The sequence below is a fragment of the Oncorhynchus mykiss genome, chromosome 10 (genome assembly GCF_013265735.2).
Source record: "Oncorhynchus mykiss isolate Arlee chromosome 10, USDA_OmykA_1.1, whole genome shotgun sequence".
NCBI classification, from domain to species: Eukaryota; Metazoa; Chordata; class Actinopteri; order Salmoniformes; family Salmonidae; genus Oncorhynchus; species Oncorhynchus mykiss.
Window position 1 is genome coordinate 63,954,251 of NC_048574.1, and position 241,036 is coordinate 64,195,286.

Genomic DNA, 241,036 nt, shown 5'->3' on the forward strand with positions numbered 1-241,036 from the left:
TCTCAGGTCTTTTGCAGACTCCATCAGGTTTTCTTCCAGAATGGTCCTTTATTTGGCTCCATCCATCTTCCCATCAATTTTAACCATCTTCCCTGTCCCTGCTGAAGAAAAGCAGGCCCAAACCATGATGCTGCCACCACCATGTTTGACAGTGGGGATGGTGTGTTCAGCTGTGTTGCTTTTACGCCAAACATAACGTTTTGCATTGTTGCCAAAAAGTTCAATTTTTGTTTTTTTGTTTTCATTTTTTTTTATTTTGGTTTCATCTGACCAGAGCACCTTCTTCCACATGTTTGGTGTGTCTCCCAGGTGGCTTGTGGCAAACTTTAAATGACACTTTTTATGGATATCTTTAAGAAATGGCTTTCTTCTTGCCACTCTTCCATAAAGGCCAGATTTGTGCAATATACGACTGATTGTTGCCCTATGGACAGAGTCTCCCACCTCAGCTGTAGATCTCTGCAGTTCATCCAGAGTGATCATGGGCCTCTTGGCTGCATCTCTGATCAGTCTTCTCCTTGTATGAGCTGAAAGTTTAGAGGGACGGCCAGGTCTTGGTAGATTTGCAGTGGTCTGATACTCCTTCCATTTCAATATTATCGCTTGCACAGTGCTCCTTGGGATGTTTAAAGCTTGGGAAATATTTTTGTATCCAAATCCGGCTTTAAACTTCTTCACAACAGTATCTCGGACCTGCCTGGTGTGTTCCTTGTTCTTCATGATGCTCTCTGCGCTTTTGACGGACCTCTGAGACTATCACAGTGCAGGTGCATTTATACGGAGACTTGATTACACACAGGTGGATTGTATTTATCATCATTAGTCATTTAGGTCAACATTGGATCATTCAGAGATCCTCACTGAACTTCTGGAGAGAGTTTGCTGCACTGAAAGTAAAGGGGCTGAATAATTTTGCACGCCCAATTTTTAAGTTTTTGATTTGTTAAAAAAGTTTGAAATATCCAATAAATGTCGTTCCACTTCATGATTGTGTCCCACTTGTTGTTGATTCTTCACAAAAAAATACAGTTTTACATCTTTATGTTTGAAGCCTGAAATGTGGCAAAAGGTCGCAAAGCTCAAGGGGGTTGAATACTTTCGCAAGGCACTGTACATGATTCTGTGTGTTATTTCATAGTTTTGATGTCTTCACTATTATTCTACAATGTAGAAAATAGTAAAAATAAAGAAAACCCTTAAATGAGTAGGTGTGTCCAAACTTTTGACTGGTTCTGTATATATACCACTATCCCCAACACACCTTCCCACTACTTTGGCCCCAATAGATCCTACACCAGGCCGTCGGTCTGGGAGGCTGGAATTTCATCTCTCAAAACCCACTGTAGTTTTTATGCACTAAAATCTCTGATACCCAAAAATATCTCTGCTGCTGCTACTACCAATTCAATCTTCTGGGATTTCATTTCCATCTGTGCGGTACAATTAATGACCATAGCAATAAACACCAAGAAGCCAACCTTACTAAAGCACAAACTGTTTGGGTCACTCTACTGGCCTACTACTCACAGGGATCCTCTCAAGCTCCCTCACCCCTCTATCCTCTACTTTCCTCACTGCCTCAGCCTGACACTTTCTGCACTGCTGTCACCCTGGCAAACTCAACTTGTCTCACTCGCACAGGACATTTATGATCCCCAGCAACATGGCCACCCCCACAATTGACACACTCTACTTTTTCCAACTAAACTACACACTCTTTTTTCCCATCCCCTCCTGCACACTTCTCACACCTCGGAATCTCCTTACTACATACTGCTGCAACATGACCATAAACTTGACACGTGAAACACGGTACTGGGTTCGTAACAAATTCTCTCATGGGATTACTTATATACCCTAGCATGACTATCTGGAAAACACACATAATCAAAACTCTGAACAACAGACAGGGTCTCCTCAGTCTCGCGCTCACCACCGGGTCTGTGCACCACCAAACGGCATGCATCACAGACAACAGGGATCCCCGACTTCAGTTGATCCACCTTAACACTCAACCCCACCCCAGTTATCACTCCTTTCAATGGCGCTGTGTTCCGGAGACTAAAGCAACACTCCATCACTCTCCTTCCTGGCTCCCCCTCCCCTCCCTTCCCTCCACAGAAAACTCAAACATATGGCATCAGTCCCACACTGTCTGCCATGAGAGGTGACTGTATAGTTCCCTTAAGGAAAAGCACATTTAGTCAATCTGCTTTCTCTGTGAGAGCTTCCCATGTTTGGAATACACTGCCATCAGACACACACAACTGCACCACCTGTCACACTTTCACAAAAAAACATGAAGACATGGCTCAAGGCCAATCAGACATGTGAACATAATCCCTAGTTGTTTATTGCCGTTTTCCATGTTGTCTGTAGCTTGTGAGGAGTGGAAACACTTTGTTCTTGTGACCAATGTGTAATCCGCTCTCCGACCTGCGAAGGGCAGCAATACGCGACGCTGTCTAATCTTCCGGAAGTTCACACAAAGAAGAAGTAAACGGAAGTGAGCAGTGACTGAGAACAAGTTCCACGTTAGCGTTTTTTATTGTTATTTAGACGTGTATTAATAACACCCTGGAACTCAACATATGACTCCTTTAGCTGCACAGCATCACATACATGGTACTGTTTAATTCGCGTTGGAGACAGGACTTGGTTGATATATGTTATCTAGGTAACGCTAGCTAGCTGCTAACAATGTCAAACTGTATGGTTTTTCACACTCAAATAGCCTCCGTCATGGAGGTGCTAGCAAATGCAGCCGTGGCAGAAATCTGTAAACTCGTAGATGACGACTATGCAGTGTTTCGTTTGGAAATAACTCAAAGCCAGAAAGAAAACAGGGGATTACGGAGGAAACTACAGCTGCTGGAATTGAAGGTGGCACGGGAACGCGCAGAGAGAACCAATAGGGTCAAGATCCTCGACCGATACAGAGCAGGAATGCCAAGAGGTACAATTGGGGGGGCTTTCGCCAGTTCCTGTCTGCACATGTTACCTAGAATTGGTCTCAGGGACAGATTTAGAATGATTTAAAAAACATGTTTTATTGTTATAGTCACTCCACCCTTCGGCACACCATATTTTTTATTTTTTAAACAAATCCGTGCACCAAGATGCAATACGACACGTGTTACATTTTATTTTGAAGTTATAGCCCCATTATAATAAAGCCATAATATAATTTGCGGCGTGGGATAGGCTACAGTTGAGCAGAGGCGTTTTTGGCATTTCTACACATGGGGAACTTTTTTTTGCCTTTTAAAAACTCCTGTCATACAATTCTACCTCATTTACATTAAATAATACATTTGCTAAAGCTGAGATAAATCTGGTCTTGAATTCAAACCAAAAAATTGCCCAGTCTCACCTAATGATGAAGATGAAGCCATAGGTTACTACTCACAGTAATGGTCGATGCGCTCCTCTTGGCAATAGCCTATCTCAAGATGATCTACTTTGAAAAACAGTGCTGTTGTTGAGGGGAATTTTTGTAAAATATTGGTTCTACAGTAGTAGGTGTTTGCTTTCCTTGTTTTTTATCCCACGATTGTTTTTTGAAATTAGCAAAAGGCCAAAAGACCACCTCAACCAACCATAGAAATATAATCCATAGATGGCAGTTCCCATTCAAGTCATGAATGGTTTAAATCTACTTGTTGAATCTATGCCGAGGTGCATTGAAGCTGTTCTGGTGGATCGTGGTGGCCAAACACCCTTTTTAAGACACTTTAGGTTGGTGTTTCCTTTGTTTTGGCAGTTTACCTGTATGTGCTTGTGATCAAATTTTATCCACCATATTTTTTTAGAAACTATTGAGCCTCTATAGCTAAATTATGCTCTCTGTTGTATTCTGAAAATTGAGATTGGGCTTCTGTGGTTGGATGAAAAATAAATACATTTGCCACTTGGGCCCAGTCACTGACTCACACAATTGGCCAGTAATATTTCTTTATTTATTTATTATGCAGTTTATTTTATTTTATCAATCAGTTACCCAATCAAGGCAGAGCCCCCCCAGTTACCCACGTGGGGCCCCTACCTCCTCTCCTCCCTCTATCTGATCATTAGCAGAGCAGCAGGCTCTCTACACTCATTGCGAGTGGGCTCCTGAATCCTCCTGTAGTTGGCAGTTGCAGTAAAACATTATTTTTAAAAAAAGATAATATATACTACATGTCTAATACTGTATAATATATACTGTATATATATTTTTTAAATTTAAAAATGTTTTTTGCTGTCTGTTGGTCCTCCCCGGCCTAGGCCCAGGGGCTTCATCCTCGGTAAGCCCCTGCATTAATCCGTCCATGATTGGGCTTGGTCAGTTTTTGGATAGTATGCAATAATTCCCCTGATTACTTAGCTTTCTTGCACAAAGACACTATCCTATTCTAACTAGATTATTGATTTACTGAATTTCCTATTTATTAATTTTAAAAAATTATGCAAGGAACATAATCAATCAATCTATAAATCGTATATCAAGAAGTCATCCTGGACAATTCTAGACGGTGTCAAAACTGTCAATGTTGTACAATATAGCGTTCAGCATTGACAGTACCTAACCTAACCACCTCTTTTCCCTCAAACACTCTCTTAGGTGAAGGACATTTTACTGGAGGCTACAGGAGCTTTGTGAATCCAGTGGGACACCATACATGGAGCGATGACCAACCAATCACTGTTGATGAGGGGAGTGGAACCTCAACCCAGCACATTATCATGATAGAGGTTAGTGTACCCTCCACCCTACCTGACACCCTAGACCCACTCCAATTTGCTTACCGCCCAAATAGGTCCACAGACGATGCAATCTCAACCACACTGCACACTGCCCTAACCCATCTGGACAAGAGGAATACCTATGTGAGAATGCTGTTCATCGACTACAGCTCGGCATTCAACACCATAGTACCCTCCAAGCTCATCATCAAGCTCGAGACCCTGGGTCTCGACCCCGCCCTGTGCAACTGGGTACTGGACTTCCTGACGGGCCGCCCCCAGGTGGTGAGGGTAGGCAACAACATCTCCACCCCGCTGATCCTCAACACTGGGGCCCCACAAGGGTGCGTTCTGAGCCCTCTCCTGTACTCCCTGTTCACCCACGACTGCGTGGCCACGCACGACTCCAACTCAATCATCAAGTTTGCGGACGACACAACAGTGGTAGGCTTGATTACCAACAACGACGAGACGGCCTACAGGGAGGAGGTGAGGGCCCTCGGAGTGTGGTGTCAGGAAAATAACCTCACACTCAACGTCAACAAAACTAAGGAGATGATTGTGGACTTCAGGAAACAGCAGAGGGAACACCCCCATATCCACATCGATGGAACAGTAGTGGAGAGGGTAGTAAGTTTTAAGTTCCTCGACATACACATCACAGACAAACTGAATTGGTCCACTCACACAGACAGCATCGTGAAGAAGGCGCAGCAGCGCCTCTTCAACCTCAGGAGGCTGAAGAAATTCGGCTTGTCACCAAAAGCACTCACAAACTTCTACAGATGCACAATCAAGAGCATCCTGTCGGGCTGTATCACTGCCTGGTACGGCAACTGCTCCGCCCACAACCGTAAGGCTCTCCAGAGGGTAGTGAGGTCTGCACAACGCATCACCGGGGGCAAACTACCTGCCCTCCAGGACACCTACACCACCCGATGTTACAGGAAGGCCATAAAGATCATCAAGGACAACAACCACCCGAGCCACTGCCTGTTCACCCCGCTATCATCCAGAAGGCGAGGTCAGTACAGGTGCATCAAAGCTGGGACCGAGAGACTGAAAAACAGCTTCTATCTCAAGGCCATCAGACTGTTAAACAGCCATCACTAACACTGAGTGGCTGCTGCCAACACACTGACTCAACTCCAGCCACTTTAATAATGGGAATTGATGGGAAATTATGTAAAATATATCACTAGCCACTTTAAACAATGCTACCTAATATAATGTTTACATACCTTACATTATTAATCTCATATGTATACCTATTATACTGTACTCTATATCATCTACTGCATCCTTATGTAATACATGTATCACTAGCCACTTTAACTATGCCACTTTGTTTACATACTCATCTCATATGTATATACTGTACTCGATACCATCTACTGTATCTTGCCTATGCTGCTCTGTACCATCACTCATCCATATATATTTATGTACATATTCTTTTTCCCCTTACACTGTGTATAAGACAGTAGTTTTGGAATTGTTAGTTACATTACTTGTTGGTTATTACTGCATTGTCGGAACTAGAAGCACAAGCATTTCGCTACACTCGCATTAACATCTGCTAACCATGAGTATGTGACAAATAAAATTTAATTTGATTTGTAATATTATTACATCAAAATTACAGTACATCAAATGTGGCCAGTTAATTTCAGAAAGGCTCCACTCAGGTATTCACTTGCTTACATATACATCCTTATTTATCTGCCGTAGGGGAGCTTGTGAGACTTCCCTATGACATTATCCAATTCCAGTCATGTATCGGTAATAACCTCCGCTCTTCATGTGGCAGTCTGCAGAGGCTGCAGGTCCTGGTGTCAAGCAGGGTAGGACTGAAGAAGAGGACCCTCAACACAGCAGAGACATCCAGACTGGAGTGACTGGAGCACCCCCTGTAGCCACGGAGGACCCCACCCCCGTCGCTCGACGAAGCATCACGGAGGTCAGTGGAACACTGAACGTCGTCCTCAAGTCAGAGACAGAGACTTTAACTGTAACACACAGGCTCTTACACACAGCAACTGACCACAAATCAGACCCAGACAGACTGGGGCTTGGGACACCGGGCTCTCCTCCTGCTCCTGACTCAGAGTCCTTACCGGTATTTCACCAGAGCCAGATGATGGTTAAGTCCTGTGGAGATGATGATGGTGACACGTTAGACACTAGTGGTGATGATCCGTCTTGTTCTTACACAACAGAGATGGACCCTGGCAACATATCCTTGGGTTTAGAGACACAGACTGATTTGTCTAGAGGGGACTGGAACCGGTACAGTAGTAGTGTATACTCTGAAGGGTGCATAGATAAGAAAGGGGAGGTTATAGTGGTAGATGAGGTGACTGTGAAAGTGGAGGGTGATGCTCCTCCCACATGGAATGCAGACAGTCACCTATGCGACAGTCACTCACAGGGCAGAGATGTCTTACATTACAGAGAAAGCTTAGAGACAAATACAAATATTGTCACCCACTCCCCTTTAAACGAGTTCAGGGATCGCGGCCCAGTGTCCACGACGATGGCACCTTCCAAATCACTCGGCTACGTCCTTTTCGATCAGGTATTGAACTCAAACGACCAAAGAGCCAAGGCTTGGGGAGGGGGAGCAACATCAGGCAATAGTAAAGAGAAACGGTTCCTCTGCATGTTCTGTAACAAAGGCTTCAGCAGCCCCCAGAAGGTGGAGGTCCATCAGAGGGTCCACACAGGGGAGAAACCCTACAGCTGTACCCAGTGTCATATGCGCTTTGCCCAGTCTGGCAGCCTGAAGAGGCACCAGATGGTCCACACAGGGGAGAAACCCTACAGCTGCCCCCAGTGTGAGAAGAGGTTCTCCCGCCAGGAACAGCTGAAGATGCACCTGAAGGTCCACATGGTATAGAGGCTGTTTGCCTGTACTCACTGATGGAAGAGATTCTCAGAGAGGAGCTACCTCAGGACACCAGCAGAAAAACCATTCCACTCTATAAAGTTGAAAGTAATCATTTCACTCAATAGCTTCTGATGTATAGATCAGTCCTTGCATTAAATACAAAGATTAATTTTCATTGTTGTCAGCAGAAAACATCCACAGATGCATTTGGAATAATGAGATTAAGACTAACAGTGTTGAACATTCCTTGGTAGAATATTGCATCCAGACATTGTGTGATATATATAAGCCTAAAAATCTGTTACATATTGTGTTTGTACTGGGTAGGCTATATGATGTTCACAAATGGCTGTTTCATTACTTCCGTTCAACTACTCAATTTTTTTCCCCAAGGCACTTTTAATGAGGAAATTAATGCAGTTTATAGAGTTAATACAGATTTTTAGTTGAGATTAGTGATGGGTGCATTTTCATGTTTCAGCATGACAATGCCCCTGTGCTCAAAGCGAGGTCCATACAGAAATGGTTTGTCAAGATCAATGTGGAAGAACTTGACTGGCCTGCACAGAGCCCTGACCTCAACCCCATCGAACACCTTTGGGATGAATTTGAATGCCGACTGCGAGCCAGGCCTAATCGCCCGACCTCACTAATTCTCTTGTGGCTATATGGAAGCAAGTCCCTGCTGAAATGTTCCAACATCTAGTGGAAAGCCTTCCCAGAAGACTGGAGGCTGTTATAGCAGCAAAGGGGGGACCAACTCCATGTTGATGCCCATGATTTTGGAATGAGATGTTCGACAAGCAGGTGCCACATACTTTTGGTCATGTGGTTTATTTAAGGAGAGCAAATGGAAATACAATCCCGAAGTCAGCTTACTGTCAACAGTAGAACAAAGTTTAAAACAATGTTTGAGTGAAAATTAATGGTGAATTTGCTTCCGGATACGGTAGACTCCTCCTCCTCACCACTATATTGAGATCAGCAGTGCGGGTGAATTTAGCACGTATTGATGCTTTAATGAGACATCAGCTGGCGATGGTTGCAATAGGCCATTCGATTATATTCCAATAGGCTACATTCTGTAGCCTACACGTTAGCCTATCCATTGTCACATTATGAAAGGTGTGAAAACCGATGATGATTGTGGACTACAGGAAAAGGAGGACCGAGCACGCCCCCATTCTCATCGACGGTGCTGTAGTGGAGTAGGTTGAGAGCTTCAAGTTCCTTGGCGTCCACATCACCAACAAACTAACATGGTCCAAGTGAGCCGAGACAGTCGTGAAGAGGGCACAACAAAATCTATTCCCCCTCAGGAGACTGAAAATATTTGGCATGGGTCCTCAGATTCTCAAAAGGTTATACAGCTGCACCATCGAGAGCATCCTAACAGGTTGCATCACTTCCTGGTATGGCAACTGCTCGGCCTCCAACCGCAAGGCACTACAGAGGGTAGTGCGTATGGCCCAGTACATCACCAGGGCCAAGCTTCCTGCCATCCAGGACCTCTATACCAGGCGGTGTCAGAGGTTAAGCCCTAAAAGTCATGGACTGTTCTCTCTGCTACCGCACGGCAAGCGGTACCGGTGGGTCTAGGTCCAAGAGGCTTCTAAACAGCTTCTAGCCCCAAACCATAAGACTTCTGAACAGCTAATCAAATGGCTACCCAGACTATTTGTGTTGCACCCCACCATCTTCTACGCTGCTGCTACTCTGTTATTATCTATGCATAGTCACTTTAATAACTTTACCTACACGTACATAATTACCTTGACACCGGTGTCCCCCGCACATTGACACATTGACTCTGTACCGGTACCCCCTGTATATAGCCCCGCTATTGTTATTTACTGCCGCGCTTTATTTATTTGTTATTCTTATCTCTTACTTTTTTAGGGATTTTCTTAAAACTGCATTGTTGGTTAAGGGCTTGTAAGTAAGCATTTCATTATAAGGTCTACTCCTGTTGTATTTGGCGCATGTGACAACTAAGATTTGATTTTGTTTGTGTCCCTGGCTGAGATGAGCTGATTTGGGCCATCAGTTGATTGACAGAAACTTGAACAATAAACTTTCCTCCAGTGTGGATGCTGACCCACGTTTTATAGTTGGGCTATGTATAATTTGTCAACTTAGCTATGGTCTTTGGTGTGGGTAATATTTCATTTTGTAAATCTGTCGATGTTTATGCATTTGAGCCTATCCAAAGACGATTTAGTTGAGCTGAGACACTTCTCTGATGTGTAAATTATCAGACTGTTCGTTTTACTTCTTGAAAACCGTTGAAATAAATGCAACTCGTGAGGCTTGGAGCGGGAGCGCGCTGTTTTAGACCACTGCGCTACGGCAGGTCACAATGCTCTAGTAAACACTTAGAATGTTATGGATACTCACTCCCCAGTAGGAGCAGTCCTCCATAGGATTGAATGGAATTCTACTGTATTTCAATAAAGGACAAAATGACATGTATTGAATATTTTTGTTGTTGTTGTAGTAGGGACAGTAACATTAGTGATCTCAAAGTATACTTTAAGGAAAATGTTTTTACATATTTTATTTAGCTCACATAATTTATTATATTATGCATTAATGTATTTGTAATAGAATAAATGTGGAAAAAAACCCAAATGAATGCATTTACATAGCTTCCAAAATATTCTTTACAATGGTGAGGGAGTTCCAAGATGGAGGCACAGTGGCTCCTAACAGTCATGTAGTGTATGTATAAATCATTGGATCGCACTGAGGAAATCAATTATGTATTCTGCCTATTGCTTGCCTTCAACATAAAAAAAAAAAATCCTTGACGAACAAACCATCTACACTGTACTTGTCCTTTTTATTATAATCCACATAAGAATTCACAAGACGAGCTATAGCCTGCACGTAGCTTAAGGTACGATACGGCATTGTGTATACAAACGGATTCCAGCTGCCCCCGGCTATCTAAATATTTATTTATATTTATTTTTTGGGTACTTTTTAGCCCTTTTTCTTCCCATTTTCGTGATATCTAATTGGTAATTAGTCTTGTCCCATCGCTGCAACTCCTGTACGGACTCAGGAGAGGCCAAGGTCGAGAACCATACCTCCTCCAAAACACGTCCCTGCCAAGCTGCACTGCTTCTTGACACACTGCTCGCTTAACACTGAAGCCAGCCTCACCAATGTGTCAGAGGAAACACTGTGCACGCGCCCGGCCCGGCCCACCACAGGAGTCTCTAGAGGGCGATGGGACAAGGACACCCCTGTCGGCCAAACCCTCCCCTAACCCGGACGATGCTGGGCCAATTGTGCGTCAGGATCTGTAGTGACGACTCAAGCGCTGCAGTGCCTTAGCCCGCTGCGCCACTCGGGAGGCCCCAAGATCTGACATCTGTAGTATCACAGTCCGTTTCAACGAAGGGCAAGTGGTGCTCCATGTTCAACGGGTAAAATTGTATTGGAGCTGTCCATGGTAGGTTGGGGAGAAATATTTTTTAAATCAAGGGAGGGGAAAAAAAGTCAAATTAATTCAAGGAATCGATCAGTGTCTACAACCGGAGCACGCTACTTAGACCGCTGTGCTACAGCAGGTCACAATGCTCTAACAAGCACTAAGAATGCTATGAATAAGACATAGGCACATCGTTTTCAATTAATTTGTTTTAAACCTTCCGTAAAATTGTGTTGGAGCTGTCCATGGTGGGTTGGGAAGAAATATACAGTACCAGTCCAAAGTTTGGACACACCTACTCATTCAAGGGTTTTTCTTTATTTGTAACTATTTTCTACTTTGTAGAATAATAGTTTTGACATCTTCACTATGAAATAACACATGGAATCATGTAGTAACCAAAAAAATGTTAAACAAATCAATATATTTTAAATTCTTCAAAGTAGCCACCCTTTGCCTTGATGACAGCTTTGTTGCACACCCTTGGCATTCTCTCAGTGGGCTACAGTCGCCTGCGGTATTCCTACTAGGGCAGAAGGGGTGAAAGACCAGCTGGTCGTACTTCAGGTATGCGATGTTGCCTCTCTTTTGCTGTTCAATGAGTCATAGCAGCGGGTCCTTTCTTTTGAGGCGTATCTTTCGGAGAAGTCTTCATTGATGAAGAACTGAGATAAGAACTGAGCTCTTTGGCCTTGCACACCAGTGGTGGGTTTGGTGTTGAAATGAGAATGCATAAGCAGATAAGAACCCCATGCCCACTGTAATATACGGTGGACGTTATGGGGCTGTTTTGCTTCCACTGGTCCTGGGGCCCTGGTTAAGGTCAACGGCATTATGAACATGACCCAGTACCAGGACATTTTAGCCAAAAACCTGGTTGCCTTTGCAAGGAAGCTGATACTTCAAATGGATCTTCCAGAAAGACAATAACCCCAAGCACACCAAACTCCACAAAGATTGACCACAGAATCTGTCTCCGAACTCAAGTCTCACTGAATACCTGTGGTTTGAATTGAAGAGGGCAGTCCATAAGTGCAAACGAAGGATAATAGTTAGCCCTCCGTGCAACCATTGATCGACACTTGCAACGTCTGAGCAGGGGAACGCGATGTGGTTAGCTGATACATCAAATGCCTATCCAGGTGTTGTAAGGTGTCAGCAACCTATGAGCAGAGAACGCACCCATTGCGATACATAGATTGCTGTCATACCTTTTCCATAGACTGGTTTCCTTGCCCTGTAAGCAATGTTTTTAATTTTGTAATTTGGGTGAACTATCCCTTTAAACCTAATCTATGACCTGACCCATCACCTTATGAATTACTGCCCCATAGTGGCAAGAAGTGACAAAAAACACAACTATACAACACATAAATAGCTGTTAGCCTCCCACGCACAGGTTACTTTCTGTCGCTAGAACTAAAACTGAAACTTAATTATGTAAAAAACAGTAAATCAGACCTTAAAAACAATTTCAAATAAAAATCTTAATGAATAGAAATAAGAAAGTAATATAAAAGCACAACTATAACATTGGTAGGAAGACAATGTGTTTATTTAATGGGATTCATTTAAGATGCTCTTTTGAGTGGTAGGGTTTCAGACGTTTTTGTAAGCTGAGCAGGGACTCAGGGGGAAGCTGGTACCACCATTGGGGTGTCAGGACAGAGAAGAGCGTTGACTGGGCTGAGCGGGATCTGATCCCCCATTGTGGTGGGACGGCCAAGAGACCAGTGGCAGAACTTGAGTGCTCAGGTGGAGTGTTGGGTTTGAGCATGGCCTGAAGGTAGGGAGGGGCAGTTCCCCTTGCTGCTCTGTCGGCAAGCACCATGGTCATGTAGTGGATGGGAGCTTTGACTGGAAGTCAGTGGAGTGTGCGGAGGAGCGGGGTGACATGGGGGTCGTTCCACTTCAAAAAGAACAAGAAAGAGGCTTGACACCCACCATCTCAATTGTTCCAAAGTCGTTTCTGTTAGAAACAGATATTAGCATTCCTGCAAAATTATTTTGTTGAAATACAATTAGATCTCTGAGAAATTCAACTAATTGATTGCACCCAAATTGGCCATTTTAATTTATAGGATTCATATATTTAATAAATATAGTACCTAACATCTGATTCAGAACAAACTTTTTTCTAACAATGAGTTAGACATGAGAAATCCAAAGAAATTGTCTAAAACCACCCACGGACCCCCCCCCCCCCCCCCCCCCCCCCCCCCCCCCACACCAATCCCACCCCAACAACGAGTATATAGTATCAGTTCTCTGTCTGACAAATTGTATGGTGCTGCGGCTTGGAGTATTGTTTCATCGTCCAATGTAATTTCAGTGAATTTGGTTGGTTTTGTTTCCCCTTGTTCAGAGAAATTAGTCATCGAAGTTGTTAGGTTTTTGTCCCATCCTACATCCTGATAGTACCAGGTTCTGACCTCCTAAATGATGCTGTTCCTGCTTTTATGTGAAAAGGTGTTAAAGGTATTGTTCACCTAAATGACAAAATCAATCATTTTAAATTAATAATAGTTTTCCTTACCCTGTAAGCAGCATATGGACAAGGTATGAAAGCAACCCATGCTTTGGTTTTGTTGGCCACTGTTTCAAATGCTAACTTTTTAGCATTTGTGGCACAAATCCAATGCAAGTCAGTGGTACCTATATTAGCATTTTCCCGCTTAATTTCCAAATAATCATGAAGTTTACAAAAATGGATTGTATAACTCAGAGGTTAACGTTACTTATAGAGGATTTGGATATTAAGCACAAAATGCTAATCTAGTAAGCATTGACTTGCATTGAATTTGTGCCAGAAATGCTAAAAAGTTATCATTTAAAACAGTGACCAGACATGCTCATCCCCAGAATCTTTTTACGTGTCTATTTTCAACGGATAAAGCTAACAACATGAACAACTTCATAGTTAAGAACACTATAACTATATGGAAGAAAATTAAACATAATCTACAAGAACCAATATCACTCACTAACACAACCCTATGGAACAATCCTTGGATAGCTTTTCATAATTCATAGATAAATTGGACCACATGGAAAACAAAAGGTATAGAAACCGTACATGACTTGGTAACAGGAAATAAATGTATGTCCATGACAGAATTAAAAGATATTCTGGACTGAAAAAAAGTTAATGTCACAATATTGATTTTGAAATCTTTTGGAAATCAGAGCAGCCTTGAGGGAATTATTTGAGTCAGAAAAGGATGTTCACATGATAGGGAAGATATACAAAACCTTGCAGAAACTATATCCATCTGAAAATCTCTTATATAAACCATTGGAACAAAGACTAAAAATAACTGTTGGCAGAGTTGCAGCATAACTAATGAAATTGCAGTTAATTAAAATATATGCTTAATATAGTTTAAACTAATGTATAGAATTGATTATACAAGAGTCAAAATACACAAATTCTAAAGAACAACAGCAGAGTCATGTCTTAAGTATAAAACAAATAATCACTCAATCCAAGCTTTCTGGGAATGCTATAATGTCCAAAAGTTGTGGGGGCTGAGCTAGAAAGTTGGCTGTCAGAATTATTACAATGTAAACTTAATTTTAATCTGTCTGTCTGCATATTTCAATACATGGCATATGGGGGTGTAGTGAGATGCCCAACGGGCTAGGTGATTGTCAACTCATCTTGAAAAAATGTATAATAAAAACATTGATTTTCATCCGCCATCATTAACACAAGGCAAACAATGTGTATATATATATCCTTACATGATATATATATACATTGTTTGCCTTGTTGCAAACAGGATTCATGTTTTGGAATATTTTTATTCTGTTCAGGTTTCCTTCTTTTCAATTTGTCATTTAGGTTATTATTGTGGAGTAATTTACAATGTTGTTGATCCATCCTCAGTTCTCTCATATCACAACCATTAAACTCTGTAACTGTTTTAAAATCACCATTGGCCTCATGGTGAAATCCCTGAGCAGTTTCCTTCCTATCTAACGCCTGTATCTTTGTAGTGACTGGGATTTGTACACCATCCAAAGCCTAATTCATAACTTCACCATGCTCAAACGGATGTTGAGTCATTTTTTATTTATTTGTACACATCTACCAATCGTTGCCGTTCTTTGCGAGGTATTGAAAAACCTCCCTGGTCTTTGTGGTTCAATCTGTGCTTAAATTCACTACTCGATTGAGAAATCTTAGACACAGTGCCTTGCGAAAGTATTCGGCCCCCTTGAACTTTGCGACCTTTTGCCACATTTCAGGCTTCAAACATAAAGATATAAAACTGTATTTTTTTTGTGAAGAATCAACAAGTGGGACACAATCATGAAGTGGAACGACATTTATTGGATATTTCAAACTTTTTTAATTATTTTAATTATTTTTGAACCATTCCATTGTAGATTTTGCTTTATGTTTTGGATCATTGTCTTGTTGGAAGACAAATCTCCGTCCCAGTCTCAGGTCTTTTGCAGATTCCATCAGGTTTTCTTCCAGAATAGTCCTGTATTTGGCTCCATCCATCTTCCCATCAATTTTAACCATCTTCCCTGTCCCTGCTGAAGAAAAGCAGGCCCAAACCATGATGCTGCCACCACCATGTTTGACAGTGTGGATGGTGTGTTCAGTGTGATGAGCTGTGTTGCTTTTACGCCAAACATAACGTTTTGCATTGTTGCCAAAAAGTTCAATTTTGGTTTCATCTGACCAGAGCACCTTCTTCCACATGTTTGGTGTGTCTCCCAGGTGGCTTGTGGCAAACTTTAAACGACACTTTTTATGGATGGTGTGTTCCTTGTTCTTCATGATGCTCTCTGCGCTTTTAACGGACCTCTGAGACTATCACAGTGCAGGTGCATTTATACGGAGACTTGATTACACACAGGTGGATTGTATTTATCATCATTAGTAATTTAGGTCAACATTGGATCATTCAGAGATCCTCACTGAACTTCTGGAGAGAGTTTGCTGCACTGAAAGAAAAGGGGCTGAATAATTTTGCACGCCCAATTTTTCAGTTTTTGATTTGTTTAAAAAGTTTGAAATATCCAATAAATGTCGTTCCACTTCATGATTGTGTCCCACTTGTTGTTGATTCTTCACAAAAAAATACAGTTTTATATCTTTATGTTTGAAGCCTGAAATGTGGCAAACGGTCACAAAGTTCAAGGGGGCCGAATACTTTCGCAAGGCACTGTATAAATATACTGCTCAAAAAAATAAAGGGAACACTAAAATAACACATCCTAGATCTGAATGATTCAAATATTCTTATTAAATACTTTTTTCTTTACATAGTTGAATGTGCTGACAACAAAATCACACAAAAATTATAATTGGAAATCAAATATCAACCCATGGAAGTCTGGATTTGGAGTCACACTCAAAATTAAAGTGGAAAACCACACTACAGGCTGATCTAACTTTGATGTAATGTCCTTAAAACAAGTCAAAATGAGGCTCAGTAGTGTGTGTGGCCTCCACGTGCCTGTATGACCTTCCTACAACGCCTGGGCATGCTCCTGATGAGGTGGCGGATGGTCTCCTGAGGGATCTCCTCCCAGACCTGGACTAAAGCATCCTCCTTAAAGCCAACTCCTGGACAGTCTGTGGTGCAACGTGGCGTTGGTGGATGGAGCGAGACATGATGTCCCAGATGTGCTCAATTGGATTCATCAATGCCTTCCTCTTGCAGGAACTGCTGACACACTCCAGCCACATGAGGTCTAGCATTGTCTTGCATTAGGAGGAACCCAGGGCCAATCGCACCAGCATATGGTCTCACAAGGGGTCTGAGGATCTCATCTCTGTACCTAATGGCAGTCAGGCTACCTCTGGCGAGCACATGGAGGGCTGTGCGGCTTCTGAGCAGTGGCTTCTTCCTTGCTGAGCGGCCTTTCAGGTTATGTCGATATAGGACTCGTTTTACTGTGGATATTGATACTTTTGTACCTGTTTCCTCCAGCATCTTCACAAGGTCCTTTGCTGTTGTTCTGGGATTGATTTTCACTTTTCGCACCACAGTACGTTCATCTCTAGTAGACAGAACACGTCTCCTTCCTGAGCGGTATGACAGATGCTTGGTCCCATGGTGTTTATACCTGCGTACTATTGTTTGTACAGATGAACGTGGTACCTTCAGGTGTTTGGATATTGCCCCCAAGGATGAAACCAGACTTGTAGAGGTCTACAATTTTTTTTCTGAGGTCTTGGCTGATTTATTGGAATTGATTTTCTGGAATTTTCCAAGTTGTTTAAAGGCACAGTCAACTTAGTGTATGTACATGATTTCTGACCCACTGGAATTATGTTACAGTGAGTTATAAGTGAAATAATCTGTCTGTAAACAATTGTTGGAAAAATTACTAGTCATGCACAAAGTAGATGTCATAAGCGACTTGCCAAAACCATAGTTTAACAAGAAATGTGTTGAGTGATTGAAAAACAAGTTTTAATGACTCCAACCTAAGTGAATATTAACTTCCGACTTCAACTGTACATGTGTGGTTTTGATATGGTGTATTACACACAAACACCTAATGTACACGTCAAAATAGTTTAGTCAGGTTTATCTTAATGACTTGACTTATCATAGCTGACTTGTATTTACCAACATCATATTTATGTTCACCATGATGGGTTTATCAACAATGAAGTCATTCTGTAACTACAGTATAGGACTCAAACTTAGTGGGGATGGGTAAACACTCCATGTTGAATGTGTGTTTATTATCTGTGTGTACATACCTGAGGGAGTGTGTGTCTGTGTAATCTGTATCACTTGTCTCTTCCAGGAGGAGGAGGGTCTGGAGGTGCTGCTGGTGAAGGAGGAGGGGTGTGAGGAGGGTCTGGCGAACCCTGAGGCGACCATGGTCATGGAGGACAACCAGACAAAAACTTGTCCAGAACCCACAGAGGAACCAGCTGAAGAGCACAGGACCACATACAGTCTCACTGAGGTGAGCCCACTGTAAACTACTGTCTGAATGGTATTAGGTTGGGCCGTATTCCACTAAGCTTCTCAACGTAGAAAATTGGTCGTAATGTATGCATGTAAGTGTGTGTGTGTGTGTGTGTGTGTGTGTGTGTGTCTGTGTGTATATATATATATATATATATATATGACACATATTTAACCCAATATTTTTGTTGGCACAACACTACCTCCATACTTCCATTCATTTATATATATATTACCTTAAAACCAGTCCTGCGACAAGCGCATGCAGTGGATTGAGACACTGATATCTCTAGTTTAAATTGATGGAATTTTATATTTTATTAATTAGAATAACTCTCAACAGTATTTTAAGACCCAGACTGAGTCCCTACATTTTTTCAAATATTTTTTGCGGGCATATTAAAGGGGGGTTGGTCGGCGGTTGCCCATCCCTTCTCTAGGGGGTGATAAAACGCCAAAAATAACATCTAAGGTTAATCATAAAACCCAATCTTTCCTCATTAATTTCACCCATAACAATTGCTAAACGAACCAAAGGTAACTAATTTCTGTTTTTTAGGATTACAAACTGGTGAGCTCTATAGAGTTCAAAGCTGGCGATACCTCATCGCGATTGGTTATTCCACATAATTTGCATCGTTTTCAATGAGCGTCATCACTATCTTTCCTTTGCGTAATCTCTATTGGACAGACTGAGTAAACATAAATGGTACCGTAGACCAGCTTTAATATTGCAGATTGTGGGTTCTATCAACGTAAGTGTCTGCGTCATTCCCAATCCCCCATATATTTTTTTTTAAAAAGTGCTTTTTATTTGACCCTAACCCCCCTCCCCTAATTGGAGTAAACTAATGGACAACAATACTTAGGCCCAATATGTTTGCATGCATAGCCTAACTTATTATTTTTTTTACAAATTTTGATGGTTGTTGAAAGTGGAATTTCTACAATATTACCGTTATATCAACACACTCGTCACTCCCGTTTAACAACTCTAAATCGCTATGGCACAGTAGCCTATGCATCAAGTCACCTGCCGCTGATAATGTTGCATACAATGTTTGAAAGGTTTATAATTTTCGTTGAACACAATTCAAGTTAACATAAGCTCTAAATGCCTTCAATTGCCAAATGTATAGGCACGCCCAATTTAGGCTTTTTTAACTTATTTTAGGAATTACTTAAAATAATATGTACAGTAGGTAATTAAATAATCAAATGAAAAATGTGTATCAGGGTTGGGGTCAATTCAGGAAGTACACTGAAATTCCAATTCTCTTCACTGCTTTTCAGTGAGAAAAATTTGGATTTGGAATTTGGTTTACTTTCTGAATTGACTGAAATTGAATTGACCCCCAACCCTGTTATTCATTAGCCTAGTGGTTAAGTATTTGGGAATTTTATGTGAAATAGGCCTCGTGAAACCTTTTAAAGTGTTCCATGTAGGTCGAGATTATTTATGGATTGATTATATATTGAAACGGAAAAGGGGCAATACTCGCTCACCATTTTAAACATTCAATTGTTTTATTTAAGCAAAGTTAGAAGATTAAGGTTTCGGCATTCAATGACCTTCATCAGAATAATCACACAAAGGGAAAGGACAAGTTCATATAAGGCAGGGATGTGCATCTCCAGTCCTCGGGCCTGATTGGTGTCATACTTTTGCCTCAGCTAACACACCTGACTCCAATAATCAACTAATCATGATCTTCAGTTTAGAATGCAATTAGTTGAATCAGCTGTTTGCTAGGGATGAGGAAACAGGGTGACACCACTCCGGCCCGTTCCTGATAGGTATGTGGAAAACAATCAGAAATATACTATAGTCTCTAGGTTCAGATGATATAGCAATATCAACACATTCTTCTACCAACTCGAAAGCAATTGCATGTGGCACAGGAACCACTGACTCGCTTCGTTTTTCTATTATCAAGACACCCCAGCTGGTAACTCTGAACTGGTTAGGACAGCACATGAGGTCTCTTAAATATATATTTGTTGACAAGGTGGGACTCTTATGACTAAAGACGCGTCTTGCATAGCTTTTATTTTTACCCTTGAGTAGGGGTAAACTGTCTCTATTCTCAGCACATCAAGTAATCAAATCAACTTTGCATAGTACTCATAGCAATCCCTCATTACCCAATCAAAATATATTCCATAGCAGGGTGCTCATATCAGATTTCTTGATCCAACATCCTCTCACTCTGTATCTCTTACAGCCAGTAGACATGGAGGATGGGAAGCATGATCTACTGCTAGTCAAAGAGGAGGCAATAGAAGACGGACCAGAGAGCATTGATCTGCTGAGTGGACTAAAGATGGGGGATCAAGGTAAGGGAGAAATACATATAACCTACATACAGTAATAGATCTACAATGGGAATAGTGATGCACCTGGCTATTTTTTTTCCTTCCTTCATAAAATGAAATCAACACAATGCATGTTTACATACAAAACCACACATTATAATGTATGAACTTGACAACAACAAAAAATCAGGAAAATCTATTTTCTAACCTCTTCCTGCAGGTGGTTGGCAGGAGGCTAACAGAGGAGACTGGGTGGCCATCTTGGATTCCCAGACCCAGACAGGTGCAGCCAAGGCTCTAGGGAACAACATCACTGAGCAGGCCATGACCAGAGGTGGCATAGTGGAGGTCAGTGGATGGGACAGCATCCTCAACTCTGGGCTGGGGAATAACACTGTTAACCACAACCAGAAACAGACAGTGGAACACAAAACAACTGAACATAGTCTCCATGACAACAGAATGGCTGAGACTAGGGCGAGGCGTAGATTTGGTCTGCAGGTACGAGGTGGTGTCCGTATGGGTACAGACACTGACTCGGCTAGCGATGCTCCGTCCTGCTCCTATAGTTGTGATTCAGAGAGACTGATGACGCCTCAGGTTAACCCCCTAACAGGTGCTGCCTTCAGCCTGCCTTCTATAGGATCTATCAACTGGAACATGGACCCTGCAACAATACAGACACTCCCTGGCCTTCATTCTCCTCACACTCTCCTGTTAAACCAGACCTCAGACAATGCCAGTGCCTCAACACTAAATGGGTACACAAGCCCATTGACAAATGACAGTAGTAGCAATGCTATCAGTAGATCTGGTGGCAAAGAGAAGCGCTTCCCGTGTTCGTTCTGTGGGAAAGCCTTCAGTTTCCGCAAACAGGTGGAGATCCACCAGAGGATGCACACAGGGGAGAAACCGTTCGGCTGCCACCTTTGTCGGGCCAGTTTTTCACAATCATTCAGTCTGAAGAGGCACCAGAGAGTCCACACAGGGGAGAAACCCTACAGCTGTCCCCAGTGTGAGAAGAGGTTCTCCCACCAGCACCATTTGAAGGTGCACCTGAAGATCCACACGGGAGAGAGGCCATTCGCCTGTACGCACTGCGGGAAGAGGTTCTCAGAGAGGAGATATCTCAGGATACACCAGCAGCAAATGCACATAGCCCATGTATAGAGTACAGTGACATGTATGTAGTACTAGTTAGTTTGTTTGTTTAGTTAATTCTGTTGGTTTTGGATGTAGTAGGGAACTGGATGAGGTGAACTGAGGAAAGAATGAGTATAATGTGTGATGGTGTCTGTAAAAATGTTTCACTGATTAAGACTAACAATTTTGTCCTGTTTTGAAATTAGGAAATGATTTGGCCTGACATGAAGAAGTGAAGCTGTGTAATGTTTTTCCAAAGCATTCTAAAATGTATTTCATCAAAGCGAGGTTTCCAGATTTACAGAAAAGGTACTGTTTACTTTTCTCACTATGGTTTCTACTTGTCACGTATCGTTTTTTACAATAAAAGTACTGATCTTCACGTGTGCGAGTGTATGACCATTTTGTTGAAATTAAAAACAAAATTGACTCTGTGCTGACTTGGTTATTTTTTGGTCATTGCAGGGACTGAGTTTTCCTTAGCTCAGTCGGACCAAAACATGCAGCTGGTTGCCACACCAGATACTGACTTACATTGGATTTTGACCCCGCCCCCTTTGTTCAGGGACAGATTATTTCATTTCTGTTAGTCACATGTCTGTGGAACTTGTTTAGTTTGTCTCAGTTGTTGAATCTTGTTATGTTCATACAAATATTTACACATGTTAAGTTTGCTGAAAATAAACGCAGTTGACAGTGAGAGGACATTTATTTTTTTACTGAGTTTATTAGCGGACTAAACACCACTCCACGGTGAAGGAAGTTTTGTAATGAACTCAACCACTAGTTGCCATATTAGAGCAACAGCAATGAGCAGTATTTGATTAACATTTATTGAAAAAGTATTGATTTCACCAAATCAAAGTAAGTCACGCAACTACAGAGGACAAACATACTTAGGTGGGCGTTGAATATTTTATTGAAAGTATTGACCTTGGGCAAATCGATGTAGTCGGTGCTGGTCTCGGCTCGAAGGCGTTGGTGAAGTTCAGCAGTGGTGGAGAAAGTATGCGATTCTCATACTTCAGTAAAAGTAAAGATGCCTTGATAGAAAATTCCTCAAAAGTGAAAGTCACCCAGTAAAATACTACTTGAGTAAAAGAAAGTATTTGGTTTTAAATATATTTAAGTATCAAAAGTAAATGTAATAGCTAAAATATACTTAAGTATTGAAAGGAAAAGTAAACGTATAAATCATTTCTAATTCCCCATATAAAAAAGATGGCACCATTTTGTTGGGGGGGGGGGGGGGGGGGGGGGGGGGGGGGGGGGATAACCAGGGACACACTCCAACACTGACTTAATTTACAAACGAAGTATGTGTTTTGTGAGTCCAGATCAGAGGCAATAGGGATGACCAGGGATGTTCTCTTGGTAAGTGCATGAATTTGACAATTTTCCTGTCATGCTAGCCATTCAAAATGTAACGAGTACTTTCGACTGTCACGGAAAATCAATGGAGTAGAAAGTACATTATTTTCTTTAGGAATGTAAGGAAGTAAAAGTTGTCAAATCTAAATAGTTAAGTACAGATACCCCCCCAAAAAAACACTTAAGTAGTACTTTAAAGTATTTTCACTTAAGTACTTTACAGCACTGTTCATCAGAAACAAACTTCACCGTGGAGTTTAGTCCCCTAGGATAAATAAAAGATATGCCATGAGAACGCTTGTGTAAAACCGGGAAGTGTATGTTATTGAGTCTGAATGTAAAATGTTGCAACTGTGGTGGGCATCATATTCCCGACTTCCCTGAGTGCCCTGTTAGGGTGAAACAGGTTGATGTGTCAAGGATCAGGATTGTCCAGCAGATCTCCTGTGGAGCTGGGGAGAGAGTCAAAGGTGTACATGGCCACAGCGCTGAAGAAATGGTGGTGGATGCACAACAGCCCGTTGTAAATGTTCCTCATCAGTCAAGAGATCTGGATACAGTCATTGTGAAGGTGGATTTTGTAACGCTTATTGCCACAGTTATTAATTGTACTGTTCAAGTGTCCAATAAATCATTGTGTCTCTGGCTGATAAGTATTAGGGGCATCAATATTTCAAGGCAGAAGCACGGCAAGGATACTGTCGTTGGAAGATGGCACGACCTTCGAGGATATTTTCTGATTCTAATGTTTGATTTGAACAGAAAAGCAAGTTGATTTTGAACAGTTGAATATTATTTTTGATCGTTTGACTTATCCACCCATACAGTAGGTGGCGACATGCACATAAAATTGTTGCGGAAGCCATTAAACCAAATAAGAGGAAGAGCCCCCTTTTCGTCAGTGTAAACGGAAGTTAACGTTGACCAAGAACAATTTCTTACGGTAGCGTTTTTATTGTTATTTAGACGTTTATTAACACCCTGGAATTCAATATGAATAATTTGATTGCACAGCATCACATACTTAACCCCATGTAGTCTTTAATTCGCGTTGTAGACAGGACGATTAATGTTATCTAGCTAGCTAGCTAGCTACTAACGTTAGCTAACAATGGCTAACTGTATGGTTTTTCACACTCAAATAGCCTCCATCATGGAGGTTCTAGCGAATGCCGCCGTGGCAGAGATCTGTAAACTCGTAGACGACGACTATGCAGTGTTTCGTTTGGAAATAACTCAAAGCCAGAAAGAAAACAGGGTATTGCGGAGGAAACTACAGCTACATGAACTGAAGGTGTCACGGGAGCGCGCAGAGAAGACAGCGCGAGAGCGCGTCCTCGCTAGTCGTCCCAGTAGTGTCAAGATCCTCGACCGATACAGAGGAATGGCAAGAGGTACACTTTGATTTTGCAGAAGGCCGAGGCTGCCGCCCGGTTCCTCTCTGCTCATATGTTCAGATGTGAGACCCAGTATTGGATCTTGGTCAGTGTTTGGATAGTATGCAATACTTACACTGATTACCAAAACTTAGCCATCTTGAAAATGTTTTTTTATTTATTTAACCAGGCTTCTTGCACGAAGACAAAATATCATATTCTTACCAGATACTTGATTTAATGAATGTCCTGTTGTCAAACTCAATTAAAATAATATGATGCATGGAACAATAAATAGTATATCAAAAAGTTATAACAAGACAGTTTCAATAGTGTACAATATAGCATTGACCATTGTCAGTACCTCATTTAACAACCGATTTCCCCCAATCACTCTCTCAGGTGAAGGACATCTCACTCGAGGTCACAGGGGCTTTGTGAAGCCAGCGGGACACAACATGGGTAGAGATGACCAACCAATCACTGTTGATGAGGGGAGAGGAACCTCAACCCAGCATGTTATCGTGATAGAGGTTTGTGTCACAGTGTAACATTAGAAATCAAATGTACAGTACATACAGTACATCAAATGTGGCCCGTTTCTTTCAGAAAGGCTCGCTCGGCTATTAATTTGCTTACATGTACATCCTTATATATCTAACATATCAGAGCTTGTGAAACTTCCCTGAGATATTGTTATCCAATTAAACTAATTTACCGGTAATAACCTCCTCTTCTTGTGTCAGTCTGCAGATGCAGAGGCTGCAGGTCCTGGTGTCAAGCTGGAGAGGTCTGAAGGAGAGGAGGACCCACAGCACAGCAGAGACATCCAGTCTGGAGAAGCGGCTGGAGTGGCATCCCCTGTAGCCACAGAGGACCTCACTGCACCCCAGCCCAGGAGCCAACGCAGCATCACGGAGGTCAGTGGAACGCCGAACGCCGTCCTCAAGTCAGAGACTGACACAGAGACTTTAACTGTAACACAAAGGCTTTTACACACAGGATCTGACCACAGGTCAGAACCAGAGGGGCTGAGGAGACTGGGCTGTCCTCCTGCTTCTGGCTCAGAGTATTTACTTTACGGTAACCTGAGCTCAAAAGTTTATTCCCATCGAGATTCAGGTGACGTGTTAGAGGCTTGCAGTGAGCTGTCTTGTTCTTATGCTACAGAAATGGACCCTGGATCCTTGAGTTTAGAGACACAGGCTGATCTGTCCAGAGGGGACTGGAACCATTACAGTAGTAGTGTGTACTCTGAAGGGTGCCTAGATAAGAAAGGGGAGGTTATAGTCGTTGATGAAGTGACTGTGAAAGTGGAGGGTGACACTCCTCACACATGGAATGTGGATGAGACTCACTTAGGAGAAGGACACTCAGAAGGCAGAGATTTCTTAGACTACAGGGAAAGCTTAGAAACAAATGTAAATGTCGTGACCCACTCCCCTTTATCCACGTTGATGGGACCTTCCAATTCACACGGCTGTGTCCTTTTCGATCAGGTTTTGAACTCAAACGACAGGGCTAGAGCCCAGACTCAGGGAGGGGGCGCAACATCAGGTAATAGTAAAGAGAAACGGTTCCTCTGCATGTTCTGTAACAAAGGCTTCAGCTGCATCCAGAAGGTGGAGATCCACCAGAGGGTCCACACAGGGGAGAAACCTTTCAGCTGTACCCAGTGTCACATGCGCTTCACCCAGGCTGGTGACTTGAAGAGGCACCAGAGGGTCCACACAGGAGAGAAACCCTTCAGCTGTACCCAGTGTCAGATGCGCTTCTCCCACTCGTCCAGCCTGAAGAGGCACCAGAGGGTCCACACGGGAAAACCCTAAAGCTCAGTGTCAGAAAAGGTTCACCCACTAGAACCAGCTAAAGGTGTATCTGATGGTCCACACGGGAAAAAGGCTGTTCGCCTGTACTCGCTGCGGGAAGAGGTTCTCAGAGAGGAGCTACCTCAGGATACACCAGCAGAAAAACCATCCCACTCTATAACATGGAAAGTAACCATTCCACTCTATAGCTTCTGAAGTTTAGATCAAATCCTGAATTAAGGACAGATACATTTTCATTGTCAGCAGAAAATATCCACAGATGCATTTAGAATAGTAAGACTAACATTTTTCAGTGTTGGAATATTCCTGGGTAGAACACTGCATCCAGAGGTGTGAGATATATATATATATCTAAAAAAGTCTGTTTCATATTGTGTTTGTGCGGTGTAGGCTATGTTCATACAGATTGAGACATTACATTTTAAATTTACATTTGAGTAATTTAGCAGGCACTCTTGTCCAGAGTGAATTACAGTTAATACGTTCATTTTAAGAAAGCTGGGTTAAACAACCACAACACAGTCGTAGCAAGTACATTTTCCCTAAATGAAATCAGTGCTAGTAGGAAGAAGCCTTATTTTTCTAGCTTCAGGGGCAAGCTGGTTCCATCATTGGGGTGCCAGGACAGAAAGAGTTTTGACTGGACTGAGCGGGAGCTGATCCCTCGTAGGGGTGGGACGGCGAGGAGAACAGAGGTTGCAGAATGGAGTGCTCGGGTTTGGCTGTAGGATTTGAGCATAGCCTGAAGGTAGGGAGGGGTAGTTCCCCTTGCTGCTCTGTAGGCAACCGTTATGGTCTTGTAGTGGATGTGAACTTTGACTTAAAGCCAGTGGAGTGGGCTGAGGAGTGGGGTGACCTGGGAGAATTTAGGAAGGTTGAACACCAGTGGCATTGTGGATAAGTTGCAGGGGTTTGATGGCACAAGCAGGGAGCCCAGCCAACAGAGAGTTGCAGTAGTCTAGACTGGAGATGACAAGAGCCTGGATTAGGACCGGCACCACTTCCTGTGTGAGGAAGGGTCGTACTCTACGGATGTTGTAGAGGATGAACCTTGGAGTGGGACAGGGCTTCTGGCAGAGATGTCTGCCAGGTATGCAGAGAGACGTGTATGTGTGGTTTTCATATGGTATATTTAACACTTGTTTATGTTTAATAAACACAATGGGACTTTTCATTCTAAGACTTTCATTGAGACTCTCTTTAGTATACATCACATCTGATCTCACCCTGTTCTGCATATACCCAACAGCACTTTATAACCATTATAGACGTACTAAATATACCTACACATATACATACTAACTAACACCTACTGTACACGTCAAAATAGTTTAGTCAGGTTTGATGATTACTTGACTTATCATAGCTGACTTATATTTACCCACAACATCATTTTTATGTTCACCATGATGGGTTTAACAATGAAGTCATTCTGTAACTACAGTATAGGACTCAAACATAGTGGGGATGGGTAAACACCCCGGGGCCATACTTGCGAACATTTTATCTGTTTCTGCGCATTAGCCAATTAAAATCATTGATTTACTTGTATGTGATAGTGGGTTATTTATTTAACAGTTATTTAACTAGGCAAGTCAGTTAAGAACAAATTCTTATTTTACAACAATGGCCTACCCCGGCCAAACCCTCCCCTAACCAGGACGACACTGGGCCAATTGTGCGCCGCCCTATGGTACTCCCGATCACGGCTGGTTGTGATACAGCCCAGGATTGAACCAGGGTCTGTAGTGACTCCTCTAGCACTGAGATGCAGTGCCTTAGACCACTGCTCCACTCGGGAGCCCAAAATTGTAACTGGTCCCATCAGATAACCTGCCTGCACGTTAGTCCTATGCCAACCTCACCAGATGAGTCATTATTTCCTGGAACAAGTTCTGCATCAGCCAATTCTAAATGTTGACGTAGGTTGAGGTGAACAAACATAAGATAATAATAATAATAAATCATAAGAGTGACTTTAAAGTCAGGCACTCTCATTATCCTCCAACAGATGGCAGTATTGCAGTAACAGTATTTAGTTCATTTAAAAAAAATGTGATCACGAGTCCGGACTCAAACACACGTTGGCGAGTATCCACACGAGAGGAAAGTTTATAGTGTGTCTTCTAAAGCAGGGCCGGTCCTAGCTTTTGGGGGCCCTAAGCGAGATTTGGTTGGGGGTGCCGACCATCTCACGGCAAAACATTTTAGTGGTCTTTGGCGGCAGGGAGAGAATTTCAGTTTTAAAGTTCCTGCAATTCTACACATTTTGCCGTGGGGTGTATGCCGCTTGTGCCTTGGACCGGCGCGGTTCTACAATACACCTGTCAATCAACTGATCAGCGCATCCTACTGCACGCCGTAGGCCTATTAATAAGGTGGTAACACAAGACCATTCAGTGGTTTCAGGGTGTCCATAGTCATAGAGACAACTGAAAGTAAGAAGCTAGATTTTAGGCCTACACTAATTGTGAGAAGAGAAGTGCAGGCAAAACATTTTATGAGTAGCTTCTTGTTGGAGTCCCTCTTGCTGACCGACACACAGGCTACTGGCACTGCTACATAAAGCCTGTTGCTACTATAGGCTATATTACATAGAATTGTAGGCTACATTTCCATGTACAATGTTTTAGATGCATTTTTATAATCAGCTACTTTTACACATTGCGTTATTTGAGTTGAGGGCACACAGTGGATCGCTTTTTCCTCAAAATGAAATCCTTGCCTCGAGGGGAATTCAAACTCGCTGCCATCGTACCTTGCCGTCTCTGAGCTTACTGCCTTAGTGGATCACACCACCAATTGGTGATGTCAATAAGGGTAAATTATAACTTTGACAAGACCACAAGACTTTGAATTTAAACTTTACATGTTGTATAATCCTCCTACATCTTTATTGCTGAACATTGTCTAACATTAATACTATTAGCTAGTAGCCTTGTCAAGGATGCATCAATGCAATATTGGCACACAACATTTTGTTAGACCAACAGAACAAAAGGCAGCCTTGAATATGTAGGTTTAAAATATCCCACTGGTGGCCAGGGTTGACCTATTTTAAGAAATACCTATTGACCTATTTTAAGAAATCCCATTTGCTAAATTGACGATTTTAAATGTCTGATGCACATTTTGTGACGGAGCAACTGTTTGAATTTAAACTGTTTCTAATGTTCACGAGTATGGCCCATCCATCATTAAAGTGTGTTTTATTATCTGTGTGTACGTACCTGAGGAAGTGTATGTCTGTGTGATCTGTATCACCTGTCTCTTCCAGGAGGAGGAGGGTCCAGAGGTGCTGCTGGTGAAGGAGGAGGGGTGTGAGGAGGATCTGGCAAACCCTGAGGGGACCATGGTCATGGAGGACAACCCGACTACACCACCTGCTGAACCCACAGAAGAACCAGCTGAGCAGCACAGGACCACACACAATCTCACTGAGGTGAGCCCACTGAACTACTGTCTGAATGGAATTAGGTCGGGACGTATCCACAAAGCCTCTCAGAGTAGGAGTGCTGATCTAGGATCAGTTTGGCCTTTTTAGATCATAACGAATAAGACTATATGGAAATATCCTAGATCAGCAATCCTACTCAGACTCTTTTGTGGATACGGGCCCAGGTCGATACATTTTTGTCTTAAGTGTGGGACCATGTCTTCAAATGATGAAGCCATTAAAGAATGTCAAGTAACTAACACGTTTGCATAGTATTCACAGCAATCCCTTATTGCCCAATTAGAAGATGCTCCATAGCAGGGTGCTCATATCAGATTTCTTGATCCAACATCCTCTCACTCTGTATCTCTTACAGTCAGTAGACATGGAGGATGGGAAGCCTGATCTGCTGCTGGTCAAAGAGGAAACAGTAGAAGATGGACCAGAGAGTATTGACCTGCTGAGTGGACTAAAGATGGGGGAGCAAGGTAAGGGAGAAATACATATAGCCTACATTCAGTAAAAGATCTTCAATGGGATTAGAAATTTGCCTAGATAAGTTCTATTGATTTAAGAAAAAACTATGTTTACATACAAAACCACACATTATAATGTACGAACTTGACAAAAAAAAGTATATTTTCTAACCTCATTCTGCAGGTGGTTGGCTGGAGGCTAACAGAGGAGACTGGGTGGCCATCTTGGATTCCCAGACCCAGACGGGTGCAACCAAGGGCCCAGGGGACAACATCACTGAGCAGGCCAGGACTAGAGGCGACATAGTGGAGGTCAGTGGATGGGACAGCGTCCTCAACTATGGGCTGGGGATCAACACTGTTAACCAGAAACAAACAGTCGAACACAAAACAACAACTGAACTTAGTCTCCATGACAACAGACTGGCTGAGACCAGGGCGAGGTGTAGATTTGGTCTGCGGGGACGGGGAGGTGTCCGTATGAGAACAGACACTGACTCGGCTATCAATGCTCCGTCCTGCTCCTATAGTTGTGATTCAGAGAGACTGATGGTGCCTCAGGTTAACCCCCTAACAGGTGCTGCCTTCAGCCTGCCTTCTATAGGATCTATCAACTGGAACATGGACCCTGCGACAACACAGACACTCCCTGGCCGTCATCCTCCTCACACTCTAATGTTAAACCAGACCTCAGACAATGTCAGTGCCTCAACACTAAATGGCTACACAAGCCCATTGACAAATGACAGTAGTAGAGACGCTATCAGTAGATCCGGTGGCAGAGAGAAGCGCTTCCCATGTTCATTCTGTGGGAAAGCCTTCAGTTTCCCCAAACAGATGGAGATCCACCAGAGGATGCACACAGGGGAGAAACCATTCGGCTGCCACCTGTGCCGGGCAAGTTTCTCCCAATCGTCCAACCTGAAGAGGCACCAGAGAGTCCACACAGGGGAGAAACCCTACAGCTGTCCCCAGTGTGAGAAGAGGTTCTCACGCCAGCACGATCTGAAGATGCACCTGAAGGTCCACACTTGAGAGAGGCCGTTCACCTGTACACACTGTGGGGAAAGGTTCTCAGAGGAGCTACCTCAGGATACACCAGCAGAAAATGCACATGGCCCACAAATACTGTATACCCACTGGGTACACCACGTCATTTCAACATGGATAATTGGGTAATATTTGGTAGATACGTTGATCAATGAGATTCCAACCTATTTTCACCCACTCAAAATGACTGCTAAAAGTTTGTTGAATTCCCAATGTTATCACTATGCTTTCAACCATCTAAAAGTAAAACCAAATTCTATGTTGAGTTTTCACCTGTGTTAACACTGCACTTTCAACCTTTGAAAATCACACTACAGTTAAAATGGGAATACATTGTCAGATATTTTGTTTATTTATACAATAACTTAATGTGTTATGACTGTGATTGATCTAATAGCACAACCAAATGACCCGGAGTGTCTGATAACTTAAGATGTTGCCCACCGCGTTCAGCCAAGTGTGTGCAACATCCTAAGGTGTCGGATGACCATTTAAATCTAGTTAAGGAGGAAAATGATGCCTTTGCAGCCTGAATAGAGGATGTTTTATGTACAAGCTGGTCCACGGGGAAACTAGTGTATTATTGGGAATGCACATCAATCCTAGATGATAGTGCAGATCTAGCGGCCACTATAGGCTGACTGTCCTGTAGTGGTGCACTATAGTGGTGCAATTGCCTTCATACTTGAGACACTGGCGATCTCATAAAACAATTATCTTAACTTGAAATTGGTGTTGACTATTTGGATATCGCTCTTAGCAACCTAGATGTTGTTTCAGCAATAAGGCATGAGAACCCCGGGATTATCGTGTGATAACTCCCGACTATTGGGCTATTCTTATGCCCAAGACGAAGCCAATGGCCGGGGAAGCAGCCCTTAGGAGGGAGTTATCACACAATAATTCCCGGGTTCTCATGCCTTATTTCTTTAATAAAACATTTGCCAACATATGTATATCTTTTGTAAATAGATCTAAATCAAATAATGCATTTTAAAATTGTTTGATTTAATCTGATTCTTAAACTTGTATTTTTGGTTGATATGAATCCAACATTTATTATGAATTTATAGATTCCATTTGAAACCAACCGAAGCTGGAAAACTCTAGGCCTATATGTATTGTCTATTTTTAGTTTAAAACTGGGCTGAATTGAAACAATAGCCGTTGATGACTTTCCAAATGCTATATTAGAGGCCCACAGTAAATAGCATCATTGATGATATGATTGATGAAGTATGGTTACATTTTATTTGCTCTGTTAAACCTACCCTTTAGAATGACTTCAATAGCAACAGTGAATCTATTAAGTGGACATTTCTCAACAATCATTCTAGCGATAGCACATTGGTAATAGTCAATGACGAATATCAAAGCTAAGCAGGGCTTGTAGATAGATCAGCTCTCTAGCCTATTGTTTTTTTTCTTTTCTTAAAGTGGATATTACTTTTAAGGTGACGTTGTTTCAAAGGTAAAAAAATGGAAAAGATTCTACCTTTTTTCCAAGTGCAAAGTATTTTCCACATAGATTCCACTTCACAATACGTTGACAATTGACGTTGAAACAACGTTGATTTAACCAGTTTGTGCCCAGTGGGTCGTGAGGTGTAATATAGTACTAGTTAGTTTGTTTGTAGTTCATTTTGTTGGCATTGGATGTAGCTGGGAACTGGATGAGGTGAACTAAGGAAAGAATGAGTATGATGAGGCAAAGTGGATGATATGGTGATGGTGTCTGTAAAAATGCTCCACTGATGAATAGTGAAACTGGGCCTTTAGGTTTATACTGGTGTTTTATAGTGAGGAAATGATAGTGCCTTAATTCATGTTTACTTGACATGAAGCTGTGTAAGGTAATGTTTAACCTTTAACTAAGTATTCTAAAATGAATTTGATCAAAGCGAGGGTACCAGATTTACAGAAATGGTCAAGTGTTACCATAGTGAGAAGTTATTCTACTTGTCACGTATCGTTTTGAACAATAAAAATGATTCTAATGGCATTTTGTTTAAATTATATACTACATTGATTCTGACTAACTTGGTTATTTTGTACCATTGCAGAGACTTTGGACTTTTTTTTTTATACACTATCGGTCAAAAGTTTTAGAACACCTACTCAGTCAAGGATTTTTCTTTATTTGTACTATTTAACTACATTGTATAACACCATATGGATGAAATAACACATATGGAATCATGTAGGAACCAAAAAAGTGTTAAACAAATGAAAATATATTATAGATTTGAAATTATTCAAATAGCCACAGCTTTGCACACTTTGAAAGTTTCTTTAAGTGCAGTTGCAAAAACCATCAAGCGCTATGATTGAAACAGGCTCCCATGAGGACCGCCACAGGAATGGAAAACCCAGAGTTACCTCTGCTGCATAGGATAAGTTCATTAGAGTTACCAGCCTCAGAAATTGCAGCCCAAATAAATGCTTCACAGAGTTCAAGTAACAGACACATCTCAACATCAACTGTTCAGAGGAGACTGTGCGAATCAGGCCTTCATGGTCGAATTGCTGCAAAGAAACCACTACTAAAGGACATCAATAATAAGAAGAGACTTGCTTGGCCCAAGAAACACGAGCAATGGACATTCGACCGGGGGAAATTTGTCCTTTGGTCTGGAGTCCAAATTGGTTCAAACCGCCGTGTCTTTGTGGGACGCAGAGTAGGTGAGCGGATGATCTCTGCATGTGTATTTCCCACTGTGAAGCATGGAGGAGAAGGTGTGATGGTGCGGGGGTGCTTTGCTGGTGACACGGTCTGTGATTTATTTAGAATTCAAGGCACACGTAACCAGCATGGCTACCACAGCATTCTGCAGCGATATGCCATCCCATCTGGTTTGCGCTTAGTGGGACTATCATTTGTTTTTCAACAGGACAATGACCCAACACACCTCCAGGCTGTGTAAGGGCTATCTCCCCAAGAAGGAGAGAGATGGAGTGCTGCATCAGATGACCTGGCCTCCGTAGCACGCGCTCCAGCAGGTGTATCTCACTGATCATCCCTAAAGCCAACACCTCATTTGGCCGCCTTTCGTTCCAGTTCTCTGCTGCCTGTGACTGGAACGAATTGCAAAAATCGCTGAAGTTGGAGACTTTTATCTCCCTCACCAACTTCAAACATCTGCTATCTGAGCAGCTAACCGATCGCTGCAGCTGTACATAGTCTATTGGTAAATAGCCCACCCATTTTCACCTACCTCATCCCCATACTGTTTTTATTTATTTATTTTTATTTTTCTGCTCTTTTGCACACCAATATCTCTACCTGTACATGACCATCTGATCATTTATCACTCCAGTGTTAATCTGCATAATTGTAATTATTTGCCTACCTTCTCATGCCTTTTGCACACAATGTATATATAGACTCCCCTTTTTTCTACTGTGTTATTGACTTGCTAATTGTTTACTCCATGTGTAACTCTGTGTTGTCTGTTCACACTGCTATGCCTTATCTTGGCCAGGTCGCAGTTGCAAATGAGAACTTGTTCTCAACTAGCCTACCTGGTTAAATAAAGGTGAAATAAAAAAATAAATAAAAACAATCCCATGACCTCAACCAAATTGAGATGGTTTGGGATGAGTCGGACCACAGAGGGAAGGAAAAGCAGCCAACAAGTGCTCCGCATATGTGGGAACTCCTTCAAGACTGTTGGAAAAGCATTCCAGGTGAAGCTGGTTAAGAAACTGCCAAGAGTGTGCAACGCTGTCATCAAGGCAAAGGGTGGCTATTTGAAGAATCTCAAATATAAAATATATTTAGATTTGTTCAACACTTTTTTTGGTTACTTCATGATTCCATATGTGTTATTCCATAGTTTTGATGATGTCTTCACTATTATTCTACAATGTAGAAAATAGTAAAAATAAAAACACTTGAATGATTAGGTGTTCTAAAGCTTTTGACCGGTAGTGTGTATATATTATTAATTAACTCCAATACCTCTATATTGTTAGGTACTTTTATCACAGTGTTAGTTACGCTTCACTGTGGTTAACAATTCATAATATGTCATGTTTCTGCGTGAACAACAGAGTTTATTTTATAAACCTTTATATGCTCTTCTGAACAATCTTTGTTTACAGTCTGCAGTCCATGAAAACCTGCTGATATCCGGTGTTACTGGCGGGAGAGACTGGACAAATGAAGCGGCTGGTCACAAACCCTGGCGCCGGATCACGACCATGGATCAGGAGCCGTCACTCTTCCTTTCCGAGTCAGAACCAGGACTGAACCGCGAGGGACAGAGACTCCACCACCACACAGAACACAACCAGTGGACAGGTGGACTGAACAACCTCAGTCCTGGTGGTCATCAGAGAGACAGAGGCTCCAGTCAGGGATCCAGTCTGCAGCCCAGACCCTTCTCTTCACAGTCTCAGTGCAGAGATGGAGCAGGGCCTGCGGCTGATAGAGATAGACCCTCTTGTTCTTATGGTACAAACACCACAGTATCCATGATGAACAGAGCAGGTCACCCTGGGCTTCAGCCTTCACAGAGCGTGGTGGGAGACCCCCCTGGTGGTAGTCTATCAACAAATCTGTCTTTTCCTTCAGGGTCTCATCTAATGTCTAGTGACTGGGTTCATAGAAAACTGAGAAACGCTAGACCCGGGTCATCTCATGGTTACCCCACAAATACAGACAGGGTCACGATGGGTGTTCACCACGAGAGGTACTTAACGTATAACACAGCACACAATCCCAACAACACCCAAACAATGGCTAGAGGTCAAGGAGGGAGCTCAAAGTCTAACCACCTGAGTGTGGTGGCTCCTGCTTCTACCACCCCCGGTGTCGTTGTGTCACAATGTGGGAAGTTGAGCATTAGAACTGACTCAGACAAGCCGTACGCGTGCCCCACATGTGGGAAGTGCTTTGCCCATGCAAACTATGTGAAGACGCATCAAACTGTTCACACCAAGGACAAGCCCTTCAAGTGCAAACTATGTTACAAGAGCTTCGCCTTCCTGACTAGCCTGATCAGACATAGGAGTGTCCACAATGGGGAGAAATTGTAGCAGTGTGGCTTGAGATGTACTTAGTGGATTTCTGTGAACCATTCTTTAGCTAAAACATTATAGTTATCATGTCTAGTGTCTTGGGGTAAGATGGTAATTAATCATATACCCCTCAATAACCTTTTGTTAACTTGTCATTTGAAACAGGCTTGTGTAAATACCTGTTTTTAGAGAGCTGTTCAAACAACTGAATAGTAAGCTTACTTAGATGTAATAAAGTCATTATTTTCTATTATATTCTTTCTAAACAAGTCTGGTCTGACTTTGAAAGATAGTGGTCATGAATAGGAGATTAGATTTGTAATAAGCAGTACCGTATTTCAAAGAACAGGGCGCATACCTTTTTCAATTAACCACACCCTTTGCACTATGACCCCAACCCATAATATCCTTTCACTTCAGTGTAAACGGAAGTGAACAGTGACCAAGAACATTTTCCACGAAAGCGTTTTTGTTACTTACACGTTTATTAACACCATGGACCTTAAAATATGACTAATTGAACTGCACAGCATTACATTAGTTACCTCAGGGAGTGTTTAATTCGCGTTGGAGGCAGGAGTTGGTTGATGGCTAGTAAGCGTTACTTACTAAATTGAATAGCTAACAATGGCTAACTGTATGGTTTTTCACACTCAAATAGCATCCATCATGGAGGTGCTAGCAAATGCAGCCGTGGCAGAGATCTGTAAACTCGTAGACGACGACTATGCAGTGTTTCGTTTGGAAATAACTCAAAGCCAGAAAGAAAACAGGGGATTGCGAAGGAAACTACAGCTACTGGAAATGAAGGTGGCACGGGAGCGCGTCCTCGCCAGTCCCAGTGGTGTCAAGATCCTTGACCGATGCAGAGGAATGGCAAGAGGTACATTTTGCAGGCTGAGCAGTGTTAATGTTAGATTTGGTCTAGTCATTTTGACGAACATAATTTGGTCTTGTAAAATATAACTAAGTCACATTTTTGTCGTTTGAATGATTTAGTCTAGTTATTGTCAACTAAATGCCCTTTCATTAGTCACATCACATTTGTATTACCTCATTAACATATAGTTACGATAGTAAACAAATCACTGACTTCCATGTACACATACATAGCCTTGTCCTACCAACATTTTTCTGCACAACATCCTATTTTCTTCCCAACAGCAGAAATGACAAACATACAGTGTACAAAACATTAGAAACACCTTCAAAATGTTTGCCCTTAAAACAGCCTCAATTTGTTGGTGCATGGACTCAAGGTGCCAAGCTTTCCCCTGGGATGTTGGCCCATGTTGACTCCAATGCCTCCCACAGTTGTCAAGTTGGCTGGATGTCCTTTGGGTGGTGGACCATTCTTGATACACACAGGAAACTGTTGCGCATTGCCTTATTTATTTTACAGCATATTGGGTGACAGTCATTCATATTCCTTTCACCCAGCTCAATGTAACTTTGATAGGTTTCGGTTACTACATGATTCTCAAATTTGCCCTATACCCATCATGAGGTTGCTACAACCTAGCCTAAGAATGAAAGTTTTCAATGTAGGTCCACAGGTCGAGAGAAACATTTGAGTAATCAAGGTGACAGACCGTGACACATTCAATACCGCCTTGTACACTCTTGCCTGCATCTAGCTGATCTAGGGTGTAATCCAACAGTCGCAAACAAGAGTTTCTATTGTACAAATTCTGGTATTTTTATCCTTGTTCTGTTTTCTTCCATTTCAGAAAAGTTTACAGAATCGGTGGAATGAATACATCCCTGATCACACGCAAACACAGTTCACTTTCATAGCAGCCACATAAACAGCATAATTTCTTCTCGCATCTATGCGCGTCGGTTGTGGGCTTTAGTGCACAACACATCAGCTGTCTGACCCAGGCTGTGTGACCAGGCGACAAAACATTTCCAAGCCAAACGTTCATATCATAATCGCTACACAGCCTACATCATTGTCAACTTAGCTACTAGATCTATCACGTTAGTAAACCCACTACAATCATGCAGTACAGTTAGCAAGCAGTTTAGCAGTTACACAGGTGGTCCCCGGCGGCATTAAATTAAAACCAAAAGCTTACCTTGACTTGGGAAAGTTAGTGTTGGCTAGCCATAGCCAGCTAGTTAACATGGCATCCCACTCTGTTTAAGATTGGGTGTTTTGAGTAGGCTAAACTAGCTAGCTGCATTCGCTAGCTAAGTGAAATTGAGAAGAAAAAAAAGAAATCTCTTAATTGCTTCTCCATTTTTGAAGAAATGAATTTGTTCAAAACTGTCCAACTATTGTCTTTCTCTCTGAGTCAACTAATGCACTTATGCACTGCAGTGCTAGCAAGCTGTAGCTTATGCTTTCAGTACTAGATTCATTCTCTGATCCTTTGATTGGGTGGACATGTCAGTTAATGCTGCAAGAGCTCTGATAGGTTGGAGGACTGCCTCCAGAAATTGTCATAATTATTGTGAAAGTCTATGGAAAGGGCTAGAACCAAGAGCTTCCTAGCTTTGTATTGAAGTCAATGTACCAAGAGGAGGACAGAAACTAGCTGTTCACCGGCTACTTAGTGGTGCTACCCTGTAGAGTTATGTTGAGGCTACTGTAGACCTTCATTGCAAAAGTGTTTTATAATCAATTATTTGGTAAGATGTGAATATATTTAGAATAGTTTTATCTTAAAAGGATAACTTTTTTCAGGTTTAACAAAACAAACAAAAAATTAAAATGAAATTCACTGAGGAGGAAGGTCCTCCCCTTCCTCATGACGAGCCTCCACCGATCAGATGAAAATTTGACTGGTTGAGTTTATACCACAATAAAATGTAATACATTTTAAAATTGAAATAGCAAATCTATACAACTAGGTCCACAGAGATCCTGTTGAATTAATAGGGTTTCTATATTTAATTCTATGATTAAGCTCGTGAATAAATTTAAATCTACTTTCACCCCTGATTGTGTAAGAATTATCTGGCCATGTAAATTCCTAATTCAGGCTACGTAGATAATACACATTACATACAAAACAAAAAGACACAAGTGCAGCGCGAGAGAGTAGTGTTTCGCCCAGTGATGTAGTAGAGTCACTAAACTTGGAGTCCCCTGTGCTTAAGTCATGTGTCCCTATGGCTGAAGTTGGACCAGGACTTGGGCACTGGCACTTTAAGTGCTCAAGTCTGAGTCACTGGGTCCACATTAACTCAAAAGTTATTTACCCAGTCAGATATAGTGTAGTGGCAAGAGGGATTTAGCAACTAGTCTCTTGTAATCAGCCATCCGCACCCCATTCCAGCCATCACTTACCTACTTCTCTCCGTCCGCTCTTCATGCTTATCTATTCCTCCATCATTTAAAAAAGTATAATTTAGCTGTGATGCAGTCCCTGATCAGTTAGTTATCTGTTACATTTGATACATTGGAGCAGCTCGTAGAGTGAGCAAAGTTGATACAATGTATATCATTTCATCCTTGGTATAACCAGTGCATTCTGGGTAGGCTTTGCAAGTTCGTTGTCACGCAGCAGTGCCAAGAGAAGAAAAACAGCTTTGCAACAGGCATGTGTGCAGATTTACAGCAATTAAAACTGCTCATCTCTAAGCTCAAATGGTAAAAAATATTTTAAAAATATGACCCGCGATTTCGTTCACATTTGATGTAATTTCACAAACCATGTCGTGGGCTGTGTTAAACTAATCCTGGGCCGATAATTACTGGTTTGTTCAGTCATGTTACCTAGCTAGCTAACAACCTGGTAACTTGACAGCAGGTCTAGGCAAATTTGATTGGCACTGGAAGAAGGGAAAAGGGTCTGCTACTCATGAGATCTGCTTCAAAGGTAGGATTCATATGGGCCTAATGCAAGCCTAAAATATATATTTTTTAAATCGATTATCTTTCTGGTGCTCGGTACGTTGTTTTGTGCCTAACATTTTTAAAGTTGGGAGCAGTATGTGTTTGTGGGGGAGCGACAGAGTGTGAGTGTGTTACAACTGAAGAGTAAAGGTTTTATGCAGTGTTTTCCCCTTACTGCCACAACGACATGCAGATCATTATGCATGTGTATTCCTGAAGTGGGAATATCAGTGACAGGTTTTTTGTGTAGCACGTGCATAGCGTTTAGAAAAACGGGAACACGCGTTGGAGGGGACGGAGCGATCTGGACGCTAGGCCACTGAATTTTTCTGCCGTGGTATTGCAATACTTGGCCTGGTATCGTTTGTAAAATGTTGGTATCGCGACAACACTACAGCTTATGAGGTCAGTGACCTGGAAACCTCTCCCTCAACGTCAGCAAGACAAAGGACCTGATCGTGGACTACAGGAAACCGAGGCCCAGATGCCCCAGTCCTTATTGACGGGGCTGTAGTTGGAGTATCAAGTAACTCTGTGTCCACATCACTAAGGAATTATCATGGTCCACAAACACCAACCCAGTTGTGAAGAAGGTACGAAAACGCCTCTTCTCCCTCAGGAGACTGAAAAGATTTGACATGGGCCCTCAGATCGTACAGCTGCACAATTGAGAGCATCTTGACTGGCTGCATCACCGTTTTGATATGGCAACTGCTCGGCATCAGACCCAGAAAGGAAGAAGCCCAACTCTGAGGAACATCTGTCCCCCTCCAGCAGGTGGCGTTTGATCATTTTCGCCCACCAAGCAATGAGTTTTGGTAGGGAGGTCAATGATTGTTGAATTTTGTGTTAAGGCTTATTTGTGTTATGGCTTAAATGTTATGGCTTATTTGCTACGTGAGCATTATTTGATCGAATAAGAGCTTCGTAATGCTTAAGTTGTTACGAGTGTAAGTACGACATGACATACAGGCAACTTTGAGACAATTCCGATGTAAAATGTTTTTTCTCGAGTTGGCTATTATTGTCATGAGGCTAGTAGAGTAGCTTTTTTTTTGTAGTTTTTATTAACAACAAATCAATACATAAAGCACATGAGGGAACACAAACATACATAGATTATAAACAATGGACAATCGAGCTAGGGGGTACAATATCACATTACAATTACACAAGGACCTTAAGGGACATACATATACTTACAATTCTAACAGCTTTTTTGTTAGTAGAGCATTTAATCATCTTAAAATAAAGTTACATTTATTTTTGTAGGGTAAAGAAAATGTGGCTTTCTGTTTGTAAATTTACACTTGTGTATATGAAATTTGGCCAAAAGAATAATGAAATTAATTGCATAAAAAATGTTTCAGCTCATTTCTATTGTATGTTAAGAATCCTAACAGTACATCTCTCCACAATAGTGTAAAATCTTCATAAATGTGTAATAATTATAAACCTACTAATGTCTTGCCACAGTTTTCTTACATGCATACAATGCCAAAAAAATATGCAACACTGTTTCTGGGTGGTCATTACAAAAGGAGCAATTTGAGTTGACGTTTTCCTTCAATTTCTTCATATAGTGGTTGGCAGGATAATATTTATGAATAATTTTAAAGGAAACTCCCTTAATTTTGTTAACAAGTAGGTATGTGTGTGGCAACACACAAACTTTTTTTCAACAGATATTATCAATAAATCCATTCCAATAAGGCATGACATAAGGTATAGATAGATACAACATCCTGCTGAAACAAGGTTTGTATCGCTCTGTTGTTGAATGGACCAAAAGAGAAACAAATCTTTCCTACTGATGAGTCAACAGGGTCAATAGAAGGTAGGCTCTGAGGGTCAGGTCTTGACACGTTCCTGAATAACTGAGGGAATGGCATCTAAAACAATTGCAAAATCTTTAGGTGTTACAGGGACCTTGTAAAGTGATTGGCAGTTGGCTCACCAATAGGATATTATTTTGGAAACAATATTCTAAAAACAAAGAAGAATTTTTAAACAATCTATCCCGATTATTCCATATAATATCTGTGTGGAGAAAAATTGTGCTTATAAATTAAGGACCATGATAAGAGAACCTGCCTATGAAAAGCAGAAAGTTTCACTGGAACTTTGTCAACTTTGTTGTTTTGCAATTATAATATTAAGGCCACCAAACGTAGAGAAAACATGATGAGGAATAAAATTCCAGATAGAAGTGGATCTTCTGAGGAATTGTTTTATCCAATTGATCTTAAAAGTATTATTTAAAGTAGTAAAGTCCAGAAATTCAGTCCACCATTCTCATAAGTGTTCATTACAACAGTTTTCCTAATGTAATGGGTACGGTTTCTCCAAAGAAAGTTGAAAAGCATCTGGTCTATCTCCTTGCCTATTTTACTGTCAAGATAGAGCGCCATATGTTAGTCTTGTTAGCTTCTCCCTCCATTGAATACTGGCGGTTGACGTCCACAACCCTAATCGAATATTCAAAAAAGGATTACAATAATGAGACGTATCCACCAATCCAAAGAAAGGATAGTCGGGAGCTAGACAGCCCTCCATGCCGCTTTGTGGACAACAACTCCCATTGTTCGGGCGGAGAGACGTGTAATCTTGTCAGAATATCCATAATCTTTGTCTTTCTTCCGTGATCCGGAAACCGATAAGTGGTCGAGGAGCGTGTCAATCACTGACGTATAATAAGAACTGGAGACTGCATTTAAAATGTCTGACCGTAGTTTAAGGTAATCAACTCATGTTCGCATACGCCGATTCATGGACCATCTATATCCGGGTTGCATCCTGGTTTATGCAGACTAACGTCAGATGCGCCCAAGAACTCAGTGGGCACAGGTAGCAGCGCGAGCAGCGACGATGTCATCCCAAAACATGGCAGACATTGGTTGGATATAAAATGTTTATCTTTGGCTGTGAGTGATTTTATTATATTTTTATATAATTCAATGGATGTTTTGTGCCCAAAGGTGAGGACTAAAGTGTCTTAGAGAAGTGCAATTAGACAATTCCTATGTGGCTGCCTATGGACATTGCCTTAATCTGCCACACCCCCTTTGAATCAGCTGTTGTACTTTCAGAGGAGAAAAGCATGCACACATTAAGATTGATATGCTACGTATCCTTTTATCTATTAAATGTCTCGCGCAGCTAACGCAATTTGTTTTTATCACATTACACATTTACTTTGGGATTTGCCTGATGGCAATTGTGGAGAAGCAGCTTCTCATTTCATACAAGCACACTTTCGTCCACGTTCAATCTCTTCGTCGGCTCTCCTCGATTACCTTTGGCCTGTTTCAAAAGGAGGCGAGAGGACTCGGGAACAAATCGAATTTAGAAAGGCCGTTGTCTCCGTCCAGTAGCCAAACGAGATTGTGTGAAGATGACGTACGGTGTAATAAAATACGTCACGATTTTGCGAGGACATTTCATCCCCTCGACACGTGTTCAAATGTGTTAACCAGAATTGGGTCTTGGTCAGTTTTTGGATAGTAAGAAATAATTCCCCTGATTACTTATCTTGTGCAAAGACACTATCATATTCTAACCAGATTCTTGATTTACTGCATTTCCTATTATTTACTCAACTAAAACAGTGTGACACATGGAAAATAATACATCAATCAATAAATAGTATATCAATAAGTTATGAGAAGTGTTACCTTACATCCTTGACAATTCTAGACAGTGTCAATAAATATATTGTTGAGCATTGACAGTAGCTAACCTAACCACCTGTTTTCCCCCAATCACTCTCTCAGGTGAAGGACATCTCACTGGAGGCCATAGGAGCTTTGTAAAGCCAGCAGGACACAATACATGGAGAGATGACCAACCAATCACTGTTGATGAGGGGAGTGACACCTCAACCCAGCACGTAATTGTGATAGAGGTTAGAGCGCATTCCCTTTGACATTGTTATCCAATTCAACTCATGTACCGGTAATAAACTCCTCTCTTCATGTGTCAGTCTGAAGATGCAGAGGCTGCAGGTCCTGGAGAATCGTCTCTGGTCAAGCAGGAGGGGTCTGAAGGAGAAGAGGACCCATGTCACAGCAGAGACATCCAGACTGGAGCAGCATCTGGAGTGCCCCCTGTAGCCACGGAGGACCCCACATCCCCTACCCAGTCCAGGATCCGACACAGCATCACGGAGGTCAGTGGAATGCCGAACTCCGCCCTCAAGTCAGAGACTGACACCAAGACATTAACTGAATCACACAGGCTACTACACACAGGAACTGACCACAGATCAGACCCAGAGAGACTGGGGCTGGGGCCACTTGGTTGTCCTCCTGCTCCCGGTTCCAAAAACTTACCGGTATTTCACCAGAGCCAGAAGACGGTTCATTCCAGTGAAGATGGTGATGCGTTAGAAACTGGCGTTGATGATCCGTCTTGTTCTTACTCTACAGAGATGGACCCTGGCAACATATCCTTGGGATTAGAGACACAGACTAATCTGTCTAGAGGGGACTGGAACCGGTACAGTAGTAGTGTGTACTCTGAAGGGTGCCTAGATAAGAAAGGGGAGGTTATAGTCATTGATGAAGTGACTGTGAAAATGGAGGGTGACATTCCTCTCACATGGAATGCAGATATTCACCTAGTTGACAGACACTCACAAGGCAGAGACTTCTTAGATTACAGGGAAAGCTTAGAGACAATTCCAAATAAAGTGACCCACTCCCCTTTACACACGCTCAGGGATCGGGACCCAGTGTCCACATCGATGGGGCCTTCCGATTCACACAGTCTTTTCGATCCGGTATTGAACTCAAACGACAGTGCTAGAGCCCAGGCTCAGGGAGGGGGAGCAACATTAGACAGTAGTAAAGAGAAACGGTTCCTTTGCATGTTCTGTAACAAAGGCTTCAGCTGTCCTCAAAAGGTAGAGATTCACCAGAGATTCCACACAGGGGTGAAACCCTTCAGCTGTAACCAGTGTCACATGTGCTTTGCCCAGGCTGGTGACCTGAAGAGGCACCAGAGGGTCCACACAGGGGAGAAACCCTACAGCTGCCCCCAGTGTGAGAAGAGGTTCTCCCGCCTGGACAAGCTGAAGATGCACCTGAAAGTCCACACAGGAGAGAAGCCGTTTGCCTGTACGCACTGCAGGAAGAGGTTCTCAGAGAGGAGCTACCTCCGGATACACCAGCAGAAAAACCATTCCATTCTATAGCTTCTGAGGTTTAGATCAAACCCTGCATTAAAGAGAAATAATAATTTGTATTGTCAGCAGAAAAGATCCACAGATGAATTTGGAATAACGAGAGTAACAGGTTTCGGTGTTGAATATTCCTGGGTAAAGTACTGCATCCAGACATTTTGTGATATATAAGCCTAAAAAGTCTGTTACATATCGTGTTTGTACTGTATACGCGATATGATGTTCACAAATGCCTACTTCATTACTTCAATTAAACTACTTAATTTTTTCCCCCAAGACACTTTTAATGAGAAAATGAATTACGTTTTTCAAGTCTATGCAGATTTTTAGTTGAGACGTGTATGTGTGGTTTTCATATGGTGTATTTAACACTTGTTTATTTTTAATAAACACAAAATGGGACTTTTCATTCCAAGACTTTCATTGAAACTGTCTTTAATATACATCACGTCTGATCTCACCCTATTCTGCATACACCCAACAGCACTTTATAACCATTATACACTTACTAAATATACCTACACATAGTACATATACCTACACATACCCACACACTAACAAACACCTACTGTACATGTCAAAATAGTTTAGTCAGGTGTGTCTGACTGTTGACAATTTTTACCCACATTTATCTCCTTTCAGTAGGATAGGAGCGAGAGGAAAAATGACTACCTCTGTCTTTTACACAAGAATCACTCTGAGCCCTCAGCTGGCCACTTACGCAATGTAGTCGTTTACGCTCATTCTTCAACATAAAGGTGTGAAACTACGTCACAATGCTGTAGACACCTTAGGGAATACGTAGAAAAAGGAATCTGGTTGATATCCCTTTCAGTGGCTAATAGGGGTGCATAGGAACACAACGGTTTCAAAACATGAGTCACTTCCTGATTGGATTTTTCTTAGGCTTTCGCCTGCAATATCAGTTCTGTTATACTCAGACAATATTTTGACAGTTTTGGAAATGTTAGAGTGATTTCTATCCAAAGCTGTCAATTATATGCATATTCTAGCATCTGGTCCTGAGAAATAGGCGGTTTACTTTGGGAACGTTGTTTTTCCAAAAATAAAAATTCTGCCCCCTAGTTTCAAGAGGTTAACAACAATGAAGTCCTTCTATAACTACAGTATAGGACTTAAATGTATTGTGGATGGGTAAACACCACGTTTAAAGTGTGTTTATTGGTGTACATACCTGAAGGAGTGTATATCTGTGTAATTTGTACCACCTCTCTCTTCCAGTCAGGAGGAGGGTCCAGAGGTGCTGCTGGTGAAGGAGGAGGGGTGTAAGGAGGGTCTGGGGAACCCTGAGGAGACCATGGTCATGTAGGACAACCAGACTACATCTCCTGAACCCACAGAGGAACCAGCTGAGCAGCACAGGACCATACACAGTCTCACTGAGGATTTTCCATTTCAAGCCCAAATATGTCATACTTTGACAAAAATGAGGACCTATTGACGAAAATCGTTGTACAACATCATGGTAAGCTCTGGCCGTCGTATTTCAGCAAAAAAAAATTGCATTTCTGCTTTTGTGGATCTGTAAGTGTGGGACCATGCCTTTGAATTATCAAACCATTAAAGAATTTCAAATAATGAAATCAATGTATAGTATGAAATCAACTAACATAGCAATCCCTATATCAGATTTCTTGATCCAACATCCTCTCACTCTGTGTCTCTTACAGTGGAGGATGGGAAGCCTGATCGGCTGTTAGTCAAAAAATACATTATCTAAGATTGATATTTGGTATTCATCAGTCATAAAAGTGTAAGTAATCGCTCTAGCACTACCCACCAGCACCACCTGAAGGGGCACCAGAGAGTCCACTCATGGGAAGAACCCTACAGCTGCCCCCAGTGTGAGGAGAGGATCTCTCGCCAGGACCAGCTGAAGATGCACCTGAATTTCCACATGGGAGAGAGGAGCTACCTCAGGATACACCAGCAGAAAATGCACAAAAACCATGTAATGTAGTACTAGTTAGTTCTGTTGGTTTTGGATGTAGTAGGGAACTGGATGAGGTGAACTGAGGAAAGAATGAGTATGATGAGGCAGAGTAGATTATATGGGGATAGTTGGTGTGATGGTGTCTGTAAAAATGCTTCCCTGATGAAGTGGCAACTTTGTCCTGTTTGATGCTGGTGATTTATAATGAGGAAATGATAGTGCCTTAATTCATGTTTACTTGACAGGAAGTTAAGATAAAGAACATAAAGATGTGTGTAATGTTGTATTTTTTACAATAAAATCTAATGGCTGCATATTGTTAGGTACTTGAATCACAGTCATAGAGATGGCCTTGACTGTGGTTAACATTTTACCAGGTAAGTTGACTGAGAACACATTCTCATTTACAGCAATGACCTGGGGGATGAATGAGCCAATTGTAAGCTGGGGATGATTAGGTGACAATGATGGTATGAGGGACAGCTTGGGAATTTAGCCAGGACACCAGGGTTAACACCCCTACTCTTTTCATTTACTTAGCTTCAACAATGCCTTATTGACTTCTCTTCTCTATTGTTACAGTTGGCATGTACTGTGGTATTCTAGTAGGAGACTGTATACAAGTCTAGTAGTCAGAGTAAATATTTCTGATGAAATGTGTGATCTAATTGTATATGAAAGTAATCAGGCCAATTATTTTACTACATTTAACTTTGACTATAGTTAACTGCTTAAAACTGCAAAGATACCTTTAAAACAGGTAAAGCAAGTCCCACATTTTTACTTAATGTAAAATTACCATCTAGCTATTATTATTCTTTAGCACTCTTACTCCTCTTACACCATTTAAGATAGAAACGCCATTCAAACTTTAAAACAAGTGTTTGATATATTTTCTACTTTTTAAACTATTAAGCTTGTTGTCCATCTACTTTCATGGGATTTACACGTCATTCTGAAGGGCCATTCAACTTTTGACACAAATCAGCAACTTTGAACACTTTCCCAACAAGTTAGACAATAACTTAGAGCGAATGAAAGAGATCCAGAGAGGATGCGTTTTAAAAAGGTTGGAATTCTTGTGTTTATTGCCATGGTGATCAACTGCACTGCACTGACGGAGCGGAAATCCCTGAAATCAAAGATAGATGTGGTAGTTGCAGCAGCAGAGAAATATTAGGGTGTGAGAGATTTTAGAGCAGAACATCTACAGGGAGTTTTGAGAGAAGGGGTTCCATACTCCCAGGACTGAAGTAGGATCTCTTGGGGCCAAAGTAGTGGGATGGGATGGTAGGTTTTGGGGGATAGTGTATAGGTGCAGGGTTAGATGGTGGTGCAATTTAAATGTTTCCCTTTTTCTCTTTTTTTGGGAACAAAATGTACAATTCACACTCCGACCTGTGAGTAGCAGCAATACACATTCCTGAATTAGATGTGCAAATGCTGTATGTAGAGGACAAACAGATGAACTCTACCACTGGGTAGGGGAGAGGCCAAATATAGGCTCAGAGCTGTTTTGATAGATGTGTGGCAGAAGAGGTGGGATTCTGAGCCCAAGGGCCAGGATTTATATGCCCTCTAAAGAAAGGTCGGTGGACCAAGATTCAAAGGTCAGATTAGGAAGTTAGATGTGGTGTTTGGTAAGCATATGAATGCTTTGCGTCTGGAGTGCATGGTTGATGTAATGGTGGAGCATGTGTTGTATTGTTGCAGGTATGTTGAAGAGAGGGAGAGATTTAAGTCTAGGGTCTTTAAGGTTGGGGGATGGGAAAGGGTCTGTTGGAAGTTAGTAGGGCTCTTTTTTATTTTCTTAGTAGTATGAGGATTTAGGTTTATGGGTTTCTTTTCATTTCTACCAAAGTAGAGCTTTGGGAATCGTGATTGACCACGCACTCCAGCACAATAGGTGGCGGCATGCACCTTTAAACGTTTGTTTAAGACCGCCAATCTACTGAAGAAGTAAACGGAATCAAGAACGACCAGCGGCCAATAACAATTTCAACGTTTTTGTTATTTATACGGTTATAGGCGTTATTAACCCTGGAACTCAAAATATGACGGGCCTTGTTTGATAGATGTTATCTAGGTAACGCTAGCTAGCTGTTAACAATGGCTAACTGTGTGGTTTTTCACACTCAAATAGCCTCCGTTATGGAGGTGCTAGCGAATGCAGCCGTGGCAGAGATCTGTAAACTCGTAGACGACGACTATGCAGTGTTACAATTGGAAATAACTCAAAGCCAGAAAGAAAACAGGGCATTGCGGAGGAAACTACAGCTAATGGAACTGAAGGTGGCACGGGAGCGCGCAGAAAGGACAATCCGAGAGCGCGTCGTCGCCAGTCGTCCCAGTAGTGTCAAGATCCTCGACCAATACAGAGAGATGGCAAGAGGTACATTTTGCAGAAGGACGAGGCTTCTGGGCCTGTCGCCCCGTTCCCCTCTGCGCATGTGTAACTTTAGATGCGTTATTAACCACATAGTTAATTATCCAGAATTGGGTCTTTGACAGTTTTGGGATATTGTGCCATAATTCCTCTGATTACTTAGCAATCTTGCACAAAGACACTATCATATTCTAACCAGATTTGTATTTTTTACGGCATTTCTTATTATTTACTCAATGAAAATAAGATGATGCATGGAACATAACTTATTGACATACTATTTATAGATTGATTATGTTAAGTGTTTGTTACCTTAAATCCGTGCCAATTCTAGACAGCGTATGTGTCTGAATACCCATACTACATACTTAAACTGCATACTGTGTACCCATTGTCGCATACTATTTAGCAAGTATCATCAGTAAAGAAATATGCAGTATGCAACGCAGTAGCTGCTCCTGACTGGCTGAGTAGGTGGGGCAGGGCTGAGTGTGGGTGGATTTTTACAAATTCAACAGATATTACGTTAACCAACCTGATAATGGCTCATTTCCAATTTGATTAATTTCTCTAAACTCTAAATAGAATAGGAATAGAGCTTTAGGCCTACTCAGGCTGGTTATAGGAAACTTGCCACATTAGACCTACACTGTAGCCCAGAGGTCAGCCTGGTCTCATAGACTAGACGTAACATTGTAAATGTAAATCCGGGAGACCAAATTAGTATGACATGTTAGGCATGGTTACACCTTTAACTACTTTTTAGGTACTTTGCAACTACATAGCATGTTAGCTAACCCTTCTCCTAAACTTAACCCTGACCCCCTAGCCTAGCTAACTTTAGCCAGCTAACCCTCTAGCTAAAATGTGTAACATATTTTGCAAATTTGTAACATATTGTAAGTTATGCAAATTCGTAACATATCACACAAAATGGGTGATGGACATCCACAAAATAATACATACCATACAAAATGTAACATATCATACTAAATAGAGTGTACGGATTTATGTACAGAATCATACGAAATGCTCTGAGACAAGGTTCCAGGGGGTAGGCAACCCTGGAGTGCTACAGGCACTTCATGGTTTGGATTTAACTGACCTGGAAGATTTATGTACAGAATAAGTTTTGGAGAAGGGTTAGCTAACATGCTATGTAGTTGCAAAGTACATAAAAAAGTAGTTAAAGGTGACAATTAGCTAAAGCTGTCCATCATGAGATTCAGACTCGCAACCTTTGGGTTGCTAGATGTTTGCACTATCCGGCTAACGTTGTTGCCTTAAGTAACCATCTGCCTTATGTAACCATGCCTAACATATCATACTAATTTGGTCTCCCGGATTTACATTTACTATGTTACTTCTAGTCTATGAGATCAGGCTGACCTCTGGGCTACAGTGTAGGTCTAATGTGAGGTCTAATATAACCAGCCTGAATAGGCCTAAAGTTCTATTCCTATTCTATTTAGAGTTTAGATAAATTATGTGTTGAATTTAGGAAATCGCTGAACTGATAAATTAGCTCAGTTGGTCAGGTGTGTGTGGTGCCTAGTTGGAACAAAATCCTGTGGTACCTGGAGCACTCCAGGAACAGGGTTGCTTACCATAGCCCATATATCCTATTTTTTTATACATTTATTTTCTGAACGTGCCAGCGTTATTGATGTCATGTTAATCAGGCCTTTTGATTTTAACATATGGATTGTTTTAGTCAGTTAATAAGAACAAATTCTTATTTTCAATGACAGCCTAGGAACAGTGGGTTCCGGGGCAGAACGACAGATTTTTACCTCAGCTCGGGGATTTGATCTTGCAACCTTTCGGTTACAAGTCCAAAGCTCTAACCACTAGGCTACCTGCCGCCCATTTAAAAAGTACTGAAGACAAAAACAGAATATGGTTCCCATTTCAACATATTTATTAGTGAAACCAGAATGCTGTAACATATATTTTGTGTGGAAATGTATATATAAAAAAAGGAAATATCACATTTACATAAGTATTTAGACCCTTTATTCAGTACTTTGTTGAAGCACCTTTGGTAGTTTGCCGAAATTTCAAAAAATCTGTTTTCGCTTTGTCATTATGGGTATTGTGTGTAGAATGAGGGGAACAAAAATTATTTTGCCATTTTAGAATAAGGCTGTAACGTAACAAAATGTGGAAAAAGTTGAGGAGTCTGAATACTTTCCGAATGCACTGTATATAAATTAAATCAAAATAGCCTAGTACACACACCAAAACTTTTCAAATGTTCAAATAAAAAGGCGGACAGTCGGATGCATCGCAAATTCAGAACCCCTGGACATCAACATCAAACTAAAGCACTGATCATTGGGAACGAGATCAGAATCACTGGTAAGGCTTCATCCATACGTTAAATAATTAAATAGGTAAAGCCTAGCCTGCAAAACTAAAACAATCCTTATGTTAAAATCAAAAGGCCTGATTAACATGACATCAATAACGCAGCCACATCCCGAGTCCCCAGTGCCGACACGTTCAGAAATCAAAAGATGAAGTATTTAGTTTAAAAGCTCTGACGATGGCCAAGAGAACAATAAACACGTTTCAATGATGTAGTGCCTACAATTCAATACTCAATTCTTTTAAGGAGAACAAAATCTACATCTTCCCAATTAAGTAGCTTAGTTTTGTTGTTTGACTACTCAATGAGAAGTAGGGCCCATCACTCGCAGCCCACCTCTTCCAATGCATTGTGGAAAAGTGTGCATCTAATTCTACTAGATAAAGAGCTTAGATGAGTATAACATCCTGGCATTTAAACTATCAAAACTTTCAAAAATTCACATAATATAGAACATTCTATTTTATCACATACTGGGAATGTGTAATGCGCGATTGCATTGTTTCACGCTATTCGGTGATTTCAGTAGCGCATCCCCTTATCTAATTGATCGGCTGTTGTCAAAGGCGGAATTAGTATTTAAGGTACACTAGATTTTTAAAATGTCGCATACTATTACACTTTGTTTTCGCATACTCAAACAGCATACTATTTAGGACGCAAGTATGGGCATTCGGACACAGTCAAAACTGTCAATAGTGTACTATATAGTGTTGAGCATTGACAGTAGTTAACCTAACCACCTCTTTAACCCCCAATCACTCTCTCCGGTGAAGGACATCTCACTGGAGGCCACAGGAGTTTTGTGAAGCCAGTGAGAGACAATACATGGAGACATGACCAACCAATCACTGTTGATGAGGGGAGTGGAACCTCAACCCAGCACATTATGGTGATAGAGGTTAGTGTCATAGTGTACCATAAAAAAATTACAGTACATTAAATGTGGCTAGATTATTTCGGGGCTCCCGAGTGGCGCAGTGGCCTAAGGCACTGCATCTCAGTGCTAGAGGTGTCACTACAGACCCTGGTTTGATTCCAGGCTGTATCACAACTGGCTGTGATTGGGAGTCCCATAGAGACTGGCCCAGCGGCGTTAGGGTTTGGCCGGGGTAGGCTGTCATAGTAAATAAGAATTTGATCTTAACTGACTTGCCTAGTTAAATAACAGGTCAATTAAAAATACAAATTAAAAAAATCAGAAAGGCTCCACTCAGCTATTCACTTGCTAACATGTGTAACGGATGTGAAACGGCTTTTGTGGAGCGATGGGTAACGATGCTTCGTGGGTGACTGTAGTTGATGTGTGCAGAGGGTCCCTGGTTCGCGCCCGGGTATGGGCGAGGGGACGGTATAAAGTTATATTGTTACATTGATGCTGTTGACCCGGATCACTGGTTGCTGCGGAAAAGGAGGAGGTCGAAAGGGGGGTGAGTGTAACGGATGTGAAACGGCTAGCTAGTTAGCGGTGGTGCGCGCTAAATAGCGTTTCAATCGGTGACCTCACTTGCTCTGAGACCTTGAAGTAGTGGTTCCCCTTGCTCTGCAAGGGCCGTGGCTTTTGTGGAGCGATGGGTAATAATGCTTCGTGGGTGACTGTAGTTGATGTGTGCAGAGGGTCCCTGGTTCGCGCCCGGGTATGGGCGAGGGGACGGTCTAAAGTTATACTGTTACACATGTACATCCTAATTTATAGAGAGACTTCCCTTTGACATTGTTATCCAATTCAACTCATGTACTGATAATAACCTCCGTTCTTCTTGAGTCAGTCTGCAGATACAGAGGCTGCAGGTCCTGGAGGAACGTCTCTGGTAAAGCAGGAGAGGACTGAAGGAGACCCACAACAAATCAGAAAAATCCAGACTGGAGTAGCGGCTGGAGTGGCGCCCCCTGTGGCCACAAAGGACCTCACCTCCTCGCCCCAGCCCAGGGCAAAACGCAACATCACAGAGAACAGTGGAACAATGAACGAGGTCCTCAAGTCAGAGACAGACACAGAGACTTTAATTGTAACACAAAGGCTTTTACATACAGGATCTGTCCTCAGGTCAGACCCAGAGGGGCTGGGGCCACTGGGCTGTCCTCCTGCTCCCGGCTCAGAGTATTTACTTTACGGTAACCTGAGCCCAAGGACAGTTCATTCCCAACGGGACTCATGTGACGCATTAGAGACTGGCAATGATCCGTCTTGTTCCTACACTACAGAGATCGAGCCTGGCAATATATCCTTGGGTTTAGAGACACAGAATGATCTGTCTAGAGGGAACTTGAACCAGTACAGTAGTAGTGTATACACTGAAGGGTGCCTAGATAAGAAAGGGGGGGTTATAGTCGTAGATGAAGAGACTGTGAAAGTGGAGGGCGATGCTCCTCCCACATGGAATGTAGATGGTCATCTAGGAGACAGACACTCACAGGGCAGAGATTTGTTAGATTACAGGGGAAGCTTAGGGACAAATCTAAATGTCGCCATCCACTCCCCTTTACACGCGTTCAGGGATCGCGACCCAGTGTCCACGACGATGGGGCCTTCCGATTCACACAGCAGCATCCTTTTCGATCAGGTATTGAACTCAAAGGGCCAAAAGGCCAAGGCTCAGGCAGTGGGAGCAACATCAGACAATAGTAATGAGAAACAGTTCCTCTGCGTATTTTGTAACAAAGGCTTCAGCTGCCTCCAGAAGTTGGAGATCCACAAGAGGGTCCACACAGGGATTAAACCCTTCAGCTGTACCCAGTGTCACATGCGCTTTGCACACTCGTCCAGCCTTAAGAGGCACCAGAGGGTCCACACAGGGGAGAAACCCTACAGCTGTACCCAGTGTCACATGCGCTTCGCCCAGGCTAGCAACCTGAAGATACACCTGAAGGTCCACATGAGAGAGGCCGATCGCCTGTATGGACTGCGGGAAGAGGTTCTCCGATAGGTGCTACCTCGTGATACACCAGCAGAAAAACCATTCCACTCTATAACATAGAAAGTAACCTTTGGGGGGGATCACGTGACCCTTGAACGAGATGGCGACATGAACTAAGAGCTCTGCACAAGTAGTTTCCAATTCCTAATCTTACCACCACTCCAAGTTCAAACTCCTTTAGCTTTAGTTAAAACAAGTCATGGCGGCTACAAAAGGCGACACTACAGGTGACATTTTTACCCGGACTCGAGCATTAGCGAAGGAAAAAGCCTCCAAGAAGAAGCTAGCTTCAGAAAAAGCTAGCGCCATTAGCCAGGAGCAAGAGGACCCGGTCCCCCCGAGGCCCAACGAATGTCAACCTCGCACTCTGTCGAAGACATCCTTTCTGAGTTGAGATCCAAACGTACAGAACTCAACACTAAATTAGATGCCATTAATTCTCAGCTCAGTGCGATAGTGACAATCCTGGAAAACGCTTTGCCTGACATCAACAACGAGATGTCCAGGCGCCCCGCGTTTATGGTTAAGGCAGAGGGGTGAATCCTATCCATGGAAAACTTATTGACAGATGCCATGGAAACAATAGCATATGCTAAAAAGAAAATAGAGCATCTGGAAGAGAAAACAGAGGACCTGGAAAACCGGGGGCGAAGGAATAATTGTGTTCTATTAAATCTGGGCGAAAAAGAAGAGGTAAACATGCCACTGATCCGCTACCTGCAAGACAAACTTCCCGAGTGGCTCCACCTGTCCACCGACAGGCCCATAGAACTCGAGAGAGCTCACCGAGCACTGAGGCCCCCACCAGCAGCCAGACAACCACCGCGCCCAATCACCATACGTTTCCTGAGATTCACCGACAAGGAACGAGTCCTACAGGCGGCGAAAAACAACACCATCACAGTGGGAAACGCCAAACTCACTTTACACCAGGACCTGTCAGCTGGAATACGCCGAAAGCGCCGAGAGTTTGACGAGGTGAAGAAACACTCCATTGACCGAGGCATCTTCAGGGGATTCAAATACCCAAACAGGATTCTTCACCAAGGAGCCTTGCGACACTTCAAAACTCCCGAAGAGGCAAAACGTTTTTTGAAAGACAATCCTGGTCAATGAGAAACGGACCATTGACTAAATGCGATTAATGCTATTACTAAAGGAGGTAAGACAACATATAGCCGATAGCCAAAGACCCACCCGCCCCGCTATATGTCAACATAGCCGTCCAATCTATATTTATTTTCCTTTAGCTGAGAGGGATAGGCTCTATAGCCTAACCTAGGCCTACTAATGTTTCAGCCTACTTTTATTTCCATGTTTTTTTGTTGCCATTATAACTTGTTGTTCCCTATGTCCCTTGGGGGAGGTATATGTAGGCTGGGCTATTGATTTTATTTTCTCCCTCTTTTAGTGTGGTCTGGACGGGGCTACGTTGTCATTTACTCAATGCGGGGCGGAGAGGATGAGGCATTTCTTTGTTGTGGAGAGGGAGACGTTGTGCGTTACTAACTGTTCCCGGTTCTTGTTTTTATTTTTTATTTTTTTTATTTTATGCACACCATTTATTTTCCTTTTATGTGAACGCAGCTGTAACTATTATCCACTTTTACCCAGCGATGACTTGCACTAATGTTCGATTACGGTTCGATGACGATGACTAGTACCTTAAATCTATTGACATGGAACTGCCATGGTCTAGGGCATGCAATACAATGGAAAAAGATACTATGTGCTCTAAAAAAGGAAAAAGCAGACATCGCGCTATTACAAGAGACACACCTCTGTGATGCTGAACATGCCAAACTCCGCAGAGCTTGGGTGGGACAGGTGCATTTCTCATCTTTCAAATCAAACAGTAGAGGCACAGCCATACTTATCCATAAAAATGTTCCATTCATAATTGACAAAAATATATCTGATCCGGGTGGGAGATTTATTTTGATAACTGGGTCACTGTATGGTCAACCAATTACTATCTTAAACATATAAGCCCCTAACACAGATACTTCTGCTTTCATGTCAAAAATGATAACCCTGTTCAATGAGCATTGTGTTTCCTTTGGCGTGGGGGCCAGAGATTATAATTGTACCCTTAACCCAACCCTAGACAAATCATCTTAAGTCCCCACCACAAATCCTAGATCTGCAAAGATGTTGAACTCTCTTACTAAAGAGATGGGACTGATAGATATCTGGAGAGAGACTAATAGCTCATCTATGGACTATACATACTACTCTAATGTCCATAACACCTATTCCCGTATAGATTACATTTTTATCCCAAAGAGTTTCATAAATTCATCCACATGTACAATCGGACCCATAGCACTTTCAGATCACGCCTTTGTCCACCTCCGCTTTGACCTCTGCAAAAACATCCCGAGGTCAAAGAGCTGGAAATTCAACACCTCCATGCTATCAAACGAAGCGTTCCATACATTGGTAACTACATGGATAGACAACTACACACAAGACAACAAAGATTCTCCTGTTTCTCCGGCCACAATGTGGGATGCTGCTAAAGCCACACTAAGAGGTAATCTAATTGCCAATGCTTCCTCTAAGAAAAAAGCAATGGAAGCACACAGGCTAGATCTTGAGAGGGAGCTGGACTGCTGTGAAAAAATACATAAACAATCCCCAGACAGCACCTCCTGGAGTCAACTTAAAGCAGCCAAAGCCAAACTGAATTTGGACTACACTCGGGAGATAAAAAAAAAGTTTTCTTTACTAAACAGAAATACCATGAGTATAGCAGTAGGCCCAGTAGATTGCTTGCTTACCAATTAAAAAAAGAGCAGTCAGAGCGTACAATCATGGCTATCCGAACAGCAGAGGACGAGGTCACATATGACCCAAAAAAGATCAATTGAACTTTTCATGATTTTTACTGCAAATTATATACCTCTGAGAGAAAACACACGGAGGCAGAACTCCACTCTTTCCTAGAGGGAATCTCGCTACCTAAACTATCAGAGACCGACCAAGAAGATCTCAACTCCCCCTTCACTCCTGAGGAGATCCTGGAGGCAATTACCTCCATGCCACCTAATAAGTCCCCAGGCCCAGATGGATTCCCCAGAGAATTCTACAAAGCTTTTTGGCCCCAGCTCAGCCCTATCTTCATGCCAATGCTGGAGGATTTTTGCAAAAACTGAGTTCTCCCAGACTCAATGCGCACAGCTCGCATTACAGTGTGAGCTCAAAAAGGACAAGGACCCTCTATCCTGCTCGTCCTTGTTGGATTTCAACTACAAAATAATTACCAAATTGCTTGCCAAAAGACTAAACACTCTTCTTCCCAAAATAATAAAAGTGGACCAAACTGGATTTATTAGAGACCGGTACTCTTCTGATAACATTCGCTGTCTTTTTGATATTATTCATCAAGTAAACGCACAGAAGACCCCTGTCCTGCTGGCTTCACTGGATGCTGAGAAGGCGTTTGACAGGATGGAGTGGAGCTTTCTGTTCTCAGTCTTAGAAAAGCTTAGAGCCTCTGGCAGAGCTGATAAGGAGCAATCCAAGTATTATGGGTGTTTCTGCAGGTGGCCTGCAGCACAAGATTTCGCTTTACGTGGATGATGTCTTGCTCTACATATCCAACCCTGAGAAATCCCTCCCATTTTAGACACAATTGCTCAGTATGGCAAGTTTTCAGGTTATAAGATCAATTTGAACAAATCCACTGTCTGCCCTCTCAATATTACACTCACCAGCTCTATGAAGACACTATGTCCTTTCCAATGGAAGACACAGGGGTTTCAATACCTCGGGATCTTCATAACAACAGATCTGAATAGCCTTTTCAAGGAAAATTATCTTCCACTCCTGGATCGAATCAAGAACGATCTCCAAACCTGGATCTCCCTCCCAATTAGCTTAGTAGGAAGAATTAATGTCATCCGTATGAACATCCTCCCTAGACTGAACTATTTATTTCAGATGCTCCCATGCTATCTCCCAGTTTCCTTTATCAAAACAACCAATCACCAAATTTATATGGGGAAATAAAAAACCTAGGATCAAGTTCTCCACTCTATCGAAACCTGAATCTAAGGGTGGTCTTGCCCTTCCTTCCCTCCCTTCAATTGTACTACTGGTCTGCCCAAATCCGCAACATGCTAACATGGATCACAAACAGACAAGAGTCAACGTGGATTCAGATAGAAGCCCAATCATGTGGTTCGTTGCCCTTAAGCTCAATCATATTCATTAATAACTTTAGTGAAGTGGGCAACATAGCCAAAACCTTTGATTTACAGCACCCTACTAGCGTGGAGGGACTGTAAGAAATACCTGGGCATTTCCTCCCAAATATGTTCTCACTCGCCTATAGTAGGCAACCCAGACTTGCCAAAAGCCCTGAGGGATGCCAACTTTAATCTTTGGCATACTCTTGGAATCAGGACCTTTTCAGACCTATTTCATCAGAAAACCACTACACTGAAATCCTTTCAAGAGCTCTGCAGTGAATTCAATGTGCCAAGATCCCATTTAAAAAAATATATATCTTCAAATTAGACATGTCATTTCCTCATTTACTTCCAAGAGGAGGTTTAGAACTCAGCTGAATGAAGTTGAAACCCTTCTTGTCACAGCACAATCCATTAAAGGCTAAATATCTTATATCTATAGACTCCTTTCTGAGAAAGGAGGCTCCTCCTTTACTCCTTTGAAAATAATCTGGGAAAAGGACCTTGGTCTGACTATCAGTGATGAGTTATGGGCAGAGGTTTGCAACAGGGTATACTGCACCTCTACTAATGTCAAAATGAAATAATCTAATTACAAATTTAAAAAAAAAAAATATTACACTCCTTTGAGACTCCATAGAATGAAAACAGATATGTCTCCTAACTGTAAACCATGTACCTCTGAAAGTGGAACCTATATGCATGTATTTTGGAGCTGTAGAGAGATTGCCAGATTCTGGCAATCTATACATACTGCTGCACAGAAAATACTAGATGTACAGTTTGATATGACCCCGTGTATCTATCTTCTTAATGCCCAGCAGGACTTTGTTCTTGACCCTGACAGACAAAATTTGCTTATGACTATTACATACTTTGCTAAGAAATGTATTCTCCTATTGTGGGCCTCTAATACCTCTCCTACATTTAAAATGTGGATTGACCAGATTGTTGACTTTCTCCCTCTTTAAAAGCTCACTTATGACCTCCACAAGAGACAGCCCAAGTTTGATAGACTCTGGTCTCCACTATTCAACTATATTTCAAACTGGACAGAGTGAACGGGGTGACTAGGGAAATGAGCAGATACATGTTGTGTAAGGTGCTGTAAAATCTAAACGAATTATTGGCTCGTCGTCTCAGCGAAGGCTAGAAATAGCTAATAAGAACCTTGATAGTGCTGCTTCAAGTTTTATATACACTGCTCAAAAAAATAAAGGGAACACTAAAATAACACATCCTAGATCTGCATTAATGAAATATTCTTATTAAATACTAAATACTTTTCTTTACATAGTTGAATGTGCTGACAACAAAATCACACAAATTATCAATCCATGAAGGTCTGGATTTGGAGTCACACTCAAAATTAAAGTGGAAAACCACACTACAGGCTGATCCAACTTTGATGTAATGTCCTTAAAACAAGTCAAAATGAGGCTCAGTAGTGTGTGTGGCCTCCACATGCCTGTATGACCTCCCTAAAACGCCTGGGCATGCTCCTGATGAGGTGGCGGATGGTCTCCTGAGGGATTTCCTTCCAGACCTGGACTAAAGCATGGATGGATGGATGGAGCGAGACATGATGTCCCAGATGTGCTCAATTGGATTCAGGTCTGGGGAACGGGCCAGTCCATAGCATCAATGCCTTCCTCTTGCAGGAACTGCTGACACACTCTAGCATTGTCTTGCATTAGGAGGAACCCAGGGCCAACCGCACCAGCACATGGTCTCACAAGGGGTCTGAGGATCTCATCTCAGTACCTAATGGCAGTCAGGCTACCTCTGGCGAGCACATGGAGGGCTGTGCGGCCCCCCCACACCATGACTGACCCACCGCCAAACCGGTCATGCTGGAGGATGTTGCAGGCAGCAGAACGTTCTCCACGGCATCTCCAGACTGTCACGTCTGTCACATGTGCTCAGTGTGAACCTGCTTTCATCTGTGAAGAGCACAGGGCGCCAGTGGCGAATTTGCCAATCTTGGTGTTCTCTGGCAAATGCCAAACGTCCTGCACGGTGTTGGGCTATAAGCACAATCCCCAGCTGTGGACGTCGGGCACTCATACCACCCTCATGGAGTCTGTTTCTGACCATTTGAGCAGACACATGCACATTTGTGGCCTGCTGGAGGTCATTTTACAGGGCTCTGGTAGTGCTCCTCCTGCGCCTCCTTGCACAAAGGCAGAGGTAGCGGTCCTGCTGCTGGGTTGTTGCCCTCCTACGGCCTCCTCCACGTCTCCTGATGTACTGGCCTGTCTCCTGGTAGCGCCTCCATGCTCTGGACACTACGCTGACAGACACAGCAAACCGCATTGATGTGCCATCCTGGATGAGCTGCACTACCTGAGCCACTTGTGTGGGTTGTAGACTCCGTCTCATGCTACCACTAGAGTGAAATCACCGCCAGCATTCAAAAGTGACCCAAACATCAGCCAGGAAGCATAGGAACTGAGAAGTGGTCTGTGGTTATCACCTGCAGAACCACTCCTTTATTGGGGGTGTCTTGCTAATTGCCTATAATTTCCACCTATTCCATTTGCACAACAGCATGTGAAATTCATTGTCAATCAGTGTTGCTTCCTAAGTGGACAGTTTGATTTCACAGAAGTGTGATTGACTTGGAGTTACATTGTGTTGTTTAAGTGTCCCCTTTATTTGTTTTAGCAGTGTGTAATATATATATATATATATACCAAACAAAAACGTTTTATTTTTTATTTTATTTCAGTTATTATTATATTTTAATTTTATTTTTTAAGCCTGTCACATCTGTGAATGTGGAATGTGTTTTATTGGATGATTGAAAAACAAGAATAATAATAAAACTTTAAATTGAAAAACTAGAGTAACAGATTTCCGTGTTGAATATTCCTGGGTAGAATATTGCATCCAGACCGTGTAGATATATAAGCCTACAAAGTCTGTTTATACAGTTGAAGTCTATCCACCATTACTAAATATATTTAAACTCGGTTTTTCACAATTCCTGACATTTAATCCTAGTAATAATTCCCTTTTTTAGGTCAGTTAGGATCACCACTTTATTATAAGAATGTGAAATGTCAGAATAATGGTAGTGATTTATTTAAGCTTTTATTGCTTTCATCACATTCTCATTGGGTCAGAAGTTTACATACACTCAATTAGTAGTTGGTAGCATTGTCTTTAAATTGTTTAACTTGGGTCAAATGTTTTGGGTAGCCTTCCACAAGCTTCCCACAATAAGTTGGGTGAATTTTGGCCCATTCCTCCTGATAGAGCTGGTGTAATTGAGTCAGGTTTGTAGGCCTCCTTGCTCGCACACACTTTTTCAGTTCTGCCCACACATTTTCCATGGAATTGAGGTCAGGGCTTTATGATGGACACTCCAATACTTTTACATTTTTGTCCTGAAGCCATTTTGCCCCAACTTTGGAAGTATGCTTGGGGTCATTGTCCATTTGGAAGACCCATTTGCGAACAAGCTTTAACTTCCTGACTGATGTCTTGAGATGTTGCTTCAATATCCACATAATTGTCCTCGTGATGCCATCTAAGTGCACCAGTCACTCCTGCAGCAAAGCACCCCCACAACATGATGCTGCCACCCCCGTCCTTCACGGTTGGGATGGTGTTCTTCGGCTTGCAACCCTTTTTCCTCCAATGGTCATTATGGCACTTGTATTTTTGTTTCCTCAGACCTGAGGACATTTCTCCAAAAAGTACGATCTTTGCAGTTGCAAACCGTTGTCTGGCTTTTTATGGTGGTTTTGGAGCAGTGGCTTCTTCCTTGCTGAGCGGCCTTTCAGGTTATGACGATATAGGACTCGACAGTCAACTGTGCCTTTATGTAAACTTCTGACCCACTGGAATTGTGATACAGTGAAATAATCTGTATGTAAACAATTGTTGGAAAAATTACTTGTGTCATGCACAAAGTAGATGTCCTAACCGACTTGCCAAAACTATAGTTTAACAAGAAATTTGTGAAGTGGTTGAAAAACAAGTATTAATGACTCCAACCTAAGTGTATGTAAACTTCCGACTTCAACTGTATGGATGTATGTGTTGGATCACCTACTCATTCAAGTTTTTGTACTATTCATTCTAAACATTGTAGTGAAGACATCAAACTTGTGAAATAACACATATGGAATTTACATTCTTCAAAGTAGCCACCCATTGCCTTGATGACAGCTTTGCACCCGCTTGGCATTCTCTCAACCAGCTTCATGAGCAATGCTTTTCCAACAGTCTTGAAGGAGTTCCCACATATGCTGAGCATTTGTTGGCTGCTTTTCCTTCACTCCAACTCATCCCAAACCATCTCAATTGAGTTAAGGTCAGGTGATTGTGGCGGCCAGGTCATCTGATGAAGCACTCCATCTCTCCTTGTTCAAATAGCCATTACACAGCCTGGAGGTGTTTTTTATTTGACCTTTATTTAAGTAGGCAAGTCAGTTGAGAACAAATTCTTATTTTCAATGACTGCCTAGGAACAGTGGGACAACTACCTTGTTCAGGGGCAGAATGACAGATTTTTTTTTACCTTGTCAGCTCGGGGATTCCATCTCGCAACCTTTCGGTTACTAGTCCAACGCTCTAACCACTAGGCTACCTGCTGCCCCAATGTGTTGGGTCATTGTTCTGTTGAAAAACAAATTATACTCTCACTAAACTCTAATGAACTTATCCTCTGCAGCAGATGTAACTCTGGGTCTTCCTTTCCTGTGACGGTCCTCATGAGAGCCAATTTCACCTTAGCGCTTGATGGTTTTTTTCTTTTTTTAAAGAAAGTTTAAATGTTCTTGAAATGTCCTGTATTGACTGACCTTCATGTCTTAAAGTAATGATGGACTGTCGTTTCTCTTTGCTTATTTGAGCTGTGTTTTGCCTTAATATTGACATGGTCTTTTACCAAATAGGGCTATCTTCTGTATACCACCCCTACCTTGTCGTAACACAACTGATTGGCTCAAACACATTAAGAAGGAAATCAATTCCACAAGTTCACTTTTAACAAAGCACACCTGTTAATTGAAATGCATTCCAGGTAACTACCTCATGAAGCTGGTTGAGAGAATGAAGTGTGCGCAAAGCTGTCGATGGGTGGCTACTTTGAAGAATCTCAAATATAAAATATTTAGATTTTTTAACACTTCATTTAAGATGGGATTAATTTAAGATACTCTTTAAAGAGATGGGGTTTCAGAAATTTCAGAAGATGGACAGGGACTCTGCTGTCCTAGCTTCAGGGGGAACCTGGTTCCATCACTGGAGTGCCAGGACAGAGAAGAGCTTTGATTGGGATGAGTGGGAGCTGATTCTCCGTAGGGGTGGGACAGCCAAGAGACCAGACGTGGCAGAACAGAATGGTCAGGTTGAGCAGTTCCCCTTGCTGCTTTGTAGGCAAGCACCATGGTCTTGTAGTGGATGCGGGGGTGACATGGAGAACTTGGGAAGGTTGAACACAGTCAGGCTGCAGTGTTCTGGATAAGTTGCAGGGGTTTTATGGCACAAGCGGGGAGCCCATCCAACAGAGTTGCTGTAGTCTAGACTGGAGATGACAAGAGCCTGGATTAGGACCTGAGCCGCTTCCTGTGGGAGGAAGGGTCGTACTCTACTGTTGTAGAGAATGAACCTGCAGGAGCAAATCACTGCTTTGAGGTTTGCAGAGAATGACAGATTGTTGTCCATGGTCACACCAAGGTTCTTTGCACACTGAGAGGAGGACACTGTGGTGGAGAGGACTTGGAGTGAGCATGGCTTCTCTTGGAGGAAGAGCAGCTCCTTCTTGTTGAGCTTGAGGTGTTGGACAAACATTAACCTGAGATGTCCCTCTGCGTGCCTGGCAGACGTGTATTTGCAGTTTTCATATTGTGTATGTAACACTTATGATTAATAAAGAAAAAATTTGACTTTTCATTGAAACACTCTTTAGTGTACATCACATCTTACCCTATTCTGCATACATCCAACAGCGCTTTATAACCAATATACACTTACTAAATATACCCCCACACTAACAAACACCTACTGTACACGTCAACATAGTTTAGTCAGGTTTGTCTGATTCATTTTGATTTATCATAGCTGACTCATGTTTACCCACAACATCATATTTATGTCCACCATTATGGGTTTAACAACAATGAAGTCATTCTGTAACTACAATATAGGACTCAAATGTAGTGGGGGTGAGTAAACACTCCTTGTTGAAAGGGTTTTTATTATCTGTGTGTGTCTATGTGTATGTACCTGAAGGAGTGTATGTCTGTATCACTTGTCTCTTCCAGGGGGAGGGTCCAGAGGTGGTGCTGGTGAAGGAGGAGGATCTGGGGAACACAACCTCTTGAACCCACAGAGGAACCAGCTGAGCAGCACTGAGGTGAGCCCACTGTCTGAATGATATTAGGTCAGGTCCCGTATCCACAAAGCCTCTCAAGAGGAGTGCTGATCTAGGATCAGTTTAGCCTTTTAGCGCATAATGAATAATGGCTAGTGTCAACTCCCCCACATTCAACTCCCCCACAAGTCAGTAGTTCCACCTACATACACAAACAAACAGCATTAGGATATCCTAATGCATCTAGGAAATATAGACCTGTAAACACAGAGATACAATAGGTTGGAAATATAAACTATGACTAGATATGAATGTAAGCTTTACTTTTTGATAGCTGATTAATGACTTGGAAAGTTGTCTATATGTGCTCTCATTCAGTGCTGTATGGTCCTGCCTGACAAAAATACATAGTTACATGTTTATTTTTTATGTTGTGGCTATTGTAATCTGCTCTAAACAAGTGGACTCGGACATCGAAATTAGATTTTTTTGGTTCTGAGGTTGCTTGAAAGATTTTGTATCTGTTGCTCCTAGTTTTGTAATTAGTCAGGCCACCAATTATTTTCTTTAGGGCCTCCATGTATTTTGCCTCAAATCCAATGGGTACAAAATCCAATATGGCTGCCATAATACCATTTGAATATAAATTGCCCTTTTATTATTTTGTATTGTATTATTCTGTCTTTAAAATGGTTTCATAAGGCTCTTGGTATATAGATGAGTGGCACTGCCATGGCTGTTTGAAAAGTTGAAGCCAAATAGCTTTTCATTGTGTGTATATGTTTAAATCTCACTCACACACATACACATCAGCAATGGGCAATTCCGCAAAATAAAGTGCATTTGGAAAGTATTCAGACCCCTTGACTTTATCCACATTTTGTTAAGTTACAGCCTTATTCTAAAATGAATGAAATGTATTTTAAAAAACAATCTACACCCAATACCCCATAATGTCAAAGGAAAAACAGTTTTAGAAATGTTAGCAAATGTATTTGAAATATCACATTTACTTAAGTATTCAGACCCTTTCGTCAGTACTTTGTTGAAGCACCTTTTGCCGCGATTACAGCCTCGAGTCTTCTTGGGTATGACACTACAAGCTTGGTACACCTGTATTTGGGGAGTTTCTCCCATTCTCCTCTGCAGATCCTCTCAAGCGCTGTCAGGTTGGATGGGGAGCGTCGCTGCACAGCTATTTTCAGGTCTCCCCAGAGATGTTCGATCGGGTTCAAGTCCGGGCTCTGGCTGGGCCCATCAAGGACATTCAGAGACTTGTCCCGAAGCCACTCCTGCGTTGTCTTGGCTGTGTGCTTCGGGTCATTGTCCTGTTGGAAGGTGAACCTTTGTCTTCGGACAATTCCTTTGACCTCATGGCTTGGTTTTTTTCTCTGACATGCACTGCCAACTGTGGGACCTTATATAGACAGGTGTGTGCCTTTCCAAATCATGTCCAATCAATTGAATTTACCACAGGTGGACTCCAAGTTGTAGAAAAATCTCAAGGATGATCAATGGAAACAGGATGCACCTGAGCTCAATTCTGAGTCTCATAGAAAAGGGTTTGAATTAGGGTCGATTTCAAGTTTTCATAACAATCGGAAATCGGTATTTTTGGGTGCCGATTTTTTTATTTTTTACACCTTTATTTAATCTTTATTTAACAAGGCAAGTCAGTTAAGAACACATTCTTATTTTCAATGACGGCCTAGGAACGGTGGGTTAACTGCCTAGTTCAGGGGAAGAAAGACCGATTTGAACCTTGTCAGCTCGGGGAATCAATCTTGCAACCTTACAGTTAACTAGTCCAACGCAATAACGACCTGCCTCTCTCTCGTTGCACTCCACAAGGAGACTGACTGCCTGTTACGCAAATGAGGTAAGCCAAGGTAAGTTGCTAGCTAGCATTAAACTTATCTTATAAAAAACAATCAATCATAATCACTAGTTAACTACACATGGTTGATGATATTACTAGATATTATCTAGCGTGTCCTGTGTTGCATATAATCTGACTGAGCATACAAGTATCTGACTAAGCGGTGGTAGGCAGAAGCAGGCGCGTAAACATTCATTCAAACAGCACTTTCCTGCGTTTTGCCAGCAGCTCTTCGTTGTGCATCAAGCATTGCACTGTTTATGACTTCAAACCTATCAACTCCTGAGATGAGGCTGGTTGGCTAGTTAGCGCGCTAATAGTGTTTCAAACTTCACTCGCTCTGAGCCTTGGGGTGGTTGTTTCCCTTGCTCTGCATGGGTAACGCTGCTTCGGTGTGGTGGCTGTTGCTGGTTCGAGCCCAGGGAGGAGCGGGACGGAAGCTATACTGTTACACTGGCAATACTAAAGTGCCTATAAGAACATGCAATAGTCAAAGGTTAATGAAATAAAAATGGTATAGAGGGAAATAGTCCTATAATAACTACAACCTAAAACTTCTTACCTGGGAATATTGAAGACTCATGTTAAAAGGAACCACCAGCTTTCTTATGTTCTCATGTTCTGAGCAAGGAACTGAAACGTTAGCTCTCTTACATAGCACATATTGCACTTTTACATTCTTCTCCAACACTTTGTTTTTGCATTATTTAAACCAAATTGAACATGTTTCATTATCTACTTGAGGCTAAATTGATTTTATTGATGTATTTTTATTGATGTATTAGATTGTCATTATTACAAATACATTTTTTTTAAATCTGCCGATTAATCGGTATCGGCTTTTTTGGTCCTCCAATAATCGGTATCGGCGTTGAAAAATCATAATCGGTCGACCTCTAGTTTGAATACTTATGTAAATAAGGTATTTCTGTTTTTGTCTAAAAACCTGTTTTTGCTTTGTCATTATGGGGTATTGTGTGTAGATTGATGACGGAAAAAATAATTAAATCCATTTTAGAATAAGGGTGTAATGTAACAAAATATGGAAAAAGTCAAGTGGTCTGAATTAGAGGTCGACTGATTAATCGGAATGGCCGATTAATTAGGGCTGATTTCAAGTTTTCATAAAAGTAGTGGAATGGGGTAATGGGTTTTTAATGAGTGTAGGTGTCTACGGCTATATGTAACTTTCTTAGAGAACCAGGATTAATTAAGGTAGCCTAGTGGTTAGAGCGTTGGGCGAATCACCAAACTGACAAGGTAAAAATCTGTTGTTCTGTCCCTGAACAAGGCAGTTAACCCACTGTTCCTAGGCCGTCATTGTAAATAAGAATTTGTTCTTAATTAACTGACTTGCCTAGTTAAATAAAGGTTCAATTAAAAGATAGCATTTTATGTTGGTAGGCCTGACCTCACACTCCAGTACTGTAGGTGGCGGTGTAGGCACCTAAAATTTGGATGCCATCCGCCAACCAAATTCCAAAGGCTAAACGGAAGTAAATATGGCCAAGAACAATTTTCACTTTTGCGTTTGTCATTTAGACATTTTAATAACCATAGAATTCCAAATATGACGAATTTAACTGCACAGCACTAAATACTTACCCCAGATAATATTTAATTCGCGTTGGAGACAGGATTTGGATAGATGTTAACGTTATCTAGTAAGTAACGCTAGCTGTTAACAATGGCAACGGGTTTTCACACTCAAATAGCCTCCATTATGGAGGTTCTAGCGAATGCAGCCGTGGCAGAGATCTGTAAGCTCGTAGACGACGACTATGCAGTGTTTCGTTTGGAAATAACTCAAAGCCAGAAAGAAAACAGGGCATTGCAGAGGAAACTTCAGCTAATCGAACTGAAGGTGGCACGGGAGCGCGCAGAGAAGACAATGCGTGAGCGCGTCCTCGCCAGTCGTCCCAGTAGTGTCAAGATCCTCGACCGATACAGAGGAATGACAAGAGGTACATTTTGCATGGGTGGGGGTCTTCTGTCAACCGTTTCCAATTTACTTTAGATGTGTTAACCAGAATTTGGTCTTGGTCAGTTTTGAGAAAGTATGCAATAGTTATCCTGATTACTTAGCTAGCTACAGTATCTTACACAAAGACACTCATATTTACTGCATTTCCTATTATTTGCTCATTGAAAACAATATGATGCATGGAACATAATCACTTGATCTATAAAAAGTATCTCCAGTGGTGCTTGGAGAAGTGGGTATACTTACATTTTGCTCAAACAGTTCCAAACGGTCTGCCTGGCGAAGGAAAGGCGCCCAGTGTGAAAATGTATGAGAAACCGTGACATACACTCTGAAAGACCTAAAATCATGAATCCCATATTGGTCTTTCAATATCAGACCAACCCTAGCTCTACTGTGCAAGTAGGCTAATAGTAGGCCTACTATTGAAATAAATTAGGAAGTCAACGGAGTCAGAAATTCCCAGGTTTCAGATTCCCCCCCCCCCCCCACCCCATTTTATTTTTCTTCCGGTTTTTGATTCAAATAATTATGTTCTGACAGATTTATAAAGACTTCCTTATATCCTGTTATATTGGTTTGCCTGTCTTTCATTGTCTAGCAGCCAAAGGCATTATCCTTGTCATATTAGCAATCCATGATAGTTGTTGCATCTTTAGATCTCCCCTCTTTCAACATTTCTAACAGATATTTCTACCTCTGTCCATGAAACCACTCACGTATGTGGTGCACATTTTTAGAACAGTGTTTTCCTGCAATTACATTTTCGATCGTTCACGCATATGTCCTACCACCGTGTGTACATTGCTGCGTCTAAAATGTTAAGAAATAATAGTTTATCAACATCTTAAGATAAAGGTTCAATAAAACATCTGTTCCATCAGCCTTATTCATAGATACGGCGTATACCTCCACCACACTACTTTGATACGTATCAGTGTGGATTTAGAAATGAGTATATGCAATGCCCAATGTAAAAATAAGTGGGTATAAGCATATACCTGCCCCCCGCCCCCCCTTACATCATTACTAATTCTAGTGTCAAAACTGTCAATGGTGATATATATGATTATTCTACAAATCTGTGAGTTGCTTAATTTAGGTTCATCCTAAATTAAGATAATTCAATATCTAATTAATAATTTAGTCTATTGACACACTGTGCAAGAATGGTCCACCACCCAAAGGACATCTAGCCAACTTGACACAATTGTGGGAAGGATTGGAGTCAACATGGACCAGCATCCCTGTGGTACGCTTTCGACACCTTGTAGAGTCCATGCCCCGACGAATTGAGGCTGTTCTGAGGGCAAAAGGGCGTGCAACTCAGTATTAGGAAGGTGTTCCTAATGTTTTGTACATTCAGTGTATAATATAGCATTGAGCATTTACAGTAGCTAACCTAACCATCTCTTTTCCACCAATCACTCTCAGGTGAAGGACATCTCACTGGAGGCCACAGGGGCTTTGTGAAGCCAGCAGGACACAATACATGGCGAGAAGACCAACCAATCACTGTTGATGAGGGGAGCGGAACCTCAACCCAGCACGTTATCGTGATAGAGGTTAGTGTAATAGTATTACATCCAGGGCCTAAAACGTACAAAACAATTATACTTGGCACTGTGGCAGGTAGATACATTTCTTACAAATTTTTTTTATCTACCAGCCAAAATATTTTTTGCACCATTTTATAAAAATAAAAAATACAGATGAGCATGCTTAGTAGAGGCAAAAATGTTTAGCTGCCCCTTTAAGGTTACCTTGGTAACAGAGACACTCTCACTAGTAGAGATGATCATGTCTCTTTTTGCTAGATGGTAGCAAACTCAAACATTGAAAGCAACCTAGCTTGTGAACAAAACGATGTAAATAGACAAGAAACACAAGGACAAAGTCTAATTTTAGTAGACTTTTGAGTTAATTAGTCTTAACATTTAAGGATGAGCACATTTCTTCTAAAAATGAATCTTTCAGCACTTCGCCCACAGCCCCCCCCCAGACAGGCAGTGTTGCTTTGCAAGGTGGGATAGCTATAACATTTGGATTCAGATTTTTGTGCATTACCAGATATGAAACAAAACTGCAGAAATATTTTCAAAACAGCTACTGCAGCATTTATTTAGCTATAAATCACAACTTGCATTTGTGCCCATACTTTACTTGACTATTTTTATGAAACGCTTGCACTGTAGAGCCCTGAGTGTGACCACCTGCCAACGCGGCCGGGGAATTAGACATTCTTACCTGCCAATGTCAAAATCTACACACAATTGGTGGGTGTTCATTTTAGACCCTGATTACATCAAAATTACAGTACGTCAAATGTGGCCAGTTTATTTCAGAAAGGCTCCCCTCAGCTATTTACTTGCTTACATGTACATCCTTATTTATCTGCCATAGGGGAGCTTGTGAGACTTCCCTACGACATTGTTATCCAATTCTACTCATGTACCGGTAATGACCTCCTTTTTCCTTGTCAGTCTGAAGATGCAAGTCCTGGGGTCAAGCTGGAGAGGTCTGATGGAGAGGAGGACCCACTGCACAGCAGAGACACCCAGACTGGAGTGGTTGGAGGAGCCCCCCCTGTAGCCACGGAGGACCCCATCACTGCCCCAGAGCTGCCCGGGCCCCGACGTAGCATCACGGAGGTCAGTGGAACGCTGAACGCCGTCCTCAAGTCAGAGACCGATACAGAGACTTTAATGGGGCGACTGGGCTGTCCACCTGTTCCCCGCTCAGAGTATTTACTTTATGGTAACCCCAGCTCGAGGATGGATCTGTCCCATCAGGACTCAGGTGACACTTTTCAGACTGGCAATGATCCGTCCTGTTCATACGCTACAGAGATGATACCTGGTGACATGCCTGTGGGCTTAGATACACAGACTAATCCAATGAGAGGAGACTGGAACCAGTACAGTAGCAGTGTATACTCTGAAGGGTGCCTAGATAAGAAAGGAGAGGGTCTGGTCATAGATGAGATGACTGTGAAAGTGGAGGGTGACGCTCCTCTGACATGGAATGAAGACCAGACTCATTTAGGAGAAGGACAGTCGCAGGGCAACACTAGTGACTTCTTAGACTACAGGGAAAGCTTAGAGACAAATCTTAATGTCGCGACCCACTCACCTTTACACCGACTCAGGGATCGCGACCCAGTGTCCACATCGATGGCACCATCTGATTCACACGGCAGCGTCATTTTCGATCAGTTATTGAACTCAAAGGTCCAAAGGGCCAAGGCTCAGGGAGGGGGAGCAACAACAGACGGTAAAGAGAAACGGTTCCTCTGCATGTTCTGTAACAAAGGCTTTAGCTGCCCCCAGAAGGTAGAGATCCACCAGAGGGTCCACACAGGGGTGAAACCCTTCAATTGTACGCAGTGTCACATGCGCTTCGCCCAGGCCTGCAACCTGAAGAGGCACCAGAGGGTCCACACAGGGGAGAAACCCTACAGCTGCCCCCAGTGTGAGAAGAGGTTCTCCCACCAGCACCATCTGAAGATGCATCTGAATGTTCACACGGGAGAGAGGCCATTTGCCTGTACGCACTGCGGGAAGAGGTTCTCAGAGAGGAGCTACCTCAGGATACACCAGCAGAAAAACCATTCCACTCTATAATCTATAACATAGAAAGTAACTATTCCACTCAATAGCTTCTGACATTTAGATCAAACCCTACATTAAATACAAAGATTCATTTTCAGTGTTGTCAGCAGAAAAGATCCACAGATGCCTTTGGAATAACAAGAGTAACAGATTTCAGTGTTGAATATTCCTGGGTAGATATTGCATCCAGATATTGTGTGATATATAAGCCTAAAAGGTCTGTTACATATTGTGTTTGTATTGTGTAGGTTATATGATGTTCACCAATGTCTATTTCTTTGCTTCCATTCAACTACTTACACTGAACAAAAATATGAAGGCAACCATTTCAAAGACTTTAATGAGTTACAGGTCATATACCAAAATATGTCAACTTAAATAAATAAATGTGGCCCTGTGGATTTCACATGACTGGGCAGGGGTGCAGCCATGGATGGGCCTGAGAGGGCATAGGCCCACCCACTGGGGAGCCAGGCCGAGGTCATCAGAATTAGTTTTTCCCCCACAAAAGGGCTTTATTACAAACAGAAACACTCATCAGTTTCATCAGCTTTCCAGTTGGCTGTTCTCAGACTATCCTGCATGTGAAGAAGCCAGATGCGGAGGTCCTGGGCTGGCAATGTTTAAATGTGGTTTATGGTTGTGAGGCCAGTTGGACGTACTGCTAAATTCTCTAAAACAACGTTGGAGGTGGCTTATGGTAGAGAAATTAACATTAAATTATCTGGCAACAACTCTGGTGGACATTTCTGCAGTCAGCATGCCAATCGCACTCTCCCTGAAAAATTTAGACATCTGTGGCGGTGTGACAAAACTGTACATTTTAGTGGCCTTTTATTGTACCCAGCACAAGGTGCACCTTTGTAATGAGCCTTCTGTTTAATCAGATTCTTAATATGCCACACCTGTCCGGTGGATGGATTATCTTGGCAAAGGAGAAATGCTCACTAACAGGGATGTAAACCAATTTGCACAACATTTGACAAATAAGCTTTTTGTGCGTATGGACAATTTCTGGGATCTTTTATTTCAGCTCATGAAACATGGGACCAACACATTGCAATTTTCATATGGTGTATTTAAAATGTTTTTTTAATAAACACAAAATGGGACTTGAATGAGGCTCTCTTTAGCAGTGGTGGAAAAAGTACCCAAGGTCATACTGTAGTAAAAGTAAAGATACCTTAACAGAAAATGAATCAAGTGAAAGTCACCCACTAAAATACTACTTGAGTAAAAGTCTAAAAGTATTTGGTTTTAAATATACTTTAAGTATACTTTAAGTATCTTACAATCAAAGCATGGGTTTAGTGAGTCCACCAGGGATGTTTTCTTGTTAAGTGTGTGAATTAGGCAATTTTCTTGTCCTGCTAAGCATTCAAAATGTAACAAGTACTTTTGGGTGTCAAGAGAAAATGTATGGAGTAAAAAATACATTTATTTTTATTAGGAATGTAGTGGAGTAAAAGTAAAAGTTGTCAAAAATATAAATATTAAAGTACAGATACCCCAAAAAAACACTGAAGTATAAATACTTGAAAGTACTGCTTAAGTACTTTACACCACTTCTCTTTAATATACATCACATCTGACCTCACCCTATTCTGCATACACCCAACAGCGCTTTATAACCATTACATTTAAGGCCTACTAAATATACCTACCAATCAAATGTTATTTGTCACATAAAATGTGCTTTGTAAATAACAGGTGTAGACTAACAGTGAAATGTTTACTTACGGGCCCTTCCCATGCAGAGAGAAAAATGTACAAATAAAGAGAACATAAGGAATAAAATCACGATGAGTAGCGATAACTTTGCTATATACATGGGGTGCAAGTACCGAGTCAATGTACAGGGGGACGAGGTAATATCAGTCTCATTGCTGCCAAGCAGTTGCCTAACCAAGCGGTGATGCAGCCAGTCAAGATGCGCTCAATGGTGCAGCTGTATAACTTTTTGAGGATCTGAGGGCCCATTCCAAATCTTTTCAGCCTCCTGAGGGGGAAATGGTGTTGTGCCCTCTTCATGCCTGTTTTGGTGTGTGTGGACCATGTTAATTCATTAGTGATGTGGACACTAAGGAACTTGAAGCTCTCGACCCCCCTACAGCCCTGTTGATGTGGATGGGGGCGTGCTGGCCCTCATTTTCCTGTAGTCCACGATCAGCTACTTTGTCTTGCTGACGTTGAGGGAAAAGTTGTTGTCCTGGCACCACACTGCCAGGTCACTGACCTCCTGCCTATAGGCTGTCTCATCGTCGTCTGTAATCAGGCCTACCACCGTTGTGTCATCAGCAAACTTAATGGTGTTGGAGTAGTTTGCGCCCCCGCAGTCGTGGGTGAACAGGGAGTATAGGAGGGGACTAAGCACGCACCCCTGAGGGGCGCCCGTGTTGAGGATCAGTGTGGTGGATCTGCCTACCCTCACCACCTGGGGATTGCCCGTCAGGAAATCCAGGAGAGGGGAGGTGTTCACAATATACAGGGCATTCGGAAAGTATTCAGACCCCTTGACTTTTTTCCACATTTTGTTATTTACAGCTTTATTCTGAAATGGATTAAATCAAAATCCTTATCAATCAACACACAATAGCCCGTGATGACAAAGCGAATGCAGGTTCAGAAATTTTTGCCATCGTATTAAAAATAGAAAAACATTAATGCCTTATTTCTGTAGGTATTCAGACCCTTTGCTATGAGACTTGAAATTTGAGCTCATTTGCATCCTTTTCAATGTGATCATCCTTGATGTTTCTACAACTTGATTGGAGTCCACCTGTGGTAAATTACATTTATTGGGCATGATTTGGAAAGACACTCCGCTGTCTATATAAGGTCCCACAGTTGACAGTGCATGTCAGAGCAAAAATCAAGCTATGAGGTCAAACCATAGCGTTTGTAGCGTCATACCCAAGAACACTTGAGGCTGTAATCGCTGCCAAAGGGGCTTCAAGCCAAGACAACGCAGGAGCTCCGAGACAGGACTGTGGCGAGGCAAAAAATGTCTGCAGCATTGAAGGTCCCCAAGAACACAGTGGCCTCCATAATTCTTAAATGGAAGAAGTTGGGAACTACCAAGACTCTTCCTAGAGCTGGCCGCCCGACCAAACTGAGCAATAAGGGGAGAAGGGTCTTGGTCAGGGAGGTGAACAAGAAAGAACCTGATGGTCACTCTGACTGAGTTCTAGAGTTCCTTTGTGGAGATGGGAGAACCTTCCAGAAGGACAACCATCTCTGCAGCCCTCCAACATTCAGGCCTTTAAGGTAGTGGTCAGATGGAAGCCACTCCTCAGTAAAAGGCACATGACAGCCCGCTTGGAGTTTGCCAAAAGGCACCTAAAGGACTCTCAGACCATGAGAAACCAGATTCTCTGGTCAGATTAAACCAAGATTTAATATCCTTGGCCTGAATGCCAAGCGTCACGTCTGAAGGAAACCTGTCACCATCCCTACGGTGAAGCATGGTAGTGGCAGCATCATGCTGTGGGGATGTTTTTCAGCGGCAGGAACTGAGAGACTGTACAGAAAAGTACAGAAAGCTCCTTGATGAAAACCTGCTCCAGAGTGCTCAGGACCTCAGACTGGGGCGAAGGTTCACCTTCCAACAGGACAACAACCCTATGCACACAGCCAAGACAACGCAGGATACACTTCAGCACAAGTCTCTGAATGTCCTTGATTGGCCCAGCCAGGGCCCTGACTTGAACCTGATCGAACATCTCTGGAGAGACCTGAAAATAGCTGTGCAGCGACGCTCCCCAGCCAACCTGACAGAGCTTGAGAGGATCTGCTGAAAAGAATGGAAGAAACTCCCCAAATACAGGCGTGCCAAGTTTGTAGCGTCATACCCAAGAACACTTGAGGCTGTAATCGCTGCCAAAGGGGCTTCAACAAAGTACTGAGTAAAGGGTCTGAATACTTATGTAAATGTAATTTGTTAAAAATATATATATATATATATATACATTTGTCTGAAACACCTACTGTACACTTCAAAATGTTTAGTCAGGTTTGTCTGATGAATTTTGACTTATCATAGCTGACTTATTTTTACCCACAACATCATCTTTATATCCACCATGATGGGTTTAACAACAGTGAAGTCATTCTGTAACTACAGTATAGGACTCAAACATAGTGGGGATGGGTAAACACTCCATGTTGAATGTGTTTATTATCTGTGTGTGCGTTCTATCACGTGCAAGTAAATTGACGATTTTAATTGGCTGATGCACATTTTGTGACGGAGCAACTGTTTTGAATTTAAACTCTTTCTAATGTTCACAAGTATGGCCCATCCATCATTAAAGTGTGTTATCTGTGTATACGTACCTGAGGGAGTGTATGTCTGTGTGATCTGTATCACCTGTCTCTTCCAGGAGGAGGAGGGTCCAGAGGTGCTGCTGGTGAAGGAGGAGGGGTGTGAGGAGGGTCTGGCGAACCCTGAGGGGACCATGGTCATGGAGGAAAACCAGACTACACCTCCTGAACCCACAGAGGAACCAGCTAAGCAGCACAGGACCACACACAGTCTCACTGAGGTGAGCCCAATGTAAACTACTGTCTGAATGGTATTAGATCAAATTGTATTTGTCACATGCGCCAAATACAACACCTTACAGTGACATTTTTACTTACAAGCCCTTAACCAACAATGCAGTTTTAATAAAAAGTAAGTATTTACTAAATAAACTGAAGTAAACAAGAAATAAATATGAAAAAAACAAGAAAATTGAAAAATATCAAATAATTAAAGAGCAACAATAACAAGGCTATATACAGGGGGTAACGGTACAGAGTCGATGCACAGGGCCACAGGTTAGTCGAGGTAATTGAGGTAATATGTACATGTAGGTAGAGGTAAAGTGACTGCATAGATAATTAACAGAGAGTAGCAGCAGTGTAAAAGTGGGGGGGTTCAATGCAAATAGTCCGGGTAGCCATTTGATTAGATGGCTTAGGTTAGGGCTGGGCGATATGGCCAAAATCTCATATCCTGATATACGTAATTTCATATCCCGATAACGATACATATCACGATATACTCATTTTCTGTCAATTCAATGAATAAATAGTTTATATAAAATGACCACATGTAAAGGCCTATTTCTTATTACATTTTGAATTATACTCAACAAATAAAAGGTATTTGCAGTTGGTACCTTGGGTCGAGTGTTAGCACCAACTCACAAAACCCCCGTTTCTCACCATGTAAATTGGGGCTCTTTGCAGATGTAAGTTGTATCGGCAGCTGCTTTCTCCTTCCATCTTCGTGGTTCTTTGCCACATGGTGTGCCGTGGGCAAAAGCCTCTTGCAACGTCTGAGTCGGGGGTTTGTTTTGAGCACTCAACTATTTTTTGGGGTCTCATCCGTAGACTTTCTCCGTACTGTTTCACAGGATTCTTGTGTAGGTGGTAAAAGAGGTTAATGGTGTTTGAGCATGTTGTCGGGACCGGCCTGCGGCATATTTTGCGGAGGACGGTTTTCTGGTCCGTGTCAGATTTTTCATACCCAAACCACGTCCCATGCGACCGAAGTTGCCCCTCATTTAGGTACGGGCTCCGTGTTTTGTGTCGCGTTCACTCTCTTCCATGTTCGTTTGTGTTGCAAAGCGTCGTCCAATTGCCGTAAAGAGTGTGATTTGCGACACAACGAAATAAACGATAGAGCATAATATGAATTGATAGACGCCCCAGGTCTTGATTACATTTTGTCTTAAGTGTGGGACTTTGCCTTTGAATTTTCAAGCCATTTTAATGAGTGTCATGTAATTAAATCAACTAATACATTTGCATCGTGTCAAATCAACTATTTTGCACAGTACTCATAGCAATCCTTCATTGCCCAATCAGAAGATGCTCATAGCAGATTTATTGATCCAACATCCTCTCACTCTGTATCTCTTACAGTCAGTAGACATGGAGGATGGGAAGCCTGATCTGCTGCTGGTCAAAGAGGAGACAATAGAAGACGGACCAGAGAGCATTGACCTGCTGAGTGGACTAAAGATGGGGGAGCAAGGTAAGAGAGACATACATATAGCCTACATACTGTAATAGAATAGTGATGCACCTGGTTATTATTATTTCTTCATTTATACAATGAAATCAATACAACTTATGTTTATATACAAAAACACACATTATAATGTACGAACTTGACCAGGTAATTGACTCAGAACATTTAAATGAGTCCCCTTTAGTCAGTCAACTTCGGTACAACATACTATGGGGAGTCGCACTCTCGCGACTTCGGTTGAAAGATCTACAATCACGCCTGACAAGGCCAATGAAATACGTGCCTCGCTGGAAGCCCCGCCTTCCACAGGTGATAAGCATGAGGCACAGATTCCTTCCTTCAATTATTCTGCTCTTCACCTCAGTGTAAACAGGAAGGATTCACACTACTACAACAAACAATTGGAAAACGAGACTTACGTTGCGCCAACGAAACTGTCCCACAGTGGTAGAGCATGCTCATCCTCTGGACGTTGTGTGCTTTAGTTTGTATTTGTTATCATACGTTTCCTAATCACAAACAATTAGTTATGCTTCAATTTGCTAGAAGAAAATTAGTAAAACGGTTAAGAAAGAGACCGAGACGACGATGTGTACATTTCCCCCAGTCATGCGGTTATACTATTTCTCTGAAAGATACTCACGATTTATGTGTATTTTGTCTCGGCTTGGAGCATGCTCAGGTGTTCCTCGCTCGAACCAGTCCGTGTGCGAATTGCCACATACTGCGTGCAAACTCCCTGGAAAGACATGTCGAATTCTTGAAAAAGCTTGGAGTTACCGATGGCGACTTTCCTTTCCCGGATGCTGGTACCTCGCCTGGGACTAAGGTGCAGGAAGCAGAGAGAGACTTGGGGCTTTGGTGGAACTAGCCTCCCAGCTAGGAGGTAGTGAGCTTGCTGGTTTGTCTCCCATGATGACATACAGGGCACAGGTTCGGATGACAATTTGGTGTTCTGGATGCTCCAGGAGTTTCTCGGAAGAGGACTTAGTTCCGGGACAACAACCCCCTAACGCTACGTAAGGTAGTGTGGGAAACCCTGGTATCCAACACATTGTTCATAGAATTGTGCTGCAGGGTGGCTATACATTTGGAGTTGAAGTGGCCATGTTCACACCAGCGGCAGAAGTTATCAAGGTTCTGTGGGAAGTACCTGCCCCCTGTGGTTGCCACAGTCAAGCACCACCTACCCCTGTTTCTGTATTTCAAAGAATTTACGACAACCTGGTCCAACCCGCATTCAGCTAAGCTGATGCTGCATGGTATGCCCCCTTCATGGATCTGGAGGGGATGGATTGGGCGGGGCTGGGCTGGTGCACACGCCTCTAGTTTATAGCAAGCTACCTGGCTACCTAGCCTGTTGGATAACAAGGGTGTGGCTAATGCAGATCCTACACTTCCTAACAAGCACTGTCGTTTTTCAGCTGGATAAGATGTATCGTGCAGAGGGGGTGGCGGATTTCTGTCGTCTGTAGCTGTACTGCAGATCTACCAGACAGAGTTGCTCCCGGAGTTGGGCACTTATTTGGCTGCAGGAAAGCCCCATGCAGAGCTCCTGGATGAGATTTGTGTTACGGCTGACTTCATTCTGTGCATGTCCCGGTGCACCGTTCTGGCACTCGGGAAGAGCAGGGTGGTGGCACACTATCGTCTTTGACGTTTTCAGATAGAGAGGGACCGACAAATGTCCTCCGGGGATGTCCGGTTCTGCCCTGGAGGCCATGTACGCCTAGTTCAAGCAGTGCACTTTTCTCCCTTTGAAGTCCTTTGGGGATGCTGGGCCTGCTAAGTGGGCTGTCCCGGGGGCCCGGCCCAGCACAAGGTCGGACCGGCTTGATTGCCAGACGCAACGTCAGTTTTCCTGGCCAGGGGTGACATGGTCCTGCCACAGCGCGGGGAAGGATACTTCAGGCAAACGTTTCCACCTAAACACATTGCTTCAATCCCATTGTTTGTGAGTTTCAAGAGTGTTGTGAATTCCACATGCGAGTTCAATAAAATATATCCCTCCACAATCAGACAAGTTTGTTGAGAGTGGTGGAAACTTATTTTTCCCATGCACTACTGGGGGCATCATGCCCCCTCAGATGGCACTTTACAGGAGACTCGCTGCCTGCTCTGACCAATGGCGCAGTGTCGCAGTGTCGCCCTGGGTCATGCAAACAGTGACTACAGACTACAATTCTTTGTACAAATCCTCCCCCCCACGTTTTGCGCCGTCATCACGTCAACTGTTCTCCTGGCCTCAGTGCCAGTATTAAGGGAGGAAATATCCTTCCTGCTCCAGAATAGGCAGAACGAGTGGTTTATCTGTTGGAAGCTCAGGACAGCTGGTACAATCTATTTCCTGGTTACGAAAATGGATGGCAGTTTAAGCCCTGTTCTAGACATGTGTGCCCTGAACAAGCATTTCAGAGTTCACAAGTTCAAAATACTCACAGACTAGTGGCTGTTACGGTCCGTACACCATCGGCCTAAAGGATGCGTACTTTCATGTGCCCATGTACTCCAGTCACAGAGGTCAGGAGGTTCCATTTCGAGGCTATATTCTACAAGTTTTTGGTACTCCCGTTCGGCTCGTCCCTCTCACCTCGTCTTTTCACAGGTGGTGGAGGCAGCTCTGGTACCCATCAGAGGCTGAGTGTGTTGGCCTATCTGGACGATTGGCTGATAGCAGTCAAAGGAACAAGCAGGCTAGTTAGACTCATCCTTAAATTGTGCTTTTTCTATCCCCAGAGAGGGTGTTTGGGTTCCAGCTCTGCCTGGCCCAATTTTGGTTTGGATGCACAGTACATTTTCGCAAGTTTCATCTGCCTACTGGGGATGATGGCTTCTATGATGGTCATTCCCTCAGGGTTATTATTGATGCAGCTGGTCCAGTGCTGATTCCCGAGTAACTTTAATACATCTCGCCGGTCAATTCCGGTGTTCCCGACATGCTTTCGGGCACTGGCCCAGTGGAGGGATCCCCAGCTACTGTCGCAAGGGGTTCTCATGGGCCAGGTGTTGTCCCACAAGGTGGTCACAAAAGACTCACCCCCCCCCCCCCAGGGGTGGAGGCGTGCTGTGCGAAGGGTTATTCAATTCGTAAAGTATGGACGGTGTCATAGAGCCCGGCATATCTATTACCTGTAACTTCTGACATTGTACTTGGCACTCAGGAGTGGAGACTAGGGCCATCGTAGATTTTTATGCATCGCCAGAAAACGCACCATGTCGTCTAGTTCTCATTGAGGGACCAGTGCCCAGTTGGAAACGATCGCTCTGGTGCACCAGTGGCTTCACCCTCCTTTACGCGTTTCCGCCAGTGGTTCTGATTCAGCACACGTTGGAGAGGGTGTGCCGGGAGGGCTTACCATTGATTATTGTGGCTCCCCGTTGGCCCAGGCAGCCTTGGTTTTGCGGACATCATTTGCCTTTAAGGTGGGGACCTGTGGCAATTCCCGTTGCTCAGGGAATTGTTGTCCCAGGCGCACAGGCAGGTTTGGCACGGGAGGCCGCATATTCGGTTCCAATGGGCCTGGACCAATCTGATGGCTAGAGGTTTACGGCCAAATGTTATTGCTACCATTCAGTTTGCAAGGGCGCCCTCCACGACAGGGCTGTATGCGTATAAGTGGTAAGCGTTTGAGCTATGGGGCCAAGATAAAGGACTTGTTCCTTATAAGTGCTCTTGGAGGGACATCCTTATGTTTTTGAGCAGGGACGGGCATTCTCAATATTTAAAAGTGTACATGACCGCTATCTCGGCGTGTCATTTGGGAATTGACGGAGCCTCACCAGGGCCCCACCCCCTGATTGTGCGGTTCCTGAAAGGTGTACATCGTCTCAGACCGGTCTCTAAATCTATTGCGCCCACATGGGACTTGGCTCTGGTTTTAGAGGCACTATGTGCTGCCCTCTTTGAGCCTCTGGAGTCAGTGGATCTGAAGATCCTCTCCTAGAAAAGGTCTCTGCTCATGGCTTTGGCCTCAGTTAAACTTGCTGGACTTTCACATGTTACTCTTCCTGGACTCCGTTCGCCCTGGGCGACTAAGGTGACAATGTGGCCTCCCTGAAAGTCATGTCCTTTAGCTTTAGAGCTATTTCCCTTTTCACCTCCTCGTTTTGCTTCTGAAGAGCAAAAGAGGTAACATATCCGGTGTGCGCTTTACGCACCTACTTTGAACTGACCTGGGATATCCGGTTACGTGACCAGCTTTTTGTATGTGTTGCTAATCCAGCTCATGGCAAGGAGGTCTCTAAGCAGAGTCTATCCCACTGGGTTGTGGAGGCTATCGCCCTGGCATATAGCAGCAAGGGTTACCTAGCTGTGGCAGCTCCCACTTCACAAGAGGTCTGGCAGCATCTTGGGCATTGTTTAAAAGGCTGACTAGAGGAGATATTTGTGCTGAGGTGAGTTGGGCATCACCACAGACGTGATATTTTATTGCGTGGATATCACAGCTCCCAGTGTAGCCCACAGTGTGCTTACGCCTGTGACGGGAAGTAACCAGGCAGCGCGCTGTGTGCACAATACCCAGGTCTGGGTGGTCTGCCATGAGCTGTTTCATTTAGTATCCGTTGGGTTCTGCATGGGGCGTGATTCTATTTCCCCATAGTATGTTATACTGAAGTGGACTGACTAAAAGGGAACGTAATGTTATCGCTATAATACAGTTCCCCGATGGAGAGAAATGAGGTACAACACTTGTTTGGCCCCGCGCCACCCGTTCCTGGGCTCGATGAAAAGCAGTATTAAATGGAAGGAATCAATCCAGTTTCACTCCTACAGGGAACAGTAGTTATAGTCACAACATTATGTTTTCTCTGCCATGTTTGTAAAATCTGTTTTGTTACCTCTTCCTTCAGATGGTTGGCTGGAGGCTAACAGAGGAGACTGGACGGCCATTTTGGATTCCCAGACCGATGCAGTTAAGGGACCAGGGGAGAACGTCACTGAGCAGGCCAGGACCAGAGGCGACATAGTAGAGGTCTGTGGGTGGGACAGCGTCCTCAACTCTGGGCCTGTGATCAATACTGTTAACCACAACCAGAAACAGACAGACAAACACAAAACAACAACTGAACTTAGTCTCTATGACAACAGACTGGCTGAGACCACAGCGAGGCGTAGATTTGGTCTGCGGGTACGAGGAGGTGTCCGTATGCGGCTGGAGAGGACAGACACAGACTCTGCTAGCGATGCTCCGTCCTGCTCCTATAGCTGTGATTCAGAGAGACTGATGGCGCCTCAGGTTAACCCTCCAACAGGTGCTTCCTTCAGCCTGCCTTCTATAGGATCTATCAACTGGAACATGGACGCTGTGACAACACAGACACTCCCTGGCCTTCATCCTCCTCACACTCTCCTAATGTTAAACCAGACCTCAGACAATGCTTCAACACTAAATGGCTACACAAGCCCACTGACAAATGACAGTAGTAGAGACGGAATCAGTAAAGAGAAGCGCTTCCCGTGTTCATTCTGTGGGAAAGCTTTCAGTTTCCCCAAACAGGTGGAGATCCACCAGAGGATACACACGGGGGAGAAACCATTCGGCTGCCACCTGTGCCGGGCCCGTTTCTCCCGATCGACCCACCTGAAGAGGCACCAGAGGGTCCACACAGGGGAGAAACCCTACAGCTGTCCACAGTGTGAGAAGAGGTTCTCCCACCAGCACAATATGAAAGTGCACCTGAAGGTCCACACGGGAGAGGCCGTTCGCCTGTACGCACATCGGGAAGAGGTTCTCAGAGAGGAGATATGTCAGGATACACCAGCAGAAAATGCACACGACCCATGTATAGAGTATAGTGAGTGACATGTAATGTATAGTACAAGCATTTTGCTACACCCGCAATAACATCTGCTAAACGTGTGTGTGGCCAATATAATTTGATTTGATGATTTAGTACTAGATAGTTTGTAGTTCATTCTGTTAGTTTGGGATGTAGCAGGGAACTGGATGAGGTGAACTGGGGAAAGAAAGAGAATGATGAGACAGAGTAGATGATATGGTGATGGTTGGTGAGATGGTGTCTGTAAAAATGCTTCACTGATGTAAAGTGACAACCTTGTCCTGTTTGTGTGCTGTGTAAAGTTTGATCCTTTTCGAAAGTATTCTAAATGTAATTTGATCAAAGTGAGGGTACCAGATTTACAGAAAAGGTCAAGTGTTACCATAATGAGAAGTTATTCTACTTGTCACGTATCATTTTATGCAATAAAAGTACTGTAATTCACGTTATGAGTGTAGGACTATTTGATTGAAATTAAATAACACAAAATTGACTCTGTGCTGACTGACTTGGTTATTTTTGTATCATTGCAGGGACTGAGTTTCCCTTATCTCAGTCAAAACAAACATTATACTTAATTCTCATATGGAAATTTTTTATAATAAACTACATTGGCTCCATAGTGTTAGGTACTTGAATCACAGTGTTAGAGATGGGCTTGACTGTGGTTAACATTTTATAATATTATGTTTGTGTTACGGTAAAGTTTCTTATATAAATCTTCTGTTCAATTTGTGTTTACTGTCTGCAGTCCATGGGGGACCTGCTGATATCCAGTGTTGCTGGTGGGAGAGATTTGACCTCGGAAGCGGCTGGTTATAAACCATTGCCAAAGATCAGGAGCCGTCGCTGTTCCTTCTGAGTAGAAACCGGTACCGAACCACAAGGGCCAGAGACTCCACCACTACACAGAACACAAGCTGCGGACAGGTGGATTCAATAACTTCAGTCCTGGTGGTCATCAGAGAGACAGAGGCTCCAGTCAGGGATCCAGTCTGCAGCCCAGACCCTTCTCTTCACAGTCTCAGTGCAGGAATGGAGCAGGACCTGGGGCTGATAGAGATAGACCCTCCTGTTCCTATGATACAAACACCACAGTATCCATGATGAACAGAGCAGGTCACCCTGGGCTTCTGCCTTCACAGAGAGTGGTGGGAGACCCCTGGTGGTAGTCTATCAGCAAGTCTGTCTTCTCCTTCAGGGTCTTGTCTAATGCCTGGTGACTGGGTTCATAGAAAGCCTGGGTCTAGCCTTCCTCAGCTACCTCAGTGTTACCTCACCAATACAGACAGGGTCAGGATGAGCGTTCAACATGAAAGTTACCTAGCCTACATCACAGCACACAATCCCAACAACACCCAAAACAATGTCTAGAGGGAGCTCAAAGACTAAGCTACCTGAGGGTGGTGGCTCCTGCTTCTCCCTCCTCTAGTGTCATTGGGTCACAACGTGGGAGGTTGAGCATTAGGATGGACGCCGACAAGTCGTACCCCTCCTCCACGTTTGGGAATCACTTTACTGAGGCGAACTGTGAATAAGCACCAGACCGTTCACATCAAGGAGAGGTCCTTCAAGTGCAAATTATGTTACAAGAGCTTCTCCTTCCTGACTAACCTTACCAGACATAGGAGTGTCCACAACCGGGAGAAATCTTAGTGTGGCTTGAGATGTACACGGGAGATCTGGGAACCATTCTTTGGTGACATATTATAGTTATCATGTGAAGTGTCTTGGGTAAGAGGGTAATTAACCACATACCCCTTATTAACCCTTCGTTAACTTGTCATTTGAAACAGGTATAAACAAATGCCTGTTTTTAGAGAGAAAGTCAACATGGGCTAGAACAGGACAGTTGAATATTTACCTTACTGAGGTGATGTAGATGGAATGAAGTAATTCTATTATTTTCTACTCTATTCTTGCTAACACACTGTTCTTTATTAACAAGTATGCTCTTAGCTTGAAAGATACTGATCATAGGAGATTTAGGGCTCTATTTTAACAAACCTAATGGTAAATCTTAGCGAGGCCGTGGTGGTAGCGTTCAGGAGTGTGTAAAATATTTTTGTTATTTTCACAATTGGAGTTATGGGCACAGTAGCTGCCGTGAAAGTGCTGGGTTTTGATGAATAAACAAGATGTAGGTGTTGAGGCTTGACCCCAGATGTCACTAGTTACATAAGCCACAACCACAACAAAATTGGCTATATTGTGGTCTTAATTTAAAGGTGCAATATGCAAAAATCGCTCCACCATTTCCGGGTGGCAAAAATTATAATAGTTTGCCTAATTTCAGTTAATGTGCCACAACAAGCAGTGTAGAGAATCACTGTACCAGCAAAACCGCTGTGAAATATATTTTCAATAACCCAGAATATTGTATTTTCAGCTGTTGGGAGCTGGTGTATGAAACCAAAAGCAACACAAAAACAAAACTGAAGAATGGGAGGCATAGAAACAGAGCACATATAACAGATCTATAGCTTTTTAGACTTGCTTTCAATGTGAATTTGGTGAGGTAGCACAAAAAAATACATATTGCAGCTTTAAGGTTAGGCAAAAGCTTAGCAGTGTGGTTAAGGTTAGAGTTAGGTTTAAAATCAGATTTTAAGAAGACAAATTGTAGAACTAGGAAGGGTTTATGACTTTGGGTCTGTGGTAAGTAGTGATGACCCTTGACCCCTTACTGGCCAATCAGAATGTGCTCCATGGCTAAATACAGTGCCTTGCGAAAGTATTCGGCCCCCTTGAACTTTGCAACCTTTTGCCACATTTCAGGCTTCAAACATAAAGATATAAAACTGTATTTTTTTTGTGAAGAATCAACAACAAGTGGGACACAATCATGAAGTGGAACGACATTTATTGGATATTTCAAACTTTTTTAACAAATCAAAAACTGAAAAATTGGGCGTGCAAAATTATTCAGCCCCTTTACTTTCAGTGCAGCAAACTCTCTCCAGAAGTTCAGTGAGGATCTCCGAATGATCCAATGTTGACCTAAATGACTAATGATGATAAATACAATCCACCTGTGTGTAATCAAGTCTCCGTATAAATGCACCTGCACTGTGATAGTCTCAGAGGTCCGTTAAAAGCGCAGAGAGCATCATGAAGAACAAGGAACACACCAGGCAGGTCCGAGATACTGTTGTAAAGAAGTTTAAAGCCGGATTTGGATACAAAAAGATTTCCCAAGCTTTAAACATCCCAAGGAACACTGTGCAAGCGATAATATTGAAATGGAAGGAGTATCAGACCACTGCAAATATACCAAGACCTGGCCGTCCCTCTAAACTTTCAGCTCATACAAGGAGAAGACTGATCAGAGATGCAGCCAAGAGGCCCATGATCACTCTGGATGAACTGCAGAGATCTACAGCTGAGGTGGGAGACTCTGTCCATAGGACAACAATCAGTCGTATATTGCACAAATCTGGCCTTTATGGAAGAGTGGCAAGAAGAAAGCCATTTCTTAAAGATATCCATAAAAAGTGTTGGTTAAAGTTTGCCACAAGCCACCTGGGAGACACACCAAACATGGGGAAGAAGGTGCTCTGGTCAGATGAAACCAAAATTGAACTTTTTGGCAACAATGCAAAACGTTATGTTTGGCGTAAAAGCAACACAGCTCATCACCCTGAACACACCATCCCCACTGTCAAACATGGTGGTGGCAGCATCATGGTTTGGGCCTGCTTTTCTTCAGCAGGGACAGGGAAGATGGTTAAAATTGATGGGAAGATGGATGGAGCCAAATACAGCACCATTCTGGAAGAAAACCTGATGGAGTCTGCAAAAGACCTGAGACTGGGACGGAGATTTGTCTTCCAACAAGACAATGATCCAAAACATAAAGCAAAATCTACAATAGAATGGTTCAAAAATAAACATATCCAGGTGTTAGAATGGCCAAGTCAAAGTCCAGACCTGAATCCAATCGAGAATCTGTGGAAAGAACTGAAAACTGCTGTTCACAAATGCTCTCCATCCAACCTCACTGAGCTCGAGCTGTTTTGCAAGGAGGAATGGGAAAAAATGTCAGTCTCTCGATGTCCAAAACTGATAGAGACATACCCCAAGCGACTTACAGCTGTAATCGCAGCAAAAGGTGGCGCTACAAAGTATTAACTTAAGGGGGCTGAATAATTTTGCACGCCCAATTTTTCAGTTTTTGATTTAAAAAAGTTTGAAATATCCAATAAATGTCGTTCCACTTCATGATTGTGTCCCACTTGTTGTTGATTCTTCACAAAAAAATACAGTTTTATATCTTTATGTTTGAAGCCTGAAATGTGGCAAAGGGTCGCAAAGTTCAAGGGGGCCGAATACTTTCGCAAGGCACTGTATCATACGAAATGGGTGATGGAAATCCACACATGAATACATACCATAAGAAACGTAACATATCATACTAAATGGAGTGTCTCAGATTTACGTACAGTGCGGGTAGGCTAGTGAGTTTACATGATGAGATTATTATGGATAAGATCCATAAAAAATTTATTTGTCAAACCGCAGTCAAGCATCGATCAACATGTCACCAGAATAATACCCTTAATATTTATTGGAAAGGAGCATCAAACTTACTGTATCACCGTGCACTTCGACCACCTTGTGAAATTCAGTATAATTTATTTAATTTGTAGCTTAATTAACGGCATGGTTTCCCATGTCGTAATTGGAGGACCACACACCATATCATCACGTGACTCCAAGTTTACTTGGATATGATAGTTATTATATTAATATTTGTGCATAAAGTTGTTTCCACCGCATTTACTCACATAATTAAGTTTAACGAGACAAAAGATCCCACCATGTCAAACAAACAAATGATCTGTCTGCATTTAGAAAATTGTACAGAAACTCCCTGTTTTCGTCACAGCTGTTGTGATTTTTTTTTATATCGTATGATTTTACTCGCATAAAAACTGTGGATGGAAATGTGGTTAGAGTAAGAAAAAAGTTTGGTTCAAATCGGATGTTAGGTACTATGTTTATTTAATATTATATGAGTCCTATAAATTAAAATGGCCAATTTGGGTGCAATCAATTACCTTAATTTCAAAATATATTTCATCTAAATAATATTGCAGGAATGGTAATCCTATGTTTCTACCCACAGAAACGATTTCAGGATAGCCTAAAATGGCTTGCTGAAATGACATGGGATAATATCATGAGATAATATCAGTCAGTTAATATGACCTTTATGAATTATGAAGCCTTTATGTGCATGCATTGATTACATAAATGTTTCAAGTCTTAAATGCTTCAAAATTCACAAAGTTACGTTAGCTGATTTAAGAATCTCACAAATCAAATCAAATGTATTTATATAGCCCTTCCTACATCAGCTGATATCTCAAAGTGCTGTACAGAAACCCAGCCTAAAACCCCAAACAGCAAGCAATGCAGGTGTAGAAGCACGGTGGCTAGGAAAAACTCCATAGAAAGGCCATAACCTAGGAAGAAACCTAAAGAGGAACCAGGCTATGAGGGGTGGCCAGTCCTCTTCTGGCTGTGCCGGGTGGAGATTATAACAGAACATGGCCAAGATGTTCAAATGTTCATAAATGACCACCATGGTCAACTAATAACAATCACAGTAGTTGTCGAGGGTGCAACAAGTTAGGAACTGTCAGTAAATGTCAGTTGGCTTTTCATAGCCGATCATTAAGAGTAACTCTCTACCGCTCCTGCTGTCTCTAGAGAGTTGAAAACAGCAGGTCTGGGACAGGTACCACGTCCGGTGAACAGCTCAGGGTTCAAAAGCCGCAGGCAGAACAGTTGAAACTGGAGCAGCAGCACGGCCAGGTGGACTGGGGACAGCAAGGAGTCATCATCCCAAGTAGTCCTGAGGCATGGTCCTAGGGCTCAGGTCCTCCGAGAGAGAGAAAGAGAGAATTAGAGAGAGCATACTTAAATTCACACAGGACACCCGATAAGACAGGAGAAGTACTCCAGATATAACAGACTGACCCTAGCCCCCCGACACAAACTACTGCAGCATAAATGCTGAGACAGGACGGGTCAGGAGACACTGTGGCCTCATCCGATCATACCCCCGGACAGGGCCAAACAGGCAGGATATAACCCCACCCACTTTGCCAAAGCACAGCCTCCACACCACTAGAGGGATATCTTCAACCACCAACTTACCATCCTGAGACAAAGCCGAGTGTAGCCCACAAAGATCTCCGCCACAGCACAACCCAAGGGGGGGCGCCAACCCAGACAGGAAGATCACATCAGTGACTCAACCCACTCAAGTGACGCACCCCTCCTAGAGACGGCATGGAAGAGCACCTGTGACTCAGCCCCTGTAATAGGGTTAGAGGCAGAGAATCCCAGTGGAGAGAGGGGAACCGGCCAGGCAGAGACAGCAAGGGCGGTGCGTTGCTCCAGAGCCTTTCCGTTCACCTTCACACTCCTGGGCCAGACTACACTCAATCATATGACCCACTGAAGAGATGAGTCTTCAGTAAAGACTTAAAGGTTGAGACCGAGTCTGTGTCTCTCACATTGTTAGGCAGACCATTCCATAAAAATTGAGCTCTATAGGAGATAGCCCTGCCTCCAGCTGTTTGCTTAGACATTCTAGGGACAATTAGTAGGCCTGCGTCTTGTGACCGTAGCGTACGTGTAGGTATGTACGGCAGGACCAAATCGTAAAGATAGGTAGGAGCAAGCCCATGTAATGCTTTGTAGGTTAGCAGTAAAACCTTAATCAGCCCTTGCCTTAACAGGAAGCCAGTGTAGGGATGCTAGCACTGGAGGAATATGATCAAATTGTTTGGTTCTAGTCAGGATTCTAGCAGACGTATTTAGCACTAACTAAAGTTTATTTAGTGCTTTATCCAGGTAGCTGGAAAGTAGAGCATTGCAGTATTCTAACCTAGAAGTAACAAAAGCATGGATGAATTTTTCTGCATCATTTTTGGCCAGAAAGTTTCTGATTTTTGCAATGTTACGTAGATGGAAAAAAGCTGTCCTTGAAACAGTCTTGATATGTTCGTCAAAAGAGAGATCAGGGTCCAGAGCAACGCCGAAGTCCTTCACAGTTTTATTTGAGACGACTGGACAACCATCAAGATTAATTGTCAGATTCAACAGAAGATCTCTTTGGTTCTTGGGACCTAGAACAAGCATCTCTGTTTTGTCCGAGTTTAAAAGTAGAAAGTTTGTAGCCATCCACTTCCTTATGTCTGAAACACATGCTTCTAGCGAGGGCAATTTTGGGGCTTCACCATGTTTCATTGAAATGTACAGCTGTGTGTCATCCGCATAGCAGTGAAAGTTAACATTATGTTTTGAATGACATCCCCAAGAGGTAAAATATGTAGTGAAAACAATAGTGGTCCTAAAACAGAACCTTGAGGAACACTGAAATTTACAGTTGATTTGTCTGAGGACAAACCATTCACAGAGACAAACTGATATCTTTCCGACAGATAAGATCTAAACCAGGCCAGAACTTGTCCGCGTAGACCAATTTGGTTTTCCAATCTCTCCAAAAGAATGTGGTGATCGATGGCATCAAAAGCAGCACTAAGGTCTAGGAGCACGAGGACAGATGGAGAGCCTCAGTCTGACGCCATTAAAAGGTAATTTACCACCTTCACAAGTGCAGTCTCAGTGCTATGATGGGGTCTAAAACCAGACTGAAGCATTTCGTATACATTGTTTGTCTTCAGGAAGGCAGTGAGTTGCTGCGCAACAGCTTTTTCTAAAATGTTTGAGAGGAATGGAAGGCCGATTCGTTTTTTATATTTTCTGGGTCAAGGTTTGGCTTTTTCAAGAGAGGCTTTATTACTGCCACTTTTAGTGAGTTTGGTACACATCCGGTGGATAGAGAGCCGTTTACTATGTTCAACATAGGAGGGCAAAGCACAGGAAGCAGCTCTTTCAGTAGTTTAGTTGGAATAGGGTCCAGTATGCAGCTTGAAGGTTTAGATGCCATGATTATTTTCAGCACTGTGTCAAGAGATATAGTACTAAAACACTTGAGTGTCTCTCTTGATCCTAGGACCTGGCAGAGTTGTGTAGACTCAGGACAACTGAGCTTTGGAGGAATAGGCAGATTTAAAGAGGAGTCCATAATCTGCTTTCTAATGATCATGATCTTTTCCTCAAAGAAGTTCATTCATTTATTACTGCTGAAGTGAAATCCATCCTCTCTTGGGGAATGCTGCTTCTTAGTTAGCTTTGTGACAGTAGAAAAATTAAATTTGGATTGTTCTTATTTTCCTCAATTAAGTTGGAAAAATAGGATGATCGAACAGCAGTGAGGGCTCTTCGATACTGCACGGTACTTTCTTTCCAAGCTAGTCGGAAGACTTCCAGTTTGGTGTGGCACCATTTCCGTTCCAATTTTCGGGAAGCTTGCTTCAGATCTCGGTTATTTTCTGTATACCAGGGAGCTAGTTTCTTATGACAAATGTTTTTAGTTTTTAGGGGTGCAACTGCATCTAGGGTATTGTGCAAGGTTAAATTGAGTTCCTCGGTTAGGTGGTTAACTGATTTTTGTCCTCTGACGTCCTTGGGTAGGCAGAGGGAGTCTGGAAGGGCATGAAGGAATCTTTGTGTTGTCTGAGAATTTATAGCACAACTTTTGATGCTCCTTGGTTGGGGTCTGAGCAGATTATTTGTTGCGATTGCAAACGTAAAAAAAATGGTGGTGTTGGGCAATTAGGCCTGGCTCGCAGTCTGTGTTCCAATTCATCCCATAGGTGTTCGATGGGGTTGAGTTCAGGGCTCTGTGCAGGCAGGTCAAGTTCTTCCACACCGATCTTGACAAACCATTTCTGTATGGATCTCGCTTTGTGCACGGGGGCATTGTCATGCCTAAATAGGAAAGGGCCTTCCCCAAACTGTTGTCAGAAATTTGGAAGCACAGAATAATCTAGAATGTCATTGTGCTGTAGCGTTAAGATTTACCTTCACCGGAACTAAAGGGCCTAGACTGAAGCATGAAAAACAGCCCCAGACCATTATTCCTTATCCACCAAACTTTACAGTTGGCACTATGCAATGGGACAGGTAGTGTTCTCCTGGCATCTGCCAAATACAGCTTCGTTCCGTTCGATTGCCAGATGGTGAAGCATGATTCATCACTCCATAGAACCCGTTTCCACTGCTCCAGAGTCCAATGGCAGCGAGCTTTACACCACTCCACTCCAGCCAATGCTTGGCATAGTGCATGGGGATCTTAGGCTTGTGTGTGGCTGCTCGGCCATGGAAACCCATTTCATGAAGCTCCCGACGAACAGTTCTTGTGTTGATGTTGCTTCCAGAGGCAATTTGGAACTCGTTAGTGAGTGTTGCAACCGAGTACAGACAATTTTTAAGCGCTTCAGCACTCAGCGGTCCCGTTCTGTGAGCTTGTGTTGCCTACCACTTCGCAGCTGAGCCGTTATTGCTCCTAGACGTTTCCACTTCATAATAACAGCACTTACTGTTGACCGGGGCAGCTTGAGCAGGGCAGAAATTTGACGAACTGATTTGTTGGAAAGGTGGCATTCTATGACGGTGCCACAATGAAAGTCACTGAGCTCTTCAGTAAGTCCATTCTACTGCCAATGTTTGTTGATGGAGATTGCATGGCTGCGTGCTCAATTTTATACACCTGTCAGCAACGGGTGTGGCTGAAATAACCAAATCCACTCATTTTGAAGGGGTGTCCACATACACTATATATACAAAAGTATGTTCACTTCACGTCATTGCTCTCTCTCTTGCTCTGCTGTGTGTTGTGTGTGATTCTTGCTAGCTTTCACTCAAACGGAAAATGGTGCAGCACAGCTTCCAGAAAACTGTTTGTTGCTTTCAAACTAGGGATTTCGTAGCTAATTGAGGTATGACAGTAACTGATCTCACCCTATTCTGCACCCTGACAATGCTTTATAACCAATATACATTAAATATACCTACCTGCACACACACAAGGGGGGTGAGTGTAACGGATGTGAAACGGCTAGCTTAGTTAGCGTGGGCGCTAAATAGCGTTTCAATCAGTGACGTCACTTGCTCTGAGACCTTGAAGTAGTAGTTCCCCTTGCTCTGCAAGGGCCGTGGCTTTTGTGGAGCGATGGGTAACGATGCTTCGAGGGTGACTGTTGATGTGTGCAGAAGGTCCCTAGTTCGCGCCCGGGTATGGGCGAGGGGACGGTCTAAAATTTGTACTGTTACACACACACACTAACAAATACCTACTGTACATGTAAAAATGGTTTAGTCAGGTCTGTCTGACTTTTGACTTATCATAGCTGACTTATTTTTTCCCACAACATCATATTTATGTCCACCATGATGGGTTTAACAACAATGAAGTCATTCTGTAACTGCTGTATAGGACTCAAACGTAGTGGGGATGGGTAAACACTCCACGATGAAGGTGTGTTGATTATCTGTGTGTACGTACCTGAGGGAGTGTATGTCTGGATCACCTGTCTCTTCCAGGAGGAGGAGGAGGGTCCAGAGGTGCTGCTGGTGAAGGAGGAGGGCTGTGAGGAGGGTCTGGGGAACCCTGAGGGGACCATGGTCATGGAGGACAACCAGACTATACCCCCTCCTAAACCCACAGAGGAACCAGCTGAGCATCACAGGACCACATACAGTCTTACTGAGGTGAGTCCACTGTGAACTCAAAATCAAATCAAATGTAATTTGTCACATGCTTCATAAATAAGAGGTGTTAGAGAAACAACTCTGAGCAGGAGTGCCTATTAGATAATAATAAATAAGACTATGCAGACAGATGGAAACCTGATCATCGATCAGCACTTCTACTCTGAGATTATTTGTGGATAAACCCAGGTCTTGATTAAATGTGTCTTAAGTCTGTGCATGCCCTGGAATTATCAAACTATTGGTGTCAAGTAATCAAATCAACTAACATGTTTGCATAGTAATCATAGCAATCCCTCATAGCCCAATTAGAAGATGCTCCATAGCAGGGTGCTCATATCAGATTTCTTGATCAAACATCCTCTCACTCTGTATCTCTTACAGTCAGTAGACATGGAGGATGGGAAGCCTGATCTGCTGCTGGTCAAAGAAGAGACAGTAGAAGATGGACCAGAGGGCATTGATCTGCTGAGTGGACTAAAGATGGGGGAGCAAGGTAAGGTAGAAATAGCCTACATACAGTAATAGATCTTCAATGGGAGTAGTGATGCACCTGCCTATATTTCTTTCTTACTTTTCTTCATTCATAAAATGAAATCAATACAACTTTAGTACTATCGGGTGAGGGCATTCATAGCCGACCGCTCAGACGAGTTCCAAGCTAGCCATTTTTTCAAGTCTGTTCTGAGCTTGAAATATACTGATCACGAATAGGATATTTGAAGTGTAATGTAAATAAAAGTACAGTAATTCAAAGAACAGCACGCATACATTTTTCATTCAACCACACCCTTTGAGCTATGACGCCAACCAATAACGTCCTTTCTCTTCAGTGTAAACGGAAGTAAACCATGACCAATAACTATTTCCAAGTTAGCGTTTTTCTTGTTGTTATTTAGACGTTTATTAACACCAAGAATTTAAAATATGATACATTTAACTGCTCAGCATCACATACTTACCCCGTGTAGTCTTTAATTTGCGTTGGAAACAGGACTTGGTTGATAGATAGTATATAGGTGACGCTAGCTAGCTGCTAACAATGGCTAACTGTATGGTTTTTCACACTCAAATAGCCTCCGTTATGGAGATGCTAGCGAATGCAGCCGTGGCAGAGATCTGTAAACTAGTAGACGACGACTATGCAGTGTTTCGTTTGGAAATAACTCAAAGTCAGAAAGAAAACAGGGTATTGCGGAGGAAATTACAGCTACAAGAACTGAAGGTGGCACGGGAGCGCGTCCTCGCCAGTCGTCCCAGTAGTGTCAAGCTTGTCAACCGATACAGAGGAATGGCAAGAGGTACATTTTGCAACAGGCGATGCTGAGGGGCACCACATTCCCTTATGCACATGTGTTCAGACGTGTTACCCAAAATTGGTTTTAGGAAAGTATGCAATAATTCCCCCAGTCCCCTGATTACTTATCTAACCAGGTTCTTGATTGACTCTTTTTCCTGTTATTTACTCAATGAAAACAATATGATGCATGGAACACAATACTTTTATCAATAAATAGTGGGCCTATATCAATATCTTATGAGAAGTGTTACATTACATCCACTATCCACTATCCACTAGATCGCATAGCAGTTCAGACGTCTTTTGTCCTCGTCTTGTCGTGTCCTGTATATATATATATATTTACAACTTTTTTCACATACATTTTATTTTTATTTTCCATCAACTCATCTTCTAAACACTCTCCTGCAACCAGCCTCACCAATTTATATTTATAAAAAAGTATTATTTACCTCAGATCTGCAATCCTTCAGGAAGCTAGCCAGAAACTCCAGGAGGCTGGCCAGAAACTAGCCAGAAGCTAGCCAGGAGCTAGCCCAGAAGCTAATCAGAAGCTAACCACGGTTTGTGGTCATCGGCTGTCCTTTAGTTCGAAAATCTATCGAAAATCTATCGCCAGTTTTGTACGGCGCAGCGCGGCTCGGAACGGAACATACCGGACCAATTTTTCTCTCCATGTCCCTGGATTTCAACTGCTCTCTGGACATTCATACCCGGATCTCACAGCTAGCTAGCTGCTATCCGTGTGACAGTCGGCTTTCGTCGATTCCGGAGCAAACATCGATTGTTCCGGTGCTAGCCAGCTCCGTCAATCACGCCTGAGTTCCATCATTCACTCCTGGGCTGCAGTCACCTATCCGGACCCGTTTCACTGCCTACGCGGAGCCCCACCGGGCCTTCACAACCGGACTGCCGACGTTATCTACCTGAAGGAGATCCGGCTGGCTCCTCTGTCGCGACGTTACCGGAACGCCCATCTGCGGCCCGCTAACCGTTAGCTGTCTTTCCGGCTGCTATTCTGAATAGACAATCGGACAATTTATTTATTTGAATTATTATGTTTTCTTCTCGGGCCTCTATAACTATATCTATTGTTCTTATTTTTGTTGTTGTGTGATTTTGATTAATCCCCTCTACCACACGGAACCCCACTAATCTACTGACCGAACGCAAGAGGTGGCTAACAACAGACTCCATCCTATGCTAGCTTGCTACCGGTTGGCTTGGCTAGCTGTCTAAATCGCCGTGACCCTAAACCAACCTCTCCACTCACTGGACCCTTTTGATCACTCGACTAAGCATGCCTCTCCTTAATGTCAATATGTCTTGTCCATTGCTGTTCTGGTTAGTGTTTATTGGCTTATTTCACTGTAGAGCCTCTAGTCCTGCTCACTATACCTTATCCAACCTATTAGTTCCACCACCCACACATGCAATGACATCTCCTGGTTTCAATGATGTTTCTAGAGACAATATCTCTCTCTTCATCACTCAATACCTAGGTTTACCTCCACTGTATTCACATCCTACCTTACCTTTGTCTGTACATTATACCTTGATGCTATTTTATCGCCCCCAGAAACCTCCTTTTACTCTCTGTTCCAGACGTTCTAGACGACCAATTCTTATTGCTTTTAGTCGCACCCTTATTCTACTCCTCCTATGTTCCTCTGGCGATGTAGAGGTGAATCCAGGCCCTGCAGTGCCTAGCTCCACTCCTATTCCCCAGGCGCTCTCTTTTGACGACTTCTGTAACCGTAATAGCCTTGGTTTCATGCATGTTAACATTAGAAGCCTCCTCCCTAAGTTTGTTCTATTCACTGCTTTAGCACACTCTGCCAACCCGGATGTTCTAGCTGTGTCTGAATCCTGGCTTAGGAAGACCACCAAAAATTCAGACATTTTAATTCCAAACTACAACATTTTCAGACAAGATAGAACTGCCAAAGGGGGCGGTGTTGCAATTTACTGCAAAGATAGCCTGCAGAGTTCTGTCCTACTATCCAGGTCTGTACCCAAACAATTTGAACTTCTACTTTTAAAAATCCACCTTTCTAAAAACAAGTCTCTCACCGTTGCCGCCTGCTATAGACCACCCTCTGCCCCCAGCTGTGCTCTGGACACCATATGTGAACTGATTGCCCCCCATCTATCTTCAGAGCTCGTGCTGCTAGGCGACCTAAACTGGAACATGCTTAACACCCCAGCCATCCTACAATCTAAACTTGATGCCCTCAATCTCACACAAATTATCAATGAACCTACCAGGTACCTCCCCAAAGCCTTAAACACGGGCACCCTCATAGATATCATCCTAACCAACTTCCCCTCTAAATACACCTCTGCTGTCTTCAACCAAGATCTCAGCGATCACTGCCTCATTGCCTGCATCCGTAATGGGTCAGCGGTCAAACGACCTCCTCTCATCACTGTAAAACGCTCCCTGAAACACTTCAGCGAGCAGGCCTTTCTAATCGACCTGGCCGGGGTATCCTGGAAGGATATTGACCTCATCCCGTCAGTAGAGGATGCCTGGATATTTTTTAAAAATGCCTTCCTAACCATCTTAAATAAACATGCCCCATTCAAGAAATTTAGAACCAGGAACAGATATAGCCCTTGGTTCTCCCCAGACCTGACTGCCCTTAATCAACACAAAAACGTCCTATGGCGTTCTGCATTAGCATCGAACAGCCCCCGTGATATGCAGCTGTTCAGGGAAGCTAGAAACCATTATACACAGGCAGTTAGAAAAGCCAAGGCTAGCTTTTTCAAGCAGAAATTTGCTTCTTGCAACACTAACTCAAAAAAGTTCTGGGACACTGTAAAGTCCATGGAGAATAAGAACACCTCCTCCCAGCTGCCCACTGCACTGAAGATAGGAAACACTGTCACCACTGATAAATCCACCATAATTGAAAATTTCAATAAGCATTTTTCTACTGCTGGCCATGCTTTCCACCTGGCTACTCCTACCCCTGTCAACAGCACTGCACCCCCAACAGCAACTCGCCCAAGCCTTCCCCATTTCTCCTTCTCCCAAATCCATTCAGCTGATGTTCTGAAAGAGCTGCAAAATCTGGACCCCTACAAATCAGCCGGGCTAGACAATCTGGACCCTTTCTTTCTAAAATTATCTGCCGAAATTGTTGCCACCCCTATTACTAGCCTGTTCAACCTCTCTTTCGTGTCGTCTGAGATTCCCAAAGATTGGAAAGCAGCTGCGGTCATCCCCCTCTTCAAAGGGGGGGACACTCTTGACCCAAACTGCTACAGACCTATATCTATCCTACCATGCCTTTCTAAGGTCTTCGAAAGCCAAGTCAACAAACAGATTACCGACCATTTTGAATCTCACCATACCTTCTCTGCTATGCAATCTGGTTTCAGAGCTGGTCATGGGTGCACCTCAGCCACGCTCAAGGTCCTAAACGATATCTTAACCGCCATCGATAAGAAACATTACTGTGCAGCCGTATTCATTGATCTGGCCAAGGCTTTCGACTCTGTCAATCACCACATCCTCATCGGCAGACTCAACAGCCTTGGTTTCTCAAATGATTGCCTCGCCTGGTTCACCAACTACTTCTCTGATAGAGTTCAGTGTGTCAAATCTGAGGGTCTGTTGTCCGGACCTCTGGCAGTCTCTATGGGGGTGCCACAGGGTTCAATTCTTGGACCGACTCTCTTCTCTGTATACATCAATGAGGTCGCTCTTGCTGCTGGTGAGTCTCTGATCCACCTCTACGCAGACGACACCATTCTGTATACTTCCGGCCCTTCTTTGGACACTGTGTTAACAACCCTCCAGGCAAGCTTCAATGCCATACAACTCTCCTTCCGTGGCCTCCAACTGCTCTTAAATACAAGTAAAACTAAATGCATGCTCTTCAACCGATCACTACCTGCACCTACCCGCCTGTCCAACATCACTACTCTGGACGGCTCTGACTTAGAATACGTGGACAACTACAAATACTTAGGTGTCTGGTTAGACTGTAAACTCTCCTTCCAGACCCATATCAAACATCTCCAATCCAAAGTTAAATCTAGAATTGGCTTCCTATTTCGCAACAAAGCATCCTTCACTCATGCTGCCAAACATACCCTTGTAAAACTGACCATCCTACCAATCCTCGACTTTGGCGATGTAATTTACAAAATAGCCTCCAATACCCTACTCAACAAACTGGATGCAGTCTATCACAGTGCAATCCGTTTTGTCACCAAAGCCCCATACACTACCCACCATTGCGACCTGTACGCTCTCGTTGGCTGGCCCTCGCTTCATACTCGTCGCCAAACCCACTGGCTCCATGTCATCTACAAGACCCTGCTAGGTAAAGTCCCCCCTTATCTCAGCTCGCTGGTCACCATAGCATCTCCCACCTGTAGCACACGCTCCAGCAGGTATATCTCTCTAGTCACCCCCAAAACCAATTCTTTCTTTGGCCGCCTCTCTTTCCAGTTCTCTGCTGCCAATGACTGGAACGAACTACAAAAATCTCTGAAACTGGAAACACTTATCTCCCTCACTAGCTTTAAGCACCAACTGTCAGAGCAGCTCACAGATTACTGCACCTGTACATAGCCCACATATAATTTAGCCCTATCAACTACCTCTTTCCCAACTGTATTTAATGTATTTATTTATTTTGCTCCTTTGCACCCCATTATTTTTATTTCTACTTTGCACATTCTTCCATTGCAAAACTACCATTCCAGTGTTTTACTTGCTATATTGTATTTACCTTGCCACCAAGGCCTTTTTTTGCCTTTACCTCCCTTCTCACCTCATTTGCTCACATTGTATATAGACTTGTTTATACTTTATTATTGACTGTATGTTTGTTTTACTCCATGTGTAACTCTGTGTTGTTGTATCTGTCGAACTGCTTTGCTTTATCTTGGCCAGGTCGCAATTGTAAATGAGAACTTGTTCTCAACTTGCCTACCTGGTTAAATAAAGGTAAAATAAATAAAAAATAAATAAAAATATAATGTTGAGCATTGAAAGTAGCTAACCGAACCACCTCTTTTGCCCCAATCACTCTCTCAGATGAAGGAAATCTCACTGGAGGCCACAGGAGCTTTGTGAAGCCAGTGGGACACAATACATGGAGAGATGACCATCCAATCACTGTTGATGAGGGGAATGGAACCTCAACCCAGCACGTTATTGTGATAGAGGTTAGTGTAATAGTGTTGAATTGAAAGTGTAAATCAAATGTGGCTGTTTATTTCAGAAAGGCTCCCCTCAGCCATTCACTTGCTTACATGTACATCCTCATATATCTGCCAAAAGCAGGCACGTGCACAGATAGGGCTCCACTTGTGCAGAGCACATGCCCCTTTGCCCTTCCAGTCTCCAAAGTGTCCTTTTGGGTGGTGGTATAATTTCCTCCCAATTTTTTTTGTTCATCAACACCAATGATCAGCCAAAAGCCCAACCTCTTTTCCCAATGCCAATCATGTCTTCAGGAGTCAGGAGTAACTAGTTTGCTTACATTTTGTGATGATGAGTGAGTGAGTGAGTTGTTGCAGAAATAAATAGGCCTATGCTCATTATTTATTTTCGCTACTGAGGCATTTTGGGGGGTCTCTGCATGGCCCCACCCATAGGAGAGCTTGTGAGACTTACCTATGACACTTTTATCTAATTCAGCTCATGTACCGATAATAACTTCTTTCCTCTTGTGTCAGTCTGCAGATACAGAGGCTGCAGGTCCTGGAATCAAGCAGGAGATGTCTGAAGGAGAGGAGGATCCACGACACAGCACCAACATCCAGACTGGAGCGCCCCATATAGTCACGAAGGACCCCAACACCACCCCAGTGCAGCCCAGGGACATCAGTAGAACGCCGAACGCCATCCTCAAGTCTGAGACAGAGACTTTAACGAGGCTGAGGAGACTGGGCTGTCCTACTCCCCGGTCAGAGTTTTTACTTTACGGTAACCCGAGCCAGAGGACAGTTCTGTCCCATCGGGACTCAGGTGATGCGTTACAGACTGGCAATGATCCGACCTGTTCATACGCTACAGAGATGATACCTGGTGACGTGCCTGTGGGCTTAGATACACCGACTAATCCAATAAGAGGGGACTGGAACCAGTACAGTAGTAGCGTATACTCTGAAGGGTTCCTAGATAAGAAAGGGGAGGGTCTGGTCGTAGATGAGGTGACTGTGAAAGAGGAGGGAGACACTCCTCTGACATGGAATGAAGACGAGACTCACTTAGGAGGACAGTCTCAGGGCAACACTAGTGACTTCTTAGACTACAGGGAAAGCTTAGAGCCAAATCCAAATATCGCAGCCCACTCCCCTTTACACGCGCTCAGGGATCGCGACCCAGTGTCCACGTCGATGGCACTTCAGGTATTGAGCTCAAACGACAAGACTAGAGTCCAGGCTCGGGAAGTGGAAGCAACATCCGGCGGTAGTAAAGAGAAACGGTTCTTCTGCATGTTCTGTAACAAAGGTTTCAACTGCCCCCAGAAGGTGGAGATCCACGAGAGGGTCCACATAGGAGTGAAACCTTTCAGCTGTAGCCAGTGTCAAATGCGCTTCTCCCAGGCTTGGAACCTGAAGATCCACCAGAGGGTCCACACAGGGGAGAAACCTTACAGCTGTAGCCAGTGTCACATGCGCTTTGCCCAGACTTGCAACCTGAAGAGGCACCAGAGGGTCCACACAGGGGAGAAACCCTACAGCTGCCCCCAGTGTGAGAAGAGGTTCTCCCATCAGCACCAGCTGAAGATGCACCTGAAGGTCCACACGGGAGAGAGGGCCCAGTATTACCCCCAGACTAGTAGTAACGAGTCCTGACCTCAATTTAATTCCACGTGACTAACGGTAACTAGGCTACTCCAAAACTGCGCTCTGTAAATGAATGGCGCTGATGGGCGTTAGAAGCCTGCAAACTTGCTAACAGCATCAATTCGCTAATAGCCTGATACTCAGCGCTCTAGTTAACATGATAAAGTGTTGCATTCTGAAAATGCAGGTGTATTGACCATGGCATTCAATTTCAAGTTCCACATTTTTGTTATTTAAATAGACTCACTGCTAAACTCAGCAAAAAAGGGTATAAACACTGTTTCCCATGCTTGTTCAATGAACCATAAACAATTAATGAACATGCACCTATGGAACGGTCGTTAAGACACTAACAGCTTGCAGACAGTAGGCAATTAAGGTCACTTCTGAAAACTTAGGACACTAAAGAGGCCTTTCTACAGACTTTGAAAAACACCAAAAGAAAGATGCCCAGGGTCCCTGCTCATCTGCGTGAACGTGCCTTAGGCATGCTGCAAGGAGGCATGATGACTGCAGATGTGGCCAGGGCAATAAATTGCAATGTCCGTACTGTGAGATACCTAAGACAGCGCGACAGGGATCATCCTCGCAATGACAGACCACATGTGATACAATCTTCGGCAAAATCATTCGCAAGGAGATTCCTGCAAAAATATTATTTGAAGATGATTACACATGCACAGGATCCGTACATCCCAACATCACATCTGCAGGACAGGTACAGGATGGCAAAAACAAGTGCCCGAGTTACACCAGGAAAGCACAATCCCTCCATCAGGGCTCAGACTGTCCACAATAGGCTGAGAGAGGCTGGTCTGAGGGCTTGTAGGCCTATTGTAAGGCAGGTCCTCACCAGAAACAACTTCGCCTATGGGCACAAACCCACCGTCGTTGGACCAGACATGACTGGCAAAAAGGACTCTTCACTGACGAGTCATGCTTTTGTCTCACCAGGGGTGATGGTCAGATTTGCGTTTATCGTCGAAGGAATGAGCGTTACACCGAGGCCTGTACTCTGGAGCGGGATCGATTTGGGGGGGAGGGTCCGTCATGGTCTGGGGCGGTGCGTCACAGCATTATCGGACTGAGCTTGTTGTCATTGCAGGCAATCTCAATGCTGTGCGTTACAGGGAAGACATCCTCCTCCCTCATGTGGTACCCTTCCTGCAGGCTCATCCTGACATGACCCTCCAGCATGACAATGCCACCAGCCATACTGCTTGTTCTGTGCGTGATTTCCTGCAAGTCAGTCTTCTGCCATGGCCAGTGAAGAGCCCGGATCTCAATCCCATTGAGCACGTCTGGGACTTGTTGGATCGGATGGTGAGGGCTAGGGCCATTCCCCCAAGAAATGTCTGGGAACTTGCAGGTGCCTTGGTGGAAGAGTGGGGTAACATCTCACAGCAAGAACTGGCAAATCTGGTGCAGTCCATGAGGAGGAGATGCAGTACTTAATGCAGCTGGTGGCCACACCAGATACTGACTGTTACTTTTGATTTTGACCCTCCCTTTGTTAAGAGACACATTATTCCATTTATTTTAGTCACATGTCTGTGGAACTTGTTCAGTTTATGTCTCAGTTGTTGAATCTTGTAATGTTCATACAACTATTTACATATGTTAAGTTTCCTGAAAATAAATGCAGTTGACAGTGAGAGAATGTTTTTTTTTGTTGCTGAGTTTATTATCCGAAACGTCTCATCCATCCTCCAAACCACACTCTCTCTCTCTCTGGGCTCAGGGTGAGTGGGAGAGGAGAGTAAAATGCATTGTGATTGCAACATTTCAAATTGCAATTGCAGGAAATTGCACAATTGGTGGCTGACTAAATACTTTTTTGCCCCACTGTAACTGTCACTTTAGTCTTAGTTTCTTTCAATTTGTAGCCTACATTTCATATTGTGCCATTCTATTTACCTTCCAGAGAGTCGCTAGCATTAGTGGATCATATTAGGCTAACGTTGTGCAATAATTTGGGACATGTAGCCTATTTGAATCATTATGGAACTCAGACCACACGTAGCAGTTTAAACCTGGTGCACGGTTCATGATTACTGGACCAGTCATTAGGCTACAATTCCATGATTAGTGAGGGATAACGTATTTATAGGAATATTGCTGAACCCCTATTGTACAATTTTCTCACCTTCCAATATCTCATCGATTTAACTTGAATATGGCAACTTTCAGGATGAATCCAACCACTATTTTTGATTCATTAACAGTTTGTGTGTAAAGGCTCTCCAAACCAGTTTTTTGTGATTCAAAAATACTTTCCTTACCCTAAATAATCTACAAGATCAGAGCATTTTTTTTATCTACCAATTGGTGCTGAAATGGAGGCGAATATATATACATATCGATGGCTTTCTTTCATTTATCCCTAATATTCTGAACCCGTTCTCTCGCTATATTCTAATGAGTCTGTTAAATAAAAAAATATATAAACATGTTGGATAACATATTGAAAATGGTTACGCAGCATTGATGTACTGAGCTGTCGGTCTGATTGAGGCTTCAGAAGTGCATAGGAAAGGCGTACATTTCCTGAGTCTAAATCAGCCCTCATTGAGTTTCTACGTCATCAGATGGGGAATTAGCCCAAATCCATATTTTATCAGTAAGATGTCCCTAGTGTTGGTGAGTGTATCTGTCATTTCAACTGAATATTGTGATTACATTCATGAAGAATTAAATCAAATCATAAATGAAACATGGAAAGGGTTGGTCCCAGGTTTCATGAGCTGAAATAAAAGATTCCAGAAATGTTCCATAAGCACAAAAAGCTTATTTCTCTCATTCTGCGCACAAATTTGTTTACATCCCTGTTAGTGAGCTTTTATCCTTTGCGAAGATAATCCATCCACCTGACAGGTGTGGCATATCAAGAAGCTGATTAAACAGCATGATCATTACAAATCAAATCAAATGTATTTATTTAGCCCTTCGTCATCAGCTGATATATCAAAGTGCTGTACAGAAACCCAGCCTAAAACCCCAAACAGCAAGAAATGCAGGTGTAGAAGCACGGTGGCTAGGAAAAACTCCCTAGAAAGGCCAAAACCTAGGAAGAAACCTAGAGAGGAACCAGGCTATGAGGGGTGGCCAGTCCTCTTCTGGCTGTGCCGGGTTGAGATTATAACAGAACATGGCCAAGATGTTCAAATGTTCATAAATGACCAGCATGGTCGAATAATAATAATCACAGGTAGAACAGTTGAAACTGGAGCAGCAGCACGGCCAGGTGGACTAGGGACAGCAAGGAGTCTTCATGTCAGGTAGTCCTGAGGCATGGTCCTAGGGCTCAGGTCCTCCGAGAGAGAGAGAGAAAGAAAGAGAGAAAGAGAGAATTAGAGAGAGCATACTTAAATTCACACAGGACACCGGATAGGACAGGAGAAGTACTCCAGATATAACAAACTGACCCTAGCCCCCCGACACATAAACTACTGCAGCATAAATACTGGAGGCTGAGACAGGAGGGGTCAGGAGACACTGTGGCCCCATCCGAGGACACCCCCGGACAGGGCCAAACAGGAAGGATATAACCCCACCCACTTTGCCAAAGCACAGCCCCCACACTACTAGAGGGATATCTTCAACCACCAACTTACCATCCTGAGACAAGGCCGAGTATAGCCCACAAAGATCTCCGCCACGGCACAACCCAAGGGGGGGCGCCAACCCAGACAGGAAGATCACATCAGTGACTCAACCCACTCAAGTGACGCACCCCTCCTAGGGACGGTATGAAAGAGCCCTAGTAAGCCAGTGACTCAGCCCCTGTAATAGGGTTAGAGGCAGAGAATCCCAGTGGAAAGAGGGGAACCGGCCAAGCAGAGACAGCAAGGGCGGTTCGTTGCTCTTTCCGTTCACCTTTCAGCCTTTCCGTTCACCTTCACACTCTTGGGCCAGACTACACTCAATCATAGGACCCACTGAAGAGATGAGTCTTCAGTAAAGACTTAAAGGTTGAGACCGAGTTTGCGTCTCTCACATGGGTAGGCAGACCATTCCATTCTGTCCCTGTAAAAAAAATACACAGGTGCACCTTGTGCTGGGGACAATAAAATGGCACTCTAAAATGTGCAGTTTTGTCACACACAATGCCACAGATGTCTCAAGTTTTGAGGGAGTGTGCAATTGGCATACTGACTGCAGGAATGTTGAGTTTATTTGATTTTTACAGGGACAGTGCATATGAATCAACGTTTCAGTAAAAGTGCCGGTTTTAACTAGCCGGCTAATTTTCAACCGCAGTCCCTGGGCGGGTTATTAAAAACAATTACAATATAGACAATAGCAACATAGGACAAGCAAGACATAGCATACAGACAGAGCAACATAGGACAAGCAAGACGTAGCAACATAGAACAAAAAGCAGCAAGACACAATTCATAAAAGCAACAAAGTGTTTCCACACCTCACAAGCTACAGACAACAGACAACATGGAAAGCGGCAACACACAGCTATGTTTGGGACCATGTTCACAAATCTGATTGATCTTTAGCCATGTCTTCAAGCATTTTGTGAAAGTGTGATATGTGGTGCAGTTATGTGTGTCTGATGGCAGTGTATTCCAGACATGGGAAGCTCTCACAGAGAAAACTGATTTACTAAAGGTGCTTTTCCTTAAGGGAACTATACAGTCACCTCTCATGGCAGACCTTGTGGATCTGCTGCCATATGTTTGGGTTTTCTGTTTAACAAAAATACTGAGTGGAGGGGGAGCCAGGCCATTTAGGATCTTGAATACAAGACGTGTCGGTGTATTGCACAAGATTTTCCCAACTCAGGAGCTCATGCTTTCTGAGGATGTAACAGTGATGATGGCTATTGGGCTTCCTATCAAACACTTTGAGAGCCTGTTTGTAGACAGACTGAATAGGTCTTAATGTTGTACAGCAAGCTTGGGCCCAACTAGTCAAGCAGTTGCATGTCCACCAGAGCTGTTGCAAGAGAAATTAATGTTTGTTTCTCTACCATGGGCTCCTGAGTGACACAGCGATCTAAGGCATTGCATCTCAGTGCGTATTTCACTACAGATGCCCTGGTTCGAATCCAGGCTGTATCTCAATTGGCAGTGATTGGGAGTCCCATAGGGCAGCCACAATTATTCCAGGTTTGGCGGTTTAGGCTGTCATTGTAAATAATAATTTGTTCTTAACTGACTTGCCTAGTTAAATAAATACATTTAAAATATAAAACCTCTAAACTTGTTTTAAATCATTTGGCAGTACATTCAACTGGCCTTACAAGCGCAGACCACGTGTAACCACGCCAGCCCAGGACCTCCACATCCGGCTTCTTCACCTGCGGGATCGTCTAAGACCAGACAGCTGATGAAACTGGGTTTGCACAACCAAAGAACTTCTGAACAAACTGACAGAAACCGTCTCAGGAAAACTCATGTGTGTTCGTCGTCTTCACCAGGGTCGTAACCGACTTCAGTGGGCAAATGCTCACCTTAGATGGCCACTGGCAGGCATGCTGGAGAAGTGTGCTCTTCACAGATGAATCCCAGTTTCAACTGTACTGGGCAGATGGTAGACAGTGTGTATGGCGTCGCCTCATGGTGGTGGTGTAGTTGTGGTATGGGCAGGCATAAACTACGAACACAATTGCATTTTATCGATGGCAATTTGAATGCACAGAATAAGAGACTAATGAACAGTGTACACAGTCTAGACAAGAAACAAAGCCCATCCCTGGCCTACTAAATATACTTACACATACCCACACAAATGTTAAACACTCCATGTTTAAAATGGGTTTGTTATCTGTGTTATGTATGTGTACAGTCGTGGCCAAAAGTTGAGAATGACACAAATATTAATTTCCACAAAGTTTGCTGCTACGGTGTCTTTAGATATTTTTGTCAGATGTTACTATGGAATACTGAAGTATAATTACAAGCATTTTATAAGTGTCAAAGGCTTTTATTGACAATTACATGAAGTTTGACCATAAATTCTCAATGGGATTAAGGTCTGGTGTGTTTCCTGGCCATGGACCCAAAATATTTACGTTTTGTTCCCCGAGCCACGTAGTTATCACTTTGGCAAGGTGTTCCATCATGCTGGAAAAGGCATTGTTCGTCACTGTTCCTGGATGTTTGGGAGAAGTTGCTCTAGGAGGATGTGTTGGTACCATTCTTTATTCATGGCTGTGTTCTTAGGCCAAATTGTGAGTGAGCCCAGTCTCTTGGCTGAGAAGCAACCCCACACATGAATGGTCTCAGGATGCTTTACTGTTGGCATGACACAGGACTGATTGTAGCGCTCACCTTGTCTTCTCTGGACAAGCTTTTTCCAGATGCCCCAAACAATCAGAAAGGGGATTCATCAGAGAAAATGACTTTACCCCAGTCCTCAGCAGTCCAATCCCTGTACCTTTTGCAGAATATCAGTCTGTCCCGGATGTCTTTCCTGGAGAGAAGTGGCTTCTTTACTGCCCTTTTCGACACCAGACCATCCTCCAAAAGTATTTGCCTCACTGTGCGTGCAGATGCACTCACACCTGCCTGCTGCCATTCCTGAGCCAGCTCTGTACTGGTGGTACACCGATCCCGCAGCTGAATCAACTTTAAGAGACAGTCCTGGCGCTTGCTGGACTTTCTTGGGTGCCCTGAAACCTTCTTCACAACAATTGAACCACTCTCCTTGAAGTTCTTGATGATCCGATAAATGGTTGATTTAGGTGCAATCTTACTGGCAGCAATATCCTTGCCTGTGAAGCCCTTTTTGTGCAAAGCAATTATGATAGCATGTGTTTCCTTGCAGGTAACCATGGTTGACAGAGGAAGAACAATGATTCCAAGCACCACCCTCCTTTTGAAGCTTCCAGTCTGTTATTCAAACTCAATCAGCATGACAGAGTGATCTCCAGCCTTGTCCTCGTCAACACTCACACCTGTGTTAACGAGAGAATCACTGACATGATGTCAGCTGGTCCTTTTGTGGCAGGGCTGAAATGCAGTGGAAATGTTTTTGGGGGGATTCAGTTCCTTTGCATTGCAGAGGGACTTTGCAATTAATCTGACCACTCTTCATAACATTCTGGAGTATATGCAAATTGTCATCATATAAACTGAGGCAGCAGACTTTGTGAAAATGTATATTTGTGTCATTCTCAAAACTTTTGGCCATGACTGTACATGCCTGGGGGAGTGTATGTCTGTGCAATCTATATCACTCTTCCAGGAGGAAGAGGAGGTGCTGCTGATGAAGGAGGAGGGGTGAAATGCTTACTTGTTCAACAATGTAGAGTTAAAGATTTAATGAAACATTGAAATAGTGAAATAGTGGCACGAGGTATATCACACAGTGAATAACAATAACGATAAAAAAAAAACATAAGTATATACAGGGAGTACCTAGTCGATGTGCCTATGTACAAATAGGAAGGGTTAAATTGACTAGGCAACAGCCTAAAATAATAAACAGTAGCAGCAGCGGGTAACGTTAGCCATTCGATTCGCTATTTAACAGTCTTGTTTAGCAGTCTTATGGTTTGCGGGTAGAAGCTGTTCAGGCTACTATTTAGAGCTGAGCGATATATCAACTTAATTCTACGTTTTTTATGTACGCTTGTTCTCATGTTGTATGTTTGGTCTCGTCGCCTTCGCTCCTCTGTGCTGTGCGCACCTTCCCATTTAGCCTACAGCAGAGATGTGTATATAATGACGAGATGCACGTCTCCGTCCTAATAATGGGAGTCGTTGTCCCAAAGGCCACAAGGCAGTCGACAAACCCCAAAATAAGCCCATAGAAACACATTGGCCTTATTTTGGACAGGTTTTTAGCAAGAGTGAAATCTCTCGCCTGTTCCTCTTTGGTTTACACGCACACCAAACCTCTTCCCTGCCTTTCACGTTAACAAAGTTGAGAGATCACATCTTTCTCTCTGACAAGCGTGTTCAACTCTCCAATTGCCTAAATACACTGGAGTTGCTTACCAAGACGACATGAAATGTTCCTGAGTGGCCAAGTTACAGTTTTGACTTAAATCAGCTTGAAAATACTTGAAAATGGCTATATAGCAATGATCAACAACCAACTTGACAGAGCTTGAAGAATTTAAAAAACAATAATGAGCAAATATTGTACAATCCAGGTGTGCAAAGTTCTTAGACTTACCCAGAAAGACTCACAGCTGTAAACGCTGCCAAAGGTGATTCTACAATGTATTGACTCGGGGGGGTTGAATACTTATTTAATCAAGATATATTAATGTTTATCTTCTATTTATTAAAAAAGTTAGCATTTTTATTCCACTTTGACCGAGTATTTTGTGAGATCGTTGACAAATAATGATAATTATCCATTTGAATCCCACTTTGTAACACATAATGTGTAAAAAGTCAAGGAGTGTGAATACTTTCTGAAGGCTCTGTAGCTCAATATTTGAATGATTAATGAATGATTTTGTTCATCTTCATCAAGGGTGATAATAATTATGGAGGTGACTGTACATATACAGAACATAATATAGGGCCTTCAAACTCAAGTCTGGACCTCGAAACCAGTTCCAATGTACTTTGTCATTGTTACCCTCTAAATCAGGGGCAAATTTAGACCTGGGACACCAAGTGTGTGCAATTAATTATCAGGTAGAACAGAAAACCAGCAGGCTCTGGGTCCTCATAGGGTAAGTTAAATAGCGACAGCCTTTAAAAAGCAACGAATCCCTTTGAAAACCAGTCAGAAACTACAAAGTGTAAATAGGATGATTTTGGTCATAAAATCAGTCTCTTCTAAAACGGAGTTTGGAACATCCGTGCATCACAACGGGTAAATGAAGGTTGGGTTTTGATTTGACAATGTCCATTTGCTCACTAACATGGGGTGAACATCTGCAGTGGCTGCGCTCTATCCAATAGCATAGACAGTGAGACAGACCTGCCCATCAGCTCCTTAGATGTAAAATTGGGCAACTAAAACCCCCAACGGCAAAAACATCCAAATGAATTAAAGATTTTAGTTATCTTAGTTAGATTCATTATGGGGATTTTGAGGAAGTGAAATAGGATCCCGCGTCTACAGTGTTTCATGGGGGCTAATCATTAACCAAATGCGGAATCGGTGAGGAAACACACCTCTAAGACTGGAATCTCGTTTTTTTAATGAACAACAGATAACCACACGTGTCAATCAGCTTGTTCAGTGGCTCTATAAATACCGCTGATGGTGGGTGTTAATATTAATATTTACCTTACTTAGGTGATGTAGATGGAATAAAGTAATTATATTATTTTCTACTCTATTCCTGTTAACACACTGTTCTTTCTAAACAAGTCTGCTCTCAGCTTGAAAGATACTGACCATGAATATGAGATTTGATGTGTCATGTAATAAGCAGTAACGTAATTCAAAGAACAGCGCGCATACGTTTTTCATTTAAAGACGCCATTTTGAGCCATGACGCCGACCAATTCGATCCGTTCTCTTCAGCGTAAACGGAAGTGAACATTGACCAACAACAATTTCGTACCTTAGTGTTTTTATTGCTGTTATTTAGACGTTTATTAACACCCTGGAACTCAGAATATGACTAATTTAACTGCATAGCCTCACATACGTACACCCAGGTAGTATATAATTCGCGTTGGAGACAGAACTTGGTTGGTAGATAGTAATGCTAGGTAACTTAGCTGCTAACAATGGCTAAATGTATGGTTTTTCACACTCAAATAGCCTCCATCATGGAGGTGCTAGCGAATGCAGCCGTGGCAGAGATTTGTAAACTCGTCGACGACGACTATGCAGTGTTTCGTTTGGAAATAACTCAAAGCCAGAAAGAAAACAGGACATTGCAGAGGAAACTACAGCTACTTGAACTGAAGGTGGCACGGGAGCGCGCAGAGAGGACAACTCGAGAGCGCGCACTAGCTAGTCGTCCCAGTAGTGTCAAAATCCTCGACCGATACAGAGGAATGGCAAGAGGTACATTTTGATTTTGCAGAAGGCCGAGGCTGTGGGGCCTGTCGCCCCGTTCCCCTCTGTGCTTGTGTTCAAATGTGTTACCCAGAATTGGTTCTTGGTCAGTTTTTGGATAGTATGCAATACTTCCCCATCTTGCATAATTATTTTATTTGACCTTTATTTTACCGAGCAGGTCAATTAAGAACAAATTCTTCATGCACAAAGACACAATACTATATTCAAATCAGATTCTTGATTTACTGAATTTCCTATTGTCATAATAAATTAAAATAATCTGATGCATGGAACATAATCAATCCATCAATAAATAGTATATCTAGATGTTATGATAAGTGTTACCTTCGATCCTCCTTGCCAATTGTAGATATTGTCAATAGTGTACAATATAGCATTAAGCATGGACAGTACCTAATTTAACTACCTCTTTTCCCCCAATCACTGTCTTAGGTGAAGGACATCTCACTGGAGGCCACAGGAGCTTTGTGAAGCCAGTAGGACACAACGTGTGGAGAGATGACCAACCAATAGCTATAGATGAGGGCAGTGGAACCTCCACCCAGCATGTTATCGTGAAAGCGGTAAGTGTAATAGTGTAACATAAAAAATGACAATAAATCAAATGTGGCCCGTTTGTTTTAAAGGCTCCCCTCAGCTATTCACTTGCTTACATGTACATCCTGATTTATCTGCCATAAGGGAGCTTGTGAGACTTTCCTATGACATTGTTATCTAATTCTACTCATGTACCGGTAATAATCTCTCTTCTTGTGTCAGTCTGCAGATGCAGAGGCTGCAGGTCCTGGGTTCAAGCTGGAAATGTATGAAGGAAAGGAGGACCCACTGCACAGCAGAGACATTCAGACTGGAGTGCTTGCTGTAGCCACGGAGGACCCCACCCTCGCCCCAGCACTGCCCAAGGCCCAATGCAGCATCACGGAGGTCAGTGGAACGCTGAACACCGTCCTCAAGTCAGAGACAGACACTGAGACTTTAACGGTGCTGGAGCGACTGGGCTGTCCTCCTGCTCCCCGCACAGAGTATTTAGTTTACGGGAGCCCGAGGACGGCTCTGTTCCATCAGGACTCAGGTGATGCGTTACAGACTGGCAATGATCCGTCCTGTTCATACGCTACAGAGATGATACCTGGTGACATGCCTGTGGGCTTAGATACACAGACTAATTCAATGAGAGGGGACTGGAACCGGTACAGTAGTAGTGTCTACTCTGAAATGTGTCTAGATAAGAAAGGGGAGCGTCTGGTCATAGATGAGGTGACTGTGAAAGTGGAGGGTGATGCTCTTCTGACATGGAATGCAGACGAGACTCACTTAGGAGAAGGACACTCTCAGGAAAACAAGAGTGACTTCTTAGACTACAGGGAAAGCTTAGAGCCAAATCCAAATATTGCAACCCACTCCCCTTTACACACGCTCAAGGAACGCGACCCAGTGTCCACGTCTATGGCACCTTCCGATTCACACAACCATGCCCTTATCGATCAGGTATTGAACTCAAACGACAAGACTAGAGCCCAGTCCCAGGGAGGGGGAGCAACATCAGGCGTTAATAAGGAGAAACGGTTCTTCTGCATGTTCTGTAACAAAGGCTTCAACTGCCCTCAGAAGGTGGAGATCCACCAGAGGGTCCACATAGGGGTGAAACCCTTCAGCTGTACCCAGTGTCACATGCGCTTCTCCCTGGCTTGGAACCTGAAGATCCACCAGAGGGTCCACACAGGGGAGAAACCTTACAGCTGTACCCAGTGTCACATGCTCTTCTCCCACTCGTCCAGCCTGAAGAGGCACCAGAGGATCCACACAGGGAAGAAACAATTCAGCTGCCCCTAGTGTGGGAAGACGTTCTCCCACCAGAATCAGCTGATGATGCACTTGAAGTTTCACACTGGAGAAAGGTCGTCTGCCTGTGCGCACTGCGGGAAGAGGTTCTCAGAGAGGAGCTACCTCAATAAGCAGAAAAAACATTTGACTGTATAATATAGAAAGTAACCATTCCACTCGATAGCTTCTGACATTTAGATCAAACCCTGCATTAAAGACAGATACATTTTCATTTGGAATAACAAGAGTAACAGATTTCAGTGTTGAATATTCCTGTGTAGAATATTGCATTGAGACAGTGGTCGTGTCCAAATACCCATACTAGCGTACAACATACTTAAACTGCATACTAATTTCGGCATTGGATCTAGTAGAATTCACTCACCTTTTCCCACTCACGTGTTTGACAACAGCTGATCATCAGATAAATGAATGCTCTGTACCAAAATGAACGAATGGCGGGAGTCTATGTAATCACACAATAGAGATGCATTCAGTGTACTATTTTCAACATTTCATATACTATAGAATTGTATTTTTCAGCATACTATTTAGTAGGCTACTATGGGTATTTGGACACAGGCATTGTGTGATTTAAGGCATATATAAGCCTAAAAAGTCTGTTACATATCGTGTTTGTACTGTGTAGGCTATATGATGTTCACAAATGCCTATTTCATTACTTCCATTCAACTACTTGATTTTTTTCCCCAAGACACTTTTCAATGAGAAAAATAATGCAGTTTGTCAAGTTCATGCAGATTTTTTTAGACTTTTTGGGGTCATTTTAGCAGATGCGGTTATCCAGAGCGACTTACAATTTTTGCATTCATCTTAAGAAAGCTGGGTGAGACAACCACAAAACAGTCATAGCAAGTACATTTTTCCTCACTAAAGTACTTATCAGCAACGTTCGGGCAGGGACTCTTCTGTCTTAGCTTCAGGGGGAAGCTGGTTCCACCATTGGGGTGCCAGGACAGAGAAGAGCTTTGACTGATCTGAGTGGGGGCTGATCCCTCATAGGGGTGGGACGGCCAAGAGACAAGAGGAGGCAGAACAGAATGCTCAGGTTTGGGTGTTGGGTTTGAGCATAGCCTGAAGGTAGGAAAGGGCAGTTCCCCTTGCTGCTCTGTAGGCAAGCACCATGGTCTTGTAGTGGATGCAAGCTTTGACTGGAAGCCAGTGGAGTATGCTGAGGAGTGGGGTGACATGGCAGAGTTTAGGAAGGTTGAACACCAGGTGTGCTGCGGCATTTTGTAACAGTATTTTTATTGGAATTTCACACTTCTCACCCATATTAAGAGATACAACAACAGAGACAAAGCACACAAAAAAACAAAAAAAAACAGCACTCACTTACACATACCTACACATATATATATATATATATATATATATATATATATATATATATATATATATATATATATATATATACATACATACATACATACATACATACATACATACATACATACATACATACATACACACCCATACATACGTACACCATTTTCCTCTTCCCGCTCGGTGCTTCTCTCACCCCATCCCCATCGTTGCGTCTCTCAATACATACATTTTAAACAAACTTACAAACAGAAATTAAACAAAAAAGCTCAGTTTAAACCAAGAAGTTAGGTTCAACACATGGAACGTACAGTGTAGTTCTGAAATACATAGATCCCGCCATTCTAAGAGAATCCTTGCAGCATAATAGCTGATACCTCAGGTTCTAGGTAATTTAGATAAGGTTCCCATACTTTGTAGAACTGGTCTGTTTTAGAATGCAATGTACATGTCAGATATTCCAGAGGCACCCATTCAAATAGTATCTTATGCCAATCTTTAATAGAAGGAACCTTATCACTAATCCACTGTAAAAGGATGTTTTTCCTCGCTGCGAAGGTAAGGATGTTGTAAAGCCTCCTTTTACCCACAGAAGTAACATGCCTACTAGGGAGACCCAACAGTAAATAAATTGGGTCCAATTCTAGATCAACCCCTAGGATCTTTTCAATTTCTTGCAGAACACCAGACCAGTATCTTTGTATTTTGGTACATGACCATAAACAATGTGTTAGGGTGCCTGTATCAGTTTTGCATTTAAGACACTGAGGAGAAGAGGAAGTGGGGCTAAAAGCATGTCTGCGATTTGGGGATATATGCAATCTGTGTATTATTCTTAATTGGATTGCTCTAGTACAATTACATATAGATATTGTTTTTGCATATCTCCAAATGTCCTCCCACATCTCTTCGTCAATAGTAACAGACAATTCTTTCTCCCACACTTGTTTCACCCTCTGTGTGTTGACAGCAGAAAAGGACCTTAAAGTATCATAAAACAGACTTAGACATTTTCCTTTGTGGGAAAAAAAGCATTCTTTCAATGACAGACACATCAGGGTTACCAATTACGGTGGTGCTCTTCAGAATATAATGTCTTACTTGTAGGAAGCGGAAAAAGTCCTGCTTTGGGAGTTGATATTTCTCGACCATCTGCTCAAATGACAATAAAATCTTATAAGCAAATAAGTCATTTAGCCTGCGTATGCCCTTATTAAGCCAAAAGTTAAAGCCAGCATCCAGCAATCCTGGACTGAAATCTGGGTTGTTAAGAATTGGGGTAAGAGCAGAGGTTAGTTTGGACCTTCCCAGGAAGCGTTGAACTGACCTCCATACTTTGAGTGTGTTAAGTGTAACGGGATTATTGCAGTGATCTTCTACAGACTTGAAACTTCTGAAAAATAAAAGATCCTGTAAGGGGTATTTTGAAAGAGAAGTCTCAATGTCTAACCAAATAATGGAGTCATCATTTGTGATCCAGTCAGAAATATAACAAAGGTGGGCACACCATTGATAGAACCTGATATTGGGCAGGTGCAAGCCGCCCATAGAACTTGGCAGCCGCAATATTGGCATCTTAAGTCTTGGCTTGCGTTTACTGTACACACGAAATACAGTGCATTCGGAAAGTATTCAGACCTCTTGACTTTTTCCATATTTTGTTATGTTACAGCCTTATTCTAAAATAGATAATTGTCCCCCCCCCCCTTCAATCTACACACAAAACCCCATGATGACAAAGAAAAAACAGGTTTTTAGAAATTTTTGCAAAAGTATTAAAAAAATAAAATAAAACAGGAAATGACACATTTACATAAGTATTCAGACACTTTTCTCAGTAGTTTGTTGAAGCACTTATGGCAGGATGCACCTAAGCTCAATTTCAAGTCTCATTGCAAACGGTCTGAATACTTATGTAACTAAGTATTTATTTTTAAAAATTTTAATACAGTAGCAAAAATTTCTAAACCAGTTTTTGCTTGGCCATTATGGTGTATTGTGTGTAGATTGATGAGGGAAAAAAGTATTTAATACATTTCAGAATAAAGCTGTAACATAACAAAATATGGAAAAAGTCAAGGTGTCTGAATACTTTCCGAATGCACTGTATACCTACACATACCCACACACTAACAAACAACAACCGTACACGTCAAAATAGTTTGGTCAAGTTTGTGTGATGATGACTTTTGACTTATCTGTTGTTTTTACACACAACATATTTATGTCCACCATGATGGGTTTAACCACCATTAAGTAATTCGGTAACTACAGTATAGGACTCAAATGTAGTGAGGATGGGTTAATAATACTCTATGTTGAAAGTGTGTTTATTATCTGTGTGTGTGTACGTACCTTAGGGTAGTGTATGTCTGTGTAATCTGTATCACCTGTCTGTTCCAGGAGGAGGAGGGTCCAGAGGTGCTGCTGGTGAAAGAGGAGGGCTGTGAGGAGGGTCTGGGGAACCCTGAGGGTAGAGATGGAATAATTGATACTAAGCTCTGATACTCCGTTGCAGTTTTCAAAGCACTACTGATTCGACACAACGTATCGATGCTTGTATCAAAGTGGCAATACCACGTGATGATGATAATCGAAGCTTCGGACGTCACACTACTATCTGACAGGTGTCGGAACTGGTGCCGCGTTGAGGTGCTAGTCAGATCTAGGAAACTGACATTTCTGACTTGCCAACTGGCTGTAGTTATATGCGTGCCGTGTCAATTTCCGAGTTTCTAAGTTCCGACTAGCATGTGAACGCAGACCTCTGTTGGCAGCCTTAAAAAAAATCTTAGTCTAGATATTTCACATTCTTAGTAGGTGGAAAGATAGCTCAGGGCGTAGAGCTATATGGCAGATGAATGTATCCTGAAACTGTAGCACACCCTTAAGAAACTTAGTCATGAGCCGGTGGCTACCAAGAGGCCATCCTGCTTTTCATTATGACATGCTGAAATAGCTGCTGCGTATACCTTAAATGTAGATGCAGCCCTGCCAGCATCTAACAAACACCTCAAGAATACAGTTCTTATGCCGCAAGATTCTGGAGCAACCCCTGGCTCCCCACACCACAGGCAGAACACGCGCCACCTTGTGTCATAGGTTGACGTGGTGGAGGGGGCTCTGGCACTCTGTAAGATGTTAACAACAGAGGGCTCAAGATCTAAACCAGACCATATTCGGTGTCCAGTGGCCAGGCCCACAGCTGCAGGCGGGAAGAATTCGGATACCACAATGTTCAGCTTCACTGAGAGGTGTACAGCTCTGAGTGAGGCCAGATTCTTCTGTGAACACAGCAGAAGAGTATGTACCATCTGGTGGAGGCGGATGGAACCCAGAACCCCTTGGTGGTTTATGTACACTACCACTGTGGTGCTGTCAATCTGTACCAGCACGTATGTCCCTCAGTTGTGGGAGTAAGTTGAGCAGAGCTAGTTGGACTGCTCTCAACTCCAGCATGTTGATGTGGAGTTTGGACCAGCTGGGGCTCCAAGTCCCGCTGGCTGTCCTCCCCCTCAGTTCCCTCCAATGGACTCTGCACAAGCATATCCCGCCCGAAAGGAATTTCAGGGATCTGCATCTTGCCAGTGCTCGCGTGCATTCCTTGGACACAGTCAGGCGACAATACCTGTGTTCCTTGGAACGTAAACCTTGAGCATTGCACCACCTCTGCAGGGTTCTCAAGTGTAGAAGGCCCAGTGGGGTAAAAAGAGAGGTTGCGGAGAAGAGATCCATCAGTCTCTGACACTGACGAAGTCACCTTCTGGTCTTGGACAAAAGGATTGAGCTGATCTACTATTTTCTGGACTCACACTTCAGTGAGGTGAGCCCTCATTAGAGACGAGTCAATCCTCATGCCCACGATGGTCACAGTGCGTATGGGGACCAGGTGGCTTTTTTTGTGTGTTCAACCTGAGGACTAGCTCTGAGATGTGCTTCAGGAGAGATGTCGTGACTGCTGCTGCCTGTTCTTGTGACTGAGCACAGATTAGCCAATCGTCTAGGTAATTTAGTACAATCATCCCTTGTGATGTTAGCGGTGCTAGAGCGGCATCCATGCATTTTGTGAATGTTCTTGGTGCCAAGGAGAGGCTGAAAGGTAACACTTGGTAATTGTACGCTATGCCGTTGAATGCAAAGTGCAGGAACGTCCTGTGAGCCGGGTGGATCGGTACGTGGAAGGAAACATATTTTAGGTTGACAGTGGTGAACCACTGGCCTGGGCTGATAACATCTTGAAGGGCAGGGTTTTCAAGCACCGGTGGAGAGACATCAAGTCCAGGATGGGGCGAAAGCCGGCATCCCTCTTGGTGACTAGGAAATATACTCCATAGAACCCACTGTGGTGTTCTGATGCTTTGATTTGTCTGATTGCATTCTTTACCAACAGGGAGGTAATCTACAGTTGGAGAGCTTCTCTTTTCAGTGGGTTGGCTGTTGTAGTTGACCAAACTTCTCTGAAAGGTGGTGGCCGGCAATGGAACTGCAGTTTGTACCCGTCTAGGTATTGTATCCAGCACCAAGGAGGACTCCACAAGCTCCCACTTTGCCCCGGGGGCATGGGAGAAGCGGCTGATGCCGGGGCCACACCCATCAGGATGACTGAGGGGGCACGTCCTTCTTCGGAGCAGAGGGATGGTGCTTGTTATGCCGCTGCCTGTGCTGGTGGTGGCGCCACTGCTGAGCCAGAGCCTGTTGACGTGGCTGATCAGGGTGTGGCTGGCTTGGGGGAGGGCCCAAGCGGCCTCACAAGGTAGGAGAGAGCTTGAGGTCTAGACTTCAATGGTCTCTGGGTAGGGTAACGCGGGGCAGGGGGGACCCATGAAAGACTGCAGGGTCTCTTTGTCTTTCCGCAGCTTCGCCATTTGGTCCAAAATGGTCTCCACACCAGGACCCCCCCCCCCCCCCCCAAAAAAAAAACTTGGCCTGGTGAGATGGGGAGCTCCATAAAGGGTTTCTTCAGAGGCCAACATCTTTGTCTGTAAGAGCCAAAGCTGTCTGCGTGACGAGATGACCGTAGACAGGGCTTTGCCATTAGCACGTGACTCACTCATAAAAACAGCAGGTCTTTGCTGTATTCGTTGACAGTCTCTCTCTAGTCATGGTTTTAAACGTTTTGAAATCTCACAGCATCAATTTTGCCATAGCTTTCTTTTATGCCTCCTAAGTTACTGCAGACTCTGTCATCTGATCAATCTGATTGACAAGTGGAGGCATAGCACTGTCCAATGCCAATTCCTCCTTTGGCCACCTTTCCTTCCAGTTCTCTGCTGCCAATGACTGGAACGAACTGCAAAAATCACTGAAGCTGGAGACTCATGTCTCCCTCACTAACTTTAAGCACCAGCTGTCAGAGCAGCTCACAGATCACTGCACCTGTACATAGCCCATCTGTAAATAGACCAACTACCTCATCCCCATACTGTTATTAATTTTGCTCCTTTGCACCACAGTATCTCTACTTGCACACTCATCACTCTAGTGTTTAATTGCTTTATTGTAATTATTTTGCCACTATGGCCTATTTATTGTCTTACCTCCCTTATCCTACCTCATTTGCACACACTGTATGTATATCAACTTTTTCTATTGTATTATTGACTGTTTGTTTATTCCATGTGTAACTCTGTGTTGTTGTTTGCTTTGCTTTATCTTGGCCAGGTCGCAGTTGTAAATGAGAACTTGTTCTCAACTAGCCTATCTGGTTAAATAAATTAAAAATATATATAAAGAAATAGTGCACTTGAATTCCTCTCCAGGCCCACGGGGAAGGCAGAGTTTGTACCTTCAGACACATGAAATGGCAACAGTTTTCCTACCCAGCGCGCAGGGCAGCTGAATTGTCTGCACCTACCAACAACAGCCCGAGACTAATAAAAAAAATGTTTTTAAAGGAACTTAATCGCCTTTATCGTTGTTGTTTTTTACAGAAATGTTTGGCGATTGACTGGTTGGTGACCACTGAAGTAGACGGATATGAATAATTTAGCCTTACTAATGTTACAATACTAATGATTTGAGTCGCACCTGTGTGTCTGTGGGCTTGATTAAAGAGGAGGAAGACACTGATTAGCTGCGGGTCATTACCTGGAAAGTAACTATTAGTGATGTATTATTGTTGTGTACTATTAGGCCTACATACTGTCTATACAGTATGTGTGAAAACCATTGTTGGAAACTGTTCTTTTCACTCACCAATAATGTGTTAATTTAATAGGCCAAATCAGATCTCAAAACCAACTGACCACTTCAACCATATGTCCAGCAAGAAGCATAGCCATCATTTCTACCATTGAACTTGCTTACTCTAGTCACTTTCACACAATAATGGAAACACAGATTTAACAGAAGTTCTAAACTCAATCATTGTGGTTTTCTAAGAAATGCACTTGTGTAAATACAAGAAAAAAACAAATGTTGATAAAAGACTGGTCATTAAACATATATTATGTTTCCAATGTTTTAGGCTAAACCTAGCTATTTATCCAATTCATCCAGTGTTGATCATTGATTCGAAATGGGACATTTGTGAAATGTTTACTTTAAATCATTAACACAAAAGATAATCATACAATCAGAGGGAGATATGAGCTTTGTAAATGTAAACAAAAACATGCATGATGTAGATTTCTAAATGAAAACATGTATAGGCTACAATTTAGGATTGTTATATAACAGAACATTTGACATTTGATTGAACTTGCCAGGGAATGCTGAAATACCTCCAGAGATCCTGAACCAAGTTTCTGCAACATTAGGCTCTCTCTCTGGACAACTTCTACAACCAGCTGTGGTATTTGGTATTTTATTAGGATCCCCATTAGCATGTTGCAAAATCAGCAGTTACTCTTCCTGGGGTCCCCACAGAACATTAATAGACAAGTGTTTGGCTGCCACCTGTTCCCGGCCAGTTTCTCACATTCGATCAACCTAAAGAGGATTAGGATTTCTTACACAGGGGAGAAACCCTACAGCTGCCACCAGTGTGAGAAGAGGTTCTCCCACCAGCACCAGCTGAAGAGGCACCTGAAGATCCAAACAGGAGAGAGGCCATTCGGCCCATGTATAGCGTATAGTTCCAGTCAGTATTAGATAGAATGCCTGCCTGTAGGGAAAACAACCTGTGGTTACCCAGGTACAAATGCAAATCTTGTCTGCTTGTTTTAGTGAATTGCAAAACCACATTTAAGAAAAGTACGTCTAAAAATTACTTTTCAACATTGTCTGCTCCAGAGTGTTCTCACTACTTAGAAAAACATCATATTGTATGTAGGGATTCCCTCATACCCCTTTTCATGACGGTGATACCAGCCATGTGAGTGAGTGAATCCTACCTACCGACTGGACCATTAAACTAGCAAAGACCAACAACGCAAAACTAACAGATACAAGTAATGAGTGAGTGGAGTAACAAATGGTCTATACAAACGTTAAACGTCTTAACACTCGTGCTCTAGGTGGCACTGTAAAATAAACTTGACAGTGGGGACTGAAGTACTATTACTTTTAGCTTTATATCTGAAGAATAGTAACGATTAACACTCTCCAGTGCTGCTTGTTGTTCTGTGTGCCACTGCCGTGCCATGTCCTCCCTGAGGAGCATTCTGAGTGGTGCAGTGAGCGTGGCTTCATCTTGGATATACTGGGTTAGGAAACGTGTCATACCCAGTAAACTCTGTCTTCTGGTGGGAGCATCTGTGCGACTGCTGTCACCTTGGAGTTGTCTGCGCTGATGTGTCCCATGCACTTCACTCACCATGTATTGCATCTTGTCAGCATAGAACTTCATATTCAGAGGGATAGCTCTGCCCATCACCTGCTGTAGAATGTGGTCATGATCTTCTTTGGTGGCTGCTGCAATTACATGGACTGAAGCATGGTAACTATTAACACTATTAATAACACTAACACACATATCCCCTTGACCTTAAACCTCAAGAGTGATACTGATTGGCTGTTAAACACAATGGAGTTATGGACTAGCATTAAAGGTGTATAGCTCCATATAATACATTACCTGTGATTAAATGTTTTCCACACACATACTGTAGCTGGCTACGTGTAGCCTGCTTGGCCCCCACATTTCCCACACTCTGTGCTGACTGACTTGGTTATTTTTGTATCATTGCAGGGACTGAGTTTCCCTTGTCACAGTCGAGCAAAACATTATACTTCATTCACGTAAGGACATTTTTTAAATAATTAACTCCAATGGCTCCATATTGTTAGGTACTCAAATCATGGTGTTAGAGGCGGGCTTAACTGTGGTTAACATTTTATAATATCATGTTTCTGTTTGTACAGCAAATAATTTATTATATAAACCTTTATATGCTCTTCTGTACAATTTGTGTTTACACAGTCTGCAGTCCATGAGGACCTGCTGATATCCGGTGTTGCTGGTAGGAGAGACTGGACCTCTGAAGCGGCTGGTCACAACCATGGCCCCAGATCAGGAGACGTCGCTGTTTATTCCAGAGTAGAAACCGGGAACGAACCACAAGGGACAGAGACTCCACCACTACACAGAACACAACCAGTGGACAGGTGGACTGAATAACTTCAGTCCTGGTGGTCATCAGAGAGAGAGGCTCCAGTCAGGGATCCAGTCTGCAGCCCAGACCCTTATCTTCACAGTCTCAGTGCAGGGATGGAGAAGGACCTGGGGCTGATAGGAACAGGAGGGTCTCTCTCTATGATACAAACACCACGCTATCCATGATGAACAGAGCAGGTCACGCTGGGCTTCAGCCTTCACATAGTGGTGGGAGATCCAACTGGTGGTAGTCTATCAGCAAGTCTGTCTTCTCCTTCAGGGTCTTGTTTAATGCCTGGGGACTGGGTTGGTAGAAGGCCTGGACCTGGGTCTAGCCTTCCTTAGCTACCTCATGGTTACCCCATGAATGCAGACAGGGTCAGGATGGGCGTTCACCACAAAAGGTACATCTAACACTAGGGCTAAGAGGGTAATTAACCACATATCCCTCATTAACTTGTCATTTGAAACAGGCTTGTGTAAATACCTGTTTTAGAGAGACAGTAAACCTAGGCTAGAACAAGGACAGTTGAATATTTACCTTACTGGGGTGATGTAGATGGAATAAAGTATTTCTAATATGTTCTACTGTATTCTTGCTAACACACTATTCTTTCTAAACAAGTCGGCTCTAAGCTTGAAAGATAGATACTGATCATGAATAGGATATTTGATAAGTAAGTACCGTAATTCAAAGAACAGCGCGCATTCTTTTTTTTCATTTAACCACACCATTTGAGCTATGACGCCAACCAATTAGATCCTTTTTCGTCAGTGTTAACGGAAGTGAACATTAAATCAAGAACAATTTTGTACGTTAGTGTTTTTGATTGTTGTTATTTAGACGTTTATTAACACCCTGGAACTCAACATATGACAAATTTATCTGCAAAGAATCACATACCCCGGGTAGTATTTAATTCGCGTTGGAGACGGGATTTGGTTGATAGATGTTATTTAAGTAAAGCTAGCTAGTAGCTGCTAACAATGGCTAAACGTATGGTTTTTCACACTCAAATAGCCTCCATTATGGAGGTGCTAGCGAATGCAGCCGTGGCAGAGATCTGTAAACTCGTCGACGATGACTATGCAGTGTTTTGTTTGGAAATAACTCAAAGCCAGAAAGAAAACAGGACATTGCGGACAGAACTGAAAGTGGCACGGGAGCGCGCAGAGAAGACAGCGCGAGAGCGCGCCCTAGCTACTTGTCCCAGTAGTGTCAAGATCCTCGACCGATACAGAGGAATGGCAAGAGGTACATTTTTATTTTGCAGAAGGCCGAGGCTGTGGCGCATTTCGCCCCGTTCCCCTCTGCACATGTGTTCAGATGTGTTACCCATAATTGGGTCTTGGTCAGTGTTTGGATAGTATGCAATACTTCACTTGATTACTTAACTATCTTGTTCATTTTTATGTATTTTACCAGGCAAGTCAATTAAGAACAAATTCTTCTTGCACAAAGACACAATACCATATTCTAAGCAGATTCTTGATTTGCTGAATTTCCTATTGGCATGCTCAATTAAACTAATGTGATGCAAGGAGCATAATCAATCCACCAATAAATAGTATATCAATAAGAAGTGTTACCTTACATCCTTGCCAAATGTAGACAGTGTCAATAGTGTACAATATAGAGTTGCGCATTGACAGTACCTAATTTCACCATCCCTTTTCCCCCAATCACTCTTTTAGGTGAAGGCCACAGGAGCTTTATGAAGCCAGTGGGACACAACGTGTGGAGAGATGACCAACCCATAGCTATAGATGAGGGGAGTGGAACCTCACCCCAGCATGTTATCGTGAAAGAGGTTAGTGTCATAGTGTAACAAATTACAGTACATCAAATGTGGACAGTTTATTTCAGAAAGGCTCCCCTCAGCTATTCACTTGCTTACATGTACATCCTTATTTATTTGCCATAAGGGAGCTTGTGAGACTTCCCTATGACATTGTTATCCAATTCTACTCATGTACCGGTAATGACCTCCCCTCTTCTTGTCTCAGTCTGCAGAGGCTGCAGGTCCTGGGGTCAAGCTGGAGAGGTCTGAAGGAGAGGACCCACGGCACAGCAGAGACATCCAGGATGGTGCAGCGTCTGGAGTGGCACCCCCTGTAGCCATGGAGGACCCCACCACCAAACCAGCGCTGCCCAAGACCCGACACAGCATCACGGACGTCAGTGGAACGCTGAATGCTGTCCTAAAGTCAGAGACGGACACTACGACTTTAACAGTGCTGGAGCGACTGGGCAGTCCTCCTGGTCGCCACTCTGAGTATTTACTTTACGGGAGCCCGAGGAAGGTTCTGTCCCATCAGGACTCAAGTGACACGTTACAGAATAGCAATGATCCGTCCTATTCATACACTACAGAGACGATACCTGATGACATGCCTGTGGGCTTAGATACACAGACTAATCCAATGAGAGGGGACTGGAACCAGTACAGCAGTAGTATATACTCTGAAGGGTCCCTAGATAAGAAAGAGGAGGGTCTGGTTGTAGATCAGGTGACTGTGAAGGAGGAGGGCGACCCTCCTCTGACATGGAATGCAGACGATACTCACTTAGGAGAAGGACAGTCACAGGGCAACACTAGTGACTTCTTAGACTACAGGGAAAGCTTAGAGCCAAATCCAAATATCGCAACCCACTCCCCTTTACACGCGTTCAGGGATTCAGACCCAGAGTCCACATCGATGGCACCTTCCAATTCACACGGCTGTGTCCTTTTCGATCAGGTATTGAATTCAAAGGATGTAAGGTCCAAGACTCGCGGAGGGGGAGCAACATCAGGCAACAGTAAAGAGAAACGGTTCCTCTGCATGTTCTGTAAGAAAGGCTTCAGCTGCCCCCAGAAGGTGGAGATCCACCAGAGGGTCCATACAGGGGAAAAATTATTCAGTTGTACCCAGTGTCACATGCACTTCACCCAGGCTGGCACCCTGAAGAGACACCAGAGGGTCCACACAGGGGAGAAACCCTTCAGCTGTACCCAGTGTCACATGCGCTTCACACAGTCTGGCAATCTGAAGATCCACCAGAGGGTCCACATAGGGGTGAAACCCTTCAGCTGTACCCAGTGTCACATGTGCTTCTCCCAGGCTTGGAACCTGAAGAGCCACCAGAGGGTCCACTCAGGTGAGAAACCCTTCAGCTGTCCCCAGTGTCACATGAGCTTCTCCCACTCGTCCAGCCTGAAGAGGCACCAGAGGGTCCACACGGGGAAGAAAATGTACAGCTGCCACTAGTTTGGAAATACTTTTCCCCCACCAGAACCAGCTGAAGATGCACCTGAAGCTTCACATGGGAGAAAGGACGTTTGCCTGTGAGCAATGCGGGCAGAGGTTCTCATAGGAGCTACCTCAGGATACACCAGCAGAAAAAACATTTCACTATATAACGTAGAAAGTAACCATTCCACTTGATAGCTTCTGAGTTTAGATCAAACCTTGCATTGAAGACAAAGATACATTCCGATTTAGAATTAGAAGAGTAACAGATTTCAGTGTTGAATATTCCTGTGTAGAATATTGTCCGAATACCCATACTAGCGTACTTCACACTTAAACTGCATATTCATTTTGGCATTTGATCTAGTAGAATTCACTAATGTTTTCCAACTCACGTGTTTGATTATAGCTGATAATCCAAGAAATTGATGCGCCTAGGTTCTGCCTATGTTCTCGCCTGACAGGTGGCTCAGCCTGTAGAGCAGCGCAAGTCAGTCGACTTATAATAGCACAAGATTAAACTAGCTACATTGTATTTCTAACTTTTACATTCTGAGTTTAGATAAGCATAGGCTGCTCAGTTTTTAAAAATGTAACATCCTAAATCATGCCATGTAACCACCATCTTTTGTAAAGTTGTTCGTTTCAAACACTGAGCTAGTGTGCTTTTTCGAATCATGATTTGCAAAATTATTGGTCCCACGGAATTTATTCAATACAATGTTTCTGTCATACACCAACCTCTACTGGACACCTTATTTACCAATTTACTTCGATTTTAAAATCTTATAATACATCAACGCTAGTGCAGGTAGGGGCAGTGATTTGGGATCAGACACTAGCATAGGCACAATATATAATCCTGGCTATGGTTGAAAATGTAGTTTCTTCCTATAGTTAAAATAAAACATTTTGTGTAACCATTGATAATGTTTTGTCTTCGGGATCCTAAATAATACCCATTTTTAATAAACTGGTGGAAAAAAATATAAATAGGATGTGAACCCCACATTCTAATTGAATGTATTAAATCAACGCCCACATCTACTGCACCACGATGTTTTGATGGAGGCATCGGAAAACAAGTATACTGCATATAAACATCAAACATGCTGACCAGCAGATGTCACTGATGGGCACTGTGTTAAAAGCTCAGAGTAATTAACCTTTTTCCGGTACAATTTGGTGAAAGCCCCAAGTTTCAGAAAACATCGATTTCCCATCACCAGAAATTGACCGTGGTGATATAAATCAACTAGTTTTAGGCAATGTTATCATGCAGCTTGGGGTATACACTCAGCTGTTGTTGTCGAAAGAATAAATGCGGTGGTTTTCTAACATGACCGGCAGGAGGCGTCGTACGTCAACTGGCATCCCTTTATACTAGGTGATCAACAATCAAAACAACGAAATGCATTGCTAATCAAATAAATACATGTGCCTCTCATAAACAGTTTAATAAACTGTCTAGTTATTCATACGGCCTAACCTTAGCTTAGGAGACGGAGGAAGGACAATAGTCACACCCCAATAAAATTATTGTTTTGTCTTCAGTTATGGCCGCTAGCATTTCTTAATGAACATTGATGAAAAACGAGGCCAAATCAGGAAGTGCAGCCGCACTTCTTGAATCAACACATATGGAATCTAATTATAATACACTACAATGGATCCATATTTTTAGGTTCTTGAATCGCTGTGTTAGAGATGGACTTGGCTGTGGTTAATATTTTATAATATCATGTCCCCCAGACACGATCAGGACACGCATGTTGAAATACCAAAACAAACTCTGAACCAACTATATTAATTTGGGGATAGGTCGAAAAATATTACATATTTATGGGCATTTAGCTAGCTAGCTTGCTGTTGCTACCTAATTTGTCCTGGGATATAAACATTGGGTTGTTATTTTACCTTAAATGCACAAGGTCAACTTTAAGGTGCATTACCACAACCAACTGGACTGGAGTCTGGACCTCAGTTCATCTTTCAATCACCCACGTGGGTATCGGCTCCTAAAAACCAATGAGAAGATGGCTTGTGGGTGGGTATATGTTCCTGCTCCCAAGCGTTCCCAAAACTAGAAAAAAATAATATTGTAGGACTCCCCTCATGCCCCTTTTCATGACAGCACTAACGTTAGCCATGTGAGTGAGGGCTAGCTAGCTACCTGAGTAGGTATTTCAAAATCATAATTTAACAATTCCAAATGTTGTGTATATTTTGTGGTAACTTGTAGAGATAGACGCGGTCAACTAAACAAACATTTGTACACAATGATATTAGGACGGATCTAGGCTAGAACTCGGACAGTTGAATATCAAATCAAATTTATTTATATAGCCCTTCTTACATCAGCTGATATCGCAAAGTGCTGTACAGAAACCCAGCCTATTTACCCAGAATATTTAACTTACCATGGTGATTCTATTATTTACTACTATATTTTTGTTAACACACATTCTAAACAATTCTGCTCTCAGCTTGAAAGATACTGATCATTAGAGATTTGATATGTAACGTAATAAACAGTACCGTTATTGAAACAGGGCGCCAAAATGTTTTATTTAACCACACCCTTTGAGCTATGACGACAACCAATAAGATAATTTCTCTTCAGTTTAAACGAAGATGGCTTGTGGGTATATGCCACTAAAAACCATTTAGGAGATGGGAGAGGCAGGACTTGCAGCGCATCGATTGTCACAAATAGAACAAAGTTATATTTTAGCACCTGGCTACGCAGACGCGAGCAGTGTGGGTGCAATGATTGAATAACATGTACAGTGGGGAGAACAAGTATTTGATACACTGCCAATGTTGCAGGGTTTCCTACTTACAAAGCATGTAGAGGTCTGTAATTTTTTATCATAGGTACACTTCAACTGTGAGAGACGGAATCTAAAACAAAAATCCATAAAATCACATTGTATGATTTTTAAGTAATTAATTAGCATTTTATTGCATGAAATAAGTATTTGATCACCTACCAACCAGTAAGAATTCCAGCTCTCACACACCTGTTAGTTTTTCTTTAAGAAGCTCTCCTGTTTTTCACTCATTACCTGTATTAACTGCACCTGATTGAACTCGTTACCTGTATAAAAGACACCTGTCCACACACTCAATCAAACAGACTCCAACCTCTCCACAATGGCCAAGACCAGAGAGCTGTGTAAGGACATCAGGGGTAAAATTGTAGACCTGCACAAGGCTGGGATGGGCTACAGGACAATAGGCAAGCAGCTTGGTGAGAAGGCAACAACTGTTGGTGCAATTATTAGAAAAGGGTAGAAGTTCAAGATGACGGTCAATCACCCTCTGTCTGGGGCTCCATGCAAGATCTCACCTCGTGAGGTCCCCCTGCTCAAGCCAGCGCATGTCCAGGCCCATCTGAAGTTTGCCAATGACCATCTGGATGATCCAGAGGAGGAATGGGAGAAGGTCATGTGGTCTGAGACCAAAAAGCTCTATTTTTGTCTCATAACTCCACTCGCCGTGTTTGGAGGAAGAAGAAGGATGACTACAACCCAAGAACAACCGTGAAGCATGGAGGTGGAAACATCATTCTTTGGGGATGCTTTTCTGCAAAGGGGACAGGATGACTGCACCATATTGAGGGGAGGATGGATGGGGCCATGTATCGTGAGATCTTGGCCAACAACCTCCTTCCCTCAGTAAGAGCATTTGAAGATGGGTCGTGGCTGGGTCTTCCAGCATGACAATGACCCGAAACACACAGCCAGGGCAACTAAGGAGTGGCTCCGTAAGGAGCATCTCAAGGTCCTGGAGTGGCCTAGCCAGTCTCCAGACCTGAAACCAATAGAAAATCTTTGGAGGGAGCTGAAAGTCCATATTGCCCAGCGACAGCCCCAAAACCTGAAGGATCTGGAGAAGGTCTGTATGGAGGAGGGGGCCGAAATCCCTGCTGCAGTGTGTGCAAACCTGGTCAAGAACTACAGGAAACGTATGATCTCTGTAATTGCAAATTAAGGTTTCTGTACCAAATATTAAGTTCTGCTTTTCTGATGTATCAAATACTTATGTCATGCAATAAAATGTAAATGAATTACTTAAATCATACAATGTGATTTTCTGGATTTTTGTTTTAGATTCCGTCTCTCACAATTGAAGTGTACCTATGATAAAAATTACAGACCTCTACATGCTTTGTAAGTAGGAAAACCTGCAAAATCGGCAGTGTATCAACTACTTGTTCTCCCCACTGTATGTGTACATTTCCTTTGCAGTGCTTGTGCACACGACACGAGCGGTGTGGTCAGCATCTGAGACTGCCATCAATTAATTTGCTTGTGGTGATGAGGGATGTTTTACAAAAACAAAAAAGTCCTTAGCGAGTGGATATAATCAGAGTATCAACACCAATGATACATTTTCAAACCATGGCTTTACTCAAGTGTGTTCTGGCTCTGGCCCAACCCATTGGTTTCTGGACAAATCAGATGATCCCAAATCTGTTTGTATTGGTGAAGGGTTGGGGAGGTACTCAGAACCAAACTCATTGCTGAGAAGAAACTAACGTCCTTGGGCATGGTGTAGCGTTTGGCTGGAGCAAGGAGTCTGGGTAGCCAGACAAAACCTTTATATGCTTTGCTGTACAATGTGTGTTTACAGTCTGCAGTCCATGAGGACCTGCTGATATCCAAGTAGCGGCTGGTCACATATAGCTGTCGCTATACCGTTCCGATACGGTACTGGGACCGAACCGTGAGGGACAGAGACTCCACCACTGCACAGAACACAACCAGTGGACAGTTGGACTGAACAACCTCAAAGGTTGAGGTGGAGAGAGTCAAAAGCTTTAAATGTCATAAATGGTCAAAATCATTGTTTTTCATGCAATTGGATGATATTTCGATGAAACCAGATGATGATGACGACCAAAGTGTGAAAAATGACTGTTGGTTCTACATATTCTATTACCCCTTTTTCTCCCCAATTGGCAGTTAGTCTTGTCTCATCGCTGCAACTTCCATACAGACTCGGGAGAGGCAAACTTGGCCAACAACCTTGGCCAACAACGCTGTGCGTCCTCCGAAACACATCCCAACCAAGCCGCAATGCCCACTTAACCCAGAAGCCAGCTGCACCAATGTCTCAGAGGAAACACCGTACACTAGGCGACCGAGTCAGCGTACACTGCACCCGACCCACCATAGGAGTCACAATGCCCAATGCCTACTTAACTCGGAAGCCAGGAAGCCAGCCGCTTCGGAGGAAACACTGGGCGACCGAGTCAGCGTACACTGCGCCCGGCCTGCCACAGGAGTCGCTAGTGCGTGATGGGACAAGGACATCCCTGCTGGCCAAGCCCTCCCCTAAGCCCCATGGGTCTCCCGGTTGCGGCCGGCTGTGATAGAGCCTTGACTCAGACCCAGAATCTCTAGTGGCACAGCTGGCAACGCAATGGTCTAATGCCTTAGACCATTGCGCCACTAGGGAGGCCCTGTATTCTATTCTCCTGTATTTTAGTCAATGCCACTCCGATATTGCTCAATCTAATATTTCTTAATTCCATTCTTTTAATTTTAGATTTGTGTATTGTTGTGAATTTCAAGATACTACTGCACGGCTGGGGCTAGGAACACAAGCATTTCACTACACCCGCAATAACATCTGCTAAATATGTGTATGTGACCAATAGCATTTGATATGATTTGGAGAAGGCGTCTTTGCAGAGGGGCAAGGTTTATATACCTAGATAGCACAGGAGGTTGGTGGCACCTTAATTGGGGAGAATGGGCTCGTGGTAATGACTGAGATATGAGAATCACAAGAGACATGCCAAATGGAACAAAAAAATGGACATCATTGATGCAATTTAAATGTTGTTTGAGTTGCTTTGTGTGTCACTAAATCTGCTTGAGGTGATTTTACTGCAACACTGCATCCAAGTTGCATAGGCATTCAAAGAACTGTCAGTCAAGGCGAGCTCATGAATATAAGCTCCCCACTCACCCAGCCTTGTCTTTTCAAACCTTCTGGTAGTTAGCCATGAGAGAGAAATGACTTTTTCTCAAATTTGGAGCAATTCCAACGCCCCAAAATATTATGGTCAATACATACAATTCTGAACACATTGTCAATGATCGGGAGTCCCATAGGGCGGCGCACAATTGGCCAAGCGTTGCCCGAGTTTGGGCGGTGTAGGCCATCATTGTAAATAAGAATTTGCTCTTAACTGACTTTCCTAGTTAAATATACATTTTAAATTAAAAAATGTTCAAATGTACAATGCTAATGCAGGGGAACCAATAAATTGTCCAGTATACTTATTGTATGATATTTTCATGTACAAGCGCTTCTGTCTAAACTTCGAAGGTGACTCAGGCTTGACTAATTCTTGTGAAGTGTATCATTGATTTGTATTCTGTAATAAGTTACAAAACAATAGATATGCAGTTGTGTATTGCTGCTGTTTGTCTGATATCCAACAGTCCATGATCAGCTCTGTTGACCATGAGAGCATTTTGCGGAGAATACATGTCTAAAGATGACTTTTCAACATTGCCTGCTCCCAAGCGTTCTCAAACACTAGAAAAAAGTAATATTGTAGGGCTTCCCTCATGTCCCTTTTAATGAAAGAACTAAAGTTAGCCATGTGTGAGTGCTAGCTAGCTACCTGGGTAGGTATTTCAAAACCATAATTTAACAATTCCAAATGTTTTGTATATTTTGTGGTAACTTGTAGAGATAGACGCGGTCAACTAAACAAACATTTTTACACAATGATATTAGGACGGATCTAGGCTAGAACTCGGACAGTTGAATATCAAATCAAATGTATTTTATATAGCCTTTCTTACATCAGCTGATATCTCAAAGTGCTGTACACAAATCCAGCCTATTTACCCAGAATATTTACCTTACTGGGGTGATTCTATTATTTTCTACTATATTTTTGCCAACACACTTCTTTCTAAACAATTCTGCTCTCAGCTTGAAATATACTTATCATGAGATTTGATTTGTAACGTCAAAACAGTTAATGAAACAGGGCGCCAAAATGTTTTATTTAACCACACCCTTTGAGCTATGACGACAACCAATAAGATACTTTCTCTTCAGTTTAAACGGAAGTGAACAGTGACTAAGAGCAATTTCCACGTTAGCGTTTGTATTAGGACGTTTACTAACACCATGGAACTTAAAATATGACATTTAAATGCATAGCGTCACATAATTATCCCAGGTAGTGTTTCATTTTCGTTGGAGACAGGACTTTGTTGATAGATGTTATCTAGGTAACGCTAGCTAGCTGCTAACAATGGCTAACTGTATGGTTTTTCACGCTCAAATAGCCTCCATTATGGAGGTGCTAGCGAATGCAGCCGTGGCAGAGATCTGTAAACTCGTAGACGACGACTATGCAGTGTTTCGTTTGGAAATAACTCAAAGCCGGAAAGAAAACGGCTCATTGCGGAGGAAACTACAGCTTCAAGAACTGAAGGTGGCACGGGAGCGCGCAGAAAGGACAATGCGAGAGCGCGTCCTCGCCAGCCGTCCCAGTAGTGTCAAGATCCTCGACCGAAACAGAGGAATGGCAAGAGGTACATTTTGCAGAAGACCGAGGCGCCCCGTTCTCCTATGCGCATGTGTGACTTTAGATGTTTTAACTCAGCATTTCCCAAACTCGGTCCTCCAGACCGTTTTGTTTTTTTGCCCTAGCACTACACATCTGATTCAAAAAGTCAACTAATCACCAAGCTTTGTAGTGTTAGGGCAACAAAACAAAAAGTGCACACTTTAGGGTCCCGAGGACCGAGTCATGGAAACTGTCTTAACCATAATTGGGTCTTGGTCAGTTTTTGAATTCTATGCAATAATCCTCCTGATTTAAAATAATTATATTTATTTAACCTCTATAAGACTCTATCGTATTCTAACCAGATTCTTCTATTTACTGCATTTCCTATTATTTACTCAATTAAAACAATGTGATGCATTAAACATAATACATCAATCAACAAATAGTACATCAAGTAGTTATGAGATTACCTTACATCCTTGCCAGTTCTAGACAGTAACAATAGTGTACAATATACCATTGAGCATTGACAGTAGCTAACCTAACCACCTCTTTCCCCCCCAATCACTCTCAGGTGAAGGACATCTCACTGGAGGCCACAGGAGTTTTGTGAAGCCAGCGAGAGACAATACATGGCGAGATGACCAACCAATCACTGTTGATGAGGGGAGTGGAACCTCAACCCAGCATGTTATTGTTATAGAGGTTAGTGTAATAGTATTACATAAAAAATACAGTATGTCAAATGTGTCCAGTTTACTTCAGAAAGGCTCCCCTCAGCTATTCACTTACTTACATGTACATCTTCATTTAGCTGCCATAGGGGAGCTTGTGAGACTTCCCTACGACAATGTTATCCAATTAGACTCATGTTCCGGTAATAACCTCCTCTCTTCTTGTGTCAGTCTGCAGATGCAGAGGCTGCAGGTCCTGGGGTGAAGCTGGAGGGGTCTGAAGGAGAGGACCCACGGCACAGTAGTGACATCCAGACTGGAGTGGCTGGAGTGCCCCATGAAGCCACTGTGGACTCCACCACCGCCCCAGTGCCGCCCAGGACCCAACGCAGCATCACGGAGGTCAGTGGAACGCCGAACACCGTCCTCAAGTCAGAGACAGACACAGAGACTTTAACTGTAACACACAGGCTCTTCCATACAGGATCTGACCACAGTTTAGACCCGGAGAGGCTGGGGCTACTGGGCTGCCCTCCTGCTTCCGGCTCAGAGTACTTTCCGGTATGTCACCAAAACCAAAGAACGGATCATTACCGTGGAGATGGTGACACGTTACACACTGGTGGTGATCAGTCTTGTTCTTACGCTACAGACATGGACCGTGGCAACATGCCCTTGGGTTTAGAGACCCAGACTGATCTGTCTAGAGGGGACTGGAACCGGTACAGTAGTAGTGTATACTCTGAAGGATGCCTAGATAAGAAAGGGGAGGGTCTGATTCTAGATGAGTTGAAAGTGGAGGCCGACGCTTCTCCCACATGGAATGCAGATAGTCACCTAAGAGATGGACACTTACAAGGCGGAGATTTCTTAGATTACAGGGAAAGCGTAGAGACAAATCCAAATGTCGCGACCAACTCCCCTTTACGCACGCTCAGGGGTCGCGACCCAGTGTCCACGTTAATGGGGCCTCCCGATTCACACATCCTTTTCAATCAGGTATTGAACTCAAAGGACCAAAAGGCCAAGGCTCTGGGAGGGGGAGAAACATCAGGCAATAGTAAAGAGAAACAGTTCCTCTGCATGTTCTGTAAGAAAAGCTTCAGCTGCCTCCAGAAGATGGAGATCCACCAGAGGGTCCATACAGGGGAGAAACCCTTCAGCTGTACCCAGTGTCACATGCGCTTTGCCCAGGCTGGTAACCTGAAAATCCACCAGAGGGTACACACAGGGGTGAAACCCTTCAGCTGTACCCAGTGTCACATGCGTTTCGCCCAAGCTGGCAACCTGAAGATCCACCAGAGGGTCCACACAGGAGTGAAACCCTTCAGCTGTAGCCAGTGTCATATGCGCTTCTCCCACTCGTCCAGCCTGAATAGGCACCAGAGGGTCCACACAGGAGAAATCCTACAGTTGCCCCCAGTGTGAGAAGAGATTCTCCCACCAGAACCATCTAAAGATGCACCTGAAGGTCCACACAGGAGAAAGGCCGTTCGCGGGAAGAAGTTCTCCGAGAGGAGCTCCCTCAGGATGCACCAACTGAAAAAACATTCCACTCCATAACATAGATAGTAACCAATCCACTCAGGAATGGTTTAGAGCAAGCCCTGCATTAAAGTCAAAGATTAATTTTCATTATTCTCAGCAAAAATATCCGCAGATTTCAGTGTTTAATGTTCCTGAATAGAATATTGCATCCAGATATTGTGTGAATCAGTATATAAGGCATATACATGTGCGTGTGTGTGTGTGTATATATACAACAATACCAGTCAAAAGTTTGGACACGCCTACTCATTCAAGGGTTTTTCTTTCTTTTAAAAAAAATAATTATATATATATATATAATATCTACACTACCTTTTCAAAAGTTTGGGGTCACTTAGAAATGTCCTTGTTTTTGAAAGAAGAGCACTGTGTTTCTGATCAATTTGATGTTATTTTAATGGACAAAATGGGCTTTTATTTAAAAAAACAAGGACATTTCTAAGTGACCCCAAACGTTTGATCGGTAGTGTATATATATATATATAGATATAGATGATGTTCACAAATGCCTATTTCATTACCTCCATTCAACTACTTAATTTTTTTCCCCAATACACTTTTCATTAGAAAATTAATGCAGTTTATCAAGTTCATGCTGATTTGTTGTTGAGACATGTATGTGTGGTTTTCATATGGTGTATTTAACACTTGTTTCTGTTTAATAAAAACAAAATGTGACTTCTCATTCTAAGACTTTTATTGACTGTATTCGAGTGCTTTATAATCAATACACACACTAAATATACCTACACACTAAGTTGGAGGTTTACATACACTTAGGTTGGAATCATAAACTCATTTTTCAACCACTCCACAAATTTCTTGTTAACAAACTATAGTTTTGGCAAGTTGGTTAGGACATCTTTGTGCATGATACAAGTAATTTTTCAAACAATTGTTTACAGACAGATTATTTCACTTATAATTCACTGTATCACAATTCCAGTGGGTCAGAAGTTTACATACACTAAGTTGACTGTGCCTCTAAACAGCTTGGAAAATTCCAGAAAATGTCATGGCTTTAGAAGCTTCTGATAGGCTAATTGACATCATTTGAGTCAATTGTTGGTGTACCTGTGGCTGTATTTCAAGGCCTACCTTCAAACTCAGTGCCTCTTTGCTTGACATCATGGGAAAATCAAAAGAAATCAGCCAAGACCTCAAAGAAAAAAAAATGTAGACCTCCACAAGTCTGGTTAATCCTTGGGAGCAATTTCCAAATGCCTAAAGGTACCATGTTCATCTGTACAAACTAAAGTATGCAAATATAAACACCATGGGACCATGCAGCCATCATACCGCTCAGGAAGAATACGTGTTCTGTCTCCTAGAGATGAACGTACTTTGGTGCAAAATAATCCCAGAAATACAGCAATGGACCTTGTGAAGATGCTGGAGGAAACAGGTACAAAAGTATCTATAGCCACAGTAAAATGAGTCCTATATGGTCAACCTGAAAGGCCGCTCAGCAAGGAAGAAGCCACTGCTCCAAATCCGCCATAAAAAAGCCAGAGTATAGTTTGCAACTGCATATGGGGACAAAGATCTTACTTTTTGGAGAAATGTCCTCTGGTCTGATGAAACAAAAATAGAACTGTTTAGCGATAATGACCATCGTTATGTTTGGAGGAAAATGGGGGATGCTTGCAAGCCGAAGAACACCATTCCAACCGTGAAGCACAGGGGTGGCAGCATCATGTTGTGGGGGTGCTTTGCTGCAGGAGAGACTGGTGTACTTCATAAAATAGATGGCATCATGAGGAATGAAAATGATGTTGATATATTGAAGCAACATCTCAAGACATCAGTCAGGAAGTTAAAGCTTGGTCGCAAATGGGTCTTCCAAATGGACAATGACCCCCCCAAGCATACTTCCAAAGTTGTGGCAAAATGGCTTAAGGACAATGAAGTCAAGGTATTGGAGTGGCCATCACTAAGCCCTGACCTCAATCCTATAGAAAATTTGTGGGCAAAACTGAAAATGTGTGTGCGAGCAAGGAGGCCTACAAACCTGAGTCAGTTAAATCAGCTCTGTCAGGAGGAATGGGACAAAATTCACCCAACTTATTGTGGGAAGCTTGTGGAAGGCTACCCGAAACGTTTGACCCAAGTTAAACAATTTAAAGGCAATGCTACCGAATACTAATTGAGTGTATGTAAACTTCTGACTCACTGGGAATGTGTTGAAAGAAATAAAAGCTTCAATAAATAATTCTCTCCACTATTATTCTGACATTTCACATTCTTAAAATAAAGTGGTGATCCTAACTGACCTAAAACAGGCAATTTTTACTAGGATTAAATGTCAGGAGTTGTGAAAAAAGGAGTTAAAATATATTTGGTGTATGCAAACTTCAAACTTCAACTGTACCTGGGGCAGCAGGGTAGCCTAGTGGTTAGAGCATCGGACTAGTAAGGTTGCAAGTTCAAATCCCCGAGCTGACAAGGTACAAATCTGTCGTTCTGCCCCTGAACCCACTGTTCCTAGGCCGTCATTGAAAATAAGAATTAGTTCTTAACTGACTTGCCTAGTTAAATAAAGGTAAAATACCTACTGTACACTTCAAAATAGTTTAAGGTTTGTCTGATGACTTTTCATAGCTGACATATTTTTACTCACATCATATTGATGTCCTCCATGATGAGTTTAACCACAATGAAGTAATTGTGTAACTACATTATAGCACTCAACTGTATTGGGGATGGGTAAATACTCCATGTTGAAAGTCTATTTATTATCTGTGTGTGTATACGTACCTGAGGTAGTATATACAGTGGGGCAAAAAAGTATTTAGTCAGCCGCCAATTGTGCAAGTTCTCCCACTTAAAAATATGAGAGGATTTTTAGGATTTATTTGCAAATTATGGTGGAAATAAGTACTTGGTCACCTACAAACAAGCAAGATTTCTGGCTCTCACAGACCTGTAAATTCTTCTTTAAGAGGCTCCTCTGTCCTCCACTCGTTACCTTTATTAATGGCACCTGTTTGAACTTGTTATCAGTATAAAAGACACCTGTCCACAACCTCAAACAGTCACACTCCAAACTCCACTATGGCCAAGACCAAAGAGCTGTCAAAGGACACCAGAAACAAAATTGTAGACCTGCACCAGGCTGGGAAGACTGAATCTGCAATAGGTAAGCAGCTTGGTTTGAAGAAATCAACTGTGGGAGCAATTATTAGGAAATGGAAGACATACAAAACCACTGATAATCTCCCTCGATCTGGGGCTCCACGCAAGATCTCACCCCGTGGGGTCAAAATGATCACAAGAACGGTGAGCAAAAATCTCAGAACCACACGGGGGGACCTAGTGAATGACCTGCAGAGAGCTGGGACCAAAGTAACAAAGCCTACCATCAGCAAGGGCATTGAAGATGAAACGTGGCTGGGTCTTTCAGCATGACAATGATCCCAAACACACCGCCCGGGTAATGAAGGAGTGGCTTCGTAAGAAGCATTTCAAGGTCCTGGAGTGGCCTAGCCAGTCTCCAGATCTCAACCCCATATAAAATCTTTGGAGGGAGTTGAAAGTCCATGTTGCCCAGCAACAGCCCCAAAACATCACTGCTCTAGAGGAGATCTGCATAGAGGAATGGGCCAAAATACCAGCAACAGTGTGTGAAAACCTTGTGAAGACTTACAGAAAACGTTTGACCTCTGTCATTGCCAACAAAGGGTATATAACAAAGTATTGAGATAAACTTTTGTTATTACAAATACTTATTTTCCACCATAATTTGCAAATAAATTCATAAAAAATCCTACAATGTGATTTTCTGGATTTTTTTTCTCATTTTGTCTGTCATAGTTGAAGTGTACCTATGATGAAAATTACAGGCCTCTCTCATCTTTTTAAGTGGGAGAACTTGCACAATTGGTGGCTGACTAAATACTTTTTTGCCCCACTGTATCTGTATCACCTGTCTCTTCTAGGAGGAGGAGGGTCCAGAGGTGCTGTTTGTGAAGGAGGAGGGCTGTGAGGAGGGTCTGTTGAACCCTGAGGGGAACATGGTCATGGAGGACAACCAGACTACACCTCCTTCTGAACCCACAGAGGAATTAGCTGAGCAGCACAGGGCCACATACAGTCACACTGAGGTGAACCTACTAAACTACTGTCTGAATGGTTATGTTAGGTCCGGTATCCACAAAGAGTCTCAGAGTAGGAGTGCTGATCTACGATAAGTTTAGCCTTTTAAATCATAATGAATAAGACTAATGTAGACAGGGGACCTGATCATTGATCAGCTCTTCTACTCAGATTCTTTGTGGATACGGGCCCAGGTCTTGATTCATTTTTTCAGAAGGGTGGGACCATGTCTTTGAATTATCAAACCATTTCAAAGAGTGTCAAGTAATCAAATCAACTAACATGTTTGCATAGTACTCTTCTTAATCCTTCATTGCCCAATCAGAATATGCTCATATGAGATTTCTTGATCCAACATCCTTTCACTCTGTATCTCTTACAGTCAGTAGACATGGAGGATGGGAAGTCTGATCTGCTGCTGGTCAAAGAGGAGACAATAGAAGACGGACCAGAGAACATTGATCTGCTGAGTGGACTAAAGATGGGGGAGCAAGGTGAGGGAGAAATACATATAACCCATAGATCCTCAACAGGGTTCTACAGTGCGACCATTTTACTCACATATGCATCTAAATATTTTGTTGTGCAATGTGGAATTTTAATGTAGGAGCGTCAGTGTGCCTAGAAAAATTAAAGATTCTAGCTTTAATACCTGAAATATTTTTAATTGTGTTCCTAAATTTATTTGTGTGCCTACATTTTACTTATACTTACTCCTTGTAAAAAAAGAAGTCAGCATAGAGCCCTCTTCAATGGGAATAGTGATGTGCTTGGATATTATTTTCTTCATTCGTTGGGGCGGCAGGGTAGCCTAGTGGTTAGAGTGTTGGACTAGTAACCGAAACGCAAGTTCAAATCCCCGAGCTGACAAGGCTGTTCCTGGGCCGTCATTGAAAATAAGAATTTGTTCTTAACTGACTTGCCTAGTTAAATAAAGTAAAAAAATCATAAAATTAAATGAATACAACTTATGTTGACATATACAAAAACACAATGTATGAACTTCACCAGGTAATTGACATAAAAATGTATACGAGTTCCCCCTCAGTCACTCAACTTCGGTACAACATACCGAAGTCGCACTCTCGTGACCGGTTGAAGGATCCACAATCACACCTGAAATGAAATCTGCACCTTGCTGGAAGTCCCGCCTTCCACAGGTGATAATCATGAGGCTCAGATTCATTCCTTCAACTATTCCACTCTTCACCTGGATGTGAACAGGAACAATTCACGCTACTGAAACAAGCAATTAGAAAACGTGACTGTCTTACGTTGTGCCAACTAAACTGTCTCATAGTGGTAGAGCGTGCTCACCCCCTGGACATTGTGTGCTGAAGTTTGTATTTGGTATCGTTAATTATTCTTCAGTTTGCTGGATCAATGGTTAAGATGGCTAAGAAAGCGACCAAGATGACGATGGCTAAGCCGGGTTCGAGGTCACGATCATGCCCCCAGTCATGCGGGTTATACTATGTCGAACCGTGTGGGCATTGCCACATACTGTGTGAAAACTTCCTGGAAAGACGTGTAGCATTCTTGTAGCATTCTTTGCGACTTTCCTTTCCAAGAATTTGGCAACTTGGCTGGGACCGAGGTACAGGAAGTGGAGAGGGACTTGAGGCTGTTGTCGGAAAAGGTGGAACTAGCTTCCCAGCAGGGAGATGGTGGGTTTGGTGACATACAGGGCCCATGTTCGGATGACGACATGGTGTCCCTGGACAGCTCAGAGGGTTTCCCCGGGTGATGAAGAGGACTTTATTTGGGGACAGCCACCTCCTCACGCAATGAGAGTAGCATCATTTTTTGGTACTCCAAGAGGGGCCAGGGGCTGAGGGTGTTGGCCTATCTGAACGATTGGCTGATAGCAGTCAAAGGATCAAGCAGTGTTACCCACATCGAGGCTAGTGCTCCATGTTCCTTCTCTAGGTTTTATTGTAAACCAGAAAAAGGAGCTGTCTATTGCAGCACATTCCATTCCTGGGTCTCGAGTTAGACTCATCCTTAAATTGCACTTTTCTACCCCTGCAGAGGTTGTCAGGTTTCCAGCTCTGCTTGGCCCAATTTTCGTCTGGGGCACACAGTACATTTTCACCAGTTCCTGCGCCTACTGGGGATGATGATGATGCTTCTATGATGGTGGTCAGTACCCTGGGGCTGTTCCAGTGCTGGGTGCTAGCAACACGCTTGGATGCATTTCGTTACCTAAACCAGTCAATTCAGGTGTCCCCGACATGCCTTCAGGCACTGTCCCAGTGGAGGGTTCTCATGGGCCAGGTGTTGTCCAGCAAGGTGATCACGACAGACTGTGAGGGTTACTGAATTTGGGGAGTATGGATGGTGTCACAGAGTGCCCGGCTTATCAATTACCTGGAACTTCTGGTGGTGTACTGGCGCTCAGGCCACCCTGTGTTTGTTGGGCCAGCATGTGCTGTCAGTGGTGTAAAAAGTACTCAATTGTCATACTTGAGTACAATTAAAGATACAGTGCCTTGCAAAATTATTATTTTCCCTTGGCGTTTTTCCTATTTTGTTGGATTACAATCTGTAATTTAAATGGACTATTATTTGGATTTCATGTAATGGACATACACAAAATAGTCCAAATTGGTGAATTGAAATTGAAAAAATAACTTGTTTTAAAAAAAAAAAAACATGAGTGGTGCGTGCATATGTATTAACCCCCTTTGCTATGAAGCCCCTAAATCTGATGCAACCAATTACCTTCAGAAGTCACATAATTAGTTAAAGTCCATTTCAGTATATATACACTTGTTCTGAAAGGCCCCTGAGTCTGCAACACAAAGCAAGGGGCACCACCAAGCAAGCGGCACCATGAAGACCAAGGAGCTCTCCAAACAGGTCAGGGACAAAGTTGTGGAGAGGTACAGATCAAGGTTGAGTTATAAAAAAATATCAGAAACTTTGAACATCCCACGGAGCACCATTAAATTCATTATTAAAAATTGAAATAATATGGCACCACAACAAACCTGCCAAGAGAGGGCCGCCCACCAAAACTCACAGACCAGACAAGGAGGGCATTAATCAGAGCTAAAAGAGACCAAAGATAACCCTGAAGGAGCTGCAAAGCTCCACAGCGGAGATTGGAGTATCTGCCCATAGGACCACTTTAAGCCGTAAACTCCACAGAGCTGGGCTTTACAGAAGAGTGGCCAGAAAAAATGCCATTGCTTAAAGAAACAAATAAGCAAACACGTTTGGTGTTCGCCAAAAGGCATGTGGGAGACTCCCCAAACATATGGAAGAAGGTACTCTGGTCAGATGAGACTAAAATTGAGCTTTTTGGCCATCAAGGAAAACACTATATCTGGCGCAAACCCAACACCTCTCATCACCATCCCAGGAGTGAAGCATGGTGGCGGCAGCACCGGCAGGGACTGAGAAACTGGTCAGAATTGAAGGAATGATGGATGGCGCTAAATACAGGGAAATTCTTGAAGGAAACCTGTTTCAGTCTTCGAGAGATTTGAGACTGGGACGGAGGTTCACCTTCCAGCAGGACAATGACCCTAAGCATACTGCTAATGCAAAGCTCAAGTGGTTTAAGGCGAAACATTTAACTGTCTTGGAATGGCCTACTCATAGCCCAGACCTCAATCCAATTGAGAATCTCTGGTATGACTTAAAGATTGCTGTACACCAGCGGAACCCATTCAAATTGAAGGAGCTGGAACAGTTTTGCCTTGAAGAATGGGGAAAAAATCCCAGTGGCTAGATGTGCCAAGCTTATAGAGACATACCCCAAGAGACTTGCAACTGTAATTGCTGCAAAAGGTGGCTCTACAAAGTATTGACTTTGAGGGGTGAATAGTTATGCACGCTCAAGTTTTGTTTTTTGTCTTATTTGTTTCACAATCAAAAATATTTAGCATGTTGTGTAAATCCAATGATACAAATTTAATTCCAGGATGTAAGGCAACAAAATAGGAAACATCTCAAGGGGGTGAATAAGCCACTGTACCTTAATACAAATTACTCAAGTAAAACTCACCCAGTAAAATACTACTGGAGTAAAAGAGTATTTACTTTTAAATTTACTTTTGATACTTAAGTATAAGTATAAACCATTTCAAATGTCTTATATTAATTAAACGGCACAATTTTATTTTTATTGACGGATAGCCAAGGGCACACTCCAACACTCAGACATAAATTACAAACTAAGTATGTGTTTAGTGACTCAGTAGGGATGACCAGGGATGTTCTCTTGATAAGTGTGTGAATGACAATTCTCCTTTTCTTTTGTGTGTCAAGGAAAATGTATGGAGTAAAAAGTACATTATTCTCTTTAGGAATGTAGTAAAGTAAAAGTAGGCCAAAATATAAATAGTAAAGTACAGATACCCCCAAAAACTACTTAAGCAGTACTTTAAAGTATTTTTACTTAGGTACTTTACACCACTGTGTGCTGGTCATATCTAAGGACGGTGCCTCAGTTGGTAGAGTAAGGTGCTTGCAATGCCAGGGTTGTTGGTTTGATTCCCAAGGGGGACCAATACGAAAACAGTACACAAATGTGTGCTTTCACTCCTGTAAGTCACTCTGGATAAGAGCGTGTTCTAAATGACAAAAATGTAAATATAATACATCAACAGGCATGGGCGGACCCTCCTCACCTCGGCTCGCTCCCTGTTGTGGTGGAGCAGTGCACATTTGCGCTCACTTCAGGTGTAGCATGTTCCTGGTTACCTCAACTGCTACACCCCTGGGTGGTTTCCCAGATATGGGAGCGGTTCGGCAATGCCGACATAGATCTTTGCGAATTGTCTTTTTTTCTGCATGAGGGACCCAAGTGCCCCGTTGGGAACGGACTCTGGCGGACCAGCGGCCTTTGACCTTCCTTTATGCATTTTCACCAGTGGTTCTGATTCAGCCCACGTTGGCGAGGGTGCGCTGGGAGGGTTTATCATTGATTCTTGGGGCTTTCCGTTGGCCCAGGCTGCCTTGGTTCGGGGAGATCATTTGCCCTTTAGGGGGGGGACCCTGGCAACTCCCGCTGGTCTGGGTGGGGGACAAGTTACTTGCGCTTTCGGCCAAGTAAATCATCTGTCCTACTTGTGGCTAAAAAAGTTAATGTCAAGCCCTGAAAGCGGTATTAAATTGAAGGAATTAATCCTGTGGAAGACGGCGTGTCCAGCGAGGCGTGGATTTCATTGACCTTGCCACGCGTGATTGTAGATCAACCGAAGTTGCAAGGGTGTGACTCCCCATAGTACGTTGTACCTTGTTTCCCTCCTTCAGGGAACATTAGTTATAACGTTACGTTTTCTCTGCAATGTTTGGAAAGTATTTTGTAACCACTTCTTGCAGGTTGGCTGGAGGCTAATAGAGGAGACTGGGTGAACATCTTGGATTCCCAGACCCAGACCGGTGCCACCAAGGGCCCAGGGGACAACATCACTGAGCAGGCTAGGACCAGAGGCGACATAGTGGAGGTCTGTGGATGGGACAGTGTCCTCAACTCTGGGCTGGGGAATCACAACCAGAAACAGACAATGGAACACAAAACAACAACTGAACTGAGACCAGGACTGGCTGAGACCAGGGCAAGGCGTAGAATTGGTCTGCGGGGACTGGGAGGTGTCCGTATGCGGCTGAAGAGAACAGACACAGACTCGGCTAGCGATGCTCCATCCTGCTCCTATAGTTGTGATTCAGAGAGACTGATGGCGCCTCAGGTTAACCCTCCAACAGGGGCTTCCTTCAGCCTGCCTTCTATAGGATCTATCAACTGGAATATGGACCCTGCGACAACACAGACACTTCCTGGCCTTCATCCTCCTCACACTCTCCTAATGTTAAACCAGACCTCAGACAATGTCAGTGCCTCAACACTAAATGGCTACACAAGCTCATTGACAAATGAAAATAGTAGAGATGGAATCAGTAAAGGTGGCAGCGCCAAAGAGAAGCGCTTCCCGTGTTCGTTCTGTGGGATATCCTTCAGTTTCCCCAAACAGGTGGAGATCCACCAGAGGATGCACACGGGGGAGAAAGCGTTCAGCTGCCACCTGTGCCCAGCCAGTTTCTCCCGATCGTCCAACCTGAAGAGGCACCAGAGGGTCCACACAGGGGAGAAACCCTACAGCTGCCCCCAGTGTGCAAAGAGGTTCTCCCACCACCACAATATGAAGGTGCACCTGAAGGTCCACACAGGAGAAGCAGTTTCCCTGTATGCACAGCAGGAGTAGCCTTATCTGACAAAGTTGTCAATTGGGAGAAATCGTATCACTTGAGATACTTAGGGGATGCCTGGAAACTGTTATTTAGATTAAATATAGTTATCATGTGACGTGTCTTGAGGTAAGAGAGTCATTAACCACATACCCCTCATTAACCCTTTGTTAACTTGTCATTTGAAACAGGCTTGTGTAAATGCCTGTTTTTAGAGAGACAGTAAACCTAGATGGGGGGGAATGAATCGATAAGTGTTAGCGCAAATACATGCTAGCTGTTCCCGTAAACTTCCAGTCATTGAGCCAACAACTATCCATTTAAAAGCTTGTCTCTGCAAAAATATAAAAACAAATGTACATATCTTTTGCGGAGATGGCTAAATGAATATAGAGGAAACACTGAATTCCCCTTTAAAAAAACAGCCCCTTCCCACAATGACACCACGTTCAGGAAGTGTCATCATTTGTTGTTGGGGAAAAAAATGGTGTAAAGGTTCCACCCTGTTAGGATTATGCACCTAATGGTTGTTAAATGTTGTTAGAAAAGTTGGCAAATAAGACTGTCAATATTTATTTATCTTTGAATATATTTTATGTATATTTAGATACATTTGTTACTAATTACAGTTACATAGCATCATGTAAGTAATTGTCATGAAATGAAATGTGAATAAATAATTGTAATTAGTAATGTAATTGGCTAGCAACAATATATAATCTATTTTCATGTTTTAAAATCAAATCAAACTACAAACTCCGGTTGACAATGTTTTTTAAAAAAAAGTTTTTTTCTATGATCAAATAAATAGAAAGTAAACTAATGCACAATATTAATTCTTATTATAGGTGTTATGTTTTTCAACTATTTCATACATGGAACAAAAACATATAATGCAACATTTAGTGTTTGTCCCATGTTTCATCAGCTGAAATAAAAGATCCCAGAAATGTTCCATTCACCCAAAAAGCTTATTTTGCACAAATGTTGTGCACAAATGTTTACATCCCAGTTATTGACCATTTCTCCTTTTCCAAGATAATCAGCATGATCATTACACAGTTGCACCTTGTGCTGGGGACAATAAAAGGCCACTCTGAAATGTACAGTTTTGTCACTCAACACAATGCCACAGATGTCACAATTTTTGATGGAATGTCCACCAGAGCTGTTGCCATAGAATTGAATGTTCATTTCTCTACCATAAACCGCTTCCAACGTTGTTTCTGAGAATTTGGAAGTACGTCCAACCGGCCTCACAACCGCCGACCACGTTTATGGCATCGTGTGGGTGAGTGGTTTGTTGATGTCAACGTTGTGAACAGAGTACCCCATGGTGGTGGTAGGCATATGCTACGGACAACGAACACAATTGTATTTTATCTGTGGCAATTTGAATGCACAGAGATACCGGGATGAGATCCTGAGGCCCATTGTGGTGCCATTCATCTGTCGCCTTTACGTCATGTTTCAGCATAATAATGCACGGCTCCATGTCGTAAGGATCTGTACACAATTCTTGGAACCTGAAAATGTCCCAGTTCTTCCATGGCCTGTATACTCACCAGGCATCACCCATTGAGCATGTTTGGGATGCTCAGGATCAACATGTACGACAGCGTGTTCCAGTTTCTGCCAATATCTAGCAACTTCGCACAGCCATTAAAGAGGAGTAGGACAACATTCCACAGGCCACAATCAACAGCTTGAACAACTCTATGCAAAGGAGATGTGTTGCGCTGCATGAGGCAAATGGTGGTCACAACAGATACTGACTGGTTTTCTGATCCATGATTTCCTTATATCAACTACAACTCAGTAAAATCTTTGAAACTGTTGCATGTTGCATTTATTTTTGTTCAGTAAAGATATTAAATAACTTTTTACTTCATATAATGTATTCATTATTGGTGTTACTTCTACCCTGTTATGCTTCCTTCTACCCTGTTGTGTTGGTATTTTAATATCAGAATTTAACAATAGCATCAAATGTTCTGCATATTTTTGTGGTAACTTGTAGCGATGTAAGGGGTCAACTAAACATTCACCCCCCTTTAGGCTTTTCCTAATTTTGTTACGAACAAATTTAAATGGATTTAATAATAATTTTTCATCAACAATCTAATCAAAATACTCCGTCAACGTGGAAGATTTTATATAGATTTTATATATAACATTTTATATATAAAAATTGGATACTAAAATATACAGTAATCATTGCATAATTATTCACACCTTTTGTTTAGGCAAGCCGAAATTAGTTCAGGAGTAAAATTTTGTTAGACAAATCACATAAGTTACAAGGACTCACTCTGTAAAATAATAGGGGTTGACAGCGCTGCCCAGTACCCTTCCCCTGTCCCCCATACATACAACATATGTAAGGTCCCTCAGTCAAGTATTGCATTTCAAGCACAGATTCAATTATGAAGACCAGGGAGCTTTTCGAAAAGACTCAAAGAAGGGCAGAGATTGGTAGATGGGTAACAATAACATATCCAAAATGGAATGTCTCTTTATGCATGGTCAAGTTAATAATTATGCTGTGGTTTATGTATTAAACCACCCAGACACATCAAAGATAGTCATCCTTCTGAACTGAACTGCAGGACAGGAATGAAACTGCTCAGGGATGTTACCATGAGGCCATCAGTGATTTTAAAACTCATTGGTGAGGTTAATGGCTGAGATGGGAGAATTGAGGATGGATCAACACTGTACTGACTCCACCTAAATGACAGAATGAAAAGAATACAAATATCCAAAACATGCATCTTGTATGCAACAACGCACTAAAGTAATAATGCAAAACAACACAGCAAAGGAATAAACTTTTTTGCCTAAATGCAAAGCCTTATGTTTGGGGCAAATACAACAGAACACATGACTGAGTAACTGCCTCCTTATTTTCAAGCATGGTGGTGGCTGCATCATGGTATAGGTATGATTGACATCGGAAAACGCTGGGATTTTTCAGGATGAAAAGAAAAAGGATGGAGCTAGCACAGACAAAATTCTAGAGGAAAACCTGCTTCAGTCTGCTTTACACCAGACACTCAGAGGAATTCACCTTTCAGCAGGATAATAACATACGACACAAAGCCAAATCTAAGTTGCTTATCAAGAAGATGAACGTTCCTGAGTGGCCAAGTTACATTTTTTACTTAAATCAGCTTGAAAATTCGAGGGCAAGATCTGTAAATTGCTGTCTAGCCATGATCCCCAACACTTTGACAGAGGTTGAAGAATTTAAAAGAATATTGGGCAAATATTGCACAATAGCCTACAGGTGTGCAAAGCTCTCAAGAGACTTGCCCAAGAAGACTCAACACGGTAATCACTACCAAAGGTGTTTCTAACAAGTATTTACTCAGGGGGGTGAATACTTATGTAATCAAGGTATATTAGTGTTTTAGTTTTCATTCATCTTCAAACTATTTTAGAATTTTTGTTCCACTTTAACAGAGTATTTTCAATAAACTGTTGACAAATTACAATTAAATCGATTTCAATTCCAGGTTGTAACACAAAATTTAGAAGTTTAAGGGGGGTTGAATGCTTATGCAAGGCATTGCATTGTAATAATTACCATAAGGATCTAGGCAAGAACAAGTATAGTTGAATATTTACCTTACTGAGATGTTGTAAATAAATAATGACCTTATTCTTCTACTCTATTATTGCTAACACACTGTTCTTTCTAAACAAGTCTGCGGTCATCTTGAAAGATATTGATCATAGGAGATTTATATAATATAAGTTGTACCGTAATTCAAACAGTACACAAATGCTTCATTAAACCACACCCTATGAGCTATGACGACAACAAATAAGATCCTTTCTCTTCAGTTTATACGGAAATGAACATTGACCTATAATAATTTCCACGTTAGCGTTTTATTGTCGTTATTTAGACGTTTATTAACATCATGTAACTCAAAATATGATTAATTTTACTGCACAGTATTACATTATTTCCCCAAGCAGTGTTAATTTCGCGTTGGAGACGGGACTTGTTTGATATATGTTATCTACTGTTAGCTAGCTGCTAGCTAACGATGGCTAACTGTATGGTTTTTCACACGCAAATAGCCTCCATCATGGAGGTGCTAGCGAATGCAGCCGTAGCAGAAATCTGTAAACTCGTAGACGACGACTATGCAGTGTTTCGTTTGGAAATTACTCAAAGCCAGAAAGAAAACAGGGCATTGCGGAGGAAACTACAGCTACAAGAACTGAAGGTGGCACGGGAGCGCGCAGAGAGGACAACGCAAGAGCGCGTCCTCGCCAGTCGTCCCAGTAGTGTCAAGATCCTCGACCAATACAAAGGAATGGCAAGAGGTACATTTTGCAGAAGACGCAGCCTGTCGCCCCGTTCCCATCTGCCATGTGTGACTTTAGACGTGTTAACCAAAATTGGGTCTTGGTCAGTTTTTGCATAGGATGCAATAATTCCCCTGATTTCTTAACTATCTATCATAAAGATAAAATATCATATTCTAACCAGATTCTTAATTTACAGCATTTCCTATTATGTACTAATTGAAAACAATATGATGCATGGAACATAATCAATCAATCTATAAATAGTATATTAAGAAGTTATGTAAAGTGTTACCTTACATCCTTGTCAATTCTAGACAGTGTCAATAGTGTACAATATACCACTGAGCATTGACAGTAGCTAACCTAACCACCTCTTTTCCCCCAGTGACTCTCTCAGGTGAAGGACATCTCACTGAAGGCCACAGGACCTTTGTGAAGCCAGTGGGACACAATACATGGCGAGATGACCAACCAATCACTGATGATGAGGGGAGTGGAACCTCAACCAAGAACATTATTGTGATAGAGGTTAGTGTAATAGTGTTACATAAAAATGACAGTCCAACAAATGTAGCCAGTTTATTTCAGAAAGACTACTCACATGTACATCTTAATTTATCTGTCATAGCGGAGGGAGATTGTGAGACTTGAAAAAGAAAAGGACTACCGCACACACTAGGAGCTCAGACGCAATCATTTTGTGACGTTTCAACAGCCAAGCTGTCTTCATAATGACAGTGCAGGTCACTAGTTTAGAGTTTGAAAGGACACACGCAAGTGTCTGTAATCATAGCCGGCTGTGGTTTGATTTCATTGGTTAATTTACAGATATAAATAAAACATGATTTTTATAAAGCATGAATGGATTACATATGATCATAGATATAAACTACAAAAGTATGTGGACACCTGCTTGTTGAACATTTCATTCCAAAATCATGGGCATTAATATGGATTTGGTCCCCCCTTTGCTGCTATAACAGCCTCCACTCTTCCGGGAAGACTTTCCACTAGATGTTGGAACATAGCTGCAGGGACTTACTTCTATTCAGCCACGAGCATTAGTGATGTTGGGTGATTAGGCCTGGCTCACAGTCGGCGTTCCAGTTAATTTCAAAGGTGTAAAATGGTATTGAGGTCAGGGCTCTGTGCAGGCCAGTCGAGTTCTTCCACACCAATCTCGACAAACCATTTCCCCATGGACTACGCTTTGTGCACAGGGGTATTGTCATGCTGAATCAGGAAAGGGCCTTCCCCAAACTGTTGCCACAAAAGTTGGAAGCAAAGAATAATGTAGAATGTCATTGTATACTGTAGCGTTAAGATTTCCCTTCACCAGAACTAAGGGGCCTAGCCCGAACCATGAAAAACAGCCCCAGGCCATTATTACTCCTCCACCAAACTTTACAGTTGGCACTATGCACTCGGGCAGGTAGCATTCTGCTGGCATCCGCCAAATCCAGATTCTTCCGTTTGACTGCCAGATGGTGAAGCGTGATTCATCACTCCAAAGAACTTTTTCCAAAGAAGCTTTTCTACTGCTCCAGAGTCCAATGGTGGTGAGCCTTACACCACTCCAGCTGACGCTTGGCATTCAGCATTGTGATCTTAGGCTTGTGTGGAAACCCATTTCATGGAGCTCCCGACAAACAGTTCTTGTGCCGACGTTGCTTCCAGATGCAGTTTGAAACTTGGTATTGAGTGTTACAGCCGAGAACAGACGATTATTACGCGCAACGAGCTTGAGCACTCGGCGGTCCAGTTCTGTGAGCTTTTGTGGCCTACCACTTCGCGGCTGAGCCGTTGTTGCTCCTAGACATTTCCACTTCACAATAACAGCACTTACAGTTGACCCGGGGCAGCTATAGCAGGGCAGAAAGTTTACGAACTGATTTGTTGGAAAGGTGGTATCCTATGACGGTGCCACGTTGAAAGTCACTGAGTTCAGTACGGGCCATTCTACTGCCAAAGTTTGCCTATAGAGATTGTATGGCCTTGTGCTTGATTCTATACACCTATCAGCAACGGGTTTGGCTGAAATAGCCAAATCACAAATTTGAAGGGGTGTTTACATACTTTTGACCATGTAGTGTAATTTGGCGACATAGGCTTACAAACATTATTTACAATGGATAGCAAAAACGATCCAGGCGGCCTCTCATTTTAATAATAAATTGTCAAGGTCACCCCCTCTCCTAGGGAGGGTGACATGTTCAATGCCGATATAGCGAAGGGACGAAAGTAGAGCTTGTGAGACTTCCCTATGACATTGTTATCCAATAGAACTCATGCACAGGTAATTAACCTCTCTTCTTGTGTCAGTCTGTAGATGCAGAGGCTGCTGGTCCTGGGGTCAAGCAGGAGAGATCTGAAAGAGAGGAGGACCCACGACACAGCAGAGAGATCCAGACTGGAGCGCCACATGTAGCCACGGAGGTCCCTACCACCACCGCCCCAGCACCGCCCAATACCCAACATAGCATCATGGAGGTCAGTGGAACGCCGAACGCATTCCTCAAGTCAGAGACAGACACCAAGACTTTAACACACAGGCTCTTACACACAGGATCTGACCACAGATCAGACCCAGAGAGACTAGGGCGGGGGAGACTGGGCAGTCCTCCTGCTAATGACTCCGAGTATTTACCGGTATTTCACCAGAGCCAGAGGACGGTTAATTCCCGTGGAGATGGTGATACGTTAGACACTGGTGTTGATGATCTGTCTTGTTTTTACACTACAGAGATGGAACCTGTCAACATACACTTGGGTTTAGAGACACAGACTGATCTGTCTAAAGGGGACTGGAACCAGTACAGTAGTAGTGTATACTCTGAAGGGTGCCTAGATAAGAAAGGGGTAGTTATAGTCGTAGACGAAGTGACTGTGAAAATGGAGGACGATGTTCCTCTGACACTGAATGGAGACAAGACTGAATTAGGAGAAGGACACTCACAAGGTAGAGATGTCTTAGATTATAGGGAAAGCTTAGAGACTAATCCAAATGTTGCGACCCAGTCCCCTTTACACATTCTCAGGGATCGCGACAGAGTGTCCACGTCGATGGGGCCTTCCGATTCACACGGCCACTTTGTTTTCGATCAAGTATTGAACTCAAAGGACCAAAGAGCCAAGGCTCAGGGAGGGGGAGCAACATCAGGCAACGGTAAAGATAAACGGTTCCTCTGCATGTCCTGTAACAAAGGCTTCAGCTGCCTCCAGAACGTAGAGACCCACCAGAGGGTCCATACAGGGGAGAAACCCTTCAGCTGTACCCAGTGTCACATGCGATTCGCCCAGGCTGGCAACCTTAAGATCCACCAGAGGGTCCACACAGGGGTGAAACCCTTCAGCTGTACCCAGTGTCATATGCGCTTCTCCCACTCGTACAGCCTGAAGAGGCACCAGAGGGTCCACACAGGGAAGAACTCTACAGCTGCCCTAGTGTGAGAAGAGGTTCTCCCACCAGAACTAGCTGAAGATACACCTGAAGGTCCACATGAGAGAAAGGTTGTTCACATGTACGCACGGCAGCAAGAGGTTCTCAGAGAGGAGCTACCTCAGGATACACCAGTTGAAAAACCATTCACTCTATAACATAGAAAGTAACCGTTCCACAAGCTTCTGACCTTTAGATCAAACCCTGCATTAAACACAAAGATGACTTTTCAGTGTTGTCAGCAGAAAAGATCCACAGGTGCATTTGTAATAACAAGGGTAACATATTTCAGTGTTGAATATTCCTGGGTAGAATATTGCATCCAAACATTGTGTGAGATATATATATATATAAATAAAAGCCTAAAAAGTCTGTTACATAGTGTTTGTACTGTGTAGGCTATATGATGGTCACAAATGCCTATTTCATTATTTCCCTTCAACTACTTAATTTTTTCCCAAAACACTTTATGAGAAAATGAATGCAGTTTATCAAGTTCATGCAGAGTTTTTGTTGAGACAGGTACAATGCCTTCAGCAAGTATTCTCACCCCTTCACTTTTTCCTCATTTTGTTGTGTTAGACTGAATTTAAAATTGCTTAAATTGAGATTGTGTCACTGGCCTACACACAATACTCCATAATGTCAAAGTGGAATTATGTTGACATTTTTACAAATGAATTAAAAATGAAAAGCTGAAATGTCTTGATTCAATAAGTATTCAAACCCTTTCTTATGGCAAGCCGAAATACATTCAGGAGTAAACCTTAACAAGACATGTACGTTGCATGCTCACTCTATGCTCAATAATAGATTTTAACATGGTTTTTGAATGACTACCTCTTCTCTGTACCCAGTACAATTATCTGTAAGGTCACTCAGTCGAGCAGTGAACTTCAAACACAGATTCAACCACAAAAACCTGGGAGGTTTGCCATGCCTCGCAAAGAAGGGCACCTATTGGTAGAAGGGTAAAAAACATTGAATATCCCTTTGAGCGTGGTGAAGTTTGGATGATGTATCAATACACCCAGTCACTGCAAAGATACATGCATCCTTCCTAACTCAGTTGCCGGAGAGGAAGGAAACCTCTTAGGGATTTCATCATGAGGCCAATGGTGACTTTAATACAGTTATAGTTTAATGGCTGGGATAGGAGAACTGAGGATGGATTAACAACATAGTAGTTATTCCACAATACTAACTTAAATGACAGAGTAAAAATAAAAAATCCTGTACAGAATCCAAATATTTTCCAAAACATGCATCCTGTTTCCAATAAGGGACTAAATTAAAACTGCAAAAAATGTGGCAATTTTTTAAAACTTTATGCCCCTACTACAAAGCGTTATGTTTGTGGCAAATCCTACCACTCTTCATATTTTCAACGTTATCATCTCTTGCTTGCTAGCTAGCCAACTACGGCTAACTTAGTCACATCAAACAATGCAGCCAGCATAACAACAAAGTAGCTTCATTTGCATAAGCTGTCTTTTGGTGACATTAATTTGGAATCATCCATAACAATGAGCTCATGATGCGCGATTTCACCTGGCATAGAAAATGTGCTCACTTGTTCAGAGGAGCTAGCCAGCAACACAGCTAACACAATCACTTCAAACTGAAGCTGGAAAGACTGCAAACTTGCTGCACCTTGTTTAGTTTTACCTGTTTTCTATTAGCATTTCTTTGTACACTATATATCCATAAGAAATATGCTGATTCATGATTTCGACTGGCTGAGTAAAGCTCCCTGCCTGTCTCATCTTGACTCCCGATCCCTACTTGTTCATTACTATGGGACGGCTGGAGATCGAATTTCAATACTGAAACAATGTTGCAAATGTCAGAGACAGACAGCAAGGTTTATAAAAATCTCCGCTATTGAAAACCAATTGCTAGTCTAAAAGAAATGGAAGGTAATGTCTAGATGCTTTTTACAGTGGCGATCAAGTTTCTAAATTGTCTGGCTGGGCTGATGAGACAGTGGATTGCGCAGTGAGATGGAACAGCGTAAATAGGCATTTTAAACGTCATAGTTTTAGCTGGTGGTAATTTGTGAAATAGACACAGCCTGGAATGCGGTTTTAAACAATCAGCGTCCAGGATTAGACCCACCTGTTGATTAATGATTAACAACGAACTTAACAGAGCTTGAAGACATTTTAAAATACATGTGGAAGTATTGTACAGTCCAGGTGTGAGACTCGGTACATTATTTTAACATGTGACTCAGGGATGTGCATACTTATTTAAATTAGATATCTGTATTTCATTTTCAATAAATGTGCAAAAATTTCTAAAAATATGTGTTCACTTTGTCATTATGGGGTAGAGTGTTGTCACGATACCTGAATTTTGACTTTGATATTGATACCAGGTTTAGTATCACGATACTTGACACCAAAACGATACCACAAAAAAAGGTGTATTTGCCAAAGTCACAGAATGGCACATGATCCAGTCAGATCAATTTAGATACTGCTCTGTTCAATCTTTGGGCATCTTTTGAGTTCGATATCATTACATTTTTACGTATTTGTTTTTAGAGAGAGCCATGTATGCATTAATTGAATCAATTATACAATTATATTCAAGTTGTATAATATAAAAATTTTAAAAAACAATCTAACTAGAAAACAACATAATGGTAATAATTTATTTGAATGGAGAATCTGTATTGATACACTGGGTTAATCAAGATGTAGCCTAAGTCTATTCACAATATAGGTGAATGCCTGTATTTTCCTTTCCATTTAGGACTTATTTTATTGGCAACTGCTAAGATAATTATTTTATTGTACTGATTAACAACATTTGCATAGAAGAAGCACTCTTCTTTTATAAAAGTGTGTACTGTCTAAGGAATTAATGTAATTCGTGAGGCAGAATGTGGCTGGAATCTGAGTTTGTTGCTATGAAATCGAGTGAAAACCAGATGGGAGGCAAAGGACGGAAGACAAGTTAATTTGGTTTTGTTGGCGAGGGAGACAAAGTGCATTTAATAACGTTTTTGGTGACAATCATCTTTGAAATCAGCATATTTTGCATCATGGTTTGCATATCACAAACAAAGAACTAGGGTAGTGAATTCAGCTGTAAGCTAGCAAGGAAATGTAGCTTAATTAAAGCTGGACGCTACCTTGTCTAAACATCAGGTTGTTACCATGGTTACTACATGGCTTATCAGTCTGACTGAAGTCGCCCTACAAAAGATGCAGTAGTCTCTACAAGCCAGAATATTGAATAAAATCAATTGTATTTTCAATCTCTTAACACATTGCACCTGATGAACAATATGTCAATAGCTGAATGTAACCGAATAGTCTCCTTGCAATCAGATGTGGTTCGGTTATGCTCGGCCATATTGTGCAAGTGTTTGTCATGTGAAATTTGCATCTGTATTGAAATGAAAAAGCGGTAATACCAACCATAAACCAGCATACTGAAAGTCGGGCTAATAACTCTTCCCTGTGGATATTTTGTCTCAGATTACCTCCTACATAAGGACAAAATCAGAGGACAACAGGTAAAGTAAGTTAAATATACATTTATTCTGACTTTTGTGATGGTACTGTTCAGGAATGCTGAACTTCCATGTTAGAAACAAGTGTAAGTATCGTCTTGCATTGTAAACGTGTTTAGACATTGTTTTGTGAACTGTAATGAACAGTTTCAACATTTCTACATGCCATGGTGCATTATTCAAGTGTGTTAACTTCTGTGCAGCATAGGTTAATGCACTTTAGCAATGAATAAGTGGACGAGGCTCTTTGCGCTATAATGAGGCTGTGCTGACTTGATCCTCTCAATCACGTGAGACACATTTGACAGAAGTACCGGACATAACAAATTGTAGTGCCGGACTGTTTATTATTTTTTTTGTGTGTGTCAAAAAAGTTCTGAGATTTCGGTGTACCGTGCAGTACTAATGGGGTATTGTGTGTAGATGGTTGAGGGAAAAAATATTTACTCCATTTTGAATTCAGGCTGTAACACAACAAAATGTTGTCAAATCAAATCAAAGTTTGTCACGTGTGCTGAATACAACAGGTGTAGACCTTACAGTGAAATGCTTACTTACAGGCTCTAACCAATAGTGCAAAAAAGGTGTTAGGTGAACAATAGGTAAAGATTTAAAACAACAGTAAAAAGACAGGCTATATACAGTAGCGAGGCTACATACAGACACCGGTTAGTCAGGCTGATTGAGGTAGTATGTACATGTAGAAATGGTTAAAGTGACTATGCATATATGATGAACAGAGAGTAGCAGTAGCGTAAAAGAGGGGTTGGCGGGTGGGATACAATGCAGATAGCCCGGGTAGCCATTTGATTACCTGTTCAGGAGTCTTATGGTATGGGGGTAAAAACTGTTGAGAAGCCTTTTTGTCCTAGACTTGGCACTCCGGTACCGCTTGTCATGTGGTAGTATAGAGAACAGTCATGACTGGGGTGGCTGGGGTCTTTGACAATTTTTAGGGCCTTCCTCTGACACCGCCTGATGTAGAGGTCCTGGATGGCAGGCAGCTTAGCCCCAGTGATGTACTGGGCCGTACGCACTACCCTCTGTAGTGCCTTGCGGTCAGAGGCCGAGCAATTTCCGTACCAGGCAGTGATGCAACCAGTCAGGATGCTCTCGATGTTGCAGCTGTAGAACCTTTTGAGGATCTCAGGACCCATGCCAAATCTTTTTAGTTTCCTGAGGGGGAAAATAGGCTTTGTTGTTGTGCCCTCTTCACAACTGTCTTGGTGTGTTTGGACCATTCTAGTTTGTTTTTGATGTGGACACCAAGGAACTTGAAGCTCTCAACCTGCTGCACTACAGCCCCGTCGATGAGAATGGGGGCGTGCTCGGTCCTCCTTTTCCTGTAGTCCACAATCATCTCCTTAGTCTTGGTTATGTTGAGTGATAGGTTGTTATTATGGCACCACCTGGCCAGGTGTCTGACCTCCCTCCCTAGGCAGTCTCGTCGTTGTCGGTAATCAGGCCTACCACTGTTGTGTCGTCTGCAAACTTAATGATGGTGTTGAAGTCGTGCCTGGCCACGCAGTCGTGGGTGAACAGGGTGTACAGGAGGGGACTGAGCACGCACCCCTGGGGAGCTCCAGTGTTGAGGATCAGTGTGGCAGATGTGTTGCTACCTACCCTCACCACCTGGGGGTGGCCCGTCAGGAAGTCCAGGATCCAGTTGCAGAGGGAGGTGTTTAGTCCCAGGTTCCTTAGCTTAGTGATGAGCTTTGAGGGTACTATGGTGTTGAACGCTGAGCTGTAGTCAATGAATAGCATTCTCACATAGGTGTTCCTTTTGTCCAGGTGGGAAAGGACAGTGTGGAGTGCAATAGAGATTGCATCATCTGTGGATCTGTTTGGGCGGTATGCAAATTGGAGTGGGTCTAGGGTTTCTGGGATAATGGTGTTGATGTGAGCCATTACCAACCTTTCAAAGCACTTCATGGCTACGGACGTGAGTGCTTCGGGTCTGTAGTCATTTAGGCAAGTTACCTTTGTGTTCTTGGGCATTCTAGGAGTTTCATTGATTCTTTTAGCATACATCACATCTGATTTCACCCTATTCTGCATACACCGACAGCACTTTATAAGCATAAGGAGGGGTAAACACTCTGCTTAAAGTGTTTATTATCTGTGTGCGCACGTACCTGAAGGAGTGTGTCTGTGTAATCTGTATCACCTCTCACTTCCAGGAGGAGGAGGGTCCAGATGTGCTGCTGGTGAAGGCGGAGGGGTCTGGGGAGAGTCTGGGGAACCCTGAGGGGAACATGGTCATGGACAACCAGACTACACCTTCTCCTGCACCTAAAGAGGCACTAGCTGAGCAGCACAGGAACACACACAGTCTCACTGAGGTGAGCCCACTGTAAACTACTGTCTGAATGGTATTAGGTCAGGGCCCGTATCCACAAAGCCTCTCAGAGTAGGAGTGCTGATCTAGGATCAGTTTTCGATCATAATGAATAGGACTATGTAGACAGGTGACCTGGGCCCGTATTCACAAAGCATCTCAGAGGAGAAAATTGGTCGTAAGTGCTGAGAATAGAAACATTCTACTCTTATGGGTAAAAATTAAATCTATGCATGAAGCCTCATTAGTCACACCTAGTAGACAGATATTTAGAACACCTCATGAGCTGTCCTAACCCGTTAAGAGTTACCAGCAATTGTCTTGATAATAGAAAAATGCAGCGAGTCGGTGGTTCCTGCGTCACATGCAATTGCTTTGTTCAAATGTTTTGATAATTCTATACGATCCATAAATAATCTAAATCTACATGCAGCAGTATCTCTTGTGCCTTTGACAATGATTTCACATGAGTTCCTATTTCACATGATATGCCTAAATACTTATGACAAATAGGCAAATAAATAAACATGTTTTTCTATCGATTTTTTTTAATGACCTACATTATGCCATTTCAAGTTATCCCTTTGGAGCGCAATATCGCGTTGTTCAAAAAGATGCCTAAATTGGACCTGCCTATGAATGTGTTTGATGAAAATGACAGACCTTTCAAACGATTTGAAGTTGTTAAACGGGAGTGAAGAGTGTGTTGATAACGGTAATAATGTCAAAATTCTGCCTTTAACAACCATCAGAATTGGTTTTTAAAAAAAGTGTATGCATGCCGATTAATTAAGAGAATTGATCGTGTCAGGCGAAATTATACAGTATCAAACGTTTTACCATGGCAACATTAAGATGCACAGTCACATTCAACATGGTTGTCTGAGGCGTGCTATAGAGTTCACAGCTGGCGATGCCTCATTGTGATTGTTGCAAATGATGGGGAATAACCAATGTCAATGGGCCTCATCACTGCCTCAAACTGTTGTGATTACCAGCTGAGAAACTTTTCAGAGTTGAGTTTTACTCCTGGCTCACAGTTTGTCTGGGCAGTGTCTGAACATCATCCTAAAACCTACTCTGAGCTGAGAGTTATTTTTGTCTTAAACTGGTTTTAGCAGAATTCCTAGGACCTGTTCTGAGATGCTTTGTGGATACGGGACCTGATCCTAGATCAACACTTCTACTCTTTGTGGATACATGCCCAGGTCTTAGTTAATTTTGTCTGAGGTTTGGGACCATGCCTATTCAATTATCAAACCATTTTAAAGAGTGTCAAGTTATCAAATCAATTAACATATTTGCTTAGTATAAAATCAACTAACATTTTTTGTATAGTACTCATAGCAATCCCTCATTACCCAATCAGTAGATGTTCCATAGCAGGGTGCTCATATCAGATTTATTGATCCAACATCCTCTCACTCTGTATCTCTTACAGTCAGTTGACATGGAGGATGGGAAGCCTGATCTGCTGCTAGTCAAAGAGGAGACAATAGAAGACGGACCAGAGAGTATTGATCTGCTGAGTGGACTAAAGATGGGGGAGCAAGGTAAGGGAGAAATACATATAGCCTACATACAGTAATAGATCTTCAATGGGAATAGTGATGCACCTGGTTATTATTCTTTCTTCTAGCCGGTGTCCATTCCACAAGTTACTACCGGCTAATTCTATGACATTAAGATGCCTATTTAGTCTGTTCCATCTGACTGCCCAATCCATTGTCTCCTCAGCCCAGGCAGGGGAGTTATAAAGTTGATCTCCACTATAAAAGCATCTAGACATGATCTCACATTTCTTTTAGACTAACATTTAGTTTTCAACAGCGGAGATTTGTATAAACCTTGAATATTGTTTCAATATTCAAATTCTATCACCAACTGTCCCATAGTAATGAACGAGTCGGGACGAGAGACAGGCAAGGCAGCGTTTCTCAGCTAGTCGAAATCATGAATACTTTTTTAAACTAGAGTGAGCACATTTTCTATGCCAGGCGAAATCGTGCCTCATTAGCTCATTGTTATGGATGCATCCAAATAAATGTCACTAAAAGACAGCATAAACAAATGCAAATACAACTACTGTTGTTATCCTGCCTGCACTGTTTGACTTGACTGTAAATTAGCCATAGTTGGCTAGCTAGCAAGCAAGGGATAACAACGTTGCCAGCCAGTATGGCAATGGAACATTTAGAACAAACGAGTGGGTCACGTCTCTAGCAACCGAACCAATAGAACGAACGACCAGCCGGCTTGGATAGCAACCCCAGATGTGTCGGGACTATGTCTTGTGGAAGGATGAAATGTATGAATAAATTGATCCAAATAAAAAAAAGTTATGAAAATATGTTAATTGTTATTTGAATATGTTGGTAACCCGTTGTATAAATGTGATAATGTCCTCGACTTATGTTTACATACAAAAACACAATGTATAACCTTAACCAGGTAATTGACTCAAAACATTTAAGGAGTCCCCTTAGTCAGTCAACTTCGGTTCAACACACTATGGTGGAGTCGCACTCTTGCGACTTCGGTTGAAGGATCTACAATCAGCCCTGACAAGGCATTCCTTCAACTATCCCGCTCTTCATCTTGTGAACAGGAATGAGTCAAGCTACTAAAACAAATCATTGGAAAACGAGACTCTTACGTTGCGCCAACTAAACTGTCCCATAGTGGCAGAGCGTGCTCACCCCCTGGACGTTGTGTACGGAAGTTATTTGTTATCATAAGTTTCCTAATCAAACAGTTCCTTATTCTTCAGTTTGCTGGAGTAATGAGTAAGAAATCGATCAAGATGACGATGGCTTAGCCGGGGTCATGATCATGCGGTTATAGTATAGTTTGTCTCGGCATGGAACTGGCGGCCCTTGCTCGGAACAGTCTGTGTGCGCATTGCCACATACTGCATGCAAACTCCCTGGAAAGACGTGTAGCATTCTTGAGGAAGCTTGGCGTTTCTGATGGAAACTTTCCTTTCCAGGATTCTGGCATCTGTTGGAAACGAGGTGCAGGAAGCGGAGAGGCACTTTAGGCTGTTGTCGGAAACAGGTGGAACTAGCCTCCCAGCAGGGAGATGGTATGCCAGCTGGTTCAGTCTACTACGGTGACATACAGTGCCCAGGTTCGGATGATGACTTGGTGTCTCTGGACAGCTCCGGGGGTTTCTCGGGTGACGAAAAGGACTTAGTTCCAGGACAGCCACCTCACGCTACGGGAGTAGCGGGGGAAACCCTGGTATCCAACGCATTGTTCATAGAACTGTGCCGCAAGGTGGCTATGCGTTTGGAGGTGAAGTGGCCGTGTTCACCCCCGCGTCAGAAGACATCAAGGTTTGGTGGGAAGTACCAGGCACGTTTGGCCGGAGATTTGGGTCCTATGGGCCTGGCCCCTGAGAGGGATAATCTGATGGCTAGAGGTTTACCGCAGAATGTTTTGCTGCCATCGTTTACAAGGGCGCCTTCCACGAGAGGGCTGTATGCGTATAAGTGGCAAGTGTTTGAGCTCTGTTACCAAGAACCGTAGCTATAGTCATAACGTTACATTTTCTCTGCCATGTTTGAAAAGTATTTTGTAAACTCTTCCTGCAGGTGGTTGGCTGGAGGCTAACAGAGGAGACTGGGTGGACATCTTGGATTCCCAGACCGGTGCAGCCAGGGACCCGGGGGACATCACCACCGAGCAGGCCAGGACCAGAGGTGACATAGTGGAGGTCAGTGGATGGAACAGCATCCTCAACTCTGGGCTGGGGATCAACACTGTTAACCAGAAACAAACAGTCGAACACAAAACAACAACTGAACTTAGTCTCCATGACAACAGACTGGCTGAGATCAGGGCAATGCGTAGAGTTGGTCTGCATGGACGGGGAGGTGTCCGTATGCAGCTAGAGAGAACAGACATTGACTTGGCTAGCAATGATCCGTCCTGCTCCTATAGTTGTGATTCAGAGAGACTGATGGCGCCTCAGGTTACCCCACTAACAGGTGCTGCCTTCAGCCTGTCTTCTATAGGATCTATCAACTGGAATATGGACCCTGCGACAACACAGACACTTCCTGGCCTTCATCCTCCTCACACTCTCCTAATGTTAAACCAGACCTCAGACAATGCCTCAGACAATGCAAGTTCCTCAACAATAAATGGCTACACAAGCCCATTGACAAATGACCGTAGTAGAGACAGAATCAGTAAAGGTGGCAGCGCCAAAGAGAAGCGCTTCCGGTGTTCGTTCTGTGGGAAAGCCTTTAGTTTCCCCCAACAGGTGGAGATCCACCAGAGGATACACACAGGAGAGAAACCGTTCGGCTGCCAACTGTGCCGGGCCTGTTTTTCCCGATCGTCCCACCTGAAGAGGCACCAGAGAGTCCACACAGGGGAGAAACCCTACAGCTGCCCCCAGTGTGAGAAGAGGTTCTCCCACCAGCACCAGCTAAAGATGCACCTGAAAATCCACACGGGAGAGAGGCCATTCGCCTGTATACACTGCGAGAAGAGGTTCTCAGAGAGGAGCTACCTCAGGATACACCAGCAGAAAATGCACAGGGACCATGTATATGTAATGTAGAACTATATAGTTTGTTTATAGTTAATTCTGTTGGTTTTGGATATAGAGGGAACTGGGCGAGGTGAACTGAGGAAAGAATGAGTATGATGAGGCAGAGTAGATGATATGGTGATGGTTGATGTGATGGTGTCTGTAAAAATGCTTCACTGATGAAGTGACAACCTTGCCCTGTTTGATGGTGTTTTATAATGAGGAAATGATCGTGCCTTAATTCATGTTTACTTGACATAAACAAGTGAAGGTGTGTGTAATGTAATGATGAACCTTTTCCTATTCTAAACTTAATTTTTATCAAAGTAGGGTACCAGATTTACAGAAAAGGTCAAGTGTGTGAGAAGTTATTCTACTTGTCACGTATTGTTTTGTGAAATAAAAGTACTGTACTTCACGTTATGTGAGTGTTTGACCATTTTGTTGAAATTAAATACAAAATTGACTTCATGCTGACTGACTTGGTTATTTTTCTATCATTGCATGACTGGGTTTTCCTAATGAGTGTAACCAAAACATTATACTTAATTCTTCAAATCAACACATATGGATTGTTTAAAAAATAAATAAAATCAGATGGCTCCATATTGTTAGGAATCACAGTGTTAGAGATGGGTTTGACAGTGGTTAACATTTTAAAATATTATGTTTGTGTCTACAGTAAAGTTTATTATATAAACCTTTATGTTCTTCTGTACAATATGTGTTTACAGTCTGCAGTCCATGAGGACCTGCTGATATCCGGTGTTGCTGGTAGGAGAGACTGGACCTCTGAAGCGGCTGGTCACAAACCCTGGCCCCAGATCAGGACCCTGGATCAGGAGCCGTTCCTTCCCGAGTCGTAACTGGGACTGAACCACGATGGACAGAGACTGTGTAGTGGGCAGTAATATTTGACGTGTATATAGAGTATTTATGATAAATACCTCACATGCAACTCGTAATAAGACTAATAAGTTAGCCTATTAAAATGTTCACCATGTGCAATCAAGTATTATGCCTTTAGCTGACTAAGCTCAAGGAATGGTCATGAGAATGGAGTTCTAAATTCAAGTATTACTTCACTTGAATGGATTCACCTACAAGGCATAAAGCTTAAGTAACAAAGCATCAACAAGCATTAGTATAACAACGCATTAGTACGCATTAAGTACGCATTACAACGCATTAAACAACGCATTAGTATAGGTATCTCACCACAGCAATTCAGGAACATAAGAGAAAGATTCATTGTTCTAAGACCCTTTTATAAGCTTCTGACTTGTTTGGATTCAAAAATGAAGTTGTTGACCAATAGTATTACTGTAAATTGAACCTCCAATCAGATATCAGACCTACAGGATGTAACCTCTGCTTCTCAGAGGTGAGACAATGGGGGTTGGTGAGATCAACACAGAGGAAATTCTTGCATGCAGTTGATAAGAATTGTCACTTCGTGGCTGAGCTGCCCTACAACTCCACCACCAGACGGAACACAACCAGTGGACAGAGGCTCCAGTCTCAGTGCAGGGATGGAGCAGGGCTTGGGGCTGATGGAGATAGACCCTTCTGTTCCTATGATAAACAACCCCAGTATCCATGATGAACAGAGCAGGTCGCCCTGGGCTTCAAACTTCACAGAGAGTGGTAGTCAGCAAATATGTATTTTCCTTCAGAGTATTGTCTAATGCCTGTTGACTGGGTTCATAGAAGGCCTGGACCTGGTTCTAGCCTTCCTCGGTTACCTCATGGTTACCCTACCAATACAGAGGGTCAGTATGGGCATTCCTATCATACAATCCCAACAACACCCAAACAATGGCTAGAGGGAGCTCAAAGACTAACCACCTTAGGGGGGTGGCTCCTGCTTCTACCTCCTCTGGTGTCATTGGGTTACAACGTGGGAGGCCGAGCATTAGTTCCGACGCCGACAAGCCGTACGCCTGCCCCACGTATGGAAAGCTCTTTACTGAAGCGGACTAGGTGAAGAAGCACCAGACCGTTCACACCAATTGTGTAAACTATGTTACAAGAGCTTCTCCTTCCTGAGTAACCTTATCAGACATAGGAGTGTCCACAATGGGGAGAAATCGTAGCAGTGTGGCTTGAGATGTATACAGGGGATGTCTGAGAACTATTCTTTAGCTGACATAGTATAGTTATCATGTGAAGTGTCTTGTAGTAAGAGTTTAAGAGGGTAATTAACCACCTACCCCTCATTAACTTGTCATTTGAAACAGTCTTGTGTAAATTCCTGTTTTTATAGAGACAGCAAACCTATGCTAGAACAAAGACAATTGAATATTACCTTACCGAATTGATATAAATGGAATAAAGTAATTCATTATTTTATACTTTATTCTTGCCAACAATGTTCTTTCAGGGGAAAAGAAGTCTGTTCTCAGCATAAAATATACTGATACTGAGATTCAGGGCTTCATTTTTTTACAGACCTAATGCAATGGTAAATCTTAGTGCTTGCAGTAAGACTGTGTATCAGAAATAGAGCTATTTGGGGCCTCCCGGGTGGCGCAGTGGTTAAGGGCGCTGTACTGCAACCGGCCGCGACCGGGAGGTCCGTGGGGCGACGCACAATTGGCCTAGCGTCGCCCGGGTTAGGGAGGGCTTGGTCGGTAGGGGTGTCCTTGTCTCATCGCGCACCAGCGACTCCTGTGGCGGGCTGGGCGCAGTGTACGCTAGCCAAGGTGGCCAGGTGCACGGTGTTTCCTCCGGCGCATTGGTGCGGCTGGCTTCCGGGTTGGATGTGCGCTGTGTTAAAGAAGCAGCGGCTTGGTTGGTTGTGTATCGGAGGACGCATGACTTTCAACCTTCGTCTCTCCCGAGCCCGTACGGGAGTTGTAGCGATGAGACAAGATAGTAGCTACTACAACAATTGGATACTACGAAATTGGGGAGAAAAAGGGGTAAAATTCGAAAAAAAAAAGAAATAGCTCTAATTTTTACAACCCGAATTATGGGCACAGTAGCCGGTGGTGACGCAAAACGGATGGGTTTTGATGAATAAAGTTGTAGGTGTGTCGAAGCTATGACCCCGTTTGTCAATAGTTACAGCCACAAAGTCAAAATGGCCATGTCATTAACTCATTAATTTTTCTTGTTTTGCTTTTTGGTCTTAATTTTAAGGTTAGGCATAAGGTTAGCAGTGGTCAATGTTAGATTTTAATAAGATGTAGAAGTGTGCAACTGCAGCACGCAATTCAGGTCATTTGCTGTTTTTGATTGGCCAGGACCAGAAAAGTCAGCGAATAATTCTAATCAAATTTTTATAAGACAAAACAGGAACTTGTTTTAAATAGTTACAGGCACCATAATTGCTCCCCTTGGGCATATAATATTATAAAAACTAAGGGGGGTTTTACGCGCATCCAAACTTTTCACAGGAGCTGGAAAAATATCCAGTATAAAAGAGAAAGGGGGAATGTCAACTAACCTTTGCACTGCTCCCAAATATATACACTACATTTCAAAAGTTTGGGGTCACTTAGAAATGTCCTTGTTTTTGAAAGAAAAGTAATTTTTTGGTCCATTAAAATAACATCAAATTGATCAGAAATACAGTGTAGACATTGTTAATGTTGTAAATGACTATTGTAGCTGGAAACAGCTGATTTTTAAAAATGGAATGTCTACAAAGGCCCATTATCAGCAACCATCAGTCCTGTGTTCCAATGGCACATTGTGTTAGCTAATCCAAGTTTATAATTTTAAAAGGCTAATTGATCATTAGAAAACCCTTTTGCAATTACAGTTGAAGTTGGAAGTTTACATACACTTAGGTTGGAGTCATTAAAACTCGTTTTTAAACCACTCCCCAAAAATTGACACAAGTAATTTTTCCAACAATTGTTTACAGAGAGATTATTTCACTGTATCACAATTCCAGTGGGTCAGAAATTTACATACAGTAAGTTGACTGTGCCTTTAAACAGCTTGGAAAATTCCAGAAAATGATTTCATGGCTTTAGAAGCTTCTGATAGGCTAATTGACATAATTTGAGTCAATTGGAGATGTACCTGTGGATGTATTTCAAGGCCTACCTTCAAACTCAGTGCCTCTTTGCTTGACATCATGGGGAAATCAAAAGAAATCAGCCAAGACCTCAGAAAAAACATAGTGGACCTCCACAAGTCTGGTTAATCATTGGGAGCCATTTCCAAATTCCTGAAGGTACCACGTTCATCTGTACAAACACCATGGGACCACGCAGCCATCATACCTCTCAGGAAGGCGACGCGTTCTGTCTCAGCAGCAAAGAACCTTGTGAAGATGCTGAAGGAAACAGGTACAAAAGTATCTATATCCACAGTAAAACGAGTCTTATATAGTCAACCTGAAAGGCCACTCACCAAGGAAGAAGCCACTGCTTCAAAACCAACATAAAAAAGCCAGACTATGGTTTGCAACTGCACATGGGGACAAAGATCATACTTTTTGGAGAAATGTCCTCTGGTCTGATGAAACAAAATAATGACCATTGTTATGTTTGGAAGAAAAAGGGGGATGCTTGCAAGCCGAAGAATACCATCCCAACCGTGAAACACGGGGTGGCAGCATCATGTTGTGGGGGTGCTTTGCTGCAGGAGGGACTGGTGCACTTCACAAAATAGATGGCATCATGAGGTAGGAAAATTACGTGGATATATTGAAGCAACATCTCAAGACATCAGTCAGGAAGTTAAAGCTTGGTCGCAAATGGGTCTTCCAAATGCACAATGACCCCAAGCATACTTCCAAATTGGTGGCAAAATGGCTTAAGGACAACAAAGTCAAAGTATTGGAGTGGCCATCAATCCTATATCCTTGAGCCCTGACCTCAATCCTATAAAACAATTGTGGGCAGAACTGAAAAAGAGTGTGCGAGCAAAGAGGCCTACAAACCTGACTCTGTTACACCAGCTCTGTCAGGAGGAATGGGCCAAAATACACCCAACTTATGTGGGAAGCTTGTGGAAGGCTACCTGAAACCTTTGGCTCCAAGTTAAACAATTTAAAGGCAATGCTACCAAATACTAATTGAGTGTATGTAAACTTCTGACCCACTGGGAATGTGATGAAAGAAATAAAAGCTTTAATAAATAATTCTCTACTATTATTCTGACATTTCACGTTCTTAAAATAAAGTGGTGATCCTAACTGACCTAAGACAGTGCCATGACCTTGCCTCTTTGGGTGTGGCGAGCCCCATCCCCCTCTCCCTGCCCCCCCTTTCCTCCTTCAACTAGGCTGCTGTGGCCAGAGAGACAAGGTAAATTCCTGAGGATCTCCTCATGGACACACAGTATAGAGAGAGTAAATTTTCATAGAGAACAAAGGAATTCCTTCCACCTCACATAACTTGAGGTACGAACAAATTTCATGTTCCAGAGAAAGTATAAAATATCGGTGAAGATTCCAGCTACGAACTGGTCCGTTTGTTACAACTTGGGGAAGCTCATGGGAGACGGTGTGGCAACATTACCATAACGCTGTTTATATAATAGCCTCAGATATGACGTTTACATCTAATTGTTGTATAAGATGAATGAGTGAGTATGATACTGTTTACACAATTTTACATTGTGATTTTGGACTGTTTAATGAAGGAAAATTCAAAAAGGGAATTGGAGTTAACTAAATCAGAGGACCGCCGCTGAGCCCAGTTAGGGTCAGGCGTCCTGGGACAGCCCCTTTTCTGTAATTCCGAATAAAACCCAACATTGAGAAATTATCACCAGACCATGTTTTTCTCCATTAGGAGGGGACAAAGGTTGTAGACCATTGCTGAATTTTTTAACCATACCACGTGGTTAAACTCTTAGACTATCGATACCGACAGAATGAGAACAAGTCTTTGATATTAATAACTAGTCTGCAGCTAGGAATTCGGTATCATTGAACGCGAAGAACGACAATCGCCGAAACATCCATTCTATAACACATGAATGAATGTCACTCTGAACTATCCCCTCTAACCAAGACAGAGAGAGAGAGAGAGAGAGAGAGAGAGAGAGAGAGGACGAAACTCTCCAACAGAAAAACTTTTCACCGGCGATCAAGACGACACACTGAGCGAAAATATATATATTAATTGCAATTGTTCCAGAATGATTGAGCGTTCGTGTGCAAAGGATTAGCATTTCAATTGTTATAATTATCAACTTTGTAGTGTCTTCTCAGTCGACCCCCACTTCCCTTTTGTCTAACAAGCCGCCATGCCGGTTTAGCCCACTAGGGCACATTCTCCTATCATTTCTTGTAACCATATTTACTGTTTGTTTATGCATTTCTGTGAATTACGTAGTTAGTAATATATAAATGATTTAAGACAATTGATGTATGGATGACTCATAGTGAAGACTGGGTTCGTGCAGATAACCAACAATTTACAATGTTTGGAATGAGACTAACGTGAGGTAAAGTAAATAATTCATTAATTCGAAGACTAATTGATCAGATAAAATATCTAAAAAGTTATTTTAGGAAATTATAACTTTGTAATCTGAATATTTTTCCTTGGTGCCCCTACTTCCAAGTTAATTACATTTACATGATTATTCAGTTGATTGCGTAATAATAATTACAGAGAATCTTTGATAAAAAACTATGTCTTCAATTTAATGATAGTAAAGACAGGACAACAGGGAATTTTCACTAGGATTAAATGTCAGGAATTGTAAAAAAAAAAAAAATGAATTTATATGTTTTTGGCTAAGGTGTATGTAAACTTCTGACTTCAACTGTATGTTAGCACAGCTGAAAACTGTTGTTCGGTTTAATGAAGCAATGTAACTGGCCTTTAGACTAGTTGAGTATCTGGAGCATCAGCATTTGTGGGTTTGATTACAGGCTCAAAATGGCCAGAAACGAAGTTTCTTCTGAAACTCGTCAGTCTATTCTTGTTCTGAGAAATGAAGGCCATTCCATGCCAGAAAACTGAAGATCTCGTACAACGCTGCGTACTACTCCCTTCACAGAACAGCGCAAACAGGCTCTAACCAGAATAGAAAGAGTGGGAGGCCCTAGTGCATAACTGAGCAAGAGGACAAGTACATCAGTGTCTAGTTTGAGAAACAGACGCCTCTCACGTCCTCAACTGGCAGCTTTATTAAATAGTACACTCAAAACACCAGTCTCAACATCAACAGTGAAGAGGCTGACCCCGGGATGCTGGCATTCTAGGCAGGTTTGCAAAGAAATATATATATATATATATATATATATATATATATACTGCTCAAAAAAATAAAGGGAACACTTAAACAACACAATGTAACTCCAAGTCAATCACACTTCTGTGAAATCAAACTGTCCACTTAGGAAGCAACACTGATTGACAAATTTCACATGCTGTTGTGCAAATGGAATAGACAACAGGTGGAAATTATAGGCAATTAGCAAGACACCCCCAATAAAGGAGTGGTTCTGCAGGTGGTGACCACATGTGCAGATGCTTTAGTCCAGGTCTGGGAGGAGATCCCTCAGGAGACCATCCGCCACCTCATCAGGAGCATGCCCAGGCGTTGTAGGGAGGTCATACAGGCACGTGGAGGCCACACACACTACTGAGCCTCATTTTGACTTGTTTTAAGGACATTACATCAAAGTTAGATCAGCCTGTAGTATGGTTTTCCACTTTAATTTTGAATGTGACTCCAAATCCAGACCTCCATGGGTTGATAAATTTGATTTCCATTGATCATTTGTGTAATTTTGTTGTCAGCACATTCAACTATGTAAAGAAAAGTATTTAATAAGAATATTTCATTCATTCAGATCTAGGATGTGTTATTTTAGTGTTCCCTTTATTTTTTTGAGCTATATATATATATATATATATATATATATATATATATATATATGAGAGAGAATACCGGTCAAACGTTTTAGAACACCTACTCATTCAAGAGTTTTATTTGGACTATTTTCTACAATAATAGTTAAGACAAAACTATTAAATAACACATATGGAATCATGTAACCAAAAAGTGTTAAATCAAAATATATTTGAGATGCTTCAAAGTAGCCACCCTTTGCCTTGATGACAGAGTGGCACTCTTCCTAACCTCCTGCCAAATGTATGACCATATTAGAGACACATATTTCCCCTCAGATTACACAGACCCACAAAGAATTTGAAAACAAACCCAATTTTGATAAACTCCCATATCTACTGGGTGAAATACCACAGTGTGCCATCACAGGAGCAAGATTTGTGACCTGTTGGCACAAGAAAAGGGCAACCAGTGAACAACAAATACCATTGTAAATACAACCCATATATGTTAATTGACCCTTTTTTTACTTTAACTATTTGCACATTGTTACAACACTGTATATAGACAATGACATTTGAATTGTCTTTAATATTTTGGAACTTCTGTGAGTGTAATGTTCACTGTAAATATTTATTGTTTAACTTTTGTATTTTATCCACTTCACTTGCTTTGGCAATGTTAACATATGTTTCCCATACCAATAAAGCCCTTAAATTGAATTGAGAGAGATGCAGTAGCAATAGCCAAGACAGCTTGGCTGCAGCCAAAACTAGCTACCTTGTTACAGCCACAATGGTATGTATCATCCCACATAACAGTGCCTGTCTTCACTGGAGTATCCTAGAGAAGCTAAGCTGGGTAGGCTTATTGAGGCACTCTCTTCAACCCCATTCTGTAAACAACTGTTGGTTCCTGGTTGTAGCCCACTCCACCTTAAACCTTTATCTCAAAGGTTTAAAAAAATGCTTGCTATTTCCTTATAGAGGATGAGCTACTTGTGTATATATGTTTAACGACCAGTATATGCCCACACCATTCCAACACACCAAATATGCTTTTTAACATACTTAATTACCATTTTAAGCAGTAGCGTATTTCAAATTACAACACGCATATTTTTATTTATTTAACCACACCCTTTGAGCCATGACGCCAACCAATAATATCCTTTCTCTTCAGTGTAAACGGAAGCGACCTGTGACCAAGAACAGTTTCCACGTTAGCGTTTTTATTTAGACGTTTATTAACCCCCTGGAACTCATCATATGACTAATGTAACTGCACAGCATCACATACTTACCCCAGATAGTGTTTAATTCGATTTCGACTGGGTTGATAGATGTTATTTAAGTAAAGCTAGCTAGTATCTGCTAACAATGGCTAACTGTATGGTTTTTCACACTCAAATTGCCTCCATCATGGAGGTGCTAGCGAATTCAGCCGTTGCAGAGATCTGTAAACTCGTAGACGACGACTATGCAGTGTTTCGTTTGGAAATAACTCAAAGCCAGAAAGAAAACAGGGGATTGAGGAGGAAACTACAGCTCGTGGAACTCAAGGTGGCACGGGAGCGCGCAGAGAGGACAATGCGAGAGCGCGTCCTCGCTAGTCGTCCCAGTAGTGTCAAGATCCTCGACAGATACAGAGGAATGGCAAGAGGTACATTTAGATTTTGTAGAGTGCGGGGGCTGTTGCAGTGTTACCCTCACCACGTGTTCAGATGCGTTACCCAGAATCGGGTCAGTTTTTGGTCACTTCCGCTGATTGTCTATCTTACACAATTTTTTTATTTGACCTTCATTTTTACCAGGCAGGTCAATTAAGAACGAATTATTCTTGCACAAAGACAATATAATCTAACAAGATTCTTGATTTACAGAATTTGCTATTGTTATACTCAAGATAATGTGATGCATGGAACATAGTAAATCAATCAATGAATAGTGTATCAAAAAGTTACAAGGTGTTTCCTTACATTCTTCCCAATTATAGCTAGTGTGCAATATAACGTTGAGCATTGACAGTACCTAACTTAACCACCCCTGTTTCCTCAATCACTCTCTCTCAGGTGAAGGACATCTCACTGGAGGCCACAGGAGCTTTGTGAAGCCAGCGTGGAGAGATCACCAACCCCTAGCTATAGATGAGGGGAGTGGAGCCTTAATCCAGCAGGTTATCGTGATAGAGGTTAGTGTCATAGTGTGACATAAAAAATGACAGATCATCAAATGTGGCCCGTTTATTTCAGAAAGGCTCCTGTCAGCCATGGGCACCTGACTTTTTCTGAAAGAGGGGGTGCAAAAGCTTTCGGGTCTGGGGGACCTCTCCCAAAAACAATTTTCCTGCAATTCTACTCTTTTTAACAGGGGGAATCCATATTTATGAACAGAACACAACAATTTGTCTTAGGTTTTCCCACTATAAATTAAATTGAAAAAGTGTTTTAATTACTAGAGTACTAATCTTCTCCCTTCCCTGAAAATCCCACCCCTAATAATTCATTGACAGGTCTGAAACCCTAACAAGCCTGTGACTCTCACATGTTCTGCTCCTCCCCTGACAATCCCAGCCACAGTGATCGATTGACAGGCCAAACTGATAATGAAATCGAAAATGGGAGGAATAATATTGTTTTACTCAGAAAAGATTTACAGGTTAATAAAAAACATTGTTCAAATGCACATTAAGTTGTCATCTTCTTTTTGTCACAAATAATGCGATCACAATAATGTAGTACAATTACATATGTTAACTGTGCTCTTTTAACAATGTTCTTTCTCAATATGGCAGTGTTATCTGGTAGGACATTGAACAAGAACTGTCAACTTGAAAATGCAAACTAGAGTTTTGCGTTTACATTTGGTCATTAATTATTTTCACATAAAAAATATTTGAAACGTATTATAGTCAGCTATATGTCCATAAATTGCGGCCCTGAATCTGCAATAGAAAGAAAAATGTAGCTCCGGTAATATGGGTCATATTTCAACAGTTTGACCCAGAGCAAGGGTCTCCAACCTTTTCTTTCATAAACGCTACTTCATACAAAAATAAATGTACTCATATACAGCCTGCATATTTTGTCATTATGTAGGCCTAGATAAAGCAAAGCAGTACGACACAAACAACACAGAGTTACACATGGAATAAGCAAGTGTACAGTCAATAACACAATAGGAGAAAAAAAAGAAAGTCTATATACAGTGTGTGCAAATGGCGTGAGGTGGTAAGGCAGTAAATAAGCCATAGTAGCGAAGTAATTACAGTTTAGCAAATTAACACTGGAGTGATAGATCAGCAGATGTTGATGTGCAAGTAGAATTACTGGTGTGCAAAAGAGCAGAAAAGTAAATAAAAACAATATGGGGATGAGGTAGGTAGATTGGGTGGGCTATTTATAGATGGGTTAAGTATAGCTGCAGAAGCAAAACTTTAGTGGTCAAAACAATTCATCTTGAGGCGACTGGAGGAGGGGGTGCAAAATGCAATCTGTTAGCTATTATATCATATTTAACATGGACATGAACTACATGACCAAAGGTATGTGGACACCTGCTCGTCGAACATCTCATTCCGAAATCATGGGCATTAATATGGAGTTGGTCCCCACCTTTGCTTCTATAACAGCCTCCACTCTTCTAGGAAGGCTTTCCACTAGATGTTGGAACATTGCTACGGTGACTTGCTTCCATTCAGCCATGATTATTAGTAAAATCAGACACTGATGTTTGGCGATTAGGCCTGGCTCGCAGTTGGCGTTGTAATTCCTCCTAAATGTGTTAGATGGGGTTGAGGTTAGGGCTCTCTGCAGGCCAGTCAAGTTCTTCCACACAGATCTCAACAAACCATTTCTGTATGGACCTCACTTTGTGCACGGGGGCATTGTCCTGCTGAAACAGGAAAGGGCATTTCCCAAATTGTTGCCACAAAGTTGGAGGCACAGAATCATCTAGAATGTCATTGTATGCTGTAGGGTTAAGATTTCCCTTCACTGGAACTAAGGGGCCTAGCCCGAACCATGAAAAACAGCCCCACCCCTTTATTCCTCCTCCACTGTTCTCCTGGCATCCGCCAAACACAGATTCATCCACCAGATGGTGAAGCATGATTCATCACTCCAGAGAACGAGTTTCCACTGCTCCAGAGTCCAATGGCCGCGAGCTTTACACCACTCCAGCCGACGCTTGGCATTGTGCATGGGGATCTTAGGCTTGTGTGCAGCTGCTCGGCCATGGAAACCCATTTCATTAAGCTCCTGACAAACAGTTATTGTGCTCACGTTGCATCCAGAGGCAGTTTGGAACTCAGTAGTGAGTGTTGGAACCGAGGACAGATGATTTTTATGCGCTACAAGCTTCAGCACTCCTGTTCTGTGAGCTTGTGTGGCCTACCACTTCGTGGCTGAGCAGTTGTTGCTCCTAGACATTTCCATGTCACAATATCAGGATTTACAGTTGACTGGGGCAGCAGGGCAGAAATTTGACAAACTGACTTGTGGGAAAGGGGGCATCCTATGACGGTGTCACGTTTAAGGTCACTGAGCTCTTCAGTAAGGCCATTCCACTGCCAATGTTTGTTGATGGAGTTTGCATGGCTGTGTGCTCAATTCTATACACCTGTCAGCAACGGGTGTGGCTGAACTATCCGAATCTACTAATTTGAAGGGGTGTCCACGTACTGTTGTATATATAGTGTATCTATTTGAATACAGACTAGCTCAAAACATTACTAATCATTGAAAATGACAAATTACCTAATGGGTCATGATCATTTTCTGGTAAAAAAGTGGGTGTGCAAAAACATCAGTTTGCACCCCTATTTTGAAAGTGGGAGTGCAGCTGCTCCATGTCGACAGCTATTAATTTTGCTTACAAGTACATCCTTATTTATGTGCATTGTGAGTAGGGCTGTGGAGAAATTTCACCAGCGGGGGATTGTCAAGCAAATAACTGTCACTCTCACAGCGATTTACGTTAACAAATAAATAGGTACTCCTATATGTTTAATTTAGAGTTATTAATGTAACTTTAGTTGTTCCACAAACATTGGGCTATATGTTTTGATTTTGAATACATTGTAAGGCTTCATGATGTGACTATTAATTTATTTTTGTTTTAAGTCACTTGAAAGGCATGAGCTCTGCTTAGTTTTTTGTGCATTACACACTTTCAGTCTCTCATTCACAATTTGACAAGCACTTGATAATGCCTCGAATTTCCCGGCGGCATCCCCTTTGTGTGCCCGTAATGCACCCTAAAAAAATCCATATATTTTGAGGCCGTTGTCCCCTTGGCCCGAAGTGCTGCGTTGTGCCCTTCGCCTCACTCCGCAGCACCTCTCACTCACATGGCTCTCCATCACGTGATCGTATCTTTGTCACAGACTACAAATGAAGACCCACACATCGGGGACGCAACTGTGTGCGTTCTTATCCAATTCCGAGGTGCATATTAAAGATTTTGGAAGAACTGTCCACATTTACTTTTCGTCAGCCAACAAGATAAATAGGCCAAACGAACAGCAAAAGCACTAGCCTGTGTCAATCTACTATCACCAATAGTACAAAAGTCGACCTATTCTATTCTGTACGAGAAATAAATATTCCAAACATAGTCTGGAACAGTTGTGGGAAGCGATAGATCCCAAATTAATACAACCACTAGCATAAAAAAAACGGTTTTACATTATGTGGCTGATGCAACAGATCAGAACGTTTAGCTTAAAATGTTGAATAACTGTTAGGGTATTTCTTCACAGCCCGCTTGGAGTTTGCCAAAAGGCATCTAAAGACTCGCAGACCATGAGAAACAAGATTTTCTGATCAGATGAAACCAAGATTGAACTCGTTGGCCTGAATGCCAAGCGTCACATCTGGAAGAAAGCGGGCACCATCCCTATGGTGAAGAATGGGGTGTGTTTCAGCGCCAGGGACTGAGAGACTAGTCAGGATCAAGGCAAAGATGAACGGCGCAAAGTACAGAGAGATCCTTAATGAAAACCTGCTACAGAGCGCTCAGGACCTCAGACTGGGGCGAAGTTTCACCTTCCAACCGACAACACAGGAGTGACTTCGGGACAAGTCTCTGAATATCCTTGAGTGGCCAAGCCAGAGCCCGGACTTGAACCCGATCAAACATCTCTGGAGAGACCTGAAAATAGCTGTCCAGCAACGCTCCCCATCCAACCTGACAGAGCTTTAGAGGATCTGCAGAGAAGAATGGGAGAGACTCAAATGCAGGTGTGCCAAGCTTGTAGCTTCATACCCAAGAAGACTTGAGGCAGTAATCGATGCTAAAGGTGCTTCAACAAAGTACAGAGTAAAGGGTCTGAATACATATGTAAATGTGATATTTAAAAAAAAATAATAATAATAATTCTAAACCTGTTTTTGATTTGTCATTATGGGTCTGTTGTGTATAGATTGATGAGGGGGGGAAACTATTTAATCCATTTTAGAATAAGTCTTGTAACCTAACAAAATGTGGAAAATGTCAAGGGGTCTGAATACTTTCTGAAGGCACTGTATGTGTGAAATTTGTTTTGATTTAGAATGGACCATTATCATGCACCCGTCTCGAAACAGGGGCAGCTGAAAAAATACATGTCATCTATGCACTTAAATAGTGCTTTTCCCTTGGTTAATTTTCATGCTAGCAAGGTAGGCTGTTGTAAAGATAAGCAATGTGCCTAATATTAGGAAAGTTGAGAAATAAATATTGTAGGCCTAGCCTATAGAAAGCTGATGGGCTCCTCCTCTATTAAAAAGAGGCCATCACTCTGTTTTATTTCACACAATTTCATAGCTTATGGAAATGTTGCACAACATGAGCTCATGGGTTCTCATGAAGTATTTGATTAGATTTTTGATTACATTTGCATTGATGTCAGAGTGATTAGAGGGACAATAGAGTGCTGAGTACCAGGCAGTTAGCAAGTTTAGTAGGCTACTAAAGACCATCAGCAGCATCAGAGCTTGGAGAAGCCTATTTGACTGCCTTTGTGACTTGTGACCGCCGGTGTGGCGGTAATACGGTCACCGCAACAACCCAACTTGTGAGACTTCCCTACGACATTGTTATTGAATTCAGTAACCTCCTCTCTTTTTGTGTCAGTCAGCAGATGCAGAGGCTCCAGGTCCTGGGGTCAAGCATGAGAGGACAGAAGGAGAGGAGGACCCACGGCACAGTAGAGACATCCAGACTGAAGCAACGGCTGGAGTGGCGCCCCCTGTAGCCAAGGAGGACATCGCAACTGCCTCCACGCCCCAGGCCAAGACTCAACCCAGCATCACGGAGGTCAGTGGAACTCCAAACGCCATCATCAAGTCAGAGACTTTAACTGTAACACAGAGGCTCTTACACACAGGATCTGACCACAGATCAGACCCAGAGAGACTGGTCTGTCCTCCTGCTCCTGCCTCGGAATACTTACCGGTATTTCACCAAAGGCAGAGGGTGGTTCATTCCCATGGAGATGGTGATTCGTTAGAAACTGGCAGTGATGATCCGTCTTGTTCTTACGCTATAGAGATGGACCCTGGAAACATGCCCTTTGGTTTAGAGACCCAGACTGATCTGTCTAGAGGGGACTGGAACCGGTACAGTAGTAGTGTATACTCTGAAGGGTGCCTAGATAAGAAAGGGGAGGTTATAGTGGTGGATGAGGTGACTGTGAAAGTGGAGGGCGACGCTCCTCCCACATTGAATGCAGATCGTCACCTAGGAGATGGACACTCCCAGGGCAGAGATTTCTTAGATTACAGGGGATGCTTAGAGACAAATACAAATTTTGTGACCCACTCCCCTTTACACAGGTTCTGGGATCGCGACTCAGTGTCAACGTCGATGGCATTTTCTGATGTACTTTTAGATCAGGTATTGAACTCAAATGACGAGGCTAGAGCCCAGCCTCAGGGAGGGGGAGCAACATCAGGCAATAGTAAAGAGAAACTGTTCCTCTGCATGTTCTGTAACAAAGGCTTCAGCTGCCCCCAGAATTTGGAGATCCACCAGAGGGTCCACACAGGGAAGAAATCCTTCAGCTGTACCCAGTGTCACATGCGCTTTGCCCAGGCTGGCAACCTAAAGATCCACCAGAGGGTTCACACAGGAGAGAAGCCCTTCAGCTGTACCCAGTGTCACATGCACTTCGCTGAGGCTGGCAGCCTGAAGAGGCACCAGAGGGTCCACACAGGGGAGAAATTATTCAGCTGTACCCACTGTCATATGCGCTTCGCCCAGGCTGGCAACCTGAAGAGGCACCAGAGGGTCCACACAGGGGAGAAATTATACAGCTGCCCCCAGTGTGAGAAGAGGTTCTCCCGCCAACACCAGCTGAAGATGCACCTAAAGGTCCACACGTGAGAGAGGCTGTTTGCCTGTACTCATTGCGGAAAGAGGTTCTCAGAGAGGAGCTTCCTCGGGATGCACCAGCAGAAAAACCTTTCCACTCCATAAAATGGAAAGCAACCATCCCACTCAATAGCTTTTGACATTTAGTTCAAACCTTGCAGTAAAGACAGAGATTAATTGTCATTTTTGTCAGCAGAAAATATCCACAGATGCATTTGGAATAATGAGAGTAACAGATTTCAGTGTTTAATATTCCTGGGTAAAATATTTTATCCAGACGTTGTGTGATACAAGGCATATATACTGAACAAAAATATAAACGCAACATATAAAATGTTGGTTTATGTTTTATGAGCTGAAATTCTGTGCACACATTTGTTTACATCCCTGTTAGTGGGCATTTCTCCTTTGCCAAGATAATCCATCCACTTGGCAGGTGTGGCATATCAAGAAGCTGATTAAACAGCATGATCATTACACATGTGCACCTTGTGCTGGGGACAATAAAAGGCAACTAATCTGTGCAGTTTTGTCACACAACACAATGCCACAGATGTCCCACGTGGAGGTAGCATGCAATTGGCATGCTGATTGCAGGAATGTCCACCCCGACTGTTGCCAGAGAATTGAATGTTCATTTCTCTACCATAAGCTGTCTCAAACGTCGTTTTTAGAGAATTTGGCAGTACAACTGGCCTCACAACCCGCAGACCATGTGTAACCACGCCAGCCCAGGACCTCCACATCCGACTAATTCACCTGCGGGATCGTCTTGAGACAGGCCATTCATTTGAAATCCATAGATTAGGGCCTAATAAATGTATTTCAATTGACTGATTTCCTTATACGAACTGTAACTCGGTGAAATCTTTGAAGTAGTTGCATGATGCATTTTAAATTTTTGTCTCTGACATATTGTGTTTGTATTGTACTGCCTAAATGATGTTCACAAATGCCTGTTTCATTACTTCCGTTCAGCTACTTTCTTTTTTTTTTTCCCCCAAGACACTTTTAATGAGAAAATGTATGCAGTTTATCAAGTTCATGCAGATGTATTGTTTGAGACATACATGTGTGTGGGATTTTGATATGGATGTTTAATAAACACAATGGGACTTTTCATTCTAAGACTTTCACTGAGACTCTCTTTTGTATACATCACATCTGATCTCACCCTGTTCTGTATACATCACATCTGATCTCACCCTATTCTGTATACATCACATCTGATCTCACCCTGTTCTGTATACATCACATCTGATCTCACCCTATTCTGTATACATCACATCTGATCTCACCCTGTTCTGTATACATCAAACAGCACTTTATAACCAATAAACACTTAGTAAATATACTTACACATACCCACACACTAACAAACACCTACTGTACATGTCAAAATAGTTTAATCGGGTCTGACTGATGATGACTTTTGACTTTTAACAGACAAATTTGAACTACAACATATTTATGCCCATTATGATGGGTTTAACAACGTTGAAGTCATTCTGTAACTACAGTATAGGACTCAAACATAGTGGGGATGGGTAAACACTCCATGTTGAACGTGTTTATTATCTGTGTGTACGTACCTGAGGGAGTGTATGTCTGTGTAATCTGTATCACCTGTCTCTTCCAGGAGGAGGAGGAGGAGGGTCCAGAGGTGCTGATGATGAAGGAGGAGGGTCTGGGAAACCCTGAGGGGACCATGGTCATTGAGGACAACCAGATTACACCTCCTGAACCCACAGAGGAACCAGCTGAGCAGCACAGGCCCACATACAGTCTCACTGAGGTGAGCCCACTGTGATCTACGGTCTGAATGGTTTTAGTTCAGGGCCGTATCCACAAAGCCTCTCAGAGTTGGAGTGCTGATCTAGGATCAGGTTTGCTTTTTAAATCATAATAAATAAGATTATATGGAAAGATATTCGATCAGCACGTTTGCATAGTATAAAATCAACTAACATGTTTGCATAGTACTCATAGCAATCCCTCATTGCCCAACCAGAAGATGCTCCATAGCAGGGTGCTCATATCAGATTTCTTGATCCAACATCCTCTCACTCTGTATCTCTTACAGTCAGTAGACATGGAGGATGGGAAGCCTGATCTGCTGATAGTCAAAGAGGAGACAATTGAGGATGAACCAGACAGCATTGACCTGCTGAGTGGACTAAAGATGGGGGAGCAAGGTAAGAGAGACATACATATAGCCTACATACAGTAATAGAATAGTGATGCACCTGGTTATTATCATTTCTTCATTCACAAAATGAAATCAATACAACTTATATTTACATACAAAAACACATTATAATGTATGAACTTCACCAGGTAATTGGTAATTCATAGGTAGAGTTGATGTTTGTAAAGTCTATTTTGTAACCTCTTCCTGCAGGTGGTTGGCTGGAGGCTAACAGAGGAGACTGGGTGAACATCTTGGATTCCCAGACCAGTGCAGCCAAGGGCAACATCACTGAGCAGGCCAGGACCAGAGGTGACATAGTGGAGGTCAGTGGATGGGACATCTTCCTCAACTATGGGCTGGGGAACAACATTGTTAACCACAAACAGAAACAAACAGTCGAACACAAAACAACTGAACTTAGTCTCCATGACAACAGGCTGGCTGTGACCAGGGAAAGGTGTAGAATCGGTCCACGGGGAAACGGAGGTGTCCGTATGCGGCTGAAGAGAACAGACAGACAGCGATGATCCGTCCTGCTCCTATAGTTGTGATTCAGAGAGACTGATGGTGCCTCAGGTTAACCTCCTAACAGGTGCTGCCTTCAGCCTGCCTTCTATAGGATCTAACACCTGGAACATGGACCCTGCGACAACACAAACACTCCCTGGCCTTCATCCTCCTCACACCATCCTAATGTTAAACAAGACCTCACACAATGCCAGTGCCTCAACAGTAAATGGCTACACAATCCCATTGACAAATGATAGCAGTAGTGACGCTATCAGTAGATCCGGTGGCAAAGAGAAGCACTTCCCGTGTTCATTCTGTGGGAAAGCCTTCAATTACCTCAAACAGGTGGAGATCCACCAGAGGATGCACACAGGGGAGAAATATTTTGATTGCCACCCGTGTGAGAAGAGGTTCTCCCACCAGCACCACCTGCAAAGGCACCAGAGGGTCCACACAGGGGAGAAATCCTACAGCTGACCCCAGTTTGAGAAGAGGTTCTCATGCCAGGACCAGCTGAAGATGCACCTGAAGGTCCACACGGGAGAGAGCCTGTACGCCTGTTCGCACTGCAAGAAGAGATTCTCTAAGAGGAGCTACCTCCGGATACACCAGTAGAAAACGCACAGGGCCCATGTATAGAGTGTAGTGACATGTAATGTAGTGTTAGTTTGATGTTAATTCTGTTGGTTTTGAATGTTCTAGGGAACTGGATGAGGTGAACTGAGGAAAGAATGAGTATGATGAGGCAGAGTAGATGATATGGTGATTGTTGGTGTGATGGTGTCTGTAAAAATGCGTCACTGATGAAGTGACAACTATGTCTTGTAGTTTGATACAGGTGTTTTATAATGATGAAATGATTGCGCCTTAATTCATGTTTACTTCACATAAACCAGTCAAGCTGTGTGTAATGTTGAACCTTTTCCAAAGTATTCTAAAATACATTTTATCAAATCGGGGGTACCAGATTTACCGAAAGGGTAAAGTGTTACCATAGTGAGAAAAGGTATTGTACTTGTCACAAGAATAGTACTTTACTTCAGGTTATGTGAGTGTATAAAAATAACAAGGGTGTCAGCAGTCATTTTTGTATCATTGTATCATCCTTCTCAGTCGAACCAAAACATATTTAATTCTTGAATCAACACATGGAAAGGTTTTTCTAATACACTCCAATGGCTCCATATTGTTAGGTACTTGAATCACAGTGTTAGAGATGTGTTTGACTGTGGTTAACATTTTATAAAGTCATGTTTCTGTGTGTACAGCAAAGAGTTTATTTTATAAACCTTTATGCTTTTCTGTTCAATGTGTGTTTACAGTCTGCAGTCCATGAGGACCTGCTGATATCCGGTGTTGCTGACGGGAGAGACTGGACCTCTGAAGCGGCTGGTCACAAACCCTGGCCCCGGATCAGAACCCTGGATCAGGAGCCGTCGCTCTTCCTTCCCGAGTCGGAACCAGGACCCAACCACGAGGGACAGCGACTCCAGCACCACGCAGAACACAACCAGTGGACAGGTGGACTGAACAACCTCAGTCCTGGTGGTCATCAGAGAGACAGAGGCTCCAGCCAGCAGCTCAGACCCTTCTCTTCACATTCTCAGTGCAGGGATGGAGCAGGGCCTGGGGCTGAAAGAGATAGACCCTCCTGTTCCTATGATACAAACACCACTGTATCCATGATAAACAGAGCAGGTCACCCTGGGCTTCAGCCTTCACAGAGAGTGGTGGGAGACCCATCTGGTGGGAGTCTAACAGGAAGTCTGTCTTCTCCTTCAGGGTCTTGTCTAATGCCTGGTGACTGGGTTCATAGAAAGCCTGGGCCTGGGTATAGCCTTCCTCATCTACCTCATGGTTACCCCACCAATACAGGCCGGGTCAGGATTGGCATTCACCACGAGAGTTACCTAGCCTATAACACAGCACACAATCCCAACAACACCCAAACAATGGCTAGAGGTCAAGGAGGGAGCTCAAATTCTAACCACTTGAGGGTGGTGGCTCCTGCTTCTACCTCCTCTGGTGTCATTGAGTCACAACGTGGGAGGCCGAGCATTAGGTCGGACGCCGACAAGCCGTACGCCTGCCCCACCTGTGGAAAGCGCTTCGCTGAGGCAAACTATGTGAAGAGGCACCAGACAGTTCACACCAATGAGAGGCCCTTCAAGTGCAAACTATGTTACAAGAGCTTCTCCTTCCTGACTAACCTGATCAGACATAGGAGTGTCCACAAAGGGGAGAAATCGTAGCAGTGTGGCTTGAGATGTACACAGGGGATATCTGGGAACTATTCTTAAGCTGACATACTGAATTATAATTATCATGTGAAGTGTCTCAGTTGAGCATCGGAGTATGCTCACCATCTCTGATACAGACTTGTTGTTTGGTGTGCAGGCATAGCCAAAACAGTCATTTTATTGAAGTGTAGCTATATCTCCCCTCTGAATTTGGTTTTGTCTATATTCTATACCCTCTTTTTTATAATATATTTATAACACCTAATGTTATTGGGCATAATCAGGTGGTACCTGTTCCTTTATGTACTGAAACAATGTGATCAAATCTGTTAATACATTTTGAACCATGTTGTCCTTTTGATACACTACATTACCAAAAGTATGTGGACACCTGCTCGTCCAACATCTCATTCCAAAATCATGGGCATTAATATGGAGTTGATCCCCCCCTTCGCTGTTATAACAGCCTCCACTGTTCTGGGAAGGCTTTCCACTAGATGTTGGAACATTGCTGCAGGGTCTTGCTTCCATTCAGCCGCAAGACCATTAGTGAGGTCGAGCACTGATGTTGGACGATTAGGGCTGACTCGCAGTTGGCGTTCCAATTCATCCCAAAGGTGTTTGAGGGCTCTGTGCAGGTCAGTCAAGTTCTTCGACAAACCGTTTCTGTGTGGACCTCGCTTGGTCCACGGGGGCATTGTCATGCTGAAACAGGAAAGGGCCTTCAAGAGGCAGTTTGGAACTCGGTAGTGAGTGTTGCAACTGAGGACAGACGATTTTTACACGCTTCAGCACTCAGCGGTCCCGTTCTGTGAGCTTGTGTGGCCTACCACTTCGCGGCTGAGCCGTTGTTGCTCCTAGACGTCTCCATTTCACAATAACTGCAATTAGAGTTGACCGGGGCAACTAGCAGGGCAGATATTTGATGAACTGACTTGTTGTAAAGGTGGCATCCTATGACGGTGCCTCGTTGAAAGTCACTGAGCTCTTCAGTAAGGCCATTCTACTGCCAATGTTTGTCTATGGAGATCGCATGGCTGTATGCTCGATTTTATACACCTGTCAGCAACGGGTGTGGCTGAAATAGATGATAATTTGAAGGAGTGTCCACACACACACATAAAAGTATATATATATAGACTTTTTACTTACTTGGTTGTTATATAGTATTATAAACTTGGTGGTTCGAGCCCTGAATGCTGATTTAGCTGACAGTCGTGGTATATCAGACCATATACCACAGTTATGTCAAAACATTTATTTTTACTGATCTAATTACGTTGGTAACCAGTTTATAATACCAATATTACACCTTGGAAGTTTGTGGTATACGGCCAATATACCACAGCACTCCTCATTGTATCGTGCTTAAGAACAGCCCTTATGTTGCGATCGTAACCAAGTGGGAATTTACCACATACGACTGGAGCAAATCAATTTGAGCTGGTAACTACTGGTAATTACTAGTCTATCATCATGAGTTCCCACTTCCCCCACATGCTGACCTCTGACATCTACAAAGGAAATTACCTCGGTAATAGCATTATGGGCTGGTAAATGCAACAGGTAAATGGTAAATGCAAAACATTATTTATAAAAAGCAATCTATTAATATGGGTTTTCAACACTATAATTTGTTTACAAGCCGTACTTTATGTATTTTATAGTTTACACTTGTTGGCCATTAGCCAATCTGCCTTTCTCAACGAGTTCAAAGCACGTGAATGCATCCAACTGGTATTTACGACTTCACAACTGGTAAATTCCCACCTTCCACTTACTTATGAACACAGAATTAGTCATGGTATATTACCATATACCACACCCCTCGGGCACTATTGCTTAATTAAAATTGGCCTTAGTTTCCTTGGCTTCCTTCGATCTAAGCCAACCGGCTCAGCAATTATTTGAGATAATTTACTGTAATTTTTCCACCACTGGAAATGACCACCAGTACAGAGTAGAGTCTTTAGAATCTACACTGAGTTTACAAAACATTAAGAACACCTTCCTAATGTTGAGTTGCACCCTCCCCCTTTTGCCTTCAGAACAGTTTCAATGGAATCTACAAGGTGTCAAAAGTGTTCCACAGGGATGCTGGCCTATGTTGACTTCAATGCTTCTAACAGTTGTGTTAAGTTGGCTGAATGTCCTTTGGGTGGTGCGCTATTCTTGATATACATGGGAAACTGGCACCTACTACCATACCCTGTTCAAAGGTACTTAAATATTTTGTCTTGCCCATTCACCCTCTGAATGACACACATACACAATCCATGTCTACATTGTCTCAAAGCTTAAAAATATATTTTTTTACCCGTCTTCTCGCCTTCATCTACACTGATTGAAATGGATTTAAGAAGTGACATCAGCAAGGGATCATAGCTTTCACCTGGTCATTCTATGTCATATACACCCAGTCATGTCATGTACACTGAGTGTATATATGGTGCTATTTAATGGAGGTCTCTGGTCTAAATAGTCAGCAACACATTCTACTCTTGCAGAAAATATATATATTCTACAGACCCTACTGAGTAATCCCAACCCTCTTTTACATCAGCACCTCGAATAGTTCTCTATAAGCCCATATGTATTTTACAATATATTGTATCGGGGGCATTTATTTGACCGTATTTTGAAACCAACATTTAATGCAAATGTCACTTAAATATGAAAAATATGGATCATTAATGTTCAGACAATCATGTTTCATATATCATGAATAAATAAAAGGTAATTACACTTCTATTACGTGGGGGACTTTTATTTGACAATTTTCCGAATTTCCGTGACCCGGAAGTACTTTTTCCCATTTTATTCAAGACTGCTGAGCGTCACCAACAGCAGCTTTGCATAGTGCATGAAAATGGTTTACTACATAGGGGATAATCTTAACTAAAGATAATTACTACTTTAATTAAGATTTTAAAAATCCTATAAGGTCGAGCACATTGAAAAATAGTTGGAGCTTAAGTGAATTAATGTAAAGAACATAATAGCCTACTGGTAAAAAATACAATGACAATATAGAAAAATAAATAATTATTTTGCTGGTATGATTGTTAATTTACTGGTGCTATTGTTCAAGGGTGCACTTTTGAAATGTAGAGTTTAAGAAAAGTATTCATGTATTTCTGTTGTATTTCACAAACAAATTGCACTGTACAGGAAAAGCAATGCCCATAAAAGCAGGGTCCAGTCTATTCACTAGATCCTGATAACTGTTGATAGGCTATAGGCATAATTGGGGTTATACTAACCTATAGCAGCATCGGCATACTTGGGTACTGCCTCAAAAAAATACAAAATAATTGTTGTCTAGCCAAAACGCTTGACCTGATGCACGTTTTGACACGAGGCTGGCCTTGGGCTGATTTAAATGTAAAGTCTGCAGCCTGCTCATCATCATTAGAGGAATGTAGGTAATTTACAGGTATGCCAGTCAGTTAATTAACATCCCTTCTACTGGTCACATTGTTTCTATTGTTTATTTGAAGGAGTTAGCATCTTACCAAATCACCTGCTTATGCTAGTAGGAATTCTGCGCCTAAATTATAGTGCAAGCCAAGAGTACAAGTCTGGTATGGAATGGTGTTTTATTTCACACTGGTGTCAAACAAAGACTAAGCTAAATTTGTTCATTCATTGTTCTGTTATTTGGACATGAATTAGTCAGTCAGCAGAGAGTTAAAGTGCCAGTACAATAGTGCAGATCTGTGATTTATACTGAACCAACATGAGTACACTGAACTCATAGCTTTAGAGTGAAAAAAAAAGGGGGGGGGGGGCTTGCCTGTTTTACATGTTATTTTGGAATTAATACCGGTCACATATCAGTTTGCAAACAATGTCAAAAAATATATAGAATTGAGTCAATAAAGCCGCATACAAACATGGACCCTTTTTTGTGTTCTCAACCAAGGGAGCTCCAAAATGCAAGTGTTTCAGTGTGGTGGTGGGGCAAGCCAGCAGAAAATACGGATTATTGCGCCGTGATTGGCTCAGTGTTCTGTCACTCATGGGGACACTAAGTGACCGCCAAGTCTAAGGGTAGAGCTCGAAAATTTTAGCCCTATGGGTGCTGCCATAGACTTACATTAGAAGTGCCCATCCAAGAAGGCTCAAGGTCATTGGCCACAGATAAAATGATGTCAAATCAAGTTATCTACAGTAGCTTTGATTGGACTGATCATCATGAATCAAGTCGACAATCTACTGGCAAATCCTTTTTTTTTTTTAACTTATTTTTAAAAATTATTATTGAATATCCCGAAACCTACAATGTACTTGCAGTGAAGCCGCTCAATAACTACACCATACCAGTCATCCAACAGACTCCCATTCAGATCGACACACAGAAGCATCTAGGGTAAATGCCCTGCTCAAGAGCACGTTGACAGATCTCGACCCTCAGCTTCCCTCAGCCCATCCCACCTATCTCTGCTGGCCACCCTCTTCGGATTTCTACGCAACATATATCTTTCAACTATGCTGTGATGTTTAACGTACCATTTTAATCTAATCTAATAGAATCCTCAGATGGCGAGTTGAAGATAAATACTTTTACTAAGAGTATTGGTATATTAGTAATTGACTGACCCGGTCTCTCCAGATCTCCTAACAGTACTATTTCTAGGGTCAATTTTAGATCAATGCTATGCATTTTCAGACATTCCTGAACCTGAGACCAGAAACAGGCTACCTGAGGGCAATACCAAAATAAATAGTCTATTGATTCTGCATCCTCACAACAAAATTTGCAGAGCTTCGATGATTTTATGCCCAAAATACTCAATTTTGTTGGTGGCAAGAATTATATATAATATTTAAGCTGAAAAGCATGAAGTCTTGAATCTTGTGTTTTATGTATAAACTCATGGAATCTGTACATCAAAAATCTCTTCCCAACTATTTTGCAATCTGTATGGCACAGTTGTCAACATCCTGGTCCTCAAATGAAACTGGCATACTTTCCTATTTATGCTATTTTTATTCTTCTGCCAGTTTTGATCCTTTATATTGGGCAGACAGACCAGCTCCCTACCTCCTCCCGCTGCCACCTGCCTCCTCCATTTTGGGGGTAATGCTGTAATCAATTGGTAGTACTCTTGGATTGAGCAGACCTTCCCGTACAATTCTGAAAGCTCCATGAAGGACATAACTTTACCATTCCAATTTACAATATAATTTAAGAACAAAATACCCTTTTCAAAACATCTTTCCCATAAATACAGGTATTTTATCAACCAGCACATTTGAGTTCAGCCATAGTATTTGTTCTATCTTTTCAGGGGATGAAATTGTAGCCAGCTCTGCGATGCTTGTTTGAAAAAGAGAGATACTTTGAAACAAATATTTTCAATGAATAGAAAATGAGATATGGCAATCTGCACAAAGGTCAAAAGGCCAATTTTAAACAATGGATGAGCTTTTCTTAGTAATCTACTTGAGAACCATTTAGGGTTCAAGTCAAACTTTTGGAGAAGTTTAGTGCTTTTATATTTAATAATATTAATCCACCCAATTCATATTCATTATATAGATAAGCATGCTTAATTTTGTCTGGTTTTAGCGTCCTCGTTAAAGCGAAATATGTTTTGCTCATATGATTTGAAAAACGAATCAGGAGTAGGCAGCGCCATAAGTAAGTGAGTAAACAGATATGACTAAGGAGTTAATCAGGGCAATTTTTCCATAAATAGACAGGTATTTACCTCTCCATGGTTGCAGGTTCTTGTCTATTTTTGCAAGTTTTCTATTGAAATTCATTGTGGAGAGCTTATGTATATCTTTTGTGATATGAATACCCAGTATGTCTACTTCACCATCAGCCCATTGTATAGGTAAACTGCAGGGTCATGTAAAAGTTGTATTTTTAAAGATCCAATATGTATTATTGTACACTTATCATAATGAACTTTTCTGTACTCTCTGGACTAAAACCTATCTAGATCTTCAATGAGATATTGTAGGGATCTAGCTTGCGGACTTAATATAAAACTTGAGTCATCGGCATACACGGACACCTTTGTTTTTAAGCCTTGGATTTCTAATCCTCTAATGTTGTTATTGGATCTGATTTGAATTGCTAGCATTTCGATGGCCATAACGAATAGATATTGTGACAGCGGACACCCTTGTTTAACTCCTCTTGACAATTCAAAACTCTGAGAAGTAGCCGTTATTTACTATTTTACACCTGGGGTTGCTATACATTATTTTTACCCATTTTATGAGAGAATCACCGAAATTGAAAAAAATTCCAGGCATTTATAAATTAAATCCAGTCTTACTTTATCAAATACCTTTTCAAAATCTGCTATAAATACCAGGCCTGGCTTCTTAGATGTTTCATGATGTTCTATTATTTCTAGTAGTTGTCATATATTATCTCCAATGTATCGTCCATGTAAAAAACCTGTCTAATCAGGATGAACAATACCTGGTAAAACCCTTTTAATTCTTAGTGCTATGCATTTCACTAGTATTTTTGCATCACAACTGTAAGGCGTCTGTGTGTAGCTGGTGCAGAGGAGTCAGGCGCAGGACAGCAGAGATGAGTAATAAAAGTAATATTACTCAAATAATCAAAACACATTAAGTAAATACTAAGCCCACACACAGGACCGAAATACATCAAACAATCACTCAAACAAACAAACATGGGGGAACAGAGGGTTAAATAATGAACAGGTAATTGGGGAATTGAAACCAGGTGTGTAAGACAAAGACAAAACAAATGCAAAATTAAAAGTGGATCGGCGATGGCTAGAAGGCCGGTGACGTCGACCGCCGCCCGAACAAGGAGAGGGACGACTTCGGCGGAAGTCGTGACAACAACATTGAAGTGTAAGGGGCCTACAGTTTTTTTTTTTAGATATACTGGGTCTTCATATTTGACATCTGGGTCTTGTTTTAATAATAGAGAAATCAGACCTTCCTGCTGAGTACCTGACAGACTACCATTTCTATAGGAGTAGTTAAAGCAATCTAACAATGGATCTTTTAGTATATCAAAAGAGACTTGATATGCCTCTACCAGTAGGCCATCAAGCCATGGGGTTTTTCCAAACTGAAAGGATTTAATAGCCTCAAAAAGTTATTCCTCTGTAATTTGGCCTTCACACTGATCTTTCTGTATATTTGTTAATTTCGCATTCTGTCTCCTTTTTAATCCTTGTCATATGAAGAGAAATAATGAAGAGAAATTATAGATAAAACCTATCGATCCTCATCGGCCATTGGACATAAACATTACACATCAAGTAGGAAATCGCAAATTCAACAGAGTGGCTTTGGTGGTTCCAAACCACCAAGAGTGGTTTGGAAGGAATCAGTGGCTAACTGCAAGCATTGCAAAGCAATCATTAGCCTGCTATGCAGTGGAGTGGCTGTATGGTCCCAAGTCTAATATTAACGTCTCTTTTCCTGGTTTAAAATTCTAAACATTCAACATTGGCCATGCTGTCAATGAAGCATGATTTGTGCCGCGCTCAAAACAACTGTTAACTCAGGAACTGAAAAACTCGGACTTTAGTGAGTTCAAGACAACTGGGAACTTAGGAAAAAACGAACTACGACTGGGAATATACATTTGGAACTTTCATCCTACTCGGAATTGTAAATAGTGAACTCTGGCCTCTTTCTAGGGCAACGACCTGAAGATCACTGACGTCATCATGATTTAACTTTTTTTCCCAGTTGTCTTGAAAGCACCATAAATCCAGAGAATGGCAGACTTTGATGACAAAGTTTAATGACAAAATTTGCCCACGAAGGACCACCGTGCCACCTTCCTGTTCAAGTGAGCACAACACAACAAGGTGAGTCCAAAAATGTATTGTCTGCTGCTGCATAAATTATCTAATATGCCAGGGAGATATGTATGCTGTAGCCAAGGAAGTAATACTAAATGTATGTTGTGTAGTAACCCATGTGCCTCACCCTAATAATTTGGTCTATTTTCACCTCTTAATTTCACCTACTGTTCTGACTTGGTGGTGCATATGTAGCCTATAACCTGTTTTTGAGAAATGTAATCTTTGAATATTGTAAGAACTTTCATTGTCTACTTATATGCCCCCTTTATTCATCCTACGGTTCTGACTTGGTGTACAGGGACAACACTGTAAGAACGGCCCATGTTCTGAATTCTGTCGCTGTACATTTCAAAGCACTGAACAAAGTTACATTGACTACGTCCGTACTAGCTCACTCATTAATGTCTTAATCGAAATTACGGATTGCCTCTTATCCGCTTGTCTTCACCTTATGCCATAGTTTGTACATCTCAATTACATCTCAAATTTCAACTGTTTTTTTAAAAGGCAGGAAATGAGGCTGAATTAACAGCTTTGCTGCCAGACAAGGCTCAGCTGATAGCCAGGTGTAGCAGTGGTAAGGTGTTGTGACAGCTTTATGTAGTCTCTAACAGTTTGTGGGCACCGTTTGTCACCGTTATAGTGCAATTAATGTATTGTTTAGTGTTGTGTTGTGGCTTTGCTGGTATGCATCTGTCATGTCTTTGGCTATGCCGGATTAAGTGATATGACATGCTATTCTATAAAATAATTAATATTAATATCACCTGATTGAGCTAAAAATGTAAATGTAATTAACTAGAGAGTCGGACATCACAAAATAATATTTATAGAGCTGTTATCTTCCGAATAAACTCTTAAAGACCTAGTAATATTTTACATCAATAGCAGTCAATATCAATCGTCACCTTAATTCAGTCTCATCTGAAAGTTGTAAATTATTTTATCTGCACGAACCCTGGCTAACAAGTTGAATCAGCAATACAAAAATGGGGTTTTATTATTTATTTGCTAAATACCTAACTAATCACACAGAATTACACATACACACAATTAATCATAACTTGATTACAAATTGCTTCATTACATGCTAAAATCAACACTGGCTGTTGCTCATCTGGCCTTGGTGAACCTCATCTGTTTACTTGAAGGATGAAGCTTGAAGAGAGGATTGGCTGTTTTGTATTCTAGGGACTCTAGTGAATAGACTAGACCCCAGTTTTATGGACACAATTGTTCTGCCTGTACAGTGCAATATTTGAATTGATTTTATATTTGTAGTCCAATGGCTCCATTTAAAGTAATTTGACGTTATTTGTCAGGCAGGCCATACAGTGCCTTGCGAAAGTATTCGGCCCCCTTGAACTTTGCGACCTTTTGCCACATTTCAGGCTTCAAACATAAAGATATAAAACTGTATTTTTTTGTGAAGAATCAACAACAAGTGGGACACAATCATGAAGTGGAACGACATTTATTGGATATTTCAAACTTTTTTAACAAATCAAAAACTGAAAAATTGGGCGTGCAAAATTATTCAGCCCCTTTACTTTCAGTGCAGCAAACTCTCTCCAGAAGTTCAGTGAGGATCTCTGAATGATCCAATGTTGACCTAAATGACTAATGATGATAAATACAATCCACCTGTGTGTAATCAAGTCTCCGTATAAATGCACCTGCACTGTGATAGTCTCAGAGGTCCGTTAAAAGCGCAGAGAGCATCATGAAGAACAAGGAACACACCAGGCAGGTCCGAGATACTGTTGTGAAGAAGTTTAAAGCCGGATTTGGATACAAAAAGATTTCCCAAGCTTTAAACATCCCAAGGAGCACTGTGCAAGCGATAATATTGAAATGGAAGGAGTATCAGACCACTGCAAATCTACCAAGACCTGGCCGTCCCTCTAAACTTTCAGCTCATACAAGGAGAAGACTGATCAGAGATGCAGCCAAGAGGCCCATGATCACTCTGGATGAACTGCAGAGATCTACAGCTGAGGTGGGAGACTCTGTCCATAGGACAACAATCAGTCGTATATTGCACAAATCTGGCCTTTATGGAAGAGTGGCAAGAAGAAAGCCATTTCTTAAAGATATCCATAAAAAGTGTTGTTTAAAGTTTGCCACAAGCCACCTGGGAGACACACCAAACATGTGGAAGAAGGTGCTCTGGTCAGATGAAACCAAAATTGAACTTTTTGGCAACAATGCAAAACGTTATGTTTGGCGTAAAAGCAACACAGCTCATCACCCTGAACACACCATCCCCACTGTCAAACATGGTGGTGGCAGCATCATGGTTTGGGCCTGCTTTTCTTTAGCAGGGACAGGGAAGATGGTTAAAATTGATGGGAAGATGGATGGAGCCAAATACAAGACCATTCTGGAAGAAAACCTGATGGAGTATGCAAAAGACCTGAGACTGGGACGGAGATTTGTCTTCCAACAAGACAATGATCCAAAACATAAAGCAAAATCTACAATGGAATGGTTCAAAAATAAACATATCCAGGTGTTAGAATGGCCAAGTCAAAGTCCAGACCTGAATCCAATCGAGAATCTGTGGAAAGAACTGAAAACTGCTGTTCACAAATGCTCTCCATCCAACCTCACTGAGCTCGAGCTGTTTTGCAAGGAGGAATGGGGAAAAAATGTCAGTCTCTCGATGTGCAAAACTGATAGAGACATACCCCAAGCGACTTACAGCTGTAATTGCAGCAAAAGGTGGCGCTACAAAGTATTAACTTAAGGGGGCTGAATAATTTTGCACGCCCAATTTTTCAGTTTCTGATTTGTTAAAAAAGTTTGAAATATCCAATAAATGTCGTTCCACTTCATGATTGTGTCCCACTTGTTGTTGATTCTTCACAAAAAAATACAGTTTTATATCTTTATGTTTGAAGCCTGAAATGTGGCAAAAGGTTGCAAAGTTCAAGGGGGCCGAATACTTTCGCAAGGCACTGTATGCATTTGTTTGGCACAGGTCAAGGCTGGCCTTGGGCTGATTTACATGTGTAAAAGGTGCAACTGGCTCATCATCATTAGGTTAATCTATATAGGTTGGTTACAGCTGGATTTCCCAAACTTGGCCCTGTGCCCCTCCGGGTGCATGTTTTGTTTTTCTCCCCCTAACACTACACAGCTGATTCAAATAACCAACTCATTATCAAGCCTTGATTATTTGAATCAGCTGTGTAGTGCACCCAGGGGGAACCCCAGAACTGAGTTTGAGAAACCCTGGCTTACAGGTATGCCAGACCAAGTTTACATTGTGTTAAACTATTCTCACCTATAGGCCTACAGTGTATTGCACTGCAGTGAATGGAGTGGGGAAAGTAGAAAGTGTTACTGGGTATTTACACCTCAGTGCCCCATAAAATAACACCATATATACATTCTACAGACCATGGTGAGTTATCCCAACCCCACTTTTACTTTGGCACATAGAATAGTTTTCTCTCTATAAACCAATATGTAATTTGTATGCCTTTAGTGTATTGCATTGGGACCAATGGAGTGAGTAGAGTGTTTCTGGGCATATAGAAATTACACTCATATATATTCTACAGACACTAGTGAGTAATCGCAACCCCACCTTTACGTCGGCATCTAGAATAGTTCTCTCTAAACCAATATGTATTTCATATACAATGTATTGTATCGGGGGGATTTATTTGACATTGGAACATCTTTTAAAACCCACATTTAATACAAATGTCCCTTAAATATAAACAAATTGACTCATTATGTTTCATATATCATGAATAAATACAGGTTAATGACACTTTTCTACTATTACGTGAGGAACTTTTATTTAGAACGTTTCCTAAATTCCCTGACCCGGAAATAATTTGTTTTTGTGTTGCTGACGAGAGGCTGGTAGTAGAGAAGAAGAAACTGCAGCTACAGAGCTAGTCAACTACTGCTTTTAGGCCACTATTTATGTTGAATCACTTCGTCCAACTTAGTCGTTGTCGATATTTGAAGTGAACGTGATTCAATATATCCAATATACATCGCATGAGACTGTATCTATCGACTTTTAGTGCTCGCGAGCCAGTCGTTCAAAAATGTCGAGTCGCCTTGCGTTCCAGACACAGCTAGCTTCCATTATGGAGGTATTGGCCAATGCAGCCGTGGCAGAAATCTGTAAACTAGTAGACGACGATTATGCGGTTGTAAGTTTGCAAATGTCACAATGCCAAAGGGAGAACAAAGGTTTGAAGCGAAAGCTGAATCTTCTCGAGTTGAAGATGGCCCGTGGTTACGCCGAACGAAGACTACGGGAAAGCGCAATGAACAGCCGTCCCAACAGCAGAGTTCATATCAACACCAATGAGAAATTCAGAGGGTCGTCTTCATCAACTGGTAAGAAGACTGTAATGCCATACCATATCTGATCGGATACTAGTTTATTTGATTACCCTGCTGATAAAGTCAATTTAAAAAAACACCCCTGGAAAATAAGTCTGGGTGACATGGCCAAAATATGCGTTATTTTATTTTTGACGGTATGACGATATTTGACGGTTCTGAATAATACAAGTTCTAAATATACTTTCTGGGAAGAACATAAAAAAACATGTTTTTAATGGACTTTGTCCATTCTTATTGTTTTATACTGTTAAATCAAACTTTAGCCCAAAATAATAGAAGGACAACTGATAGTAAAGCAGTCATTTTTGTAGAACATTACATAGGAATCAAAGTCCTATTTTGTAGCCTCAAACTCTGGTACTCGACCAATTGTTTCCATTTGTATAGTTATTTGTTAATTTCCAGCATTTTAATCAATTAATTTCCTGCACCAACTTATAATTGTGTAACGTTTCTTGTCTTAGTATGCCTCTATTTTGTGAAACAGTAAATTCATGTGCACTCAAATCAAAACCTATTTGATTGTTTTCCAGACCTCAAAATGTGTCTTCTGATGGGATTTAAGCATTGACATGGACTCTATGAATAAAAATATTGAGAATATAAAAAAATCAAACCAGGGGGAAAAAAATGCTGAATTCGGGAAAATACGAAAGATAGTTTCTTAGGACTTATTGCTTAGATAAACAACTGAGGGTCTGTGGTATATGGCCAATATACCGCAGATGAGGGCTGTGCTCTGCATGACACAATGCAGAGTGCCTGGATACAGCCCTTAGCCGTCATATACCACAAACCCCCAAGGTGCCTTATTGCTATTATAAACTGGTTACCAATGTTATTAGATGAGTAAAAAAAATTTTTTTGTCGTACCTGTGGAATACGGTCTGATATCACAGCTTTCAGCCAATCAGCATTCAGGGCTAAAAAAGGTTGGAGACCCCTGGGCTTACCCTTTTCCTAACCTTAACCTAATTCTCCTAACCTGCCGTGTAAGTTCTCCTAAAAATGTTGACAAGCTGTATCCCTTCTAGACAAAACTCTTGTCCACCCGTAGTTGTTGACTTGTTGTGCTAGAAAGTTAGTTAGCTAGCAGTTTTCAGTTATCCATTTTTTATCGGCAGTTAGAAAATTGCTGATTGCCATAATTTTTTCGAGTCATTACTGAATTATTTAATGTAACAAATAAAACATTAAAATAGCATTATAGAAGTTAGTCAACATTTTTTACATTTTACTGCCCAGCCCGACTGGAAAACAATCAACTTGTGTGATATTGACATTTTTTCCCCCCATTGGGGCTACATATAGTGTCTTTGGGGCCACCTACACGGAGTGTACAAAACAGGAAGCTGAATTCACTGTCATGTTCGTGGAACCATTCCTGGACGATCTTATTCTTGTGGTATGGGGCATTATCCTGCTGGGAAAAAATATTCACAGATGGATACACTGCTGCAATGAAGGGATGCACCTGATTGGCAATGATGTTCAGATATCCTGTGGCATTCAAATGTTGCTACGCTTTTATCAAGGGACCCAATGTGTGCCATGAAAACACACCCCATACTATCACACCACCACCACCACCAGTCTGCAATGTTGACACGCGGTATGATGGATGCATGAACTCTTGTTTTTTGTCCATACCCTAGTCCTCTCATCAATGTAAAGCAGCAGGATCCTGGGATTCATCAGACCAGGCAATGTTTTTCCACTTCTCCAGTGTCCAGTGTTTTTGTTCCTTAGCCTACTGCAACCACAGTTTCTTGTATTTTGCTGAGAGAAGTGGAACTCTATAAGGTCGTCATCTGCCATACCCTATTCGTGTCACGGACCAACGAGTTGCGCATTCTTTTATCGGTCTTTGGGCACCGATGTTGTAGTGGACTGTCAGTTGACTAACTGTAGCCCGTCTGTTTCTCTGCACAATTTGTGTCAGCCTCCTTTGTCCTCTTTCATCTTTGACCACTGGCATGCTGTTGGCTGGATGTCCTTTGGGTGGTGGACCATTCTTGACACACACGGGAAGCTGTTGTGTGAGAGAACCCAGCAACGTTGCAGTTCTTGACACACTCAAGTCGTTGCTCCTGGCACCTGCTACCATACCCCATTAAAGACACTTCAATATGTTGTCTTGCTCATTCATCCTCTGAATGGCACATATACACAATCCATGTCTCAATTGTCTGAAGGCTTATAAAAATCATTTTTTAACCGGTCTCCTTACCTTCATCTACACTGATTGAAGTGGATTTAACAGGAGTCATCAATTAGGGATCATAGCTTTCACCTGGTCAGTCTGTCATGGGAAAGAGCATGTTCCTAATGTTTTGTACACTCACTGTATACAGTCATTGGGACCCACCTTTGTTTTGGTCATTAAAATCTGACAAAGCACATCTAGGTCAATGTGACCTAGCGTCAACCTGCAATTTTTGTTACAAGTAAGTTTAAAAAAATAAAAATAAACTTGATTTTTTTTATCGTAGGTGGTGTCTACGACATACAGCTAGATCCCATGGGGATGTGGTCAGGAGGCCCTGGAGCCAATAATGATCACAACAGTTCCCAGATGCATCCCAACCCCATCCGAGACAAGGTGAGTTCAAGAAACCTATCCTGTAATACTGGTTGTCAATGTCTTACACAGTTCAAGAAAACAAATATACTTGGTGGCTAACTGTTATATTCCATAATAGCATAGTCCTACAGTACACAATGGCCCATTTGAACCATTTTGAGCACTTGGCAGCATCAGTCACCAGTAGGTCATTATCAACCATGTTTTGTATATTTACGCGGTTAATTCCCGACTTTTCGATCTTCCAGTCGCCAGATCTGCAGCTTGTGGAGCCTGAGTCTCTGCTGGTCAAAGAGGAGAGGATGGAGGATCCCCTTGGGGACACAGAGGCAGACGACATACCACTGATTGGAGAGGACGGTGAGTGTGTTAGTCCGTCTCAACTTTGGTTGCTGTGTTGCAGATACTGTAATTACTCACCCCATACATTTGATCAACATCAAGGCTCCATTCTCACACTACTCAACCTGGCCATACCTTCAACTTGATTTAAACATTAACCTGCTTTCATTCCCTTCCTCTCTCTTCCAGGACTGGTGGAGTGTGGACCTCGTGGAGGCAGCGGTAGAACCGGCCCTGGGGACACCACATCCCATCCACCTGCTTCAGCCCATGGCCCAGAGCAGGTCAGCCAACCTCAGCACCCCGAGCAGCAGCAGCAGGGCCCCAGGAACAGGCACCGTGTGGAGGTCAGTGGCTCGGCACCTCTCCTTAAGTCTGACAGTGAACCCCAACACGCAGGACTGCTGCACCAACCCCACCCTGCTGAGCTTGATATGTACAGTGGTGATGACGACAGAGGGGACGGTCTGGGGCCGCTTGTGTCGTTCTTTAATGAGAGCAGCCAGGCAGAGACGCCTGGGGCCGGGCAGCCATCTTGTTCTTACAGCACAGTCGCCGAGGCTGCCGCGTCGTTTCAGTCCGGGCACCGCCGTCCACTTCCTGCTTCGGTCACTATCCACCGCCATCTCCCGGGGAACCGAGAGGAGGTTCTGAACATTGACTCGGAGGAGGAGGAGGAAGGGAAGGCGACTCTGGAGAAGTGGGGCCGCGACAGTGGAATGTCTGCAATGTTTGGGGGAGGAGGAAGGTTCCAGGGTAACCATGGCAACATGGCCGCCCCGTCACAATCTCGCTCCATCAGTGACATTGCGATGCCGTCGACTTCTGACGCGAACGGGTGGGCACACGGCGGCGGGGGCAGAAACACTGGCAGTGGCAACACTGGCTTCCCCCTGACGAGGGACGGCAAGGTCCCCCACAGGACCAGTGCCCGGGAGAAACTGTTCATCTGCAACTTCTGCGGCAAGGCGTTCAACCGGCCCAAGAAAGTGGAGATCCACCTGAGGACCCACACGGGGGAGAGGCCGTTCAGATGCAACACCTGTGGGAAGATGTTCTCCGAGGCTGGCAACCTGAAGAAGCACCAGAGGGTCCATACAGGGGAGAAACCCTTCCACTGTGAGCTCTGTGGGAAAGGATTCGCCTGGATACGCAACCTCAAGACCCACCACGAGAGGAACCATCCAGATGTATATCCCCCGGACATGAGCCCTAGTTTTATCCAACCTGCACTACTGCCCACTCATATGGTCAAGTGCCACAAAGAAGAACATAGGAAAATTACGGTTGGCCCAGAACAGAGCAGCACGGCTGGCCCTTAAATGTACTCTGAGGGCTAATATCAAAAACATGCATGTCAATCTCTACTGGTTCAAAGTAGAGAGATTTACTGCATCACTACTTGTCTTTGTGAGCGGTATTGACATGTTGAAAGCACCAAACTGTCCGTTCAGACAGCTAACACAGCACAGACACGCATACATACCCCAAAAGACATGCCACCAGGGGTCTCTTCACAGTCCCCAAGTCCAGAACACACTCTGGGAAATGCTCAGTACTACATAGATGGAACTCTCTATGTAACTCAAGCGAGCAGTAAAATCAGATTTAAAAAAAAAAAAACTTATGGCACAACGCAGACTGTGAAGAGACGAGCGCATATGCTAACACACGCACTCTACTCAGACATGCATTGTAATATTGTAGATGTGTTATTATATTTTGTGATTTTAATTGTTTTAACCCTGTTTGGCCCCCCCTGGGCAGCAGCTAGTGGAGATCCTAATAAATACAAATATAAATTAGCTTCACCTAGGGTGGGGCGGGGGCCCTAACTTACTAATTTAGTTTTTCTTACTCATTAGGCGAATCAAGTTTCCGCTGTGTTTTAGAAACCAGCCTAATGTTTCTAGCCAGGGGGATTCATACTTATGAATAATTTGACAAACTAACAAACTTAACACTGCTCTCGGGTCAGTCATGATGGAGGCCCCGATAGATGGGTACGCGTGGAAATGTTCCTGGGTATGATGGGTGGTTTTGATTATGTACATAGGACATTTCGTATCAGTGGACTAAGGAAGGGTGAATATCTGACCCAAAATAATCTACCGATAAGTTAGTGGTAAATGTCAACCTTAAAGAGTAAATCTGGAGTGAATGATGCTAGTTAGCTTTGTGTACATATCTAAAATTGTACTGTATATCTAACACTAAAGGGGATTTTTGACATTGGACAAATTCACTTTGTAAATAAGTTATTTAATGCCAGTTTATGAATGAGTGGCAGTTTTACTATAACAATCTTTCCCCTTAAGAGTCAACATGTATTACAATGCCTCTTCTATGTTTTTCTACATATGGAACCATTATGAATAAAATACATTCCTTACACTGAGGTTTCTGTCATTATTGAAATGAATAGGCAATAGTGGTTTATATGGCGGACAAAGGAAAGTTGAATGGATTCAAACGATTGACCAATACGAAAAGCTCTGCTGGAGCTGCTTGAAAGTGTCACACAGAAACATCTCCCACCACCTGCAAGAACACTCATAAATAGTTAATATTTGTTTAATCCATATTGAGCAAGACACGTTTGTTAATCTTCCAATAAATTCTTAATGTCACTTAATATTTTAAATAAAATATATCGAATCACTCAGACCCATAAGGTCACTATAACCACAATAGTTAATTGAAGAGGTCCAATATTAAAAGGTTCTGAGTAACAGACATCCATTCGCTAATCAGATGATGCAACAAGATAAATATCAAACATCTATAGCTACATAAAATACTTGTTGCATACATGTAAGATGTACACAATTTATAATCTTTGGTCCATACATTTAGTCCAGTCACACAGTGTGTGATTTAGAAATGAATACGATTCATTGCATAATAGTAATTGTGATATCTAATTCCTGGTCCGTCCCTGTGTTTCCAGTCTGCAGCGGTGGAGGACAGAGACCCTGACATCCTGCTGATCAAGGTGGAGGATCTGGACCCACGGGGTGGAGGACTCAGCATCCAGGAGGGTGAGTGGAGACTACAGGGGTAGTGGTGCTAACAGCAGGACTTGGTAATCAAGGGGTTAGACCAATGACACAAGGCTACTTAGATCCCATGTAAAGGCTACGCTGTTGCATCCATCCCTGCCTGTTCCAGAGCATAACGCTTTGAAAACATGTTATCATGGCATTGACATTCCCCAAGTGTAGCTCCATCGTGAGATCTCCCATTGATTTCAACAACAGCCAGTGGTGTGATTGTGACACTGTGTTCTCTTCTCAAGGGCCGGAGGAGTCCAGCAGAGACAACTACAGAGGAGGAGCATTACCCCTGGAGGCCACCCACCACAACTCACCCCCAGACCACACCCAACACCACCCCGGGACGACCAGGCACCACACCACGGAGGTCAGCTATGGCCGTGTGTCGTACGAGAACCACCCCCTTCCGCTGTGGACCAATGGGGGCAGTGGTGGTTGTGGTGACGCTAGTGTCCCAGGACCGTCCTCCCTCAACCTCTCCTACCCAGCAGGCCCAGGCATGCTGATCATGGGAGGGAGGATGGGGCCTGCTGGCTCTGAGATAGGTCAGCACAGGGGTTTCACTGTAGAAAGCTCCGGAAGCTTCTCAGGTTCTATGGGTTCTAGAGAGGGGTCAGACATGGCTGGTTATGATGTCGGAATGGGGGGGTCGGACGGGGCACAGGGAGGTCAGGAGACGTACAAATGCGGTAGGAAGAAAGTGGTAAGAAAGAAGGCATACCTCTGCAAGTTCTGCGGTAAAGGGTTCTCCTCCCCGGCTAATCTAGAACCGCACCTTAGAACCCACACGGGCGAGAGGCCGTTTGGGTGCATGGTGTGCGGGAAGCACTTCTCTCAGTACTGGAACCTTAAGATCCACAAGAACGTTCACACGGGGGAGAGGCCATACGCCTGCCCGCTCTGTGGGGAACGCTTTGCCGACCCTAGCAACCTGAAGAAACACCAGAAACGACATCATCCTCAGCAGTAGTACTACGACATCATCCTCAGCAGTAGTACTACGACATCATCCTCAGCAGTAGTACTACGACATCATCCTCAGCAGTAGTACTACGACATCATCCTCAGCAGTAGTACTACAGGGGAGAGAGAAAAAATAACCTTTACTACAACACCATCTTCATCAATACTAGTACTAGATGTGACCGGGATATTATATCAACCATCTATTTCAATATGAGGATGACCAGGTTTTTTCCCCTGAAAACTCAATGGTTATAGATTTTAACTAGGGCCAGGAGTTGTCCCTGATCACATGACAACTGATGGTTATAGGATAAAAATAGGACCCAGAGTTTTTCCTCTGGTCAGGTCACATGATCAGGATTAACTCTTGGCCGTTAATATAGACACTTAGTATTAGTAAAGGGGCTTAGGGAAGGGTTGTTAGTGAAATTTCTCGTGGACAGATGCTCGAGCGTCTGAAGCAATTACGCAATATTTTAATTCTGGGTGTCCGAGATTAGTGTAGTTAGGGTAATTTTGTCTTTTCTTTCTTATCTGATCAAGACAGTCCTTTTGGTAATTTGATTCTTTTTTTCCGGGAGTCCTATAGCTGGTGATGGTAATAGGCATATTTACAGTTGAAGTCGGAAGTTTACATACACTTAGGTTGGAGTCTTTAAACTAATTTTTCAACCACTCCACAAATGTCTTGTTAACAAACTATAGTTTTGGCAAGTCGGTTGGGACATCTACTTTGTGCATGACACAAGTAATTTTTCCAACAATTGTTTACAGATTATTTCACTATCACAATTCCAATGGGTCAGAAGTTTACATAAAGGCACAGTTGACTGTGCCTTTAAACAGCTTGGAAAATTCCAGAAAATGATGTCATGGCTTTAGAAGCTTCTGATAGGCTAATTGACATCATTTGAGTCAATTGGAGGTGTACCTGTGGATGTATTTCAAGACCTACCTTCAAACTCTGCCTCTTTGACATCATGGGAAAATCAAAATAAATAAGCCAAGACCTTGTAGAGGTTGTAGACCTCCACAAGTCTGGTTCATCCTTGGGAGAAATTTCCAAATGTCTGAAGGTACCACGTTCATCTGTACAAGCAATAGTACGCAAGTATAAACACCATGGGACCAGGCAGCTGTCGTACTGCTCAGGAAGGAGACACGTTCTGTCTCCTAGAGATGAACGTACTTTGGTGTGAAAAGTGCAAATCAATTCCAGAACAACAGCAAAGGACCTTGTGAAGATGCTGGAGGAAACATGTACAAAAGTATTTATATCCACAGTAAAACGAGACATATAACTTGAAAGGCCGCTCAGCAAGGAAGAAGCCACTACTCCGAAACCGCCATAAAAAAGCCAGACTACGGTTTGCAACTGCACATGGGGACAAAGATTTTACTTTTTGGAGAAATGTCCTCTGGTCTGATGAAACAAAAATATAACTGTTTGGCCATAATGACCATCGTTATGTTTGGAGGAAAAAGGGGGAGGCTTGCAAGCCGAAGATCACCATCCCAACCGTGAAAAGCATGGGGGTGGCAGCATCATATTGTGGGGGTGCTTTGCTGCAGGAGGGACTGGTGCACTTCACAAAATAGATGGCATCATGAGGAAGGACAATTATGTTGAGATATTGAAGCAACATCTCAAGACATCAGTCTGGAAGTTTAAGCTTGGTCGCAAATGGGTCTTCCAAATGGACAATGACCCCAAGCATACTCCTAATGTTGTGGCAAAATCGCTTAAGGACAACAAAGTCAAGGTATTGGAGTGGCCATCACAAAGCCCTGACCTCAATCCTATAGAAAATGTATGGGCAGAACTGAAAAAGCATGTGCGAGCAAGGAGGCCTACTAACCTAAGTCAGTTACATCAGCTCTGTCAGGAGGAATGGGCCAAAATTCACCCAACTTATTGTGGGAAGCTTGTGGAAGGCTACCCGAAACGTTAGACCCAAGTTAAACAATTTAAAGGCAATGCTACCAAATAATAATTGAGTGTATGTAAACTTCTGACCCACTGGGAATGTGATGAAGAAATAAAAGCTGGAATAAATCATTCTCTCTACTATTATTATGACATGTCACATTCTTTATAATAAAGTGGCGATCCTAACTGAACTAAGACAGGGAATTTTTACTAGGATTAAATTCAGGAATTGTGAAAAACTGAGTTTAAATGTATTTGGCTATGTTAACGTCTGACTTCAACTGTATTTGTTTTCTACTCACAAAGCTGTATGAAAATGATATGTGGTGAGAATAGTTCATGTTTGATTCCCCTTGTAACACCAAGGTAGAGGTTCAGCATACACCAAAAACCAGTAAATGGGTTGAAGTAACCATATTTGTTAGCAGTAAACATGTAAATATTTTGTTAGGTGATGGTACACATTTTTTGGGGGAGTCCAAAATGCTCTACGCTTGTAGGGATAAGTCTATTGTGTCACAATTCTGTGAAACTTTGATCGATGTCCTTATCTTGTAATGTTAAAAGAAGATTAAAGTGTTTTTTTGCAAAAACGATGAATGAATTAATGTGGTTATTAACATTACATTACTCCATCACAGGACATTCAATTTCCTCAACTGTGACACAATATCAATATCTTAAAGAGCATTCATCACAGCCACAATATATGCCTGAAATGGAAATCAAATAATTACTACTTAAAGACTTTCTCCGGTACTTTTGTATACTTTTTAACCAGTAGTTCTGAAAGTAGCACCCACGAGCCAAAAGTGGTCCCGGGAAAATTGCGTTCTACATCACAAATGTGTAGATGTGTGCACCCATGTCATTGCTCTCTTTCGCTTTACTTTGTGTGTGTCTCACTAGCTGTCACTCAAATGGCGAGGGACTGAATCTTATTGGTTGAAATTCAAATTGCTTGGGGGCTGGCCCACGTGGGGGTAAATGTAGGGAAAATGGCGCCACCCAGCTTCCAGAAAACGGCCGCTTTCAAACTAGGGATTTTGTGGATAATTGAGGTAAAATAGTAATTCTGCTCATAGATTATGCATGTATGAACTACACATTGACACATCCAGCCCAAAGCGGAAGGTTAAAAAAATACTTACTATGTACCCGCCAGTACCAGAGCATGTCTTTAACAAATTTACTCATTTTAATGAATTATTATTTATTGCCACGGAAGTCAAAACGGTGAATTAGACTTTCCTAAATATATGTTTGATTTACAGTACGCTGAGTATACAACAAATTAGGAACAGCAGCTCTTTCCATGACAGACTGACCAGGTGAAGGCTATGATCCCTTATTGTTGACACCTTTCAAATCCACTTCCATTGGTGTAGCTGAAGTGGAGGAGACAGGTTAAATAATTATTTTTAAGCCTTGAGATAATTTAGACATGGATTGTGTATGTATGTCATTCAGAGGGTGATCTGAACATCATTACCAATCAGGCTCATCCATTCATGGCAGCAATGCATCCATCTGCGAATTGCCACAGGGCTAAGATTGTCCAGGAATGGTTCCACGAATATGACAGTGAATTCAGCTTACTGCAGTGGCCTGCCCAGTCACCAGATCTCAATCCAAGTGAGGATCTGTGGGATGAGATGGAACAAGCTATTCAGAGTAGAGATCAACTACCAGCCAACTTGACACAACTGTGGGAAGCATTGAGTCAACATGGGCCAGCATCCTTGTGGAATGCTTTCCACACCTTGTAGAGTCCATGCCTTGACATATTGAGGTTGTTCTGAAGGCAAAAGGTGGTGCAACAGAATATTACAGTAACACCTCTAAATCAAATCCAATTGTATTGCTCTCGTACACATATTTAGCAGATGTTATCGTGGGTGTAGCGAAATGCTTATGTTTCTAGCTCCAACAGTATAGTAATACCTAACAATACAAAACAAATCATGTAAAATTCCCCAAAAGAAAAAGAAAGGGATTAAGAAATATAGAAATATTAGAACGAGTAATGTCAGAGTCCGGAATATAAATGTATATGTATATGATGGTGTGTATAGACATTATGGACAGTATATGAATAGAAAAGGTGTGTACAGCAGTAGTTAAATAGGATGAGCCTTGACTAGAATATAGTATATACATATGAAGTGGGTAAAACAGTATGTAAATATGATTAAAGTGACCAGTATTCAATGAGTATTTACATAGGGCAGCAGTCTCTAAGTTGCAGGGTAGAGTACTGGATGGTAGCCTGCTAGTTACAGTGACTAAGGTTCAGGGCAGGGTACTGGGCGAAGGCCGGTTAGTGGTGACTATAAGACTAACAGTCTGATGGCCTGGAGATACAGTGGCTTGCGAAAGTATCCCCCCCCCCCCCCCCCCCCTGGAATTATTTTTTTTAAACCTTTATTTAACTAGGCAAGTCAGTTAAGAACAAATTCTTATTTTCAATGACAGCCTAGGAACAGTGGGTTAACTGCCTGTTCAGGGGCAGAACGACAGATTTGTACCTTGTCAGCTCAGGGATTTAAACTTCCAACCTTCCGGTTACTAGTACAACGCTCTAACCACTAGGCTACCCATGCCTACCACTTTGAGGATGCAAAATATTTTTTATTGTGAAACAAACAAGAAAAAGACAAAAAAAATGGAAAACTTGAGCGTGCATAACTATTCACCCCTCAAAGTCAATACTTTGTAGAGCCACCTTTTGCAGCAATTGCAGCTGCAAGTCTCTTGTGGTATGTCTCTATAAGCTTGGCACATCTAGCCACTGGGATTTTAGCCCAATCTTCAAGCCACTGGGATTTTAGCCCAACTGCTCCAGCTCCTTCAAGTTGGATGGGTTCCGCTGGTGTACAGCCATCTTTAAGTCATACCACAGATTCTCAATTGGATTGAGGTCTGGGCTTTGACTAGGCTATTCCAAGACATTTAAACGTTTCCCCTGAAACCACTCGAGTGTTGCTTTAGCAGTATGCTTAGGGTCATTGTCCTGCTGGAAGGTGAACCTCCGTCCCAGTCTCAAATCTCTGGAAGAATTAAATAGGTTTCCCTCAAGAATTTTCATGTATTTAATGCCATCCATCATTCCTTCAATTCTGACCAGTTTCCCAATCCCTGCCGATCAAAAACATCCCTACAGCATGATGCTGCCACCACCATGCTTCACTGTGGGGATGGTGTTCTCGGTGTGATGAGAGGTGTTGGGTTTGCGCCAGATATAGTGTTTTCCTTGATGTCCAAAAAAATCAATTTTTGTCTCAACTGACCCAGAGTACCTTCTTCTATGTGTTTGAGTCTCCCACATGCCTTTTTATTTTTTCTTTAAGCAATGGCTTTTTTTCTGGCCACTCTTCCGTAAAGCCCAGCTCTGTGGAGTGTATGGCTTAAAGTGGTCCTATGGACAGATACTCCAATCTCCACTGTGAAGCTTTGCAGCTCCTTCAGGGTTATCTTTGGTCTCTTTGTTGCCTCTCTGATTAATACCCTCCTTGCCTGGTCTGTGAGTTTTGGTGGGCGGCCCTCTCATGGCAGGTTTGTTGTGGTGCCATATTCTTTCAATTTGAAAGAAATATGGATTTAATGGTGCTCTGTGGGATGTTCAAAGTTTCTGATATTTTTTTATAACCCAACCCTGATCTGTACTTCTCCACAACTTTGTCCCTGACCTGTTTGGAGAGCTTATTGGTCTTCATGGTGCCACTTGCTTGGTGGTGCCCCTTGCTTAGTGGTGTTGCAGACTCTGGGGCCTTTCAGAACAGGTGTATATATATTGAGACCATGTGACACTTAGATTGCACACGGGTAGACTTTATTTAACTAATTATGTTACTGCTGAATGTTACAGGTTGTAATGCAAATTACAGATTGTAATGCAACAGAATAGGAAAAACGCCAAGGGGGAGGAATACTTTTGCAAGGCACTGTAAAAGCTGTTTTTCAGTCTCTGTCCCAACTTTGATGCACCTGTACTGTCTCCACTATCTAGATGGTAGTGGGGTGAACAGGCCGTGGCTTGGGTGGCTGAGGTCCTTGATGATCTTCTTGGCCTTCCTGTGACACCGTGTGCTGTAGATGTCCTGGAGGGCAGGCAGTGTGCCCTCTGTGATGCGTTGGACTGATCGCTATCTATCTAGTGTTTAGTTAATCTCATAGGCTCTTTCTCCTCTCTTCTTCCTAGCCTGCAGCTCCTGAATCAACTCCATCAACACTAAGACTGGGACAGAACCTGGGAAGTATCACAGCAACAGGAGGACCTGACCTGGCAGCAGAATGTAAGTGGAGAATGAAAATAAACCAGGAATGCATGACAACCGTGTCGGCGCCCACCAGACAGTGTCACTGAGCTACTCACTTATATTAGTTTACTAAAAGCTATTTTCTTAATGAGGGAAACAAGGCCAGTTCTGACCCCTGTTAAGTTGAATGCACTAACTGTAAGTCGCCTTGGATAAGAGTGTCTGCTAAATCAGGGTCCTGATCAGGGTCCCTTGGGTGCACTTTTTGGTTTTCCCCTAGCACTACACAGCTGTTTCAAATAGTCAACGCTTGATGATGAGTTGGTTATTTGAATCAAGGGCAAAAACCAGAACGTGCATCCGGGGTTTGGGTGAGTTTGGGAAACCATTCCTCAAATGTACATGTAAAAGGCTTCTCTAGCTTATCATCCTTTACCATGCACCTTTTCTATGATATTTATCCAGGTACTGGGGAGTCCTCAAGACCCACACTTCCCGCCCCTGCCTCACAAAAATGTATTGGAACCACCAGTCCCGCAGCGAGCCTAGGTAATAAAGCCAATATGCCCAAGGGAGCGCCAGACAACACAACCCCAACCCAGACCACACAGCAGCTCAGCAAGCAGAGAGCAGCCAACATGCTAGGCTCTGAGTACTCAATGTTTGAGCTGGAGACCTTCTTCACGCGCTGGGCCCCAGACACATCGGCATCAACATCGCCCTCCGGTGGTCCCTCGTGCTCCTACACCGACAACACTACAGACACTGACCCAGACTGCCTCATTGTCGACCCAGAGCCTCAGCCCCAGCTCCCCTCAGCGACTGTCAGGCCCACAGGGGAGGGTGTGCCTTTCTCTGGGCATCAGGGAGTTCAAGCAGCCACTCTGGGTGTGGGTGGGGGCATCCAGGGGCATCCCACATGGAGCAGGGCAGCCATTTTGAGAGCATCTCAACAAGCACATCAGCGGCAGCTTCAACGACGCCTCAGAGCACAGCAGCTACAACAGACTCACCCAGAAAACCCAACTACCTCCACTACCAACACTACTAGTACCGGTATGTCTTCCCAATCCCTTCACTCCCTGGTAGGTCTACCGCCAGGGAGAGGGGCCACGGCCAAAGGCTTTGCCCACATCGAGGTGACACTGGCTGGGCAGCAGGCAGCCCAGCTGGCCCAGCAGCACTGTGATGCGGCCGGAAGGAGAAAGAGCTACGTGTGCCGAGCCTGCGGTAAGGCCTTCACCGGTCAGTCCAACCTGGAGGCTCACCAGAGGGTACACACAGGGGAGAAGCCGTTCAGGTGTGCCACCTGTGGGAAGATGTTCTCAGAGGCTGGCAACCTGAAGAAGCACCAGAGGGTCCATACGGGGGAGAAACCCTTTGCCTGTAGCCACTGTGGGAAGCGCTTCGCCTGGATATGCAACCTCAAGACGCACCAGCAGTCTGTCTGTGGAGATGGAGGAGGAGGGGTGTGAGGCATAGAATTAGAATCAGTAGACTGGATGGACATGGTTATAAAATCTACAACAGAATATTGCTGACACAGACATCAATGGGAATTCCTTCTAATTGTAATAATGTGAGACGACAATCCCCCAAACCTCCAAAACAAACACTACAATATAAAGGAAATGTAAAGGGATTAGCGGAAAGTTGCCTTTACAGGTGACACTTTTTTCCTTTGTTCAACTCCAGATCGTTGTTACAGTAGTTAAAGTAAGGGGCTTGTAATTGTATGGCCGACACACTATGTTAGGCGATTATTAGATAAAGTATCTTTATTTGAAACTGAAATGTGGAATTAATATCGAATATCATGTGCATATTATATGAACAAATGTGTTCCAAGACATGTATTTTTTATATTATTAGGGTAGACCTTTTTTTTATTTGCAAGATTTAACATGTACTAAATATGTGTCAATCATGCAATAGCAAGTAATGTGGCCATAGAGAGTGACATCAAAATAAACATATTTTCTTAACACAATAAGGTAGTAAGTAATTGGTACCAAATATTCACATCGAAAATGAACTATTCTGTTATTTTGTGAGACCAGCAGGTTGGTTTGAAAACCAGTTTTTGTTAGTGGGTCTACAGTCATTGTGTAATATTAAATGCTACCGGAATGTGGCAACGCACCACAACTACGCACCACAACTAATTAATTTTATTTTCAAACTTTCCCACCGTCCTTTCAAAATCATTTGCAAATAGGTATGTTGGTAGGCCCGGCTAGCTCAGTCGGTAGAGCATGAGACTCTTAATCTCAGGGTCGTGGGTTCGAGCCCCACGTTGGGCGCTATTTTTTCATTTAACCTATCATTGTAATCTAACCATTTGGCATTAACGGGTGGAAGTGTGTTGCGTAACGACTAATTTTGTATGTAATACATTAATCGTAGAAAATAAACGCTAGTGGGCGTGGCGTTCGGCCGGAGCGATGTGGATATAGCATGTAGCATGTCAGGTACCTAGGTTCAATACAGTTATTTTTCTATCATTCCCTTACAAATATCATTAATATTACATACGATGTATAACTACACCACAATTACATGATGGTGAAAATATTAGCAGAGGATGGTTTCGATCCAGCCACACCTGGGTAACCTTGCTAATGTAGCAGGTGTAATATAAAATATCTGGGTTATGTAGCTCTATTCACATTGGCCAATTCTTGGTAAATTCTTCGTAGTGGTGCTGTCTCTGGTTGGTTATCGTGGTTCAATTGTTGGTACATGGTGAAAAAGAACTAGCAGAGGATGGTTTCGATCCATCGACCTCTGGGTTATGGGCCCAGCACGCTTCCGCTGCGCCACTCTGCTCTGAAATGTTTAAAGAAAGAATTCTGTTCATAAACCTGAGGGGGCGCACACACACATGTTCCTTTTCACATTGTATGTTGTTCCACACATACAATGTGCATAATATATAATGCATACAATTATACATCGACTCTGATTTATCTCTGCATTTATTGGGTCTATTTATGCGTTCGAACATTACTAACAAAGATTTGTATAACTGTATAACTGTATAACCATTGTTTTAGCTGTGTAACAATCTGCACGCGGTTACAAGACGAAGAAAATAAGTAGTTCCCTGACCGGGAATCGAACCCGGGCCGCGGCGGTGAGAGCGCCGAATCCTAACCACTAGACCACCAGGGAAGGTTACAAGAAAATGACTGTTTGACTATTCATTTGTGTTACTTTCTCTGTACGACTAATGGTGGAGGATGTTTTCACGGTGAAGATGCTCTTCACGTGAACCAGCATTAAAAACATTTTGCGTTTTGACCATGTGTCTTAAGACCCAAACGGAGTATATTACTTCGCTTCAACCCCACGGAGGTGTAGGAACGCCATGAAATGATTCTACTCAGTAGAACCAAGGTTACATCCGAACCCAAAGTTATCTTTTATTTTCGTAACGGTCGCCAAACCACCTATGGGAGAGGCTGTACCAAAGAGGTCGTTCAGACAACAGAGTAGATGTGAGACAACTCACATTTTAACTTAGTCCAGATGAGTCCCTAGGATGTCCTTTAAACTATGGTATACAACCATATACACAAGCAAGCTGAAAGCTAGAACTTAGATGAGGCTTCAATTGGGTTCAACAGCACAAAAAAGAGTGGAAGGCCTTTGTATAGAACATCCATATTACTGATGGTTGATAAGTATAGGTTATATTGGTTGAGAGAGCGTGTCATGTCCAACACCACAGATCCCACTGATGGTGTGGACATAACATTGAGTCTGTAGTAGGGCTTGTTGTGGTGACCCTATTTATTATCTCAAAATGTAGTCCTCATTTAACAATGCTTACCTAGCTATGAAAGCCACTGAAGCAGACCTAAAGTAATTTATGTAATATATATTTTTTACAAGCAAAATGTTTATGCAAATTGCAATTCTAATATAGCATTGCCAATATGAACCTCTTGACTTCTCAACCGCCTGGTAGAGCTCTGTAATTTCCTAATGAAACATACATTTGAAAAAAAAACTAATTGGAAGTTCTTATTAGAGTTGTTAGTAATAGGAATTGAAAGTGAAATAATTTGTTCAACCTGTTAAGGTTAAGATATGGTTTTGCTTTTGTGCAAACGCACAGGTGGATTGCCACAAACAGCTGTGCATGGCCTAAAACCTCTCTGCCCTCCTTTCAGCCCTGCCAGCTCTCTTTCTGGTAAACATCTTCAATTTATTGCAATTTCCAAGACACTGGAGAATGTAACCTATCTGTTACACTATCTAGTGTAACAGCTAGCTAGCTCCAGTCCTGCGTTTTGAGATAGATATGTTGGAGCCTCCCACGCCGATGAATGATCATGCTGCTTCTCCTCCTTCTGAGTCCAAGCCAAGAACTGCGATCTGTCCCCCGCTATGAGAGCCAAATTCGAACGGAATAGACAGCGGGCTGTGATGCTAAGGCAAGCCCGCCTGGCCAACAAACCATCGGCTGGAGAGGGAGTGAAACTTCGGCTAGAGTCGCCAAGACAGTTGACTCCGGTGGAGGGTTCTTCATTGATGAAGAAGAAGAGGAGAAGCAAAGGACCAAGAAAATTGTGAATCAACCAGGTATGTGGATTAATAATCAATTAAACATTGCTGGGGGCTTCAAGGTATTCATATCTGTTGCATAACGTAATCTCTCATATATGTCAAGATATGTAACAGAGAAAGATGCATTGGTGGTTCATGTGCGCTCTCTTGTGGATTCATGTCATTCCACATACCAGTTGCTGAGTGGAGTCAGTTTCTTTAAATCATTTATAGCTACCTACTACTGTAAATAATGTCCATAATAAATGATTTACGTGACAACCAACCACTATCTGAATGACTAGTAACTCAGTGTTTGACGACTAAAGCACCTTGGCTGAATTCTCCTAGCACTCTTTCCAAACTGATACAAATATTATATAGACACATACATATATACACTGCTCAAAAAAATTAAGGGAACACTAAAATAACACATCCTAGATCTGAATGAATGAAATATTCTTATGAAATACTTTTTTCTTTACATAGTTGAATGTGCTGACAACAAAATCACACAAAATCTTTCAATGGAAATCAAATGTATCAACCCATGGAGGTCTGGATTTGGAGTCACACTCAAAATTAAAGTGGAAAACCACACTACAGGCTGATCCAACTTTGATGTAATGTCCTTAAAACAAGTCAAAATGAGGCTCAGTAATGTGTGTGGCCTCCACGTGCCTGTACGACCTCCCTACAACATTTGGGCATGCTCCTGATGAGGTGGCGGATGGTCTCCTGAGGGATCTCCTCCCAGACCTGGACTAAAGCATCCGCCAACTCCTGGAAAGTCTGTGGTGCAACGTGGCGTTGGTGGATGGAGCGAGACATGTTGTCCCAGATGTGCTCAATTGGATTCAGGTCTGGGGAACGGGCGGGCCAGTCCATAGCATCAATGCCTTCCTCTTGCAGGAACTGCTGACACACTCCAGCCACATGAGGTCTAGCATTGTCTGGCATTAGGAGGAACCCAGGGCCAACCGCACCAGCATCCCAAGGGGTCTGAGGATCTCATCTCGGTACCTAATGGCAGTCAGGCTACCTCTGGCGAGCACATGGAGGGCTGTGCGCCCCCCCAAAGAAATGCCACCCCACACCAAGACTGACATGCTGGAGGATGTTGCAGGCAGCAGAACGTTCTCCACGGCGTCTCCAGACTCTGTCACGTCTGTCACGTGCTCACTGTGAACCTGCTTTCATCTGTGAAGAGCACAGGGCGCCAGTGGCGAATTTGCCAATCTTGGTGTTCTCTGGCAAATGCCAAATGTCCTGCACGGTGTTGGGCTGTAAGCACAACCCCCACCTGTGGACATTGGGCCCTCATACCACCCTCATGAAGTCTGTTTCTGACCGTTTGAGCAGACACATGCACATTTGTGGCCTGCTGGAGGTCATTTTGCAGGGCTCTGGCAGTGCTCCGCCTTGCACAAAGGCGGAGGTAGCGGTCCTGCTGCTGGGTTGTTGCCCTCCTACGGCCTCCTCCACGTCTTCTGATGTACTGGCCTGTCTCCTGGTAGCGCCTCCATGCTCTGGACACTACGCTGACAGACACAGCAAACCTTCTTGCCACAGCTCGCATTGATGTGCCATCCTGGATGAGCTGCACTACCTGAGCCACTTGTGTGGGTTGTAGACTCCGTCTCATGCTACCACTCGAGTGAAAGCACCGCCAGAATTCAAAAGTGACCAAAACATCAGCCAGGAAGCATAGGAACTGAGAAGTGGTCTGTGGTCCCCACCTGCAGAACCACTCCTTTATTGGGGGTGTCTTGCTAATTGCCTATAATTTCCACCTGTTGTCTATTCCATTTGCACAACAGCATGTGAAATGTATTGTCAATCAGTGTTGCTTCCTAAGTGGACAGTTTGATTTCACAGAAGTGTGATTGACTTGGAGTTACATTGTGTTGTTTAAGTGTTCCCTTTATTTTTTTGAGCAGTGTATATATATATATTGTACCAGTCACAATTTGACACACCTACTCTTTCCAGGGTTGTTCTTTATTTTTACTATTTTCTACATTGTAGAATAATAGTGAAGACATCAAAACTATGAAATATTTGAGATTCTTTAAAGTAGCTACCCATTGTAGCTACCCATTGACAGTTTTGCACACTCTTGGCATTCTCTCAACCAGCTTCAGTCACCTGGAATGCATTTCAATTAACAGGTGTGCCTTGTAAAAAGTTAAGTTGTGGAATTTCTTTCCTTCTTAATGCATTTGAGCCAATCAGTTGTGTTGTGTGACAAGGTAGCCGTGATATACAGAAGATAGCCCTATTTGGTAAAAGACCAAGTCCATATTATGGCAAGAACAGCTCAAATAAGAAAAGAGAAACAACAGTCCATCATTACTTTAAGATATGGTCAGTCAATCTGGAAAATTTCAAGAACTTTGAACGCTTCTTCAAGTGCAGTCGCAAAAACCATCAAGCGCTATGATGAAACTGGCTCTCATAAGGACCGCCACAGGAAAGGAAGACCCAGAGTTAGCTCTGCTGCAGAGGATAAGTTCATTAGAGTTACCAGCCTCAGATTGCAGCACAAATAAATGTAAAGTAACAGACACATCTCAACATCAACTGTTCAGAGGAGACTGAGTGAATCAGGCCTTCATAGTCAAATTGCTGCAAAGAAACCACTCCTAGAAGGACACCAATAAGAAGAAGAGACATGCTTGGGCCAAGAAACACAAGCAATGGACATTAGACCGGTAGAAATCTGTCCTTTGGTGTGTTGAGTCCAAATTTGAGATTTTTGGTTCCAACTGCCTTGTCTTTGTGAGACGCAGAGTAGGTGAACGGATGATCTCCACATGTGTGGGTGCTTTGCTGGTGACACTGTCTGTGATTTATTTAGAATTCAAGGCACACTTAACCAGCATGGCTACCACAGTATTCTGCTGCGGTATGTGGTTGCAGAACAGTAACCAGCAGTGGTTATGGAGGGAAATCTCTGGAAAAAGTTGTCACTTAGTGTTTTTAAAATCTAGAGGTTTCCCCTCTATAAACACTGCTTTTTACAAGAGGGGGAACCTCAGGACTTAACCCCCATTAGTGGTCACGGTCCACCAACCATCAGTCAATGCAACCACACTCACAGTGTCAATGCAACCACACTCACAGTGTCAATGCAACCACACTCACAGGCTCTGCCTGGGATAGAACCTACAACCTGCACTTATAATCCAAGAGTACACTAAGAAAGCCTCCCGAGTGGCGCAGTGGTCTAAGGCACTGCATCGCAGTGCTAGCTGTGCCACTAGCGACTCCTGTGGCGGACCAGGCGCAATACACGCGGACACGGTGGTCAGGTGTATGGTGTTTCCTCTGACACATTGGTGCGACTTGCTTGGGTTGTGTTTCGGAGGACGCACGGCTCTCAACCGTCGCCTCTCCCTGAGTGCGTACGGGAGATGCAGCGATGGGACAATTGGGTAGAAAAAAAGGGGTAACAAAAAATAGAAGAGTATACTAAGAAGCCAATAAGTGGCAACATGGGAGCTGGAAATAACAGTCTGTTAGTGACCTCTACTGTTCAGGTCCATAGTCCAAGAACACCTAGGGTGTATTAATTACACCGATTCTGTTGCAAAACTTGTTTTTTTTGCAACAGAAACCATTTACTCAAAAGCGTTTAGCAAATTCAGTTAGTTTCCTTTCTGTTTTTGTTACGTTTGGTTCTCAAATGGTTTCGCAAGACTTGAACACAACCCAGGTGCGGGAGCTTGAACAGACAACTGGCCCTAAGACAACCGGCATGGGGTGGAACTAGCTGGAGAAGACTACCCAGAACAGAGGGCTCTGTGGGAGAGTCGTCGTCGCTAGCCTATCCAAGAACTAGATTCTACCAGATGCGCTAACCGACACCCGCATAGTGGTTGTTTTTGGCGGTGGCACTGTGTAAGAAGTCAAATCCACAAGCGGCTCACGACATTACACATATCACGGACATTGCTATTGGCTGCATGGCAGATTCGCGTGGCTCCTTTCTCCTATTTTTACAGATAATTTCCCACCTTGTGTGTGTGTTTGAGGGGATGTGTGAACACTGGAATGTGTGATGTCATCTACACCTCAATTAAGCTGATAGAAATCGACATTATTTTGTTCAATTTAAGTGTAATTTCCATATAGTCTACACTTTATTTATCGTAATGAACTTCTAAAGCGAGTGGGACGGGTGTGGCTTCGTGACAATGACTACACGAGTAGCCGCTCACCCATTTGACAGCTCCAACGCAGTTACACCTCCAACATATCGCGTAAAATAAGTAATCCGATCTGCTATGCAGGTGTCGGTTATCCCTGGTTAACGCCGAATTGATTGACTCGAGCCCATAGTTGTCCCCCAGCTTCAGTTCGAGGTTGGATACATGGCCTCTCTAGCCCATTCATATGGGCCAGACTGCTCTCCCTCAGACACTGGGCAGAATCAAATCACAATGCAAACAGTCAAACTAGACAATAAGGCCACACCTTTAGCTTTAATCTAAATTGTGCAGTGGGATATTAATGTACCAAACTTCTAAAATAGTCATGAATAAGAGACAACACGATCAAACACAATCCTCAAAATCTCAATACATTTGATCAAAATCATTTATACAGTAAATGTTTTTGTTTTGTTTGTTTTTATACTAGAAAGAAAAGCCTTATACATACGACCAGCTGAGAAATTCAGCACCACGAGGTTGTCCTACAATTTAAACAGTAACAACATGTGTCTGAACTTGTATTACTCTGCCATTGAAGAACACATTCACAGCAACCTGATAAATAAACCTGAACAAATGTTGTTATATACATAATTCCTTCTGAAGGAATTTTAGAAATTGCCTTATCAAAAAAAGCATCAAGGAAATGTGTTAAATCCAAACGCATACTAAAACAAGTTCAACTGCAAATGTTCCAGTGGTTTTAAGGACACAGGCGACCATACAGGTAAGGAGTTTCAACTGTTAGTGTTAATTGCATTCTCTTAAACAATTATACATTCCTATCTCGCAGACATGTAACATTTCAGAGTTCTTGTGTCATTCAAATCTTGTAATACTGACAATCAGTTACATCAGTTAAGAACTAATTCTAATTTTCAATGACAGCAGTGGGTTAACTGCCTGTTCAGGGGCAGAATGACCTTATCAGCTCAGGGATTTGAACTTGCAACCTTTCAGTTCCTAGTCCAACACTCTAACCACTAGGCTACCCTGCCACCCCAATGATTGCACACGGCATGTGTTTCCTTGCAGGTAACCATTGTTGACAGAGGAAGAACAATGATTCCAAGCACCACCCTCTTTTTGAATCTTCCAGACTGTTATTCGAACTCAATCAGCATGACAGAGTGATCTCCAGCCTTGTCCTCATCAACACTCACACCTATGTTAACGAAAGAATCACTGACATGATGTCAGCTGGTCCTTTTGTGGCAGGGCTGAAATGCAGTGGAAATATTTTTGGGGATTCGGGACTTCATCTGATCACTCTTCATAACATTCTGGAGTATATGCAAATTGCCATCATACAAACTGAGGCAGTAGACTTTGTGAAAATTAATATTTGTGTCATTCTCAAAACTTTTGGCCACGACTGTACTTGCCTTTATACAGGGTGAGTACCTGCACGTCTCGGAGCAAAACACTACCTGGAGCGGTATAGAGAAGAATAATTATTCTCCATTCCAGGCATTATAAGGCGGAGCAAATATGATACTGATGAAAAACGTATGGCAAATTGGCAATCCTCAACAATTTAGTTATTATGTGTAGAATATGTTTATAATATGATGTTGCCTGAGCCTCCCTTGTATGCATTCTGGATCTTTGATCTTTACGGCACAAAAGCAAAAGGTCCGCTATTCTTGATCAGGAACACCTGCCTAGCTAGCCATTTCTGAAATTGGTACAATAAGCAAGAACCAGAGATATTTTAGCTATAATCGTGTAGCCTAAACGTTTTTGCAAGAGAACTAGATTCTAGAAAGTGAATAGCTATTATGCGGAAATAAACACTGGCCTTCATTCCAACTTCTGATGTGAGCTACAAAGAGGAAAAGCAAAATGATTCGAAGCAATCCATTCATTGTTGGTATTCGTCCACCGAATCCTTCAGACGTTGTGGTGTGTAGTCAGTTATAAATGCTCATTTGAATCATATCCTGGGAAAGAAAAATAGAAAAGTTTACTCGACTGATGAAACCACAACTCCCGGGTGTAATGTCATCTGTTTTGAGCAGGAATGAGTCAATCACGAGCAAGCACGACAAGTGCCGTTATGTTCATTCCTCCGTGGCGCCCTCTAGCGTACATATCTAGGTGGCAAATGATAGAAGAGAGGATTATAGTCATGTGATGTACTTTTAGGCCAGGCTAATGGAGATAGTGTTTATCCAGATGACTTTCCTTTTTTTGTCCATATAGTCTTGCTCTATGGGCTCTTCAAAGCTGGATAAGCCCAATGTTCCTATGATTTGTTCCTATGATTTGAATTAATACCAATACTGTACTTGATAAATGTGAAATAAAAAATACTCTGACAAGGTTGTTTGTTTCAGTTATCAATATTTTATTTATATATATTATAAATTTTGTCATGAATACAAAGTGTTATGTTTGGGGCAAATCCAAATAACACATTACTGAGTATCACTCTCCATATTTTCGAGCCTAGTGGTGGCTGCATCATGTTATGGGTATGCTTGTAATTGTTAAGGACTGGAGAGTTTTTTTAGGATAAAAAAACATTTACATAATGGAGCTAAGCACAGGCAAAATCGAGGAAAATCTGGTTCAGTCTGCTTTCCACCAGACACTGAGAGATGTGTTTTAGGTTATTGTCCTGCTGAAAGGTTAATTCAAGGCTAAATCTACCCTGGAGTTGCTTACCAAGAAGACAATGAATGTTCCTTTGTGGCCGAGTTAGATTTGACTTAAATCTTCTTGAAAATCTAAGACAAGACCTGAAAATGGTTGTCTAGCAATAATCAACAACACATTTGACAGAGCTTGAATAATTTTAAAAAGAATAATGGGCAAATGATGCACAATCAAAGCTCTTAGAGAATTTTGCCAGAAAGACTCACAGCTGTAATCGCTGCTAAAGGTGATTTTACCATGTATTGAGGGTGGAATACTTACATAAATTTGATATTTCTTTATTTTATTTACTAAATTAGGGAACTTGTCTAAACATGTTTTCACTTTGTCATTATGGGGTATTTTTTGTAGATGGGTGAGAATTTAATTTTATTTTGAATTCAGGCTGTAACACAAAATGTGTAATAAGTCAAAGGGTATGAACACTTTCTGAAGGCACTACATACAGTACATACTTACTTTTACCTGTATAAGATTGAGCTATTTTTTTGTTGCAGTATTACTTTAGTGCCTTGTTGCAAACAGGCTGCATGTTTTGGAATATATTTATTCTGTACAGCAGTGGAGGCTGCTGAGGGGAGGATGGCTCATAATAATGCCTGGAATGGCATCAATGGTATCAAACACATCAGATATTTGGTTTCCATGTGGTTGATACCACTCCATCCCAACCATTATTATGAGCCGTCCTTCCCTCAGCAGCCTTCACTGCTGTACAGGCTTCCTTCTTTTCACTCTGTCAATTAGGTTAGTATTGTGGGGTAACTATAATATTGTTGATCCATCCTCAGTTTTCTCCTATCACAGCCACTAAACTCTGGAAATGTTTTAAAGTCACCAATGGCCTCATGGTGAAATCCCTGAGCGGTTTCCTTCCTCTCTGGCAACTGAGTTAGGAAAGACGCCTGTATCTTTGTAGTGACTGGGTGTATGGAAACACGATCCAAAGTGTAATTAATAACTTCACCATGTTCAAAGAGATATTCAATGTCTGCTTTTTTTGGTAACCATCTACCAATAGGTGTCCTTATTTGCAAGGCATTGGAAAACCTCCCAGGTCTTTGTGGTTGAATCGGTGTTTGAAAATCACTGCTCGACTGATGGACCTGATGTGTGGGGTACAGAGATTAGGTAGTCATTCAGAAATCATGTTAAACACTTATTGCACACAGAGTGAGTCCATGCTTATTATGTGACTTGTTAAACACATACTCCTGAACTTATTTAGGCTTGCCATAACAAAAGGGGTTGAATACTTATTGACATTTCAGCTTTTCATTTTTAATTAATTTGTAATTTTTTTTATCGAAAAACATAATTCCACTTTGATATTAGGGGGTGTTGTCTGTAGGCCAGTGACACAAAATCTCAAGTGAACCCATTTTAAATTCAGGCTGTAACACAACAAAATGTGGAAAAAGCCAAGGGGTGTGAATACTTTCTGAAGGCACTGTAGGTCAGTTGTATAAAACATATTTGATATCGGTGTGCGTCTCTAAACTAGTTGATTATCAGCGGGGAAACAGAGAGTTAACATTTGAACCATCCATAAGTTGCTAATTAAAAAGGTCCGGAGGGGGTATGTCTGTACAGAACCAAAACATAAATAATACAAACACAAAAAAATAAATACACAGGAAAAATAAAGTCCAAACTTTTCCGCCTACCCACAATTCAAATCCATGTTTTCATCTTCGTTGTCGATATTGTGAAGCAACATTGTATTGGTAAACTAAACGGATGTGAACAAATTTGATTGGAAGTGCCATATATATCTTGAGTCCAGGGGTAGCTATACACACTAAGTACGATACCACAGATACTGTTTATGCTCACAGTTCAATCAGATGTTAGCTCCTGTTCAAGCGTAAGAGTGCTGATCTAGAATCAAAACTGATTCTAGATCAGCACTCCTACTCTGAGAAGCGTTTTGAATACAAGCCTTGTTGTTCCTTAGCTATTAGCTGTTACAAAGGCAAAGTAAAAACAATACTGTTTGTTCTCTGGTTTACAGACACACAAACAAAACATTAGATACAAAATAAAGAGAAGAAACCACAAAGGTCAATCGTTGTCCTATTATTCAGAAAAATAGAGCAGGAAATAATAAATATAATGAATTACTGGAGTATAACAACCCATTATTATACAAAGAAACTGATGTATACTGAATATTATAGCTTGCATGTCTATGATAAAACCAAAAAAGTATTGATTTGACTTTTTCTATATAGCCCACTGCTTTTGACCAGAGCCCACAGGGCTCTGTGCTTTTTACCCCTGTACTTTTGACCAGGGCTCATAGGGCCCATAAGGCTCTGTGCTTTTGACCAGGGCCCATAGGGCTCTGTGCTTTTTACCCCTGTGCTTTTGACCAGGGCTCATAGGGCCCATAAGGCTCTGTGCTTTTGACCAGGGCCCATAGGGCTCTGTGCTTTTGACCAGGGCCCATAGGGCTCTGTGCTTTTGACCAGGGCCCATAGGGCTCTGTGCTTTGACCAGGGCCCATAGGGCCCATAAGGCTCTGTGCTTTGACCAAGGCTATAGGGGTCTGTGCTTTGACCAAGGCTATAGGGCTCTGTGCTTTTGACCAAGGCTCATAGGGCTCTGGTCAAAAGTAGTGGACTACATAGAGAATAGGGTGCTATTTCGGACCCCTTCAAAACACTGGAAGGCTGGAAATGACATGATTTGGGTCCAGTATGTTTCCTGCATGGTCTTTTCTCTAGTCCAGAGAACCTATCTGTAACAAAAGGCATTAACACAGAGGTTTTATGTTCATCCTTTGAATAAATACTTCAACCGTTGGGAAACAGGTGGGAAAGGAAAACCAATCTCACAAATGAAGTTGCAGAGTGAACTACAAAATAGCCTGGTCCCAGATCAGTTTGTGCAAAAACATATCCTGGACCAGGCTAGTAACTGACAAAACATTGAACTATAAAATTGAGACTAGAGCCCAGTGAACGCAGTAATAATTAGCGTTGCGGCGGGTCGGTGTAAAAAGCATGAAGCCACAGAACAGTATCAGTGCAGTATCTCAGAGATAGATAGAAGTGGAAAAGCAGTTACATTACATTCACAAGGTTTATGTTTGTTTTGTTCTTAATGAGAGAGAAAAAAATAGCAGAGCACCAGCTTTGGACAGAAGACATTATATATGATATACTGTAGTAGGTCGCCTTCTCTCTCTCACATACGCACACTTAGCTAACACTGATGCCCAATACCAAATCAACCCCTAACCCCTACCCACTATACACCTCTGGAGATCAGAGAGGATTGGATACATGGAAGAAATACAGTGAACATTCCATCTAGACTAGCAGAAGGCAAAGTGTCGTTATTACCATTTAACTTACACCTATCCAATCCTGTTAGATCTCCATAAGTGCATAGGGGGTAGGGGATCGGGGTTGATTTGGGACTGGGAGTGAGACTCACTCAATCTACCCCGCACCCTGCCCCGTGGTGCAGTTCCACCACAGGACACCAGAGGGCGACAAACACACACACACTCTCTCCTCCACCCCACACACACGCCACTCTCCAACACACCTTATAAAACTGTACAGAAAAATCACGAGCAGAATACAAGTACCAAAACACCTCTATTTTGGGTTCTCCTGATATAAGAAAGCCATTATTTAGTTTTTTTTTGTTGTTTTTTTTACAAGATAGTATTCAATTACAACTTATTATACAAATGCATAAACTATAGTGTACAAACTATTCGATTGGTTTCATTCAAAGTAACTACACTATTAAAATACTCTGCTATAAAAGTTGGAAAAATACTTCATTGTGTCACTATGTAATCATACATCATCAGCTGGTAGGGATGGTATATTGATCTTAGCTCGTGTGAAGTAGGCCATCTTCTCCCTGCAAAGAGAGAAGAAATGGCTATCAATCAAGCAAATGTATTTATATAACCCTTTTTACACCAGCAGTTGTTCACAAAGTGCTTTTACAGTAACCTGACCATCAAGGCCTATCAGGATGGAGCATAACAAGTTCAGAGACTATAGCCTGTTTATACCTGGTTCTAACATGTTCTTGTTCACATTCTGATTGTGCCCACATTTTTTGACAGGTATAAACGATTAAAATACGTATTGTGTTCTGATTGTGATCAGATCTTCTAAGTGTAAACAGACAAGATCAGGACAAGATCAGGACGCATGTTAGCGGCAGGTATAAACAGGGCTTACATGACCAGTAGGGTCAGCTATCCAAGATGGCGAGACAAGATACAAACAGTTCAAACCCTATGGTCAAATAGTTGTCCATAAAGGAATAAGGGCTGGACAGAGGAATGTCTGTCTCACCTGAAAGACTGGACCTGCAGGGGGACCTTCTGGCTCTGCTCTCTCAGCCGACACACGTCTTTGGAGGCCCTCCTCATCAGCTTCTCAGCCCGCTGCTCCTGACGCTGTTGCTCCTTAGACTGCTCCGCCTGAGACGGAGGGAGGGAGGGAGACAGAGAAAGTGTTCATTGAATGAGAGAGACTGATAGATTGGAGAGAGAATTTCATAAAAGTGAGAGCAAGAAAGCATTTTACTTCAGTTGCTCTGAAATGCAGGATACTGTGTGGATTCTGCAATCTAATGGTTTCATTCTTTATGCCAAATCTTACTCATCAAGTTGTGACCTGGGCAACGTTTTATTTATTTTAAAAGGGTCACTTCAGGTGAAAGCGAACAGCACCAGATTATACAGCCATTAAGTCTCTTCAGTGCCTAATCAAGCTTGAGAGAACCTGGGGCCAGACCTGGCATTGACCGCCGTTAGCTGCTATTAGTGAGAGTGGCTGATGGCATCATGGCATGGTAGAGTGCCTGGAGGGGCATAAGGGGGTAGAGGGTATCCTTACACAAGCCATCAGATCCTGAGTGCCATTCAAACCATTCCAAAACATGGTGATGTCGAATGGCCTTGGCCTAGTCCTTCTATCACAGCTGGACATTAGCAGTGTTTATGCATGTGCATACTGTATCTATCATATGTCTATCCAGCCACGTGCCTGTCTCTCGGCCTGCTCCAGCAGCCTGTGAAACCGGTGGTCATGCAGCACGGACTCGGGCAGCTCCGTCTCTCCACGGGCCTTCAAGGCCTCCAGGTGGGCCCTCAGGTCCCTCAGGGCCTGGAGCTCGTCGTTCAGACGGCTCTGACGCGTTCGCGAAGCCTGGAGGGCCAGCTCCAAGTCCAGGGAGGTCCGGGTGTTTGTCTCCCCGGCTCCGCCACGCCTCCGCACCACCACCGGCTGGCACAGGGTCTTGGAGGGAGAGAGAATGAAAGAGCAATGCCTAAATAGTTAGTTCCTTATACTACACATAGTTTTTTGTTTTTTATAATATGTTTATTATTTTCCAATAAAAAAAAGAAGACAAAGATACATTGACATTCAGTGTACGGTACTGTTGACTGGAATGGCATATTTAGAGGACATAACAAAACTTAATTCATATATCCCAGAAAATGTAAATGCTGTTAAGAAGACAGCATATAGAAATTACAATCAGTCTAGCTAAACCCAAAATAAATATGGAGTGGAGTACAGCGCAGGGTAGCAGCAGATCATCAGCCCAGTTATGAAGCGGGACTAGACCATTTTATCCAGTATCGGCTGCCATATTTTGTAAAACATTGGACTTCTATTGGAGGTATTGTATGGAATATATTGCACGTTGTTGAAGAACATTCTCAACATTGCTCTTCAGATTATGATGAGTTTCATGGTATTTATTGCAAAGATCTGTGCTTTTTTGCCTGATGTAAATGGCCCCCTTTATTGACCAAATCACCACCATGAAGTTAACCGAAATCGAATGCAAGATAAAGAGAGGACACATGTTAAACTCACCCTCTTAACCCTTAGGCTGCGTCTCTCCGAGGTGTTCCGGACAAACGGGCACTTTTTGGATAATGTGGAGCTGTCGCTATCGCTCCGGTTCAACTGTAAGAAGAAGGAGAGATGAAGAGAGTGGGAAGAGAGAGGGAAGAGTAGAGAACAGAAACATCCACTGTTGTTAGTCTGGGAAAGCTCTGTGGTAGTTTGGTCTTTGGTCTGGGATTGGGGTGTGTGAGGGTGTGTGTGTTTCTGTATCTAAAAAATGACACCTCTACCCATTGGTTCCAAATTAGGATTTTAACTAGGTTCCAACTGTGGTTTTAACTAGGTTCCAACTGTGGTTTTAACTAGGTTCCAACTGTGGTTCCTACTGGGTTCCAACTGGGGTTTTAACTGGGTTCCAACTGTGGTTTTAACTAGGTTCCAACTGGGGTTTTAACTGGGTTCCAACTGGGGTTTTAACTGGGTTCCAACTGTGGTTTTAACTGGGTTCCAACTGGGGTTTTAACTAGGTTCAAACTGGGGTTTTAACTAGGTTCCAACTGGGGTTTTAACTAGGTTCCAACTGGGGTTTTAACTAGGTTCCAACTGGGGTTTTAACTGGGTTCCAACTGGGGTTCCTACTGGGTTCCAACTGGGGTTTTAACTAGGTTCCAACTGTGGTTCCTACTGGGTTCCAACTGTGGTTTTAACTAGGTTCCAACTGTGGTTCCTACTGGGTTCCAACTGGGGTTTTAACTGGGTTCCAACTGTGGTTTTAACTAGGTTCCAACTGGGGTTTTAACTAGGTTCCAACTGGGGTTTTAACTAGGTTCCAACTGGGGTTTTAACTAGGTTCCAACTGTGGTTTTAACTGGGTTCCAACTGGGGTTTTAACTAGGTTCCAACTGGGGTTTTAACTAGGTTCCAACTGGGGTTTTAACTAGGTTCCAACTGGGGTTTTAACTGGGTTCCAACTGGGGTTCCTACTGGGTTCCAACTGGGGTTTTAACTAGGTTCCAACTGTGGTTCCTACTGGGTTCCAACTGTGGTTTTAACTAGGTTCCAACTGTGGTTCCTACTGGGTTCCAACTGGGGTTTTAACTGGGTTCCAACTGTGGTTTTAACTAGGTTCCAACTGGGGTTTTAACTAGGTTCCAACTGGGGTTTTAACTAGGTTCCAACTGGGGTTTTAACTAGGTTCCAACTGTGGTTTTAACTGGGTTCCAACTGGGGTTTTAACTAGGTTCCAACTGGGGTTTTAACTAGGTTCCAACTGGGGTTTTAACTAGGTTCCAACTGGGGTTTTAACTAGGTTCCAACTGGGGTTTTAACTGGGTTCCAACTGGGGTTTTAACTAGGTTCCAACTGGGGTTCCAACTGTGGTTTTAACTAGGTTCCAACTGTGGTTTTAACTAGGTTCCAACTGGGGTTTTAACTAGGTTCCAACTGGGGTTTTAACTAGGTTCCAACTGGGGTTTTAACTGGGTTCCAACTGGGGTTTTAACTAGGTTCCAACTGTGGTTTTAACTAGGTTCCAACTGTGGTTTTAACTAGGTTCCAACTGGGGTTTTAACTAGGTTCCAACTGGGGTTCCTACTGGGTTCCAACTGGGGTTTTAACTAGGTTCCAACTGTGGTTTTAACTAGGTTCCAACTGTGGTTTTAACTAGGTTCCAACTGGGGTTTTAACTAGGTTCCAACTGGGGTTTTAACTAGGTTCCAACTGGGGTTTTAACTAGGTTCCAACTGTGGTTTTAACTAGGTTCCAACTGTGGTTTTAACTAGGTTCCAACTGTGGTTTTAACTAGGTTCCAACTGTGGTTTTAACTAGGTTCCAACTGGGGTTTTAACTAGGTTCCAACTGTGGTTTTAACTAGGTTCCAACTGTGGTTTTAACTGGGTTCCAACTGGGGTTTTAACTAGGTTCCAACTGGGGTTCCAACTGTGGTTTTAACTAGGTTCCAACTGTGGTTCCTACTGGGTTCCAACTGGGGTTTTAACTGGGTTCCAACTGTGGTTTTAACTGGGTTCCAACTGGGGTTTTAACTGGGTTCCAACTGGGGTTTTAACTGGGTTCCAACTGGGGTTTTAACTGGGTTCCAACTGTGGTTTTAACTGGGTTCCAACTGGGGTTTTAACTAGGTTCCAACTGGGGTTTTAACTAGGTTCAAACTGGGGTTTTAACTAGGTTCCAACTGGGGTTTTAACTAGGTTCCAACTGGGGTTTTAACTGGGTTCCAACTGGGGTTCCTACTGGGTTCCAACTGGGGTTTTAACTAGGTTCCAACTGTGGTTCCTACTGGGTTCCAACTGTGGTTTTAACTAGGTTCCAACTGTGGTTCCTACTGGGTTCCAACTGGGGTTTTAACTGGGTTCCAACTGTGGTTTTAACTAGGTTCCAACTGGGGTTTTAACTAGGTTCCAACTGGGGTTTTAACTAGGTTCCAACTGGGGTTTTAACTAGGTTCCAACTGGGGTTTTAACTAGGTTCCAACTGTGGTTCCTACTGGGTTCCAACTGTGGTTTTAACTAGGTTCCAACTGTGGTTCCTACTGGGTTCCAACTGGGGTTTTAACTGGGTTCCAACTGTGGTTTTAACTAGGTTCCAACTGGGGTTTTAACTAGGTTCCAACTGGGGTTTTAACTAGGTTCCAACTGTGGTTTTAACTAGGTTCCAACTGTGGTTTTAACTGGGTTCCAACTGGGGTTTTAACTAGGTTCCAACTGGGGTTTTAACTAGGTTTCAACTGGGGTTTTAACTAGGTTCCAACTGGGGTTTTAACTAGGTTCCAACTGGGGTTTTAACTGGGTTCCAACTGGGGTTTTAACTAGGTTCCAACTGGGGTTCCAACTGTGGTTTTAACTAGGTTCCAACTGTGGTTTTAACTAGGTTCCAACTGGGGTTTTAACTAGGTTCCAACTGGGGTTTTAACTAGGTTCCAACTGGGGTTTTAACTGGGTTCCAACTGGGGTTTTAACTAGGTTCCAACTGTGGTTTTAACTAGGTTCCAACTGTGGTTTTAACTAGGTTCCAACTGGGGTTTTAACTAGGTTCCAACTGGGGTTCCTACTGGGTTCCAACTGGGGTTTTAACTAGGTTCCAACTGTGGTTTTAACTAGGTTCCAACTGTGGTTTTAACTAGGTTCCAACTGGGGTTTTAACTAGGTTCCAACTGGGGTTTTAACTAGGTTCCAACTGGGGTTTTAACTAGGTTCCAACTGTGGTTTTAACTAGGTTCCAACTGTGGTTTTAACTAGGTTCCAACTGTGGTTTTAACTAGGTTCCAACTGGGGTTTTAACTAGGTTCCAACTGTGGTTTTAACTAGGTTCCAACTGTGGTTTTAACTGGGTTCCAACTGGGGTTTTAACTAGGTTCCAACTGGGGTTCCAACTGTGGTTTTAACTAGGTTCCAACTGGGGTTTTAACTAGGTTCCAACTGGGGTTCCTACTGGGTTCCAACTGGGTTCCAACTGGGGTTCTAAGAACTGTTTCCCTCTCTGTGTGCTGTAGATGTAAATCCTGTCAGAGCAAAATTCATGCAGTACTTACACCATAATTCATTGGGCAGTGACCATTGTTTTGTTATTTTGGTTCTGTACTCTAGCACTTTGAGTGTGAAAGGATACAATGACAATGAGGGTGAAGTGCAGACTGTCAGCTTTAATTTGAGGGTATTTTCATACATATCGAATGAACCGTTTAGAAATTATAGAAGCTTTTGTACATAGTCCCTCCCCATTTTCGGGCATCAAAAAACATTGGACAGTTTAACATAATGTAGAATAAAGTAATCATTGTTAATATTTGGTCGCATATCCTTGGCATGCTGGGTATCTTCCCTGGTGATGCTCTGCCAGGCATGTACTGCAGCCATCTTCAGTTCCTGCTTGTTTCAGGGACTTATTGCCTTCAGTCTCCTCTTCAGCATGTAAAAAGCATGTTCAGTTGGATTCAGATCCGGTGATTGACTCGGCCAGTCAAGGATGTTCCACTTTTTGGCCATCAAAAACCCCTTTGTTGCTCTAGCAGTATGTTTAGGGTCATTGTCTTGTTGCATGATGAAGTGCCGTCCAATGAGTTTATCTGAGCAGATAAAATATTTCTGTAGACTTCAGAATTCATTGTTTTACTTCTGTCTACAGTCACATGATCTATGAAGACAAGTGAGCCTGTTCCACTGGCAGCCATTCAGGCCCAAGCCATAACACCCCCTCCACCATGTTTCACGGATGAGGTGGTATGCTTTGGATCATGGGAATGTCTTTTTTTCCTCCACACTTTCCTCTTTCCATCACTCTGGTACATGTTAATCTTTGTCTCATCTGTCCACAATACTTTTTTCCCCAGAACTCTTGGGGCTCTTTCAGGTGCTTTTTTAGCAAACTGTAATCTGGCCTTTCTGTTCTTCAGGCTTATCTGTAGTTTGCATCTTGTAGTGTACCCTCTGTAGTCCTGCTGGTGTAGTCTTCTACGCATGGTAGACTTTGACACATCTACACCTGCATCCAGGAGACTGTTTTTGATCTTTTGGGCTGTTGTCAGGGGGGGTTCTTCACCATAGAGAGTATTCTCCGGTCATCCACTACAGTGGTCTTCCTCAGTCTACTGGGTCTTTTGACATAATTGAGTTCACCAGTTGTTTTCTTGTTAATGATGAACCAAACTGTTGACTCAGGCATGCCCAGGGTTTTTGCAATGTTCCTGATTGATTGATTTTCATTTCTGAGCTTTATGACGGCCAGCTTCATTTGCATCGACACTGCTGTCTTCCTCATGTTGTCACACCCCAACAACAACCTCCAAAGGCAATAGCAAAGTCTAGAATCAATACTATTCATTAACAGCTCTCCTGCATTCAGTAACGACACAAATGAATACACCTGCCTAACGACACACTTCTAAGAAGCCAATTCAACAAATACTTGTAGAACCTTAAAATGGGGAGACCATGTACAAAAGGTGCTGTAATTTCTAATCGGTTCATCCAATATGTATGAAAATACCCTCAAATTAAAGCTGACAGTCTGCACTTCACCCTCATTGTCATTATATTCTTTCAAACTCAAAGTGCTAGAGTACAGAACCAAAATAACAAAAAAAAGGGTCACTGTCCAATGAATTATGGTGCTCACTGTGTGTATACAACCCACTCACCCTGCAGATGTACTGGTTGCGCTCCCCAGGGGAGAAGGTTTGAGACCTCATGATCATACTGTTCCGTACGAAGCCTCTCTGAGCGCTGCGTGGTCCTGGTCCCAGGCTGGGTCTGTCTTTAGGCCTCACCGCCACACCACACATCTCTGTGTTCGTCTCCGCATCCACCTGGAGAAGGTTGTATATTACAGCTACAGAGATGTGGGTTCACCAAATAAAAGTGGACTTTTTGAAGTGTGTGTGTGTGTGTGTCTAGATCTAACGGCTCTGGGTTCCACATTAAACACACCTCTTTGAGGCCAGATTTCTTCATTCAGCCGGATGAGTGTGTGTGTGTGTGTGTGTGTGTGTGCGCGTGCGTGCGTGCGTGCGTGTGTGTGTGTGTCAGAGCACACGTGGCTTACCAGCGTTGGTCCTTTATTTGCCTGAGGGCGTCTCTCTTTACATCTCCTCTCCTCCTCTTCCTTCTCCTCCTCTTCCTCTCTGGCTGGCTCTTCTCGACACTTCTCCTCCCTCTCCTCCCCTCCGTACGCCGGCCCAGAGCCAGCAAACCTCTTCTCTGCCTTGACAGAATCCTTCCTCTCCTCCTCCCCCTCTTCTTCCTCCTCAAGTCCGAGGACCAGTTGAGGGCTGTCCTCTCCCAGCATGCTCAGCCTGTCATGAGGGGAGAGGTCAGGGGTCAGCCATATTGTTACATGCAATACAACCTGCCTGGCTGGTATATTTGAGTCAAATGTTGATGTAGCCATGTTGTACGTCTTGAAAGTAAGACGGACATGTGTTTTTACGAGAGGAAAATGTCCCCCTAAGGTGTTTTTTAAAAAAGTATTTGAAATGTTTAATTGAATATTAAAACATACAATCTACCTGCAGTGAAGCCACTCAACATTTACATTACATTCAGTCATCTAACCGTCTCCCATCCAGAGTGACCCACAGGAGCCACCAGGACCAAGCGCCCTGCCCAAGGTCACGTCGACAGACCTCCCACCAAGTCAAAAGGTGTTTGTAATGGTTATAAAGTGTCATCTGTGAGGGAGCTGTCAGTACAAATTGTTCTCTGTCCATCCCCAGGTGGCCCTGCCTCTCCAACTGTGATATGTGTGTGTACTGAAACTAATAGTGTTTGTAATGGTAGTAAAAAGAGTAGGCTGTGAGGGACAGTGGGTCAGTACCATTGGTGTCCGTCCATGTCCAGCTGGCTCGCTCTCTCCTTCTCCTCCAAGGCCAGTTCCTGTTCCACAGCCTCCAACTCGCTGGAGGTCCTCTGCAGCAGGGCCGACACCGCATCCTGACAACATACACACAACACAATATTGGAACGAGGCGCCACTTCAGCCTGGGGTTCGATCCCAGCCTGGGGTTCGGCCGGCTGTCTCACAGGAGCCCCATAGGGCGGCGCACAATTTGCCTCAGCGGCCCGGCGGTGTTTGGCCCGGGGGGCTTTCCTTGGCTCATCGCACTCTAGCGACTCCTTGTAGCGTGCCAGGCGCCTGCAAGCTGAGTTCAGTCGTCAGTTGAACGGTGTTTCCTCCAACACACTGGTGCGGCTGCCTTCCGGGTTAAGCGAACAGTGTGTTGAGAAGCAGCGCGGCCTGGAAGGTCCTGTTTCGGAGGACACATGACTCGACCTTCGCCTCTCCCGAGCCCGTTGGGGAGATGCAGCAATGAGACCAGATCGTAACTACCAATTGGATTTCATGAAATTAGGGAGAAAGGGGGGTCAAATTACAACAACAACTTTCCATTTGACTTTCGTGTGCTGCCATCTGAGGCCGATACAGCTTGGCCTCCACTAGTCATTTCCCCTTCAGTAGAATAGAATGCATATTCTGTATAACATAACCTGCATGCAGCAGTGAATTTGAACTGATTTCCAATCAGAGTGAAGTGGGCATATCCAGAAACATGTAGACTGAGGCAGGCAGTGTCAAGTGGTCTGAAGTGGTGGAGGAGGACTCACCATGTCCACGGGCCCTGCAGGGTGCTGCTCTGGCCCAGGGCCGGGTCTCTCCTGGCTGGCCTCTTCTATCTCTCTGGTCCTCTCACTGGTCAACAGGTTGTACCACACACGGGTCATATCCCCACTCACTGGAAGCTCTCCCAGACTCACATGGGCTCCAGCCTAGCGAGAGAGAGAGAGAGAGAGAGGGTCAGGAGAAAGATAATGACAAATAGTGACAGAGTGTGCGCGAGAAAGTGTCTGTCAGTTCGTCTGCCCATCTTTGGTCACATTCTTGACCCTGTCCCAGTCGTAATGGGTGACGTTGTTATAAGCAAGCAATATGTTGTTGTGTGGTAATTCTACAGTGGAGGTGTAGTGTCAGCTCTGTATTTAGTTAACTGAGTGTTGGTAGGTGCTCAAAGCTTGTTGGTAAGTGTGTTTGTGCTGTGCGTTGTGTACGTACCAGGCAGTCCTCGGTGCGTCCGGGACCCACGGTGCAGGCGTCGACGCGGAGCGTCTTGTGCCGTAGGACGCCGTGCGGCGCGGCCGCCCTGAACACCTCGTTGAACGTCACGCTGTCGGGCAGCGCCACGGGCACCACACGGGTCCTGAACAGACTGCTGATGTCACTGGAAGATGGGAGGAGCGCCACCCGGATGTATCTTTTGGGGGGGGGGAGCAGGAGGGAGAGAGAAAAGAGAGTTATACAAAAAACTTTCAAAAGAAAACGAGACATTTTCACAAGCAACTTTGAGTAATAGAAGAAGACATTTCAATGTTGTTGAGGTCATGTCGTCCAGTAACAACATAATATTCTTAAACTCAGAGAGTTAATGTGGAGACAGAGGCAGTAGGTTGGAAAAGTGAACGTGGCCTGGGGACTGTTGGGATAAAGGCTGGTTACCTCTGGTGTGTTGTGTTATTGAGATGTGTGCTCTTCCCTTTCTGCCTGCTGTTCTGTAGCTTCCGGCCAGAGCGCCTCGAGCATCTTTGAGGATTTCTCTCTCTGCTCCAGTTAACATTGACTCAAACACTTCCCGGGAAAAAAACCCTCTCTGCTCTCTGCAAGACTCCTTTCCTCTCACCCGCAAACGAACCCCCACGCAGCAGACTCATCTGCATATGCATATTTCACAAACTACAAAGGAGCCCAAATTTTCACTCAAATGAATACGATGAAGGAAGTTTGGTTGAAGAAAAAAAAAAGAAAAAAAAAAAACGGAGTTAAAATGCCTAGATACCACCTGCTAAGTTGTATCATATTTTGGGGGGAGATATTCCAGCTGAATGTTGTGCGAGGGATTCAAAGGCGTTTCCCCGCTGTTCGATTGGACACGAATGCCTTTTCAAGCCTGGGAACATGAGAGGGTGGATTAACTTCATTTTTCATTTTTGTCGGCCATAAAAGAAACAGAAAAGGGGGCTGCTGGCGGGAGAGAAAGCCGCGAGGGGTCTCGATAAATAATAACATGACAGAGCCCACTCACCCCTGCAGAGAGTAGACAAGACACACCTGTGTGATGTAAGGGCAAGTGTGTGTGTGTGTCTCAAGCTTTATTAGTCGTGTGTACAGGATACACATGGTATACACCAGCGCTATTCAGCTCTTACCCTACGAGGTCCGAAACCTGATGGTTTTCTGTTCTACCAGATAATTAATTGCGTCCACGCTAGAAGCATGTGTTTCAGACATAAGGAAGTGGATGGCTGCAAACTTTCTACCTTTAAACTCGGACAAAACAGAGATGCTTGTTCTAGGTCCCAAGAAATAAAGAGATCTTCTGTTGAATCTGACAATTAATCTTAATGGTTGTACAGTCGTCTCAAATAAAACTGTGAAGGACCTCGGCGTTACTCTGGACCCTGATCTCTCTTTTGAAGAACATATCAAGACCATTTCAAGGACAGCTTTTTCCATCTACGTAACATTGCAAAAATCAGAAACTTTCTGTCCAAAAATGATGCAGAAAAATGTATCCATGCTTTTGTCACTTCTAGGTTAGACTACTGCAATGCTCTACTTTCCGGCTACCCGGATAAAACACTAAATAAACTTCAGTTAGTGCTAAATACGGCTGCGAGAATCCTGACTAGAACCAAAGAAATTTGATCATATTACTCCAGTGCTAACCTGACACTGGCTTCCTGTCAAGGCAAGCGCTGATTTCAAGGTTTTACTGCTAACCTACAAAGCATTACATCGGCTTGCTCCTACCTATCTCTCTGATTTGGTCCTGCCGTACATACCTACACGTACGCTACGGTCACAAGACGCAGGCCTCCTAATTGTCCCTAGAATTTCTAAGCAAACAGCTGGAGGCAGGGCTTTCTCCTATAGAGCTCCATTTTTATGGAATAGTCTGCCTACCCATGTAAGAGACGCAAACTCGGTCTCAACCTTTAAGTCTTTACTGAAGACTAATCTCTTCAGTGGGTCATATGATTGAGTGTAGTCTGGCCCAGGAGTGGGAAGGTGAACGGAAAGGCTCTGGAGCAAAGAACCGCCCTTGCTGTCTCTGCCTGGACGGTTCCCCTCTTTCCATTGGGATTCTCTGCCTCTAACCCTATTACAGGGGCTGAGTCACTGGCTTACTGGGGCTCTTTCATACCGTCCCTAGGAGGGGTGCGTCACTTGAATGGGTTGAGTCACTGATGTGATCTTCCTGTCTGGGTTGGCGCCCCCCCTGGGTTGTGCTGTGGCGGAGATCTTTGTGGGCTATACTCTGCCTTGTCTCAGGATGGTAAGTTGGTGGTTGAAGATATCCCTCTAGTGGTGTGGGGGCTGTGCTTTGGCAAAGTGGGTGGGGTTATATCCTTCCTGTTTGGCCCTGTCCGGGGGTGTCCTCGGATGGGGCCACAGTGTCTCCTGACCCCTCCTGTCTCAGCCTCCAGTATTTATGCTGCAGTAGTTTATGTGTCGGGGGGCTAGGGTCAGTTTGTTATATCTGGAGTACTTCTCCTGTCCTATTCGGTGTCCTCTGTGAATTTAAGTGTGCTCTCTCTAATTCTCTCTCTTTCTTTCTCTCTCTCGGAGGACCTGAGCCCTAGGACCATGCCTCAGGACTACCTGACATGATGACTCCTTGCTGTCCCCAGTCCACCTGGCCGTGCTGCTGCTCCAGTTTCAACTGTTCTGCCTTATTATTATTGGACCATGCTGGTCATTTATGAACATTTGAACATCTTGGCCATGTTCTGTTATAATCTCCACCCGGCACAGCCAGAAGAGGACTGGCCACCCCACATAGCCTGGTTCCTCTCTAGGTTTCTTCCTAGGTTTTGGCCTTTCTAGGGAGTTTTTCCTAGCCACCATGCTTCTACACCTGCATTGCTTGCTGTTTGGGGTTTTAGGCTGGGTTTCTGTACAGCACTTTGAGATATCAGCTGATAAATTTGATTTGATTTGGGGGGGGGGGGGCAAGTGTTTAAATTGTGCGGTATTTAGCAATCATAATAGGAGTCTGGTAGCAGCAGATATGTGTGTGAATGTGTGTGTGTGTAGATGTGTGTATGGGTGTGAATGTGTGTCAAGGTACAAAGAATCAGAGCAGGTGGTCAGTCCAGTTCAAGTGTTCAGCAGTATGATGGTTTGTAGATAGAAACTGTCTCTGAGCCTGTTGGTATCAGACCTCATGCTCCGATACCGTCTGCCCGACGGTGAGTGAACAGCTTGTGGCCGGGTTGTGTGGGGTCCTTGATGATGCTGCGGGCCATCCTCAGGCACCGTTTCCAGTAGATGTCCTAGATGGGTGAAAGCACGGTCCCAGTGTACCGGGCCATCTGCACCACCCGCTGGAGGATGGAGCAATTCCCGTACCAGGCTGTGATGCAACCGGTCAGGACGCTCTCGACAGTGGTAGTATTTGGGTGCAGCGTGTGTGTGTGT

At 42.8% G+C, this 241,036-nt stretch overlaps 13 protein-coding genes, 2 non-coding genes and 1 pseudogene across 22 annotated transcripts in view; 14 read left to right on the forward strand and 2 right to left on the reverse strand.

The window, feature by feature from the left end:
* Nucleotides 1-2,458: 2,458 nt before the first annotated feature.
* On the forward strand, nucleotides 2,459-21,897 carry LOC110533184. The gene is made up of 6 exons (XM_036934497.1): nucleotides 2,459-2,956; nucleotides 4,604-4,734; nucleotides 6,536-6,685; nucleotides 17,838-18,002; nucleotides 20,230-20,341; nucleotides 20,541-21,897. Exons 1-6 carry the CDS (start codon nucleotides 2,701-2,703, stop codon nucleotides 21,488-21,490), a joined length of 1,764 nt encoding a protein of 587 aa, XP_036790392.1. The 5' UTR covers nucleotides 2,459-2,700; the 3' UTR covers nucleotides 21,491-21,897.
* Nucleotides 21,898-23,706: 1,809 nt separating this feature from the next.
* On the forward strand, nucleotides 23,707-166,844 carry LOC110534615. The gene is made up of 10 exons (XM_036934442.1): nucleotides 23,707-24,228; nucleotides 24,613-24,743; nucleotides 24,957-25,130; nucleotides 29,317-29,481; nucleotides 142,386-142,497; nucleotides 152,913-153,055; nucleotides 154,850-155,017; nucleotides 161,673-161,834; nucleotides 163,272-163,383; nucleotides 165,427-166,844. The coding sequence occupies exons 1-10, from the start codon at nucleotides 23,946-23,948 to the stop codon at nucleotides 166,401-166,403; spliced, it is 2,427 nt and encodes an 808-aa protein (XP_036790337.1). The 5' UTR covers nucleotides 23,707-23,945; the 3' UTR covers nucleotides 166,404-166,844.
* Nucleotides 36,136-47,320, forward strand: LOC110534646 (B-cell CLL/lymphoma 6 member B protein). 4 transcript variants are annotated; one of them, XR_005034333.1, is made up of 5 exons: nucleotides 36,139-36,906; nucleotides 43,644-43,774; nucleotides 43,853-44,038; nucleotides 46,295-46,538; nucleotides 46,744-47,320. XR_005034333.1 is itself a non-coding variant. In XM_036934510.1 (4 exons), exons 1-4 carry the CDS (start codon nucleotides 36,651-36,653, stop codon nucleotides 45,062-45,064), a joined length of 789 nt encoding a protein of 262 aa, XP_036790405.1. In that variant the 5' UTR covers nucleotides 36,137-36,650; the 3' UTR covers nucleotides 45,065-45,467. The 4 variants fall into 4 exon arrangements, 3 of the variants coding, with proteins under 3 accessions (XP_021475243.2, XP_036790405.1, XP_036790404.1); XM_036934510.1 differs by lacking the exons at nucleotides 46,295-46,538; nucleotides 46,744-47,320 and adding an exon at nucleotides 44,849-45,467 and having other exon boundaries at nucleotides 36,137-36,906; XM_021619568.2 differs by lacking the exons at nucleotides 46,295-46,538; nucleotides 46,744-47,320 and having other exon boundaries at nucleotides 36,136-36,906; nucleotides 43,853-45,467.
* LOC110534657 (zinc finger protein 19-like) lies at nucleotides 48,931-55,360 on the forward strand. Its single transcript, XM_021619582.2, has 3 exons — nucleotides 48,931-49,398; nucleotides 52,540-52,664; nucleotides 53,533-55,360. The coding sequence occupies exons 1-3, from the start codon at nucleotides 49,116-49,118 to the stop codon at nucleotides 54,688-54,690; spliced, it is 1,566 nt and encodes a 521-aa protein (XP_021475257.2). The 5' UTR covers nucleotides 48,931-49,115; the 3' UTR covers nucleotides 54,691-55,360.
* LOC110534708 (zinc finger protein 426-like) lies at nucleotides 68,143-73,797 on the forward strand. Its single transcript, XM_036934518.1, has 3 exons — nucleotides 68,143-69,048; nucleotides 70,503-70,633; nucleotides 71,552-73,797. The coding sequence occupies exons 1-3, from the start codon at nucleotides 68,772-68,774 to the stop codon at nucleotides 72,689-72,691; spliced, it is 1,548 nt and encodes a 515-aa protein (XP_036790413.1). The 5' UTR covers nucleotides 68,143-68,771; the 3' UTR covers nucleotides 72,692-73,797.
* LOC110534705 (zinc finger protein 33A) lies at nucleotides 78,310-84,975 on the forward strand. Its single transcript, XM_021619638.2, has 2 exons — nucleotides 78,310-78,704; nucleotides 83,553-84,975. Exons 1-2 carry the CDS (start codon nucleotides 78,539-78,541, stop codon nucleotides 84,503-84,505), a joined length of 1,119 nt encoding a protein of 372 aa, XP_021475313.2. The 5' UTR covers nucleotides 78,310-78,538; the 3' UTR covers nucleotides 84,506-84,975.
* On the forward strand, nucleotides 95,888-103,596 carry LOC110534663 (zinc finger protein 184). The gene is made up of 3 exons (XM_021619589.2): nucleotides 95,888-96,415; nucleotides 101,474-101,604; nucleotides 102,118-103,596. Exons 1-3 carry the CDS (start codon nucleotides 96,157-96,159, stop codon nucleotides 103,240-103,242), a joined length of 1,515 nt encoding a protein of 504 aa, XP_021475264.2. The 5' UTR covers nucleotides 95,888-96,156; the 3' UTR covers nucleotides 103,243-103,596.
* LOC110534667 (zinc finger protein 28-like) lies at nucleotides 112,642-116,340 on the forward strand. The gene is made up of 3 exons (XM_021619593.2): nucleotides 112,642-113,178; nucleotides 113,626-113,756; nucleotides 113,953-116,340. Exons 1-3 carry the CDS (start codon nucleotides 112,896-112,898, stop codon nucleotides 115,024-115,026), a joined length of 1,488 nt encoding a protein of 495 aa, XP_021475268.1. The 5' UTR covers nucleotides 112,642-112,895; the 3' UTR covers nucleotides 115,027-116,340.
* LOC110534641 (B-cell CLL/lymphoma 6 member B protein-like) lies at nucleotides 113,990-128,784 on the forward strand. Its single transcript, XM_021619564.2, has 4 exons — nucleotides 113,990-114,117; nucleotides 124,727-126,155; nucleotides 126,596-126,711; nucleotides 126,908-128,784. Exons 2-4 carry the CDS (start codon nucleotides 125,888-125,890, stop codon nucleotides 128,150-128,152), a joined length of 1,629 nt encoding a protein of 542 aa, XP_021475239.2. The 5' UTR covers nucleotides 113,990-114,117; nucleotides 124,727-125,887; the 3' UTR covers nucleotides 128,153-128,784.
* On the forward strand, nucleotides 135,221-138,217 carry LOC110534630 (annotated as a pseudogene).
* An 8,463-nt stretch (nucleotides 166,845-175,307) lies between the features above and the next one.
* LOC110534702 (zinc finger protein 497-like) lies at nucleotides 175,308-187,922 on the forward strand. Of its 4 annotated transcripts, none has more exons than XM_036934470.1 (7): nucleotides 175,308-175,888; nucleotides 176,218-176,336; nucleotides 181,262-181,444; nucleotides 184,140-184,295; nucleotides 184,584-184,695; nucleotides 184,902-185,014; nucleotides 186,524-187,922. In XM_036934470.1, exons 1-7 carry the CDS (start codon nucleotides 175,870-175,872, stop codon nucleotides 187,451-187,453), a joined length of 1,632 nt encoding a protein of 543 aa, XP_036790365.1. In that variant the 5' UTR covers nucleotides 175,308-175,869; the 3' UTR covers nucleotides 187,454-187,922. The 4 variants fall into 4 exon arrangements, with proteins under 4 accessions (XP_036790365.1, XP_036790362.1, XP_036790363.1 ...); XM_036934467.1 differs by having other exon boundaries at nucleotides 175,310-175,808; XM_036934468.1 differs by having other exon boundaries at nucleotides 175,310-175,808; nucleotides 184,143-184,295.
* LOC110534716 (gastrula zinc finger protein XlCGF8.2DB-like) lies at nucleotides 181,455-182,910 on the forward strand. Its single transcript, XM_021619648.2, has one exon. It carries the CDS (start codon nucleotides 181,679-181,681, stop codon nucleotides 182,510-182,512), a length of 834 nt encoding a protein of 277 aa, XP_021475323.2. The 5' UTR covers nucleotides 181,455-181,678; the 3' UTR covers nucleotides 182,513-182,910.
* Nucleotides 187,923-198,523: 10,601 nt separating the features above from the next.
* si:ch211-89o9.6 (Krueppel-like factor luna) lies at nucleotides 198,524-214,768 on the forward strand. Of its 2 annotated transcripts, none has more exons than XM_036933603.1 (8): nucleotides 198,524-198,673; nucleotides 202,134-202,243; nucleotides 202,474-202,585; nucleotides 202,757-202,914; nucleotides 205,518-205,608; nucleotides 205,866-205,990; nucleotides 212,721-212,814; nucleotides 213,244-214,768. In XM_036933603.1, the coding sequence occupies exons 2-8, from the start codon at nucleotides 202,163-202,165 to the stop codon at nucleotides 214,251-214,253; spliced, it is 1,671 nt and encodes a 556-aa protein (XP_036789498.1). In that variant the 5' UTR covers nucleotides 198,524-198,673; nucleotides 202,134-202,162; the 3' UTR covers nucleotides 214,254-214,768. The 2 variants fall into 2 exon arrangements, with proteins under 2 accessions (XP_036789498.1, XP_021475025.1); XM_021619350.2 differs by lacking the exon at nucleotides 198,524-198,673 and adding an exon at nucleotides 199,112-199,632.
* Nucleotides 214,769-215,008: 240 nt separating this feature from the next.
* trnak-cuu lies at nucleotides 215,009-215,081 on the forward strand. The gene has a single exon. It is a non-coding gene; the product is annotated as a tRNA-Lys (tRNA).
* A 799-nt stretch (nucleotides 215,082-215,880) lies between these two features.
* On the reverse strand, nucleotides 215,881-215,952 carry trnae-cuc. The gene has a single exon. It is a non-coding gene; the product is annotated as a tRNA-Glu (tRNA).
* A 9,595-nt stretch (nucleotides 215,953-225,547) lies between these two features.
* Nucleotides 225,548-241,036, reverse strand: part of LOC110534480 (protein WWC2) — a 50,648-nt gene continuing 35,159 nt past the window's right edge. Inside the window, exons 16-24 of the mRNA XM_036933604.1 lie at nucleotides 237,614-237,812; nucleotides 237,169-237,330; nucleotides 236,381-236,496; nucleotides 235,610-235,859; nucleotides 235,206-235,373; nucleotides 230,081-230,173; nucleotides 229,241-229,492; nucleotides 228,545-228,672; nucleotides 225,548-228,098 (exon numbers count right to left, since the gene is read on the reverse strand). Of these exons, the coding sequence (XP_036789499.1) occupies nucleotides 228,032-228,098; nucleotides 228,545-228,672; nucleotides 229,241-229,492; nucleotides 230,081-230,173; nucleotides 235,206-235,373; nucleotides 235,610-235,859; nucleotides 236,381-236,496; nucleotides 237,169-237,330; nucleotides 237,614-237,812 (1,435 nt within the window). The 3' untranslated portion in view covers nucleotides 225,548-228,031. The remainder of the gene's footprint in view (nucleotides 228,099-228,544; nucleotides 228,673-229,240; nucleotides 229,493-230,080; nucleotides 230,174-235,205; nucleotides 235,374-235,609; nucleotides 235,860-236,380; nucleotides 236,497-237,168; nucleotides 237,331-237,613; nucleotides 237,813-241,036) is intronic.

Coding starts and splice junctions, on each gene's coding strand:
- LOC110534716 (XM_021619648.2), top strand. CDS start 181,679: ATGGACCCTGGAAACATGCCCTTTGGTTTAGAGACCCAGACTGATCTG.
- LOC110534705 (XM_021619638.2), top strand. CDS start 78,539: ATGCTCATAGCAGATTTATTGATCCAACATCCTCTCACTCTGTATCTC. Junction 78,705..83,552: donor ACTAAAGATGGGGGAGCAAG/GTAAGAGAGACA, acceptor CTCTTCCTTCAG/ATGGTTGGCTGGAGGCTAAC.
- LOC110534657 (XM_021619582.2), top strand. CDS start 49,116: ATGGCTAACTGTGTGGTTTTTCACACTCAAATAGCCTCCGTTATGGAG. Junction 49,399..52,539: donor ATACAGAGAGATGGCAAGAG/GTACATTTTGCA, acceptor TCTCCGGTGAAG/GACATCTCACTGGAGGCCAC. Junction 52,665..53,532: donor AGCACATTATGGTGATAGAG/GTTAGTGTCATA, acceptor TTCTTGAGTCAG/TCTGCAGATACAGAGGCTGC.
- LOC110534708 (XM_036934518.1), top strand. CDS start 68,772: ATGGCAACGGGTTTTCACACTCAAATAGCCTCCATTATGGAGGTTCTA. Junction 69,049..70,502: donor ATACAGAGGAATGACAAGAG/GTACATTTTGCA, acceptor AATCACTCTCAG/GTGAAGGACATCTCACTGGA. Junction 70,634..71,551: donor AGCACGTTATCGTGATAGAG/GTTAGTGTAATA, acceptor TTTCCTTGTCAG/TCTGAAGATGCAAGTCCTGG.
- LOC110534663 (XM_021619589.2), top strand. CDS start 96,157: ATGGCTAACTGTATGGTTTTTCACACTCAAATAGCCTCCGTTATGGAG. Junction 96,416..101,473: donor ATACAGAGGAATGGCAAGAG/GTACATTTTGCA, acceptor TCACTCTCTCAG/ATGAAGGAAATCTCACTGGA. Junction 101,605..102,117: donor AGCACGTTATTGTGATAGAG/GTTAGTGTAATA, acceptor CTCTTGTGTCAG/TCTGCAGATACAGAGGCTGC.
- LOC110534641 (XM_021619564.2), top strand. CDS start 125,888: ATGGCTAAACGTATGGTTTTTCACACTCAAATAGCCTCCATTATGGAG. Junction 126,156..126,595: donor ATACAGAGGAATGGCAAGAG/GTACATTTTTAT, acceptor TCACTCTTTTAG/GTGAAGGCCACAGGAGCTTT. Junction 126,712..126,907: donor AGCATGTTATCGTGAAAGAG/GTTAGTGTCATA, acceptor TTCTTGTCTCAG/TCTGCAGAGGCTGCAGGTCC.
- LOC110534646 (XM_021619568.2), top strand. CDS start 36,651: ATGGCTAACTGTATGGTTTTTCACACTCAAATAGCATCCATCATGGAG. Junction 36,907..43,643: donor ATGCAGAGGAATGGCAAGAG/GTACATTTTGCA, acceptor TCACTCTCTCAG/GTGAAGGACATCTCACTGGA. Junction 43,775..43,852: donor AGCACGTAATTGTGATAGAG/GTTAGAGCGCAT, acceptor TTCATGTGTCAG/TCTGAAGATGCAGAGGCTGC.
- LOC110534667 (XM_021619593.2), top strand. CDS start 112,896: ATGGCTAAATGTATGGTTTTTCACACTCAAATAGCCTCCATCATGGAG. Junction 113,179..113,625: donor ATACAGAGGAATGGCAAGAG/GTACATTTTGAT, acceptor TCACTGTCTTAG/GTGAAGGACATCTCACTGGA. Junction 113,757..113,952: donor AGCATGTTATCGTGAAAGCG/GTAAGTGTAATA, acceptor TTCTTGTGTCAG/TCTGCAGATGCAGAGGCTGC.
- si:ch211-89o9.6 (XM_021619350.2), top strand. CDS start 199,335: ATGTCGAGTCGCCTTGCGTTCCAGACACAGCTAGCTTCCATTATGGAG. Junction 202,244..202,473: donor CCAACCCCATCCGAGACAAG/GTGAGTTCAAGA, acceptor TCGATCTTCCAG/TCGCCAGATCTGCAGCTTGT. Junction 205,991..212,720: donor CCAGGCACCACACCACGGAG/GTCAGCTATGGC, acceptor TCTTCTTCCTAG/CCTGCAGCTCCTGAATCAAC.
- LOC110534702 (XM_036934467.1), top strand. CDS start 175,526: ATGGCTAACTGTATGGTTTTTCACACTCAAATTGCCTCCATCATGGAG. Junction 181,445..184,139: donor CTCAACCCAGCATCACGGAG/GTCAGTGGAACT, acceptor TGTCTCTTCCAG/GAGGAGGAGGAGGAGGGTCC. Junction 185,015..186,523: donor CCAGAGGTGACATAGTGGAG/GTCAGTGGATGG, acceptor GTGTGTTTACAG/TCTGCAGTCCATGAGGACCT.
- LOC110533184 (XM_036934497.1), top strand. CDS start 2,701: ATGTCAAACTGTATGGTTTTTCACACTCAAATAGCCTCCGTCATGGAG. Junction 2,957..4,603: donor CAGAGCAGGAATGCCAAGAG/GTACAATTGGGG, acceptor ACACTCTCTTAG/GTGAAGGACATTTTACTGGA. Junction 6,686..17,837: donor CTCGACGAAGCATCACGGAG/GTCAGTGGAACA, acceptor TGTCTCTTCCAG/GAGGAGGAGGGTCTGGAGGT.
- LOC110534615 (XM_036934442.1), top strand. CDS start 23,946: ATGGCTAACTGTATGGTTTTTCACACTCAAATAGCCTCCATCATGGAG. Junction 155,018..161,672: donor CCCAACATAGCATCATGGAG/GTCAGTGGAACG, acceptor TCTCACTTCCAG/GAGGAGGAGGGTCCAGATGT. Junction 163,384..165,426: donor ACTAAAGATGGGGGAGCAAG/GTAAGGGAGAAA, acceptor CTCTTCCTGCAG/GTGGTTGGCTGGAGGCTAAC.